Here is a 283,863-nt window from a genome sequence, read left to right as displayed (position 1 = left end):
TAGAGCCCCTCCGCAACCAGCCACCAGGGGGCGCCCGGAACCTCCTCATAGACGAGAGAGCCGCTCCAGACTGCACTACACAGAGGGAACCTCATACCCCTACTACCTGCAGTCCTATGTAACATCACAGATAATACAGTGATAACTCTCTGAGTACAGATAATGTATAGATGTGACCTGCAGTCCTATGTAACACCACAGATAACAGTGATAACTCTGAGTACAGATAATGTATAGATGTGACCTGCAGTCCTATGTAACACCACAGATAACAGTGATAACTCTCTGAGTACAGATAATGTATAGATGTGACCTGCAGTCCTATGTAACACCACAGATAACACAGTGATAACTCTCTGAGTACAGATAATGTATAGATGTGACCTGCAGTCCTATGTAACACCACAGATAACACAGTGATATCTCTCTGAGTACAGATAATGTATAGATGTGACCTGCAGTCCTATGTAACACCATAGATAACAGTGATAACTCTCTGAGTACAGATAATGTATAGATGTGACCTGCAGTCCTATGTAACACCACAGATAACAGTGATAACTCTCTGAGTACAGATAATATATAGATGTAACCTGCAGTCCTATGTAACACCACAGATAACACAGTGATAACTCTCTGAGTACAGATAATGTATAGATGTGACCTGCAGTCCTATGTAACACCACAGATAACACAGTGATAACTCTCTGAGTACAGATAATGTATAGATGTGACCTGCAGTCCTATGTAACACCACAGATAACACAGTGATAACTCTCTGAGTACAGATAATGTATAGATGTGACCTGCAGTCCTATGTAACACCACAGATAACACAATGATAACTCTCTGAGTACAGATAATGTATAGATGTGACCTGCAGTCCTATGTAACACCACAGATAACAGTGATATCTCTCTGAGTACAGATAATGTATAGATGTGACCTGCAGTCCTATGTAACACCACAGATAACAGTGATAACTCCCTGAGTACAGATAATGTATAGATGTGACCTGCAGTCCTATGTAACACCACAGATAACACAGTGATAACTCTCTGAGTACAGATAATGTATAGATGTGACCTGCAGTCCTATGTAACACCACAGATAACAGTGATAACTCTCTGAGTACAGATAATGTATAGATGTGACCTGCAGTCCTATGTAACACCACAGATAACAGTGATAACTCTCTGAGTACAGATAATGTATAGATGTGACCTGCAGTCCTATGTAACACCACAGATAACACAGTGATAACTGTCTGAGTACAGATAATGAATAGATGTGACCTGCAGTCCTATGTAACACCACAGATAACACAGTGATATCTCTCTGAGTACAGATAATGTATAGATGTGACCTGCAGTCCTATGTAACACCACAGATAACAGTGATAACTCTCTGAGTACAGATAATGTATAGATGTGACCTGCAGTCCTATGTAACACCACAGATAACACAGTGATAACTCTCTGAGTACAGATAATGTATAGATGTGACCTGCAGTCCTATGTAACACCACAGATAACAGTGATAACTCTCTGAGTACAGATAATGTATAGATGTGACCTGCAGTCCTATGTAACATCACAGATAACAGTGATAACTCTCTGAGTACAGATAATGTAGTAGATGTGACCTGCAGTCCTATGTAACACCACAGATAACAGTGATAACTCTGAGTACAGATAATGTATAGATGTGACCTGCAGTCCTATGTAACACCACAGATAACAGTGATAACTCTCTGAGTACAGATAATGTATAGATGTGACCTGCAGTCCTATGTAACACCACAGATAACACAGTGATAACTCTCTGAGTACAGATAATGTATAGATGTGACCTGCAGTCCTATGTAACACCACAGATAACACAGTGATAACTCTCTGAGTACAGATAATGTATAGATGTGACCTGCAGTCCTATGTAACATCACAGATAACAGTGATAACTCTCTGAGTACAGATAATGTAGTAGATGTGACCTGCAGTCCTATGTAACATCACAGATAATACAGTGATAACTCTCTGAGTACAGATAATGTATAGATGTGACCTGCAGTCCTATGTAACACCACAGATAACAGTGATAACTCTGAGTACAGATAATGTATAGATGTGACCTGCAGTCCTATGTAACACCACAGATAACAGTGATATCTCTCTGAGTACAGATAATGTATAGATGTGACCTGCAGTCCTATGTAACACCACAGATAACAGTGATAACTCTCTGAGTACAGATAATGTAGTAGATGTGACCTGCAGTCCTATGTAACACCACAGATAACACAGTGATAACTCTCTGAGTACAGATAATGTATAGATGTGACCTGCAGTCCTATGTAACACCACAGATAACAGTGATATCTCTCTGAGTACAGATAATGTAGTAGATGTGACCTGCAGTCCTATGTAACACCACAGATAACAGTGATAACTCTCTGAGTACAGATAATGTATAGATGTGACCTGCAGTCCTATGTAACACCACAGATAACAGTGATAACTCTCTGAGTACAGATAATGTATAGATGTGACCTGCAGTCCTATGTAACACCACAGATAACAGTGATATCTCTCTGAGTACAGATAATGTATAGATGTGACCTGCAGTCCTATGTAACACCACAGATAACACAGTGATAACTCTCTGAGTACAGATAATGTATAGATGTGACCTGCAGTCCTATGTAACACCACAGATAACAGTGATAACTCTCTGAGTACAGATAATGTAGTAGATGTGACCTGCAGTCCTATGTAACACCACAGATAACAGTGATAATTTTCTGAGTACAGATAATGTATAGATGTCACCTGCAGTCCTATGTAACACCACAGATAACAGTGATAACTCTCTGAGTACAGATAATGTATAGATGTGACCTGCAGTCCTATGTAACACCACAGATAACAGTGATATCTCTCTGAGTACAGATAATGTATAGATGTGACCTGCAGTCCTATGTAACACCACAGATAACACAGTGATAACTCTCTGAGTACAGATAATATATAGATGCTCCCTGCAGTCCCATGTAACACCACAGATAACACAGTGATAACTCTCTGAGTACAGATAATGTAGATGTGACCTGCAGTCCTATGTAACACCACAGATAACAGTGATAACTCTCTGAGTACAGATAATGTATAGATGCTCCCTGCAGTCCCATGTAGCAGATGACACTACCTCTGTATAATACATAATGGTATGCACATTTATGAGATAAAGGTGACTGTCTCCTGTCAGTACAGAGCAGTGGGCACGCTGTATGCCCGGGCACAGTAATACTGAGTGTTTAGCAGCTCTGTGAGGGCACCTACTGGACAATCTTTCCCTGCACACTCGGTACATTTTTGAATTTGGCGACAAGTTCCTGGAATGATAAGGAATGAATAAATTGTACACGATTCCATGGAAAAAAAGATGCACCTGAATTCCTAATACTCTATTCATTCCTGGACTCCTCACTGGACAGTTTTGAAGATACTTTGTTTAAAGGGGTACTCCGGCGCTGACATCTTATCCCCTATCTAAAGGATAGGGGATAAGATGCCTGATCGCGGGGGGCCCGCCGCTGGGGATCCCCGTGATCTTCCACGCCGCACCCCGTTAGAATCAGCCCCCGGAGCGTGCTCGCTCCAGGTCTGATTACTGTCGATCACGGGGATCGCTACCACACCCCCTCCATAGGCTTGCATTGAGAGGGTGTGACATCACAGGGGGCAGAGCCGTGACGTCACTATGCTCCGTCCCCGTGATCGCCAGTAATCAGACCTGGAGCGAGCACGCTCCGGGGGCTGATTCTAACGGGGTGCGGCGTGGAAGATCACGGGGATCCCCAGTGGCGGGACCCCCGCGATCAGGCATCTTATCCCCTATCCTTTAGATAGGGGATAAGATGTCTTAGCGCCGGAGTACCCCTTTAAGATACTTTGGTGCAAGTCAGCCGAGTGGAGATGAAGTCCTGGCACTGAGTGCAGTGATCCCTCAACTTACAAAGGCCTCAACATACAATAGTTTCAACATACAATGGTCTTTTCTGACCCATTGTAACTAGAAACCATACTCGACATACAATGCTACGGACAGTCCAGACCTGTGAAACATATCAATGGCTGGAAGAACTGATCAATCAGAAGGGGCATTTTACTTGTAAAACACTTGTATTACTGAAGTGTATGCACTGACTGGTGTCTGCTAGCGCCTCCCTACAGTACAGGATGGTACTACATGTCCAGTACTACTCTTTACCTGTGCCAGGGTTAGCTGCTTCTTTGGACATCAGGTGAGGGCGGCTCCATGTTACTTTTATAGGACAGTGTGTGTAGTGTACAGGACCCTGAAGAAGCTCCTGTCCTTTACATCAGTGTTTCCCAACCAGGGTGCCTCCAGATGTTGCAAAACTACAACTTCCAGCATGCCTGGACAGCTGTCCAGGCATGCTGGGAGTTGTAGTTTTGCAACACCTGGAGGCACCCTGGTTGGGAAACACTGCTCTACATAGACAGTGATTACAGCTCCCAGCAGATCTTTATTACTTTTATATGCAAGGATTTGCTTTATCTATATTAGTTATCTACTTATTTTTCTTTAATTCTTGCTTTTTCCTATTTTTGGATGACATTTTGGTGGCTTCAAAATCAATTACCCGGTTTCCATAGAGTTATAGTCTCAACATACAATGGTTTCAACATACAATGGTTTCAATATACAATGGTTTCAATATACAATGGTTTCAATATCAATCACTTCACAACACAAACAGGCGGCATAAGAACTGTGCATTGACTGTGAATGTACATCCTTCTATTTTTCAAAAAGTATATAAAGTCTAATTGAATCAAAGTGCAATAAAAAGGCATCACTATTCCACATACTCGCTTTAAAATAAAAGGGCTGCAATTCATGGAAAATTGCCTGATAAAAACACATGCTGCGCGGAGTATAGCTCAACCCTGTTCTATACTTGCCCTGCCAAGTCTATGTTCACACAGTGTATTTTGGGCCTCATGTCGGCTGTTTTTATGTTCACACACAGTTTAATTTTCTTTATCGTTTTTTTAGGGCCGATACCGATAATCGGTGGAGGTTAGGGCCGATAGCCGATAACTTTTACCGATATTCCGGTATAAGTTATCGGCTATTTATCCCCCCGCGACACCGCTGCAGATCATAGATTTAAAGCGGGCGCACCGCCCCGCCCCGGCCCCGTTGCCTCCCCCATCCCCGGCTTTATAATTACCTGTTCCCGGGGTCCACTCTACATCTGGCTCCGGTGGCGTCCTACTGAGCTGTCACTGTGCGCACTGACGGTGACGTCACGTCGCGTCACTTGTCATTGCGCACAGCGCAACGCAGGACACAGCAGGAGCCAGAAGTAGCGTGGACCCCGGGAACAAGTAATTATAAAACCGGGGATAGAGGAGGCAACGGGGCCAAGGCGGTGCGGTGGGGGTGGTTCTTCATGTAATACACAGTTGACAATGCAGGAGAGTTTTGTTCCTGTGTCACATAATAAGTACATTCACAACATGTTTCAACTCACTTAAAGCCAGATCTGGAAGGAGAATTCATGAAGTGATAACATAGAAGTCCAGTTCACTTTCAACAATGCACATATATCACCTACTGTATTTTTCGCCCTATAGGACGCACCAGCGTATAAGACGCACCCAATTTATAGGTGCAAAATCTAAAAAAATAAAGATTTTGAACCCAATAGTGGTCTTCAACCTGGAGACCTCCAGATGTTGCAAAACTACAACTCCCAGCATGGGGAGTTGTAGTTTTGCAACATCTGGAGGTCCGCAGATTGAAGACCACTGCATAGGAGGTAATACTCACGTGTCCCCGCCGCTCCGGACCCGTCACCGCTGCCCTGGATGTCGCTCCATCGCTGTCGCCGTGTCCCTGTCGCTCCGGAACGTCTCTGCTGCCGGCCGGGTATCCTCGCTCTCCGTCGCCGCCATCACGTCGTTACGCACGCCGACGCACGTACGCGACGACGTGATGACGAGGAAGGAGAGCGCCGGCCATATAGGGGATCCCTGAACGGAGAAGACACTGAGGAGGCAGGTAAGGTCCCTCCCGGTGTCCTGTAAGCACTAACCCGGCTATTCAGTCGGGCTGTTCGGGACAGCCGCGTCTGAAGGGTTGATCGCCGCGTCTGAAGGGTTAATACAGGGCATCACCGCGATCGGTGATGTCCTGTATTAGCCGCGGGTCCCGGCCATTGATGGCCGCAAGGACCGCCGCGATAGGGGTGTATCCGCCATATAAGACGCACCGATTTTCCCCCCCAGTTTTGGGGAAGAAAAAGTGTGTCTTATACGGCGAAAAATACGGTATATACTGGTGCAATGTTCACTCGACCAATCTAAGGGCTAAATCACAATTTGCAGTCAAGCCATTTTTTTTTTTTATTGCGCCAAAACTGCATCACCGCAACATGTGATCAGGCCCTGACACTTATTACCTCTTCAATGGACAGGTGGCAAATGTGTTTCTGAATATCTCATTCTATATAGCCCAAGGGGCTTTTCTGCTTGTGAGAGTATGATCACACTGGCCCTGATTTACTATTGTAAACCCAACATGTTTTGTCGGCTTGTGCTACAGATTCTGTCTCTTTGCGTCAGAATTCTGTCTCATTGCGCCAGAAAAGGGGCGTGGTGACAGAAAAATATCTCCGACATTTTTACAAAAACCCAACTCAGGGTTTCCACAGAAAATGTGGTGGATTTCACCCTACAGATCAGAGCATGTAATCACCTATCAAGAATAGCACCAACTATAAAATGGATTTAAAATGAGTAATCTTTATTAAATATATATGATTATTAACCCCTTAATGACAATGGACGTAAATGTACGTCATGGTGACGTGGTACTTAGCGCACCATGACATACATTTACGTGCCGACATGATCGCGAGCACCGGAGCGGTGCTCGCGTCATGCCTGGCTGATATCAGCAGCCAGGGACCTGTCGGTAATGGCGGACATCCGCGATTGCACGGATGTCCACCATTAACCCCTCCGATGCCGAGATCAATACAGTTTGCGGCATTGCGGTAGTTTGAATGGACAATCGGATCGCCCGTAGCGCTGCCGCAGGGATCCGATCATCCAGCATGGCGGCCAGAGGTCCCCTCATATGCCTCCGGCTGTCTCCCGGGGTCTTCTGCTCTGGTCTGAGATCGAGCAGACAATACAAGAAGATGACCGATAATACTGAGCAGTGCTGTGTCCTATACATAGGACTGCACACTATTAGCAATCAACTGATTGCAATGAATAGTCCCCTATGGGGACATAAAAAGTGTAAAAAAAAAAAGTAAAAAAATGTAAAATAAAAAAGTAAAAAAATGTGAAAAATCCCCTCCCCCAATAAAAAGTAAAACGTCCGTTTTCCCCATTTTACCCCCAAAAAAGCGTGAAAATTATTAATACACATATTTGGTATTGCGCGTGCGTAAAAGTATGAACTATTAAAATATATTGTTAATTATCCCGTACGGTGAACGGCGTAAACATAAAAAATTTTTAAAAAGTCCAAAATTGCTGCTTTTTTGTCACATTTTATAAAAAAAATAAAAATTTATAAAAATTGAATAAAAAGTAAAACCTAAGCAAAAGTGGTACTGATAAAAACTACAGATCATGGCGCAAAAAATGAGCCCTCATATCGCCCCATATACGGAAAAATGAGAAAGTTATAGGTGGTCAAAATAGGGCAATTTCAAGCATACTAATTTTGTTTTTTTTAAGCGGTACAATTATAGAAAAGCAAATAACATGGGGATCATTTTAATCGTATTGACCCACAGAATAAAGAAAACACGTCATTTTTACTGGAAAGTGTACAGCGTGAAAACAAAACCTTCCAAAATTTGCTAAATTGCGGTTTTCTTTTCAATTTTCCCACATAAATAATATTTGTTTGGTTGCGCCATACATTTTATAGTAAAATAAGTGATGTCATTACAAAGTAAAATTGGTGACGCAAAAAAGAAGCCCTCATATGGGTCTGTGGATGGAAATATAAGAGAGTTATGATTTTTAGAAGGCGAGGAGGAAAAAACAAAAATGCTAAAATAAAATTGGTCTGGTCCTTAAGGTCAAAATGGGCTTGGTCCTTAAGGGGTTAAAAAGGATCAATAACAGTCAGAAAAAATGTGCAGAGATCAGATACATGTTATTCTCTTGAAAAAGTGCCAGACAGTCTACCATGGTATGGTGATGACAGCTCTAATACAATATGCCAGCATCACAAAAACCAAAAACAAGGTGCACAGAGAAAGGCAAACATAATATGAAAAATACAAAAGAAGAAAAAAGTGTAGCAAACCGGATGTCTGTGATGGGATGTGGAGCTGGATTCAAGGGGATAAGGGATGTACAGAGGCAGAGTCGCTATACAGCTACTGGCACTATCACATCATGCTGTCCCCCAGCCAAATACTAACCAATGTCAGACTACCACATAACAATCAGAGTCACCCTGTAAGGCTGGGTTAACACTATGTTTTGTACTTACGGTTCCCGTATACGGCTGGGAGGAGGGGGGGCGGGGCTTAATCGCGGTGCCCGCACTCAGCCCTATACGGGAACCGTATTTAATGCATGTCGATGAGCCGACTGGAATGAACCGCAGCCTCCGGTCGGCTGCGTTTTTGGCCGTATGCGGTTTCCCGACCGTAGGCAAAAACGTGGTCAACCACGTTTTTGCCTGCGGTCGGGAAACCTCATAAGGCCGAAAACGCAGGCGACCGGAGGCTGCGGTTCATTCCAGTCGGCTCATCGACATGCATTAAATACGGTTCCCGTATAGGGCTGAGTGCAGGCGCCGCGATTAAGCCTCGCCCCCTCCTCCCAGCCGTATACGGGAACCGTAAGTACAAAACGTAGTGTGAACCCAGCCTTATACTCACTGGATCTGGTCACGCACTATCCCTAAGCCATTTCGCTACTCACTTCATCAAAACGGCATAGGGGTATGTATAGGATACTTTTTCCCACTTGCAGAAATAACGGTAACAAATATGATTTTGTCGGTATGTGTTGAGAAACTTTATGGGTAGTTTTTTTTCGACTGAAGCCTATGACAATAGGGACGGCTCCTGGAAGTGGTGGAACTGGCTGCTGGCCCTTACAGTACATTGTCCCCTCCCCCATGTGACATCAGACAACGCTGACTGTGACTGGTTGTTGCTGCAGTTAGTGTTATAGTATTTTTAGGCAGTGTTATCTGCTGTGACCTGATACTTATATGGCCCATGCCAGACCTATCTGCCTTATCTCGCCTTGTACTTTTTAATCAACTTGGAATTTATGGTGGTCGGCTTGTTATGTGTCAGCCTCACGATGGTTATCAAGGCCACAATGATTACAGATGTGAGAGGCTGAAGTATAGGAACACGGTCTGAGCCCAGAATGCCGCCCCGTCCTGTTATACACACTCAATGACAAAAAGAAAAGTAATGCACCAGATAGAAATGTCAGATTGCTACAATAATTATTATGCAGTTGCATGTAGGGCAGATATGCCATGGATACAGGAGAGGTCTGATTAGAGTCTGCATCTCACCACAAGAGGGTGTAATAGGGCTTCCCCTGCTGACCTATAAAAAAAGCTCTCAGAGGCTACATCGGGGTAGTGTACTCCATGTGAGAGATCGGTGACTGCTAGACATTACTCTACCATGCACTGGAAGGCATTTTGCTGAGCTGACAGACTGTGAGAGGAGGCCCGTCCCTGGATGAGAGAAGCAGGATGGTTTCAGCGAATTGCCTGGGCCAATGTTTGTAGGAAGGGCTAGATTACATTGGCAGATCCATGAATGATATTAGCCGTGATCAAGTAGATTTGTGCTCATTTAAGGAGCCTATTACACAACTTGATTTTCATGCAGATGAGTGACATGGATAATTGCTGGACTCTTCTTGCAGACGATGAACATTATTTTTTTAACCAGCTTAAATGATGTGATCAGCTGATGAGTGTCTGCGGATTGTTGGGCCTGTCTGGCTGATAATAGCCCTGTGTAATAGGGCTTAAAGTTCAATAATCTGCAGCCAAAACCAGGAATGGAACCTAGACAGAAAAAGGGAATGACGTGCCCCACTTCCATGTTCTGGCGTGACCGGCATCCAGCTGTACTGCTGTGCCCACAGCTTAGTGTAAAATCACCATACCCATTTTATTGTGAAATGAACAGTTCTGCAACTATTATATTTAGTTTAAATTCTTCAACATCTTCATGTACTCTGCTTGCTGGCACGTTTCCATTCAGAGGCTGAAAGCCAGTCCTAGTGATGTCCTACTCATACATGTGGTGGCTCCTTAGGGCATACAGTATGTACAAGGAAAGTGAAGCCAAAACTGTCTCCAGTAAATATCTCCTGCTGTGTGACCAGAGGCACCATGTACCCGGCACATCACTTTATCTCGGTGTGCGGCCAATCTTACATGGCAACATGAAGGTTTTTATTCATCCCATGATTTTATAAGACTTTGTAATAAGAAATGTACCACAACACTAGATATTGAGAGAGTATTAGATTTTCTCCTAAAAGAATTGCTTTTAACATTAAAAAAAATGAAAGAAATCTCAGCTTACTTTTGAAGTGGTCCTGAAACAATACATGACGAATAATAAATAAACTCATTTTTATCTGCTATAAATTTGGTTTGATTGAGGTCTGGGTGCTGAGGACCCCACCAGGCCACAGCGCACTGTACCTGATCATATGTGCTCAGTGATGGGGGCCAAGGACGCGACGGTCACGTGACTTCGTCTGCTGAACTATCACAGGACTGGAGGCAAACCAGGGGTCCAGCACAAAAACCGAGGTGTGGGTAAGTTACAGTTTGTTATTTAACCCCTTAAGGACAAGGCCAATTTTATTTTAGCATTTTAGTTTTTTCCTCCTCGCCTTCTAAAATCCATAACTTTGATATTTCCATCTACAGACCCATATAAGGGCTTGTTTTTTGTGTGACCAATTGTACTTTGTAATGACACCTTTAATTTTACCATAAAATGTACGGCGAACCCAAAAAATTATTATTTTTTGTGTGAAAATTTCGGAGGGTTTCGTTTTCACACTGTACACTTTACAGTAAAAGTGTGTTCTTTATTCTGTGGGTCAATACGATTAAAATGATTCCCATGATTATGGACTTTTCTTTTAACCCCTTAAGGACACATGACGTACTGGAACGTCATGTGTCCACTCCCGATCTATAACGCGGGGCCACGGCGTGGCCCCGCGTCATAGCGGTTCGGGCCCGGCCTCTAACAACGGCCGGGACCCGTGGCTAATAGCGCGCGGCATTGATCGCTGTGCCGCGCGCTATTAACCCTTTAGACGCGGCGATCAAAGTTGAACGCCGCGTCTAAAGTGAAACCGAAAGCATGCCGGCTAGCTCAGTGGGCTGTTCGGGATAGCCGCGGTGAAATCGCGGCATCCCGAACAGCTGACAGGACAGCGGGAGGGCCCCTACCTGCCTCCTCGCTGTCCGATCGCCGAATGACTGCTCAGTGCCTGAGATCCAGGCATGAGCAGTCATGCGGCAGAATCATCGATCACTGGTTTCTTATGAGAAACCAGTGATCAATGTAAAAGATCAGTGTGTGCAGTGTTATAGGTCCCTATGGGACCTATAACATTGCAAAAAAAAAGTGCAAAAAAAAAGTGAATAAACATCATTTAACCCCTTCCCTATTAAAAGTTTGAATCACCCCCCTTTTCCCATAAAAGAAAAAACACAGTGTAAATAAAAATAAAAATAAACATAAATGGTATCGCCGCGTGCGGAAATGTCCGAATTATAAAAATATATCGTTAATTAAACCGCTTGGTCAATGGTGTGCGCGCAAAAAAATTCCAAAGTCCAAAATAGTGCATTTTTGGTCACTTTCTATATCATGAAAAAATGAATAAAAAGCGATCAATAAGTCCTATCAATGCAAAAATGATACCGTTAAAAACTTCAGATCACGGCGCAAAAAATGAGCCCTCATACCGCCCCATACACGGAAAAATAAAAAAGTTATAGGGGTCAGAAGATGACAATTTTAAACGTATAAATTTTTCTGCATGAAGTTATGATTTTTTCCAGAAGTGCGACAAATTCAAACCTGTATAAGTAGGGGATCATTTTAATCATATGGACCTACAGAATAAAGGTAAGGTGTAATTTTTACCGAAAAATGTACTACGTAGAAACGGAAGCCCCCAAAAGTTACAAAATGGCGTTTTTTTTTTCAATTTTGTCTCACAATGATTTTTTTTCCCGTTTCACCGTAGATTTTTGGGCACAATGACTGACGTCATTACAAAGTAGAATTGGTGGTGCAAAAAATAAGCCATCATATGGATTTTTAGGTGCAAAATTGAAAGAGTTATGATTTTTTAAAGGCAAGGAGCAAAAAACGAAAATGCAAAAACGGAAAAACCCCCGGTCCTTAAGGGGTTAATGCACCGCTTAAAAAAGATCAGAACTTTTTAACCAAATTAGGATGTTTATAATCCCTCTATTTTGACAACCTATAACTGTATCATTTTTCCGTAAAGCGGCGGTATGAGGGCTAATTTTTGGCGCCGTGATCTGTACTTTTTATTGATACCACATTTTTTATGTTTATGCTGTTTACCGTATGGGATCATTAACACTATATTTTGATAGTTCGGACATTTACGCATGTGGCGATGCCAAATATGTTTATTAATTTATTTTTTACACTTATTGGGGGGAAAAAGGGACGATTTACATTTTATTGGGGGAGGGGATTTTTCACATTTACACATTTTATTTATTTTTTACATTTTTTAACATTTTCCTTACACTTTAATAGTCCCCATAGAGGACTATTTATAGCAATCATTAGATTGCTAACAATTAGAGATGAGCAAACTTACAGTAAATTTGATTCGTCACGAACTTCTCGGCTCGGTGGTCGCTGACTTTTCCTGCATAAATTAGTTCAGCTTTCAGGTGCTCCGGTGGGCTGGAAAAGGTGGATACAGTCCTAGGAGACTCTTTCCTAGGACTGTATCCACCTTTTCCAGCCCACCGGAGCACCTGAAAGCTGAACTAATTTATGCAGGAAAAGTCAGCAACCGCCAAGCCGAGAAGTTTGTGACAAATCAAATTTACTGTAAGGTCACTCATCTCTACTAACAATGTTAAGTGCTATGCATAGTGTATAGCACTGATCAGTGTTATCATCGATCTTCTGCTCTGGTCTGCTTGATCTCAGACGAGAGCAGAAGACCCCTGGAGACGGACTGAGGCAGGGGACCTCCATCTGCCATTTTAGATGATCGGATCCTCGCGGCAGCGCCGCGGGCCATCCGATCATCCATTTAAACATGCACATTGCCGCAGATGCCGTGATCTGTATTGATCATGGCATCTGAGGAGTTAATGGTGGACATCCGTGCGATTGCTGAAAGCAGTTAGGACCTGTATCACCATGAACTTTAGGCTGGTTTTACACACAAAAGTCCAGATTAATTAATCTGTCTGAAACCAAAACAGTCAGGTTCTGTCCATAACCAATCACAGCTCAGCCTTCATATCTTAAATAGACACTGTCATTAAACATGATTTTTAATATTCGATTCCTTCATACCAAATAAATAACTTTTGTAATTGGCTAGAACTCATTCCATTTGGTCAAAATCTCAGATTTTGGTCTCATGCTTGTAATGGCAGGAGACCAAACACAGGAAGTGCTTCACTGCACTGAGCTTGATTGAAAGATACACAGACTGAAAGCTGCTGCACAGAGCTTGAGCTCTTCTATTCATCACAGCGCTGCAACCATGTGAGGGCGGAAGTGGTCCCCCAGCAGGCTTCAGTGACATCAAGCCTGCTGGGAAATGCCCACTTTTTTCTGCTGGGAGATTTCACTATGAGCAAGAAGAAAGGAAAGATACACATCTTTTTAAAGCTCTGAATTTTTTTCTAAGGGTGGGAGGTGTGTTAGGAGTAGTTAGAGAACACAGCCTGAGTTTGTTTAGAAAAGTTTATTTAGTGACAGGTACTCTTTAATAAGCTCTGGTAAAAATAAAAGCTGAGCCGTGATTGGTTGCTCCCCCATGCTTCACCTTTCCTTCATGTGTCAGGAGAATTGTAATTCAAATGCCAGCATGACTAAGATCTCCAGAAGAGTTAAACAGTGACCAGTGTTGTGCTTGTCATTGTCAGCGACTTCAGGCTAGTGTTGTCCTTAGTCGCTCTTTTAACCAGTATCACACATGTGACCTTGTCTCACTGCCAGAAGCTCGAAGCAGGAATGTGGCCAACCACACGGCAGGGCTTGCCGATACTCCTTTACACCTTACGGGAGAGGTCCAGCTGGAGAGGTCCTGGACTACGCACCTTCAGGTCTGTAAACACATACAGTACATGGAAAACAAATCATGCAACTTAACCCCTTCATGGCACAGACAATATTTATTTTTGCATTTAAATTTTTTTCTTCCTTTTTAATAGCTGTTACTTTTAAATTTCCATCTACAGACCCACAAGAAGGCTTGTTTTTTGCAGGATCAATTGTACTTAAAGCTTTGCCCCAAAAACACCATTTCTAAATAGCGCTGGGGCACGGGAGGGTTATGAAGCGAGCTCAGGAGCTTAGCTCGCATCATACCCGCACGGTCCCGGCTGCTATCAGAAATCCGAAATCCAGGCTTGAGCAATCAACCGCCGATAACCCTGATCAATGCATTGCAATGCAATGGCATTGATCAGTGTATTGGATCAATATACTGCATGTTATAGTCCCCTATGGGGGCTATAACATTGCAAACAAAAAGTAAAAAAAAAAAAGTTCATAAAGAAGATTTAACCCCTTCCCTAATAAAAGTTTGAATCACTCCCCTTTTCCCCCCAAAAAAACAAAAAACTGTGTAACTAAAAATAAACTGTGTTATGTGGTATTGCAGCGTGCGTAAATGTCCGAAGTATAAAAATATATAGTTAATTAAACCGCACGGTCAATGGCGTACACGCAAAAAAATTCCAAAGTACAAATTATCGTATTTTGGTCACTTTTTATACCATATAAAAAAAGAATAAAAAGCGATCAAAAGTCAGATCAAAACAAAAATGGTACAGATAAAAACTTCAGATCATTTGTGCAATCATTTCATTGCTGATACAGATCAATGTAATACTATAGTATTTTATTATTTAACTAGCTGAGTACCCGGCGTTGCCCGATTTTTCCTTCCTAATCATTGTTGGGGAGGAAAATCAACAAAGGGAGAAGTTTTTGACTTCATATTCAGTCCTCATATATTGTTGTCATATCCCAGCGTGGCCTGAATGCCAGAGTGAGCGGTCGCATCCCGCAGGAGCTCTCGCTAACCCGGTGTATTTACCCTGCTTACAACTTACCCTGAGGTACTGGTCCAGCTGCAGTGTCCACTGCGCGCTGGGGGAGTCTGCAAGGAGGCTGCGATCTGGTCCCGTCGGTGGCTGCGGTGGCGGTCGGCTGCCGTGGCCTGTGGATCCAGTCCCTCGTGGTGAGAGGCGGTGAGCCTGCAAAGTGGCGTGGTCCAGTGTAGAGATCTTCCAGTTCCTGGGCTGCGGTGGTGTGAGCGGTGTGGCGATCCCTTCTTCTGGTGGCGCTGATATCCGGGTCCCTGGCCTTCCCTGGAGCCGGGCGCCATCTTCAGCCTTCGTAGGCAGGGCCTAGCTGCTGCTGTGGTTACTCCTATGGCGGCTGCTGTGAAGGTGCAGCGTGTCCTCTGCTCTGTGCCGCCTCCTACTGTGTACCAGTGCTGGGACGAAGAGCTTTGAACTACTGCTTTCTGCGGCTGCACGATATTAACTCTTTCTGGTCCTGCTGTCCGGCTCCTTGCTGCTGCCTGGCCTGCATTGTACACACCTGGGACTGTCTGGTGCCTCCTTCCTCCGTCCCCCTATCCAGCTGGCTTTGTGAACTGTGAGTACCCTGAGAGGGATTTGGGGGACTGTTGGGACTAGTGGTGCCTTCCCCTGTAACAGCGGGCAACTCCTCCTTTCATCAAGGGAGTGCAGTGTTTCGGGGACCTTTATACTAGTCACTTTCTACCTGCTCAGTGTACCCTATTCGCCATTGGGGCTCCCGTGGTAAACATGGTCATAGGAAATCTACACGGAATGCTGATGCCTCCAGGCCAACCTCTGATGTGGATGCCTCCTTTGATGATGGATCCCCTCACTCCTCTCGTTCCTGTGGCCCCTCTCACCGAGATTCTGGAGCTCAGACCTCGCTTGCTACTAAAGGGTCAGTGCACGCAGCGAAAGCACTGAGCCAGTTTTCCAGACCTCCGGATGGCAATGGGGGTGCCTCTCCCGTTCCACCTTTATCCTTGCTGGATGGTTCTCCAACCTCTTCACAGAGCCTATCCTCTGAAAGACCTGTTTATGAAGCTGCTGCTTTGGATCACAGGTTTTCCAAACTGTTGGTGCCTTTACTTCCTGTCAATCCATCATGGTGCCGAAAGTTGATGAATTGCAGCAAGAATTCGTTATTTTGCACCATGAGACCCAGAAGATCTGTGATTGCACTGAGGAGGTGGAACGTAGGGTGTCTGGGGTTGAGGACACTCTCCAGGCGTAACCAGACAGGGTGGATTCACTGCAGCGCCAATTCACAGGAGTTATGGGTCGATTGGATGACATGGAGAATTGTCTGCGGCGCAATAATATAAGGGAGGTATACGGTTCTCTTCCTTGAAATGTGGCTCAAAGAACTCCTTCCTGTGGACACTTTCTCTCCGTACTTCTCAGTTGAACGAGCACACAGAGTCCCGGCTAGGCATCCTCCTCATGGGGGTCCCCATGTCCTTTTTTGGCCAAGCTTCTCCATTTCAAGGATAGAGATACTATTCTGCGAGCTGTCCGAGTCAAGGTAGAGGTCATTTATGAAGGGAGCAGAGTGTCCTTCTATCCGGATTTCTCTGTGGAACTCCGCAAGCAGAGGGTGCAGTTTACCGAGGTTTGGTCGAAGTTGCATGCCAAAGGTTATCGCTATTTCATGCTCTATCCTGCTCGCCATGAGTGGTAGATGGGACTTCGACTAAGTTCTTCACCTCAGCGATGGAAGCACTTCACTGGGTGGATGCTGCACCTCCTATCAGACCTCCGGACTGAACTGCCATGGACTTTCCTGCTCATCGCTCCCTCCGCCATGTTCTTGGGTTTAGTTAGTGGAAGGGAGTCAGATTGCTAGGGACCCCTTAGGTTCTGGCTCTCCTTGAGGTGTATCGGGGTAAATCTTAGCTATCGGCCGAGTTACTGTGGGTGGGGTAGCTGGAGTGCTCTGTTCGAGTAGTCTTCCAGGTTCCTTGGTGTTTTGCGGATGCCCCGCAATAGTTGTAGTTTTGGGTATAGGGGTACACTGTGTTAGGGAATAGTGGTAGTTATGTCCCGTTTAGTGTTAGACAGGGTATTTATGGTATTGTTTTCTTTATGCTTTGTTGCCTTTGTTTCTCTGTTAATTGTTTGTGCGCCGTTTGTTTTTTGTGGTGTGGTGTGTGGTCCTGGTAGATTGAAAGTTCTTAGCTGGAATGTCCAAGGGCTTAATTCCAAATTTAAGAGGGCCTTATGCTTAGACAGAAGAGGCTCGGGCTGGTTCCTCGAAGACACTTCAAATCTCCGTGAAGAAAGAGTGTACAGAGGCAGTGACAGGATCATTCCGGTCCCAGAGCGGTGTGGCCCATGACAGGGCTTTCCCAGACAGAAGGCTGACTACGAAAGCCACCTTTGACCTTACAGTTGGAAATTGGTCCGACATCATCTCCAAATGCAGGGAACATTGTGAAAGAAAACCACGGCAAAACTTAGAGTCCCCATCAAATTTGTCCAGCAATGATAAACGGAGGCTGGATGTGGCCACTCGCTGCGGAGGAGGTGCAGGAGCTGGCGGAGGAGATGGTTGCTGAAGCTGTGGTAGAAGCTGCTGTAGCATCACGGTCAGTTGAGACAGCTGGTGGCCTTGTTGCGCTATCTGTTGCGACTGCTGGGCGACCACCGTGGTGAGGTCAGCGACAACTGGCAGCGGGACCTCAGCGAGATCCATGGCCGGATCTACTGTCACGATTCGGCTGGCTGGGGGTGGATCCTCTGTGCCAGAGAGGGATTGGCGTGGACCGTGTCGGTGGACCGGTTCTAAGTTGCTACTGGTTTTCAGCAGAGCCTGCCGCAAAGCGGGATGGTCTTGCAGCGGCGGTAGCAACCAGGTCGTATCCACCGGCAACGGCTCAACCTCTCTGACTGCTGAGATAAGCGCTGTACAAGGGAGTAGACAAGAGCAGGGTCGGACGTAGCAGAAGGTCAGGGCAGGCAGCAAGGATCGTAGTCAGGGGCAACAGCAGGAGGTCTGGAACACAGGCTAGAAACACACAAGGAAACGCTTTCACTGGCACAATGGCAACAAGATCCGGCGAGGGAGTGCAGGGGAAGTGAGGTATAAATAGGGAAGTGCACAGGTGAAGGTACTGATTAAAACCCATGCGCCAATCAGTGGCGCACCGGCCCTTTAAATCGCAAAGACGCGGCGCGCGCGCCCTAGGGAGTGGGGCCGTGCGCGCCGGGACAGCACAGACGGGGAACGAGTCTGGTAAGCGGGTCGGGATGCGCATCGCGAGCGGCCGGTCCCGCATCGCGAATCGCATCCCGGCTGGGTACATTATCGCAGCGCACTCGGTCAGCAGGTCTGACCGGGGCGCTGCGAACAGGAGAACGCTGTGAGCACTCCGGGGAGGAGCGGGGACCCGGAGCGCTCGGCGTAACAATTAGTGTAATCCACCTGTGGCTTGTTTCTAAATTCCTCCACCCTCCTCAGTTCTCTTTGTTGCCTTGTGCCCTAGTGAAAGCGTTCCTTCGTATTGCCTTGCCGTGTACCAGATCTCCTGCTTTTGTGTCTTGACCTTGCTCCTCAGCCGCCTGCCTAATGAACTCCTGCTACATCCTGACTATGCTACTGTGCCGCCTGCCCTGACCTTCTGCTATCCAGACTACGAGTTGCCTCATCCCTTCTGTGCCTCGCATCTCTTCAGCCGCCTGAGTGGTCGAGTCGTGCCAGGGGTAGCGACCTGGGTGTCGCTTGCAGCTGCAAGCCCATTGCGGCGGGCTCTGGTGAAAACCAGCGGCACCTTAAACTCTGCTCCCTGGTACGGTCCGAGTCATCTGCCACACAGGTCCAGCGGATCCACATACACCGGAGTTCCTGTCTTCAGAAACGTGACCAGAACCTTCAGACCCCAAAACAGATGCTGAAAGCCAAGGCAAGATTGATTACCGTCAGTTTACGACAGTTCGAGGAGAACAAAGCCTCTGTAGCCAACAATCTGTGATGAAACCAGTGAGAATCCAGGTGAGCTCCCCAACCCAATGCTGAGGTGTCCACTGTTAGTAATGTATGAGGTACTCTGTACAATCACCTCCCTGCTTGGAGATTGCTTAGATTGAGCCATCACAACAGAACCACCTTACCTTGGAGGACACTTACAGACTCATCGAGAGATCAAGGCCCCATGAGTGCCTGTTCCAGTAGCACAGGATATCCGATTGCAGAGGCTTGATGTGCACCCTTGCCCATGGCACAACATCAAGAAAGGATGTCATTAAGCCCTTGACACCCATGGTAGACTTGATTGGAATATCTAAAGGGGCTAAGATAAATCTGACTCCTTCGATCAGTTTGGTAATTCTCTGATCGGTCAAATGCACTATCATGGCTAACATGTTGATCTGAAAGCCCAGGAACCTGCAACTCTTGGGAAATCTGAAACTTCTCCCTGTTTACAAAAATCCTGTGCTCCTAAAGAACTTGAATGGTAAGAAGATGACGAGCCAAAATCTCCTGAAAGGGAGCCTTGATAATCCAGTTAAATATCATTTAAGCATAAGATGACAAACACCCCCTGCAGCCTAAGATGTTCTACTAGAACGATGGCAACTTTAGAAAAAGCTCGAGTAGAAGACAGGCCAATAAAAAGGCCTCTGAAATCTCTGGCGGCAGTTTATCTTCCACTGAAATAAAGGATTCGAAAAGTTGAAATAAATTATGATCGATCCTGGTCATGGTAAAGTCGGGACAGCTCCATACACATTAGATAGTTGGCTGATACTGTCAAAATGCCTGGGTTTTAACAACTTGCATGTAAATATGAGTAGGAACCATTAAACAAGATTTAGATGATCGTAGTACGACCTAATTTATGTATCCTTATTACTTCTGCATGTCCCGGCGTGACTGTAAGTCTAATGACTGAATATTAAGCTTGTATATAAGCAGCTTTAGGGTGGATTCACACACGACAGATTCTGTTGCAGACATTTCTGTGAGTATCCCATTCTTCTACTGTTTTTGAACCTATCCTTAAGCACCAGAAGCTATTTTTAGGTGCTATGGTGCTCATGGGATCAGTCCAGTCTTGCATGATAATGAATGCCCTGCCTTGTTCGTGTGATAATTAATTACTGATAATTTTCGCTATATTTAGCAATATGTAATTGAATGAAGTGATTATAAGGAACGAGGAGAGTTTGTGCTCCCGGGGCAATAAGCTCACACCACACACAGCAAGAGGTTGTCCAGCTTGGTAAAAGAGGGATTTAGTGGATGACCCATACTATTTACATGTTAAAGTATTTCATGGTTTTCTATGCCAAAAAGTCCCAGCGTCTTACAGTCCGTAGTCCGGGGGTCCAATAATGTCAGATCATCATGACTGCTTCCTTAACAAATGGCCCAATTGCAAATTTTTGTAAAAAATAAGAACAAGAAAAAAAGATGCGCTCCTAGTGCAGTATGGTCAGACTCAGGTGTCCCTCACGAAAGCGATCCCGCTTACCGGATAGTGTTGTGGTGAGGGCACCTTTGCTAGCCCGTAGATTTATTGATCACTGAGGGTCCGTAATCGAGACAGGCAGCAGCCTTAATGTCCTCCCGGAGCTTCCAAGGCAGCGGTAAGTAATGCTGAACGAAGGTCTGGAGCCAAAAGGATCCCTAAAAATGGACATAGTTCCAAAATGCCTTTTACAATAGATCTAACATATCCCATATATGTCGACAGGAACCCTTGCGGCACCCCTCAGCAGCAACCGCTGGGTTCAGCAGTCTGGAATCAGGCTTGATTAGATCCTCACTTCAATATGGGGTTCCTCCCATCCTGTCCACATGTATGGGATATGGTAGACCTATTGAAAAAGGCGCTTGGGAACTACGTCTATTTTTTGGGATCCTTTTGGCCACGGACCTTTGTTCGGCAATTGTTCATTTTGGCTCGATCTGTGCCATATCATAGTGCTGTAGAGTGTCCTGCTTCACAGTACTGGGCCTCAGGAGGGCCTGTCTGGGAATTTGGGAAACACAAAAAGTTGATGGAGCAATGTGATGAGACAATCAGGACTTCCAGTGCAGGTAGTGGACACTGACTGCACTGTAAATCCAGGCTGCCTTGTCATTCAGTGAAGGAAATGAAGTAGCAGTTTTTTTTTTCATATGTAAGCAAAAATAAGTCGGTAATTACACTAAGATACAGTGTGGGGCATCACTACAGGAAGGCGATATGTTGGGCCTATAACTGCAGAAAGGCACAGTGTGTGGGGCATATAACTACAGGTGGGCACAGTGTGGGGGCGTATAACTACAGGTGGGCACAGTGTGGGGGCGTATAACTACAGGTTAGCATAGTGTGGGCCAGGCTTAGGATGGTCTGGGAAAGGTGAACAACTCCAATAAAAGAAGATTTCACTCAGAGAAGACGCGTCCTGTGAGTCATTAGATATAACTGTATGTTATCACTCATATGGTCTGCAGGTAAACGCTCCTTTTTTTTTATAATGCCGGCACTCAGGGTGTATGGAGCAGGCTCCTGACTCGAGCCCGCTCCATACTCGGCAGCCCCTGGCTGATTTCAGTAGCCAGGGGCCGCCACTAATAGCCTGGCATGCGAAGATCGTCATATCAAAGTTGACAGCAGTGTCTAAAGGGATATTTTAACCATCCCTGGTGGTCTAGCGGGGTGGATCGTCCCACCGCAGCACGATCATGGGGCGATCCCCTGTGGAGGTAGCCAGAGGGCTTACCTCTGCATTCATGGCTGCCCCCATAGATCTGCATTTGATTGAGCCTGCCTTGAGCAGGCTCAACCAAATGAACACAGATCAATGGAGTTTATTTATTATTTATTTATTTATATAGAGCCTACAGATTCCACAGCACTTACAATTATGGGGTACAAACAAAGACAAGTATCAGACATAATATTACACAATAACTATTCAAACAAGAGGTGTGGGGATATGTTGGGGATATGTTGAGGCCAATTAGAGACTGTTATAGGCCTGTCTGAAGAGATGTGTTTTTAGGCCACGTTTGAAACTATGGATGTTGTTGTTGAGTCTGAGGGATTGAGGTATAGTATTCCAGAGAACCGGTGCAGCACGAGTGAAGTCTTGGAGACGGGAGTGAGAAGTTCGGATTATAGAAGATGTTAGTGTGAGGTCATTAGCAGATCGGAGAGAACATGTAGGATGGTAGACGGAGATGAGAGAGGAGACGTAGGGAGGTGCAGCATTATGGAGAGCTTTGTGTGTGAGACTGAGGATTTTGTACTGTATTCTGGACTGAATTGGTAACCAGTGTAGTGACTGGCACAGGGAGGAGGCGTCGGTGTAGCGGCTGGAGAGGAAGATGAGTCTGGCTGCGGCATTAAGGATGGACTGGAGAGGAGAGAGTTTGGAGAAAGGAAGGCCTATTAGTAAAGAGATACAGTAGTCGAGGCGGGAATGAATCAAAGCAATAATGAGAGTTTTAGCAGTTTCAATAGTGAGAAACGGGCGGATTCTTGAAATGTTTTTGAGATGCAGGTGACAAGAACGTGAAAGAGACTGAATATGGGGAGTGAAAGACAGATCAGAGTCAAGTATAACTCCAAGACAGCGAGCCTGCTGCCCGGGAGTTATGGTAGTACCACATACCAAGATGGAAATGTCAGGGTTAGGTACAGTATCAGTTGATGGAGAAAAGACAAGAAGTTATGTTTTTGAAAGATTTAGTTTCAGATATAAAGAGGACATGATTTCTGAGACGGCAGAGAGACAGTCACTGGTATTCTGTAGGAGTGCAGGGGTGATGTTGGCGGAGGAGGTATAGAGTTGGGTGTCATCAGCATAGAGGTGGTACTGGAAACCAAATCTACTGATTGTTTTTCCAATGGGGGATGTGTAGAGTGAAAAGAGTAGAGGACCCAGGACCGATCCCTGGGGAACCCCGACAGCAAGGGGAAGAGGAGAAGAAGTAGAGCCAGAAAACGAGACGCTAAAGAAGCGGCCAGAGAGATAGGAGGAAAACCAGGCGAGAGCAGAGTCCTTAAGACCGATGGAGCGGAGACTACTGAGGAGGAGTTGGTGATCCACAGTGTCAAAAGCCGCAGACAGGTCCAAGAGAATCAGTAAAGAGAAATTGCCATTTGATTTGGCCATCAGAAGATCGTTAGTGACTTTGGTTAGGGCCGTTTCTGTGGAGTGAAGGGAGCGGAAACCAGACTGTAAGGGGTCAAGGAGAGAGTTCTCGGAGAGATAGCGGATAAGGCGGGAGTAGACCAAGCGTTCTAGGAGTTTGGAGATAAAGGGGAGATTTGAGACTGGTCGATTAGTTGGCTGCACAGGACGGGTCCAAAGATGTTTTTTTCAATAGTGGGGTTATGATAGAGTGTTTGAAAGAGGAGGGAAAGACCCCAGAAGAGAGGGAGAGGTTAACGATTTTAGTTAGGTGACAGCTGATAGCAGGAGAGAGAGACTGGATGAGGTGTGAAGGCATGGGGTCACTAGAGCAGGTAGTGGGGCGGGCGGAGGAGAGGAACCTGGAAACCTCATCCTCCGTAACAGGCTCAAAAACTGAGAGTGATGAAGAGGAGACATGGCTGGGAATTGGACTGGGACTGGGGGAGGATTTCATCACGAATGTCATCGATTTTAGTTTTGAAGTATTTGGCCAGATCTTCAGCACAGAGATCAGTGATTGGGGTCTGTACTTTAGGCCGAAGGAGAGAGTCGAATGTGTCAAAAAGGCGTTTTGGGTTGTTAGACAGAGAGGAGATGAGGGAGGTAAAATATGTTTGTTTGGCGAGATGAAGTGCGGAGTAATAGGATTTAAGCATGAATTTATAGTCCAGATAGTCTGAAGAAGTCTTAGTTTTCCTCCACAGACGTTCAGCACACCTAGAGCATCGCCTGAGAAAGCGCGTTGTTAGCGTGTGCCAGGGTTGCTGCCGTCTGTGTCGGGAGGTTCGTGTTTTAGGGGGTGCCATTTGATCCAGGGTAGACTTTAAGGTGTCATGGTAATGTCTGGCTGCTAGATTAGGGCAGGAGAGAGAGGAGATTGGTGATAGTGAAGATTGTAGAATGTCTATAAATTGACTGGTGTTTATGGCACGCAGGTTTCTGTAAGTGTACAAGGTTGGAGTGTCCGGAAGAGGATAGGAGTTACTGAGAGAGAAAGAGAGAAGGTTGTGGTCAGAGAGGAGAAGGAGAATTAGGGAATTTAGAGACAGAGCAAAGTCTAGAGAAGATCCAGTCCAGTGTATTCCCATCCTTGTGTGTGGGAGAGTCAGTAAGCTGTGAAAGGGCAAAGGAGGAGGTTAGAGACAGAAGCCGAGAGGCAGAAGAGGAGATTGGGGTATCAATGGGGATATTAAAATCACCCATGATGAGTGTAGGTGTTTCTGAGGAAAGAAAGTGAGGGAGCCAGGTGGCAAAATGATCCAGAAACATTTGGGGAGAACCAGGAGGACGATAGATGACCGCCACTCTGAGAGACAATGGGCGGAAGAGCCTGAGGGTGTGGACCTCAAAAAAGAGGAAATTTGAGTGAGGGTAATGGGGGGATGACTTGAAAAGTGCATTGTGGGGCTAGAAGCACCCCAACTCCTCCACCATGCCTGGTGTCAGATCTATATATTGCAGTTCTATAGAACTGCAATGATCTGTATGAGGAATTTAAATGATTTTTCCTAAAAAAATTTCTTTAAAAAAAGAAGGTTTAATAAAAGTAAAAAAACACCCCTTAACCCATTGCATATTAAAAGTTTATATCACCCCCCCTTTTACATATAAAAATATGTAAACATAATAAGAATAAACATATTTGGTTTTGGCATGTGCATAATTGTCCTAACTAATAAAAAATAACATTTTATATCCTGTACGGTAAGTGGCGTTAATGTAAAAAAAAAATACCAAATCACAAAAAGTCCGATCAATACCAAAATGGTACCGATGCAAACAGCATATTATGGCCCAAAAAATTAGCCTGTGTGCAGCCCAGTATACAAAAAAATGTATATGTTATAGGAGTCAGGAATTTTTTTTAAAAATTAAAAAAAAAAAAAAATTATTATTAAAACATGACGGAAACTAAACAAGTTTGGTATTGGTGTAATCAAGTCGACCTAAAGTATAAAAATAATATGTAAGTTTGACCACAAGGTGAATAGCGAAAAAAAAAGAAAACCCCCAAATTTGCATTTTTTTCAATCTCACCTCCCAAAATTATTATTTTTTGTTTCAGAGCATAAGTTATGGAACAATGAAAGGTGTCATTACAAAGTATACTTGGCCCTACAAAAAACAAGCCTCATATGGGTCTGTAGATGGAAAAAATAAGAGTTATGGCTATTATAGGATGAGGAGGAAAAAACAAAAGTGCAGAAACTAATAAAGACCTTATTTACAGACTATTTTGGTTGAAATTATTTTATCTACCAGGACAAGTGAATTTTCTTGAGGGACAAGTGGATTGTGTTCCGCTTTAATTCCTTGGACAAGTAGTAAATTTCCACACCCCTGATAAGGCATAAACAAAAACTCTATGTTATCCTCTAATAATAGGCCATGCTGCACTATATACCGTATTTTTCGCCCTATAGGACGCACCGGCGTATAAGACGCACCCAATTTATAGGTGCAAAATCTAAAAAAATAAAGATTTTGAACCCAGCCGTTGGCTGTCCGGGCATGCTGGGAGTTGTAGTTTTGCAACATCTGGAGGTCCGCAGATTGAAGACCACTGCATAGGAGGTAATACTCACGTGTCCCCGTTGCTCTGGATGTCGCTCCATCGCTGTAGCCGTGTCCCCGTCGCTCCGGAACGTCTCTGCTGCCGGCCGGGTATCCTCACTCTCTGTCGCCGCCATCACGTCGTTACGCACGCCGACGCACGTACGCGACGACGTGATGACGAGGAAGGAGAGCGCCGGCCATACAGGGGATCCCTGAACGGAGAAGACACCGAGGAGGCAGGTAAGGTCCCTCCCGGTGTCCTGTAAGCACTAACCCAGCTATTCAGTCGGGCTGTTCGGGACCACCACGGTGAAATCGACTGAACAGCCGGGTTAATGTCACTTTCCCTTCAGACGTGGCAGTCAGCTTTGATCGCTGCGTCTGAAGGGTTAATATAGGGCATCACCGCGATCGGTGATGTCCTGTATTAGCCGCAGGTCCTGGCCGGTGATGGCCGCAGGGACCGCCGCGATAGGGGTGTATTCGCCGTATAAGACGCACCGACTTTTTCCCCCCAGTTTTGGGGAAGAAAAAGTGCGTCTTATACGGCGAAAAATACGGTAAGCGAAAAAGTGTTTGTAGACTTTTTACACAGCGAGTAAAAGATTTCTAAAAACCTCAATTGCACTGCTGTAATAAATTGTAGATTTTTTATATGCAAATCCTTGCAGAAAATCTACAGCACGTCTAAAGAAAGCCTCAGCTTAAGTTCATTTACAGTATATCTGTTGCACAAATGTTTCTGAATGTCTTGTTCATCTAAAAGGGGCATACAGAAATCCATATGCTTTCCTCAAACAATCCCAAACTACTAGATCTTATTTTGTGTTGCTGACATTTCTGCAACAAATCTGCAGCGTGTGAATAGCCCTTTACAAGCTGGTCACAGAACACAAGCCGTCGTGTTTACAGAGGAGCTGTCATTTCTTGCTTTAGTAAATAAATGAATTGAGATATAGAGAACTGAGCCGCGGGGTCCGATAAGACATTTTTGACCTTTTTTTAAATTATTTTTTCTTTCTTCTTCCTCTAGGGGGGATAGGGGGTGGGGGGGGGATGGTTGGGAGGAGGGTATTAGAATGTGTATAAAATATTGTATTCTTTTTTTTTCCTGTAATATGTGGTAATAAAAAAAAAAAAAAAAAAAATGCTTTCCGAAAAACAGAGCAATTCTGGAGCGTCTTTAAAAGAACTCCACATTGTGCTCTTGTTATTACACTGAGTCTCTGGTATCCAGTCAGGGCAAAGGTATCAGCCAAAATGCTTCAGGATAGTCATTCCATGGGGAATGCAGTCAGGAGCGGTGACAGCTCCTCTTTACTGTATGTTTACTTGTACTGGTTCTTTTTGTGGTTTTATTGATGTTTCTGCCGGAACTTACATAACTGCAGCAAGAAAAAAGGTGCAAAAACCACAAAAATTGTCCATGAAATAATACTTGTATTCCAATGAGGAAACCTGAAATCTCCACATCTGTTACATTTTACCACCACATGTAAATCAGCATGTAAAGTAACAGATATACATGTGGAATTTGCTCATCATAGAGGCTTCTCTTTGAGGTATGTTCCCACTAGTGTTGCTCGCGAATATTCGCGATGCAAATTTTATTCGCGAATATCGCATATTCGCAAATGTAGCACTAAATATTCGTAATTATGAATATAGTTGTTGTTTTTTTTCACAGTACACATCACAGTGATCATCCCTCTCTGCTTCCAGCTTGTGTGGTCTAAAGAAGGCTCTAATACTACTGTGTGAGACTGGCGTACGAATTTTCGCATATGGGAATAATGCGAATATTACGAATATGCGAATTTAGCGAATACATGACGAATATTTGTCCATATATTCGTGAAATATCACGAATTCAAATATGGCCTATGCTGCTCAACACTAGTTCCCACATGTACTGTATACGTTGCGGATTTGATGCTGTGTGGGGCTAAATAAGTCTCAGATCTGCAGTTTATGGGGGGTAGTTATCAAAGGATTTATGTGTGTTTTTTCACGTAACTTGTGCGCAATACTTTGGCGCAGTGTCTTTTTGCACCAAAGTTTGGCGCATCTTCTCTTTTTTACAACTTTCTTCTCATTTTTACAACTTTCTCAAAATCACACGGTCCTGTGTGTGATTTCAACTTTAGTCAGTAATTCATGATTTGCGCCAATCGATCTTTGGCGCAAATCCCGTTTTTTTTGGGCGCAAATCACCGCCAAGAAATTTTGCACTTGGAAAACACACTTAGCAATGTCAGAAAATGTAAAGGCGTCAAAATACATTTAAAAGGGCTGCGCAATACTATCCTTCGACATAGTTGTCTCTGAGGGACCTTCACCCTCCGTTGAGCCAGCATTGGAGATGGCCGCACAGGTTCAGGAAAGGTAAGCACTAAAGCAGTGGTCTCCAACCTGCGGACCTCCAGATGTTGCAAAACTACAACTCCAAGCATGGCCGGAAAGCCATGCTGGGAATTGTAGTTTTGCAACATCTGGAGGTCCGCAGGTTGAAGACCACTGCACTAAAGTAACAAAAAAAAATAAAAAAAATACTCAAGTTGAAAATAAAATCCATTTCACATGGCGGCTATAAACCCCACAAAAGAAAATAACTCACGTTGCTTGCTGATATACTGCAGGAGGGACTCCAAAATGGCTGCTCTACAGGGTAAAATACGCGTCCTCTGTGCTGGTAAGTTCTGTGTAAAAGGCGCTGTGAACGGCTGATTTCAACATTTGAGCCAAAATTACTAACAACTTGCACCAAATGATAAATTTGGTGCATGTCCACGGAAACCAAAGTGAAAAAAAAAGGGTAAAAAGAAACTGTCAACAGGCAAAATTGATAAATACTAGTGATCGACCAATATCGGTTTTTTAGGGCCGATACCGATAATCGGTGGAGTTAGGGCCGATAGCTGATAACTTATACCGATATTCCGGTATAAGTTATCGGCTATTTATCCCCCCACGACACCGCTGCAGATCATTGATTTAAAGCGGGCGCTTTAAATCAATGCACTGCAGTGGCTTTTGCGGTGCCATAGACCGCCACCACCCGCTTCTCTCCCCCTGCCTGTCCAGGGGTCCTGAGTCCTATCACCGCCACCGCTCCCCCCACCGCCGCACCGCTCCGCGCCCCCTACCGCACCGCCCCGGCCCCATTGCCTCCCCCATCCCCGGTTTTATAATTACCTGTTACAGGGGTCCACTCTACATCTGGCTCCGGTGGCATCCTCCTCAGCTGTCACTGTGCGCACTGACGTCACGTCGCGCACGTCACGTCACTCGTCATTGCGCACAGCGTAACGCAGGACGCAGCAGGAACCAGAAGTAGCGTGGGCCCCGGGAACAGGTAATTATAAAACCGGGGATGGGGGAGGCAATGGGGCCGGGGCGGAGGGGTGGGGGGTGCGACGCGGTGCGGTGGGTCGGAGCGGTCACGGTGCGGTGGGGGCGGTGCATTATCGGCTTATCGGCAAGGTAATTGCCGATACCAATAATGCCCAAAATCGTGATTATTGGCCGATAATATTGGCCAAACCGATAATCGGTCGATCCCTAATAAATACCCCCCTATAAGTGTAAACATAACTTTACTTTGACTGTATATTAGAGATTATGGCACAATGATCATTAACTGCTATTCACACCATCGTAGCGCAGAGCCGGGAGGGAGCACGCTACAGGCGACACGCTGCATGTAATTCCCTCTACAGCAGTGATCCCCCAACCTGGGGCTTGACTTCGACCCTCATTGTGCCCTGATGCTCAGGATGGGATTATAGTTTTGCTGGGTAGCCACAGATTGGGGAACACCGCTCTACTGACTGCCACATCTTGTATAATAGGGCCCTGCCTCCATGTTCAGATAAGGGCCCTGAAATATGGAGGTATCCCTGAATCAGCTTCCAGAATCGTCTGGGAGGGTAACTTGCCATTTGTTTTGTATTATCAGTGTGCCCCCCCCCCCAGGATGATGAATGGGCACATTGCGTGCTAGGCTTGTAGTATGTACAACACAAGTGCTGGCGTCTAGTTACGCTGCACACACTATTTGCATTCACAATCAGATTTCATTCTGGACGACATTAAAGTTCCTCCTAAACCTGATAAATAAGCTCCTGAAACCACAAAGCTTTTTTGTGTTTATTTGTTGCTCAGACGTCTTATCAGGAGAGGTAAGTGATGTATAGCTAATGGGTTCTGTGCTAAATTACCCGGGCAGAGCAATAAACAGGTACAATTACAGACATGTCTGATTATCGGGGAACGTCATGTACACGCCATGTGCACAGCTCCTTCATATTACTGCCCTGAAGTTACTAACAAGGCCTCACAAGGAACCTGCACTACACAAGTATTATGTAATACACACATTTACTAGTGGGACTGATAAACAGTAGGAAAAAAGTGTTATCGGCACATCCCTAATGACCTGAACTACACCATCGTCACATCCAAAGGAAAGAAACTTCAGCACAGTGTAAACAGTTCTTTGAAAATCCATTTATTTATCCACCATTAAAAAAGCATCCCAACACGGAACATACATAGTGGGGGAGATTTATCAAACCCTGTCCAAAGGAAAAGTTGCTGAGTTGCCCATAGCAACCAATCAGATCGCTTCTTTCATTTTTCCGAGCCCTTTTCAAAAATGAAAGAAGTGATCTGATTGGTTGCTATGGGCAACTCAGCAACGTTTCCTTTAAAGAGGTTTTGATAAATCTCCCCCACCGTGTTTGATGAATAAATTTAAAGAATAAATTCTTAATCATAGGGTATGAATATGAGATAATTCTCAAAATGAGTCAGACGCGATGTGTATATTCCACAATGGGATGCTGTTTTTAATGTTGGCTTAGGATAGGGTCAAACGTGCCGTATTTTGCTGCATATTTGCTGCTGTGTATTTTCCTAATAATTACCAGAAACCTAGTACAGGGTCTATGGTCCTACATAAACCACCAAATGATAAATCAAACATCCAGCATAATAAATTAACAAGAAGGGAGACTTGTGCTCAGGAAGTGCATAAAACATAACCTTTACTAAATAAAATTAAAGGGGTACTCAACCCCTAGACATCTTATCCCCTATCCAGAGGATAGGGGATAAGATGTCTGATCGCGGGGGTCCCACCGCTTGGGATCCCTGCAATATAGCATGCAGCACCCATCTGTATCTGCTTCCGGCAGCGCTGGAGGTTCTGGCTCCTGACCATGGGAACGGAAGATCGTGACGTCACGACTCCGCCCCCTCAATGCAAGTCTATGGGAGGGGGCGTGACAGCCGTCACGCCCCCTCCCATAGACTTGCATAGAGGGTCAGGAGCCAGCCGTCACGCCCCCTCCCATTGAGGGGGCGGGGCGTGATGTCACACGGGGGCGGGGTCTTGACATCACGATCTTCCATTCCCGTGGTCGGGAGCCAGAACCTCCAGCGCTGCTGGAAGCAGATACAGCTGGGTGCTGCGTGCTATATTGCGGGGGTCCCCAGCGGCGGGACCCCCGCGATCAGACATCTTATCCCCTATCCCTTGGATAGGGGATAAGATGCTAGGGGTGTAGTACCCCTTTAAAATACTAAATAAGACACTCGTGTTACAGTGGTTAAAATAGCTAATTGCGGTCTTATGCTGCTTTCACACTATAAAATTCATCCGTTTTAAAGATCCGTTTGATGTTCCATAATGAAAATCCTGAAAATCGGCCATTAAACATCCGTTAGAAAATCCCATACGTCCATTAGAAAATCCCATTATAGTCTATGGGATTTTTACATTATCCGCTATTAATCCGTTATAGTCCGTTATTAATAACGGCCGTTATTTTGTGACGGGAGAATGAACGGAAGAAATACTGCATGCATTATTTCTCCCGTTACTATCTTCCGTCTCAAAATAACGTCCGTTATTCATAACGAATTAAAGCTGATAATGTAAAAATCCAATAGACTATAATGGGATTTTCTAACGGACGTTTAATCGCCGATTTGCAGGGTTTTCATAACGGAACATCAAACGGATCTTTAAAACGGATGAATTTTATAGTGTGAAAGCCGCCTTACAAGATAAATGCAATGTGGCACAAACCAGGCTTTGCAGGGCCCAGCCAAGTCGTGCCTCTCAATGGATAGAGTTAGTCTATACATGCTTGAGAAAGCCCATTTGTGGCCAAAACATTGCAGATGGGGAGCCAATAAAGTCACACCCCATCAAGATTTTGAGTCTCTGGTTTTTGGTGCTGTAATCTGCTATACTCGCTGTATGTATTTCCGGACTGGCATTTCTGGCTTATTACGGGCACAGCTGTGAAGTCCAGTGCTGTCTCTTTACCTTTTGTCTATACATTCCCTTATGGTCACTGTTATCTTTCAGATACCGCTCATATTAGAATCCACAGTTCTGTAGACCGGGAGGTAAGACCTGCGTGAAGCAGGGAGCCAGGGATCACCAGCTCACTCGAGGGATGCAACGAGGCAATTTTCAATTGCGCCAATAGCTTTGATTGCATTGTTTTGTACCTCCCTGATGACGCCACCAATAAATGGTGGTAGAAACGCGTTGGTGGTACCCTTGTACATGTAATTGGTATAGACTACCTCTATCCATTGAGAGGCATGACTGGGTTGGCTGGGCCCTGCAAAGCCTGGTTTGTGCCCCATTGTATTTGTCTTGTAAGACCGCAATTAGCTATTATAACCACTGTAACATGAGTGTCTTATTTAATATTTCAATTATATTTAGTAATGGTTATGTTTTAGGCCCATCCTGAGCACAAGTCTCCTTTCTTGTTGTGTATTTTCCTACACATTTCATTTAATGGGGAGCAAAATAAGCTGCAAAAAATACGGCACGTGTGACCCTACCCTTAAAGAGTACCTCTGATGATCTTGTTAAATGTTATAATCCTCCCAGGCCACTGCCCCCATCATGATAAACCACCCCCTGCCTTTATTTTTTTGTTTTCTACCTTGATATTGTTCTGTATTTTCTGCTCAGTCAGATTCACAGACTGGGAAGGGGACGTTACCCAGCAGGCGTGACATCATCTGAAGCCGTACAGGGGAGAACTTCCTCCCTCACTCTGCTACACACAGCCCGGAGACGTTCAGTGTGTGAGATGAGCTATGATTGGCTAATGTGCTCTGGACAAGAAGGGAGACACCTAGTTGCAGCATTTTTAAATACAAATAAAACATAGAAAACTTCATTTAAAAAAAACAACAAAGTAAATTAGAATTTTGTTTTATTTACCATAAGGAGTGCAATAGCAAACATTTGTTTTAACCCCTACAGGACCCATGACGTAACGGTACGTCCCGACACCCTGGGTCTTAAGGACCAGGGACGTACATTTACGTCATGGGCAGTTCTAGTCTCCGCCGTGCGCCGGGCGGGGATCGGAGCGGGATGCCTGCTGAAATAATTCAGCAGGCATCCCGTGCAAATGCCCAGGGGGGTCATCAGACCCCCCCATGTCGGCGATCGCGGCAAATCGCAAGTGAATTCACACTTGCGATTTGCGCGATTCCGGGTCATTACGGGTCTATAGTGACCCGGTGACCCGGAATGTAAAGGGGATCGCGGGTGTCTAAGACACCCACGATCCCCCTGAAGCAATAGGAGTGAGGTGGCAGCATTGCCACCCCTCCTATCCCTGCTATTGGTGGTCTAGACACGACCACCAATAGCAAATCGGGGGCGGGGGGTTTACTTTCGTTTTCCCCGTCCTGCCCTCCCACAATAGGCGGGGCAGGACGGGGAAAGTGACGGGGACCGGCGCCGAAGATCCACTTACCGATCCGGGCGGGCGTCGGAGGCTGCAGGCGACGGAGATCGGCGGGCGGCGATGACGTGCGGCTGGATCCGACGGAAGCCGGTGAGTTGCCTAGCAACATCTGGAGGGTACAGTTTGAGACCATTATACAGTGGTCTCTAACTGTAGCCCTCCAGATGTTGCAAAACTACAACTCCCAGCATGCCCAGACAGCTGTTTGGGCATGCTGGAATATGTAGTTTTGCAACAGCTGGAGGGCTACAGTTTGAGAACACTATATAGTGGTCCCTAAACTGTAGCCCTCCAGATCTTGCAAAACTACAACTCCTAGCATGCTCAAACAACTGTTTGCTGTCAGGGCATGCTGGGAATTGTAGTTTTGCAACAGCTGGAGGTCCACAGTTTGGAGATCACTTTGCAGTGTTCTCTAAAACTGTAGCCTTCCAGATGCAAAACTGCAAATCCCAGCATGTCCAAACAGCAATCAGCTGTCTCGGCATGCTGGGAATTGTAGTTGCGTACCTCCAGCTATTGCATAACTACATCTCCCAGCATGCCCTTCGGCGATCAGTATATGCTGGGAGTTGTAGTTTTGCAACAGCTGGAGGCCGACTGGTTGGAAAATACTGTTAGGTAACAGAACCTAACTGAAGGTTTTCCAACCAGTGTGCCTCCAGCTGTTGCAAAAGTACAACTCCCAGCATGCACGGTCTGTCAGTACATGCTGGGAGTTGTAGTTTTGAAACAGCTGGAGGTTTGCCCCCCCATGTGAACGTACAGGGTACATTCACACGGGCAGGCTTACAGTAAGTTTCCTGCTTCAAGTTTGGGCTGCGGCAAATTTTTCGCGCAGCTCAAACTTCTAGCGAGAAACTCACCGTAACCCGCCAGTGTGAATGTACCCTAAAAAACACTACACTACACTAACACCTAATAAAGAGTAAAACATTACATATACACCCCTTACACTGTCCCCCCCCAATAAAAATGAAAACCGTATTGTATGGCAGTGTTTCCAAAACGGAGCCTCCAGCTGTTGCAAAACAACAACTCCCAGCATTTCCGGACAGCCACTGACTGTCCAGGCATGCTGGGAATTTAGCAACAGCTGGAGGCACCCTGTTTGGGAATCACTGGTGTAGAATACCCCTATGTCCACCCCTGTGCAATCCCTAATTTAATCCTCAAATGCGCATGGCGCTCTCTCACTTCGGAGCCATGTCGTATTTCAAGGAAACAGTTTAGGGCCACATATGGGGTATCTCCGTACTCGGGAGAAATTGCACTACAAATTTTGGGGGGCTTTTTCTCCTTTTACCCCTTATGAAAAGGAAAAGTTGGGGCTACACCGGCTTGTTAGTGTAAAAAAATAAAAAAATTTACACTAACATGCCGGTGTTGCCCTTTACTTTTTATTTTCACAAGCGTTAAAAGGAAAAAAAGACCCCCAAAATTTGTAACGCAATTTCTCCTGAGTACAGAAATACCCCAGATGTGGGCGTAAAATGCTCTGCGGGCGCACAACAAGGCTCAGGAGTGAGAGCGCACCATGTACATTTGAGGTCTAAATTGGTGATTTGCACAGGGGTGGCAGATTTTACAGCGGTTCTGACATAAACCCCCCCCCAAAAAAATACCCACATGTGACCCCATTTTGGAAACTACACCCCTCATGGAATGTAATAAGGGGTACAGTGAGCATTTACGCCCCACAGGTGTCTGACAGATTTTTGGAACAGTGGTCCGTGAAAATGAAAAATTTTATTTTTCATTTGCACAGCCCACTGTTCCAAAGATCTGTCAAACGCCAGTGGGGTGTAAATACTCACTGCACCCCTTATTAAATTCTGTGAGGGGTGTAGTTTCCAAAATAGGGTCACATGTGGGGGGGTCCACTGTTCTGGCACCACGGGGGGCTTTGTAAACGCACATGGTCCCTGACTTCCATTCCAAACAATTTTTTTCCCAAAAGCTCAATGGCGCTCCTTCTCTTCTGAGCATTGTAGTGCGCTAGCAGAGCACTTGACGTCCACACATGGGGTATTTCCATACTCAGAAGAGATGGGGTTACAAATTTTGGGGGGTCTTTTCTGCTATTAACCCTTGCAAAAGTGTGAAATTTGGGGGGAAACACACATTTTTGTGAAAATCTTTTTTTTTTTTTTTTTTTACATATGCAAAAGTCGTGAAACCCCTGTGGGGTATTAAGGCTCACTTTATTCCTTGTTACATTCCTCAAGGGGTCTAGTTTCCAAAATGGTATGGCATGTGTTTTTTTTTGCTGTTTTGGCACCATAGGGGCTTCCTAAATGCAACATGCCCCCCAAAAACCATTTCAGAAAAATGTACTCTCCAAAATCCCCTTGTCGCTCCTTCGCTTCTGAGCCCTCTACTGCGCCCGCCGAACAATTTACATAGACATATGAGGTATGTGCTTACTCGAGAGAAATTGAACTACTAATATAAGTATAAATTTTCTCATTTTACCCCTTGTAAACATAAAAAAATTGGGTCTACAAGAACATGCGAGTGTAAAAAATGAAGATTGTGAATTTTCTCCTTCACTTTGCTGCTATTCCTGTGAAACACCTAAAGGGTTAAAACGCTGACTAAATGTCATTTTGAATACTTTGGGGGGTGCAGTTTTTATAATGGGGTCATTTGTGGGGTATTTCTAATATGAAGACCCTTCAAATCCGCTTCGACCTGAACTGGTCCCTGAAAAATAGTGAGTTTGAAAATTTTGTGAAAAATTGGAAAATTGCTGCTGAACTTTGAAGCCCTCTGGTGTCTTCCAAAAATAAAAACTCATCAATTTTATGATGCAAACATAAAGTAGACATATTGTATATGTGAATCAAATTTTTTTTTATTTGGAATATCCATTTTCCTTACAAGCAGAGAGCTTCAAAGTTAGAAAAATGCAAATTTTTCATCAAATTTTGGGATTTTTCACCAAGAAAGGATGCAAGTTACCATAAAATTTTACCACTATGTTAAAGTAGAATATGTCACGAAAAAACAATCTCGGAATCAGAATGATAAGTAAAAGCATTCCAGAGTTATTAATTTTTAAAGTGACAGTGGTCAGATGTGCAAAAAACGCTCTGGTCCTGAGGTGTAAAATGGCCTGGTCCTTAAGGGGTTAATGAGAGTGCCCATTTAAGGTTCATTCCCACATATCAGATCCACTGCATTTATGCTGGTAAATTATAAAAAAAATATTATAAAATATTATATTATAAAAAAAATAGTTGAACACAGCATCAAATCTGCAGCAGTATCTGAGTACAATGTGAATGTACTTCTAATCAAGCATGTAATTAGCATCCCAATGTGGACCATACACAGCGTGACTGACACGTTTTGAAAATTACCTTATTCATGGCCTATGAAGAAGAGTTAACTCTCGAAACACGTCAAACAAGCATGTTTCGTGTTGGGAATGCTGGATTTTTAAAGGACTGTTCACACAGGAATTAGGGAACCAGAGAGGGGTTAACAGGAGGATGGGAGAATGTGGGGACCACATTGTAAAGAGTTAACAGGGGGAAAAGAGAGGGGAAAGCATCTGAAGGGTTAACAGAGGTTAAGAGAAAAGGGACAGAAACTGAAGGGTAACAGCGGGTAAGAGCGAAGGGACAGCAACTGAAGAGTTAATGGGAGGAAAGAGAGGGGACAGCACCTGAAGGGAAGGAAAGAGGGGGACAGCACCTGAAGGGTTAACCTATGAGCCTCGAAGTAGAGAAGAAGGAGCAGTTCACAGACCTTAGTAATGACCATCCTGCTGCACCAGGAAGATCTGTCACTGCACAGGATAGAGACAAGAGGCGGCACCGTCTTCTGAACTGCACTCCAGGCCATAGTCTTAGTGCTGGTGGTAGGCTGCAGATAGTGCAGGCCAGAGGCACCAGATGGTAAGGGGGGACAGAGGGGGACATGGAGGGGTTAAAAGGCAAGGAAAATAGTAAAAATAGTATACTATGCTACTAGACCATGCCCCCTAATGTCCAAGGCCACGCCCCTAACAACCGATTAATCAATCAAGAAAATTATCAACAATTTACATGATTGATTTTTTACCGATAATATTGATTAATCGTTAAAGCCCTAGAGTCAATGGAACTCTCTCCACATGATGTTGTGATGGAGGATTCTTTACAGTAAGAGCAGTGACACTATGGAACTCTCTCCAAATGATGTGGTTATGAAGGATTCTTTACTGTAAGAGTGGTGACACTATGGAACTCTCTCCACATGATGTTGTGATGGAAGATTCTTTACTGTAAGAGCGGTGACACTATGGAACTCTCTCCACATGATGTTGTGATGGAAGGTTCTTTACTGTAAGAGTGGTGACACTATGGAACTCTCTCCACATGATGTTGTGATGGAAGATTCTTTACTGTAAGAGTGGTGACACTATGGAACTCTCTCCAAATGATGTTGTGATGAAGGATTCTTTACTTTAAGAGTGTTGACACTATGGAACTCTCTCCAAATGATGTTGTGATGAAGGATTCTTTACTGTAAGAGTGGTGACACTATGGAACTCTCTCCACATGATGTTGTGATGGAGGATTCTTTACTGTAAGAGTGGTGACACTATGGAACTCTCTCCACATGATGTTGTGATGAAGGATTCTTTACTGTTAGAGTGGTGACACTATGGAACTCTCTCCACATGATGTTGTGATGGAGGATTCTTTAATGTAAGAGCGGTAACAATGAAACTCTCTCCACATGATGTTGTGATGGAGGATTCTTTAATGTAAGAGCGGTGACAATGAAACTCTCTCCACATGATGTTGTGATGGAGGATTCTTTACTGTAAGAGCGGTGACACTATGGAACTCTCTCCACATGATGTTGTCTCTCATGCAGACACCCCCCTGTGGCAGATGCAGGGGCCAGAGTATCGTGATGTCACGACTCCGCCCCCTCAATGAAAGTCTATAGGAGGGGGCATGACAGCTGCAAGTCAGTAGACTTGCATTGAGGGGGCGGGGCGTGATGTGAAAAGGGGCCGGAGTCATGATGTCCCGATACTCTGGCCCCGTAGTCGTGACCCTTCAGACACTGAGCTATCATCGCTCTGTGCAGCTGCCACAGGGGGGTGTCTGCATGAGAGATCAGACATCTTATCCCCTATCCTTTGGATTCTTTGGATTCCGGTCTCCGCCGTGATCCACTTTCTGGTTGCTGGTGGTCGGATGAATCATACTGGGCTCAGCCAATCACCAGCCGCAGCGCAGTCAGACTCGGCCGGCGATAGGCTGAGGAGCAATGTGAAAACGCTTCAGGACACAAAATTCTTCACTACACCGGCACCTGCGGCCAGGGCCGAAAATGTCACACTGCCGCTCAGCCTATCGTCAGCCGAGTCGGGACTTCGCTGCGGCTGGTGATTGGCTGAGCGCAATGATCCATCCGACCATCGGCAACCAGGAAGTGGATCGCGGCGGAGACCGGAGCCGGTTACCGGAGGCCCCAGGGGAGTGGAGGAAGGTATGTACATCTTTATTTTTTTTACTGCCGGCACTATGGGGGACAATTTTTATGTTCTGGAGTTCTCCTTTAACGACCACGGACGTAAATGTATGTCCTGGTTTGGCGGGACTTCCCGAACCAAGACGGACATTTACGTCCTGTGTATGACCGCGAGCATCGGAACGGTGCTCGCGTCATACACGGCAGGTTCCGTAATGGCCGACATCTGCGATCGCGCCGATGTCCACCATTAACCCCTCAGATGCCTTGATGAATACAGATCCGATCATCCAACATGGCGGCCGGAGGCCCCCTCACCTGGCTCTGGCCGTCTCCCAGGGTCTTTTGCTCTGGTCTGAGATCGAGCAGACCAGAGCAGAAGATGACCGATAATACTAATCAGTGCTGTGTCCTATACACAGCACTGAACAGTATTAGCAATCAAATGATTGCTATAGATAGTCCTCTATGAGGACATAAAAAGTGTAAAATAAAAGTTGAAAAATGTAAAAAAAAGTTAAAAAAAAGTGACAAATCCCCTCCCCAATAAAAATAAAAATTGAAAATTTTTCCCATTTTACCCCCAAAAAGCGTAATTTTTTAATAAACATATTTAATATCGCCGCGTGCGTAAATGTCCGTAGTATCAAAATATATTGTTAATTATCCAGTACTGTGAATGGCATAAACGTAAAAAAAATTTAAAAAGTCAAAAAATGATGCTTTTTTTTGTCACATTTTATTTTAAAAAAATTAATAAAAATGTTCTAAAGTTTTATATTTGCAAACAATAAAAAGTACAGGTGACGGTGCGCAAAGAATGAGCCCTCATACCGCCCTGTATACGGAAAATGAAAAAGTTATAGGTTGTCATAATAGAGTGATTTTAGATGACTGATTTTGTACAAAAAGCTTTACATTTTTTTGAAGCGGTACAAAAATATAAAAGTATCTAGCCATGGGTATCATTTTAACCCCTTCCCGCAGAATGGCATATACAAACGCCGGGTTGTGCAATGCGTTCGCGCATCCCGGCGTTTATAAATGACATGCAGTTAACCCGGCGATGCGCAGCATCGCACGGGTTAACTGGCAGAAGTCCCGCTGTTTCCAGCAGGGGACAACTTCTGCTTCACCCCCCAGGACCATCCATTGATGGTCCTGGTCAGCGATCACTGTGATTGGTCCCTGTGGACCAATCACAGTGATCTGGGGTGAAAGTTCAGATCCCCCGCACTGCCCGCCCCTGGAAGTCGGGCAGAACGGGGGACGATGGCTGCAGGGGCTCGCAGGGACCTGCGGCATAGGGGGGGGAACACGGGGGGAACACGAGGGGACCGGCAGCCTTACCTGGAGCAGCGGCAGGACCGGCCACGTGGACGAGCAGCGACGGGACCGGCAGGTAAGTATGTAGTCCTCAGAGGCAGCAGTGAAGATCTTCACTGCTGCTTCTAGAAGTCTGAAAACTACAACTCCCAGCCTACAACTCTGGGCATGCTGGGAGTTGTAGTTTTGCAACATCTGGAGGGCCCCAGTTTGGAGACCATTGTATAATGGTCTCCAATCTGTGCTCTTCCAGCTGTTGCAAAACTACAACTCCCAGCATGCACTGACTGTCCAGGCATGCTGGGAGTTTTAGTTCAGCAACATCTGGCCCTTCAGATGTTGCCGAACTACAACTCCCAGCATGCCCGTCAGCTATCTGGGCATGCTGGGAGTTGTAGTTTTGCAACAACTGGAGACACACTGGTTGGGAAACATTGTCTGTTTCTAACTCAGTGTTTCCTAACCTGTGTGCCTCCAGCTGTTGCAAAACTATAACTCCCAGCATGCACTAACAGACCATGCATGCTGGGAATTGTGGTTTTGCAACAGCTGGTGCACCCCCCCCCCCCCCCCCTGTGAATGTACAGGGTACATTCACATGGGCGAGGCTTTTACAGTGGGTTTCTTGCATCTTGAGATGCAGCAAATTTTGCGCTGGGAAACTCGCTGTAATCCCCCGCCCATGTGACGGTACCCTAAAAACACTACACTACACTAACACAAAATAAAACAAAAAGTTAACAACACTACATATACACATACCCCTACACAGCCCCTCTCCCCCAATAAGAACGTCCGGTACACCACTGTTTCCAAAGCAGAGCCTCCAGCTGTTGAAAAACAACAACTCCCAGTATTGCCGGACAGCCGTTGACTGTCCACGCATGCTGGGAGTTTTGAAACAGCTGGAGGCACCCTGTTTGGGAATCACTGTTGTAAAAATACCCCTATGTTCACCCCTATGCAAATCCCTAATTTAGGCCTCAAATGCACATGGCGCTCTCACTTTGGAGCCCTGTCGTATTTCAGGGCAACAGTTTAGGGCCACATATGGGGTATCGCTGTACTCGGGAGAAATTGTGTTACAAGGTTTGGGGGGCTTTTTCTTCTTTAATCCTTCATGAAAAGGAAAAGTTGGGGTCTACACCAGAATGTTAGTGTAAAAAAATAAATTTTTTTACACTAACATGCTGGTGTTGCCCTATACTTTACATTTTCACAAGAGGTAAAAGGGAAAAAAGCCCCCCAAAATTTGTAACGCAATTCCTCCCGACTACAGAGATACCCCATATGTGAGCGCAAAGGGCTCTGGGGGTGCACAACAAGGCCCAGAAGGGAGAGTGCACCATGTACATTTGAGGTGATTTGCACAGGGGTGGCTGATTGTTACAGCGGTTTTGACAAACGCAAAAAAACAAAACCCCACGTGACCCCATTTCGGAAACGACACCCCTCACGGAATGTAATGAGGGGTGCAGTGAGAATTTACCCCCCACAGGTGTCTGACGGATCTTTGGAACAGTGGTCCGTGAAAATGAAAACTTGTACAGCCCACTGTTCCAAAGATCTGTCAGACACCAGTGGGGGGCAAATGCTCACTGTACCCCTTGCTACGTTCCTCAAGGGGTCTAGTTTCCAAAATGGTATGCCATGTGTTTTTTTTTTTTTTGCTGTTCTGGCACCTTAGGGGCTTCCTAAATGCGACATGCCCCCCGAGCAAAATTTGCTCTCAAAAAGCCAAATATGACTCCTTCTCTTCTGAGCATTGTAGTTCGCCCATAGTGCACTTCAGGTCAACTTATGGGGTACCTCCATACTCAGAAGAGATGGGGTTACAAACTTTGGGGGTATTTTCTGCTATTAACCCTTGCAAAAATGTGAAATTTGGGGGGAAACACACATTTTAGTGGAATTTTTTTTATTTATTTTTTACATATGCAAAAGTTGTGAAACACCTGTGGGGTAATAAGGCTCACTTTATTCCTTATTACATTCCTCAAGGGTTCTAGTTTCCAAAATGGTATGCCATGTGTTTTTTTTTTTTGCTGTTCTGGCACCATAGGGGCTTCCTAAATGCAACATGCCCCTCAAAAACCATTTCAGAAAAACGTACTCTCCAAAATCCCCTTATCGCTCCTTCCCTTCTGAGCCCTCTACTGCGCCCGCCGAACACTTTACATAGACATATGAGGTATGTGCTTACTCGAGAGAAATCGGGCTACAAATATAAGTATACATTTTCTCCTTTTACCCCTTGTAAAAATTCAAAAATTGGGTCTACAAGAACATGCGAGTGTAAAAAATGAAGATTGTGAATTTTCTCCTTCACTTTGCTTCTATTCCTGTGAAACCCCTAAAGGGTTAAAATGATGACTGAATGTCATTTTGAATACTTTGTGGGGTGCAGTTTTTATAATGGGGTCATTTATGGGGTATTTCTAATATGAAGACCCTTCAAATCCACTTCAAACCTGAACTGGTCCCTGAAAAATAGTGAGTTTGAAAATTTTGTGAAAAATTGGACAATTGCTGCTGAACTTTGAAGCCTCTGGTGTCTTCCAAAAGTAAAAACTTGTCACTTTTATGATGCAAACATAAAGTAGACATATTGTAGATGTGAATAAAATTTTTTTTATTTGTAATATACATTTTCCTTACAAGCAGAGAGCTTCAAAGTTAGAAAAATGCTAAATTTTCAAATTTTTCATCAAATTTTAGGATTTTTTGTATCGTGTGAAAACAAAACCCTCCAAAATGCGCAAAATTGTGGTTTTCATTTAAATTTCCTCCCTAAAATATTTTTTTTGGGGGGTTCGCCGTACATTTTATGGTAAAATGAGAGGTTTCATTACAGAGTACAATTGGTCACACAAAAAAACAAGCCCTTATATGGGTCTGTACATGGAAATATAAAGGAGTTATGGATTTTAGAAGGCGAGGAGGAAAAAACGAAAACGCAAAAATAAAATTGGCCTGGTCCTTAAGGGGTTAAACAAGTTCAAGGGGGGCATGGATGTTATTCTGGAAAAATATTACATTACAGATTATGAAAACTAGATTTATGGGGACAGAGATCGCCGCGGCGCAGGATGGCGTATACCTTGACTGGCGGCCGCGATGATCTCTGGTCGCACACTTTGTGTCGCTGACACTTGCTGTGAAGCCTCAGGCCGGGTTCACATTATTTTTCTGTCGCTGTTTCCATTACAATACGTTTAATTTTGCTGTATACAAAAATTTAGTTAACTGCGCTATTGTGTACGTGAAATAAACGAATATATATATATATACATATATATATGCTGCAATAAGGTTTTATAATATAAGTCAATGGGAAATAGATTGTACAGTGTGGCGTACAGCGCCATTGTTTTTAGCATCCATTAACACACACTTTTTTATTATTTTCAAGTGTAGAAAACTTAAAGTTAAACTAAACAAGAACACAGTGTGAACGCGGCCTCGCTTTCCACCGTCTCATCCTCAGCTTGCTGTCACTGAATGGAAATCATTGGAGGCTGGAAACAGTCTAGACCTAAACCTGCTGTAACTGCTGAGGGTTTGTGACAATGTATTTGTATTGTATTTTAATCTTGTAACCACACAGCAAGGCGTTATATACAGAATTCTCATAGGACACTATATCAGGGCAAAAAACATGGAAGGGCAGAACTGAACCGCAATGTGTGACCAGGAACAATCACCTGACGCCATTATCTGAGAGGAGAGAGGGAGTCTGAGGGACATGGCGTCATTCCACCTCAGTACTTGGACTAACAATGATGCCTGAGGAGAATTTACCTCATAAGTCCGCAGACATACAGTCCGTCCTTCCCCGCCGGGTGGGGGCGCTCCTCGGGGCTGGGGAAGGATCCGCGACTCCACCACATGATTCCCGCCTTCTGCCCGGAGACACCGCCAACCAATAGCCGCGCGCTCCCTGAGGCCAGGCCCCGCCCCCCGCTACATCTCCGCTTTCAAATCGGCCGTGTGAGAAATAAAGGCGGGAAGGGATCATGTGACGTGAAGCTCGAGGTCCTGTCAGTCATGGTAAGAGGCGCCTCCTGTGGTCAGTGCAGGGAATACATGGCGGATTGTATAGATGTAATGTTATTCTGCTCACCATCACAGGGGAGGGGTATGACTCCAGTGTTATGGATCCTGTCAGGGGCGTCCCCTATGTCCTGTGCACTATGGCTATATAACCTACACACAGCCTTTGTACTGTGTGCAGATTGTGTCTACAGTAGTGTTTTTCTGCTTTTATCACCTCATGTTTTTGACAGCAGCCGCACACAGTCGGATAGGTGTGGTGCAGGGTTTGCTATGCCCCGCCGCCGACACGCCCACCCCTGTATGTCAGCGCTGGGACCGCTGTGTGATTGACACCCAGTTCCCAGCACATGCGCATCTTAGCTGCAGAGTGTTATCCTGGCAAGTGCCCGCTCCCGCCACCTGCCTCCTCTGTGCGCCTGCGCAGTGCTAAAGGCAGAGAGCGCGCACGCACAGCGGTCCCAGCGCTGACCTACAGGGGTGGGCTTGTCAGCGGCGGGCCATAGCAAACCTTGCGCTACGCCTATCCGACTGTGTGCGGCTGCTATCAAAAACATTTTTTGGGGTGATAAAAGCAGAAAAAAGACTGTAGACTAGGGATCGACCAATATCTATTTTTTAGGGCCGATACCGATAATCTTGGCCAATAGCCGATAACATACCGATATTCCGGCATAAGTTATCGGCTATCTATCCCCTCCCCCCCCCCCCCCGGGGCGACGCCGCTGCAGATCATTGATTTAAAGCGGGCGCTTTAAATCAATGAACTGCAGCGGCTTTTGCGGTGCCAGAGACCGCCACCCGCTTCTCTCCCCCTGCCGTTCCTTAGTCCAACCATCGCCACTTCCCCATTGCCTCCCCCATCCCTGGTTTTATAATTACCTGTTGCCGGGGTCCGCGTTACCTGTGACAGTTTTCCTTTAAGGACATAGGGTGTACAGGTACGCCCTGATGTCCTGGTACTTAAGGACATAAGGCGTACTTGTACACCCATGGAATATCTATCAGCAGGCACCCCATGCAAACCCCTGGGGGGGTTCTGACACCCCTAGATGTCGGCGATCGTCAATTCAGACCGGCAATTTGCGGCAATTCCGGGTCAATCGGGTCTCTGGTGACCCGGAAAAAAAGGATGAATGGGGCTGTCCGAGACAGCTCCATTGGCCCTTACCCAGCAGGAGTGAGGTGGCACGGATGGCACCTTATGATCACGTGATTGATCGGTCGGAAAGACCGACCATTCACGACACTGCTGGGGGGTGATCGGGGCGGCGATCATGGCAGCAAACGGGGGTCTCTTACCTCTCCATGGTCCGGTGGGGGTCCCCTCTGGTGCGGCAGCGGTGACAGGAGCAGCAGGAGTGGTGGCTGCAGCGGCGGCAGGATACAGCAGGAGGTGAGACCTGTTCACCTCCTGCTGTTGTTTAGAAACAACTCTTAGCATGCACAGCTAAAGGGCATGCTGGGAGTTATAGTTTTGCAACAGCTGGAGTTCCAAATACAACTCCCAGCATGCCCTTTGGTAGTCTGTGCATGCTGGGGGTTGTAGTTATGCAACAGCTGGAGGCACATTTTTTCTATGAAAAAGTGTGCATCCAGCTGTTGAATAACTACAACTCCCAGCATGCACAGACTACCAAAGGGCATGCTGGGAGTTGTAACAGTGTGCCTCCAACTGTTGCAAAACTACAACTCTCAGCATGCCCTTCGACTGTCAATGCATGCTGATTGTTGCAGTTTTGCAACAGAGTTTTGCAACAGCTGGAGAGCTGGTTGTGAAACAGAGTTTGTGTCCTAACTCAGTGTTTCGCAACCAGTGTGCCTCCAGCTGTTGCAAAAATACAACTCGCAGCATGCACTGAGAGACTGTACATGCTGGGAGTTCTAGTTTTGCAACAGCTGGAGGCACACAGGTTGCTTAACACTGAGTTAAGAAACAAAATCCGTGTTTCGCAACCAATGGGCCTCCAGCTGTTGCATAACTACAACTCCCACCATGTATGGTCTTTCAGTGCATGCTGGGAGTTGGTTTTGCAACAGCTGGAGGTTTTCCCCCCTGCGCCCAATGTGAATGTACAGGGCACATTCACACGGGTGGATTTACAGCGAGTTTTCTGCTGCAAGTTTGAAATGCTTCAAATTTTCCGCCGCAGCTCAAACTCCCAACGAGAAACTCACTATAAACCCGCCTGGGTGAATGTACCCTAAAAAACACTACACTACACAAAATAAAAAGTAAAACACTACATATACATATACCCCTTAACAGTCCTCCCCCCCCCCCCCCCCAATAAAAATAAAAATCGTCTTGTACGGCACTGTTTCCAAAACGGAGCCTCCAGCTGTTGAAAAACAACAACTCCCAGTATTGCTTGACAGCCAAGGCATGCTGGGAGTTTTGCAGCTGGAGACACCCTGCTTGGGAAACACTGTCGTAGGGTATTTTTGTGGCGGATGCAAATCCCCAATTTAGGCCCCAAATGCGCATGGTGCTCTCTCGCTTAGGAGCCCTGTCGTATTTCAAGGCAATAGTTTAGGGCCACAAATGGGGTATTTCCGTACTTGGGAGAAATTGTGTTAAAAATTCTGGGGGGGCTTTTTCCCCTTATGAAAAGGTAAAGTTGGGGTTTACACCAGCATGTTAGTGTAAAAAAAAACAAAAAACTTTTTTACACTTACATGCTGGTGTTGCCCCATACTTTTTCCATACTAATTTCTCCTGAGTATGGAAATACCCCATATGTGGACTGTAAGGATCCGGACTGGTAGCAGAAAGCGGTACTGGTAGTGGATCCTCTGTGTCAGTGAGGGATTGGCGTGGACCGTACCGGAGGATCGGTTCTAAGTAGTTACTGGTATTCACCAGAGCCCGCCGCAAAGCGGGATGGTTTTGCTGCGGCGGTAACTACCAGGTCGTGTCCTCCGGTAGCGGCTCAACCTCACTGACTGAGACAGGCGAAGCACAGAAGGGACAGGCAGAGGCGTAGTCAGACGTAGCAAAAGGTCAGGGCAGGCAGCACAGGTTCGGAGGCGGTAGTCGTTAGCAACGGGTTCACGAACTTGCAAGGAATACACAAAGAACGCTTTCTCTTGGGCACTAAGGCAACACAAAGATCCGGCAAGGGAAGGAAGGGGCAGGGTACATTTATAGGAGCAGAGGACATGAGATTGGGCCAGGCACCAATCAATAGTGCACTGACCCTTTAAATTTTACACAGCCGGCGCCGGGAACCACATGACAGGGGAGCCGAGGAGAGAGCCGGAGCGGGTGCCGGTAAGTAAGGATGGGACGTGGGCCACGCGCAGGGACAGCCCGCAGCACGGACTGCGTCCCTGCCGGTGACAGAAGCGGAGTGTCCTTGGTCAGAGAGTCTGACTGGGGCACTCCGCGGGGACAAACGCAGTGAGCGCTCCGGTCCAGGAGCAAAGGACGGAGCGCTCAGTGTTACATGGACATAAAATGCTCTGCGGACGCACAACAAGGCTCAGGAGTGAGAGCACACTATGTACATTTGAGGCCTAAATTGGTGATTTTCACAGGGGTGGCTGATTTTACTGGTTCTGACATAAACACAAAACAATAAATACCCACATGTGACCCCATTTTGGAAACTACACCTCTCACGGAACGTAACAAGGGGTAAAGTGAGACTTAACACCCCACAGGTGTTTAACAAATTTTCGTTAAAGTTGGATGTGAAAATGAAAAAAAAAATAAATGTCACTAAGATGCTGGTGTTACCCTACATTTTTCATTTTCACAAGGGAGAATAGGAAAAAAGCTCCCCAAATTTCATAGCCCCATATGTGGATGTAAAGTGCTCTGCGGGCGCACTACAATGCTCAGAAGAGAAGGTGTCCAAAATTGAAGGCCATGTGCATTTATAAACAGTGACCCTTTGGAACATGTGACCCCATTTTGGAAACTACACCCCTCACGTAATGTAATAAGGGATGCAGTGAGCATTTACACCCCACAGGTGTCTGACAGATTTTTGGAACAGGGGTCCCTGAAAATGTAAAATGTAATTTTTCATTTGCTCAGCCCACTGTTCCAAAGATCTGTCAAATGCTAGTAGGGTGTAAATGCTCACTGCACCACTTATTAACCCGTTCCCACTATAGGACGTATGCATACGTCCAATCATCCGACACGTTCGCGCAATTGGACGTATGCACACGTCATAGCGATCTCCGGCACTGCCGCGGGCAGCGCAGGAGATCGGCGACGGGACCCGGCTGTCAATCACAGCCGGAGTCCCTCCGCAGCTGCCGGAGCCGCGATCGGGCCGGTCCCGGCAGCATTAACCCCATAGATGCCGTGATCAATCCTGATCACGGCATCTATGGTGTTGACAAGGGGAGCGCTCTCCCCCTGTTCTCCAACAGCGGCTCGCTGTTGGTTGCTATGGCAGCAGGAGGTTAGATTATGACCTCCTGTATGTCTGCTACGGAAGCCTGTGAGATCCAGCCAGAGGCTGAATCGCACAGGCTGTAGTGTCTGCAGCTCATCAGGTTATACTGTGCTGCAGTATAAATGTATTGCAGCATAGTATAACCTGTAAAAAGTGTAAAAAATAAAATAAAAAGTTCTTCAATAAAAGTATGAAGTGTAAAAAAAAATGAAAAAATGCCCCTTTCCCAATAAAAGCCCTGTCTTATCACCAAAAAAGATCAAAAAACACAAATCATATACATAATAGGTATTGCCACATCCATAATGACGTGTACTATAAAACTATAATGTAAAATATCCCGCACGGTGAACGCCGTAAAAAAAAAATTAAAAAAAGCGCAAAATTCACCAATTTTGGTACAAATAGCGGAATAAAAAAGATCAAAGGGTAGCATGTAGCACACAAATGATACCAATAAAAAGTAGAGCTCATCCTGCAAAAAATAAGCCCTTACTCAATGGCGTCGGACGAAAAATAAAAAAGTTACGGCTGTTGGAAAATGAATGGCAGAAAAATAATTTTGCTAAGAAAAGGAAAAAGAACATAGAAAGCGATATAAAATGGGTATTGCCATAATCGTACCGACCCACAGAATAAATATAACATCACTTTTACCACACAGTGTATGTACACCATTAAAAAAAATATTAAACAAACCCCAGAAATTTTCCAGTTTTTCACAATATTTTGAAGTTTTTCACAAAAAATGCTTCATGTATCAACAAAAATGCACCAGTTATATAAAGTACAATATGTCACGAAAAAACTATCGCAGAATCGCTCTGCTCAGAAAAAGCGTTCTAAAGTTATTACCATTTAAAGAGATACATGTCAAATTTTAAAAAAAGAGCCTGATCATAGAGGTAAAAAATGGGTCGGTCCTTAAGGGGTTAAATTCTGAGAGGGGTATAGTTTCCAAAATGGGGTCACATGTTCTGGCACCACGGGGGGGGGGGGGGCTTTGTAAATGCAAAAGCCCAATGGCGCTCCTTCTCTTCTGAGCATTGTAGTTCGCCCGCAGAGCACTTGACGTCCACATATGGGGTATTTCCATACTCAGAAGAAATGGGGCTACAAATTTTGGGGGTCTTTTTCTCCTTTTACCCCTTGTGAAAATATAAAATTTGGGGTAACACCAGCATTATAGTGAAAAAAATAAAATTTTTCATTTTCATGTCCAAATTTTGTGGAAATTTGTCAAACACTTGTGAGGTGTTAAGGCTCCCTGTACCCCTTGTTACGTTCCTTGAGGAGTGTAGTTTCCAAAATAGTATGCCATGTGGTCTTTTTTTTGCTGTTCTTGCACCATAGGGGCTTCCTAAATGCGACATGCCCCCCAAAAACCATTTCAGCAAAATTTGCTTTCCAAAAGCCAAATGTGACTTCTGAGCATTGTAGTTACGCCCGCAGAGCATTTGACATCCACACATAGAGTATTTCCATTATCAGAACAGATGGGGTTACAAATTTTGAGGAGCATTTTCTCCTATTACCCCTTGTAAAAATGTAAAATTTGTGGGAAAACTAGCATTTTAGTGAATTTTTTTTATTTTTCATTTACACATCCGATTTTAACGAAAAGTTGTCAAACACCTGTGGGGTGTTAAGGCTCACTGGACCCCTTGTTATGTTGTTTGAGGGGTGTAGATTCCAAAATAGTATGCCATATTGTTTTTGGTTTGCTGTTCTGGCACCATAGGGACTTCCTAAATGTGACATGCCCCCCCAAAACCATTTCAGAAAAACTCACTCTCCAAAATCCCATTGTCGCTCCTTCCCTTCTGAGCCTTGTAGTGCACCCACAGAGCACTTTAAATACACATGTGAGTTATTTCCTTACTCGAGAGAAATTGGGTTACAAATTTTTGTGGGATTTTTCTCCTTTTACCCCTTGTACATTTTCAAAAACTGGGTCTAAAAGAACATGCGAGTGTAAAAAATGAAGATTTTGATTTCTCTCCTTCACTTTGCTGCTATTCCTGTGAAACACCTAAAGGGTTAAAGGGGTACTCCGGTGCTTAGACATCTTATCCCCTATCCAAAGGCCATTGGGGGAGATTTATCAAAACCTGTGCAGAGGAAAACTTGCCCAGTTGCCCATAGCAACCAATCAGATTGCTTCTTTCATTTTTCACAGGTCTTCATAAAAATGAAAGCAGCAAGCTGATTGGTTGCTATGGACAACTGGGCAAGTTTCCCTTTGCACAGGTTTTGATAAATCTCCCCCATTGTGTGTACATGAGGAGCAGCACTATTTCTCTCCATTATATATAGCTTGTGTATGGTATTTTTCTGAGTTCTCCGCAGGCTCCAGCTATAATTTGTAGTTCATCCAGAGATAGTGGGCAGAGCTCCCGCTATACACTTGTATTGCTTGTCTTGAGCTCCCGCTATACATTTGTATTGCTTGTCTTGTGCTCCCTCCTCCATAGACTTGTATTGCGTGTCTTGAGCTCCCCCCCTCCATAGACTTGTATTGCTTGTCTTGTGCTCCCTCCTCCCCCATAGACTTATATTGCATGTCTTGAGCTCCCTCCTCCCTTTTACATAGACTTGTATTGCTTGTCTTGTGCTCCCTCCTCCCTTTTACATAGACTTGAATTGCTTGTCTTGAGCTCCCCCCCCTCCATAGACTTGTATTGCTTGTTTTAAGCTCTCTCCTCTATACACTTGTATTGCTTGTCTTGAGCTCCCTCTATACACTTGTATTGCTTGTCTTGAGCTCCCTCTATACACTTGTATTGTGTGTCTAGTGCTCCCTTCCCCATAGACTTGTATTGCTTGTCTTGAGCTACCCCCCCTCCTTAGACTTGTATTGATTGTCTTGTGCTCCCTCCCCCATAGACTTGTATTGCGTGTCTTGAGCTCCCTCCTCCCTTTTACATAGACTTGTATTGCTTGTCTTGTGCTCCCTCCTCCATAGACTTGTATTGCTTGTATTGAGCCCCCCCCCCCCTCCATAGACTTGTATTGCTTGTCTTAAGCTCTCTCCTCTATAGACTTGTGTTGCTTGTCATAAAGAAGATGTCCAGTGCATAGAAATATATCCCCTGCCTTGTCAACAGGACAGGGGATAAATGTCTGATCGCGGGCGTCCGACCTCTGAAACCCCCCGTGATCTCCCTTACTTGGCCCTGGCTGAGCTTCTGTGTGTGACATTTCGCACACAGCACGTCATCTGGTACAAACATGTTCCCTCCATTCATCTCTATAGGAAAGGCAGAGACTGTGTCTTTGCCTCTACCATAGAGCTTAATGGAGGGGGGTGTTTCGACCAGCTAACGTGCTAGGTATGAAATGCGCTCTAGCAGCTCAGAGCCGGTGCCCTGTACAGGAGTTTGCCGGAGATCCCAGCTGTCGAACTCCCCGCGATCAGACATTTATCCCCTATCCCGCAGATAGGGGTTACATTTCTTACTACTGGACATCTTTAAGCCACCCCACCTCCATAGACATATATTGCTTGTCTTAAGCTCCCTCCTCCATCAACTTGGATTGCTTGTCTTGCAGACTCACGACAAATCTTGATAACAGGAGAAAGAAGCATTTTTGTCTAAGATATATTACAACATTTCTTATATTCACTTGTACTTTTGCTCTATGCAAAGTTTGTTCAAATGGCAGTGCCTATTCAAAGGTCTTTGCACGTCTTGTGTGGTTTTGCACTAGGTTTGTATATAAGGTGCAGAATTGTGGCTCATTCATGATATTGTCACAGTAAGTGACTGTTCAGACCCTTGTTCTGGCTCCAGATGTATGACGTTTACAGTGTATGACGTAGACGTTTACCAATTCTGATCCCACTGGTGTCATAAAGATGAAACTCTTACAGTAATGTTTTATTAAAGAATGTTAATCTTCTAACAGTACTGCTAATGCTTGTGCACCCTGTGACCTCTGTATCCAGTCGTATATTGTGTTTTTTGTGCTTTGGAAAAATACCTCATAGAATACACAGCAGAGCTCCGAGGCCTTCGGCTTTTTTATTTTTGAAGAACATGGTTGGTAATCGGGGATACGTGGCAGCTATATGAAGGGTTATTTAACGTTCACTGTTATGTGGTTTATGGTTTAAAAGACATTGCCGATATTCAAAGTCTGTTTAGTGTTGACTAAAAGCAAGTAAGAGAGAAAAGTATAACTGGGTAATCAACATTGAGCATTCATAATGGGGGTAGTAAGGGTATAAGTCCGGGTGATAAAGAAGCATCTTTCAATTCGGTGTTCTGTGATTACCAGGTAGAAGAGAAAAGGGGGGCGGGGGGGGGGGGGGGGGAATGTACTTTTACCAAATGAGTTGTATCTTGGAAGTGGATAATTTGGACATAAATGCACCCATTTTAATGTAGTTAAGTTGCACATTTCCTTCCCTACATGTTCTTCGCACAGAATATACACTAATATCGCTTACACGTGTCACAGTTTTGTAAACATTGTAAACAACGTGCTGTGCATTGCACATATTTTTTATTTTATTTTCTTGTTTTGGCACCAAAATATGGTTAAAAAATAATAATGTAGGAACCTGGCCTTATATAGTTTTCCGGCTCAGGCTCCAGTACAGACTATACCAAGGCCACACGGCTGAAAATGTGCGGAATGTCCACACAGAAAACACATGTGGACATTCCGCGCATCTGAACATTCCGGCAAGTTCTAGACATCTCATAGACGCCAATGCATTATTTTTTCTGTGGACGCCGGAATCGGCATCTGCCACAGAAATTCTGTCATGTGCACAGTGCTGCAGAATCCCATTGGAATCATTTGGACTCTGCTGCAGAATTCCTGATTGAAAATTCCACCGTGTAAACATAGCCTTAGGCAGCACAACTCTGAGACTAAGCCTCATGTGAAGCCTTCAGGGCAGTGCAGACGGCATTGAATCTCTGTGCCTTGGTGTGAGGAGCGGCTGAGGTACGATACAGACTCCATTGACTTCTGCAGAGCTCTGCAGGAGCCCTTATTCAGATAAATATTTCTGAGTCAACCAGCGCGTTCCTGAGCCGGATTGGCCTTGTTGTGATTGGAGCTTCACTTGGTTCACACTACTAGTTGCCACCATTACTTCAAGTTCTCATCACAAGATTTTTTTTCTTTTTATTCCTACTTTCTTTTGGCTTTGATGTTTGTAAATCCGGAATGTGTATTCTATGTAGGAATTACAGTGACGTTATGTGCGTTATGGCCCTCGCTGTATATACATTGGCAACCTATTTCACTTGCAAAGAAAAACATTTGTTTACACAGCAATCCACAAGCGAGCTGCCTCTGAAAATTATCGCTAAGTACATACATAAAACAATTTCTTCAGGTCACCTGGTTCGTACATGAGCGACGAGCGGAACGTGCAGACGTTATACAAGCTTCCTCCGTCGCCTATTACTGCTGTTGTACCTTTCTCTGCTTACTTCCTCTTTCGTTACAGTTTAATGGATCTCTTAATAGCTGGGAATCTCTTTGAATATGTTATTACAAGTTATAGTGTCCAGGACATGAGTTATGAGATGGTTTAATGTTTTCAGAATCTTTGCTTACTGTTGGTGAATTTTTTTATTGTTTTTGTTAGTGCTGTAAATCCTTCTTGCCCTAGTTCTGCTCACACAGCTGACGGCTTGGTACAGTATCTCGATGTAGTTATAGCCAAGAGTGAGATGAGTGCTGATACTCTGTTAGGTTAGGGCCATATAAGCATGTGGCCTCGTGTGGCATCATGATTAGGCTACCTTCTGACGTTAACAATTGCAGTCTATGCTCAAAGATACATGTGGAAGCTAGAACATTTGTGCATGGGTTCTTCCACTTGTGGCAACCTTACCTTTAAAATGTATTCTTAGCGTAGGGTCAAACACAGTGCATCCGTACCCTATTTAAAACTTTGGATGCAATGCCATCAGTCACAGAGTGAAGGCAGAGCGAGCTTCCTGCTCCTCGTAGCGGACACACAAATCTGCAGCAGGGAGCTCAATCTGGCATTGCTCTGTGACTTCCGGCAGTGCTTCCGGATGTGCTGTGTGTGACCCTACCCTTAGGGCAGTGGTTCTCAACCTGTGGTACAAGTACCCCCAGGGGTACTTACCAGTTCTCCAGGGGATACTTTAAAAAAAAAATCAGTAATGGCAGCCACAGCCACTGGTTACTGGTCTGGACCACTTTGAAAGAAATGGCAGGCTGAGGTCACTGCACCGAGAAGTGAAGCAGGAGGATAGCAAAGGGGAAGAGCGGGCACTGGGCTGCTGTGGGCAGTGACTACCATCAGCTTTGTTGCTCCACTGCCCCTGCAGACCGGGTACCTACTACTATGAGCCATAGCAATAGGTCCCCAGACCAGAGGAGCAGTGGAGCAACAAATCAGGACAGTATTGTGGCCTATAACTATATATGGGGGCAGTTTGGGGGCCTACAGCTATATTTGGGGGCACAGAGGTGGCCTAACAACTTAATGGGGATGCAAAGCGGGTACTATTATTGTGTGTGACAATAAACATGGGGAGTTTTTAAATAGGTGGGTATTGTACTGCAGAAAGGAGCATGGAGATAGGGAGAGGAACAGGGGGCCTGTTAAATTATACTATAATCATTACAAATTGTCTCTAATATGGGGTACAATTTTTGGGGAATAGACTGCCAAGGGGTACTCAGGCAAAAAAGGTTGAGAACCACTGCCTTAGGGTATGTTCACACTCAGGAATTTCCTTGCTGAATTTCTTTCGTGGAAATGGTCTGGAGTGGCGCCTTTTGACTAATGACATGTTCATTCTTCCTTCGGAATCCAATTCCTGGTTGGTAGTTTTCGCTACGGGACTTTCAACATGTGAACAGAGCAGTGGGATTCCCATTAAGATCAATGAGAGGCTGCTGCAAGCGGACTCCACACAGAATTTTCTTGTGGAAATTTTGTGCAGAATATCCGTAGTATGAAAGGAGCCTGAAGCCATGTTCACACGGCAGAATTTCTGTGTCGTGTAACTTTGCAGCAGAGTACCGTTGGATTCAATGGGATTCTGCTGCACTGTGCACACAGCAGAATTTCCGCATCCGCACAAAGAATGAACATGTTTATTCAGCACCCATATTTGCGAGCTCTCCGCAGCACTGGAGGCTCCGAGTGTGAAGCGTGACGACCACGGGGCCGGAGTATCATGATGTCACGACTCCACCCCGTGTGATGTCACGTCCCGCCCCCTCAATGCAAGTCCTTGGGGAGGGCGGGACCCCCACGATCGGACATTTTGTCCCCTATCTTTTGGATAGGGGATAAGATGTATTAAGGCCGGAGTACCCCTTTAAGTAGGAATATCAGAAGTGAATCATAAACACAAAGGGGGTATGTATCAATAATGGTGTTGCAATGTGTGATTTTATGTATGTTTTTTTGCGTCAAATGGAGCGTAGTTGTGCCAAAACAAAAAGTTACATATAGAGAAAATTGTGAAAAATCACAGTCAAAAAAACTGTGTCAAATCCTTCATACATACCCCCTAGAGTATTTAAGAAAGGTTTATATGTGATAAAGCCATGATACGTGTCTGTCCCACCTCAGCCCAATCCCCTCTCTCCATGGATGAGAGAGCTATATTGTAAAAGAGTGGATTATCCAAAACTCGTCTACAGTAAGAAAAAAAATCACAACCCAACATTCAGTCAATCCATAATTTTGTATTCTCTCATTGAATTGCTCTATGCCGGTGCTGAGTGGTTTTGCAGTTTGTGCAGCTGTACAGGACCCGACATTGTGAACTCGCTACCGAGACTTGACCACTTACTTCCTGGAGCCCCGGGTGTAACCACTGGCTGCCGATCCAATCCCGAGATGTGAGAATCACTGACATAAAGGCAATGCAAGGTGTGATGATAACTCTATGATTTATGACCGTTTCTATATCCAGACATAAAGGTTACACACTGAGGCCTCCTTTGAAGCTTGTCTGTGACTGTACAGATGGGTGACAGCCCTGCTTCTTCAATCCCTCTCTTTAAAGTTACCTGTTTTGTTGTCTACATCAACTATGAGTGAACTGGCTTTTTACCTGACCACATAATGGCTCTTATTATCTGTATTCTTTGTAGGTATCGTCCGCCTGCCCTCATACATGGGAGATTAGCATTTCAAAGCAGGTAGAGATGAAGCAGCTGCGGATGGAAGATGGAGGCTAAACCTTCCCTTGATCACATGAGGACCACGGCTCACAGTTGTGTCAGGAAAAGAAAGATGAAGTAAGGAAAGGCTCCCTATGTAGATTAACCCTGAGATGTCTGCTCACACCTACAGGAAGAATGCTTTATCATCTATAGGTGCGTACATATTCACCTGTGTGGACTCAGGTGATATATAGTATTATAAGGGCTCGCTCACACGGACAGATCCGCAGCGTAGTGTGCCTCCAGATGTGCCTGCTCAGAGTGGCAATCCGCCGCTATGAGCAGACACACTTCGATGTGTGAATCGCCACGTGCTTGAGCAGTATACTCGGACACATCGCGGCTGCTTTCGGCCTAGCTCAGGGAGCAGAGGGAGCATGTGCACGGCGACTCGCACATCACAGTGTGTCTGCTCATAGCGGCGGATTGCCACTCTGAGCAGGCACACTATAGGGTCCATTGTCGATGTAAAATACGCTGCGGATCCGTTCGTGTGAATAAGCCCTAAATCTAAGTTTGGCGCATCTTCTCCACTGTCATTTTTACAACTTTCTCAAAATCACACGGTCCTGTGTGTGATTTTAACTTTAGTCAGTAATTCATCATTGGCGCAATTTTGGCGCAAATCACGTTTTTTTGGAGCAAATCCCTGCCAAGAAATTTTGCACATGGAAAACACACTTAGCAATGTTAGAAAATGTAAAGGCATAAAAATACATATAAAAATTTTTTTTTGTGAAAGCTGCGACATCTCCAGGGCTGCGCAATACTATCCTGCGACATAGTTGTCTCTGAGGAACCTTCACCCTCCGTTGAGCCAGCATTGGAGATGGCCGCACAGGTTCAGGAAAGGTAAGCACTAAAGCAGTGGTCTCCAACCTGCGGACATCCAGATGTTGCAAAACTAAAACTCCCAGCATGGCCGGACAGCCGACGGCTGTCCGGGCATGCTGGCAATTGTAGTTTGCACTAATTGTAGATTGCACTAAAGTAACCAAAAAAAAAATAATACCCAAGTTGAAATAAAATCAATTTCACATGGTGTCTATAAACCCCACAAAAGAAAATAACTCACGTTGCTTGCTGATATACTGCAGGAGGGACTCCAAAATGGCTGCTCTACAGGGTAAAATACGCGTCCTCTGTGGCGGTAAGTTCTGTGTAAAAGGCGCTGTGAACGGCGGATTTCAACATTTGAGCCAAAATTACTAACAACTTGCACCAAATGATAAATTTGGTGCATGTCCACGGAAACCAAAGTGAAAAAAAAAGGGTAAAAAGAAACTGTCAACAGGCAAAATTGATAAATACCCCCATAGACCTTTAGGCACACAGTGTGATACCTTTGTGAGGTACCATGTTTTTCCTTGAAATTTGGGCTAAGCATGCCGATATTTTTTATTTTCACACAGAAGTGCAGTATAGACCCATAACAAGCTGCAGAAGGTCTGTGAACGTCTTTTTTTTAGCCTGTGTCAGCCATGTACCTGCAAACTTATATGGGACCCAGGAATTGAGCACAAGCATTCCTAGAGCTCTAACCCAGAAACTTACTGCAGTCATGGTCAAAAACGTTCACGTTATGTTCACACGGCAGAATGTCCATGCGGAATTCTGCATGCATCTTCCGGACGGACATTTTGCAGCAGAAGAGTCCCATTGATTTCAATGGGATTTTGCTGTTCTATGCACATGGCAGAATTTCCGCAGCAGAAACATCTGCCGTGGAAATCCTGATTCTGGCATTCGCAAAAACACTGAACATGTTTTTACAGTTTCTTCAAGGAAATACTTTGCCGCCTATCAGATGGAGCATTTCCAAACAGTCCTATCGCCAGCAGGTTCTGCCAGCGCTCCGCGGTCTGTGGAATTTTCCGTGCGGACATTCCACCATGTGAACATAACCTTACAGGCAGTGAAACATAAGGTGTTCAGGTCAGCTATATGGCAGGATAAAGTGCATCTGTCACCTCCTTCATCTACCAGATGTATGTTAGAGCAGTGTTTCACAACCAGGGTGCCTCCAGATGTTGCAAAACTACAACTCCCAGCATGCCTGGACAGCCTTTGGCTGTCCAGGCATGCTGGGAGTTGTAGTTTTGCAACATTTGGAGGCACCCTGGTTGGGAAACACTGTGTTAGAGGACTGACCATCTGGAAACATAAAGGCCTTTATTAAAGGGGTACTCCGGTGAAAACCTTTTTTCTTTTAAATCAACTGGTGGCAGAAAGTTAAACATATTTGTAATTTACTTCTATTAAAAAATCTTATTCCTTCCTGTACTTATTAGCTGCTGAATACTACAGAGGAAATTATTTTCTTTTTGGAATGCTCTCTGATGACATCACGAGCACAGTTCTCTCTGTTGACATTATAATAATGCTTTATTTATTGTTGTCCTTAGTGGGATTTGAACCCAAGTCCCCAGCACTATAAGGCAGCAGTGCTAACCACTGAGCCACCATGCTGCCCTTAGCATACATCCGCTATGCACGGTTGCTAAAATGGACAGAGATGTCAGCAGAGAGCACTGTGCTCGTGATGTCATCAGTGTTCCAAAAAGAAAGGAATTTCCTCTGTAGCATTCAGCAGCTAATAAGTACTGGAAGAATTAAGATTTTTTTTAATAGAAGTAATTTACAAATATATTTAACTTTCTGCCACCAGTTGATTTAAAAGAAAAAAGGTTTTCACCGGAGTACCCCTTTAAGTTTACGTGTAATATTCTTGACTTCTTCATTTTAGATGCCCATAAGCAATAAAAATAGTTGTGAAGAAGAATATGACAAAAACACCTAAACAAAAAAGTCCAGGTAAAGAGGGTCCCCCTTGAGATCAGTGATGTTCTAGTATCTCTGTCAGAGCAGCCTTGTAGTTAGTATTCGCACTTCTACTCCTTGCTCAATGCGTTGCGGTCAGGGATGATGTGTCGCGTCCTGCACATTTCGTGGTTCGGTGGTTAGAATTTCAGATCTTTTTGCAAGTGTGACACAAGATCTTTCTTGCAAAACCCTAACGGCCACTTTCTGCCAGTGAGAAGCAGCTCTTATTCCCGGACACAATCCTCTGCTATCAGGTAAAATTCGGAATGTGCTTTATCTATGCCAATAAAGTTTTGGGTCCTTCCTTTCAGATCAATCACAGAAAGACAAAAAGCTGACAACAGCTGATCCTCAGAAAACTGGAGAAAGTAGCAACTAAATCATCCAGTGCAATAAGAAACAGCAGGATTTCTATGTCTCGTAGATTGGAGGGTTCCCTTTTGTATACTCAGGTGCACCATTGTTTGGAAATACGTGTATGCACTTAGGTACAATGTAATTGTTTGTTATACACAGCCACATATTGCTGTATACTGAGAAAAAGACTGGTGGTATATGGGAAATGCCATAGAGCCGTTCATTACAGGCCCAGACCAGTTTTCTGCAGATAAACCTTACTCTCTGCATTGAAAAATTCTGCTAAGTATTAATGTCCGGTTCTTTTTTCCTTCTTTTACTGTCAGTGAATGAACGGCTGGGTTTACACTGCATTAAAGGGGGATTCCAGGCAAAAAAATGTTTTTATATATCAACTGGCTCCGGAAAGTTAAACAGATTTGTAAATGACTTCTATTAAAAAATCTTAATCCTTTCAATAGTTATTAGCTTCTGAAGTTTTCTGTCTAACTGCTCAATGATGATGTCACGTCCCGGGAGCTGTGCATGATGGGCGAATATCCCCATAGGAGCTGGACAGCTCCCGGGACGTGAGTCATCAGAAAGCAGTTAGACAGAAAACAGCAACTCAACTTCAGAAGCTAATAACTATTGGAAGGATTAAGATTTTTTAATAGAAGTAATTTACAAATCTGTTTAACTTTCCGGAGCCAGTTGATATATAAAAAAAAGTTTTTGCCTGGAATACTCCTTTAAGGACTTCCATCACAGGTATCCATCGGCACCCTGAGAGCAGGAGATTCCATTCATTTCAATGGCACTAATGGAGTCACTTATGAGTTCAGGCCACAAACACTATTGTAAATGGGCTGGACAACATAGCAGATCGCACTTTTAAGCCCATTTAAATTGGGTATCCGGCCCGAACATAGTCACTAGGTGACTCTGTTTGGGCCATTGAAATGAATGGATGGCATCTGCTGCTGTCTGCAATATACATTAGCAACCGGTTCTTGGCGGGGTGGCCACAGATAACTGTGGTGGACAGCTAAAACGCAGTATGAACCTAGCCTGAGAACATTTATGTTTACACGCCAATCTCTTTCCTCTCTTGAATCCCAGGCTGATTTGCTTCAATTTCTTGTGCAATGTCTGCTGCAGAAAACCTGCAGGGGATAATGTATGTGTAAATGTACCTTGATGCTGATAGATTGGTACAAACCCTCAGCTGTGTCAGCAGAACTAACTAAGGGATAGTCAAAGGTATTGAAAATAGGGAAGAACTGGAAAAAAATTATAAGAAAGTTTCAGAAACCCAAAAACAATTATATCGATTCTATACATCTAAAAGAAAAAATGTAGCAACTTCTAAAACAGTGACTGAAAAGCTCTTTCTGTTTTGTGTTTACGGCTCCTGTACAAACTACGGCCGCGTTCACACAGCAGAATTTCTGCACGGAATTTATAGCCAATACACTTCAAAAAGATTCCTCTGCAGGATTTTCATTGAAGTGAATTGGCGATTAATTCAGTGCAGAAATTCTGCCTTGTGAACGTGGCCCAATAGTGTCAGGCTAGTCAGACTACAAATCCCTGTGGGGGAGATTTATCAAAACCTGTTTAAGGCTAGGTTTCCACTTGGTTTTTTTTCTGGCAGTTTTTGGAATACTGCCACTGGAGTTTTTGAGCCAAAGTCAGAAGTGGATCCGTAAGGGAGGAGAAGTCTAAGTCCTTCCTTTATATGTCCTATTCCTTTTGAATACACTTCTGGCTTTGGCTCAAAAACTGCCAGAGAAAAAAAAACTAATGGAAAATTAGCCTAAAGGAAAAGTTGCCCATAGCAACCAATCAGATTGCTTCTTTCATTTTGCACAAGCCTTGTTAAAACTGAAAGAAGCCAGCTGATTGGTTGCTATGGGCAACTGGGCAACTTTTTGCTCTAGACAGGTTTTGATAAATTTCCCCCTGTATGTTCAAAAAAGCAAAAATTTGCTAAATAATTCCATTAAAATATGCAGTTTCCAGCTTCCATTGACTTCAGGGGGAATACAAAAAAAAAAAGGATGTTCCTTTTAAACTTCGTATTTAAAATCACTGCCGAAAATAAGAAGTGACGTCACTTTTTCAGCTAAGTTCTGCCTGGAAGCTCATAAAAATTTTTCTGAAAAGCCACGTGAGGAAAACCACATCATAGGAAGCGCTGAAATCAGAGGAGGTTTTTGAATTGGTTCTTACAGGCGAAGCTTCTTCCATTCCCCATAATCTACTGCTGGAGTCTCTATAATTTCCTGATCCCGTCTGTACTGTCTGAGGATTATCAAGAAGTAGAGATCAGATGGCAGGGAGTATGACTACAGGATCAGACTACGCAGGGTTTGTGTGTAGTCTGTTACCATGGAGACACATATCTCTGCAAAGGGACTGTAGGCACAAAATGGGAGAAAATGTTAATGAAGAATTGTAAGACAACTCTTCATTAACATCGGGGTTTGCAGATTTACCGTATTTTTCGCTCCATAGGACGCACCGGCGTATAGGACGCACCCAATTTATAGGTGCAAAATCTAAAAAAAATAAAGATTTTGAACCCAATAGTGGGCTTCAACCTGCGGACCTCCAGATGTTGCAAAACTACGACTCCGGGCATGCTGGGAGTTGTAGTTTTGCAACATCTGGAGGTCCGCAGATTGAAGACCACTGCATAGGAGGTAATACTCACGTGTCCCCGCCACTCCGGACCCGTCACCGCTGCCCTGGATGTCGCTCCGTCGCTGTCGCCGTGTCCCCGTCACTCCGGAACGTCTCTGCTGCCGGCCGGGTATCCTCGCTCTCCGTCACCGCCATCACGTCGTTACGCACGCCGACGCACGTACGCGACGACGTGATGACGAGGAAGGAGAGCGCCGGCCATACAGGGGATCCCTGAACGGAGAAGACACCGAGGAGGCAGGTAAGGTCCCTCCCGGTGTCCTGTAAGCACTAACCCGGCTATTCAGTCGGGCTGTTCGGGACGCTGCGGTGAAATCGTGGCGGTCCCGAACAGCCCGACTGAACAGCCGGGTTAGTGTCGCTTTCCCTTCAGATGCGGCGGTCAGCTTTGATCGCCGCGTCTGAAGGGTTAATACAGGGCATCACCGCGATCGGTGATGTCCTGTATTAGCCGCGGGTCCCGGCCGTTGATGGCCGCAGGGACCGCCGTGATAGGGGTGTATTCGCCGTATAAGACGCACCGACTCCCCCCCCCCCCCCAGTTGGGGAAGAAAAAGTGCGTCTTATACGGCGAAGAATACGGTAATCAGCCACACATTGTGTATTACACAGGGCGCAGTACAGTCGATGAATGTTAATTAGACATTGACTAAAACAACAGAACTTTGGATACATGTTAATTGGCTCTTCCTTCCTCCAGATATTACCATTCAATACCCCATCTCACCCTAGACGCCAAGTCCAACGTGACAGACGATGATTATTCTGCAGGACAGCACTCCTGTCTTTGATCAGCCTTCACTATTTTCTGTGCTCCAATATCCCCGCCAGCCCCTAGATCCTGAACATTTGATCACCTGTGACTTGACATGTGGGTTAAGTGACCATCAATTTTCTTTTCTTACAGAACATACAATGTTTTTAATAAACTTTGAGACCAAATGCCTCTGAAACCACCCGGAACTTGGTAAACAGCGCGTCTCATCCATTAGCAGTGGTGATTACAGTCAAACGTATGTCTTCACCTTCAGCTGGTGTGCTCTGTAAATGACACTTTCTGAAGATGGACGAGGACTTCATATAGACAAGCGGCAGCTGCCCCCAGTTTCCTAATAAACTTCCACTGGAAGTAACTTGCATTTTATAGTCATTCTGTTTCTGTAATAAACTTTCTGTTCAGCTTTGCTTATGTTAAGCAGCCAATCTGCAGGAGCAGAACTGCAATGTAAGGCCATGTTCACACAGTGTAATTCTGCGGGAATATTCCACTCGGAAATGCCTCAGCAACGGAGCCCCATTGATTTCAACAGGATTCTGCTGCACTGTGGACATGGCAAAACATCTGCTGCGGAAATCCCGATTCCGGCATCCACAGAAAGAATAGACATGTCTATTCTTTCTGGGGATTCCAATCGGAAATGTATTGCCGTCTATGAGATGGCACATTGCCAAGCAGTCTTAGCGCCCACAGGAACATTCAAATGTTTGGAATATTCACCTATGTTTTCCAGGGTGGACATTTTGCACATTTTACGCCGTGTGAACATGGCCTAAAGCATGACGGTAGGAAAGAGGAGAATTCTGAGGTTTGGATAAGACAGATTTGACTAAGACTTGGATACAAGCATTGATGTAGCAGAATGGCGCTCATTTAGTGAGTATTCTACACAGCTCAATGATAGGGCAGTCTGAGTGATTTACTTAGGGTTCATTCACACTATGGAATTTCCTTATGGACACATTCTTATCTTAAATTCCGATGCAGCAGCCTCCCATTTTTTTCAATGTGATTCTGCTGCACCATGCTACACTCCACAATTTCTATGTCCATATGGACACATTCTCCTTTGGAAATTCCAGATTCTGGGCTCTGCCTAAAGAATTGGGACTGCATTGCCATCAATGCCATCATAGCACTGATCGATTTCAGGGGTGCCCGCTACACACAGACAGGGAGATTTATCAAAACCTGTCCAGAGGAAAAGTTGCCCAGTTGCCCATAGCAACCAATCAGCTCCCTTCTTTCATTCTTAACAAGGCCTCTGAAAAATGAAAGAAGTGATCTGATTGGTTGCTATGGGCAACTGGGCAACTTTTCCTCTGGACAGGTTTTGATAAATCTTCCCCAGAGTCTCTGCCTGGAGATCTATAGTGTGAATAAGACCTTACACGTGATTGTCAGCCGAACATCCCCTCTTCTCACAGTGAGAGGAGCCGCTGACCAACCAAAGATAATCCCATTGGTCCCTCCTCAGTCAGCTGATCATTGGGTCTTTTATAGAGGGCAAAAAAAAATTGCCCTATGTAGAAGGCCCTTACCTGAGCTGACACGCCACAGGCTGGTCTTGTAAATTCTCTCCTTAGTGTTTTCGGCTCCATGGCGACTTTACTTTGCACAAAGTTCATGGTAAAATTGCAGGTTACAATAACCGTTGTGTAGATTCACTGTTTCTTCTCCCCGTGGGCAAAAAATGTATGTGACAATTAGAAGAATTCCATTATGGTCGGAAATTGTTGCAATTTTCATAAATCGCCTGCAGCCATTACACGACCAAAAGTTACGGTGGAGCCACAGCCCAATTCATCCTCCTCTTTCTATAGTACCCGGATCTCCAATACATCCATCCACACCGGTACTTTTAGTATCGCCAAGATTCTAATGCTACATTATTCTCTTCTTTTGTAGTGAATAAAATGTTGATGCAAACAGCGGGAATCACCGAGTACGGTATGTAGGCAGCACATTTATTCAGTGCACAGGACAGAACAGCAGTGAAGTGTTTTTGTAGATTTATTCAGTTCATCTGCAACTTATTACTATATACTGTGGCCCAGTTTTACAAGTTTCAAGTGTTTGCACACTTTGCTGTTTTCAGATTTATTAATCACTTAATTTATTAATGTAGCTTAATTTTCTTGGTAAATATTGTGCTTGTTGGTTTTGGACAGTGGTCCAACCTTGCTACTAGAGATGAGCGAACTTACAGAAAATTTGATTCGTCATGAACTTCTCGACAGTTGATGACTTATCCTGCATAAATTAGTTCAGCTTTCAGGTGCTCCGGTGGGCTGGAAAAGGTGGATACAGTCCTAGGAAAGAGTCTCCTAGGACTGTATCCACCTTTTCCATCCCACGGGAGCACCTGAAAGCTGAACTAATGCAGGATAAGTCATCAACTGCCGAGCGGAGAAGTTTGTGACGAATCAAATTTACTGTAAGTTCGCTCATCTCTACTTGCCACATTAAAAACCACCTAAACCCTTGGTCTCCAGATGTTGCAAAAATATGACTCTTAGCATGCTGCAAGTTGTAGTTTTGCAACATATGGAGTTGTTTTTGTATGTGACAAGGTTTGTCCGCTTCTCACTTTTTTTGCATATGTGTTGTGTATATTCACAGCTAATATTTTTGCAAGTTACAAGATAAAATGAAATGTACAATTAAGGTGCACTGAAATGTCACAAACCCAAAGATAAAACACTTCTTGATGACTTGACGAATAATTATAATTTACTCAAAAACGTATACAAAATGTATTTTAAATGTAATAAAAAAAATGGTAGTGAAAAATAGTGACAGATTTACTAACACTGCTGCTCCAAAAGTTTGTTGCCTGTTGCGCCAAGATCTGGCGCATGTTTTAATGTCAACATTTATAACCCTTTTACAACTGTACAGTTATTTCTATCTTTTTTTTTATTCTTAAAAAGGGGAATGGCACAGACAAAGTTATAATTCCTAATTCATGTACTAATCATGGAAACACGTTTTTGATGTGAATTACGATGCGAAGGGAGGTGGTGTTAGAAGCAAACATGCTAAAACAGCAGAATAAATGATTGCCAGGCAAACATCATCAAATAATGGCCCACTTTTTAACAGTGTGATATTATGGAAACAAAGACTTCGACTTAGTCAAAAAAATAAACATAATAGTAAATCCCCACAATGTGAAAACATATTAATTTCCTTTACACAAAGCAAAAAATATATTAGATAAAAAAGTTAATTTCAGCACATTGAACCATGTAGTAGTGGAATAAATAAATAAAAAGAATCACTATAACAAACCTCTTGTTATGCAAAAAATCCTTATTTTTAAACTTGTATAGAATTAGTACAGTTAGCCCTGGGTAAGTTCTTTTTTACACCAGTTTTATTTTGGTGCATTTCATTTGATAAATGGTGTAAAAATTATTTAAACCCAAGACACGCCGCCTTGTCTGAATGGCCTTGATGGCAGAATGACCATCCTGCTTCTCCCATCCTGATGTGCCTCCTCTCAAAGTATATTATCTCGGCAAAATGTCTTCCAATGCATAGTAGAGACATGTCTAAGAGTCTCTCTCACCAAGAGGTACACTACCCAAAAGAGAGCCTTTTTATAGGGCAGCAGGGGAAGCACTTTTACCCAGGCCGCCTGCACAGAACAGAGCTTTGCGCCAACTTACGATTTTGTCTACTTGTGCCCTGGTCCTAACATGACACAGGCTGTCTATTGCCGTACATCTTCTACCTTAGGTTTTTCCAGGGATAAACCAAATGAACCCACCTCATAATTTGGTTGATGGTTACAGGTGGATATCCCTGCGTATATTACATGTGTACATTGGTGATGATGCAATTGTCCTTTCCACTGGTTCACTGATGACACACACTGAATGATGTGTCCGTCTACATGACTCAGCTTCTATAGGACCTCTCAGTAAGTCTTGTACAGCAGCTCGATGGACCTGTTCACAGCATATATGCCAATATCGGGGATGGATTGCCTTTTGTTAAGTAGCACATAAATATCCCGCAAAGCTGTCCGAGATGGTTACCTGTCACACCAGTCCCTGGTGGCCTCACAATCTAACTCTCCTTACATGTTTCATAGGACGTGTTTGGAGTGAAGGCAGAAACCATAGAACCTAGAACAGAGGTTGAAACTGATTTTCACATCAACCTTTGTTGTCTTCAGAAGCCATTATAAGACTGTATGAATGTGACTTCTTAACATATTGTTAAATATGTATCACACATCAAAGTAGTTCAAACTGTTCCACCAGGGATGCTATGGTGGCCCTACATAGTACGTTAAAGGGCCAAGATGTCCTTTAGGACCAAGCTAGATATTAACCCCTTCTGTCTGAGCGGTCTACCTTGGAGAGTGGCCAGACTGCCTGGGTAGGGCTTTCAGAACCATGCAACCGCGTGTGAGTTGATAAACAGAGAAGAGTGTAGGTGCGACAGGTGTGTACGAAGATCAGAATCCAAGATGGTACCTGCTCCCTGTGCTGGTGCTGCCCCTTTTGCCAAGCGCAGGATTTGTCTAATGCATTTGAACTTAGTGGAAGCAACCAGCTCTGCAGAGGGAGAGACACAAGCACAGGGAGCAGCTACCTGAACTGGAATATGTCCAGATCTAGTGGGTGACATTTACAGATGAGTGAACTTTTCAAAAATTCGATTTGGCCGATTCGCCAAATTTTCCCGAAAAGTTTGTTTCAATCCGAATTTATTCGCAGCGAATCGATATAAAAAAAACTATTTCTAGCCTACATACAGCCTCTATAGGGGTATAGAACACTTTGCTGTGTCCTAAAACGCATATGGAGTGTGCTGGGGTAGTGAAATAATACTGTTATTCAGAATAACATGCAGATTACCGGCATCGCTCTTAGAATCACTGCCGCACAGCAGCACAATGACAGAGCCTGGTGGTGGCATCAGTGTCAGGAGACCATATAGTGACTAAATGACATAGCGTGGAGGTGTTGGCAGCATGAGGAGACCATATAGTGACTGAATGACACAGTGTGGAGGTGTTGGCAGCATGAGGAGACCATATAGTGGCTGAATGACACAGCCTGGAGGTGTTGGCAGCATGAGGAGACCATATAGTGACTGAATGACATAGCGTGGAGGTGTTGGCAGCATGAGGAGACCATATAGTGACTGAATGACACAGCGTGGAGGTGTTGGCAGCATGAGGCGACCATTTAGTGACTGAATGACACAGTGTGGAGGTGTTGGCAGCATGAGGAGACCATATAGTGGCTGAATGACATAGCGTGGAGGTGTTGGCAGCATGAGGAGACCATATAGTGACTGAATGACACAGTGTGGAGGTGTTGGCAGCATGAGGAGACCATATAGTGGCTGAATGACACAGCCTGGAGGTGTTGGCAGCATGAGGAGACCATATAGTGACTGAATGACATAGCGTGGATGTGTTGGCAGCATGAGGAGACCATATAGTGACTGAATGACATAGCGTGGAGGTGTTGGCAGCATGAGGCGACCATTTAGTCGCTGAATGGCACAGCGTGGAGTTGGCTGATGCACTAGTACACTACACACCAGGGCTTCACAATCCCCCCCCCCCCCCCCCAAAAAAAAACCAACAACACAATATATGACATTTTTGACAAAGATTTCTCATTGGTAGCACCCGCTATCCAAAAATTTGAAATTAACAGACCCAGGCCCCACCTCTGCGGCATCAGGAACCCATATATTGCCTGAAGGACACAGCCTGGAGTTGGCTGATGCACCAGTACACACCAGGGCTTTACAATCCCCCCTCCAAAATCAACACAATGAAACATTTTTGTCAAAGATTTCTCATTGGTAGCACCCGCTATCCAAAAATTTTAAATTTCCATAACCAGGCCCCACCCCTGTGGCATCAGTAACCCATATATTGCCTGCATGACACAGCCTGGAGTTGGCTGATGCAAGAGTACATACCAGGGCTTCACAATCCCCCCCCCCCCCCCCCCCAAAAAAAAAAACAACAACACAATATATGAAAGTTTTGACAAAGATTTCTCATAGGTAGCACCCGCTATCCAAAAATTAGAAATTTCCAGACCCAGGCCCCACCTCTGCGGCATCGGGAACCCATATATTGCCTGAAGGACACAGCCTGGAGTTGGCTGATGCACCAGTACACACCCGGGCTTCACAATCCCCTCCAAAAAACAACAACATTTTAGAAATTTTTTAAAGAAATACCTTTGTGTAAGAACAAGCGCATATCCAACAGTTCACAAGACTCTATAATGCAGGACGGTGGACCACCCAAAGACATTCTTCTCAAAAATAATAAACCACACAATGTTTGAAATTTTTTTACAAAAACTAATTCAATATGTGTGTAAGCGCATCTGTCTCCAAAGGAATTTTTTCACCCAAAATGATGAAGCAGAGTTAATCCCTGTCCGTATTTTTTATTTTTTTTATTTTCATTAAAAAATCACACGCAACAAGCGTTCCGTTGTGTAACGATTAGCATTCTGGAAAATTCAATTTTATTACTGCTAAAATTATCAGTAAATAAAAATAAAAAATACACTACCCAAGAGTGTTTAACCCCTTAAGGACACAGGACGTAAATGTACGTCCTGGTGCGGTGGTACTTAACGCACCAGGACGTACATTTACGTCCTGTGCATAACCGCGGGCATCGGAGCGATGCCCGTGTCATGCGCGGCTGATCCCGGCTGCTGATCGCAGCCAGGGACCCGCCGGCAATGGCCGACGCCCGCGATCTTGTGGGCGTCCGCCATTAACCCCTCAGGTGCCGGGATCAATACAGATCCCGGCATCTGCGGCAGTGCGCGATTTGAATGAATGATCGGATCGCCTGCAGCGCTGCTGCGGGGATCCGATCATTCAGAACGCCGCACGGAGGTCCCCTCACCTGCCTCCGTCCGGCTTCCGGCGTCTTCTGCTCTGGTCTGTGATCGAGCAGACCAGAGCAGAAGATCGCCGATAACACTGATCTGTTCTGTGTCCTATACATAGAACAGATCAGTATTAGCAATCATGGTATTGCTATGAATAGTCCCCTATGGGGACTATTCAAGTGTAAAAAAAAATGTAAAAAAATGTAAAAGTAAAAGTAAAAAAAAAAGTGAAAAATTCCCTCCCCCAATAAAAAAGTAAAACGTCCGTTTTTCCCTATTTTACCCCCAAAAAGCGTAAAAAATAAATTTTATAGACATATTTGGTATCGCCGCGTGCGTAAATGTCCGAACTATTAAAATAAAATGTTAATGATCCCGTATGGTGAACGGCGTGAACGAAAAAAAAAAAAAAAGTACAAAAATTGCTACTTTTTTAATACATTTTATTAAAAAAAAAATTATAAAAATGTATTATAAGTTTTGTATATGCAAATGTGGTGTCAAAAAAAAGTACAGATCATGGCGCAAAAAATGAGCCCGCATACCGCTGCTTATACGGAAAAATAAAAAAGTTAGAGGTCATCAAAATAAAGGGATTATAAACGTACTAATTTGGTTAAAAAAATTGTGATTTTTTTTAAGCGCAACAATAATAGAAAAGTATGTAATAATGGGTATCATTTTAATTGTATTGACCCTCAGAATAAAGAACACACGTCATTTTTACCATAAATTGTACGGCGTGAAAACGAAACCTTCCAAAATTAGCAAAATTGCATTTTTCTTTTTAATTTCCCCACAAAAATAGTGTTTTTTGGTTGCGCCATACATTTTGTGATATAATGAGTTATGTCATTACAAAGGACAACTGGTCGCGCAAAAAACAAGCCCTCATACTAGTCTGTGGATGAAAATATAAGAGTTATGATTTTTAGAAGGCGAGGAGGAAAAAATGAAAACGTAAAAATTAAATTGTTTGAGTCCTTAAGGCCAAAATGGGCTGAGTCCTTAAGGGGTTAATTACCCCATACATTGCACCAGGAGCAGTCAGGAGTAGGCCTCAGCAGTACCCAAGAGGCTTTAATAACCCCCAACCTTTGCACGATCAATTGCGAGATCGAGCAATACTAGGTGTGTTATGCCCTCAGATTTCCGGGGCCGCAGGCGCGCTCCACTGAACGCATTAGCGCGTCTCTATCTTTCATCGACCGGTGCTGGTAACCCGCTAACTCCCGGAAAGGTAAGCTGCCGCGAAGCAGGTGGTCTCTCCGGGGCACGCTTGGCTCCAGAATTTCCACTACTGCCACACCACGCTGACTGCCAACCGTGCTACCGCCTTGCTGACTCAAGGGCAACCTGCAACTCTCTTCTCCCGATGATGAACCCCCTTCTCCTGAGATCGAGCAATAACAGGTGTGTTATGCCCTCAGATGTCCGGGGCCGCAGGCGCGCTCCACTGAACGGATTAGGGTGTGTCCATCTTTTTTTGTAGCACCCGCAATCCAAAAATGTTAAATTCCCAGACCTAGGCCCCACCTCTGCGGCATCAGGAACCCATTTATTGCCTGAAGGACACAGCCTGGAGTTGGCTGATGCACCAGTCCACACAGGGCTTCACAATCCGCCCCAAAATCAGCAAAATTGTATAATTTTTTTTATTTATTTACAACTTTGTGTAAGCACAAGTGCATATCCAACATTTCAGAAGACTCTATAAGGCAGGACGGTGGACCACCCAAAGACTTTCTTCTCAAAAATAATGAACCACACAATTGTTGAATTTTTAAAAAAAAATTGAAATTTCTAGACCCAGGCCCCACCTCAGCAGCATCAGTAACCCATAGATTGCCTGAAAGACACAGCCTGGAGTTGGCTGATGCACGAGTACACACCCGGGCTTCTCAATCCACCCCAAAAAAACGCAATTTTTTTTGAAATTGTCTGACAAAATATCTTTTTGTTAAAACAAGCGCATATACAGCAGTTCAGAAGACTCTATAATGCAGGACGGTGGACCACCAAAATAAATTCTTCTATAATATAATAAACCACACAATATGTTAAATTTTTTAAAACTAATTGAAATTCCAAGACCAAGGCCCCACCTCTGCTGCATCAGTAACCCATATATTGCCTAATGGACACAGACTGGAGTTGACTGATGCACGAGTACACACTACACACCCGTCACCCGGGCTTCACAATCCACCCCAAAAAACCGCAAGATTTTATTGAAATTGTCTGAAAAATACCTTTTTTTTTTTTTTTAAACAAGCGCATATACAGCAGTTCAGAAGACTCTATAATGCAGGACGGTGGACCACCCAAAGACATTCTTCTCAAAAATAATAAACCACACAATATTTGAAATTTGGTTAAAAAAATTATTACATGTGTGTAAGTGCATCTGTCTCCAAAAAATCAGATGACAAAAGGATTCTAATCGCCAAAAATGATTAAGCAGAGTTAATCCCTCTCCATCTATATTTTTTTTTCATAAAAAAATCTCACGCAACAAGCGTTCCATTGTGTAACGATTAGCATTCTGCAAAATTCAATTTTATTACTGATAAAATTACCAGTAAATTTAACAATAACACTACCCAAGAGTGTTTAATTACCCCAAACATTGCACCAGGAGCAGTGAGGAGTAGGCCTCAGCAGTACCCAAGAGGCTTTAATAACCCCTTACCTTGCCCGATCAATTGCGAGATCGAGCAATAACAGGTGTGTTATGGCCTCAGATGTCCTGGGCCGCACTAGCGCTCCACTGAACGGATTAGCGTGTCTCTATCTTTCAAGGACAGGTGCGTGTTGTACGCTGAAACCAGTTCGTGATAGGGATCTGTGATTGCAATTATTTAACCTTAAAACGAGGAATTACCAGTAAGTGAGGGTCATAAGCTGGCGTTTATTAAGTCGATGTCCTTTGTACACACCGCCCGTCGCTATAAGCGATTGGATTAGTTAGTGAGTTGGTTAGTGAGGTCCTCGGATCGGCCCATGCGGGGTAGGAGAAGGCCCTGGCAGAGCGCCGAGAATTTAACGATCATTGTTGAAATTTGCATTAAGCATGTATTTAGCTACTGCTAAACATCCAAAAATTTAAGGCCCAAGGCCAGAGGCACAAGGGAGGCAAGTAGTTCCTGAAAGACACAGAATGAGTCTGGAGCATGCATTTGCAGTACCCAAGAGGTTTTCATAACCCCTTACATTTAAAGATCAATGTTTACATTTGCATTAAGCATGTATTTAGCTACTGCTAAACTTCAAAAAATTATAGGCCCAAGGCCAGAAGCAGCAGTTTTCCCCATATTAGGAGCATAGTTGTCCCCCAGATTAGGAGCATACTTGCCCCCCAGATTAGGCAGCATAGATGTCCCCCAGATTAGGCAGCATAGATGTCCCCCAGATTAGGCAGCATAGATGTCTTTCAGATTAGGAGCATACTTATCCCCCAGAGTAGGCAGCATAGATGTCACCCAGATTAGGCAGCATAGATGTCCCCCAGATTAGGAGCATACTTGTCCCCCAGAGTAGGCAGCATAGATGTCACCCAGATTAGGAGCATACTTGTCCCCCAGATTAGGCAGCATAGATGTCCTCCAGATTAGGAGCATAGTTGTCCCCCAGATTAGGCAGCATAGATGTCCCCCAGATTAGGCAGCATAGATGTCCCCCAGATTAAGAGCATACTTGTCCCCCAGAGTAGGCAGCATAGATGTCCCCCAGATTAGGAGCATACTTGTCCCCCAGATTAGGCAGCATAGATGTCCCCCAGATTAGGAGCATAGTTGTCCCCCAGATTAGGCAGCATAGATATCACCCAGATTAGGCAGCATAGATGTCCCCCAGATAAGGAGCATGGTTGTCCCCCAGAGTAGGCAGCATAGATGTCACCCAGATTAGACAGCATAGATGTCCCCCAGATTAGGAGCATACTTGTCCCCCAGATTAGGCAGCATAGATGTCACCCAGATTAGGAGCATACTTGTCCCCCAGATTAGGCAGCATAGATGTCCCCCAGATTAGGAGCATACTTGTCCCCCAGAGTAGGCAGCATAGATGTCCCCCAGAGTAGGCAGCATAGATGTCCCCCAGATTAGGCAGCATAGATGTCCCCCAGATTAGGCAGCATAGATGTCACCCAGATTAGGCAGCATAGATGTCCCCCAGATTAGGAGCATACTTGTCCCCCAGAGTAGGCAGCATAGATGTCCCCCAGATTAGGAGCATACTTGTCCCCTAGATTAGGCATCATAGATGTCCACCAGATTATGAACATAGTTGTCCCCCAGATTAGGAGCATAGTTGTCCCCCAGATTAGGAACATAGTTGTCACCCAGATTAGGCAGCATAGATGTCCCCCAGATAAGGAGCATACTTGTCCCCCAGATTAGGCAGCACAAATGTCACCCAGATTAGGCAGCATAGATATCCCCCAGATTAGGCAGCATAGATGTCCCCCAGATTAGGCAGCATAGATGTCCCCCAGATTAGGCAGCATAGATGTCCCCCAGATTAGGCAGCATATATGTCACCCAGATTAGGCAGCATAGATGTCCCCCAGATTAGGCAGCATAGATGTCCCCCAGATTAGGAGCATACTTGTCACCCAGAGTAGGCAGCATAGATGTCACCCAGATTAGGCAGCATAGATGTCCCCCAGATTAGGAGCATACTTGTCCCCCAGAGTAGGCAGCATAGATGTCACCCAGATTAGGAGCATACTTGTCCCCCAGATTAGGCAGCATAGATGTCCCCCAGATTAGGAGCATACTTGTCCCCCAGATTAGGCAGCATAGATGTCCCCCAGATTAGGAGCATACTTGTCACCCAGATTAGGCAGCATAGATGTCACCCAGATTAGGCAGCATAGATGTCCCCCAGATTAGGAGCATACTTGTCCCCCAGAGTAATCAGCATAGATGTCCCCCAGATTAGGCAGCATAGATGTCAACCAGATTAGGAGCTTAGTTGTCCCCCAGATTAGGAGCATAGTTGTCCACCAGATTAGGAGCTTAGTTGTCCCCCAGATTAGGAGCATAGTTGTCCCCCAGATTAGGCAGCATAGATGTCACCCAGATTAGGCAGCATAGATGTCCCCCAGATTAAGAGCATACTTGTCCCCCAGAGTAGGCAGCATAGATGTCCCCCAGATTAGGAGCATACTTGTCCCCCAGAGTAGGCAGCATAGATGTCCCCCAGATTAGGCAGCATAGATGTCCCTCAGATTAGGAGCATACTTGTCCCCCAGAGTAGGCAGCATAGATGTCCCCCAGATTAGGCAGCATAGATGTCCCCCAGATTAAGAGCATACTTGTCCCCCAGAGTAGGCAGCATAGATGTCCCCCAGATTAGGAGCATACTTGTCCCCCAGAGTAGGCAGCATAGATGTCCACCAGATTAGGAACTTAGTTGTGCCCCAGATTAGGAGCATAGTTGTCCACCAGATTAGGAGTTTAGTTGTCCCCCAGATTAGGAGCATAGTTGTCCCCCAGATTAGGCAGCATAGATGTCACCCAGATTAGACAGCATAGATGTCCCCCAGATTAAGAGCATACTTGTCCCCCAGAGTAGGCAGCATAGATGTCCCCCAGATTAGGAGCATACTTGTCCCCCAGATTAGGCAGCATAGATGTCCCCCAGATTAGGAGCATGGTTGTCCCCCAGATTAGGAAGCATAGATGTCACCCAGATTAGGCAGCATAGATGTCCCCCAGATTAGGAGCATACTTGTCCCCCAGAGTAGGCAGCATAGATGTCACCCAGATTAGGCAGCATAGATGTCCCCCAGATTAGGAGCATAGTTGTCCCCCAGATTAGGCAGCATAGATGTCACCCAGATTAGGCAGCATAGATGTCCCCCAGATTAGGAGCATACTTGTCCCCCAGAGTAGGCAGCATACTTGTCCCCCAGAGTAGGCAGCATAGATGTCACCCAGATTAGGCAGCATAGATGTCCCCCAGATTAGGAGCATACTTGTCCCCCAGAGTAGGCAGCATAGATGTCACCTAGATTAGGAGCATACTTGTCCCCCAGATTAGGCAGCATAGATGTCACCCAGATTAGGCAGCATAGATGTCCCCCAGATAAGGAGCATACTTGTCCCCCAGAGTAGGCAGCATAAATGTCCCCCAGATTAGGCAGCATAGATGTCCACCAGATTAGGAGCTTAGTTGTCCCCCAGATAAGAAGCATAGTTGTCCACCAGATTAGGCAGCATAGATGTCACCCAGATTAGGCAGCATAGATGTCCCCCAGATTAAGAGCATACTTGTCCCCCAGAGTAGGCAGCATAGATGTCCCCCAGATTTGGAGCATACTTGTCCCCCAGATTAGGCAGCATAGATGTCCCCCAGATTAGGAGCATAGTTGTCCCCCAGATTAGGCAGCATAGATATCACCCAGATTAGGCAGCATAGATGTCCCCCAGATTAGGAGCATGGTTGTCCCCCAAATTAGGAAGCATAGATGTCACCCAGATTAGGCAGCATAGATGTCCCCCAGATTAGGAGCATACTTGTCCCCCAGAGTAGGCAGCATAGATGTCACCCAGATTAGGCAGCATAGATGTCCCCCAGATTAGGAGCATAGTTGTCCCCCAGATTAGGAAGCATAGATGTCACCCAGATTAGGCAGCATATATGTCCCCCAGATTAGGAACATACTTGTCCCCCAGAGTAGGCAGCATAGATGTCCCTCAGATAAGGCAGCATAGATGTCCCCCAAATTAGGCAGCATAGATGTCACCCAGATTAGGCAGCATAGATGTCCCCCAGATTAGGAGCATACTTGTCCCCCAGATTAGGCATCATAGATGTCCACCAGATTAGGAACATAGTTGTCCCCCAGATTAGGAGCATAGTTGTCCCCCAGATTAGGGACATAGTTGTCACCCAGATTAGGCAGCATAGACGTCCCCCAGATAAGGAGCATACTTGTCCCCCAGATTAGGCAGCATAGATGTCACCCAGATTAGGCAGCATAGATGTCCCCCAGATTAGGCAGCATAAATGTCCCCCAGATTAGGCAGCATAGATATCCCCCAGATTAGGCAGCAAAGATGTCCCCCAGATTAGGCAGCATAGATGTCCCCCAGATTAGGCAGCATAGATGTCCCCCAGATTAGGCAGCATAGTTGTCCCCCAATCAGCGCGGGGCGGTCAGAGCACAATGCCCAGGTCTGCCCCATAGGGTTTCATAACCAACCACAATAGAGAAAATTTTGTTGCAGGAGCATGGTCAATCTACTCAGACCCATCTGTCATTGGTGGCTGGAAATCCTGGCTGATCCATCCCTGATTCATCTTGACAAACGTCAGTCTCTCCACATTTTTAGTGGACAGACGAGTTCGCCTTGGGGTGACTATGGCCCTGGCCGCACTAAACACCCGCTCTGATGGCACACTACTTGCCGGGCAGGACAGCTTTTCCAGGGCAAACTCCGCTAGTTGCAACCATACATCGAGTTAGGCTGCCCAGAAGTCCAGCGGATCTTCAACGGTTGTTGGCAGGGTCATGTTGAGGTAAGCCACCACCTGCTAGTTCAGGTCCTGCTCCATGTCCACCTGCTGCTGATGAGTTGCTTCACTATGCGGCTGAAGGAAGCTACTAATCAGTGACTGTAGACTCAGGCTGCTGCTGATTGAGGAGGTACTGCTCCTGCCACCCCTCCCCAGAAGCCGTGGCAGTGGAAGGTGAGCGCACAGGGCCCCCCGAGTCAGACCTACGAGTGGATGAACCATGTGGCCGATAGGCATCGGCCAACCGACTACGTAGAAGCTCCCTGAAGTAAGTCAGTTTGTCCTCCCTCTCAGTGGGGGTAAAAAAGGCCCCCATTCTGGGCCGGTAGCGGGGGTCTAATAAAGGTGGAGATCCAGAAGTCATCGCACTGACAAATTTTGACAATTCGGGGGTCACTACGCAAGCAACTCAGCATGCATTGTGCCATTTGTGACAGTGACTCACTGGGACTACCTGCCTCCATCTCCACTGCATACTGCCACGGTGTGTCTGGGTCCTCTGTCTCGCCTCCCTCGTAATAACCCTCCAGCTCCTCTGGCTGCTCCTCCTCTCCTGTCCAATGACCAGAAACACCGGCCATCTCATCCACCGTAAACTGTGCTCCACTCTGCCCCTCATCATCCTCCTCCAGTTCATCCCCCACAGGACTCATGTAGCCTTCTGATGTAGGCGCAACATCTCCATTGCCATGACCAGCCATGTTTTCAATAATTTTTGGAGTAAATGTAGGAGTGGAATGACGTAGTTCATGGCGTGATTCGGGGCGACTAACAAAAAATGTGGCTTCCTCAAAGGGCCTCAGCAAACGGCAGGTGTCATGTATGAGCTGCCACTCGTTCACATTGAAGTTACACAGGGGAGTACTCCTATCTGCTTGTATCATCAAAAAATCCGTGATGGCTTTTCTTTGTTCGTATAGTCTGTCCAACATATGGAGGGTGGAATTCCAACGTGTGGCAACGTCACAAATGAGACTATGTTGTGGGATAACGTTCTGACGCTGCAGCTCAAACAAAGTGTGCTTGGCGGTGTACGAGTGGCTGAAGTGCATGCACAGTTTCCTTGCCATTGTCAGGACGTCTTGCAAATGGGGTAAAGACTTGATGAACTTCTTGACAACCAGATTCAACACGTGTGCCATACAGGGCGAATGGTTCACACTTCCTTGTCGCAGCGCGGCCACAATGTTCTTCCCAATGTCGGTCACCATGGTTCCCATTTCCAGATTTTGTCGAGTAAGCCATACTCTGATTTCTTTCCCTAATGAACTTCAGCAGTTCCTCCCCTGTGTGACTCAGTTCGCCAAGGCAAACCATGTGAAGGACGGCTTGACACCAGTGTTCCCAACACACGTGGTACGATGAAGGGCCACCGAGATTTGGACGTGCGGTGGAGGCCGAGGACACGAGGGAGGAGGAGGAGGCACAAACTGTAAAAGGACCAACTGCCTGGGAGCCAGAGCGTGGAGGTGGAAGCAGTGTGTCCTGTCCAAGTTGCTGTTGTGGCTGTGCAGGAACCACATTTACCCAGTGGGCCGTAAAAGACATGTATTGTCCCTGCTCGTAGTTACAGCTCCACACGTCGGCGCTGCTGTGCACTTTTGAACACACCGATAGGCTCAAGGACTGGCCCACCTTCTCTTGTACAAACTTATGCAGGGCTGGTACTGCCTTCTTCGCAAAGAAATGACGGCTTGGGACTCTCCACCTCGGCTCGGCACAAGCCATCAATTCCCTGAAAGCTGCAGAGTCCACCAGTTGGAAAGGGAGGGACTGCAACACCAGCAACTTGGACAGGAACACATTCAACTTCTGCGCCGTTGGATGAGTGGGCGCATACTGTTGTCTCTTGGACATGGCTTCGCCGATCGATTGTTGGCGGAATGGCTGACTACGAGCGGAAGAAGCAGGAGCGCAAGAAGGAGGGTTTGACACAATGCTCCCTTCGGCTGAGGTGGTGGAGCCTTGGCTGGATGACGGAGGGAGCGGATGGCCACTGGGTGATGTGGCAGGCTGGACCACTACCTCGGTGCCACGGTTATCCCAGGCCGCTTTATGGTGGCGAGTCATGTGTTGACGCAGGGCCGTGGTGCCGAGATTGGGACCCTGGCCACGCTTCACTTTCTGCCCACAGATTTTGCATGTGACTACACTAAGGTCCTCCAGATTCTTTATGAAGAACAACCACACCGCAGAGTAGCTGATTTTCCCACCCGCAGTTCGCAGTATTTCACTGCTATTGGCGCCGTCTCCAGGAACCCCTGTTCCACTACCTCCCTGAATGGTAGCTTGCCGCGAAGCAGGTGGTCTCCCCCTGGCACGTTTGGCACCTGAATTTCCACTACTGCCACCACCATGCTGATTGCCAACCGTGCTACTGCCTTGCTGCCTCATAGACAAAGAGCAAATCTCTTCTCCTGATGATGATGAAGCCCCAGCCTCTGCACCCAGCTCCCAATTGCGATCGGCTTCATCATCATCAAAAGATGTGTGCACGTCACTGATGTCCTCCTCGTGTTCCTCGTGTTCTGCCTCAGGACCCTGAACAATTGAAACACCGCCTCCCACGTCACTCTCCGCATCAATACTTGCCCGCCTTGCGGAGCAAGGGACGCATGTCTCCTCACATTCTTGGCTGCCCATTAGATGCTGACTGTCCTCTATTACATCGTCCTCACTAAATAGTGGAGCTGAACCCAAAGCATGAGATACTTCTTTTGGAGAGGGAACAGCATAGGACAAAGGCAATGGGATTACAGGGACTGCTCACGGGCCATGCCAACTGAGGGTTGTGCCTGAGGAACCCACCGACTCTTGACTGGGGTTGTCAGATGTCGCTTGTGAGGATGGGGATGAGTGTGCAAACCAATTGACGAAGAGAGATGGGTCGACGACAAGTCCGCTGGGTGTTAACGGGAGCTCAGGCCTATTGCTGCGACTCCTGCTGCCACTCGCCCCAAGTCTGCTGCCAACTCTGCCTGACGTATGTAGGCCTCTGCCCCTTCTCTGTGCACGTCCTGGCACTTTCCTGCCTGACATACTTAGTGCATTTATGAGGGTATAGAACAGCAGCAGGCGATTACTTACGGCTGTCCTTTCAAAGTATATAGGCCCTAGACAGAATAACAGTTACTAAATAGTACACTCCTTTGTTGTATGTAGGCCCTTTGCAATGATGAGCGCACTGGTATGCGTATTTATACGCAGAAAAAAACTCTTTTTTTGTTGTATACACCAGCCAGTGTATACTAATGTGTGGAATAGCACTGAATTTAGCACCGAGACAGAAATACAGGTACTAAATAGTACACTACTTGGTTGTATGTAGGCCCTTTGCAATGATGAGCGCACTCTTAAGCGTATTTGTACGCAAGAAAACCTTTTTTTTTCTCAATACACCGGCAGGTATAGAACGTGTGGTATAACACTGAATTTAGCAGAGAGACAGAAAAAAGGTGGTATATGGTACACAATTTTTTTTTTTTTTTTAATACTTCCATTTTTATTTCAGTTTTTCATTTATACATTAACTCTGCAAAGGCATGTTACGTTTCACAAAAATTTAAACAACAATATTCTCCCCACATTTTCTAATTTCCTAATGGAGGAAGGGTTCCATGAGGGGAAAAGAAAACAAAATAAACCTAAACAAACCAAAAACACAAAAGAAGAAAAAAAAAAAAAAAAAAATGAATAAATAAATATTATAGTTCTCTCTCTCTCTCTCTCTCCTCCCCCCATCCCATCTCTGTCAATCCATCTCCGCCATATCAACAAAAATTTATCTTCATTCCCTCTTTTAGTATATATGGCTTTTTCCCAAGCAACTATTTTTTCCATCTTTTGAAGAAAGTGCAATCTGGATGGCGGATTTGGGTTTTTCCAGCGCTGGGCTATCAGCTTGCGCGCATTATATAATAATCTGCCCACCTCTAACTTCGTGTTATCTTCTATCGGCAATTCCTCCACATAACCCAGTATACATATTTTAACCTTCCTATCAATATCAACCTCATATATTGCTCCAATATATTCTATAATTTCTTCCCAATATCTTTTAATAACCGGGCATTCCCATAACATATGGAGTAGGTCAGCACTAGAGCATATACACCAAGGACATTTTGCCACATTTCGCCACTTATATGGTACACTATTTGCTTGTATGTAGGCCCTTTGCAATGATAAGGCCACTGTTAAGCGTATTTTTTACGCAGGAAAACCTTTTTTTTCTTTAAATACACCGGCAGGTATATAACATGTGGTGTAACACTGAATTTAGCACAGAGACAGAGTAACAGGTGAAAAATGGTAAAAAGGCACTAAAGTCCACACTAATATGACTTATTTCTGAACAGCAGCAGGACCCAACAGTGCAGCACCACAAAAAAAAAAAAATCCAGGGAGTAACCCCTAAATTGTACTCTGTCACACAATCCTGAGCAGCAGAAGATTTGTGGAGCAAAAAAAAAAAACTCAATAGAGCTGAAAAATGAGGAGATAAGATGGTTGATAAAGTTGAGGCAGCTTGGAGATCTGTATGAGGCAGCTGACAGCTATCTGCCCCTCTCTGCTGCAATGCTCAATAACGTGAATAGGAGGTTTAGCAATCAATGATCCTTATTAGAGTAACAGCTCAGCACTCTGCACTCCTGCCTTTCCCTAATGCTGATGTGACTAGCAGTTGCAGTGTAACGCTGTGGTATGAGCTATTCACACACACACAGTCCCGTCCTCTCCATCTGACTGCATAGATGAAATGAAGAGAGGCAAGATGGCCGCCGATTATATAGGGGCTGTGACATCACAGGGGTCAGTGAACACTGATAGGCTGCATCTCACATGTGGTTCAGGGTCAGCCCGCCTACCTTCATTCCAGCCGCTGTTTCCCGCCCTCCCATAATCCCCTTCCCCATATACTCACATGTGGATCCGCCATCTTAGGTCTCCAATAGCCTGGAACGCTGTAAAATGGAGTTTAATAAAGCGATTCGTGCGATAGAATCACGGCGATATTCGTATTAGTTGCAAATCGAATTTATCATGAAATTCGTAACGAATTCGGGTTCGTCAACTTCGATTCGCTCATCTCTAGTGACATTATATGACCAAGAATGAGAACACAGGGTGAACATACAGACTCCACACAGGGAGGACATACAGACTTCACACAGGAAGAACATACAGACTACACACAGTAAGAACATACAGACTTCACACAGGGAGAACATACAGACTCTACACAGGGAGAACATACAGACTGGACACAGGGAGAACAGACAGACTTCACACAAGAAGAACATACAGACTGGACACAGGGAGGACATACAGACTCTACACAGGAAGAACATACAGACTGGACACAGGGAGGACATACAGACTCTACACAGGAAGAACATACAGACTGGACACAGGAAGAACATACAGACTCCACATAGGAAGAACATGCAGACTCTACACAGGGAGAACATACAGCCTCTACACTGGGAGAACATACAGACTCCACATGTGAAGAACATGCAGACTCTACACAGGGAAAACATACAGCCTCTACACAGGGAGAACATACAGACTCTACACAGGGAGAACATACATACTGGACACAGGGAGGACATACAGAGTGCACACAGGGAGAACATATAGACTCCACACAGGGAGAACATACAGACTCTACACAGAGAAAACATACAGCCTCTACACAGGGAGAACATACAGACTCTACACAGGGAGAACATACAGACTCCACACAGGAAGACCATACAGAGTGCACACAGGGAGAACATATAGACTCCACACAGGGAGAACATACAGACTCCACACGGGAAGAACATACAGACTTCACATTGGGAGAACATACAGAATGTACACAGGAAGAACATACAGACTGCACACAGGGAGGACATACAGACTCCACACAGGAAGAACATACAGACTCCACACAGGAAGAACATACAGACTCCACACAGAAAGAACATACAGACTCTACACAGGAAGAACATACAGACACCACACAGGGAGAACATACAGACTCTACACAGGAAGAACATACAGACTCCACACAGGGAGGACATACAGACTCCACACAGGGAGGACATACAGACTCCACACAGTGAGGACATACAGACTCCACACAGGGAGGACATACAGACTCCACATAGGAAGCACATACAGACTCCACAGGGAGAACATACAGACTCCACACAGGAAGAGCATACAGACTCCACACAGGGAGGACATACAGACTCCACACAGGAAGAACATACAGACTCCACACAGGGAGGACATACAGACTCCACACAGGGAGGACATGCAGACACCACATAGGAAGAACACACAGACACCACACAGGAAGAACATACAGACTCCACACAGGGAGGACATACAGACTCCACACAGAGAGAACATACAGACTCCACACAGGGAGGACATACAGACTGCACACAGGGAGGACATACAGACTCCACACAGGGAGGACATACAGACTGGACACAGGGAGAACAGACAGACTTCACACAAGAAGAACGAACAGACTGCACACAGGGAGGACATACAGACTCTACACAAGGAGGACATACAGACTCTACACAGGAAGAACATACGGACTTCGCACAGGGAGAACATACAGACACCACATAGGAAGAACACACAGACTCCACACTGGGAGGACATACAGACTCCACACAGGGAGGACATACAGACTGCACACAGGAAGAACATACAGACTGCACACAGGAAGAACATACAAACTCCACACATGGAGAACATACAGACTCCACACAGGGAGAACATACAGAATGCACACAAGGAGGACATACAGACTCCACACAGGGAGGACATACAGACACCACATAGGAAGAACACACAGACTCCACACAGGGAGGACACACAGACTCCACACAGGGAGGACATACAGACTGCACACAGGAAGAACATACAGACTGCACACAGGAAGAACATACAGACTCCACACAGGGAGAACATACAGACTCTACACAGGAAGAACATACAGACTGCACACAGGGAGGACATACAGACTCTACACAAGGAGGACATACAGACTCTACACAGGAAGAACATACGGACTCCGCACAGGGAGAACATACAGACACCACATAGGAAGAACACACAGACTCCACACTGGGAGGACATACAGACTCCACACAGGGAGGACATACAGATTGCACACAGGAAGAACATACAGACTGCACACAGGAAGAACATACAAACTCCACACATGGAGAACATACAGACTCCACACAGGGAGAACATACAGAATGCACACAAGGAGGACATACAGACTCCACACAGGGAGGACATACAGACACCACATAGGAAGAACACACAGACTCCACACAGGGAGGACATACAGACTCCACACAGGGAGGACATACAGACTCCACACAGGAAGAACATACAGACTGCACACAGGAAGAACATACAGACACCACATAGGAAGAACATACAGACTCCACACAGGGAGAACATACAGACTGCACACAGGGAGGACATACAGACACCACATAGGAAGAACACACAGACTCCACACAGGGAGGACATACAGACTCCACACAGGGAGGACATACAGACTCCACACAGGAAGAACATACAGACTCCACACAGGGAGGACATACAGACTCCACACAGGAAGAACATACAGACTGCACACAGGAAGAACATACAGACTCCACACAGGGAGGACATACAGACTCCACACAGGAAGAACATACAGACTGCACACAGGGAGAACAGACAGACTGCACACAGGAAGAACATACAGATTCCACACAGGGAGAACATACAGACTGCACACAGGAAGAACATACAGATTCCACACAGGGAGAACATACAGACTGCATATAGATGGTGTTCATGGTCTGAACTCCGGTGGACCCCGGTACAATGTGCTCCCATATGGAATCCCTGCATTTTTTGGGCATTTTTCGGCAGTGCAGTATTTACACGTACAACAAAAAAATACATATAGCAACACATCTGACTGCAAAATCTGCAATTCATGATCGCTACTTGGCCCCATTTTTATCTGATGATTTTCCTGTGCTACAATAGGCAATTTTACCTGTTCTACACTAAATCAGTCATTCCCAACCTGGGTGCCCCCAGTTTTTGCAAAACTCCAACTTCCAGCATGCCTGGACAGCCTTTAGTTGTCCGGGCATGCTGAGAGTTGTAGTCGTGCCACATCTGTAGGCACCCTGGTTGGTAAACACTGCTCTGAAGAGTGATGACTGCAGGTGTTGTTTCCCCTTTAAGGCTTCAGCTTCATCCCGGCAGCAGTAATGTGAACATTTTACAGACATTGTTATTTCTTCCTGGAATGACCTGTTCACACCTTTGTGTTTGTGTAGGTAAATATTTGTAGGTATTAGGTTCACACTGTGATTGGTAACAACCTGCAGCTGACCAGCTCCATCAGAATATATCCCAGGACAGATACTATTGTATCAACTTCTATCCCAGGACAGATACTAATATATCAACTTATATCCCAGGACAGATACTAATATATCAACTTATATCCCAGGACAGATATTAATATATCAACTTATATCCCAGGACAGATACTAATGTATCAACTTATATCCCAGCACAGATACTAATGTATCAACTTATATCCCAGGACAGATACTAATGTATCAACTTATATCCCAGGACAGATACTAATGTATCAACTTCTATCCCAGGACAGATACTAATGTATCAACTTCTATCCCAGGACAGATACTAATGTATCAACTTATATCCCAGGACAGATACTATTGTATCAACTTCTATCCCAGGACAGATACTATTGTATCAACTTCTATCCCAGGACAGATACTAATATATCAACTTATATCCCAGGACAGATACTAATATATCAACTTATATCCCAGGACATATACTAATGTATCAACTTATATCCCAGGACAGATACTAATGTATCAACTTATATACCAGGACAGATACTAATGTATCAACTTATATCCCAGGACAGATACTAATGTATCAACTTCTATCCCAGGACAGATACTAATGTATCAACTTATATCCCAGAACAGATACTAATGTATCAACTTATATCCCAGGACAAATACTATTGTATCAACTTATATCCCAGGACAGATACTAATGTATAAACTTATATCCCAGGACAGATACTAATGTATCAACTTATATCCCAGTCCAGGACAGATACTAATGTGTCAACTTATATCCCAGGACAGATACTAATGTATCAACTTATATCCCAGGACAGATACTAATGTATCAACTTATATCCCAGGACAGATACTAATGTATCAACTTATATCCCAGGACAGATACTAATGTATCAACTTATTATATCCCAGTCCAGGACAGATACTAATGTATCAACTTATATCCCAGGACAGATACTAATGTATCAACTTATTATATCCCAGGACAGATACTAATGTATCAACTTATATCCCAGGACAGATACTAATGTATCAACTTATATCCCAGGACAGATACTAATGTATCAACTTATTATATCCCAGTCCAGGACAGATATTAATGTGTCAACTTATATCCCAGGAAGATACTAATGTATCAACTTATTATATCCCAGGACAGATACTAATGTATCAACTTATTATATCCCAGGACAGATACTAATGTATCAACTTATTATATCCCAGGACAGATACTAATGTATCAACTTATTATATCCCAGGACAGATACTAATGTATCAACTTATTATATCCCAGGACAGATACTAATGTATCAACTTATTATATCCCAGGACAGATACTAATGTATCAACTTATTATATCCCAGGACAGATACTAATGTATCAGTTGATACCCTATATGCTCCCAGCTTCTACTTTTATATGTATGTATCTGTAATGTAATTAAGTGGGGCCGAGCTTAGTTATGGGGTCTCACAGTTTTAATTTCATGATATAACATATGTGATATTAATCCTTTTCACACCTTTTCCTCCTCTTTGAATTCTTCACTCTCATCCACTGCTCCCGTTCCCTGTCCGCAATTTGATTATTTGTTTTAGAACTACAAGTCTCAGCAGTAATGCCAATGAGGAATGCTGTGATGGCTCTATAGAGACTAGAATGTAATGTAATGCGCTGTATACATGTAATGTTGATGATGATGATTGGATCTGACTGATATCTAAGTGATACACAGCAGAGCTTGTTCTGTCCACCGCTGTAGAGTCACCAGCCGCCGAGCGATCCTCTTCCATGTACTGGGAGCTTTCGGCAGCCCCGACTGTCAGCACAACCTCTAGTTTTTGTACATTGATATGGAAAAGATATTGGGGGAAGGGAAACGAGAAATCTGTTTCCATGGTTTCCGACCACCTTCCCTGTCACTTCCCAACCTCATGTTCAGTAAAAATGTATTCATCAGAAAGTGGAAGAGTCTGACCCTGCACACTGCACCGTAGGGCCATGTCATGGTCATTTACATCCCAGAGTTCATGTAGAAGGTCAGAAGCTGCTCTGATAATATTATCTCACTGTTATAGTTTATTTTCTGGTCCAGAAATCCTACTGTTTCCCTTTGCACTTCTGAATGTCACTTTATGTATAGACTTCTTTATATAATCAGTGGGGTCACTGTGAACATACGTTACTTATCCTGAGTTATATCCTGTAAATCTTTTATTAGAAAAATATAAATCATAACAAACACAAAACCAGCACAACTTTGCCATAATACCTACAAATATAATTAAACAACCTACTCTAAACTGTCCCTTCACCCACACCACCCGCCCTCTTGTACATGGGTCAGAGTCCATACAGTTCATAGTCCCCAATGTCCAGTCCATAACTGACCCATGCAAGGTCCACCAAAACAAACAACCACCACCACCCACAAAAACACCCTCCCAAAACTTTTATCCCATTGTAACCATTTATTTTCTATTTTACCATATTTGGGGCGATTCTTATAATACATCTCGTGACAGTATTGAAATCCCCTCCAAAGATCACCTGTCGGCTTGTAAAAAGGGCTTAATCCTCATAAAGAGATCTTTTCGTCCCCACTTGGTTTGTGGGGCGTAGATGTGTATAAGCCGGAGCTCTTGCCCCTTCATGAGGACATCTAAGATCAGGCACCTCCCCATTTCTAACTCAATAACCCTGCATTCAACAGAAGTGGTAAAAAGGACCGCCACCCCACAATACTGTTCAGCCGCAAGAGACCAGTGGGAGGGGATGCGCCTCCACTCTTTCCTGGCTTTTACCAGGGACGCAAGATCTGACAACCTGGTCTCTTGTGAAAAGAAAATGTCGGCTTCAACACGGCTGAGAAAATCAAAGGCTGCAAAGCTAGCCATATCAGACTTTATACTGGCACAGTTAATAGAGGCCAGCGTCAATGGGGTGAGTGCCGCCATCATGGGTGATTCAGTTAGACGGCCCTAACCCCCTCATTTCTGTTTTTTCTTCACCCCCTCATTCCCAGATGAGGAGGCTTCTTTCTCTTTGGACAGTTTTTTTTTATTCTGATTGGTCCATTTTTGAATCCCCATCTCCACCTGGCTCCGGTTTGGCCCTATCCCCTGAGGAAATTGCCCCATCAGGACAAGGTCCAGTTCCCCCTGGAGGCTCCCCCACTTCAGGCACCCCATCCTCGACCCCCCCTCCAAGAAGGGGGAGGAGATGTCTTCAAGGACAGAGTACCGGTTAGACAGATCAATCAGAGGGGGAGCAGGTAAGCTTCCGCTTGGGACCTGGTCCGTATCACGGGAACTAGAGGGCTCCAACCTCTTCTTTCCCACTTTACTGTCCTTCTTTTTTGGCCTCAATGAGACACTCATTGAATACCTCAGTCAAGAGGGGAGCTAAAGACTACTTAAAGGTCCTGTACCACTCGGATGTTAAGCCATCCGGACCTGGCGACTTCTTAGGGGCAAGCCCCTCGATCGCTAGTCTCACTTCCTCTTCCCTGATTTCCTCTGCCAAAACATCAAAAGAGGGGTCTACCCCTGGCTCAGGAATGGTTTCAGCCAGGAAAGCCGACATCCTGTCTCGATCTAGATCCTTCCTTCCCAAGAGGTGCGAGTAGAAGGATTTGACGGCCTCCAAGATCCCTGATCTGGGCCGATTCAGAGATCCTGTACTATCGATCAGTCCTGAAATGACTTTACTACTCACTAACATCTTACAGTTTCTGTAAGGGTCGGACGAGCGGTACTTCCCGAAATCCCTCTCAAAAACCAAAGATGCGTGCCTATTGTACTGACACCTCATCAGCAAGGATTTCACTCTGGAGATATCCTCTCGTCTACCTCCAGTCGAAACAAGAATCTCGAGTTTCCTCCTCAGACCCTGATACAGGCGATACCTGTTCAGGGACCTGAGGCTCGAGAGCTGGTGGAAGAACCCTGCAACCCGCTTCTTGAACTTCTTCCACCACTCCCAAGTCCTGGCCTCCTCAAGCAGAAGACGCCTTTAAACGACTCAAGTCTGCCTTTTCTTCGGCTCCCGTCCTCTCCAGACCTGATCCTTCCAAACCCTTCCTATTGGAGGTTGATGCCTCCTCAGTGGGAGCTGGAGCTGTTCTTCTACAAAAGAATTCTTCCGGGCATGCTGTCACTTGTGGTTTTTTCTCTAGGACCTTCTCTCCAGCGGAGAGGAACTACTCCATCGGGGATCGAGAGCTTCTAGCCATTAAATTAGCACTTGAGGAATGGAGGCATCTGCTGGAGGGATCAAGTTCTCCTGTTATTATCTACACCGACCACAAGAACCTCTCCTACCTCCAGTCTGCCCAACGGCTGAATCCTCGCCAGGCCCGGTGGTCTCTGTTCTTTGCCCGATTTAATTTTGAGATTCACTTTCGTCCTGCCGATAAGAACATTAGGGCCGATGCTCTCTCTCGTTCCTCGGATGCCTCAGAAGTTGAACTCTCTCCGCAACACATCATTCCACCTGACTGCCTGATCTCCACTTCTCCTGCCTCCATCAGGCAGACTCCTCCAGGAAAGACCTTTGTTTCTCCTCGCCAACGCCTCGGAATCCTCAAATGGGGTCACTCCTCCCATCTCGCAGGTCATGCGGGTATCAAGAAATCTGTGCAACTCATCTCCCGCTTCTATTGGTGGCCGACTCTGGAGACGGATGTTGTGGACTTTGTGCGAGCCTGCACTATCTGTGCCCGGGATAAGACTCCTCGCCAGAAGCCCGCTGGTTTTCTTCATCCTCTGCCTGTCCCCGAACAGCCTTGGTCTCTGATTGGTATGGATTTTATTACTGATTTACCCCCTTCCCGTGGCAACACTGTTATTTGGGTGGTCGTTGATCGATTCTCCAAAATGGCACATTTCATCCCTCTTCCTGGTCTTCCTTCTGCGCCTCAGTTGGCTAAACAATTTTTTGTACACATTTTTCGTCTTCACGGGTTGCCTACGCAGATTGTCTCAGATAGAGGCGTCCAATTCGTGTCTAAATTCTGGAGGGCTCTCTGTAAACAACTCAAGATTAAATTAAATTTTTCTTCTGCATATCATCCCCAGTCCAATGGACAAGTAGAAAGAATTAACCAGATCCTGGGTGATTATTTGCGACATTTTGTTTCCTCCCGCCAGGATGACTGGGCAGATCTCCTCCCATGGGCCGAATTCTCGTATAACTTCAGGGTCTCTGAGTCTTCCTCCAAATCCCCATTTTTCGTGGTGTACGGCCGTCACCCTCTTCCCCCCCTCCCTACTCCCTTGCCCTCTGGTCTGCCCGCTGTGGATGAAATTTCTCGTGACCTTTCCATCATATGGAGAGAGACCCAAAATTCTCTCTTACAGGCTTCATCACGCATGAAGAAGTTCGCGGATAAGAAAAGAAGAGCTCCTCCCGTTTTTTCCCCTGGAGACAAGGTATGGCTCTCCGCCAAATATGTCCGCTTCCGTGTCCCTAGCTACAAGTTGGGACCACGCTATCTTGGTCCTTTCAAAATTTTGTGTCAAATTAATCCTGTCTCTTATAAACTTCTTCTTCCTCCTTCTCTTCGTATCCCTAATGCCTTTCACGTCTCTCTTCTCAAACCACTCATCCTCAACCGTTTTTCTCCCAAATCTGTTCCTCCCACTCCTGTTTCCGGCTCCTCGGACATCTTCTCGGTCAAAGAAATCTTAGCTGCCAAAAAGGTCAGAGGGAAAAATTTTTTTTTAGTGGACTGGGAGGGTTGTGGTCCTGAAGAGAGATCCTGGGAACCTGAGGACAACATCCTAGACAAAAGTCTGCTCCTCAGGTTCTCAGGCTCTAAGAAGAGGGGGAGACCCAAGGGGGGGGGTACTGTTACGCCGAGCGCTCCGGGTCCCCGCTCCTCCCCGGAGCGCTCGCTTCACTCTCCCCGCTGCAGCGCTCCGGTCACGTCCTCTGACCCGGGGCGCTGCGATTCCGCTGCCAGCCGGGATGCGATTCGCGATGCGGGTAGCGCCCGCTCGCGATGCGCACCCCGGCTCCCCTACCTGACTCGCTCTCCGTCTGTTCTGTCCCGGCGCGCGCGGCCCCGCTCCCTAGGGCGCGCGCGCGCCGGGTCTCTGCGATTTAAAGGGCCACTGCGCCGCTGATTGGCGCAGTGGTTCCAATTAGTGTGTTCACCTGTGCACTTCCCTATATCACCTCACTTCCCCTGCACTCCCTTGCCGGATCTTGTTGCCATTGTGCCAGTGAAAGCGTTCCTTGTGTGTTCCTTGCCTGTGTTTCCAGACCTTCTGCCGTTGCCCCTGACTACGATCCTTGCTGCCTGCCCCGACCTTCTGCTACGTCCGACCTTGCTTCTGCCTACTCCCTTGTACCGCGCCTATCTTCAGCAGCCAGAGAGGTGAGCCGTTGCTAGTGGATACGACCTGGTCACTACCGCCGCAGCAAGACCATCCCGCTTTGCGGCGGGCTCTGGTGAAAACCAGTAGTGGCTTAGAACCGGTCCACTAGCACGGTCCACGCCAATCCCTCTCTGGCACAGAGGATCCACTACCTGCCAGCCGGCATCGTGACAATCATACAGTGATCGGAGAACTCCACCTCAACCACGGACACTGCGGAAGAGACGGCTTCCTCCTTCAAATAAAATCTGTCTATCCTAGACCTGCAGCTACCTCAATGATAGGTGAAACCCGCGTGACCTGAGGGGCTCCGGATGTGGGCATCCTCTAGGCGAGCTTCCCTAATTATATTATTGAGAGCTATGCTATCATAAGCCAACCGATCATTGGAGCCTCTCCCATCTTGGGATCTCGTGACAGTATTGAAATCCCCCCCAAAGATCACCTGTTGGCTTAATCCTCATAAAGAGATCTTTACGGTCCCACTTGGTTTGTGGGGCGTAGATGTTAATAAGCTGGAGCTCTTGCCCCTTCATGAGGACATCTAAGATCAGGCACCTCCCCATTTATAACTCAATAACCCGTTTGCATTCAACAGGAGCGGTAAAAAGGACCGCCACCCCACTATACGGCTCAGCAGCAAGAGACCAGTGGGAAGGGCCGCGCCTCCACTCTCGCCTGGCTTTTACCAGGGAGGCTAGATCTGACAACCTGGTCTCTTGTAAAAGGAAAATGTCGGCATTAACACGGCCGAGAAAATCAAAGGCTGCGAATCTAGTCGTATCAGACTTTATGCTGGCACAGTTAATAGATGCCAGCGTCAATGGGGTGAGTGCCGCCATCATGGGTGATTGAGTTAGACGACCCTAACCCCCTTATTTCTGTTTTTTCTTCACCCCCTCATCCCCAGATGAGGAGACTTCCTTCTGTTTGGATCGTTTTTTTAATTCTGACAGGTCCATTTTTGAATCCCCATCTTCACCTGGCTCCGGTTTGGCCCCATCCCCTGAGGAAATTGCCCAATCAGGACAGGGCCCAGTTCCCCCTGGAGGCTCCCCCACTTCAGGCACCCCATCCTCGACCCCCCCTCCAAGGAGGGGGAGGAGATGTCTTCAAGGACAGAGTACCGGTTAGACAGATCAATCAGAGGGGGAGCAGGTAAGCTTCCGCTTGGGACCTGGTCCGTATCACGGGGACTAGAGGGCTCCGACCTCTTCTTTCCCCCTTTACTGCCTTTCTTTTTTGGCCTCTCTTCACCCTCCTCATCCACACTTTCACAGTGGGAGGAATCGGGAAGATTGGCCTTGCTACCTTCTTCTCTACAGATTCTCCTCATTTCATCATCCAGCACATTTTCCTCCAGGGCCACAGCAGTTTCAGGACTAACCTCTGGAGCAGGGCCAGAAGCTACCCCTGCCACATGGGAACTCTCCAGTTCCCTGCTCCTTCTCCGATTAGCCTCCTGCCTCAGCTTGGCGGGACTTTTCCTCTTCACTGACCCTGTGGCACCTTCACCCGCACTCATGCCCTCCCCAGCTGAGGCAACATTACTGCTGTCCCCAGCCAAGGTGACCGTCGCCCGGGCAAAGGCGCTAGGATAACGGCTGAAAGTGTATCCTAAGACACCACACAGATGACACCTGATCTGCCTACAGGATGCGGCAAGATGACCTACCCCACCACACAGAGCACAGACCTGCACAGTACAGACCGCGCTAAAGTGAGTGGGGCTGCCGCACCTGTGACAGACCTTGGGCTGCCCCTGGTAGAAAACTTGGATTCTGTCTCTCCCAAGAAAAGCAGCTGATGGGATGTGGGCAACAGTGCTCCCTGAACGCTTCAGTTTGAAAGAAAACGTCCAGGCCCCAGACCAGATTCCATGTTCATTATAGTTCTTTTTCGGCATGTCCGTCACATCCCCATATCGGCTGAGCTAGTGTTAGGATTCGGCTAGCTGGATGTGGATCCTCTGTGTCAGCGAAGGATTGGCGTGGACCGTGTCGGTGGACCGGTTCTAGGGTTGCTACTGGTTTTCACCAGAGCCCGCCGCAAAGCGGGATGGTCTTGCTGCGGCGGTAGCAACCAGGTCGTACCCACCGGCAACGGCTCAACCTCGCTGACTGCTGAGAAGGTGTGGGACTGAAGGACTAGGCTGAGGCAAGGTCAGACGTAGCAGAAGGTCGGGGCAGGCGGCTAGGTTCGTAGTCAAAGAGGATAGCAGGAGATCTGGAACACAGGCTTTGGACAACACTAAACGCTTTCACTGGTACAAGGCAACAAGATCCGGCAAGGAAGTGCAGGGGAAGTGAGGTAATATGGACAGGAAGCAGGTGGAAGCTAATTAGGCTGATTGGGCCAGGCACCAATCATTGGTGCACTGGCCCTTTAAATCTTAGAGAGCTGGCGCGAGCGCGCCCTAAGGAGCGGAGCCGCGCGCGCCAGGACGTGACAGCCTGGGACCGGGACGGGTGAGAGACTTGGGATGCGATTCGCTAGTGAGCGCGTCCTGCTATGCGAATCGCATCCCCGCCGGCAATGTCAGTGCAGCGCTCCCGGTCAGCGGGTCTGACCGGGGCGCTGCAGAGAGAGGAACGCCACGAGTGAGCGGGGAGGAGCAGGGACCCGGAGCGCTCAGCGTAACAGTATCCTCCCCTTAGGTCTCCCCCTTTTTTTTTCCGGTAATTGCTTCACGTGGGACGAGGACACTGGGAGTGATTGTAGGGTTTCCTCATCAAAGGCAGGCAGTTCAGAAGGAGTGGGAATGGGGAGGGAGGGCAGAGGGTGAAGCTTGGCACGGGGCAGAGTGTTACCAGGACGGGGGCTATGAGGAGGCAAAGCATAGTCCTGATAGGCCTTGGGGAGACCAGGTGTAGGAGGAGGCAGTGAGGCTTGCCTGACGGGACTGGGAGCAGACGTGAGGCATTTCTTGCGGCAAGCAGGGCCCCAATTCTTGATCTCCCCGGTGGTCCAGTCAAGGATGGGAGAATGATGCTGGAGCCATGGCAGACCGAGGAGGACTTCAGAGGTGCAGTTGGGAAGGACGAAAAATTCTATCTTTTCGTGATGGGGTCCAATGCACATTAAGAGGGGTTCTGTGCGGTAACGCACAGTACAGTCCAACTTCACTCCGTTGACCGAAGAAATGTAGAGCGGCTTGACGAGACGGGTCACCGGGATGCAGAACTTATTCACCAAAGAGTCCAGAATAAAATTTCCAGAAGCACCCGAGTCCAAGCAGGCCACGGCTGAGAAGGAGGAGTTGGCAGAAGGAGAAATCCACACGGGCACAGTGAGACGTGGAGAAGCAGACTTTGTACCAAGAGACGTCACACCCACGTGAGCTGGGTGCGTGCGTGCGTTTCCCAGACGTGGAGGACGAATAGGGCAATTCACCAATAAATGTTCGGTACTGGCGCAGTACAGACATAAATTTTTATCCCTACGGCGAGTCCTCTCTTCATGGGTCAGGCGAGACCGATCCACTTGCATAGCCTCCTCGGCGGGAGGCACAGGGGTAGATTGCAAAGGATACTGTGAGAGAGGTGCCCAGAGATCAAGGTCTTTTTCCTGGCGGAGCTCCTGGTGTCTCTCAGAAAAACGCATGTCAATGCGGGTGGCCAAATGGATAAGTTCTTGCAGGTTGGCAGGAATCTCTTGTGCGGCCAGCACATCCTTGATATTACTGGATAGGCCTTTTTTAACCCCTTAAGGACCAGGCCATTTTACACCTTAGGACCAGAGCGCTTTTTGCATATCTGACCACTGTCACTTTAAACATTAATAACTCTGGAATGCTTTTACTTATCATTCTGATTCTGAGATTGTTTTTTCGTGACATATTCTACTTTAACATGGTGGTAAATTGTTGTGGTAACTTGCATCCTTTCTTGGTGAAAAATCCCAAAATTTGATGAAAAAATTGAAAATTTAGCTTTTTTCTAACTTTGAAGCTCTCTGCTTGTAAGGAAAATGGATATTCCAAATAAAAAAAATTTTTATTCACATTTCCAATATGTCTACTTTATGTTTGCATCATAAAATTGACAAGTTTTTACTTTTGGAAGACACCAGAGGCTTCAAAGTTCAGCAGCAATTTTTCAATTTTTCACAAAATTTTCAAACTCACTATTTTTCAGGGACCAGTTCAGGTTTGAAGTGGATTTGAAGGGTCTTTATCTTAGAAATACCCCATAAATGACCCCATTATAAAAACTTCACCCCCCAAAGTATTCAAAATGACATTCAGTATGTGTGTTAACCCTTTAGGTGTTTCACAGGAATAGCAGCAAAGTGAAGGAGAAAATTCACAATCTTCATTTTTTACACTTGCATGTTCTTGTAGACCCAATTTTTGAATTTTTACAAGCGGTAAAAGGAGAAAATTTATACTTGTATTTGTAGCCCATTTTCTCTTGAGTAAGCACATACCTCATATGTCTATGTAAATTGTTCGGCGGGCGCAGTAGAGGGCTCAGAAGGGAAGGAGTGACAAGGGGATTTTGGAGAGTACATTTTTCTGAAATGGTTTTTGGGGGGCATGTTGCAATTAGGAAGCCCCTATGGTGCCAGAACAGCAAAAAAAAAAAAAACACATGGCATACCATTTTGGAAACTAGACCCCTTGAGGAACATAACAAGGAATAAAGTGAGCCTTAATACCCCACAGGGGTTTCACGACTTTTGCATATGTAAAAAAAAAATTTTTTTTCACTAAATGTGTGTTTCCCACCAAATTTCACATTTTTGCAAGGGTTAATAGCAGAAAATACCCCCCAAAATTTGTAACCCCATCTCTTCTGAGTATGGAGGTACCCCATAAGTTGACCTGAAGTGCACTACTGGCGAGCTACAATGCTCAGAAGAGAAGGAGTCATATTTGGCTTTTTGAGAGCAAGTTTTGCTCGGGGGGCATGTCGCATTTAGGAAGCCCCTATGGTGCCAGAACAGCAAAAAAAAAAACACATGGCATACCATTTTGGAAACTAGACCCCTTGAGGAACGTAACAAGGAATAAAGTGAGCCTTAATACCCCACAGGGGTTTCACGACTTTTGCATATGTAAAAAAAAATTATTATTTTTTTCACTAAAATGTGTGTTTCCCCCCAAATTTCACATTTTTGCAAGGGTTAATAGCAGAAAATACCCCCCAAAATTTGTAACCCCATCTCTTCTGAGTATGGAGGTACCCCATAAGTTGACCTGAAGTGCACTACGGGCGAGCTACAATGCTCAGAAGAGAAGGAGTCATATTTGGCTTTTTGAGAGCAAATTTTGCTCGGGGGGCATGTCGCATTTAGGAAGCCCCTATGGTGCCAGAACAGCAAAAAAAAAATAAAAAAAATACATGGCATACCATTTTGGAAACTAGACCCCTTGAGGAACGTAACAAGGAATAAAGTGAGCCTTAATACCCCACAGGGGTTTCACAACTTTTGCATATGTAAAAAAAATATATATATTTTTTCACTAAAATGTGTGTTTCCCACCAAATTTCACATTTTTGCAAGGGTTAATAGCAGAAAATACCCCCCAAAATTTGTAACCCCATCTCTTCTGAGTATGGAGGTACCCCATAAATTGACCTGAAGTGCACTACGGGCGAGCTACAATGCTCAGAAGAGAAGGAGTCATATTTGGCTTTTTGAGAGCAAATTTTGCTCGGGGGGCATGTCGCATTTAGGAAGCCCCTATGGTGCCAGAACAACAAAAAAAAAAACTCATGGCATACCATTATGGAAACTAGAACTCTTGAGGAAAGTAACAAGGAATAAAGTGAGCCTTAATACCCCACAGGGGTTTCACAACTTTTGCATATGTAAAAAAAAAATATTATTTTTTCACTAAAATGTGTGTTTCCCCCCCAAATTTCACATTTTTGCAAGGGTTAATAGCAGAAAATCCCCCCCCAAAATTTGTAACCCCATCTCTTCTGAGTATGGAGGTACCCCATAAGTTGACCTGAAGTGCACTACGGGCGAGCTACAATGCTCAGAAGAGAATGAGTCATATTTGGCTTTTTGAGAGCAAATTTTGCTCGGGGGGCACGTCGCATTTAGGAAGCCCCTATGGTGCCAGAACAGCAAAAAAAAAAAAAACACATGGCATACCATTTTGGAAACTAGACCCCTTGAGGAACGTAACAAGGAATAAAGTGAGCCTTAATACCCCACAGGGGTTTCACAACTTTTGCATATGTAAAAAAAAATTATTATTTTTTCACTAAAATGTGTGTTTCCCCCCCAAATTTCACATTTTTGCAAGGGTTAATAGCAGAAAATACCCCCCAAAATTTGTAACCCCATCTCTTCTGAGTATGGAGGTACCCCATAAGTTGACCTGAAGTGCACTACGGGCGAGCTACAATGCTCAGAAGAGAAGGAGTCATATTTGGCTTTTTGAGAGCAAATTTTGCTCGGGGGGCATGTCACATTTAGGAAGCCCCTATGGTGCCAGGACAGCAAAAAAAAAAAAAAAAACACCTGCCATACCATTTCGGAAACTACATCCCTCAAGGAATATAACAAGGGGTACAGTGAGTCTTCACACCCCACAGGTGTTTGATAAATATTCATGAAGTGGGATGTGAAAATGAAAAATTTTATTTTTTTACACTAAAATGCTGGGGTTACACCAAATTTTTCATTTTCACAAGTGGTAAAAGGAGAAAATGTCACCGTAAGTTTGTAAATACATTTCTTTGGAGTAAGGACATACCTCAAGTCTGGGCGTAAGCAGCTTGCACACTGGTCTGAGAGGAGCAGGTTGCATTCAGGGGCCCTGAGCTTCTGCGTTGCGGTCTATGGAGCCAGAACAGTGGGACCCCCCCTCAAGGGGCATTACATGGGGTAAATAACTGGGGTACACTAAATAACTAAAATGGGGTACAATGGGACATAAAATTATAAAACAGGTTATGGTCCCAGAATGATGACCCAGAGCATAGCCAAAACTAAAAAATATGCCCACCCCAAACCCTATGCTCTGAATCATCATTCTGGGAATGTGACGTGTGTGGCCGTCCCTAACCTGTTGCCTCAAATGCACACCCCGCTCAGGTGGAGAGAGAGCGCTGCGCATTTGAGGCAACAAAAAAAGTCCCCGATGATAGTGACTCAGTAACCCATGACCCAGGGAAAAATACCCCCAGAGGTCTCATCAGTTTTTTTTTTTTTTTAGATGAGTTTTTTTGGGCAATTTAGTGGTTTTATGGTGTTAAAATTTGGAATGTACTCTGGACATGGTACATTGGGGTCAAATTATGGAAAATTTAAATGAAAAGGGAAAATTTAGTACTGCATGGAAGTGTGATACTCCCTGAAGCAGTTTTTAATGCAGAGGCCCGGATGATCTGGGCAAGTGTCACACTGAGTGGTGGTGTCCTTCTGAATCCCCCTCCTGTTACACACTCTGCATTTTTTCTGGGATCGTCCCTTCTTTCCAGTATGGGGGACTTAACCTGGAAAGTGTTGGCCTGGGACGATCCTGGCACCTATAACTTGGGAAGTCCAGCCTGCTCTTACCCGGTCGCCAAAGATCAGGACCTTTAGGACTTCTTCTTGGAACTGGAGGAATGTCCCTGTGTTGCCAGCGTACTGGGACAGTACAAAAGCATTGTACATGGCAACCTGTACCAAGTAGACCGCAACTTTTTTGTACCATACCCGTGTTTTCCGCATGGCCATGTATGGCTTGAGGACTTGATCAGAAAGATCAACTCCCCCCATATACTGATTGTAGTCCAGAATACAATCGGGCTTGAGGACCGGTGTTGTGGTACCTCGCACAGGGACAGGTGAGCTGCCGTTACCATGAATAGTGGTCAGCATAAGGACATCCCTCTTATCCTTATACCTGACCAACAACAGGTTTTCATGGGTAAGGGCACGGGACTCACCCTTGGGCATAGGTGTCTGCAGAAAATTTAGAGGGAGGCCTCTCTGGTTTTTCCGCACGGTCCCACAAGCGGACGTGGATCTGGCGGCAAGGGATGTGAAGAGAGGGATGCTGGTATAAAAGTTGTCCACGTACACGTGGTAACCCTTATCCAGCAAAGGGTGCACAAGCTCCCAAACGATTTTCCCGCTCCCGGTGGCGGGTGTGTGTGTGTGGGGGGGGTGAGTATGTAGTGTGTGTGATTGGTGTAACTAACTGTATGGGGGGGAAAAAAGCGCTGCAGCCAAAAAAAAAAAAATTGCCAAATGCAGCACCCTGAATCCCTAATAGGGCCCGGGTCACACTAAAAAAATTGTTTCGGACCCTTTAGGTCCTATTAGGGGGTCGGGGGGGGGAGAAAATTTTTACTTTTTTTTTACACTTTTTTTTTACTTTACTTTTTACTTTTTTTTACTGGTTAACCCTACCTGTCCCTGGGGCTGTACTCTCTCCCTGCTCTAAGGGGGGTCTTCCTCTGTGAGGGGCTCCGATCTTCACAGAGGGGGGTCCCTGGCTCCTTCTCGCAGCTCTGGCCGCTGAATGAACTCAGGGAGCAAGCAGAGCCGCGAGAAGGGGCCGTTAACCCCTCCCCTGCCACTGCTCCAGCGATCCTGGGGGGGTGACGACATCGCCACCTCCCCATAGATACAGAGGGTTATAGGGGGTGTATCATACACCCCCGATCACCTTGTATCTCCAGGTCAGCGGGTCTCACGTGACCCGCATCACCGGAATCGCCGGAAATCACAAGTGTGAATTCACTTGCGATTTTCGGCGATCGCCTACATGGGGCGGTCTGATGACCCCCCTGGGCATTGGCGCGGGGTGCCTGCTGATCGATATCAGCAGTCACCCCGGTCCGGTCCCCGCCCGGTGCGCGGCAGGGACCGAAATTCCCACGGGCGTACAGGTACGCCCTTGGTCCTTAAGTACCAGGGAGCAAAGGCGTACCTGTACGCCCTTGGTCCTTAAGGGGTTAAAGGTCGCGCAGAGTGCCTCGTTATTCCTAGATAATTCTGAAGCGAGAGTACGAAATTGGATGGCGTACTCGCCTACTGAAGAATTACCCTGGACCAGGTTCAGCAGGGCAGTCTCGGCAGAAGAAGCTCGGGCTGGTTCCTCGAAGACACTACGGACTTCAGCGAAGAAGGACTGGACTGTGGCAGGATCATTGCGGTCCCAGAGAGGTGTGGCCCAAGACAAGGCCTTTCCAGACAGAAGACTCACTACGAACGCCACCTTAGACCGTTCTGTAGGAAATTGGTCCGACAACATTTTCATATGTAGGGAACATTGAGACAAGAAGCCACGGCAGAGTCTAGAGTCCCCATCAAATTTGTCCGGCAGGGACAAGCGGAGGCTAGGAGCGGCCACTCGCTGCGGAGGAGGTGCAGGAGCTGGCGGAGGAGATGGTTGCTGCTGTAGCAGTGGCAGAAGTTGCTGTAACGTGGCGGTCAACTGTGACAGCTGCTGTCCTTGTTGGACAATTTGCTGCGATTGCTGGGTGACCACCGTGGGTAGGTCAGCGAGACTTGGCAGCGGCACCTCAGCGGGATCCATGGGCGGATCTACTGTTAGGATTGGGCTGGCTGGATGTGGATCCTCTGTGTCAGCAAAGGATTGGCGTGGACCGTGTCGATGGACCCGTTCTAGGGTTGCTACTGGTTTTCACCAGAGCCTGCCGCAAAGCGGGATGGTCTTGCTGCGGCGGTAGCAACCAGGTCGTATCCACCGGCAACGGCTCAACCTCGCTGACTGCTGAGAAGGCGTGGGACAGAAGGACTAGGCAGAGGCAAGGTCAGACGTAGCAGAAGGTCGGGGCAGGCGGCAAGGTTCGTAGTCAAAGAGGATAGCAGGAGATCTGGAACACAGGCTTTGGACAACACTAAACGCTTTCACTGGCACAAGGCAACAAGATCTGGCAAGGAAGTGCAGGGGAAGTGAGGTAATATGGACAGGGAGCAGGTGGAAGCTAATTAGGCTGATTGGGCCAGGCACCAATCATTGGTGCACTGGCCCTTTAAATCTTAGAGAGCTGGCGCGCGCGCGCCCTAAGGAGCGGAGCCGCGCGCGCCAGGACGTGACAGCCGGGGACCGGGACAGGTGAGAGACTTGGGACGCGATTCGCGAGCGGGCGCGTTCCGCTATGCGAATCGCATCCCCGCCGGCAATGTCAGTGCAGCGCTCCTGGTCAGCGGGTCTGACCGGGGCGCTGCAGAGAGAGGAATGCCGCGAGCGCTCCGGGGAGGAGCAGGGACCCGGAGCGCTCGGCGTAACAGCTAGGTCATAATGTCATAGCAAGATAGTGACTCGTTATGCGTCAAAACGGTCACTTTCTAGGCCAAATTCTGAAAGGATATCGCCTTTACAGCGAAATCCCACCAGCCGGGCTCGCTTTTCACCACCTCATAGTTCGACAAGAAAAATTTTAAACCCTCCGGCCGAGCGAAGCTGATGTCAAACTCGGAAGTACCGTAGGGGTGGATCAGGGCAAAGATGTTACTTGCCCTGAATTCCATCTGGAGGAGGAGCTCAACCACCTTACCCTGAGGCGGACACGCATCTTCGCCCCTCCACACTAAACGGACCACATTCCTACGGCCACTTTCCTGCCCGGATGTCGGGAGAGACCAGACCACCTCCCCGTTTTGTTCTCGGAAGGCGGCTAAGCCATGTCTTTCTATCCAAAAAGACAGGTCAACCTCACCCCTCCCGTCTACCTGGATTGACCTGTCTCCCCTACGTAGAGCCTCCAGGAGGCGCTGTTGCAAGTGACCCCCAGAGCCAGATGGAGATGGGGATCCCCCTGATCCCCCTGCAGTGACGCTGTCATAGCTTCTGGGAGAAGCAACCACTACCGGGGGGGCAGTTGAACCAGAAACTGACCCAGACTACAAACCAGGACCCTTGCTCTTACCAGAATCATCAGCCATAACGCCTCTCTCTGCCATTCCACTACCACTCCTCACCTGCATTTCACTAGCACCCCTCTCTTGCACTCCACTTGCACCCTACTTGCACCCCACTTGCACCCCTCTCTTGGACCTCACTTGCACCCCTCTCTTGCACTCCACTTTTTTGCACTCCACTTGCACCCCTCTCTTGCACTCCACAAGCTCCCCCCTCATCCACACTGCTACCACAAATCCTCCCATGCGCACTACCATAACTCACATTCTGCACATTACCATTTTTATTCACATTTTTGCTCTCACTTTCACTCTTGCCTACACTCTCCCTTGGTGTGTTACAGACTGGGCTGGCTGGGTTTTTTGCATGTTTAAGTGTTGCCAGTTTCAGAATTGGCGCTGCATAGTTCTTTCTTCCTATCTCTTGGGGTGCAGACACAGGTTCCGCCTCTGACAGGTGACCACGCCCCCTCGCAAAATGACTGTCCCTCCTGACTCACTCCCGCTACAGCCGACGCGCAGGGTACCTCCCCCTTTACAGCGGAGTGCCCCCTGGCACCAGAATCGGTACCAACCATGTCATCTTGGGGACCGCCCCCTGAACCAACAAGGTCCGGCGCCCGGACACTCCCCCCTCCCCCTCACAGGAGAGTGCCCTGCAGTGCCAGGACCTGTACCGCTCACTTCAACCGGGGTACCGCCCCCTGAACGGGTGAATCTGCCGGGATTTTCTGGTGCCTGGACACCCTCCCCCCTCACAGGAGGGTACCATTTTTTTTCCATAGCACCTGCGGCCATTTTGGGTGCACTACTGTATCCCCCATGCTGGCACCGCTCCTCTACGGAAATGGGGTCTGGCAGATTGGGGGACCCAGCACCCTGAGCCGACTTCTCAGCAGACCCAGGTTGCTGGAAAGAAGGAAAGACAAATTTAACTTGTCCTTGCGCTTTCTTCCTCTTCTTGCCTTTCGATTTTTTATTCTTCCGCTTCCCCTCTGGGCCTAAATCATCACCGAAGGAAAAGTTTTCCAGACAGGTGGGGGACTCCTGCATAACAATCGCCGGCAGGAGACCCCGTCTGCCAAGCCGCTGCCATCAGTGCAGTCACTGCCATCATCATCCTCGCTGGAGGGAGGTAAGGCCACCCAAGCCGGGTTCACATAGTCCGCACTCAGTGTAAGTGGGGGGTCAGGGGTAACAGTGGCGGCACACACAGAACTTGTATCCATATCCCCCTCACTCACATCACCCTCCTCACCTCCTTCACCTTCCTCCATCTCCTCCTCCTCACTCTGGCAATCATCATCTCTGAAGACCGACATATCAGAGAAACGATCACCGTTGACAAGTTTCTCGGAAAATGCCGGCACCTTCCACAATGTCAGACCTCATCCGTACAATCTCCTCCACTTTTTTCTTTAATGTTTTTACCTTAGCGGAAAATGCTGCCTTCTTGGCCCTGGATAAATGATCCACTTGGTAGTGTGCAAATTTTAAATCCGCTCTTAAGCCTCTTAGCTGTTTGCCGAGCTCCTCATATTGAGCCATCTTGGCCTGGATTCTGGATCCGAATATTGCTAGGAATTCCCTTGGTCCCTTTACCCCCCATTGCTGGGGTTCTGAGGAACCAGAGACAGCTGCCTTCCTCCACTCCTCTGCCTGGAAGAACTTCTTGGCCTGGATGAGCTTTTGCTGGAAGCTTTGCACCTTCCAGCTGGGCATGGGGGAGGGGGCCCCTCATTGCTGTGGGCCCTTGTGGATCTCCTCACCCCATCCTGGCTACTGGCCGTTGCATGTTCCTTCACACTCCCCGCCGGCCGAGAACGGGGAGTGCAAGATGAAGTCCTGGATTCCCGGGGCTCCATAGCAGAGAACCCTACCCAGGAGCCTGCCACACCTCTGGGGAGGGACTGATGGAAAGTCTGCTTCTCTGGAAGTTTGCTGGAAGTCACAGGAGCACAGACACACCCAACCTCACTCCGGAGCTGTACGCACTATTCTGCTGGTGAGGTCACTGTGTACATACATTACATTACTTATCCTGTACTGATCCTGAGTTATATCCTGTATTATACTTCAGAGCTGTACTCACTATTCTGCTGGTGAGGTCACTGTGTACATATATTACATTACTTATCCTGTACTGATCCTGAGTTATATCCAGTATTATACTCCAGAGCTGTACTCACTATTCTGCTGGTGAGGTCACTGTGTACATACATTACATTACTTATCCTGTACTGATCCTGAGTTATATCCTGTAGATCTTTTATAAAAATTTCAAACATAACAATAAAAAAAATTACAAAACATAAACTTATCATATCCGACAGAACATATCAATATAATGATGATAAAACCAACACCATAGCATAAAATACAACACCGGTCCACCCCACACTCATTCCTGCACACAAACAAATATATACAATATTTACAAAAGACAGATTCCTATAATACCCATTATACCCATACCATACTAATAAACTATATACACTAATATACACTAATACTAAATGTGAATTTCCTGGCCCAGTTGCAATACCAAAAACCCAATACCAGTAATATACCAAAAAGAATAACAACAACAATAATAATATATACAAAATAATAAAAACCCACACAAACAAAATAACACCACTTTTTTTTTTTTTTTTTTTTTGGCCCTGAGCTGGTCCCGCATCCCATGCCCCCAGTACATGTTACCAGACGTCCATGAACCAGTCCAGGATTTTCTGTATATATAAAAGTCCCATACAAACCCTCCCCCCTTTTTAACCCACCACCCAACCTAAACTAAACCCAAACCCCAGGTGGCATCACAATATATACAATATATACATTACATAAAATATACACAGACTAACAATATATACAATACATAAGTATACAAATAGACTACAACAATAAATACAATAACAAATACATATAACACTATAAGCCAAACAACAAACCCTTAAAGCTCAAGTTCAGTGCCTGCAAGCCCCATATTACCATAAACCAACAGCTCAAAACAAAAAGACTAATGTGCCAGCATCAGCCCACCACCAGGGGGAGACAACAGGCTAAGGCACTTTAAAGGCAGAGCCCCTCCATAGACGAGAGGCCCTGCCAGCACCCAGCCTCTCGTACTCCAGAGAACGCACCTTCACCAGGTCACCGAGAATGTTCCTAACCACCACATCCACAGGGAGGATTTTACGCTGCGTCGACACTAAACACCGTGCGTTCCACTTGTAGTACCTAACCACTGAGCTGACTAGGAATAAAGTGCACCGGTCCCAGCCTCCAAGGTTTCTGAATGCCCCATAGGCCCATTCCGCATAGGAGAGACTGGCCAGCCGAGGCCAACCAATGGAAGCGCCCACCCTGGTGTAAACCTCTGTGTTAAAGGCACAATGAAGCAGAAAATGCTCCATGCTTTCCAGCATGCCTCCACACTCTTCGCGGGGACATCCCCGGTCATCAGAGCTCCTGCACTTCAGATTGTCCCTCACACACAGTTTCCCATGGAAGCAGCGCCAAGTCAAGTCAAGTGGTGTGCGAAGATCCTTCACTTGCCCTCCTGTCTCCCATTCCTGGAAGAAAGGCTGAAACCATCCCCTACAGGAGGATACCCACGGAGGAGCCCTCTCTGACCAGAGGTTTGCTATATTGGTCTTAAGAAAGGTATTCACTAGGAATACCACGGGGTTGACCATACACAACCCCCCTAGTCTCCTTGTACGGTAAGTAACCTCCCTCTTCACTAGGTTCAGTCTGTTCCCCCATAACATCTGGAAGAACACACTGTAGACCCGGGTCCAAAGAGGTTCTGGCAACATGCATACACTGCACAGGTATATCAGTAAAGGGAGCAGGAATGTTTTGATCAGGTTAACCCTTTCCCGGAGGGTCAAAGACCAACCCTTCCACTGATCCACCTTCTGAGCGGCGATCTTAAGCCTGCTGTCCCAGTTTTGTTTGGGGTAATCCCCTTGGCCAAATTCGATGCCGAGAACTTTTGCAGATTCCTGGAGCTCTGGAAGGGCGTCCGGGAGATCAAAACTAGGATCTCCCCCTCCCATCCAGAGACTCTCGCACTTATCCCGGTTGATCTTGGACCCGGATGCCTCCGAGTAGCGGTCCACCTCTGACATCACCCATTGGCCTTCCTCTTGTGAGGAGACAAACACAGTGACATCATCAGCATACGCTACCGCCCTCAGAGCCAAATCCGGCACCGCCAGGTCCATTCTCACCCCCGCCAACGGTCCACAATCAATCCTCCTAAGGAAAGGATCAATTGCAAACACGTACAGTAACGGGCTCAAAGGACAACCCTGACGGACGCCTGACCCAACCTCAAAAGAGCGGCCAATCCAACCATTCACAAGCGGGAAACTCTCTGCCCCTGCGTACAAGGTCTTAAGCCAATCAACAAACCCCCCTGGCAGGCCATATCTCAGAAGAACAGACCAGAGGTACTCATGGTTAACCCGATCAAACGCTTTTGCCTGATCCAAGGACAGCAAGTACCCCTTCCAGTGGCCAGCCCTACCCTGCTCCACAGCCTCTCGGACACTGAGCACAGCACTAAATGTACTGCGGCCCGGAACAGAGCAATGCTGAGCCCCCGAAAGGAGCCGGGGTGCAAACTCCACCAGCCGGTTAAACAGCACTTTTGCCACAATCTTTCGGTCCACATTGAGAAGCGCTATGGGACGCCAATTCTCAATGTGGAACGGGTCTTTACCCTTTGACAGGATGATCAGCGCTGACCTCCTCATTGACTTTGGCAGAGTGCCCGAGGATAGACACTCATTAAAAACCGCAGTCTAGAGGGGAACCAAAGTGTCCTTAAAGGTCTTATAGAACTCAGATGTTAAGCCATCCGGACCGGGTGACTTCTTGAGGGCAAGCCCATCAATAGCCATCCTGACTTCCTCTTCCCGGATCATCTCTGTCAAAACGTCAAGGGAGGGGTCTACTCCTGGTTCAGGGACAGTTTCAGCCAAGAAAGCTGATACCTTATCTCGATCTAGATCCTTCCCAAGAGGTGCGAGTAGAAGGATCTGACGACCTCCAGGATCCCTGATCTGGACCTTTTCAAGGATCCCGTACTATCAATCAGTCCTGAGACTATTTTACTATTCACTGACATCTTGCAGTTTCTGTAAGGGTCAGGCGAGCGGTACTTCCCGTAATCCCTCTCAAAAACCAAAGATGCGTGTCTGTCGTACTGGCACTTCATCAACAAGGACTTCACTCTGGAGATATCGTCACGACTACCTCCAGTCGAGACAAGGTGCTCAAGTTTCTTCCTCAGGCCCTGGTACAAACGGTACCTGTTTAGGCTTCTGAGGCCCGAGAGCTGGCGGAAGAATCTCGCAACCCTTTCCTTGAAGATCTCCCACCACTCTGACTTACTGCTACAAAGGCCCAGCAATGGTACCTGGCTCTGAAGAAAATCCTCAAAGGACTGTCTTATCTCCGCTTCTTCCAAGAGAGACGAATTCAGCTTCCAATAGCCTCTGCCCATCCTGGGGGTCTCTGTGACATTCAGAGAAAACAAAATTAAACAGTGATCGGAGAACTCCACCTCAACAACAGACACTGCTGAAGAGACGGCCTCCTCCTTTAAATAAAACCTGTCTATCCTAGACCTACAACTACCCCTATGATAGGTGAATCCCGCGTGGCCTGGGGTGTGCCGGATGTGGACATCCACCAGGCGAGCCTCACTCGCTATGCTATTAAGGGCGACGCTATCATAAGTCAGCTTGTCTCTGGCACCTCCCCTGTCTTGGGGCCTCGTGACAGCATTAAAGTCCCCTCCAAAGACCACCTGCCGACTTGTAAAAAGATAGGGCTTGATCCTCATAAAGAGACACTTCCGGTCCCACTTAGACTGTGGGCCGTAGATGTTAATAAGGCAAAGTTCTTGTCCCTTCATGAGGACATCTAAGATCAGGCACCTCCCCATTTCTAACTTGATAACCCGTCGGCATTCTACCGCTGCGGTAAAAAGGACCGCCACTCCGCTATACGGCTCAGCCCCAAGAGACCAGTAGGAGGGCCCATTCCTCCACTCTCTTTTAGCCTTGTAGATAGATGACATATCTGTTAGCCTGGTCTCCTGCAAAAATAAAATATCAGCATTAATATGGGCAAAAAAGTCATAGGCCGCAAATCGAGCCGTATCTGACTTTATGCTGGCAACATTAATGGATGCCAGAGTCAACGGAGAGGGTGCCGCCATCAAGGGTGATTGAGTTAGACAGCTTTCTTTTTCCCACCATCCTTCCCATCCACCCTACCACCCTCCTCATCAGATGATGGTTTACCCCTTTTAAGTGAAATAGATGTGTCCATTTTCCCTTTATATACATTTTCCTCGTCCCCTGACTCTGGGCCAGTCTCCCCCCCTGAAGACATAGATTCCCCAGGGAGAGAGGACTCAGCGTCTCCTGTGAGCCCCACCGCAACATCCGGAACCTCACCCCCAGCCCCCCCTCCTCCGAAGAGGAAATGTCGCGGAGGGCTCGGAACCGGTTGGAGAGACCAATCAGAGGGAGATCAGTTGTACCTTCCTTTGGCATCTGGCGGTGGGAGAAGATCTTACATCTCTCCTTTTCTTATTCTTCCGAGTACCCCGCTTTGTTTCTGCCCATCCCCCACTGTCCTCATCCACGCTCCCACCATGGGAGGACAGTGAGGAGACGGCATCCCCCTCTTTGTGGATCCTTCCAGTCTCCTCATCCAGTTCACTATCCCCCAGGGCCTCAGCAGTAAGACTGGCCGCAGGGACAGGATCAGGAGTCACCCCAGTTGGTTGATGCTCCTGTGAGTCCTGAATCTCCCTGTCCCTTTGACGCTTCTCGAGACGCCTCAGTTGGGCAGGCGTCTTCTGCTTACTTTTCTTCCCTGGTCCCTGCACCCCTTCATCCCCGACAGCCATCCCCCCAGCAGAATCCACCTCACGGCTTACTCCCACCGGGGCAACAACCGCGTTGACAAAGGAACGAGGGCAGCGACTGAATGGGTGACCTAAGTCACCACACAGGTGACACCTAATCTCTGCACAACATGTAGCGAGATGGCCTATTTCCCCACACAGAGTGCACTTCTGCACAGTGCAATTGGCACTAAAATGTGTGGGGTCACCACATCTGTGACAGAGCTTCGGCTGACCCTGGTAGAAGATCTGGATACGATCCCTTCCGAGGATGGTCGCAGATGGTATATGGGTAACGGTGTTTCCTGAACGCCTAAGCTTGACCATAAACGTCCAGGCCCCTGACCAGATGCCATATTCATCCCTGTTCTTTTTTGGGACCTCCACCACCTCACCATACCGACCTAGCCACGTCATGATGTCAATACAAGAAAGCGATTCGTTTCGGGTTAAAACGGTCACCTTCTTGACATTATTTTGTCGAGACACTGCCTGAATGGCAAAGTCTCGCCAGCCGGGCTCATTCTTTACCAACTCATAATTCGACCAGAAGAGCTCAAGCCCCTCTGGCCGAACAAAGCTGATATCGAACTCAGGGGTACCATAAGGATGTATTAAGGCATAGATGTCAGCTGCCTTAAAGCCCAACTTCAGCAGAAGCTCAACAACTTTAGATCTTGGAGGACATGTATCACTGCCTCTCCACCTCAGCCGGACCACATTCCTACGGAGACCACCTGGCCCGGCTGTAGGGAGGGACCACACATTATCCCCCCCTCTTTCCTCTCGGAAGGCTGAAAGACCATGTCTCTCTATCCAGAAGGATAGATCAACCTCCCTACCCTCTACATTGATCGATCTCTCCCCTCTCCTTAAGGCCCCCAGGAGACGCTGCTGCAAACTGCTCTCCCCAGAGCCAGAGGACGAGGAAGCTGCCCCCCTTCCCCCAGCGGTGACATTTGCGTAGCTGCGGACGGGTGCTGCCACCGCTGGGGGTGCAACTGGACCAGGCCCTACATTCCCACCACTAATCTGTGCCCCTTCACCACCCTCCTCCACATAATCCATACCCAAACCATTGACCCCTATTTTAGCTGATGTGCCCCCCATACCTCCACCCGTGCTACAGCCCAAACCACTATTCAAAGCCCCAGACAGATTTTTAGTAACAGATGAATTATTCCCCTCATTCACACCCTCAGTCACTCCAACATTAACCTCCACATTCATACTGGCTGGACCGGTGCGTTCTGGCGCAGATTTTGTACTGTCAGCATCACTGGGTACCAGGGCTGGAGCCATCACCACAGGACAGGTCACCGGTCCCTTATATAAGGACCGGGAAGCCTGCCTAGCCTGTTTATTAGCGGCCCCAGCCCTGTTTTTACCGGTACCCTCCGCCTCATTCGTACTAGAATGTCCAGCTCCTGGGCGCCGCTGATCTGGATCAGCGGCGCCAATGCAAAACAAAAGTTTTTTTCTACTTTTGGGAGAATCTATTTTTCCCTTAGCCACCACGACTACCTCCGGCACTGAGTCACCCCCCTCTCCCACAGGGGAGCGAACTACAGCACCGGAGTCTGCCTCTATGCCCACCGCTGGGCCGCCCTCACTGTACGGCCTTTCGGCCGATGCCTTCTCTGCTCCATCCCTGCTACTGCAAACAGGCATGGAGCTCTGCGCCCTTTTAGTATCTGTACTCTCCCCGCACCTTTGCACCGAGTCCACCACAGAACACGGGCTGGGCTGGGTAACGGGGCTTGCACAATGAGCTGACCCTGCGGCCGACTCAGGGTTTACAGGGAGGGGGGTGTAGATGTAACTCACCACTTCTTGCTGCTTTGGCTTGGTCTTTTTCTTCTTACCCCCAGGTGCCTCATTTGGGAGCTCCTCTCCAAACACCAGATTCTGAGGACACACTGGGGATTCCAGCATGCGGATCTGGGCCATTAGCGCCCCTCCCTGGTAGCTGCTGTCACTGTCCTCTCCTGAGTCGGCAGGTGATAATGGTTGCTGTGCATAGGGCCCACTGTACGGGGCCTGCTGCTGTTGCCGCAGGCCACCAGGTGGATCTGGCTGTTGTTCTTCCTCCATCTCCTCCGCATCATCCACCTGGCTCTCAGGTTGCAGCCCCATCAACCTTTTATTTTCCTTTTCCTCCATTACCTTGAATCTTTCTCCATTTTCCAATTTTTCTTTAAATGGCCCACTCTTTGCCAGTAATTCTGCTCTCCTCTCCTCCAAAGCTTGTATTTCAGCCATAAGTCTTTTTATCTCTGCCTGGATCTCTGCCTTTTTCCTCTTAGGAGTTACCTTAGCCCTGGCACGGGCACAGCGCAGTTCCTCTCCGAGCCTCCTGATGGCCTTACAGGCGTCTTCATACTCACGGAGGTGACTTTTTACCCGGGACGTATAGGTGGAAATAGACTCCCGGGTCCTCAGCACTCCCCAGCCTTCCTCGCTGAGGTCGGCTTCACCTCTGTGAGTACTCTGCCTTCTTCCTGATGAACCCAGCTTTCCGCTGGAAACACCCAGCTTTCCCGAGGTGGATCCAGCCTTGGAGCTTCTCACCTCTGTGGGGGGAGTTGGAGCAGCATTGCTGCGACTCCTGGTGGATCGCCTCACCCCCAAATCCTCCGATGTTCCGGCCGCTTGCTGGCTTCTACTGCTCCCCTGCGGCCTATTCCGAGGAGCAGAAGCCTGGGCCTCGCCTCCCTCACTCATGCCTGGAAACCCACTCCCTCCCTGGGGAGGAGGAAGCAGGCCCCAGGTGGAACAGATGGAAATCCCTGGAGCTCAGGAGACACAGCAGACACACACAGCACAGCTGAAGCACGACCACACCCGCAACTAATTGGTCAGCACTCCAGAGCTGTACTCACTATTCTGCTGGTGAGATCACTGTGTACATACATTACATTACTTATCCTGTACTGATCCTGAGTTATATCCTGTATTATACTCCAGAGCTGTACTCACTATTCTGCTGGTGAGATCACTGTGTACATACATTACATTACTTATCCTGTACTGATCCTGAGTTATATCCTGTATTATACTCCAGAGCTGTACTCACTATTCTGCTGGTGAGGTCACTGTGTACACACATTACATTACTTATCCTGTACTGATCCTGAGTTATATCCTGTGTTATACTCCAGAGCTGTACTCACTATTCTGCTGGTGAGATCACTGTGTACATACATTACATTACTTATCCTGTACTGATCCTGAGTTATATCCTGTATTATACTCCAGAGCTGTACTCACTATTCTGCTGGTGAGGTCACTGTGTACATACATTACATTACTTATCTTGTACTGATCCTGAGTTATATCCTGTATTATACTCCAGAGCTGTACTCACTATTCTGCTGGTGAGGTCACTGTGTACATACATTACATTACTTATCCTGTACTGATCCTGAGTTATATCCTGTATTATAATCCAGAGCTGTACTCACTATTCTGCTGGTGAGGTCACTGTGTACATACATTACATTACTTATCCTGTACTGATCCTGAGTTATATCCTGTATTATACCCCAGAGCTGTACTCACTATTCTGCTGGTGAGATCACTGTGTACATACATTACATTACTTATCCTGTACTGATCCTGAGTTATATCCTGTATTATACTCCAGAGCTGCACTCACTATTCTGCTGGTGAGGTCACTGTGTGCATACATTACATTACTTATCCCGTACTGATCCTGAGTTATATCCTGTATTATACCCCAGAGCTGTACTCACTATTCTGCTGGTGAGATCACTGTGTACATACATTACATTACTTATCCTGTACTGATCCTGAGTTATATCCTGTATTATACTCCAGAGCTGTACTCACTATTCTGCTGGTGAGATCACTGTGTACATACATTACATTACTTATCCTGTACTGATCCTGAGTTATATCCTGTATTATACTCCAGAGCTGTACTCACTATTCTGCTGGTGAGATCACTGTGTACATACATTACATTACTTATCCTGTACTGATCCTGAGTTATATCCTGTATTATACTCCAGAGCTGTACTCACTCACTATTCTGCTGGTGCTATTCTTTGTATGATAATCCTGAATACTTTGTATATAATAGTATTTTTTATATTGGTACTAAAGTATGTTCGTTGTATTTCCTACTACATGCAGATTATGTCAGAACATCCCGTCTAGCTCTTTTAACTCCTTGTGGTCCTTACAGTCATCTGCAGTCAGTCACATTGCATACACTGATCAGGACTTCAGTTTGTGGCAGCTGCCTCCCTTCTCTTTTTTGGGTGACCTCTGGCACCAATAACTCCCATCATCTGGCCCCTGCAGGAAGTTTGTCTATGGACTAACTAGACTTTCACCTAGAAATGTGACTTGTGAAGTTGCGGTTTCCTGCCCTAAAGACATAAGTCATCGCTGACAGGCACAAGCTGATTGTATCCTTCCTTACTGGGCCAGTGAACCTGAAGACATCATATAAACTGCTATAAAGTGACGACATGTCTCATAGTAAAAGCATCAGCTAAGGACTAATCCTCATCACTTGTTCAGCCACATATCTTACTATACGTTGGCAGCTGTTTTAAGGGGATTCTGACATATAACCCATTGTGTTGCTGGTGAACCCGGTGATTTTAATGAAATAAACCAGGTATAAGGGTCTGTTTACACTACACAAATTCAGAAAAGAATTTCCTTCTTGAATTAACACAGTGGATCTGCGGCCTTGTAAATCATCTGGAATCAGCGTTAATGTCCACAGCAGATTCTGCCAGAAGATTAAATATGTTTTACAATGGTACTTCCGATTGTGTGAACTCCCACTAAAATAAATGAGACGCTGCTGCAAATGGAATCCACATAAATTTTCTTAGTGTGAACGGGGCTACATTAGGTCCATTACATGAAATGACTACATTTGGTCTATTTCTTGAGCGTATACCTTATCTCTGTGGGACTCAAAAACATGTTCTGCCACTTTGTATTCTCATGGATATAGGACACGTGTGGAAAATAAACTGAAGAAGTCACTGTTAGGCTTGGTTCCCATTACGTTTTCCCCCATACGGGAGCGCATACGGCATGGGAGAGCTAAAATCTTGTGCTCCCGTATGCCTTTCTATGCGCTCCCGTATGTAATTCATTTCAATGAGCCGACTGCAGTGAAACGTTCTGTCCGGTCAGCTCATTTTTGCCCATTTTTGCGCTTTTACAACCGGACCTAAAACCGTGGTCGACCCCGGTTTTAGGTGCGGGGAAAAAGCAGATACGGGGCAAAAATGAGCTGACCGGACCAAACGTTTCACTGCAGTCGGCTCATTGAAATGAATTACATACGGGAGCGCATAGAAAGGCATACGGGAGCACAAGTTTTTAGCTCTCCCCTGCCGTATGCGCTCCCGTATGGGGGAAAACGTAATGGGAACCCAGCCTCAGACTATAACCAGCCCATTAATGTCACCGGGCCCGACAGCTACACATATGTCGGTTATATGTTGGCATCCCCCTTGATGACAGGTCACAAACATATAGTAAGAAGTGTGGCTGAAAATGTGATGTGAATGGGGCCTTAGTTTATATTATCGGGGCCCACAAGCAATACACCGAGCTGTTCATCAAAATGACTTTGTTCACTGACACATTAATTGGAGCCTAAACTGAAGGACTGATTATATTTTTTGGGTAGATACATACATTTACTGTTGTTTAATATTTTGGAGATTTTGCCAGATGCCATATATTATGGTTGCTCAGAATAGAAGTGGTACAATAACTCTAACATATATGTATATTACAATGTGGGATATACTCCGTATCTGTGAGGTATATAATTTAGGGAGGATAGTATAAACTATAAACCAGAGGTTGGGACAGCTGCACTGCACACAATATGGGGGAATAGTCTAAGGCTTAGGTAAAGTCTGCAAAGTAAATTTAAAAGAACACAACAAGTAAAAAAAAAAAAGTTATTTAACCCCTTAAGGACCAAGCATTTTTCTGTTTTTACACTTTCGTTTTTTTCCACCTCACCTTTTAAAAATCATAACCCTTTCAATTTTGCACCTGAAAATCCATATGAGGGCTTATTTTTTGCGCCACCAATTCTACTTTGAAATGACATGAGTCATTTTACACAAACATTTATGGCGAAACGGAAAAAAAAATCATTGTGCGACAAAATTGAAGAAAAAACACCATTTTGTAAATTTTGGGGGCTTCTGTTTCTAGGCAGTAAATTTTTCGGTAAAAATGACACTTTATCTTTATTCTGTAGGTCCATACGATTAAAATGATCCCCTACTTATATAGGTTTGATGTCTTCGTACTTCTGGAAAAAATCATAACTACATGCAGGAAAATTTATACATTTAAAATTGTCCTTTTCTGACTCCTATAACTTTTTTATTTTTCCATGTACAGGGTGGTTTGAGGGCTCATTTTTTGCGCCGTGATCTGAAGTTTTAATCGATACCACTTTTATTTTGATTGGACTTCTTGATCGCTTTTTATTCCTTTTTTTATAGTATGAAAAGTGACCAAAATACGCTTTTTTGGACTTTGGAATTTTTTTGCGTGTACGCCATTGACCGTGCGGTTTAATTAATGATATATTGTTATAGTTCAGACATTTACGCACGCGGCGATACCACATATGTTTATTTTTATTATGGTTACATATTTTTAATATGGAATTTGGGAAAAGGGGGGTGATTTAAACTTTTAATAAAGAAGGGGTTAATGTGTGTGTTTTTAAACTTTTTTTAAACTTTTTTTTTTTACACTTTTAGTCCCCTTAGGGGACTTTTAGGAGGAATCATTTGATTCCTCATACAGATGAATGGGATTACATACAATCCCATTCATCTGTGTGCTCTGCGCTCGATTGATAAAGCCTGGTCCTGCCAGGTTGTATCATTCAGAGAGCCGGAGCCGACACAGGAGGAGAGATAAGCCCTCAGGCTACCTCAGCAGTGGATCGCTCCCCCGCGATCGCGCTGCGGGGGAGCGATCCACCCCACTGGACGACCAGGGACTGTATACAGGCACCTTTAGACGCCGCAGTCAACTTTGACAGCGGCGATCTAAAGGGTTAATAGCCGGCCGCGGCGATCGCCGCATGTTGGCTATTAACGCCGGCCCCCAGCTACAGGAATCAGCTGGGGGCTGGCCGGTATGACGCGGGCTCGAGTCAGGAGCCCGCGTCATACCCCGGTAACGGCCATTGGACGAGTATAGACGTCCATGGTCATTATCAGGTTAAAAAAACAACAACTCCCCACAGCCCTCGTTAACAATTTTATTAATAAGAGAAAAAAAAACACTGATCATCAGACGTAAATGCATTTATGTACAGTATCTAAAACTAGAACAAAAAAGGGTTAGTATTCATAAAGTGCATAAAGCAGTGTGTTAGCAAACAGTGAGCCTCCAGCTGTTGCTAAACTACAACCCCCAGCATAATCATACAGCCACAGATGGAGGCTTCCTGTTTGGAAAGACACGGCCAGAAAGGGTCTGTTCATGTTATAAATTTTTAACACTCATTTTTATAAACAAATAGACATGCTAAAAACGTACCATGTGATCAGAGCCACACTTGTTCCTGGCTGTAGCTCTGCCTCTAGTGATGTCATCCATTTATTTTTATTAAGATACTCCAGAATTGCATCCCTTAGAAAACCCCAAACAATCTACATACAGCGGAGGTTAAACTAACAGGTCTATAATTCCCGGGGTCACCTTTTGAGTTCATTTCCCCTGCTCTGCCCACCGATCCAAGTCGGGGCAGAGCGGGGGGGGGGGACATGGGCGGCGAGGTGAGGTGTATGGCCGGCTTACCAGACCGGCAGAGGCGGCATCCTTGAGGAGCGGCAGCATCGAGTGCGGCAGGAGGAGTGCGGCTGGAAAGTGCGGCGTGGAGAAGGCTGCAGTGAAGATCGCGGTAAGTGATCTTCACTGTGGCCTTCTAAAAGCTGCAAAACTACAACTCCCAGCATGCCCACACAGCCAAAGGCTGTCTGGAAATGCTGGGAGTTGTAGTTTTGCAACATCTGGAGGGTCACAGTTTGGAGACCACTGTGTAGTGATCTCTAAACTGTGGTCCTCCAGATGTTGCAAAACTACAACTTTCAGCATGCACTGACTGGGCATCCTGGGAGTTGTAGTTTTGCAACATCTGAAGTGGCACAGTTTGGAGACCACTATATGGTGGTCTCCAAACTGTAGCCCTCCAGATCTTGCAAAACTATAATTCCCAGCATGGCCAGACAGTCAGGGATGCTGGGCGTGTAGTTTTGCAACATCTGGAGGGCTACAGTTTGGAGACCACTACTTAGCGGTCTCCAAACTGTTCTTCCCCAGTTGTTGCATAGCTACAACTCCTAGCATGCCCAGACTGTCCAGACATGCTGGGAGTTGTAGTTCTGCAACATCTGAAGGGCCATATATTGCAGAACTACACGCCCAGCATCCCTGACTGTCTGGGCATGCTGGGAATTGTAGTTTTGCAACAGCTGTAGGCACACTGATTGGGAAACACTGAGCTAGAGTCTGTTTCCTAACTCAGTGATTCCAACCCGTGTGCCTCAAGCTGTTGCAAAACTACAACTCCCAGAATGCACTGACAGACCGTACATGCTGGGAGTTGTAGTTTTGCAACAGCTGGAGGCACACTGGTTGGAATCACTGAGCTAGATAGAGTCTGTTTTCTAGCTCAGTTGTTCCCCACCAGTGTGCCTACAGCTGTTGTAAATCTACAACTCCCAGCATGTACGGTCTGTCAGTGCATTCTGGAAGTTGTCATTGTGCCACAGCTGAAGGTTTGTGGCGCCCTCACACGGGCGGGTTTACAGGGTTTTCCTTCTACAAGTTCGAGCTGCTGCAAATTTTCCGCTGCAGCTCAAACCCCCAGCTGAAAACTTACTGTGAACCCCCGCCTGTGTGAATATACCCTAAAAATACTACACTACACTAACAAATAATAAAAAGTAAAACACTACATATACACCCCCTTACACGCCCCCCCCCCCCCCCCCAATAAAAATTAAAAACGTCTCATTTGGCAGTTTTTCCTAAACAGAGCCTCCAGCTGTTGCAAAACCACAACTCCCAGTATTGCCAGACAGCCATAGGCTGGGAGTCTTGCAACTGCTGGAGGCACCCTGTTTGGGAAACACTGCTGTAGGGTTTTGGTGGAGACAAGCCCTATCCTTGTAACCGGGTTCGCCTCTATTGCAAATTCCTGATTTAGGCCTCAAATGCGCATGGAGCTCTCTCACTTCAGAGCCCTGTCGTATTTCAAGGGAACACTTTAGGGCCACATATGAGGTATTTCCGTACTCAGGAGAAATTGTTTACAAATTTTGGGGCGATTTTTCTCCTTTTACCCCTTATGAAAAGGTAAAGTTGGGGACTACACCAGCATGTTAGTGTAAAAAATATATAAATTTTTACACAACATGCTGGCGTTGCCCCATAATTTCTAAAGGAAAATTTCTAACGCAATTTCTCCTGAGTACGGAAATTCCCCATATGTGGGCGTAAAATGCTCTGCGGACAAACTACATGGCTCAGGAATGAGAGAGTGCCATGTACATTTGAGGCCTAAATTGGTGATTTGCACAGGGGTGGCTGATCGTTACAGCGGTTCTGACATGAACGCAAAAAAAAAAAATGGGACCCCATTTTGGAAACTACACCCCTCACGGAACGTAACAAGAGGTATAGTGAGCTTTAACAACCCACAGATCTTTGACAAATTTTCGTTAAAGTTGGACATGAAAATTAAAATTTTGTTTTTTTTTCTCCTGAAATGCTGGTGTTACCCCAAATTTTTCATTTTCACAAGTGGTAATAGGAAAAAAGCCCCCCAAAATTTGTAACCCCATTTCTTCTGAGTACATAAATACCCCATATGTGGATGTAAACTGCTCTGCGGGCGAACTACAATGCTCAGAAGAGAAGGAGCGGCATTGGGCCTTTTGAGAGAGAATTAGGCTGAAATTGAAGGCTGTTTACAAAGCCCCCATGGTGCCAGAACAGTGGACCCCCCCACATGTGACCCCATTTTAGAAACTACACCCCTCACGGAATGTAACAAGGGGTGCAGTGAGCATTTACACCCCACAGGTGTCTGACAGATTTTTTGAACAGTCGTCCGTAAAAATGAAAAAATGTAATTTTTCATTTGCACAGCCCACTGTTCCAAAGATCTGTCAAATGCCAGTGGGGTGTAAATGCTCACTTCACCCCTTATTAAATTCTGTGAGGGGTGTAGTTTCCAAAATGGAGTCACATGTGGAGGGGGTCCACTATTCTGGAACCACGGGGGCTTTGTAAACGCACATGGCCCCCGACTTCCATTCCAACCAAATTCTCTCACCAAAAGCCCAATGGCGCTCCTTCTCTTCTGAGCATTGTAGTTTGCCCGCAGAGCACTTTAAATCCACATATGGGGTATTTCCAAATGGGGTTAAAAAATTTGGTTGCTTTGTCTCCTATTACAACTTGTGATAATGAAAAATTTGGGGTAACACCAGGATTTTATTGAAAAAAAAATATTTTTTTATTTTTACGTCCCAATTTTACGAAAGTTCATCTATCACCTGTGAGGTGTTAAGGCTCACTGTACCTCTTGTTATGTTCCTTAAGGGGTGTAGTTTCCAAAATGGTATGCTATGTGTTTTTTTTGCTGTTCTGCCACCATAGGGGCTTCCTAAATGCGACATGCCCCCCAAAAACCATTTCAGCAAGATTTGCTTTCCAAAAGCCAAATGTGACTCCTTCTCTTCTGAGCATTGTAGTTCGCCCGCAGAGCATTTTACATCCTAACATGGGATATTTCCATACTCAAAAGAGATGGGGTTACAAATTTTGGGGGGCATTTTCTTCCATTACTCTTTGCAAAAATTGAAAATCTGGGGGGGAAAACTGCACTTAAAATTTTTTTTTTCATTTACACATCCGACTTTAACGAAAAGTCGTCAAACACCTGTGGGGTGTTAATGCTCACTGGACCCCTTGTTACGTGCCTTGAGGGGTGTAGTTTCCAAAATAGTATGCCATGTGTTTTTTTTTTTGTTTTTTTTTTGCTGTTCTGGCACCCTAGGGGCTTCCTAAATGTGACATGCCCCTCAAAAACCATTTCAGAAAAACTCACTCTCCAAAATCCCATTGTCGCTCCTTCCCTTCTGAGCCCTCTACTGCGCCCGCCGAACACTTGACATACACATATGAGGTATTTCCTTACTCGAGAGAAATTGGGTTACAAATTTTGGAAGGATTTTTCTCCTATTACCCCTTGTAAAAATTCAAAAACTGGGTCTACAAGAACATGCGAGTGTAAAAAAATGAAGATTTTGAATTTTCTCCTTCACATTGCTGCTATTCCTGTGAAACACCTAAAGGGATAACACACTTACTGAATGTCATTTTGAATACTTTGGGGGGTGCAGTTTTTATAATTGGGTCATTTATGGGGTATTTCTAATATGAAGGCCCTTCAAATCCACTTCAAACTGAACCTGAAAAATTCTGATTTTGAAAATTTTGTGAAAAATGTGAAAATTGCTGCTGAACTTTGAAGCCTCTGATGTCTTCCAAAGGTAAAAACATGTCAACTTTATGATGCAAACATAAAGGAGACATATTGTATATGTGAATCAATATATAATTTATTTAGAATGTCTATTTTCCTTAGGGTATTTTCACACTACGGAGTGTGAACGGAATCTCCGCTGGCAGAATTCCGCGAGCGGAGATTCAGCCTGGCAGCCGACGGCGGCGGTAGGATTGCGCAGCACTGCGCCATCACCATTGACGGCTATGCAGTACTCGCGGACTTCCGCGCAAAGAATGAACATGTTCTTTCTTTGCGCAGAACTATTTCACCAGCGGAATTGTCCGCCGCTGAAATTCCGCAGTGTGATCGGGTCTCGCGGAGACCCATTCACACTAATGTTAAGTTAAAATTCCGTAGTGTGAACATACCCTAACAAGCAGAGAGCTTCAAAATTTGAAAAATGCTAAATTTAAAAATTTTTCATCAAATTTTTTAATTTTTCACCAAGAAATGATGCAAGTATCGACAACAAATTACCACTAACATAAACTAGAATATGTCACGAAAAAACAATCTCGGAATCAGAATGAAAAGTAAAACCATCAGAGTTATTAGTGTTTAAATTGACAGTGGTCAGAATTGCAAAAAATGCTCCCGACCTTAGGGTTATAATCAGCTCCGTCACCAAAGGGTTAAAGGGCCCACACTTTCATTTTTGATCTTTTTGCTATTTATATAGTTAAAGAACATTTTGGGGTTAGTTTTACTCTATTTGACAATGAGTCTTTCTGTCTTGTTTTTTGTGGTTTTTGTTACATATTTTACATTTTTCTCTATAGCTTTTTATTGCTTCTTCACTGATGTCCTGTTTTAGTAGTGTAAATGCTTTATTTTTGTCATTTATTGCCCCCTTAACATTTTTGTTCATCCATATTAGTTTTCTTTTATTTCTGACCCTTTTATTCCCATAAGGTTTATACATCTTACAGTGAGAATTTAAGATATTTTTCAAAGTCTCCCATTTAGTGTCAGTATTCTTGTTTTTGAGGACATTATCCAATTTTATATTGTTATAGGGGTAGTCCAGTAGGGATAAGTTTGAGATCGCGGGGGGTCCGACCGCTGGGGCCCCCTGCGATCTCTCTGTACGGGGGCCAGGCTCTCCGGCCAGATAGCGGGTGTCGACCTCCGCACGAAGTGGCGGCTGACACGCCCCCTCAATTCATCTCTATGGCAGAGCCAGAGATTGCCGAAGGCAGCGCTTCGGCTCTGCAATAGAGTTGTATTGAGGGGGCGTGTCGGTCGCCGCTTCGTGCGGAGGTCGACACGCCCCCTTCCCGCGGGCTGTTGGGGCTCCGTACAGGAGATCGCAGGGGGCCCCAGTGGTCGGACCCCCGCGATCTCAAACTTATCCCCTATCCTTAGGATAGGGGATAAGTTGTTCACCACTGGGTCACCACTGGACTACTCCTTTAAGGGGTTCTCTGAGTTGATCAATCTTTGCCTTCCTAAAGTTCATTGTTTTTGTGGCCCCTCGAGAGATTCCCTTATTGAAGAACAAGTTATAATGTATTTTATTATGATCACTATTTACTAGGTATCCTTCTACCTGCACATTAGTTACTCTGTCAGGTCTGTTGGTTAATATTAAGTCCAGTAGGGACAGATAATTGCCTTTAGCTATAGTCAGAAACCTGTTTCCTTTATGAGATTCACAGGACTCAGTCTCCCAATTTATATCAGGATAGTTAAAGTCCCCCATTATTATCACCTCATTATGATTTGCTGCATTGTTTATTTGCCTCATTAATTGATCTTCTACCTCTTCTATTATGTTTGGTGGCTTATAGCTAACCCCTATCAGGATTTTTAACATTTTTATCTCCATTTGTTTCTTCCCATAATGACTCCACATTATCGTTTCCCTCCTATATATCCTCCCGAGTGTATGGGGCCCATTACCTGCTGTAAGGCCAGGTTCACATTACAGAATTTCTGACCAGAATTCTGCTTAGGAATTTTGTGGTACAGTTACAGGAATAGTATGTAATGTAGATTACCAGGATATGTGACTGTTAGAGAGTGTGTGTGACGCTAGGAGTGTTAACCTACTACAGTCCAAGGAAAGCGGTCGCCGGTCACCAAGCATCGGGAAAATAATTCCTCAAATTCTGGGTTGCAGGTTACCACTTGAAACTTTACTTGAGATGGTTGCAAGATAATTAGGTAGACAGTACGATCCACAGATTGAATATAGAGTCACTTTTTGTAGCATGGGATAAGAAAGAAACCACAGTTTCATTTATGGGCTTGCTATGACTTGTAGTTGTAAAAAAGCTTGATGTGGATCCTCTAATCTGTGTGGCTGATGTCACGGACCATATCGGGGAGCAGAGTCTAAGGTGCTGCTGGTTTTCACCAGAGCCCGCCACGAGACAGGATGGTCTTGCTGCGGCAGGCAACACCCAGGTCGCTAGCCCCCGACACGGCTCGACAACACAGGTAGCTTGGCTAGGCGAGGTACTGAAGGACAAGGCAGTAGCATAGTCAAACTTAGCAGAAGGTCAAGGAAGGCATCAAAGGTTTGAAGTCTAATAACATAGCGGAAGGTCTGGATACACGGGTAAGGCTAACAGGCTATGGGGAACACTTAATCTCAGGCTAGGAGCACTGAAGATCCGACAGGGAAGTGTGGGAGATGCGGGGACTTTATAAGGTAGTGTCAGGTGCGAACAGTAATTATGGGTGTACTGGCCCTTTAAATTTCAGAGCTCCGGCGGCGCCCACGCCCTAGGAGACGGGGACGCGTGCGCCAGAGCTCAGACACAGAAGAGGAGGCGGCAGTTGTACATGGTGGGTGACGGGCCGGGATTCGCATGCGGGCACGTCCCGTGATGCGAATCCCGGCCCCGCCGACAGACGGGTACACAGAGACTCTGCACTCACAGCCGGTGCTTGCGGCCAGAGCGCAGAGCGTCACAGTACCCCCCCTGGTCTCCCCCTCCTTTTGCGGTTAAGGAATTTCCTGAGAAGGTCCTGGTCCAGAATGTTGTCCCGCGGCTCCCAAGACCTCTCCTCTGGACCGAATCCTTCCCAATCTACCAGAAAAAAATGCTTTCCTCTGACAAATTTGGAGTCCAAGATCTCCTTAACAACAAAAACATCAGAGGTGCCAGAGATGGGAGAAGGTGAGATGTCCCTTTGAGAAAAAACGGTTGTAGATGACTGGTTTCAAGAGGGAAACATGGAAGGAATTCGGGATCCGAAGGTAGGAGGGCAGATGGAGGGAATAGGCCACTAGATTAAGTCTCTTCTTGACTTTATAGGGACCCAAATAGCAAATACCCAGTTTATAACTGGGTATCCTGAACCAGATATATTTAGTAAATAACCAGACTATCACCTGGAGAAAATTCAGGAGGAGGACGTCTTCTCTTGTCTGCTTGGAATTTCATGGGAGAAGTAGCATGTAGAAGAGAGCGATGTGTCTTCTGCCAGATGGAAGAAAAATTCTGCAGATGTTCATCTACAGCAGGAACTCCAGAGGAAGAAGATAAGGGGTGAGGAGTACGAGGGTGAAGTCCATAAATCACATAGAAGGAAGAAGTACCAGTGGAATCGAAATCCCTGTGATTGTAGGAGAACTCAGCCCAGGGAAGCAGATCAACCCAGTCGTCTTGAGGCGCAGAAATGAAATGACGCAGATAGTCTCCCAAGATTTGATTCACCCTCTCAACCTGCCCATTAGATTGGGGATGGTAGGCCGAGGAAAAATCCAGCTTAACTTGTTGGAGTGAGCAGAGGGCTCGCCAGAACTTAGACACAAATTGGACACCATGGTCAGATACTATATGGGTAAGAAGTCCGTGTAAGCGAAAAATATGCTAAATATGCATATGCTGAAGAGAAAGCTTAGCAAGCTGTGGTGCTGAAGGGAAGTCCGGGTAACCGTACAAAATGAGCCATTTTCGAAAATCGATCCACTACCACCCATATGACTGTATTGCCATGGGAAGATTTTCAAGACTCGGAGCTTCATACGGGGAGCTAAGTAAGTCTTTCCGGGAGGCAGATGCTAAAGACTTGCAGGAGCTATAGAGATGAGACGTTCAGGAGAAATAATGTGTTGCGGAGGAGATTCATGGTCATGCTCTTCAGTAGACCTGGAAAGAGCGTCCGCACATAAATTCTTTTACACAAGACGGAAATGGATATAGAAGTCAAATCTGGAGAAAAATAGAGACCACCGGGCCTGCCGTGGGTTGAGTTGATGGACAGTCTGAAGATAGAGCAAGTTTTTGTGGTCTGAATAAATAGTAACATGATGTACAGAGTCCTCAAAGAGGTGATGCCATTCCTCCAACGCCAACTTAATGGCCAAAAGCTCACGATCTCCAATGGTATAGTTTTTTTCAGCAGGGGAGAATCTTTTAGAGAAAAATCTGCAGGTTAAAGATTTCCCCTTAGTAGACTTTTGGGTTGACACTGCACCTGCTCCAAGTGAAGAAGCCTCCACTTCCAACATAAATGGCTTGTTAGAATCGGGTAAGATAGAACAGAAGCAGATGCGAAGGCGGTCTTTAACTGTTTGAACGCTTCTTCAGCCTCCGGAGTCCAGATACTTGGATTACCAGTCTTCTTGGTGAGTGCAACGATGGGGGCTACCGGAGTGGAGTAGTAGGGTATGAATTGCCGATAGTAATTGGCAAAGCCGAGGAAGCGCTGAATCGCTTTCAGACCAGTAGGTTGGGGCCAGTCCAGAACTGCAGATAACTTGTTGGGATCCATTTGAAGACCTTGACTGGTAACAATGTAGCCCAGAAAAGGGAGGCAGGTCTTTTCAAAAGTACACTTCTCCAGTTTTGTGTAGAGATGTTTTTCACAGAGACGCTGTAACACTTAGCGGAAGTGAGAGCAATGAAAGTGGACGTTAGGCGAGTAAATGAATATGTCATCCAAATAGACAACAACACAGGAGTTCAGGAGGTCACGGAAAATATCATTGACGAATTCCTGGAAAACTGCTGGAGCATTACATAGTCCGAATGGCATCATTAGATATTCAAAATGTCCGTCACGAGTTTAAAGGCAGTCTTCCATTCGTCCTTTACATATACAAATCAGATTATAGGCCCCACGAAGGTCTAGTTTAGAGAAAATCTTGGTTCTCGCAGACTATCAAAAAACTCAGAGATTAACCCCTTAAGGACCAAGGACGTACCGGTACGTCCTTGGTCCTGCTCTCCTGATATAAGGCGGGGTTACACAGTAACCCCGCGTCATATCACGGCGGGCCCGGCGTCATAGGGAAGCAAGGACCCGCCTCTAATAGCGCGCAGCGCCGATCGCGGCGCCGCGCGCTATTAACCCTTTAGCCGCACGCTTAGAGCTGAGCCGCGTGGCTAAAAGCGAAACCAAAAGTGGCCGGCTAGCTCAGTCGGGCTGTTCGGGATAGCCGTGGCTAATCGCGGCATCCCGAACAGCTGACAGGACAGCGGGAGGGCCCCTACCTGCCTCCTCGCTGTCCGATCGCCGAATGACTGCTCAGTGCCTGAGATCCAGGCATGAGCAGTCATGCGGCAGAATCGTTGATCACTGGTTTCTTGTGAGAAACCAGTGATCAATGATGAAGATCAGTGTGTGCAGTGTTATAGGTCCCTATGGGACCTATAACACTGCAAAAAAAAAGTGGAAAAAAAAAGTGAATAAAGATCATTTAACTCCTCCCCTATTAAAAGTTTGAATCACCCCCTTTTCCAATAAAAAAAAACACAGTGTAAATAAAAATAAACATAAACATATGTGGTATCACCGCACGCGGAAATGTCCGAATTATAAAAATATATCATTAATTAAACCGCTCGGTCAATGCGCGCATAAAAATTCCAAAGTCCAAAATAGTGCATTTTTGGTCACTTTTTATATAATTTAAAAATGAATAAAAAGCGATCAATAAGTCCTATCAATGCAAAAATGGTACCGTTAAAAACTTCAGATCACGGCGCAAAAAATGAACCCTCATACTGCCCCATACACGGAAAAATAAAAAAGTTATAGGGGTCAGAAGATGACAATTTTAAACGTATTAATTTTCCTGCATGTAGTTATGATTTTTTCCAGAAGTCCGACAAAATCAAACCTATATAAGTAGGGTATCATTTTAATCGTATAGATCTACAGAATAAAAATAAGGTGTCATTTTTACCGAAAAATGTACTACGTAGAAACGGAAGCCCCCAAAAGTTACAAAACGGCATTTTTTTTTTCAATCTTGTCGCACAATGATTTTTTTTTTCCGTTTCACCGTAGATTTTTGGGCAAAATGACTGACGTCATTACAAAGTAGAATTACAAAAAATAAGCCATCATATGGATTTTTAGGTGCAAAATTTAAAGAGTTATGATTTTTTAAAGGCAAGGAGCAAAAAACGAAAATGCAAAAACGGAAAAAAAAACGGTCCTTAAGGGGTTAAAGGAAATGGTGGGTAACGTTCTTTACTGCAATTTTATTCAAACCTCGGTAGTCAATGCATGGTCGCAAGGAGCCGTCTTTTTTCTCCACGAAGAAGAAACCGGCTCTGGCAGGGGAAGAGGACTTCTTGATAAACCCCTTCTGAAGGTTCTCCCTGATGTAATTAGACATGACCAAAGTTTCAGGAACCGACAAAGGGTAGATTCTGCCCCTGGGAGGTGTGGTGCCGGGTAGTAATTCAATTGGACAATCGTAAGGATGATGCGGTGGTAACACTTCAGCATGCTTTTCACTGAAGACATCACCATAGTCCTGGAGAAAGGAAGGCAAACCGGGCATAGGACGAGAAGATGGTCACAGTTTTGTTTCTCGTACGTGGATACCGTGGTTGTTGCAATGCGGACCCCAGCGAAGAACTTCTCCAGTCTTCCAATCCGGCTGCGGGGCATGGATTTGCAACCACGGTAGGCCAAGGAAGAGAGGAGAAGTACAATGTGGAAGAACATAGAAGGATAAGTTCTCCCTATGCGAGACTCCGACCTGCATAGACAACGGTTCTGTGTGATATAGCACAGTACAGTCTTTCACCATTCACCATAGAGATGTACAGAAACTTTAACAGGCGGGACATCGGCAGACGATGCCTATGTACTAGGGAAGCATCAATAAAATTTCCCATGGAGCCAGAGTCCAAAAAGGCAAGAACGGAGATGATCTCTCTGGAAGGTAGGAAAAGCTGGACCTTCATATTTCAGTGTGGATGTAACACTCACGTTTCTGAAGACAGGAACTCCGGTGTATGTGGAGCCGCTGGACCTGTGTGGCAGATGACTCGGACCATACCAGGGAGCGGAGTCTAAGGTGCCGCTGGTTTTCACCAGAGCCCGCCGCGAAGCGGGATGGGCTTGCAGCTTCAGGCGACACCCAGGTCGCTGCCCCTGGCACGGCTCAACCACACAGGCGGCTGAGCAGATACGAGGCACAGGAGGGATGGGGCAACTCATAGTCTGGATAGCAGTAGGTCAGGGCAGGCGGCACAGTAGCATAGTCAGGACATAGCAGGAGTTCAGTAGGCAGGTGGCAGAGGAGCAATGTTAAGTCACAAGAGCAGGAGATCTGGTACATGGCAGGGCTATACAATGGAACGCTTTCTCTAGAGCACAAGGCAACAAAGATCAGGCAGAGAACTGAGGAGGGTGGAGGAATTTATAAATAAGCCTCAGGTGGATTACACTAATGAGCGTACTGGCCCTTTAAATCTTAAAGCTCCGGTGCTCGCACACCCTAAGGGACGGGGACACGCGCGCCGGAGCAGAGAGGCGGAGTCAGAGGCAGGAGAAACACCCAGAGAGTGACGGACTGGGGCTCGCATGCGGGCGCATCCCACAATGCGAGTACCAGCCCCATCGGCAGCAGAAGATAAGGGGACCATGTGCTCACGGCCAGCGTGTGGGGCCGGAGCGCATAGCGTAACAGTGGAGAGGTGGTATTCACACCTATGGAGGCCTCTCCCACAAACCCTAGGTGCAAGCGTTTCCTTGTGACTGAGGATGCAGAGGACAGTCTTTTAGGAAGTGATCCGCACTGGCGCAGTATAGGCAGATATTCTCAGTTCGTCGGTGAGTCCTTTCCTGCAGGGTCAGGCGAGACCGATCCATCTGCATAGCCTCCACTGCGGGAGGCAAGGGAGAAGGTTGCGGTAGTTGCTGGAAGACAGGTGCCAGACGAGGAGAGCGCCGAGGTCGTGCAGACTCCCTTTCTTGGCGTAGTTCCTCACGTCACTCTGAAAAACGGATATCAATCCAGGAGGCCAGCTGTATAAGGTCATTCAGATTAGATGGCAATTCCTGGGCTGCGAGGACATCCTTGATTTGACTAGACAATCCTCTCTTGAAGGTGGCGCAGAGAGCTTCATCATTCCATGTTAACTCCGATGCCAGGGTAAGAAACCGAATAGCATACTCGCCCACAGAGGAGTTGCCCTGAGTAAGACTCAGCAATGCCGTCTCAGCGAAGGAAGCTCGAGCAGGTTCACCCCGACACCCTGAAATTCCATCAGGAATGCCTGGAGATTGGTAGTGAGAGCATCACCGCGATCCCAAAGTGGAGTTGCCCATGCCAAAGCCCTTCCAGTTAAAAGACTGAGGATGAAGGCCACCTTTGTTCGTTCCGTAGGGAACTGATCCGCCATGAGTTCAATGTTCATGGAAACCACGAAACCACAACAGAACTTGGGATCCCCCTAATTTTTCTTGGGAAGAGACAGGCAGAGTCTTGATCCGGAGATGACTGCAGGAGCGGGAGGTACCACCGGAGCAGGAAAAGGCGGTGGCTGTGGCGGTTGCTGCTGTGCAGATAGCAACTGCTGCATCATGGCGGATAATTGGCTCAACTGCTGGGACTGGAGCGCCATGAGGGAAGCGAGATCCGGACGATCAGGCAGAGGAACCCCAGAGGGTTCCATGGCTGGATCTTGCTGTAACGAAGCTGGATGTGGATCCCCTAACTTGTGTGGCTGATGACACGGACCGTATCGGGGAGCGGAGTCTAAGGTGCCACTGGTTTTCACCAGACCCCGCCACAAGGCAGGATGTGCTTGCTGCGGCAGGCGACACCCAGGTCGCTAACCCCCGACACGGCTCGACCACACAGGTAGCTTGGCAAGGCGAGGTACCGAAGAACAAGGCAGTAGCATAGTCAACCGTAGCAGAAGGTCAAGGCAGGCGGCAAAGGTTCGGAGTCTAATAACGTAGCGAAAGGCCTGGATACACGGGTAAGGCTAACAGGCTATAGAGAATGCTTAATCTCAGGCTAGGGGCACTGAAGATCCGGCAGGTAAGTGTGGGAGGTGCAGGGACTTAGGTGAGGTGCGAACAGTAGTTATGGGCGTACTGGCCCTTTAAATTTCAGAACTCCGGCGCGTGCGCCCTAGGAGACGGGGACGCATGCGCTGGAGCTCAGACACAGGAGAGGAGGCGACAGCTGTACATGGTGGGTGACGGGCCGGGATTCGCATGCGGGCACGTCCCGCGATGCAAATCCTGGCCCCGTCGGCAGACAGGGACACAGAGACTCTGCGCTCACGGCCGGTGCTTGAGGCCGAAGCGCAGAGCGTCACAGTAGTTTTGACCAACTCTGACTTGGCTAGAACTTGACTTATTATTTTTGTTTTTTTTGTTTTTCCTCCTCGCATTATAAAACCCATAACTCTTTTATATTTCCATCCACAGACCCATATAAGGGCTTGCTTTTCGTGAAACCATTTGTACTTTGTAATGACACCTCTCATTTTACCATAAATTGCACAGCGGACCCCAAAAAATGATTATTTGTGTGAGGAAATTTTTATGACAAAACGCAATTTTGCTAATTTTGGATTGTTTCCTTTTCACGCTGTACACTGTACAGTAAAAATTACTTTTTTCTTAATTCTGTGGGTCAGTACAATTAAAATGATACCCATGAATATTTTCTATTATTGTGCCACTTTAAAAAAATCTCAAACTTTTTTTTCCCCAAAATCAGTATGTTTATCAACGCCCTATTTTGACCACCTTAAATTTTTTCGTATACGGGTCTGTGTGAAGGCTAATTTTTTGCGCCATGACCTGTAGCTATTTTTAGTACCACTTTTGTGAATATGTAACAATTTGATCACTTTTTATAATTTTTTTTTGTGGATGTGACCAAAAAGCAGCAATTTTGGACTTTTTATTATTTCATTCATGCCGTTCGCCGTATGGGGTCATTAACATTATATTTTGATAGATCAGACATTAACGCATGTGGCGAAACCAAATATGTTCAATATTTTTTTATTTTTTTTTATGCTTTTTCAGTAAAATGGGGGAAAAAGGGTGATTTTAATTTTGCTAGAGTCTTCAATAGAAAGAAAAGCACGGAGCACTGACCGGTATGTAGCATCAGGTTTCTTTATTCATGTCCATCAGGAATCCATGTAGAAGGGGAGAGCGGACTCTGAGCAGGACTTCGGGCAACGGACCGTGTCACGCGTTTGCGCTTCTTCAGGCCCTACATCAACACGTCCGTGGGTGTGCTTTTAAAATACCAACCTGGTGGTCATGGAAACCAACCTGGCTGGGGGAAACAGGTGAGAGGGGAATACAGGATCACCGTGGGGGAGGAGACACAGTGAATACTGACAAGATACGTAAGAAATCTTAAAAGCAAGCTCACTATAGTGAGTCCATACAAGATGCACACATATATTCATGTATAACATAATATATCTGTTAGATAAATACACTCATTTCATTTTGGTCGTTCAGACCTAAAGGACCAATGGCGTTTGTGCGCAGGATTCAGTGCGATTCCTTCACTAATAGACTTTTGTGTCTATCATTTCTCTCTGGTGAAGGTTCTATGGCTGAGAACTTCATAGTTTTTGGATCACCATTGTGGACACTGATCGTGTGGGTTATAAACCTACTTTGTTTGGCTTGTGCATTGTGGGAACAAAATGAACAAGACCCACACGAATAATTGCCTATTGGTCTACTCTCAGTGATCCAATCTTTCTTTTCTTGTTTAATTTTCTTGTTTTGTTCTCTTGTCACCATATCTGAAATAGTGTGATTCTTTTTATATGTAATTATGGGTTTGTTCTCTGTTATTGTTTTAAGATCTCCGTCCCTTTGTAACACATACCAGTTTTTATTTATGGCAGTTTTGATGTGTTCATTCATCGGTGTATTTTTCAATGAAAAGAAACATCTATTCTGTTGTTGTTTCCTACCCTTATTTGTTAGGAGTGATTGCCCGGTTTTACTCTCAATGCGTTTCCGTGCAGCATCTATTACATTTTTAGGATACCTTCTGTTCAGGAATCGTTGGCTAAGCTCATCTAGTTGTATTTGTAGCAAATTGGGGTCATTGTTGATGCGTTATGTAATCACTGTATTATGTTGTATTTTAATCATTACATCCAAAAATTCAAGGGAGTGTCCCCCATAGTTAGATGTAAAAAAAACATGTAAAAAACATGTTGACTATTAATGTCGTTCAGATAATTAATAAACTGTGTGAATTCATTCCGAGTGCCACCCCACACTACAAATATGTCATCCACATATCTCATTAGGAGTTTAATGTATTTAATGAAGGGATTTTGTGCGTAAAAAACAAAATTGCGCTCAAATATGGCTAGGAAAATATTTGCGTACACGCATGAGATGGGCATGCCCATCACTGTGCCATTTACTTGTCTATCACAATTGTGTATTGAATTGGAAAATGTTATTAGTCTGGACTAGTTGTAGGGAATCTGTGACAAAATCAATGAATATGGACAACCGATCAGTAGTGTCTAGAAATTCCCTGAGAGCCTGTACACCCGCATCGTGAGGGATGTGGGTGTACAGGCTCTCTATATCTGTAGAACAAAGTGAGTACCCGTCCATCATAACAAAATGATCCATAATTTTTATGAGATCACCTGTATCTCGTAGGTATGTAGGAATGTGTTTAAGGAGTGGAGAGAGCAACCAATCCAGATAACTGGATAGGTGCTCTGTAGGTGCGCCTATGCCCGCCACAATCGAGCGACCGGGCGGCGGGATCAAGTTCTTGTGAACTTTGGGGACAAGGTACCACTTAGGATGCCTAGGGGTTAAAGTGATTAAAATTTTTATTAGGGGAGGAGATTTATTGGGGGAGGAGATTTCTCAAATTATTTTTTACTTTTTTTTAAACTTTATTTTACTTTTCTTTTTTTTAACCTATTATGTCCCCATAGGGGACTATCATTAGCAATCATTAGATTGCTAATACTGTTTATTGCTATGCATAGGCATAGCACTGATCAGTATTATCGGCGATCTTCTGCTCTGGTCTGCTGGAACGCAGATCAGTACAGAGGACCCTGGGAGAGAAGCGGAGGCAGGTGAGGGGACCTCTGGCCGCCATCTTAACTGATCTGATCCCCGCATCCGTGGCGGCAGACGATCAGATCAGCCATTACAATAACCGCACTGCCGCAGATGTCGTGATCTGTATTGATCAGGGCATCTAAGGGGTTAATGGCAGACATCAGTGCGATCACTGATGTCTGCCATTATCGGCGGGTCCCCGGCATGCCGTGCATGTTAGTCAGCTCCTATAAAGTCTAGTCTAGTCAAGTCTAACCCCTTAACGACCAAGGACAGTAATGTATGTCCTTGTCTGCTGGTACTTAGCGCACCAGGACATATATTTACATCCTGAGCATGACTGTGAGCACCGGAACGGTGCTCGCGATCATGTACAGGATGTAAATGTACATCATGGTGCGCTAAGTACCAGTAGACGAGGATGTGCATTTACGTCCTTGGTCGTTAAGGGGTAAGACTTGACTAGACTTTATAGGAACTGGCTAACACTGACTTGTGCTGCTTCACAACAGGAATTCCCATTTTGTTGTTTACTACCAGGGTGATCTATAACAGACAGATGTGGCCTTAGGATCTTTACACCTTTATCCCTTGGCGCTATGGAGCCCGTCAGAAACTTTTATTGTCCTCAAAGCTTAACTGGAATGACAACCTTGTCTGTGGGATCCATGTAAGGAGTGTATAGTCACCCTGGAACTGATGTTTAGCAAATGGTCTGTTCCCTTGAGGTATGGGACAGGTGACACAGGAAAGGTCTTGTCTATAACCTGACTAACACCTAACTACTCTGTAATGCCAGGACTAACTCTTTTCTGTCTGGTCAGACCAGTGTGGAGGAAGGGCTGGAGGGTGCTAATTGGATGGACTGCTCATGTGGTTTCTTTACTCATCCTTACAAAGAAATATAGATAACTCTTCACATGTCACATTAAGTGCACTAGAATCAGAAAATGACAAACACAGTTAAAGCATTCTGAGCATGGAATACATTAATGTGCTAAGTTGGGGTGGCAGAAACGGGCATCAGAAATAACATCCACCTGACAGTGCAGGTAGACAAGGGTGTTCTGCTTTGGGACAGAAAAATTTCAGTGAAAAATTTTGGTGTAGTAGAATCTCATTGCTGTCATTGGGATTCTGCTGCACAGTGCACACTACTGAATTTCAGTGGCGGATATTTTGCCAATGAAATTCTGCCACTAACAGAAAGAACTTGTTCATTCTTCAGGCGGAATCCACTCTGCAGATATTGCTGTCTATTGGGACTTATTCAGTCGGCACTGGCCGCACTTGGAAGCTCCAGACGGAATTTTTCCGTCCTCAGCTTCGTAAGTGTGAATCTGGCCTAAGGGTTTCTCCATTGCCTTGTTATCCCGCCTTTGAAGCAGTATAGAAAATTTGAAGCATGACCAGCCAAATGTTTTGTTTAAGTCTAAGGCAACGTTCACTCTACAGATATTTTGCGTGGGATGTCCACATTGAAATTCTGTGTAGTAGTTTACAGTGGAACTTCCGGCAAGAAATTGGATTCTGACGGAAGATTGAACATTTTTTAATGAGATGGTGCTTATGTCTGCTGCATACCAGGCGGATTTCAGAGCATTGTGTAAGGCGTAAATCTATTCTCGAAATTTAGCAAGGAAATTCTGAAATGTGAATGGACCATAAGTGAAATATGAAATCCCCACTCAGGTGTCCTGTTCATCCGCTATCTGGTTTATATATCTAGCTGGGACATTTCATTGCAGAGCACCCTGTGCTAGAGCCCTGCACGGGACTGTTGTAACTAAAATGCTGGTGTTACCCTAAATTTTTCATTTTCACAAGGGTAAGTAGGAAAAAAAAGGGTGAGTAAGAACATACCCCATATGTGGATTTAAAGTTCTCTGCGGGAGAACTACAATGCTCAGAAGAGAAGGAGCGCCATTGGGCTTTTGGAGAGAAAATTTTTCCGGCATTGAAGGCCATGTGTGTTTACAAAGCCCCCATGGTGCCAGAACAATGCACCCCCCCCCCCCACATGTGACCCCATTTTGGAAACTACACCCATCACGTAATGTAATAAGGGGCACAGTTAGCATTTACACTCCACAGGTGTCTCACAGATTTTTGGAACAGTGGTCAATGGAAAAAGAAAAAAAATTTCATTTGCACAGCCCACTGTTAAAAAGATCTGTCAAAGGCCAGTGGGGTGTAAATGCTCTCTGCACCCCTTATTAAATTCTGTGAGGGGTGTAGTTTACAAAATGGGGTCACATGTGGGGGGGTGCCCACTGTTGTGGCACCATTGGGGGGCTTTGTAAACACGCACATGGCCCCCGACTTCCATTCCAAACAAATTCTCTCTCCAAAAACTCAATGGCGCTCCTTCTCTTTTTAGCATTGTAGTTCGCCCACATAGCACTTAACGTGGTATTTCCATACTCAGAAGAAATGGGGTTAAAAATTTCGGGGGGCATTTTCTCCTATTACCCCTTGTAAAAATTGAAAATTTGGGGAAAAAACTGCATTTTAGAAAGAAAAATGTCATTTACACATCCGACTTTAACGAAATGTTGTCAAACACTCGTGGGTGTTAAGGCTCACTGTACCCCTTGTAACGTTCCTTGAGGGGTGTAGTTTCCAAAATAGTATGTTTATTTTTTTTTATTTTTTTGCTGTTCTGGCACCATAGGGGCTTCCTAAATGCGACATGCCCCCCAAAAACCATTTCAGCAAAATTTGCTTTCCAAAAGCCAAATGTGACTCCTTCTCTTCTGAGCATTGTAGTTCCCTCGCAGTAAGGTATTTCCTTACTCAAGAGAAATTGGGTTACAAATTTTGGGGGCTTTTTCTCCTATTACCCTTGGAAAAATTCAAAAACTGGGCTTACAAGAACATGCGAGTGCAAAAAATAAAGATTTAGAATTTTCTCCTTCACTTTGCTGCTATTCCTGTGAAACGCCTAAAGGGTAAACAAACGTTCTGAATGTTATTTTGAATACTTTGAGGGGTGCAGTTTCTATAATGGGGCCATTTATGGGTATTTCTAATATGAAGGCCCTTCAAATCCACTCTCTGAAAAATTCCAATTTTGAAATTTTTTTAAAAATTTAGAAAATTACTGCTGAACTTTAAAGCCCTCTGATGTATTCCAAAAGTAAAAACATATCAACTTTATGATGCCAACATAAAGTAGACATATTGGGTTTTATTTACTAACGTGATCCCGACTCTTTTTTCTTGGGTTTTGCACCCAAATTTTGTCACACGTTCCATGTGACACAATTTGCGACCAAATTAACCAAAACCCTCCATTTTACAAGAAAAACCCGAAAAGGGGGCGTGGCCACGGGAGAAAGTCGGCGGGGTCGCGACAAAATGGGCGTTTCCCCGGCAGTTTTGAAAAATCCCAACATATTTACTAAGGTTTCAACAGAAAATGTGGTGGATTTGAGCCAGGAAAGACCCGACAGATCAGAACAGTTGTAAAAAAAAAGCAAAACGTAGGGAAAAGTGCAAAATGTAGGGAAACCATTGTAAATATGGTACCTTGGGAAAAGGAAATCAAGACCCACAAAGAAAACTACACAACACTCTTAGCAAATAAACCTAATTGTATAAGTAAATCAATATATAATTTATTTGGAATGTTTATTTTCCTTACAAGTAGAGAGCTTGAAAGTTAGAAAAATGCAACATTTTCAAATTTTTTTATGAAATTTTGGAATTTTTCACCAAGAAATGATGCAAGTATCGACGAAAATTTACCACTATGTTAAAGTAGAATATGTCACAAAACAACTATCTCGGAATCAAATTCATAAGTAAAAGCGTCCCAGAGTTATTAATGCTTAAAGGGACAGTGGTCAGATGTGCAAAAAATGTTCGGGTCCTTAAATAGGCACTGTCAGATACAAAAACTTTTGATATGTTGTATATCTTGTGTAACCAATAGGTTTTGCGATTGCTTTCATTAGAAAATTTTCAGTATTTCTTACTGAAAAAGCCAGTCAAACAACTGCCCCCCCCTGCTTGGACACATACTAGTCCTGCTGTGTCCATGCGTCATCACCTATGTCATGGACACACTTCCTTGATTGACAGCTGTAAGCGCAGGGCTCCTCCCACTGTCAGCTTGTGTCCCGCTACTGTCAGTGAGGACAGTAGTTTTGTTAATGCTAGGGGAGATGTGAGACCCTCACATTTAGGACACACACCCTCCCTTTGAGAGGAATTCAGACTAGTGAGCTAAATTAAAAGGGTAATAAAAAAAATAAATAAAGGTGCTAGACAAATTAGATGTACATGGTCAGGAGTAGATACTGAGTAATATAAATATAAAAAATTTTTTGTTGGATCTGATGGGTACACTTTAAGGGGAAATTGGGCTTGGTCCTTAAGGGGTTAAATATAATGGGATTCTGCTGTCCCATTCACACAGCGGAATTTCCACCGCAGACATTCTGCCACCAAAATTCTGCATTTCACTAAAGACCGGTTTTAAATTTCTCAGAATTGCGGGCAGAATCCCATTTAACTCAATTGGGGTTGAATTTCGGTAGAATTCTGTGTTTAGAGAACACAGAAATTCCGCCAAAATTCCCCCACAATTCCATCCCAATTCGAGTGGAACCCAGTCGCAATTGCATTCAGCAAAGCTTGCTGAACGGAATTTGTGCGCTGTGTGAACATAGCCTAACTCAGAAAACCTGAAAAGGGGTGTGGCCACAAGGAAAGGGGTGCGTGTCGCCGAAAAAAAAGGGGCATTTTTTTTAAGCTACAAATTTTCTCATGCTCACACATAAAATGTGGCCGATTTCAGTTCTGTAAAAACTGACAGCTCTGAGCATGTATTAAAAAAAAAAAAAGATAGGGAAATCTCCAAATTTGTAAATACCATGGAAAAATACCTGCAGTGAGAAAACATCTACAAAGAAAACTCCACTCCTAATAAATGAGGCCAAATGTAAATGTAATTGCCGTTCCTGTAACATTTCCAGATTTTGAAGTTACTTTGGAGGCCCCCGTATGGTGTTAGGCCGTGTGTTGCCTCGTGGACCTGTGCTATCATACTAACCATGTACGTGGTATGTTCTGCTGATGAAAGAGGAATGGTCTGTTAGTGTGAAGCTCCAATAGATGTTTATGGAGGGAGAAGTGTGTTTATACACAAATCCATGCAGCAGATGTGGGCACCGAACTCCTCTTTGATGTTCTCCTCCCAGAATAAACAGAGCTGTGCAGAACATGACAAACGACATTACATACACAGCTCCACCACACGCTGCCTGTTACCTAACACACAGGAACAGAGCTCTCCTGTACAGTCATGGCCGTAAATGTTGGCACCCCTGAAATTTGTCAAGAAAATAAGTATTTCTCACAGGAAAGGATTGCAGTAACACATGTTTTGCTATACACATGTTTATTTCCTGTGTGTGTATTGGAAGTAAACCAAAAAAGGAGGAAAAAAAGCTAATTGGACATAATTTCACACCAAACTCCAAAAATGGGCTGGACAATATTATTGGCACCCTTTCAAAATTGTGGAAAAATAAGATTGTTTCAAGCATGTGATGTTCCTTTAAACTCACCTGGGACAAGTAATAGGTGTGGGCAATATAAAAATCACACCTGAAAGAGGATAAGCAGCCCCAAACAAGTTCCAAAGATATTCAAGCTGTCCTGCAGGTGCAGGAAGGATCAGTGTCAGCACAAACTATCTGTCTACATTTAAATGAAATGAAACACTATGGCAGGAGACCAAGGAGGACCCCACTATGGAGGAGACCCAGGAGGACCCCACTGCTGACACAGACATAAAAAAGCAAGACTACATTTTTCCAAAATGAACTTGAGTAACCAAAATCCTTCTGGGAAAGCGTCTTATGGACAGATGAGACCAAGATAGAGCCTTTTGGTAAAGCAAATCATTCTACTGTGTACCAAAAATGGAATGAGGCCTACAAAGAAAAGAACACAGTACCTACAGTGACAAATGGTGGAGGTCAGTGATGTTTTGGGTTGTTTTACTGCCTCTGGCACTGGGGGCCTTGAATGTGTAAAAGACATCATGAAATCTTAGGATTACCAATGGATTTTGGGTCGCACTGTACAGCACAGTGTCAGAAAGCTGGGTTTGTGTCCTAGATCTTGGGTCTTCCAGCAGGACAATGACCCCAAACATAAGTCAAAAAGCCCCAGAAATGGCTGACAACAAAGCGCTGGAGAGTTCTGAAGTGTCAGCAATGAGTCCAGATCTAAATCCCATTGATCACCTGTGAAGAGATCTTAAAGGGTAACTCTCATTAAAACTAAATTTTTCTATTCCGCTCCTTATGGTAAATAAAAAATATTTTTAATATACTTTGTTTAAAAAAAATTAAGTTTTCTATGTCTTATTTGTGCTTAACCCCTTAAGGACCGGGGTTTTTTCCGTTTTTGCATTTTTGTTTTTTGCTCCTTGCCTTTAAACAATCATAACTCTTTCAATTTTGCACCTAAAAATCCATATGATGGCTTATTTTTTGCGCCACCAATTTTACTTTGTAATGACGTCAGTCATTTTGCCCAAAAATCTACGGTGAAACGGGAAAAATAATCATTGTGCGACAAAATTGAAAAAAAAAAAAACGCAGTTTTGTAACTTTTGGGGGCTTCCGTTTCTACGTAGTACATTTTTCGGTAAAAATGACACCTTATCTTTATTCTGAAGGTCCATACGGTTACAATGATTCCCTACTTATATAGGTTTTATTTTGTCATACTTCTGGAAAAAATCCTAACTACATGCAGGAAAATTAATACGTTTAAATTTGTCATCTTCTGACCTCTATAACTTTTTAATTTTTCCGTGTATGGGGCGGTATGAGGGCTCATTTTTTGCACCGTGATCTGAAGTTTTTAACGGTACAATTTTTGCATTGATAGGACTTACTGATTGCTTTTTATTCATTTTTAAATGATATAAAAAGTGACCAAAAGTGCACTATTTTGGACTTTGGAATTTTTTTGCGCGTACGCCATTGACGGTTTAATTAACAATATATTTTTATAATTTAGACATTTCCGCACGCGGTGATACCATATATGTTTATTTTTGTTTTTATTTACACTGTGTTTTTTTTTTATGGGAAAAGGGGGGTGATTCAAACTTTTAATAGGGAAGAGGTTAAATGATCTTTATTCATAGGAACCTATAACACTGCACACTGCGATCGGAAGGCGAGGAGGCAGGTAGAGGCCCTCCCGCTGTCCTTTAAGCTGTTCGGGAAGCCGCGATTTCGCCGCGGCTATCCCGAACAGCCCACTGAGCTAACTGGCAGTTTTTACTTCCACTTTTAGCCGCGTGGCTCAGCTCTGGGCGCGCGGCTAAAGGGTTAATAGCATGCGGCGCCGCGATCGACGCTGCACGCTATTAGCGTCGGGTCCCGGCTTCACTATGACGCCGGGCCCGCCGTGATATGATGCGGGGTTACCGTGTAACCCCGCGTTGTATCACGGGAGCATAACCAAGGACGTACCGGTATGTCCTTGGTCCTTAAGGGGTTAAAAAGCTCAAGAGCACATTTTCCCCATCTCATACACAGACTTTGGACCAAAGTCCAAACACGGAAAGTGCAGCCTGGAGTGCTGAGGGGGGGGGGGGGGGGGTCCAGCCTCATCCAATCATAGCTCCTCTCACACTTAACTGCCATATGCTGTTGGTTGGACACACACCCTCAGCACTCCAGACTGCACTTCCTGTGTTTGGGCTTCTGTCTGTGTCTGTGTATAGGATGGGGGAAAATATGCTCTTGAGCTTTTTTAACCCCTTAAGGACTCAGGGTTTTTCCATTTTTGCACTTTCGTTTTTTCCTCCTCATAACCCTTTCAACTTTCCACCTAAAAATCCATATTATGGCTTATTTTTTGCGTAGCCAATTCTACTTTGCAGTGACATTAGTCATTTTACCCAAAAATGCACGACGAAACGGAAAAAAAATTCATTGTGCGACAAAATCGAAAAAAAAAAAAACATTTTGTAAATTTTGGGGGCTTCCGTTTCTATGCAGTGCATATTTCGGTAAAAATTACACCTTATCATTATTCTGTAGGTCCATACGGTTAACCCCTTCCCGACCTATGACATACCTGTACGTCATGGGTGGCAAGGTGTTCCCGACCCATGACATACAGGTACGTCATGAACATTTTTGCCGCTACTCGCGGCATCCCGCAGCGCCCGGAAAGATGGTGGCTATCACTGATAGCCAGCCATCTTACCGTGCGACCACGGGGGGTTTCGTCCCCCTCCCCCCCCCCAGCGATCGCTGCTATCAGCTGGTCAAATCTGACTAGCTGATAGCAGCGTTTCGCTATCAGAATACTTAGCAGCGCGGTGTGTGAGTCCGGATCACGGGGATCGGGACACACACCGCTCTGCTAAGTGTCCCTTACCCGTCCCCCGGCGTCACTTACCCGTCGGAGCGGTGTCCCGAGCGGTCCCGGCGTCCTCCGTGCGGTCCCGGCTGCGCTGCGTCCCGGAGGTGAGTTTCCGGCAGCAGTGCGGCATCTTCATTGGCAGCAGTGAGATCGCCGTAAAGCGATCTCACTGCTGCCTCTGAGAGTTTCAAAACTGCAACTCCCAGCATGCCCAGACAGCCTTTGGCTTTCTGGGCATGCTGGGAGTTGTAGTTTTGCAACATCTGGAGGTCCACAGTTTGGAGACCACTGTATAATGGTCTCCAATCTGTGCTCTTCCAGATGTTGCAAAACTACAAATCTAAGCATGCTCAGTCTGTCCAGGCATGCTGGGAGTTGTAGTTCTCTAACATCTGGAAGAGCACAGATTGGAGACCATTATACAGTGGTCTCCAAACTGTGGACCTCCAGATGTTGCAAAACTACAACTCCCAGCATGCCCAGACTGCCCAAGCATGCTGGAAGTTGTAGTTCGGCAACATCTGATCCTTCAGATATTGCCGAACTACAACTTCCAGCATGCCTTGGCAGTCTGGGCATGCTGGGAGTTGTAGTTTTGCAACAACTGGAGGCACACTAGTTGGGAAACATTGTCCGTTTCCTACCTCAGTGCCTCCAGCTGTTGCAATTGTTGCAAAACTATAACTCCCAGCATGCACTGACAGACCATGCATGCTGGGAGTTGTAGTTTTGCAACAGCTGGAGGCACACTGGTTTGGAAACACTAAGTTTGGTTGCAAAACACTTGAAAGTTTATTACTTAACTTAGTGTTTCCAAACCAGTGTTCCTCCAGCTGTTGCAAAACTACAACTCCCAGCATGCACGGACAGCCAAAGGGCATGCTCGGAGTTTGCAACAGCTGGATGTTTGCCCCCTCCCCCCAATGTGAATGTACAGGGTACACTCACATGGGCGGAGGTTTACAGTGAGTGCTGCAAGTTTGAGATGGCGCAAATTTTGCGCTGCAGCTCAAACTTCCAGCGGCAAACTTGCTGTGAACCTCTGCCCATGTGACTGTACCCTAAAAACACTACACTACACTGACACTAACCTAAAATAAAAAGTAAAAAACACTACATATTCACATAGCCCTACACAGCCCCCCTCCCCCCAAAAAATGAAAAACGTCTGGTACGCTACTGTTTCCAAAACAGAGCCTCCAGCTGTTGCAAAATAATAACTCCCAGTATTGCCGGACAGCCATTGCCTGTCCAGGCATGCTGGGAGTTTTGCAACAGCTGGAGGCACCCTGTTTGGGAATCACTGGCGTAGAATACCCCTATGTCCACCCCTATGCAAATCCCTAATTCAGGCCTAAAATGCGCATGGCGCTCTCACTTTGGAGCCCTGTCGTATTTCAGGGCAACAGTTTTGGGACACATATGGGGTATCGCCGTACTCGGGAGAAATAGCCTTACAAATTTTGGGGGGCTTTTTCTTCTTTAACCCCTTATGAAAAGGTGAAGTTGGGGTCTACACCAGCATGTTAGTGTAAAAGAATTAATTTTTTACACTGACATGCTGGTGTTGCCCCATACTTTTCATTTTCACAAGAGGTAAAAGGGAAAAAAGACCCTCTAAATTTGTAACGCAATTTCTCCTGAGTACGGAGATACCCCATATGTGGGCGCAAAGTGCTCTGGGGGCGCACAACAAGGCCCAGAAGGGAGAGTGCACCATGTACATTTGAGGCGATTTGCACAGGGGTGGCTGATTGTTACAGCAGTTCTGACAAACGCAAAACAATAAATATCCACATATGACCCCATTTTGGAAACTACACCCCTCACGGAATGTAATAAGGGGTGCAGTGAGAATTTACACCCCACTGGTGTATGACAGAGTTTTGGAACAGTGGTCTGTGAAAATGAAAAATAAAATTTTTGATTTGCACAGTCCACTGTTTCAAATATCTGTCAAACGCCAGTGAGGTGTAAATGCTCACTGCACCCCTTATTAAATTCCATGAGGGGTATAATTTCCAAAATGGGGTCACATGTGGGGGGGGGTCCACTGTTCTGGCACCATAGGGGCTTCCTAAATGGGACATGCCCCCCAAAAACCCTTTCAGAAAAACTCACTCTCCAAAATCCCATTGTCGCTCCTTCCCTTCTGAGCCCTCTACTGCGCCCGCCGAACACTTTACATACGCATATGAGGTATTTCCTTACTCAAGAGAAATTGGGTTACCAATTTTAGGGTGATTTCTCTCCTTTTACCCCTTGTAAAAATTAAAAAATTGGGTCTACAAGAAAATGCGAGTGTAAAAAATGAAGATTTAGAATTTTCTCCTTCACTTTGCTGCTATTCCTGTGAAACACCTAAAGGGTTAAAACACTTACTGAATGTCATTTTGAATACTTTGGGGGGTGCAGTTTTTATAATGGGGTCATTTATGGGGTATTTCTAATATGAAGATCCTTAAAATCCACTTCCAACCTGAACTGGGCCCTGAAAAATTAAGATTTTGAAAATCTTGAGAAAAATTGGAAAATTGCTGCGGAACTTTGAAGCCCTCTGGTGTCTCCAAAAGTAAAAACTTGTCAATTTTTTAATGCAAACACAAAGTAGACATATTGTATATGTGAATCAATATGTAATTTATTTGGAATATCCATTTTCCTTTCAAGCAGAGACTTTCAAAGTTAGAAAAATGCTAAATTTTCAAAATTTTCATGAAATTTTTAGATTTTTTACCAAGAAAGGATACAAATATCAGTGAAATTTTACCGATAACATAAAGTAGAATATGTCATGAAAAAACAATCTCGGAACCAGAATGATAAGTAAAAGCATTCCAGAGATATTAATGTTTAAAGTGACAGTGGTCAGATTTTCAAAAAATGCCCAGGTCATGAAGGTGAAAATGGGCTGGGTCATGAAGGGGTTAAAATGATCCCCTACTTATATAGGTTGGATTTTGTCGCACTTCTGGAAAAAATCATAACTACATGCAGGAAAATTTATACGTTTAAAAATGTCATCTTCTGACCCCTATAACTTTTTTATTTTTCCACGTACAGGGCGATATGAGGGCTAATTTTTTGCGCCGTGATCTGAAGTTTTTATCGGTATGATTTTTGTTTTGATCTGACTTTTTGATCACTTTTTGATTTCACCGCGGCGGTCCCGAACAGCCCGACTGAGCAGCCGGGTCACTTTCACTTTCACTTTAGAAGCGGCGGTCAGCTTTGACCGCCGCTTCTAAAGGGTTAATACCGCACATCGCCGGTAATCGGCGATGTGTGGTATTAGCCGCGGGTCCCGGCCGTTGATGAGCGCCGGGACCGACGCGTTATGATGCGGGATCGTGGCGCGTAAATATACGTCCTGCGTCGTTAAGGGGTTAAGCAAAGTATGGTAAATAAAAAATATTTCTAATATTCTTTTTTAAACAAAGGATATTATAAATATTTGTTATTAACCATAAGGAGTGCAATAGCAAAAATTAGTTTTAATGAGAGTACTCATTTGAAATTGCTGTTGGGAAAAGGCGCCCTGAGAGAGACCTGAAGCAGTTTGCAAAGGAAGAGAGGTCCAACATCCCGGCTGAGAGGTGTAAGAAGCTTATTGATGGTTATAGGAAGAGTGGTCCAACATTCCGACTGAGAGGTGTAAGAAGCTTATTGATGCTTATAGGAAGAGTGGTCCAACATTCCGGCTGAGAGGTGTAAGAAGCTTATTGATTGTTATAGAAAGACATTGATTTCAGTAATTTTTTTCCAAAGGGTGTGCAGCAGAATGTTAAGATAAGGGGCCAATAATTTTGTCCGGCCCATTTTTGGAGTTTGGTGACATTATGTCCAATTTGCTTTTTTTCCTCCTTTTTTGGTTTAGTTCCAATACACACAAAGGGAATAAACATGTGTATAGCAAAACCTGTGTTACTGCAATCCTTTCCTGTGAGGAATACTTCATTTTATAGAGAAATTTCAGAGGTGCCAACATTTACGGCCATGACTGTAAATATACCCCCCAAGTGTCCCCTTATATATTTGTTAGTTTCTGCCACCACAGTATAATACTATACAAAGAGAACCAGAGAAATCATAGAACACAAGTGATATTTTTTTTTTGCAGTTTGATAAATCAGTTTTCAGTGGTCCCCAACCCAGTCCCCTCAGCCACCAACGTTCGGGGGTTTTTCAGTTACTCCAAAAATTCAAACCCTGGACTGTTGGTGGAGCCCTGAAGATCGGGACCTCTGAGTTAAAGAGGTACTCCACTGGAAAACATTTATTTTTTAATCAACTGGTACCGCAAACAGATTTGTAAATTACTTCTATTAAAAAATCTTAATCCTTCCAGTACTTATGAGCTGCTGTATGATCCACAGGAAGTTCTTTTCTTTTTTGAATTTCCTTTCTGCCTGACCACAGTGCTCTCTTCTGACACCTCTGTCCATTTTAGGAACTGTCCAAAGTAATGTAGGTTTTCTATGGGGATTTGCTCCTAATATGGACAGTTCCTAAAATGGACAGAGGTGTCAGCAGAGAGCACTGTGGTCAGGCAGAAAGAAAATTCTAAAAAGAAATGAACTTCCTGTGGATCATACAGCAGTGCATAAGTACTGGAAGGATTAAGATTTTTTAATAGAAGTAATTTACAAATCAAAGTGGAGTACCCCTTTAACCCCTTAACGACCAATAATGTATATTTAAGTCCTTGGCCGGCTCCCGCGATATAACGCAGGGTCACGTGGAGACCCCGTGTCATATCAGGTCGATCCCTGCATGTATCTGAAGCCAGGACCCAGGGCTAATAGCGTGTGGTAGCGATTGCGGTGCCACACGCTATTAACCCTTTAGACGCGGGGAAAGTAAAAGCTTCCCGGCTGCTCAGTGGGGCTGATTGGGACCATCGCAGTGTCCTGATGAGCTAGGATGCGAGCGGCGGGTCACTCACCTTCCTCTGGCGTGTCCGATCGGCAATTGATTGCTCCAAGCCTGAGATGCAGGCTTGAGCAATCGACTGCCGATAACACTGTTCAATGCAAAGCTGTGGCTGTGCAGTGAACAGTGTATAAGATCAGTGTGTGCAGTGTTATAGTCTCCTATGGGAGCTATAACACTGCAAAAAAAAAAAAAAAGTTAAAAAAAAGTTAATAAATGTAATTTAACCCTTTCCCTAATAAAAGTCCAAATCACCCCCCTTTTCCCATAAAAAAACAAAAAACATGTAAATAAAAATAAATATATGTGGTATCTCTGCGTGCATAAATGTCCGAACTATAAAAATATATAATTAATTAAACTGCACGGTCAATGGCGTACGGGCAAAAAAATTCCAAAGTCCAAAATAACATATTTTTGGTCACTTTTTATATAGTGAAAAAAAGCAATCAAAAAGTCCGATCAATACAAATGGTACTGCTAAAAAATTCAGATCACGGCGCAAAAAATGAGCCCTCACACCACCCCATACGCGGTAAAATAAAAAAGTTATAGGGGTCAGAAGATGACAATTTTAAACGTATAAATTTTCTTCATGTAGTTATGATTTTTTCCAGAAGTACAACAAAATCCAACCTATATAAGTAGGGGATCCTTTTAATCGTATGGACAAAAGTTACAAAATGGCGTTTTTTCTTCAATTTCGTCGCACAATGATTTTTTTTTCCATTTCACCATAGATTTTTGGGTAAAATTAGTAATGTCACAGAATTGGTGACGCAAAAATAAGCCATAATATGGATTTTTAGGTGCAAAATTGAAAGGGTTATGATTTTTAAAAGGTGAGGAGGAAAAAACGAAAGTGCAATAACGGAAAAACCCGTGGTCCTAAAGGGGTTAAAGGATAGAGGGGTTCCATATGTAGAGAAAGCCATCCGCAGCACGTAGAATGTTCTTTCTAGCTGTATGTATTCTTGCTTTATAGAGGAAAGACATCAGGAATACATGTACGGAGCCTTGGCCAACCATCTTCAGATGCCTCGAGAAAAACATCCAATATGGCCACAGGCTGAAACGCTGTAAATGAAGTAAGAACAAAAACTACTGGGAACTGCAGTTTAGCAGAGGCCACAGATCGATTTCTCGGCACATAACAATGTCACGTTTTCAAATTTATGATGCTGGATTTCTACAAAGTTCTGGGTTCTCCTCGCAGTTCCACTGAGCACCACTGTTAACTTGTAATTGTCATTTCGGGTGGTTTACATGACGAGCAGCACTATTTCTTGCCAGTATATAACTCTTATGTTGAATTTTTTAGCAGATTTCTGCTGTGCATGCTTCATCTATAATTTGCAGCTCCTTCCTCCACAGACTTGTATTGGCTTGTCTTGCAGACACAGGACAAAGCTGAGCTGATTTTTAGAGTGAAATCCAGTCTCACAGGGGAGGTGGAGGTATGTAAAAGATTGATAACTGGAGAAAGAACTCTACACAGTGCTGACTGTAATCTCTTGTGATCAGGATCCTCACTCCTCATAGACTGTAATCTCTTGTGATCAGGATCCTCACTCCTCATAGACTGTAATCTCTTGTGATCAGGATCCTCACTCCTCATAGACTGTAATCTCTTGTGATCAGGATCCTCACTCCTCATAGACTGTAATCTCTTGTGATCAGGATCCTCACTCCTCATAGACTGTAATCTCTTGTGATCAGGACCCTCACTCCTCATAGACTGTAATCTCTTGTGATCAGGATCCTCAAAGACTGTAATCTCTTGTGATCAGGATCCTCACTCCTCATAGACTGTAATCTCTTGTGATCAGGACCCTCACTCTTCATAGACTGTAATCTCTTGTGATCAGGATCCTCACTCCTCATAGACTGTAATGTCTTGTGATCAGGACCCTCACTCCTCATAGACTGTAATCTCTTGTGATCAGGACCCTCACTCCTCATAGACTGTAATCTCTTGTGATCAGGACCCTCACTCCTCATAGACTGTAATCTCTTGTGATCAGGATCCTCACTCCTCATAGACTGTAATCTCTTATGATCAGGACCCTCACTCCCCATAGACTGTAATCTCTTGTGATCAGGACCCTCACTCCTCATAGACTGTAATCTCTTGTGATCAGGATCCTCACAGACTGTAATCTCTTGTATTCAGGGTCCTCACTCCTCATAGACTGTAATCTCTTGTGATCAGTACCCTCACTCCTCATAGACTGTAATCTCTTGTGATCAGGACCCTCACTCCTCATAGACTGTAAGCTCTTGTGATCAGGATCCTCACTCCTCATAGACTGTAATCTCTTGTGATCAGGACCCTCACTCCTCATAGACTGTAATCTCTTGTGATCAGGATCCTCACTCCTCATAGACTGTAATCTCTTGTGATCAGGACCATCACTCCTCATAGACTGTAATCTCTTGTGATCAGGATTCTCACTCCTCATAGACTGTAATCTCTTGTGATCAGGATCCTCACTCCTCATAGACTGTAATCTCTTGTGATCAGGACCCTCACTCCTCATAGACTGTAATCTCTTGTGATCAGGATCCTCACTCCTCATAGACTCTAATCTCTTGTGATCAGGATCCTCACTCCTCATAGACTGTAATCTCTTGTGATCTGGACCCTCACTCCTCATAGACTGTAATCTCTTGTGATCAGGATCCTCACTCCTCATAGACTGTAATGTCTTGTGATCAGGATCCTCACTCCTCATAGACTGTAATCTCTTGTGATCAGGATCCTCACTCCTCATAGACTGTAATCTCTTGTGATCAGGACCCTCACTCCTCCGGTCTGAATATTTAGTGTGTAATATCTCGACTACTGTAACTCTTTACTAATAGGCCTTCCTTTCTCCAAACTCTCTCCTCTCCAGTCCATCCTTAATGCCGCAGCCAGACTCATCTTCCTCTCCAGCCGCTACACCGATGCCTCCTCCCTGTGCCACTCAATACACTGGTTACCAATTCAGTCCAGAATACAGTACAAAATCCTCAGTCTCACACACAAAGCTCTCCACAATGCTGCACCTCCCTACATCTCCTCTCTCATCTCTGTCTACCATCCTACACGTTCTCTCCGATCTGCTAATGATCTCACACTAACATCTTCTATAATCCGAACTTCTCACTCCCGTCTCCAAGACTTCTCTCGTGCTGCACCGGTTCCCTGGAATGCTATACCTCAATCCCTCAGACTCAACAACAATATCCATAGTTTCAAACGTGGCCTAAAAACACATCTATTCAGACAGGCCTACAACAGTCTCTAATTGGCCTCAACATATCCCCAACATATCCCCAGCATATTCCCAACATATCCCCAACATATCCTCAACATATCCCCAACATATCCTCAACATATCCTCAACATATCCTCAACATATCCCCAACATATCTTCAACATATCCTCAACATATCCCCAACATATCCCCAACATATCCTCAACATATCCTCAACATATCCTCAACATATCCCCAACATATCCCCAACAAATCCCCAACATATCCCCAACATATCCCCAACATATCCCCAACATATACCCAACATATCCCCAACATATCCTCAACATATCCCCAACATATCCCCAACATATCCCCAACATATCCTCAACATATCCCCAACATATCCCCAACATATCCCCAACATATCCTCATCATATCCTCAACACATCCCCAACATATCCTCAACATATCCTCAACATATCCCCAACATATCCCCAACATATCCTCAACATATCCCCAACATATCCTCAACATATCCCCAACATATCCCCAACATATCCCCAACATATCCCCAACATATCCTCAATATATCCTCAATATATCCCCAACATATACCCAACATATCCTCAATATATCCCGACACCTCTTGTTTGAATAGTTATTGTGTAATTTTATGTCTGATACTTGTCTTTGTTTTTACCCCATAATTGTAAGCGCTGCGGAATCTGTAGGCGCTATATAAATAAATAAATAAAAATAATATTGTCTGATACTTGCCTTTATTTGTATCCCCAAAATTGTAAAGAGCTGCAGAATCTGTTAGCACTATATAATTGTTAGCACTATATAAATAAATATTTTTATTATAATTGTAAGGGACATTTTTGTAGACATAGGCAGATATTGGTGTCATTGCTCCACAAAATCCCAAAAAGATGAACCACTGGTGGAAAAGTCTCTAGTGAAAAGCTCCTCATCTTAATGTATTTGACTGCAGATCTGTCGTCACACAGATTTTTTATTTGGGGATTACATACATTTTAACACCATTAAAATTTATCTGATAACAATTTATACCCCCTGTGTTTAGTTTGATGATGATGATAGTGTGGTGTCCCAGCACAAGTGGCTGTCCCATGGTTGAGGACTGACTCGTCAGCCTGGCAGCACAAAGTGTTGCGCCCACTGACGTTCTTTGATAATATTAATTATGTAAATGGTGTAATATAAAAGTCATATATTTTCTTTGCATTGATTGTGTTTGTCAGGATTCGGCAGTCTGGAGGTGGATCCTCTGTGTCAGAGAGGGATTGGCGTGGACCGTGCCGGCGGACCGGTTCTAAGTTGCTACTGGTATTCACCAGAGCCCGCCGCAAAGCGGGATGGTCTTGCAGCGGCGGTATCAACCAGGTCGTATCCACCGGCAACGGCTCAACCTCTCTGACTGCTGAGATAGGCGCGGTACAAGGGATTAGGCAAGAGCAAGGTCGGACGTAGCAGAAGGTCAGGGCAGGCAGCAAGGATCGTAGTCAGGGGCAACGGCAAGAGGTCTGGAACACTGGCTAGGAACACACAAGGAAACGCTTTCACTGGCACAATGGCAACAAGATCCGGCAAGGAAGTGAAGGGGAAGTGAGGTAATATAGGGAAGTGCACAGGTGAACACACTAATTAAAACCAGGCGCCAATCAGTGGCGCACTGGCTCTTTAAATCGCAGAGAGCCGGCGCGCGCGCCCTAGGGAGCGGGGCCGCGCGCCGGGACAGCACAGACGGGGAACGAGTCTGGTAAGCGGGCCAGGATGCGCACCGCGAGCGGGCGCGTCCCGCATCGCGAATCGCATCCCGGCTAGGGACATTATCGCAGCGCTCCCGGTCAGTGGGTCTGACCGGGGCGCTGCGAACAGGAGAACGCTGCAAGCGCTCCGGGGAGGAGCGGGGACCCGGAGCGCTCGGCGTAATAGTACCCCCCCCCCCCCTTGGGTCTCCCCCTCTTTTTTGAACCTGAAAATTTGTGAATAAGGTCCTTGTCGAGAATGTTATCCTCGGGTTCCCATGACCTCTCCTCAGGACCGCAATTCTCCCAATCTACAAGAATTTTTTTTTTACCTCTGACCGTCTTAGACGCGAGAATTTCTTTATCCGAGAAGACATCTGAGGACCCGGAGACAGGAGTAGGAGCAACAACCTTGGGAGAGAAGCGGTTAAGGATAAGCGGTTTAAGGAGAGAGACATGAAAAGCATTGGGAATACGGAGAGAAGGGGGAAGAAGGAGTTTGTAGGAGACAGGATTAATTTGGCACTTGATTTTAAAGGGTCCAAGATAACGTGGTTCCAGTTTATAACTGGGGACACGGAAGCGGATATACTTGGCGGAGAGCCACACTTTGTCTCCAGGAACAAAGACAGGAGGAGTTCTTCTTTTTTTGTCGGCATGCTTCTTCATCCGGGATGAGGCCTGTATGAGGGATTTTTGAGTCTCTTTCCAGATGGTGGAGAAGTCCCGGGTAACCTCATCAACAGCGGGCAAGCCATAAGGCGTGGGAGTGGGGAGGGGGGGAAGAGGGTGATGGCCGTACACCACAAAGAACGGAGATTTAGCGGAGGACTCAGAGACTTTGAAATTGTACTTGAATTCTGCCCAGGGTAGAAGATCGGCCCAATCATCCTGGCGGGAGGAAACAAAATGTCGCAAATAGTCACCAAGAACCTGGTTAACTCTCTCCACTTGCCCATTGGATTGGGGATGATAGGAAGACGACAAATTTAATTTGATTTTAAGCTGATTACAGAGAGCCCTCCAGAATTTCGACACAAATTGAACGTGTCTATCCGAGACGATATGCGTGGGAAGCCCGTGAAGGCGAAAAATGTGCACAAAAAATTGTTTTGCCAACTGTGGCGCAGAAGGAAGACCTGGAAGTGGAATAAAATGTGCCATCTTGGAGAAACGATCAACAACCACCCAATTGACTGTGTTGCCATGGGATAAGGGTAGGTCTGTTATAAAGTCCATAGCAATCTGAGACCATGGTAGCTCAGGAACAGGCAGAGGATGAAGGAGGCCGGCAGGCTTCTGACGAGGAGTTTTGTCCCGGGCACAGACTGTACAAGCCCGAACAAAATCAGCAACATCTGCTTCCAGGGTAGGCCACCAATAAAAACGAGAGATGAGCTGGATGGACTTTTTGACGCCAGCATGGCCGGCGAGGTGTGAGGTGTGTCCCCACCTGAGGATCCTGAGGCGCTGGCGTGGAGAGACGAAGGTCTTACCAGGAGGAGTTTGTCTGATGGAAGCTGGGGAAGCGGAGATCAGACACTCAGGAGGAATAATGTGTTGCAGGGAGGCTTCCATTTCAGAGGCATCCGAGGAACGAGAGAGGGCGTCAGCCCTGATATTCTTGTCGGCAGGGCGAAAATGAATCTCAAAGTTAAAACGGGCAAAAAACAACGACCACCTAACCTGGCGTGGGTTCAGCTGTTGGGCAGACTGAAGATAAGAGAGATTCTTGTGATCAGTGTATATAATAAATGGGTATTTGGACCCCTCCAGCAGGTGCCTCCATTCCTCGAGGAGTTTTATGGCCAGTAGTCCTCGATCACCAGTGGAGTCATTTTTCTCCGACGGAGAAAAGGTCCTAGAAAAGAAACCACAAATAACGTTATGTCCAGAAGAGTTTTTTTGTAGGAGTACAGCTCCGGCTCCCACCGAGGAGGCGTCTACCTCCAGTGAGAAGGGTTTAGATGGATCCGGTCTGGAAAGTACAGGAACAGAAGAAAAGGCAGTTTTGATACGGTTGAACGCCTCGTCCGCTTGAGGAGGCCAGGACTTAGGGTTGGCGTTTTTCTTGGTTAGGGCCACAATTGGGGCCACAATGGTGGAAAAATGTGGAATAAATTGTCTGTAGTAATTGGCAAACCCCAAGAAACGTTGGATAGCTCGGAGTCCGGAGGGGCGTGGCCAATCTAACACGGCTGACAGTTTGTCCGGGTCCATTTGAAGTCCCTGGCCAGAGACTAAATATCCTAGGAAGGGAAGAGACTGGCATTCAAAGAGACATTTCTCCATCTTGGCATATAATTGATTGTCCCGGAGTCTCTGAAGAACCAGGCGGACATGACGGCGGTGTTCTTCGAGGTTAGAAGAGAAAATCAAAATGTCGTCCAAGTAGACCACAACACAGGTATATAATAAATCACGAAAAATTTCATTTACAAAGTCCTGGAAGACAGCAGGGGCGTTGCAAAGCCCAAAGGGCATAACCAGATATTCAAAGTGTCCGTCTCTGGTGTTAAATGCGGTCTTCCACTCGTCCCCTTCCCTGATGCGGATGAGATTATATGCACCTCTTAAATCCAATTTGGTGAAGATGTTGGCACCACGTAGGCGGTCAAAGAGTTCCGAGATAAGAGGCAGAGGATAGCGTTTTTTTATAGTGATTTTATTAAGACCGCGGTAATCAATGCATGGTCGTAAGGAACCGTCTTTTTTGGAGACAAAGAAGAACCCTGCTCCAGCAGGGGAGGAAGACTTGCGGATAAATCCCCTTTTAAAATTTTCTTGGATGTACTCCGTCATGGCTTGTGTTTCAGGAGCTGACAGGGGATAGATTCTGCCCCGGGGTGGAGTAGTACCAGGAAGGAGATCAGTAGGACAGTCATAAGGCCTGTGAGGAGGCAAAGTCTTTGCTTGTTTTTTGCAAAAAAAACATCGGCATAGTCCAGATAGGCCTTGGGGAGACCTGGTATTGTAGGAGCCATAGGGGTTTGACTGGCAGGACTGGGAGCAGACGTAAGGCATTTTTTGTAGCAAGAAGTACCCCAGTTCTTGATTTCCCCGGTGGTCCAGTCAAGGGTAGGGGAATGGCGTTGAAGCCAAGGCAGTCCGAGAAGAATTTCAGAAGTGCAGTTAGAAAGGACCAGAAATTCAATCTTTTCGTGATGGGGTCCAATGCACATTAACAGGGGTTCTGTGCGGTAACGCACAGTACAGTCCAATCTTTCACCATTAACTGAGGCGATGTAGAGGGGTCTGGCGAGACTGGTCACTGGGATGTTGAACCTGTTAACGAAAGAGGCCAAAATTAAATTTCCTGCAGATCCAGAATCCAAGAAGGCCACAGCTGAGAAGGAGGAGTTAGAAGAAGAAATCCGCACAGGCACAGTAAGACGTGGAGAAGCAGAGTTCACACCTAGAGCTGTCTCACCTTTGTGCGGAATCAGTGCGTCTTTCCTGACGTGGAGGACGGATAGGACAATCCTTCAAGAAGTGTTCGGTACTGGCACAGTACAGGCATAGGTTCTCATTGCGGCGGCGTGTCCTCTCTTGTGGTGTCAGGCGAGACCGGTCTACTTGCATAGCCTCCACGGCGGAAGGCACAGGAACAGATTGCAGCAGATCAGAGAAGAGAGGAGCTGGGGAGAGAAACCGCCTAGTGCGAACAAAGTCCATATCCTGGCGGAGCTCCTGGCGTCTTTCGGAAAAACGCATGTCAATGCGGGTGGCCAAATGAATAAGTTCATTCAGGTTGGCAGGGATTTCTCGTGCGGTCAGCACATCTTTGATGTTACTGGATAGGCCTTTTTTGAAGGTCGCGCAGAGGGCCTCGTTATTCCAAGATAATTCGGAGGCGAGAGTACGAAATTGGATGGCGTACTCGCCTACTGAAGAATTACCCTGGACCAGGTTCAACAGGGCAGTCTCGGCAGAAGAAGCTCGGGCTGGTTCCTCTAAGACACTACGAATCTCCGCGAAGAAAGAGTGTACGGAGGCAGTGACAGGATCATTGCGGTACCAGAGCGGTGTGGCCCATGACAGGGCCTTCCCAGAGACTAACCACGAAAGCCACCTTTGACCTTTCAGTTGGAAATTGGTCCGATATCCTCTCCAAATGCAGGGAACATTGCGAGAGAAAACCACGGCAAAGTCTAGAGTCCCCATCAAACTTGTCCGGCAACGATAAACGGAGGCTGAATGCGGCCATTTGCTGCGGAGGAGGTGCAGGAGCTGGCGGAGCAGATGGTTGCTGAAGCTGTGGTAGAAGCTGCTGTAGCATAACAGTCAGTTGAGACAGCTGATGGCCTTGTTGCTCTATCTGTTGCGACTGCTGGGTGACCACCGTGGTAAAGTCAGCGACAACTGGCAGCGGGACCTCAGCGGGATCCATGGCCGGATCTACTGTCAGGATTCGGCAGGCTGGAGGTGGATCCTCTGTGTCAGAGAGGGATTGGCGTGGACCGTGCCGGCGGACCGGTTCTAAGTTGCTACTGGTATTCACCAGAGCCCGCCGCAAAGCGGGATGGTCTTGCAGCGGCGGTAGCAACCAGGTCGTATCCACCGGCAACGGCTCAACCTCTCTGACTGCTGAGATAGGCACGGTACAAGGGATTAGGCAAGAGCAAGGTCGGACATAGCAGAAGGTCAGAGCAGGCAGCAAGGATCGTAGTCAGGGACAACGGCAGGAGGTCTGGAACACTGGTTTGGGATACACAAGGAACGCTTTCACTGGCACAATGGCAACAAGATCCGGCAAGGAAGTGAAGGGGAAGTGAGGTAATATAGGGAAGTGCACAGGTGAACACACTAATTAAAACCAGGCGGCAATCAGTGGCGCACTGGCCCTTTAAATCGCAGAGAGCCGGCGCGCGCGCGCCATAGGAAGCAGGGCCGCGCGCGCCATAGGAAGCAGGGCCGCGCGCGCCGGGACAGCACAGATGGGGAATGAGCCTGGTAAGCGGGCCGGGATGCGCACCGCGAGCCGGCGCGTCCGGCATCGCAAATCGCATCCCGGCTAGGGACATTATCGCAGCGCTCCCGGTCAGCGGGTCTGACCGGGGCGCTGCGAACAGGAGAACGCTGCGAGCGCTCTGGGGAGGAACGGGGACCCGGAGTGCTCGGTGTAACAGTGTTATTGTTCTGTTTATGTATTTTAATGTGTGGTGGCCTAGTACAGGAGTTGCCTCCTGTACCCTTTTCTGTCCTGTGTGGCGGACTCTATTTCAGTGTCCCTGAGTCCACCTACATTCCACAAACCCTAAATGGTTAACAGTGCCTTATGTTATTTATTAATTTGTCTTTCTGATGTTAATGTGCCTTTAAATGTTGTTACCAAGTCATGTAACCAGGGAAGGTGTCAGTGACCAAGTGACTTGTGGGTGACCTATAGGACCCCTCCAAATATACCATATATACTTAGGAGGAGCTAGCTAGTTAAGTCTAAGTTTAGCTGAGCTACAGTACAGTCAAGACATGGTGTCCTAAAGGAGACCTAGGCCTAACCACACAGCCACGCTTCCACCAACCTTGTACCCCTTCAGGTTAAAGTCAAAACCTGGTAAGTAACCACAGGGGTGAAGTCTAGTCAGTCATAGTCAAGTCTAACAAGCCTGCTAAAGTCAGTGTGGGTCTGCATAGTCCACTACAAGTCCCAATGAGCCTGCAAGTCTCCTAAAGTCACTGGTCATCTCCTTGGGCCTAACTATTATACCATCTGTCTGCCTCAGTAAAGCTGCCGTTGTTCTGTAACCTTCCATCGGAGTGATTATTTGCCCAGCGCCTGTCCCAGGAACCAGCGGCCATACCTCGGGTGGTGTAGAGGATAACCACATCCTGGCGTCACAAACACAAGGGGTTAATGCCATCTGCCCCTAGGGTAATAACATCTGCCCTTACATTGCACCCTCATCACAAATGCATTACTGTGCCTTTAAAATATGTGAGCCAATGAGACCCCAAAAGCTCCCACTGTATGCTGAGGTGGAGAGGAGGAGTTAATCAGTTGAGTGTAGTGCTTGACATTGTCCAGTCTCATACCATCCAGGCTCCGCAGATAAGCTCCGGTGTGCTGAGTTGTGTATCCTAAGCAGATGCCTACTTCTGTTTAGTCCTGTTCATCCTACAAGTGTCACTCGCGGGAGAACTAGATGTCCCTGCAGAATTGTCTACAGTGCCTTGGAAGGACCCTAGCTACCAGAACCTCAATTCCATCCTGTGAAAAGCACCACAAGTCTCAAAACGGCAACAAGGCTCGCAAGTTGTATGCAGCACTCTAACACTAAGGCCAGCTGTTCGTGTTTTACCAACTTCACAAGCTCAGTAAAAGCAGTTAACCGTAACCTTACATCGGTGTGTTTATTGACTCATCGGCCGACATTTATCATTGTCTTTAGACTGTTTTTTGTGTCTAGAAAAGGCACCAAAAGGCGCAAGCAGGGTTTATTTCCGCCCTTTTTGCGCCTTTTGGTTTACACATTTTTCCTGATTTTGAGTTGTAATCCACTGATTTTGGCAATACACCTGATATGGAAGGGTTTTATCAACTGTGCCTTTTTGTGAAAAGGCTCAAAAAAAGCGCAAAGCCACTGAGAAGTCTCTAAAGCTATACCAGCCCAGACTTAGCTTAGCTTTTTGGTGTATGTTACATAGTTACATAGTTAGTACGGTCGAAAAAAGACATATGTCCATCAAGTTCAACCAGGGAATTAAGGGCTAGTGGTGTGGCGCGATATTGGGGAAGGGATGAGATTTTATATTTCTTCATAAGCATTAATCTTATTTTGTTCCAGGAATGTATCTAATCCTGTTTTAAAGCTGTTAATTGTTCCTGCTGTGACCAGTTCCTGAGGTAGACCGTTCCATAAATTCACAGTCCTCACGGTAAAGAAGGCGTGTCGCCCCTTGAGACTAAACTTTTTCTTCTCCAGACGGAGGGAGTGCCCCCTCGTCCTTTGGGGGGGTTTAACCTGGAACAGTTTTTCTCCATATTTTTTGTATGGGCCATTAATATACTTATATACGTTTATCATATCCCCCCTTAAACGTCTCTTCTCAAGACTAAACAATTGTAACTCCTTTAATCGCTCCTCATAGCTAAGATGTTCCATTCCCCATATTAGTTTAGTCGCGCGTCTCTGCACCCTTTCCAACTCCGCAGTGTCCCTTTTATGGACAGGTGCCCAAAACTGAACAGCATATTCCAGGTAAGGCCGTACCAATGATTTATAAAGGGGGAGTATTATGTCCCTGTCCCTTGAGTCCATGCCTCTTTTGATACATGACAATATTCTGCCGGCTTTGGAAGCAGCAGCCTGACATTGCATGCTATTCTGTAGTCTGTGATCTACAAGTCACCCAGATCCTTCTCTACCAGTGACTCTGCCAGTTTAATCCCCCCTAAGACATACGACGCATGCAGGTTATTAGTACCCAGATGCATAACTTTACATTTATCCACATTGAACCTCATTTGCCAAGTGGATGCCCAGACACTTAGTCTATCCAAGTCATCTTGTAACTTATGCACATCCTCTATAGACTGTACTGTGCTACAAAGCTTGGTGTCATCTGTAAAGAGAGAAATTTCTGAAATTGTTAACCTGCACAAAATTTATCAAATGCTCTGTGACCAGTTAATAAATGTGGTGCTCCTACACATTACAGTACACAAAAAAGGTGTAGAAAAATGCTTCACTTACACCTACAATGATAAATGCCGGCCATCATGTCTGGCCCAGGAAGACGGCTTCCCAACTTCAGACCGTGGTTAGGATAAACGGTGCCCTGGCATCACAAAGTATTTATGGTACGTCCTACTAACCCAGTGGCACCACAATAGAGAAGAGTGCGCTCTCCCTTGGTGATATTTATGGACCCAAAGCGGGGAGACAAAGTGGTCCCAAACTGCACAGTCCTAGTGTATACAAAACTCTGTAAACTCTTCTGTAACTAACAGGTCACATCTCTTCTGCACCCCTGCCACAGCCATTTTGAATGGCAAGATTTTTTTTTAAACTTATAAGCAACTTCCGAAACTATGTGACCACCCCCACTCTACAACAGTTTTTCTTAAATATACTGCTCAATCTCCGTGGAGCAGAGTAGACTTGTGTGATTTTTTTCGCTCTGGGCCCTGCTATCCCAACAGCTGTGATTGCTGGAGAGGAGTTAAGTCTTCTACACGTAGCAGTGACCCTGATAATTCAGCATCCCACAGGCCGGTGGCAGGGCACTGCGCTCATAAATCCCCAAAGGCATGCGAGGGAGTTCCTTGGGAGTGTGGAACTAGCTGGAAGAAGAAGGCAATAACCCAGCAGAATGACATGAATTGTCACAGCCAGCCTGAAACTCGCTGCATTCCACCAGATACGGCAGGTTTTGCTTTTCTCTTACATTAGCAAGATCACAAGTTGACAGGACACCCTAGAATGGAAGGACTCTGAAATCTCTGCCAGAACAGATACATTATAGAGAGACAGCTGAGAATACAGTCAGTGAATCTGTGGGGAGGTGAACACGAGCAGAACATCCAATTAAATGGAAATTGTGTGGAGACAAAATATTTATTATAATCTCCAGACCAAAGAAAAGTCTAAGAAAATAATAATATAACTTCAGGATAAACCTTGATGAGGAGACCTGGTATTTATATTGACTCTTCTCCATGTTTTAACCTCTAATATAGTCTCGAATTGGTGAAGGTCAGGGTATATAGGTGAAGAAAGGAAGAATGGGTCTGGCCAAAATGTTCACAGTTATTGAAGTTGAAATTAAGAAACATAGACAGTAACCACCAATGAGCCAAAGGGACAGAACTAAAGATTACATAGTTATAGCTGAAGAAAAGACCAGCAAAATAAACAATATAAACAAGCCAAAAGGGGCAATCAGAAGGACACACTCATTTACTAAGGCTTTTCCAAGTAGATTTTGTAGGGTTTTTTTTGGGTTGCTTGTGCTGTGTGCCAGAATTTTTGACAAAAAAATCCCAAAAACCCTACTAACTCTCCACTTCACTCAGAAAACCCTACAAAGGGAGAAAAGGGGCATATCTCAAAAAACCCTACATTTTTGTTAGAAACCTAAAAATTTGCTAATTATAAAACAAAACGGAAACACAGCCGCACATCCACAATTTGGTAATTTGATCTATTTGCTTCTCAGCATAAATTCAAAAACTAACAGGTTGTTATTATACATTTTGATCAAAAAGTACAAGCCCACTAGCCACGTCAAGGCCACCTATTCAGAGTGGGTCCCTAACCTGATACTGGCGTATCGCTGGTCGGCGGCCACTGCCACCGCGGCACCAGGCCCACAGCTGCCCGACCAAGCTCCTGACCTCTCCACCCCACAGACAAAGCACCACAGTGACAATGACCACCGCAGAGCACCACATCAGTGTGAACACCTACTAAGTACTCCTTGCCAGAGGACTGGGAGAATGTTAGGAGGGAACCCATATGCAGTCTCCTGCTAATTAAAATTGCCTGGGCCGAATGGGCGGAGCAGAGTGCTGGCAATGAAAGAGGGGAGAGACTACAATTGTAAAACTGCAAGATGATTTCCTCTGGCAGGGAGCACATGGTAGGTGTTCAAACTGGTATGGGGCTCTGTGGCGGCCATTGTTTCTGTGATGCTTTGTCTGTGGGGTGGTGCGGCCCAGAGCCAGGGGCTTGGTCGGGCAGCAGTGGGCCTGGCCACTGGGTCGTTCCCCTTGTGGGCATGGGGTCTCAGAGGCAGTGGTCGCCGCCTGGCACTACGCCAGTGTCAGGTTAGGGACTCATTCTGACTAGGTGGCCTTGACGTGTCGAGTGGGCTTGTACTTTTTGATAAATATGTATAATAACAACCTGTTAGTTTTTTAAATGATGCTGAGAAGCAAGTAGATCAAAATACAAATGGTGGATGTGCGGGATTTAACCCCTTAAGGACCGAGCCCTTTTTCACCTTAAGGACCGGAGCGTTTTTTGCAATTCTGACCACTGTCACTTTAAACATTAATAACTCTGGAATGCTTTTAGTTATCATTCTGATTCCAAGATTGTTTTTTCCTGACATATTCTACTTTAACTTAGTGGTAAAATTTTATGGTAACTTGCATCCTTTCTTGGTGAAAAATCCCAAAATTTGATGAAAAAAATGAAAATTTTGCATTTTTCTAACTTTGAAGCTCTCTGCTTGTAAGGAAAATGGATATTCAAAATATTTTTTTTTTGGGTTCACATATACAATATGTCCACTTTATGTTTGCATCATAAAATTTATGAGTTTTTACTTTTGGAAGACACCAGAGGGCTTCAAAGTTCAGCAGCAATTTTGAAATTTTTCACAAAATTTTCAAACTCGCTATTTTTCAGGGACCAGTTCAGATTTGAAGTGGATTTGAAGGTCTTCATATTAGAAATACCCCATAAAAGACCCCATTATAAAAACTACACCACCCAAAGTATTCAAAATGACATTCAGTAAGTGTATTAACCCTTTAGGTGTTTCACAGGAATAGCAGCAAAGTGAAGGAGAAAATTCAAAATCTTCATTTTTTACACTCGCATGTTCTTGTAGACCCAATTTTTTAGTTTTTGCAAGGGGTAAAAAGGAGAAAATTTTTACTTGTATTTGAAACCCAATTTCTCTCGAGTAAGCACATACCTCATATGTCTATGTAAAGTGTTCGGCGGGCGCAGGAGAGGGCTCAGAAGGGAAGGAGCGTCAAATGGTTTTTGGGGGGCATGTCACCTTTAGGAAGCCCCTATGGTGCCAGGACAGCAAAAAAAAAAAAACACATGGCATACCATTTTGGAAACTAGACCCCTCAGGGAACGTAACAAGGGGTAAAGTGAACCTTAATACCCCACAGGTGTTTCATGACTTTTGCATATGTAAAAAATATATATATTTTTTTTACCTAAAATGCTTGGTTTCCCAAAAATTTTACATTTTTTAAAAGTGTAATAGCAGAAAATACCCCCCAAAATTTGAAACCCAATTTCTCCCGATTCAGAAAACACTCCATATGGGGGTGAAAATTGCTCTGCTGGCGCACTACAGGTCTCAGAAGAGAAGGAGTCACATTTGGCTTTTTGAAAGCAAATTTTGCTCTGGGGGCATGCCGCATTTAGGAAGCCCCTATGGTGCCAGAACAGCAAAAAAAAAACCACATGGCATACCATTTTGGAATCTAGACCCCTCGGGGAACGTAACAAGGGGTAATGTGAACCTTAATACCCTACAGGTATTTCACGACTTTTGCATATGTAAAAAAAAAATTTTTTTTTTTACCTAATATGCTTGGTTTCCCAAAATGTTTACATTTTTAAAAAGGGTAATAGCAGAAAATACCCCCCAAAATTTGAAGCCCAATTTCTCCCGATTCAGAAAACACCCCATATGGGGGTGAAAAGTGCTCTGCTGGCGCACTACAGGTCTCAGAAGAGAAGGAGCCACATTTGGCTTTTTGAAAGCAAATTTTGCTCTGGGGGCATGCCGCATTTAGGAAGCCCCTATGGTGCCAGAACAGCAAAAAAAAAAAAAAAACACATGGCATACCATTTTGGAAACTAGACCCCTCGGGGAACATAACAAGGGGTAATGTGAACCTTAATACCCTACAGGTGTCTCACGACTTTTGCATATGTGGAAATTTTTTTTTTTTACGTAAAATGCTTGGTTTCCCAAAATGTTTACATTTTTAAAAAGGGTAATAGCAGAAAACACCCCCCCAAAATTTGAAGCCCAATTTCTCCCGATTCAGAAAACACCCCATATGGGGGTTAAAAGTGCTCTGCTGGCGCACTACAGGTCTCAGAAGAGAAGGAGTCACATTTGGCTTTTTGAAAGCAAATTTTGCTCTGGGGGCATGCCACATTTAGGAAGCCCCTATGGTGCCAGGACAGCAAAAAAAAAAAACACATGGCATACCATTTTGGAAACTAGACCCCTCGGGGAACGTAACAAGGGGTTAAGTGAACCTTTATACCCCACAGGTGTTTCATCACTTTTGTATATGTAAAAATACCTAAAATGCTTGTTTTCCCAAATATTTTACATTTTTAAAAAGGGTAATAGCAGAAAATACCCCACAAAATTTGAAGCCCAATTTCTCCCGAGTACGGCCCTAAACTGTTGCCTTGAAATACGACAGGGCTCCAAAGTGAGAGCGCCATGCGCATTTGAGGCCTAAATTAGTGATTGCATAGGGGTGGATATAGGGGTATTCTACGCCAGTGATTCCCAAACAGGGGGCCTCCAGCTGTTGTAAAACTCCCAGCATGCCTGGACAGTCAGTGGCTATCTGGCAATACTGGGAGTAGTTGTTTTGCAACAGCTGGAGGCTCCGTTCTGGAAACAGTGGCGTATCAGACGTTTTTCATTTTTATTGGGGAGGGGGGCTGTGTAGGGGTATGTGTATATGTAGTGTTTTTTACTTTTTATTTTATTTTGTGGTAGTGTAGTGTTTTTAGGGTACAGTCACACGGGCGGGGGTTCACAGTAGTTTCTCGCTGGCAGCTTGAGCTGCAGCAGAAAATTTGCCGCAGCTCAAACTTGCAGCCGGATACTTACTGTAATCCTCCGCCCATGTGAGTGTACCCTGTACGTTTACATTGGGGGGGGGGGGGGGGGGGGGAACATCCAGCTGTTGCAAAACTACAACTCCCAGCATGTATGGTCTATCAGTGCATGCTGGGAGTTGTAGTTTTGCAACAGCTGGAGACACACAGGTTTGGTAACAAACTCAGTGTTTTGCAACCAGTGTGCCTTCAGCTGTTGCAAAAGCTACAACCCCCAGCATGTACGGACAGCGGAAGGGCATGCTGGGTCTTGTAGTTATCCAACAGCCGGAGGCATACTACATTGGCTGGGGATGCTGGGGATTGTAGTTATGCAACATCTGGAGACACACTGGTTTACTACTTAACTCAGTGTGCCTTCAGCTGTTGCAAAACTACAACTCTCAGCAGTCACCGACAGCCAACGGGCATGCTGGGAGTTGTAGTTATGCAACCACTAGATGCACCACTACAACTCCCAGCATGCACTTTAGCTGATTGTGCAAGCTGGGAGTTGTAGTTACACAACAGCTGAAGGTACACTTTTCCATAGAAAGAATGTGCCTCCAGCTGTTGCAAAACTACAAGTCCCAGCATGCCCATAAGGGCATGCTGGGAGTTGTGGTGGTCTGCCTCCTGCTGTTGCATAACTACAGCTCCCAGCATGCCCTTGTTGCATGCTGGGAGCTGTTGCTAAGCAACAGCAGGAGGCTGTCACTCACCTCCAACGGTCCACACTGCAGGACTGTCCCTCGCCGCCGCCATCGCTCCTGGGGGCCCCGATCCCAACAGGGACGCCGTGGATCGGGGTCCCCAGCACCCGGGGTCGTCTTCCTGCACCCTCTCACGTCCTCCGGAAGAGGGGCGGAGCGGGTTGCGGGAGTGACACCCGCAGCAGGCGCCCTGATTGGTCGGCTGGTAATCCGGCCGACGAATCAGTGCGATCGTGAGGTGGCACCAGTGCCACCTCACCCCTGCAGGCTCTGGCTGTTCGGGGCCGTCTCTGACGGCCCCGATCAGCCAGTAATTCCGGGTCATCGGGTCACTGGAGACCCGATTGACCCGGAATCCGCCGCAGATCGCTGGACTGAATTGTCCAGCGATCTGCGGCAATCGCCGACATGGGGGGACATAATGACCCCCCTGGGCGATATGCCGCGATGCCTGCTGAACGATTTCAGCAGGCATCCGGCTCCGGCTCCCCTCCGGCTAGCGGTGGGGGCCGGAAATGCTCAGGGCGTATCCATACGCCCTCGGTCCTTAAGGACTTGGAAACGGGGGCGTATGGATACGCCCTATGTCCTTAAGGGGTTAAGGGTTTGAAGCTCCATCCCCTTCAAAGGTTCTTCCTGCACAGCAAATCATCAAATCCCTATTGATAACCCATCCAAAAGAGAATTTCTGTGCAAACCCAGGGATAGGATTTAAATTGTTCCCTACCTGGCGTGACAGATGCCCCCAGTGTAGCGCGTTGCAGAAAATGATTTCGGCTTTAATGATCAAAGCCCCATTAATGTCAATAGAAGGTCCTGATGAGGAATATTTTCTGCTTCAAGAATTGACATGTCATGCTGAAAAAACAGATTTGCCCATCAAGATTAACCAGGAGAAGGAAGAAAACGAGGGACTGGGGTGAAAGGGAAATAGGACTTTGTTGTCATTTCCTCCACCCACCCATTACATGGACACCCATGTCCATGTCTTTACATGGACATCTGTGCTGGTCTTCAGGATGTTATTCCCAAATCTCACTGCCCCTACAATAAGCAAAGCTTTTCATCTCTGAAGATTGACCTTGATAACTTCTGAGGGGACATTGGGGGGTATTTATCAATTTTGCCTGTTGACAGTTTCTTTTTACCCTTTTTTTTTTTTTTTCACTTTGGTTTCCGTGGACATGCACCAAATTTATCATTTGGTGCAATTGTTAGTAATTTTGGCTCAAATGTTGAAATCAGCCGTTCACAGCGCCTTTTACACAGAACTTACCGCCACAGAGGACGCGTATTTTACCCTGTAGAGCAGCCATTTTGGAGTCCCTCCTGCAGTATATCAGCAAGCGACGTGAGTTATTTTCTTTTGTGGGGTTTATAGCCATCATGTGAAATGGATTTTATTTTCAACTTGAGTATTTTTATTTTTTTTTTGGTTACTTTAGTGCAGTGGTCTTCAACCTGCGGACCTCCAGATGTTGCAAAACTACAATTCCCAGCATGCCCGGACAGCCGTTGGCTGTCCGGGCATGCTGGGAGTTGTAGTTTTGCAACATTTGGAGGTCCGCAGGTTGGAGACCACTGCTTTAGTGGTCGCAGGATAGTATTGCGCAGCCCTGGAGGCGTCGCTGCTTTCACAAACAAAATTTTTTAATGTATTTTGACGCCTTTACATTTTCTGACATTGGTAAGTGTGTTTTCCATGTGCAAAATTTCTTGGCGGGGATTTGCGCCAAAAATCGATTGGCGCAAATTATGAATTACTGACTAAAGTTAAAATCACACACAGGACCGTGTGATTTTGAGAAAGTTGTAAAAATGACAGTGGAGAAGATGCCCCAAACTTTGGCGCAAAAAGACACTGCGCCAAAGTATTGCACCAAAGTTACGTGAAAAAAAAACACATAAATCCTTTGATAAATACCCCCCATTGTGTGGAACATCTTTTCAGCATTTTTCATTGTTGTTAAGGCCATTATATTGTATTTTGTACACAGATTTCTCATGTTGCTGATGACTAGGATTCTTCCCGCCTTTTCTCTTGGAGATGCGAGTTGGATATATATGACATTTTGGATGAATGTCCCATGAGCCGATTATATAACAGCTGCGGGTGTATAATAACGGCGTTGTTTATCTGGTTTGTCACAGACACATGACACAACGGAAGAATAAAGTGCTGCGTGAAATGCGGAGCTTGTGTAACAATGAGGTCACTTTATAATAGTACTGCTCACAGATTGCCTTCATATTTTCGGTGTTTTATTTATTTATTTTTTATACAATTTCTAAATATAGAACATAAACCTTTTACTTATTAAACACGGGAAGATGTCGATACATTGCAGCAATAAAAAGCAGCCCTGAATAAAACATAAGTGTCACAACCAGCGGTACCGGACTATGTCCTGGTGTCCAGAGGATTTCACGTGTAGAGCAGCAGTCTGTGCTTCAGAGCTTCCTACTGTTACGCTGGCCATGTTCCTCAAATAGCTATTGGCTGACCGTTTCCAGACCATCCCTCATTGGGGAGAATGCAGCTGCCTGGCACCTCTGGCGGCAGCTTATTACCTCCAGAATAAAATGAAAGGGCATTAAATCCAACATGTCTGACCCTTATCTACCCTGACATCTGCTATCATACAGAGAAGAGGTGTAACAGACAGGTTAAAATGGGGACCTACAACCATGGTCAGCCACTTTGGAGCCTTTGGTCACAAAGTGAAAGAGTGTGTATACATGTATATAAACTATTTCCTGTGCTATTCTTTTCAAATTATTTTTATTGAAAATTTTCAAACAAAACATTACATACATTGCCACTATTATTTCATAGCGAGCAACTGGTAAGTAAACATAAACCAAAGGAATAATAAAGTAAAAGGAAAAACAACAAAGAATAAACCTTATCCAGTGCAATAAATGTGTTGTCTAATATTATATGAAACTGTGCTATTCTTCTTACTTTCTGTAAATGTGGGTATCATTTCAATAGTCATCTTCTTCCATCTGTTATGGTTAGATGCTATGGAGAACCAAGGATATTATAGAACCACCACTGGGAAAGTGATCGGTAACTTCCAGTATAATGTAACTCCCAGCAGTCACCATCACCAGATCTCTCTGCACCACTCTCTCTCTCTCTCTGCCATCCCACCTGGGCTCTCTGCTCCCATCCTCTCCATGCTGCACTTTTTCCTCTCTCTGTTACTTAAATGGCCAGAGTGCAGACTCCTAATGTGTCCTCCACCTCATTCTTCCAGGCACTACCCAATTAAAGGGGTACTCCAGTGGAAAACATTATTATTTTTTTAAATCAACTGGTGCCAGAAAGTTATAAAGATTTGTAAATTACTTCTATTTCAAAATCCTAATCCTTCCAGTACTTATCTGCTGTTGTATGCTACAGAGGTAGTTCTTTTCTTTTTGAATTTCTTTTCTGTCTCACCACAGTGCTCTCTGCTGACACCTCTGTCCATGTCAGGAACTGTCCAGAACAGGAGCAAATCCCTATAGCAAACATATCCTGGTCTGACAGTTCCTGACTTGGACAGAGATGTCAGCAGAGAGCACTGTGGTCAGGCAGAAAAAAAAATTCAAAAAGAAAAGAACTTCCTTTGTAGCATACAGCAGCTGATAAGTACTGGAAGGATTAAGATTTTGAAATAGAAGTAATTTACAAATCTGGAGGAAAAAATGGTAGAGAAGCTCGTATTAACTTAGTGACCAATGGCTCGAGCTACCCAAATAGCACCTATACCCACGGTGCCGAAAGAGGGGAGATACAAATTAAAGAAATTGGGGCTCAGAGTCTTGAATACTGGATTAAATTAAAATGGATATTAAATATGTTATAAAATTGTACATATAGGTATAATATACTGCGGATCTCAGGGCTCTTGTGATCCCACAGTAAAATTAGTAAATATTTAATCCTTGGCAACTTAATATATAATGTTAAAATACAATAATTATAATAAACAAATAAAAATGTACAACAATAAATAAGTGCCCATGTATCTATAAGGATGATCGGAATTGGTGAATTTTGAATAGCGTTAATATAACAGTTTGAGTTGCTATTTTCACAAATATTTGTATCCAGTTGGAAGAGAAAGTGGTTAAAGTCTTGAATAGAATACAGCAAAAATGAATGGTAATTGTATCAATTTGTATATACTTTTGTGTCAGGTTCCAATCATCTGTGCAGAGGGCTCGCAGCTGGAGACACTGCCGTCTCCTGATTTATGCAGCGGTAATATGACAAATGAATAATAAAATCGCAGTGTTTTGTAATAAGTTCTAATCCTCTGTGCCGAGGATTCGCTGTTGGAGACACTGCCGTTTCCTATATATGCAGCGGCAATTTTGAATGTAAAACAGCGCTTATGAGATAAGTTCCTATCCTCTATGCAGATTGCTCGCAGCTGGAGACACTGCCGTCTCCTAGTATGCAGCGGCAGTACGATGTAAGGTACAATGCTTATGTCTTAAAATCAAAGTGGGTACCTTATGTGGTTAGCGCTGGTCATCAGACGGGCCCTGGTCCCTGAATGGAGGGTGCGCTGCTTGAGGCTCGGCAGCCTCAGATATGCAGCGGCAGAAGTGGGCTCCGTTTTTGGGTACTGCAGCAGTTCTCCTGCTGGTAGTAAATGCTGGGCCGGCGGTCTCCTCGTGGTGGGAAGTAGCACGTACTGTCAGAGGTTGATTGACAGATATGGTGAATCCTTTGAAAAAGCTGTATTCTTTGATAAAGATGATGTGGCACTTAGAATAAGTGGTTAAAGCTGGACGCGTTTCAGGTCCTCCGTAGGACCTTTCTTCAGCAGCAAAGACAAATCTGTTTAACTTTCTGGCACCAGTTAATTTGATTAAAAAAATGTTTTCCACCGGAGTACCCCTTTAAGGCTGCTCTGTCTGCTCTTCTGTGCCTGAGCAATAATGGGGTTTTACCATAGCAAAAAGGTGCTGTTCTTAATTCTAATCTGTTAAACCATGTCTTACCTGTACCTGTGCCGGTTCTCCTAACATTACCTCTTCCTGACCCTGGTATACTATGCTAACCCTCCTACTGATCCCACTCTGCTGATCCTGACCTTCTGCCCGAACCTTACTCCACTTCCTGTGTCACCTTCCATGACTAATCTGCCTTGGTAAAAATAAGGGTTAAAATATAGGGTACTCGGCCTCAGCTCTTTAATTTGGCTCAAAGTTAAACCAGTTATGTAGCACAGCAAGCCCACATCTATTAGGGTTTTACATATTGTGGCAGTGTGGCAAGGAAAGGGTGTATTTCCTTGGCTCACCCTGCAGAAGCTCTCACCTGCTTCTTAAGTAATGAGGCAGGAGGGAAGGGAAGTGTATATGAGATGGAGACTCAGTCTAATGTGGGCTCTTCCTAGGAGACAGCATGTGGGCTGTCTCACAGCCCGAGCTATGAGTGGCTCAAAGAGAGTGACATGAATTGTGAGTAGAAGGTTGCAGGGGACATATGTTTAACCGGCTGAGGGAAGCTCAGCGGTTGTTAGTCAGGACAAGCTGATCTGTTTAGTCAGTGACCAGACGGTCTAGGATTTTGTTTTGTTCCTGCTTTTTTGTTTATTTTTTTCCCTGCAACCTGTCTAATAAAACTGGCAAGGTGCCAGATTTGCATTATAAATGTTTGTTTGCTGGTTTATTGAGAAGAAACGCATCCTGTGGCGTTATCCAGGACGATCCCAGAGCTAATCCCCAAGACGGGCCGTCACAATATATACACTTACAGGTAAAGTGAATAGCATAATTATCTAGTGACAGTGACACCCCTAAGGGGTGAGCTGTATTAGGCACCATGTCAATAGTTTTTATTAGTGTTGGAAGCAAGAAAAATGGGCAAGTGTAAGGATCGAAGTGACTGTGATAATGGTCACATTGTGATATGGTATCGACTGGGTCAGAGCATCTCCAGGACTTCGGGGGTGTTCATGGTATGCAATGGTTAGTACTAAAAAGGCACCAAGAAAGGTGGAGGAGGACAGGATCATGGGGACCCAGGGGTCATTGATGTGTTGGGGGTGAAGGCCTGTCTGGTTTGATCCCACAGAAGTGCTGTAGAGCAAACTGCTAATAAAGTTAATGTCAGTCCAGTAGGAGGGACAGAGCTGCTTTGTTGGCATGGACTAATGCAGTGTTAGGCCAGTGGTTATAAGGTTATGGCTGATTAGTATTTATTATTTCCATTGTATGAAGATGGAAAAGGAAGAGGAACACCCAAAGGATAGACTTTACCAAACTCTGCGTTCATCTGTCAGTAGTTAATGTGAGCACTGCGCCCTATTAAAGGGGTATTCCTGGGGAAAAAAAAATATATATATATATATCAACTGGCGCGGAAAGTTAAACAGATTTGTAAATTACTTATATTTAAAAAAATCTTAATCCTTCCAGTAGTTATCAGCTGCTTGTCACGATTTGGCTGGCAGGAGGTGGATCCTCTGTGCCAGAGAGGGATTGGCGTGGACCGTGCTGGTGGACCGGTTCTAAGTTGCTACTGGTATTCACCAGAGCCCGCCGCAAAGCGGGATGGTCTTGCAGCGGCGGTAGCAACCAGGTCGTATCCACCAGCAACGGCTCAACCTCTCTGACTGCTGAAGATAGGCGCGGTACAAGGGAGTAGACAAGAGCAAGGTTGGACGTAGCAGAAGGTCGGGGCAGGCAGCAAGGATCGTAGTCAGGGGCAACGGCAGGAGGTCTGGAACACAGGCTAGGAACACACAAGGAAACGCTTTCACTGGCACAATGGCAACAAGATCCGGCGAGGGAGTGCAGGGGAAGTGAGGTATAAGTAGGGAGTGCACAGGTGAACACACTAATTAAGCCAACTGCGCCAATCAGTGGCGCAGTGGCCCTTTAAATCGCAGAGACCCGGCGCGCGCGCGCTCTAAGGAGCGGGGCCGCGCGCGCCGGGACAGGACCGACGGAGAGCGAGTCAGGTACGGGAGCCGGGGCGCGCATCGCGAGCGGGCGCCACCCGCATCGCGAATCGCACCCCGGCTGGGAGAGGTATCGCAGCGCACCCGGTCAGCAGGTCTGACCGGGGCGCTGCAATTGCGAGGATGTTGCGAGCGCTCCGGGGAGGAGCGGGGACCCGGAGCGCTCGGCGTAACACTGCTGAAGTGGAGTTGTTCTTTTCTGTATGACAACAGTGCTCTCTGCTGACACCTCTGCTTGTCTCAGGAACTGTCCGAAGTATTAGAGGTGGGGATTTGCTCCTACTCTGGACAGTTTCCGAGACAAGCAGAGGTGTCAGCAGAGAGCACTGTTGTCAGATAGAAAAGAACAACTCCACTTCAGCAGCTGATAACTTCTAGAAGGATTAAGATTTTTTAATAGAAGAAATTTACAAATCTGTTTAACTTTCTGGAGCCAGTTGATACAAGTTTTTTCCTGAAATACCCCTTTAATAGATCAGATGGTTTTGTATCTCTAAGCTACATCATTGGCATCTCCATTAAATATTCAGAGCAGTGTCCTCACCTCAGGCTCTGTTCACACCTAAATTCTTACCTATTATATATATATATATATATATATATATATATATATATATATGATGTTATTTTGGCAATAGAGCATTAAATATATATGCAGCAAATAATTGAAGTCTGCCACATCTTTTTACATTGAACTTGACGACAATTGAACTTGATTACATTGAACTTGACAATGACCTGTAACCAACTTACCTGTAACCAACTTACCTGGTTCCTAATGACCCAACATAAACAATAACTCTAGGCTGCAGCGCAAAGCACAAAAACACTTTAGAAAGTAACTCCACTAAAAATGTACTTTCATTCTATTATTAAAATAAAAAAACGTTTAAAGCCAATGTATTGCTTAACACTAATAGGTGTGTATTGGTGGTAAAGACAGTCCAGATATATTATTGATCAGTATTACTGAGGCTGCAGTAATCAGGTGATATGCAGACAATACTGTTAGATATAAAATCACTCAAACGTGCCCCCCCCCCCCCCCATCTGCATGTTTGGGGGATCCCTGCAATCATTAGGAGGAATTATGGACATGCATGGTTCAGTGATTTAACCCCTTCAGGATGCAGGGCACCCGCTCCTCTTCTATGACACACTCAGGAGCAGAGCCTGTGTCATAGTAGGATGATCCGGCCCCGTGGCTAATGCCTGAAATCACGGGTTGTGGTAATACCCAGCATTAACCCCTTAGACGAATATAAAATAAAAAATCCCAGCTACTCAACAATGCTGATCAGGACCACCATGGTAAAACCGTGGTGTCCCTATCAGCTGAGAGGAGGGTGGGAGGACCCTTACCTTCCTCCTCGCCAGCCAATCGGAGCTCCAAGTCTCCAGTCAGCCATGGATCACTATATGACATAGCATTGTTCATTGTATGCAATTTAAAGTGTACCTGTCAGATCCCCCCAAAAAAACTACTGTTATATGTTACTTATCATACTTGACTATCATATTTTCATACTATGTTACTATGTTACTTGATCATATACAAGTTTTTTTTAATGTATTTATCACCTATATTTCACTAAAAATTGCATATTACAGCTGCTCACTGTCTTTCTCATCTTCCCAAAGGGAGGGGCGTGCCCTTCTTTTGCCTGCACTGTGATGACTCCTCCCCCTCCCTCACTCTGCTGACTTACTGCTCTGGCGGCCCTGCTTGGTGACCCTTTCCTCTCTGGATTTATGCTGTACACACAATGATTATTGGAGATTGCCTGTACTCTGCCACCAAAGACAATATGGTGAGTGTATAACTTATATCTTCCTAAATTAGTGCAAAGGTTAAGTGCTAAAAGTACAGTGTTTTTTATGCATACATTTTCTTATGTTCCTATGTCTTTCATGTGTATCATCCTTTGCCAGTCCTGTAATGCTGGGACTTGTAGTTTTGGAATAGTCGGAGGTACAGTGTTTGGATCAAAAAACATTTTGCAGCAGTGTTGCCTTCAGCTGTGTGCCTAAAGCTTTTGCAAAACTACAACACCTAACATGCCCAGACATCCTTGGAGTTGTAGTTCTTTAATAAAATGTTATTTTTTTTTTTTTTTTTAAAGAAGTGTATTAGAAAAACTATTGTTTAGCCAATATGTACAACATATAAAATGTTTTTATATCTGACATTGCCCATTTAATGAGTACATGTTATAGTCCACTATGGGGACTAAAAAATAGTATAAAAAAAAAAAAAAAAGTAATAATAAATGTGAATTATCCTCTTCCCTAATAAAAGTTTAAATCACCCCCCTTTTCCCATTCCCATGAGTCTGTAGATGGAAAATTTAAAGCATTTTGATTTTTAGAAGGTGAGGAGGAAAAAACAGTAGTGCAAAAATGAAAAAACCTTGAGTTCTTAAGGGGTTAATATCTAACGGTATTAGCTGCATATCATCTGAGGACTGCAGCCTCAGTAATACTGATCAATAATATATCTGGATTGTCTTTACCACCAATATACTCCTATTAGTGTGCAGCAATACATTGGTTTTAAACTTTTGTCACATTTTAGGGGAGTTTTTTTAAAGTGTTTTTGTGCCTTCGGCTTTGGCCCTGGGTTATTGTGTTTGTATTTCACATTATCTTAGCAACAATTGCACCAAGCAGGTCTGCTTGTCATAGTGGGGCATGGCCGGCTTAGCCTATCAGGAGGTGGTAAGCGCACAAGACCAATCACCTTGTTACGCCAAGCGCTTTGGGACCCTGCTCCTCCCCGGAGCGCTCGCGGCGTTCTCCTCTCTGCAGCGCCCCGGTCAGACCCGCTGACTGGGAGCGCTGCACTGACACTGCCGGCGGGGATGCAATCTGCATAGCGGGACGCGCCCGCTCGCGGTTCGCATCCCAATCTCCTTACCTGTCCCGGTCCCCGGCTGTCACGTCCTGGCGCTCGCGGCTCCGCTCTCTAGGGCGCGCGCCCGCCAGCTCTCTAAGATTTAAAGGGCCAGTGCACCGCTAATTGGTGCCTGGCCCAATCAGTGTAATTAGCTCACCTGCTCCAGGCCTATATTACCTCACTTCCCCTTCCCTGCATTGCCGGATCTTGTTGCCTTGTGCCAGTGAAAGCGTTTTGTGTATGTCCCAAGCCTGTGTTCCAGACCTTCTGCTGTTGCCCCTGACTACGACCCTTGCTGCCTGCCCTGACCTTCTGCTACGTCCGACCTTACTCTTGCCTTGTCCTTCTGTACCACGCCAGTCTCAGCAGTCAGAGAGGTTTAGCCGTTACTGGTGGATACGACCTGGTTGCTACCGCTGCAGCAAGACCATCCCGCTTTCCGGCGGGCTCTGGTGAATACCAGTAGCAACTTAGAACCGGTCCACCGGTACGGTCCACGCCAATCCCTCTCTGACACAGAGGATCCACCTCCAGCCTGCCGAATCCTAACAGTAGATCCGGCCATGGATCCCGCTGAGGTGCCGCTGCCAAGTCTCGCTGACCTATCCACGGTGGTGGCCCAGCAATCCCAACAGTTCGCCCAACAAGGACAGCAGCTGTCGCAGTTGACCGCCATGCTACAGCAACTTCTGCCACAGCTACAGCAGCAACCATCTCCTCCGCCAGCTCCTGCACCTCCTCCGCAGCGAGTGGCCGCTCCTAACTTCCGCTTGTCCCTGCCGGACAAATTTGATGGGGACTCTAAACTCTGCCGTGGTTTCCTGTCTCAATGTTACTTCATTTGGAGATGTTGTCGGACCAATTTCCTACAGAACGGTCTAAGGTGGCTTTCGTAGTTAGTCTTTTGTCTGGAAAGGCCTTGTCATGGGCCACACCGCTCTGGGACCGCAATGATCTTGCCACAGCCACTGTCCAGTCCTTCTTCGCTGAAGTCCGTAGTATCTTCGAGGAACCAACCCGGGCCTCCTCTGCCGAGACTGCTTTGCTGAACCTGGTCCAAGTTCTTCTGTAGGCGAATACGCCATCCAGTTTCGTACCCTCGCCTCTGAGCTAGCCTGGAACAATGAGGCCCTCTGCGCGACCTTCAAGAAAGGCTTATCCAGCAACATCAAAGATGTACTGGCCGCACGAGAAATTCCTGCTAACCTGTCTGAACTTATCCATTTGGCCACCCGCATCGACATGCGTTTTTCTGAAAGACACCAGGAACTCCGCCTGGAAAAGGACCTTGATCTCTGGGCACCTCTCTCCCAGTATCCTTTGCAATCTACCCCTGTGCCTCCCGCCGAGGGGGTTATGCAAGTGGATCGGTCTCGCCTGACCCATGAAGAGAGGTCTCATTGCAGAGATAAAAACTTATGCCTGTACTGCGCTAGTACCGAACATTTCTTAGTGGACTGCCCTATTCGTCCTCAGCGTCTGGGAAACGCACGCACGCACCCTGTTCAAATGGGAGTGGCGTCCCTTGGTGTGAATTCCGCTTCTCCACGTCTCACTGTGCCTGTGCGGATTTCTCCTTCTGCCAACTCCTCCTTCTCAGCTGTGGCCTTCTTGGACTCTGCAGGAAATTTTATTTTGGCCTCTTTTGTTAATAGGTTCAGCATCCCAGTAACCCGTCTCATCAAGCCGCTCTACATTTCTTCTGTCAACGGAGAAAATTGGACTGCACTGTGCGTTACCGCACAGAACCCCTGCTTATAAGCATTTGACTGCATCACGAAAAAATTGAATTTTTTGTTCTGCCCAACTGCACCTCTGAAGTCCTCCTCCGTCTGCCATGGCTCCAACGTCACTCTCCCACCCTTGACTGGACCACCTGGGAGATCAAAAATTGGGGTCCTTCTTGTCGCAAACGATGCCTCACATCTGCTCCCATTTGTCTAACTCCTGAGGTTCCACCCTTACCGGTCCCTCTCAAGGCTTACCAGGATTTTTCAGATTTTTTCGGCAAAAAGCAAGCAGAGATTTTGCCTCCTCATAGACCCCTTCCTGGTAACACTCTGCCCCGTGGCAAGCTTCACCCTCTGCCCCCCCTCCCCATTCCCACTTCTTCTGGATTGCCTGCCGTTGATGAAGTTACCCAGGACTTCTCTATCATCTGGAAGGAAACTCAAGAGTTGCTCCCTATGGCCTCGTCTCATATGAAGGGACAAGCAGATAAAAAGAGGGGGAGACTTAAGGGGGGGGGTACTGTTACGCCGAGTGCTCCAGGTCCCTGCTCCTCCCCGGCCAATCCCTCTCTGACACAGAGGATCCACCTCCAGCCTGCCGAATCCTAACAGTAGATCTGGCCATGGATCCCGCTGATCCCAAAGAGGGCATCTGCCTAGCTCAGAAGCCATAGCTGTTACCTGGGTCTCTGGTACCTTTTACTATTACTGTTTGCTTGCTTTCTAACTAGAACTTTTTTGGACCTGCTTCTGACTTCCTGTTTTGACCATTACTAGTTCTGTGTTCTGATTCTGTTCAGTACTGACCTCCTGGTTTCAACTCCCTTACTTGTCCCTGGTATTCTTTCTGTATTCTGTGTACCTGATCTGTCTGTGTTGTTGCTGACCTGGCCAGTCTGACCCTTGATGCTTTGTTCACTTAGCCATTTTAGGGACCGTCACCTAGTTGGGGGCTGCCATTTAGTAGGTAGTAACAGTGGTTGGGATGAGTTTAGATCTGCACTGCTTTCTGCCTAACATCACATGACCAGCAGATCCCTTAATTTTTCCCATCGCATTCCTCATGTTACTCATTGCAGCAATTCCACATGTTTTTACTTCAGTGACTCCTTGTGTTCTTCTTTGCAGTGATTCATCATGTTCTTCATGGCAGTGATTCCTCATGTTCTTCATGGCAGTGATTCCTCATTTTCTTCATGGCAGTGATTCCTCATGTTCTTCATGGCAGTGATTTCTCATGTTCTTTACGGCAGTGATTCCTAATGTTCTACATGGCAGGGATTCCCATATGTTTTCCATGGCAGTGATTCCTCATGTTCTTCACGGCAGTGATTCCTCATGTTCTTCATGGCAGTGATTCCTCATGTTCTTCACGGCAATGATTCCTCATTTTCTCCACGGCAGTGATTCCCTTATGTTTTCCATGGCAGTGGTTCCTTATGTTCTTCACGGCAGTGATTCCTCGTGTTCTTCATGGCAGTGATTCCTAGTGTTCTCCTTGGCAGTTATTCCCTTATGTTTTCCATGACAGTGATTCCTCATGTTCTTCATGGCAGTGATTCCTCATTTTCTCCATGGCAGTGATTCCCTTATGTTTTCCATGGCAGTGATTCCTCATGTTCTTCATGGCAGGGATTCCTCGTGTTCTTCATGGCAGTGATTCCTCATGTTCTTCATGGCAGTGATTTCTCATTTTCTCCATGGCAGTGATTTCTCATGTTCTTCATGGCAGTGATTCCTCATGTTCTTCACGGCAATGATTCCTCATTTTCTCCATGGCAGTGATTCCCTTATGTTTTCCATGGCAGTGATTCCTCATGTTCTTCACGGCAGTGATTCCTCATGTTCTTCATGGCAGTGATTCCTCATGTTCTTCACAGCAGTGATTTCTCATGTTCTTCATGGCAGTGATTCCTTGTGTTCTTCATGGCAGGGATTCCTCGTGTTCTTCATGGCAGTGATTCCTTGTTTTCTTCATGGCATTTATTCTTTGTATTCTTCACGGCAGTGATTTCTCATGTTCTTCACAGCAGTTATTCCTCATGTTCTACACGGCAGTGATTTCTTACGTTCTTCATGGCAGTGATTTCTCATGTTCTTCATGGCAGTGATTCCTTGTGTTTTTCACGGCAGTGATTCCTTGTGTTCTTCACGGCAGTGATTCCTTGTGTTCTTAATGGCAGTGATTCCTCGTGTTCTTCACGGCAGTGATTTCTTATCTTCTTCACAGCAGTTATTCCTCATGTTCTTCACAGCACTGATTCCTCATGTTCTTCACAGCACTGATTCCTCATGTTTTTCACAGTAGTGATTCCTCATGTTCTTCACAGCACTGATTCCTCATGTTTTTCACAGTAGTGATTCCTCATGTACTTCATGTTAGTGATTCCTTGTGTTCTTCATGTCAGTGATTCCTTGTGTTCTTCATGTTAGTGATTCCTCGTGTTCTTCGTGTCAGTGATTCCTTGTGTTCTTCATGACAGTGATTCCTTATGTTCTTCACAGCACTGATTCCTCATGTTTTTCACAGTAGTGATTCCTCATGTACTTCATGGTAGTGATTCCTTGTGTTCTTCATGGCAGTGATTTTTCATGTTCTTCATGGCAGGAATATTTCATGTTCTTCACAGCAGTGATTCCTCATATTCTTCATGGCAGTGATCCCTTATGTTCTTCATGGCAGTGATTCCTCATGTTCTTCATGGCAGTGATTCCTCATGTTCTTCATGGTAGTGATTCCTGGTGTTCTTCATGGCAGTGATTCCTCATGTTCTTCATGGTAGTGATTCCTCATGTTCTTCACGGCAGGGATTTCTCATGTTTTTTATGGCTGTGATCCCTCATGTTCTCCGCTTCAGTGATTCCTGATGTTCTTCACGGCAGCGATTCCTCATGTTCTTCACTTCAGTGATTCCTCATGTTCTTCACGGCAGTGATTCCTCATGTTCTTCACGGCAGTGATTCCTCATGTTCTTCAAGGCAGTGATTCCTCATGTTCTTCACGGCAGTGATTCCTCATGTTCTTCACGGCAGTGATTCCTCATGTTCTTCACGGCAGTGATTCCTCTTGTTCTAAATTTATCTCAGTCTAGATTTTATCCTGTAGATTTTTGTAAGTTGTCTATGCACACAGTGAGCTCAGGCTTCATGGCATGATGATTGCTGCTTCAGAGGCCCAGTCTGCACTTACTTCATTGTTATCACAGAAATGTGACATTTTATAATAAGGAGAAGCTGGATGTGACATGAGACAGTGAAGCAGACTATGCTAGGGCAGGGGGATGGGAGCTGCAGGCATTGTCCTTTGACCCCTGTCATAGGGTTACACCAGCATTTTGAGGGAAAACACACAAAACTTAATGGCAGTGATTCCTCGGGTTCTTCATGGCAGTGATTCCTCATGTTCTTCACGGCAGTGATTCCTCATGTTCTTCACGGCAGTGATTCCTAGTGTTCTTCACGGCAGTGATTCCTCGTGTTCTTCATGGCAGTGATTCCTCGTGTTCTTCATGGCCATGATTCCTTATGTTCTTCATTTCAGTGACTTCTTATGTTCTTCATGGCAGTGGTTCCTCGTGTTCTTTATGGCAGTGATTCATCATGTTCTTCATGGCAGTGATCCCTAATGTTCTAGATGGCAGGAATTACCTTATGTTTTCCATGACAGTGATTCCTCATGTTCTTCATGGTAGTGATTCCTCATGTTCTTCATGGCAGTGATTCCTAATGTTCTACATGGCAGGGATTACCTTATGTTTTCCATGACAGTGATTCCTCATGTTCTTCACGGCAGTGATTCCTCGTGTTCTCCGCGGCAGTGATTCCTCGTGTTCTTCACGGCAATGATTTCTCATGTTCTTCATGGCAGGGATTCCTCATGTTCTTCACGGCAATGATTCCTCATTTTCTCCATGGCTGTGATTCCCTTATGTTTTCCATGGCAGTGATTTCTCATGTTTTTCACGGCAGTGATTCCTTGTGTTCTTCATGGCAGTGAGTTCTCATGTTTTTCATGGCAGTGATTCCTCGTGTTCTTCATGGCAGTGATTCCTCATGTTCTTCATGGCAGTTATTCCCTTATGTTTTCCATGGCAGTGATTCCTCATGTTCTTCATGGCAGTGATTCCTCATGTTCTTCACGGCAGTGATTCCTCTTGTTCTAAGTTTATCTCAGTCTAGATTTTATCCTGTAGATTTTTGTAAGTTGTCTATGCACACAGTGAGCTCAGGCTTCATGGCATGATGATTGCTGCTTCAGAGGCCCAGTCTGCACTTACTTAATTGTTATCACAGAAATGTGACATTTTATAATAAGGAGAAGCTGGATGTGACATGAGACAGTGAAGCAGACTACGCTAGGGCAGGGGGATGGGAGCTGCAGGCTTTTTCCTTTGACCCCTGTCATAGGGTTACACCAGCATTTTGAGGGAAAACACACAAAACCTATCATATTCTATGCCACACAAGGAGTCTGCACCAATGAATCTTCCGGAGAAAGGAGGCTCATGGTGCTTCACCTCCCAGCTGTCATCACACAACCCCATAGATTATCTTCAAAGCTGAACAGGCCCAGGGCTTTGATAGCTCCTGCAAACTATATATATATGTAGAGTAGTTTGAAGTAGCCGTATTAGACCAGTGATGCAGACGATGTGTATATATATATATATATCATTCTTTTCATTCAAAGAGTTTTCTTTATTTTCATGACTATGAATATTGTAGATTCACACTGAAGGCATCAAAACTATGAATTATCACATGTGGAATTATATACATAACAAAAAAGTGTGAAACAACAGAAAATCTGTCATATCTAGGTTCTTCCTTTTGATTCCTGCTTTGCACACTCTTGGCATTCTCTTTATGAGGTGTAGTCACCTGAAATGGTCTTCCAACAGTCTTGAAGGAGTTCCCAGAGATGCTTAGCACGTGTTGGCACTTTTGCCTTCATTGGGTTCAGGTCCGGTGACTGTGGAGACCAGGTCATCTGGTGCAGCACCCATCACTCTCCTTCTTGGTCAAATAGCCCTTACACAGCCTGGAGGTGTTTGGGGTCATTGTCCTGTTGAAAAATAAATGATGGTCCAACTAAATGCAAACCGGATGGAATAGCATGCCGCTGCAAGATGCTGTGGTAGCCATGCTGGGTCAGTATGCCTTCAATTTTGAATGAATCCCCCACAGTGTCACCAGCAAAGCACCCGCACACCATCACACCTCCTCCTCCATGCTTCACGGTGGGAACCAGGCATGTAGAGTCCATCCATTCACCTTTTCTCCGTCGCACAAAGACATGGTGGTTGGAACCAAATATCTAAAATTTAGCCCAAACAAGTCTTTTCTGCTTGTTGCCTGTCCTTAGCAGTGGTTTCCTAGCAGATATTCTACCATGAAGGCCTCACACAGTCTCCTCTGTTGTTCTACAGATGTGTCTGCTCTAGAACTCCGTGTGGCATTGACCTGCTCTGTAATCGGAGCTGCTGGTAACCTGCCATTTCTGAGATTGCTGGTGACTCGGATGAACTTCTCCTCCGCAGCAGAGGTGACTCTTGGTCGTCCTTTCCTGGGGCGCTCCACATGTCAGGCAGTTTCTTTGTAGCTCTTGATGGTTTTTGTGACTTCACTTGGGGACACTTTCCACCTAGTATATGACATATTTTCAGTTGGTTCACACTTTTTTGTTATGTATATAATTCCACACGTGATAATTCATAGTTTTGATGCCTTCAGTGTTAATCTACAATATTCATAGTCATGAAAATAAAGAAAACTCTTTGAATGAGAAGGTGTCCAAACTTTTGGTCTGTACTGTATAATATATATATGTATATATATATATATATATATATATATATATATATATATATATATATATATGTGTGTGCATGTGTGTGTGTGTGTGCAAAGCAGCTCATCATACCACTTTCTCAGGTAGCATGTAACTGGAGCTAAAGCTGATTTTAGTACATGCTACCTGAGAAGGTGGTGTGATGAGCTGCTTTGCCTATTCCATTACCCAGAAGCCTGCGGAGTGTTAATGGCCTTTTTGAATCTCCGTACGCCGGAAATGGTGCTCCTCCCTAAGGAGAATACTTATCCCTTTTCATATATATGTATATGTGTGTGTGTGTGTCCACTATATACTTATATATATATATATATATATATATATATATATATGTTTAAATATATATATTAAGCGCTGCGGAATCTGTAGGCGCTATATAAATAAATTATTATTATTAAATTATTATTATGTATACATGTGCCCTAAATTTTTGTAAACCCTATATACTTATCCTTATATACACTCACCCACTATATAATTACCTCTACATACTCATCTCCCTTTATATGTTTCTCTTATATCTATACTCATCCTCAAATATACTGTATATACAGTGATCCCCGACCTACCATGGCCCCGACATACGATAATTGGAAACAGAAGTATTCCAGCTCTATCCCTGGTCTGGATCCCGAGCAAGAAGAAGGTGTGGACCTCACCCAGAACAATAGAAATGAAGGAAGGAAACTCCAGCTCGGTTCAGGAACATGTGGCTTTATTCACATCAATGAGGCAACAGGTACAGGGAGGAAGTGACACGTTTCGGCCAGGTGTTGACCTTAGTCGTACGACTAAGACCAGCACCTGGCCAAAACGCGTCACTTCCTCTCTGTACCTGTTGCCTTGTTGATGTGAATAAAGCCACATGTTTCTGAACCGAGCTGGAGTTTCCTTCCTTCATTTTGATAATTGGAAACATACGATGGCCTCTCAGAGGCCATCGTATGTTGAAGGCAGCATCAACATACGATGCTTTTTTATGTTGGGGCCATCGCATAAACGGCTATCCGGCAGCGTAGACTGCTTCAGCTGCTGCCGGATAGCCGTTTAAGGTGCCCCGTGTGGTCCAGTGTCACTCACCTGTCCCCGACGTTCCGGACTGTCCTCTTCGAGCTCCGCTGCATAGCCGTCGCTCTCCTTCGTCATCATCACGTCGCCGCGCATGCCGTCCCGTCATCCAATAGGAGCGGCGTGCGTACTGTCGTGATGACGGCAATGGAGAGCGACGATCCAGGGCAGCGGTGACGGTCCGGAGCAGCGAGGACACCCCGGGGACTTGATGACAGTGACGATCCAGGGCAGCGGTGACGGTCCGGAGCAGCGAGGACACCCCGGGGACTTGATGACAGTGACGATCCAGGGCAGCGGTGACGGTCCGGAGCAGCGAGGACACCCCGGGGACTTGATGACAGTGACGTTCCAGGGCAGCGGTGACGGTCCAGAGCGGCAGAGATACGTGAGTATAACTTTCTATACTGTTCTGTATTACTATTGCACGGATCCCTCAACATACGATGGATTTAAGTAACGATGGTTCATTTGGAACAAATTACCATCGTATGTTGAGGGATCACTGTATAGGTATCCCCATATACTCATACCCTTATATATACATCTCCTAAATACTCACCCCCTATATATTTTCCTTTACATACTCATCCCCTATATATATCCCCTGTATATTCATCCTTATATAACCATCTCCTATATACTCATCCTGTTCTTCCCGTATATACTCATCCTCATAACTACTCAGCCCTTTATTGTGTATTATTTTGTGTCTTGTATCGCTACATATGGCCACAGTTTAATTTCCTATTCATATAAGGTGATATTTCCTGGGGTGCAGAACACTAAAGCCTGCTGATCCTGCGGGGCATATGGATCGAATCCAGGTGTTTTCAGCAGAGCTCGGAAATATTATTTATATGACGGGGACTCTCCAGAGCGCTGCAGCTGTCAATGGCTGGTGAAGAAATTATACCGATTGGAGACTGAAATGCAGAACGTTCTCATGCCTCAGGTTATTACACCAAATATATGGATTCCCCCACTTAGACGTTTACAGCTGCACTTTTGTGGAGGTTCTTTGTGGGTCCATACTGTATACAAATTGACTAATGATAATCATTTTGAGAGTCACAGCAAGCAGACATTCCCGTTACAAGTCTGGATAGGTTTTATCATGCTAACAGATTTTCTGGCAGGCAAAATATTTCAATGATAAAATTGTGGTGTAAACATGATGGTCCAGACAAGAAGCAAATAAAATCGCAGATAAAATGTAGATTCCTTCACACCTCCTAAACCATGTGACCCCCGAATGGATATTTTTTTATATCAGTTGGTTACTCAGTACCTAAGTACCTAATCCTGACCATGTACATCTAATTTTTCTGCCTCTATTAACTATATTTATTATAAAAAATACCTCTTTTCATTAGCTCATAATATTAGAAACATTTCAGGGGAAGGGGGTGTGTCGTGTCCCTTCCTTGTGGTAGTGGGAGGTGATCAGTGTGTGTTGGGAGGGGGTGTCTCCCTCCATTGTGGTGGTGGGAGGTGATTGGTGTGTGGTGAGATGGGGCGTGTCCCTCCCTTGTGGTGGTGGGAGGTGATTGGTGTGTGGTGAGATGGGGCGTGTCCCTCCCTTGTGGTGGTAAGAGGTGATTGGTGTGTGGTGAGATGGGGCGTGTCCCTCTCTTGTGGTGGTGGGAGGTGATTGATGTATTTACTCATTTAGCCTTGTTGGCTAAGCTCAAGTGTAGTATCTGTTCTTATCAGTTTCATGCCGGTGGTCCACAGCACCGATGTGGAGCTGGTGGGGATAGGTGCTGCATGGTAGGGAGCAGATGTACCAGGGCGTTCCGGGGCTGGTTCTGCGGAATCAGCTCGACGGCTGCCCCGATGTGACCTTTTTCCCTCTGGGTCTCGCCATGAGGCTGAGAGCGTCTAGAGACGGTACTTTAGTGCCTCGGGGAGTGGCGACCCCGAGGTGCCAAAACTCATTGGGAGTATTGGCTCACTGAGTGGAAGCACTGGCACCATGAACGCTTCACCTTGTGGCACTCACCTCTTGATTCCCGGTCTTCTGGCTAAGATCAGAGAATTGTTTTTTTATAGATCCGGCCAAATGTCCGGGCAGTATACCTGCACACATTCACGTATTTATTTCTATTTTGTCATTTTTTGCATGTTGTGTGTCCACAGGATTGTAAGGATGCGGTAGCCCTTGTGGGTGTCCCTCCTAGCGGTCTAGGGAAGGTGTGTGTGGCCATTAGGTTCCGCACCTCCCTGCAAAAACCCCGGGTACTCCTGCATGGGCAGGGTACCAACCATTATCGGCTCTGCGGGCAGATACCTTGGTTAACGCCAAGGGGGATGCCGGGAGCATTTGTGGTCCCTTAATAGCTTCGGGGAAAAGGGACATCAAACCTTGAACCTCGCAGGTACCTTTTATTCCGGAGGTAAAGAGTAAGGTTTGTTGGGGGGGGCCTCTCGGAGAAGGGCTTGCAATAGACCGCATCTTTTGTGCACGTTTTTTTTAGTGTAACACGTTTTCCTTGCACTTTGGGTGATTCGAGAGCACGTTCCTCGGCTCTTAGCCTTGTTCATGAGTCATCACTTGTCCATGAGTCATGGCCAAGCCTGATGGTGCTGCAGGACTGGTTAGTGTCCCACTAGTGGTGGGATTTTCATGGCCCATTTTCTTTATTAAATATTCAAAATTTTTGAAACAACCATATTACAAAAAGTTTTAAATTTTTACCAGTAACAACATTTAAAAGCATGTTCACATGACTGAATTTTACACGGATTTTGGAGTGGAATCTGTACCTATTCTCTGCGGCTGTAATTCACTGCAAAACCTCCTTCTATTGTCTCCAGTGAGAATCCTTGCTATAGTTTTAATACCACAAAAAGTGCAGGAAAAAAAAAGACTTTTTGGCACAGTTTTACATGGATTTATTATTGGGTTGTCATGACTAGCTGTAAGATCAGCTCTATTGTATAAGGGTAATTCATGTCTATGTAGTAAAATCCTGGACATACACACTGAAAATGTGGGCTATGAAATTCAAGGTTATATCCTCCATGATTTCAAGGGTATGTTCTCCATGAGCTACATCATTTGCATGGGTACTATTCCTTTTCTTGAAATTATTATCCTTGCCCTGAGATTACAATTTCTAAAATAATTTGTGGACTAGATAGTTCTGTGATTATAATATTTACATTGAGATTATAATCCTTCTCCCAAGATTTTGATGGTTATACTCTGCAGCTATGATAGATAGCTATGATATGGTAGAGTGGAGACCACTCCTTGCCTTAGACCCTGCATCATGGAGGCCTCACGTGGTGGATATATTTACTATAATTCCCTGTCAACAGATCCATGTGCAACTTTATGGGGAGAGTAATGAAGGTTAAATGTAAGTGTGCAGTTATCAGGTCTCAGTGATGTAGGCCAGGGAGGAGGAATGTCTCTGTTTTTCATTATATCTTACTAGATGTCTATAGATCTGCCACCCACAGAGCCTGCTTTTTATTATCCCCCAGAGTCTGACATATCTAAAGCCTCCCTCACACCTTCCTCTCCAGAGGCCTGTAAAGCAATCATTAGTATTTTTCCTTGTAAACATTGAGCTGACAACTACTTACAGCAGCTCTGCGGTGAGCTATGGAGGATGCCGAGCTATGGGGCGAACTCTGTAGGGGAACATAGTGGATGATGAGCTATGGGATGAACGCTGAAGAAGAAAATGGAGGATGCTGAGCTATGGGGTAAGCTCTGAAGGAAAGCATAAAGGATGTCGAGCTATGGGGCAAGCTTTAAAGTACAACATAGAGTATGGTGACCTATGGCTCAAGCTCTGAAAAAGAACATGGAGGATGACAACATATGAAGCGAACAATGATGGAGAACATAAAAGATGGTGAGCTATAGTGTAAGCTCTGAAGGTAAAATGGAGGATGATTAGCTATTGGGTGAGTTCTGATGGAGAACATGGAGGATGCTGAGCTATGGTGTGAGCTCTGAAGGTAAAATGGAGGATGATTAACTATTGGGTGAGTTCTGATGGAGAACATGGAGGATGCTGAGCTATGGTGTGAGCTCTGAAGGTAAAATGGAGGATGATTAGCTATTGGGTGAGCTCTGATGGAGAACATGGAGGATGCTGAGCTATGGTGTTAGCTCTGAAGGACAATATGAAGGATACCGAGCTTTGCAGCAAGGTCTTAAGTAGAACATGGAGCATAGCGTGCAATCAGACATTGCTCTGAAGGAGAAAATGAAGGAACATGGAGGATCCTGATATATGGGGTAAGCTCTGAAGAAAAATATGGAGGTTACCAAAATATTGGGGCAGGCTCTGAAGGAGAACATGGAGAATGCTAAGCTATAAGGTGAGCTCTGAAAAAGAACATGGTGGTTGCCAAGTTATGCCACAAGCTCTGAAAGAGAATGCCAAACTATGGTGCAAACTCTGGTTGAAATAATTTTTATTGGATTTTTTTTGAGAAATTTACAACAAAGGAAAGATTGGCCAAAGAAAACAACGTGGCCAAGGAACAATACATAACAAATATAACACAGTTATATAAATATTACTAAAGCAATCACTCAGCTGTATGTAGAAATATTAATTTGCAGAATCATGTCTTTGGATGTTGTGGATATTATGGTGCAAACTCTGATGGAGAACATGGAGGATGCCGAGCTATGGTGCAAACTCTTTAATATAGAACATGAAGGATGCTGAGCTATGGTACAAACTCTGATGGAGAACATGAAGGATAACGAGCTATGGTACAAACTCTGATGGAGAACATGAAGGATGCCGAGCTATGGTACAAACTCTGATGGAGATCATGAAGGATGCTGAGCTATGGTACAAACTCTGATGGAGAACATGAAGGATGCCGAGCTATGGTACAAACTCTGATGGAGAACATAAATGATGCCAAGCTATGGTACAAACTCTGATGGAGAACATAAAGGATGCTGAGCTATGGTACAAACTCTGATGGAGAACATAAAGGATGCCGAGCTATGGTACAAACTCTGATGGAGAACATAAAGGATGCTGAGCTATGGTACAAACTCTGATGGAGAACATGAAGGATGCCGAGCTATGGTACAAACTCTGATGGAGAACATGAAGGATGCTGAGCTATGGTACAAACTCTGATGGAGAACATGAAGGATGCCGAGCTATGGTACAAACTCTGATGAAGAACATGAAGGATGCCGAGCTATGGTACAAACTCCGATGGAGAACATGAAGGATGCCGAGCTATGGTACAAACTCCGATGGAGAACATGAAGGATGCCGAGCTATGGTACAAACTCCGATGGAGAACAGGAAGGATGCCGAGCTATGGTACAAACTTCGATGGAGAACATGAAGGATGCCGAGCTATGGTACAAACTCTGATGGAGAACATGAAGGATGCCGAGCTATGGTACAAACTCTGAAGGGGAACATGAAGAATGCCGAGATATGGTACAAACTCCGATGGGGGGGGGGACATGAAGGATGCCGAGCTATGGTACAAACTCTGATGGAGAACATGAAGGATGCCGAGCTATGGTACAAGCTCTGATGGAGAACATGAAGGATGCCGAGCTATGGTACAAACTCCGATGGGGAACATGCAGGATACCGAACTATGGTACAAGCTCTGATGGAGAACATGGAAGATGCTGAGCTATGGTACAAACTCTGATGGAGAACATGGAGGATGCCGAGCTATGCTACAGAGTCGCTTTAAAGAAAAAAATTACCCAAAATCTAAATAAAGTATACAATCAAGCTAAAATGCAACAACAAGAAGATTTAATAGTTCCAAAAATTGCCACTGATAATACTGATAAGGATTCTCCTAATAGTACAGTAGATAAATCTAAAAAATAAAAACATAAATAAAAAGACGAACAATGCCTACAGTCATAATTTCATCACTAATTTTACCTGTGCAGCACTCAAGATTAAAACAATACTAAACAAGTATTGGTATATATTGAAAGGTGACCCGATTTTAAAAGATACCCTGGCAGGTCATCCGGGTGTCACATTCCGCAGATTTAAAAATCTGCGGAATTTGGTGGCCCCTAGTGATGGTCTAAGGAATAATCGCTCCATTGTAGCCGACTATACAGAACAAGGCAATGGTACCATTTTATGTAGAAAGGTCAGGTGTAAATGTTGCATCATGATCGAAACAGGTGACATTTTTACTTCTAATGTGTCTAAAAAATCTTTTTCTATTAAGGGTATGCACGGTTGTGAAAGCAGTTATGCGATTTACCTTTTATCTTGCATCTGTGGTCTACAGTATGTGGGCCGCACTGTTCAGACAATGCGGTCCCGCATGAACAAACATCGGTCCAATGTAGGAAAGCATTTTATGTTAGGGTGGGTTCACACTATGTGACCGTATGCGCTCCCGTATGTCATTCATTTCAATGAGCCGACCGGAGTGAAACGTTCGGTCCGGTCGGCTCATTTTTGCGCCGTATGCGCTTTTACAACCGGACCTAAAACTGTGGTCAACCACGGTTTTAGGTCCGGTTGTAAAAGCGCATACGGCGCAAAAATGAGCCGATCGGACCGAACGTTTCACTCCGGTCGGCTCATTGAAATGAATGACATACGGGAGCGCATACGGTCACATACGGGAGCGCGAGCTTTTAGCTCCCTCCTGCCGTATGCGCTCCCGTATGGGACAAAACGTAGTGTGAACCCAGCCTTACACAGTGTCTCTCGACACGTTTGTCAGGTCCATGCAGGGAATTTCGACTGTTTAACCCCTTAAGGACCGGAGGTTTTTCCGTTTTTGCATTTTCGTTTTTTGCTCCTTGCCTTTAAAAAATCATAACTCTTTCAAATTTACACCTAAAAATCCATATGATGGCTTATTTTTTGCGCCACCAATTCTACTTTGTAATGACGTCAGTCATTTTGCCCAAAAATCTATGGTGAAGCGGGAAAAAAAATCATTGTGCGACAAAATTGAAAAAAAAAACGCTGTTTTGTAACTTTTGGGGGCTTCCGTTTCTACGTAGTACATTTTTCGGTAAAAATGACACCTGATATGTATTCTGTAGGTCCATACGATTAAAATGATACCCTACTTATATAGGTTTGATTTTGTCGGACTTCTGGAAAAAATCATAACTACATGCAGGAAAATTAATACGTTTAAAATTGTCATCTTCTGACCCCTATAACTTTTTTATTTTTCCGTGTATGGGGCGGTATGAGGGCTCATTTTTTGCGCCGTGATCTGAAGTTTTTAACGGTACCATTTTTGCATTGATAGGACTTATTGATCACTTTTTATTCATTTTTAAATGATATAAAAAGTGACCAAAAATGCACTATTTTGGACTTTGGAATTTTTTTGCGCGCACGCCATTGACCGAGCGGTTTAATTAATGATATATTTTTATAATTCGGACATTTCCGCACGCGGTGATTCCACATATGTTTATTTTTATTTTTATTTACACTGTGTTTTTTTTTTTATTGGAAAAGGGGGGTGATTCAAACTTTTAATAGGGGAGGAGTTAAATGATCTTTATTCACTTTTTTTTTTCACTTTTTTTTTGCAGTGTTATAGGTCCCATAGGGACCTATAACACTGCACACACTGATCTTCTATGTTGATCACTGGTTTCTCATAAGAAACCAGTGATCAACGATTCTGCCGGATGACTGCTCATGCCTGGATCTCAGGCACTGAGCAGTCATTCGGCGATCGGACAGCGAGGAGGCAGGTAGGGGCCCTCCCGCTGTCCTGTCAGCTGTTCGGGATGCCGCGATTTCACCGCGGCTATCCCGAACAGCCCACTGAGCTAGCCGGGATGCTTTCGGTTTCACTTTAGACGCGGCGTTCAACTTTGAACGCCGCGTCTAAAGGGTTAATAGCGCGCGGCACAGCGATCAATGCCGCGCGCTATTAGCCATGGGTCCCGGCCGTTGTTAGAGGCCGGGCCCGACCCGCTATGACGCGGGGCCACGCCGTGGCCCCGCGTTATAGATCGGGAGTGGACACATGACGTTCCAGTACGTCATGTGTCCTTAAGGGGTTAAAATTAAAAGTTATTGAGGTTATACCATCTACTGTAAAAAATCGTTTCCAAAAATTAATCAATAGGGAATCATATTGGATTTTTTCACTTTGTTCTCTCTTCCCTGATGGATTGAATGAAATGACCGAGAACGCTGTCTAGCATTATCCATTTTTCACTTTTTTATACAGTTTTATATATATATATATATATATATATATATATATATATATATATATATCTTTTCATATTTTCTTTTTGTTATTGCTTTACCATATTAGCATCATTATGCTCATTAGCACATATATACATTTTCTATATATTTTTATGTGTTTTTTATATGTTTTTTATATGTTGTTTTCCCTGTATATTGTTTGTACCAGCAATGTATGGGTTAATGTCTGTTTAAATACCCTTAGTGCTTCCCATTTCTAAAATGCCTGATGAAGCTGGTTGCATGCCGGGAAATAAACATTTTTCACCTGGAGTTGTGTGCGCCTCTATCCTGTGCTGTTCCTTGGTGGAATCCTTCTTGAGTGCTTCACTTGTGGTGCCAGGAGCGGCTGCCGAGCTTCGCCCGTCGAGGGTTCATTTTATGTTTGCACCATAGTTGTACTTGGTTGTAGTACAACTCTCTCTGGTGAGCATATTTGCTTTACATACTATACTTTAATCGCTATGTTATCACACCAGGAGCGCTTTCCCTTTTTTGTTCATTGGAGCTATGGTACAAACTCTGATGGAGAACATGGAATTTACGCACAAGTACCGGGACCATTTTCTCTGCACTATCCTTGGCTTATTTTGTTAGACCAGGAAGTGATGTTCAATGGGAACCCAGCAGCAGTGAGGGACTGGCCAGGCAAGTTATGTTTTTTTGCCAGATCAAAGGGAAGAACATTTCTGAAAACATCATGAAAAGGATTTTAAGCCCTTTCTTCTCATTCTTGGCTTTTCACTTGGCTCTTAGCTCTTTTTCTGAGGCTCTCACTTCACTGATGATAATAATATTCATGCTTCTTCCAACTTTCTCACAGAGCGGTGACAAAACACCATAGCAGGATGGACTCTTGTCACAAACCAGTTTTTCCCCCCCATAATTTACCAAACAAAGGGAGATCTACTATTCGACTCTCCCAAATTCAACATAATAACATATCTGTTACGCCGAGCGCTCCGGGTCCCCGCTCCTCCCCGGAGCGCTCGCTTCACTCTCCCCGCTGCAGCGCTCCGGTCACGTCCTCTGACCCGGGGCGCTGCGATTCCGCTGCCAGCCGGGATGCGATTCGCGATGCGGGTAGCGCCCGCTCGCGATGCGCACCCCGGCTCCCCTACCTGACTCGCTCTCCGTCTGTTCTGTCCCGGCGCGCGCGGCCCCGCTCCCTAGGGCGCGCGCGCGCCGGGTCTCTGCGATTTAAAGGGCCACTGCGCCGCTGATTGGCGCAGTGGTTCCAATTAGTGTGTTCACCTGTGCACTTCCCTATATCACCTCACTTCCCCTGCACTCCCTTGCCGGATCTTGTTGCCATTGTGCCAGTGAAAGCGTTCCTTGTGTGTTCCTTGCCTGTGTTTCCAGACCTTCTGCCGTTGCCCCTGACTACGATCCTTGCTGCCTGCCCCGACCTTCTGCTACGTCCGACCTTGCTTCTGCCTACTCCCTTGTACCGCGCCTATCTTCAGCAGCCAGAGAGGTGAGCCGTTGCTAGTGGATACGACCTGGTCACTACCGCCGCAGCAAGACCATCCCGCTTTGCGGCGGGCTCTGGTGAAAACCAGTAGTGGCTTAGAACCGGTCCACTAGCACGGTCCACGCCAATCCCTCTCTGGCACAGAGGATCCACTACCTGCCAGCCGGCATCGTGACAGTAGATCCGGCCATGGATCCCGCTGAAGTTCCTCTGCCAGTTGTCGCTGACCTCACCACGGTGGTCGCCCAGCAGTCACAACAGATAGCGCAACAAGGCCAACAGCTGTCTCAACTGACCGTTATGCTACAACAGTTACTACCACAGCTTCAGCAGTCATCTCCTCCGCCAGCTCCTGCACCTCCTCCGCAGCGAGTGGCCGCTCCTGGGATACGCTTATCCTTGCCGGATAAATTTGATGGGGACTCTAAGTTTTGCCGTGGCTTTCTTTCCCAATGTTCCCTGCATCTGGAGATGATGTCGGACCTGTTTCCCACTGAAAGGTCTAAGGTGGCTTTCGTAGTCAGCCTTCTGTCCGGAAAAGCCCTGTCATGGGCCACACCGCTCTGGGACCGCAATGACCCCGTCACTGCCTCTGTACACTCCTTCTTCTCGGAAATCCGAAGTGTCTTTGAGGAACCTGCCCGAGCCTCTTCTGCTGAGACTGCCCTGTTGAACCTGGTCCAGGGTAATTCTTCCGTTGGCGAGTATGCCGTACAATTCCGTACTCTTGCTTCAGAATTGTCCTGGAATAATGAGGCCCTCTGCGCGACCTTCAAAAAAGGCCTATCCAGCAACATTAAAGATGTTCTGGCCGCACGAGAAATTCCTGCTAATCTACATGAACTTATTCACCTAGCCACTCGCATTGACATGCGTTTTTCCGAAAGGCGTCAGGAACTCCGCCAAGATATGGACTCTGTTCGCACGAGGCGTTTCTTCTCCTCGGCTCCTCTCTCCTCTGATCCCCTGCAATCTGTTCCTGTGCCTCCCGCCGTGGAGGCTATGCAGGTCGACCGGTCTCGCCTGACACCTCAAGAGAGGACACGACGCCGTATGGAGAACCTCTGCCTGTACTGTGCTAGTACCGAACACTTCCTGAGAGATTGTCCTATCCGTCCTCCCCGCCTGGAAAGACGTACGCTGACTCCGCACAAGGGTGAGACAGTCCTTGATGTCTACTCTGCTTCTCCACGTCTTACTGTGCCTGTGCGGATGTCTGCCTCTGCCTTCTCCTTCTCTACAGTGGCCTTCTTGGACTCTGGATCTGCAGGAAATTTTATTTTGGCCTCTCTCGTCAACAGGTTCAACATCCCGGTGACCAGTCTCGCCAGACCCCTCTACATCAATTGTGTAAATAATGAAAGATTGGACTGTACCATACGTTTCCGCACGGAGCCCCTTCTTATGAGCATCGGATCTCATCATGAGAGGATTGAACTTTTGGTCCTCCCCAATTGCACCTCGGAAATTCTCCTTGGACTTCCCTGGCTTCAACTTCATTCCCCAACCCTGGATTGGTCCACTGGGGAGATCAAGAGTTGGGGGTCCTCTTGTTCCAAGAACTGTCTAAAACCGGTTCCCAGTAACCCTTGCCGTAACTCTGTGGTTCCTCCAGTAACCGGTCTCCCTAAGGCCTATATGGACTTCGCGGATGTTTTCTGCAAAAAACAAGCTGAGACTCTACCTCCTCACAGGCCTTATGATTGCCCTATCGACCTCCTCCCGGGTACTACTCCACCCCGGGGCAGAATTTATCCTCTCTCTGCCCCAGAGACTCTTGCCATGTCCGAATACGTCCAGGAGAATCTAAAAAAGGGCTTTATCCGTAAATCCTCCTCTCCTGCCGGAGCCGGATTTTTCTTTGTGTCCAAAAAAGATGGCTCCCTACGTCCTTGCATTGACTACCGCGGTCTTAATAAAATCACGGTTAAGAACCGCTACCCCTTACCCCTCATCTCTGAACTCTTTGATCGCCTCCAAGGTGCCCACATCTTCACTAAATTGGACTTAAGAGGCGCCTATAACCTCATCCGCATCAGAGAGGGGGACGAGTGGAAAACGGCATTTAACACCAGAGATGGACACTTTGAGTATCTGGTCATGCCCTTTGGACTGTGCAACGCCCCTGCCGTCTTCCAAGACTTTGTCAATGAAATTTTTCGTGATCTGTTATACTCCTGTGTTGTTGTATATCTGGACGATATCCTAATTTTTTCTGCCAATCTAGAAGAACACCGCCAGCATGTCCGTATGGTTCTTCAGAGACTTCGTGACAACCAACTCTATGCCAAAATTGAGAAATGTCTGTTTGAATGCCAATCTCTTCCTTTTCTAGGATATTTGGTCTCTGGCCAGGGACTACAGATGGATCCAGACAAACTCTCTGCCGTCTTAGATTGGCCACGCCCCTCCGGACTCCGTGCTATCCAACGCTTTTTGGGGTTCGCCAATTATTACAGGCAATTTATTCCACATTTTTCTACCATTGTGGCTCCTATCGTGGCTTTAACCAAAAAAAATGCTGATCCCAAGTCCTGGCCTCCTCAAGCAGAAGACGCCTTTAAACGACTCAAGTCTGCCTTTTCTTCGGCTCCCGTCCTCTCCAGACCTGACCCTTCCAAACCCTTCCTATTGGAGGTTGATGCCTCCTCAGTGGGAGCTGGAGCTGTTCTTCTACAAAAAAATTCTTCCGGGCATGCTGTCACTTGTGGTTTTTTCTCTAGGACCTTCTCTCCAGCGGAGAGGAACTACTCCATCGGGGATCGAGAGCTTCTAGCCATTAAATTAGCACTTGAGGAATGGAGGCATCTGCTGGAGGGATCAAGTTCTCCTGTTATTATCTACACCGACCACAAGAACCTCTCCTACCTCCAGTCTGCCCAACGGCTGAATCCTCGCCAGGCCCGGTGGTCTCTGTTCTTTGCCCGATTTAATTTTGAGATTCACTTTCGTCCTGCCGATAAGAACATTAGGGCCGATGCTCTCTCTCGTTCCTCGGATGCCTCAGAAGTTGAACTCTCTCCGCAACACATCATTCCACCTGACTGCCTGATCTCCACTTCTCCTGCCTCCATCAGGCAGACTCCTCCAGGAAAGACCTTTGTTTCTCCTCGCCAACGCCTCGGAATCCTCAAATGGGGTCACTCCTCCCATCTCGCAGGTCATGCGGGTATCAAGAAGTCTGTGCAACTCATCTCCCGCTTCTATTGGTGGCCGACTCTGGAGACGGATGTTGTGGACTTTGTGCGAGCCTGCACTATCTGTGCCCGGGATAAGACTCCTCGCCAGAAGCCCGCTGGTTTTCTTCATCCTCTGCCTGTCCCCGAACAGCCTTGGTCTCTGATTGGTATGGATTTTATTACTGATTTACCCCCTTCCCGTGGCAACACTGTTATTTGGGTGGTCGTTGATCGATTCTCCAAAATGGCACATTTCATCCCTCTTCCTGGTCTTCCTTCTGCGCCTCAGTTGGCTAAACAATTTTTTGTACACATTTTTCGTCTTCACGGGTTGCCTACGCAGATTGTCTCGGATAGAGGCGTCCAATTCGTGTCTAAATTCTGGAGGGCTCTCTGTAAACAACTCAAGATTAAATTAAATTTTTCTTCTGCATATCATCCCCAGTCCAATGGACAAGTAGAAAGAATTAACCAGATCTTGGGTGATTATTTGCGACATTTTGTTTCCTCCCGCCAGGATGACTGGGCAGATCTCCTCCCATGGGCCGAATTCTCGTATAACTTCAGGGTCTCTGAGTCTTCCTCCAAATCCCCATTTTTCGTGGTGTACGGCCGTCACCCTCTTCCCCCCCTCCCTACTCCCTTGCCCTCTGGTCTGCCCGCTGTGGATGAAATTTCTCGTGACCTTTCCATCATATGGAGAGAGACCCAAAATTCTCTCTTACAGGCTTCATCACGCATGAAGAAGTTCGCGGATAAGAAAAGAAGAGCTCCCCCCGTTTTTTCCCCTGGAGACAAGGTATGGCTCTCCGCTAAATATGTCCGCTTCCGTGTCCCTAGCTACAAGTTGGGACCACGCTATCTTGGTCCTTTCAAAATTTTGTGTCAAATTAATCCTGTCTCTTATAAACTTCTTCTTCCTCCTTCTCTTCGTATCCCTAATGCCTTTCACGTCTCTCTTCTCAAACCACTCATCCTCAACCGTTTTTCTCCCAAATCTGTTCCTCCCACTCCTGTTTCCGGCTCCTCGGACATCTTCTCGGTCAAAGAGATTTTAGCTGCCAAAAAGGTCAGAGGGAAAAATTTTTTTTTAGTGGACTGGGAGGGTTGTGGTCCTGAAGAGAGATCCTGGGAACCTGAGGACAACATCCTAGACAAAAGTCTGCTCCTCAGGTTCTCAGGCTCTAAGAAGAGGGGGAGACCCAAGGGGGGGGGTACTGTTACGCCGAGCGCTCCGGGTCCCCGCTCCTCCCCGGAGCGCTCGCTTCACTCTCCCCGCTGCAGCGCTCCGGTCACGTCCTCTGACCCGGGGCGCTGCGATTCCGCTGCCAGCCGGGATGCGATTCGCGATGCGGGTAGCGCCCGCTCGCGATGCGCACCCCGGCTCCCCTACCTGACTCGCTCTCCGTCTGTTCTGTCCCGGCGCGCGCGGCCCCGCTCCCTAGGGCGCGCGCGCGCCGGGTCTCTGCGATTTAAAGGGCCACTGCGCCGCTGATTGGCGCAGTGGTTCCAATTAGTGTGTTCACCTGTGCACTTCCCTATATCACCTCACTTCCCCTGCACTCCCTTGCCGGATCTTGTTGCCATTGTGCCAGTGAAAGCGTTCCTTGTGTGTTCCTTGCCTGTGTTTCCAGACCTTCTGCCGTTGCCCCTGACTACGATCCTTGCTGCCTGCCCCGACCTTCTGCTACGTCCGACCTTGCTTCTGCCTACTCCCTTGTACCGCGCCTATCTTCAGCAGTCAGAGAGGTGAGCCGTTGCTAGTGGATACGACCTGGTCACTACCGCCGCAGCAAGACCATCCCGCTTTGCGGCGGGCTCTGGTGAAAACCAGTAGTGGCTTAGAACCGGTCCACTAGCACGGTCCACGCCAATCCCTCTCTGGCACAGAGGATCCACTACCTGCCAGCCGGCATCGTGACAATATCAGAGCTGGATACACGACACTATTAAATTTGGCTAAATTTAGTCAAGAAGGGAATGATTTCATATGTTCTATATATAAGCTTATGTGCTGCTGTGTTGCAGCAGTCAATTATTGTAGGTTCTAGTTACTGTGCATTGGTGTGGTCCACAGCCAGGACAGTTAATAGGATAATTCCATTATTGTAGGTAGTGACTGTACATTGGATCGGTCCATTATTGTAGGTAGTGACTGTACATTGGATCGGTCCATTATTGTAGGTAGTGACTGTGCATTGGATCGGTCCATTATTGCAGGTAGTGACTGTGCATTGGAAGAGTCCTTTATTCAAGGTAGTGACTGTGCATTGGTTCAGACCATTATTATAGGTAGTGATTATGCATTGGATCAGTCTATTATTGTAGGTAGTGACTGTGCAATGGATCAGTCCATTATTGGAAGTAGTCATTGTACATTGGATCGGTCCATTATTGTAGATAGTGACTGTGCATTGGATCAGTCCATTATTGGAAGTAGTCATTGTACATTGGATCGGTCCATTATTGTAGGCAGTGACTGTGCATTGGATCGGTCTATTATTGTAGGTAGTGACTGTGCATTGGATCAGTCCATTATTGTAGGTAGTGACTGTGCATTGGTTCAGTCCATTATTGTAGGTAGTGATTATACATTGGATCAGTCTATTATTGTAGGTAGTTACTGTGCAATGGATCAGTCCATTATTGGAGGTAGTCATTGTACATTGGATCAGTCCATTATTGGAGGTAGTCATTGTACATTGGATCAGTACATTATTGTAGTTAGTGACTGTGCAATGGTTTAGTCCACAGTTAGCTAAGAGCAGGGATTAATAATTTGCTTTGAATTTAGGAGCCATCATAACTTTTTTTTTTTTTTTTTAAGAGCCAGGATTCAAAATAAAATAAACAGTACAATTTTTCAGTTTTTGCATTGTGATCTGTTACAGTACCACTTTTGCAGAGTATTGACTTTTTGATCACTTTTTATTAATTTGTTACTTCGATTTGATTAAAAAAAATATTCTACTTGTATTTTTTTTGCCTTTACCATGCAGGATCAGGCATGTGGTAATTTAATATATGTATTTAAATGTAATATATTTGTTTAATTATTGGTCTAATATATATATATATATATATATATATATATATATAATTTTTTTTATGAGAAAAGGTGGGGGATTAGATTTTTATTGTGGGGTGTTATATTTTTAAGAACAGCAGCGAGAAGAGGTGCAGTAGGAATCATGGTAACAGCTGTGAGATGAGGTGCAGCAGGAGAGAGGGTGACAGGAGGTGCAGCAGGAAGGAGGGTGACAGGAAGTACAGGAGGGAGGGTGACAGCATTGACAGGAGGTGCAACAGGAAGGAGAGTGAAAGCAGTAAGAAGAGGTGAAGAAGGAGGGACAATTACAGCAGTGACAGGAGGTGCAGCAGGAGGGAGGGTGAAAGCATTGAAAAGACATTCAGCAGGAGGGAGGGTCCCAGGAGGTGCAGCAAGGGACTTGGACCTGGCAGCGCTGCAGGTGGCAGCGGAGTTATTACATATATTACCTGGGCAGGAGCAGGTTTACCCCCCCCCCCCTCCCTCCAGATATGGCAGCACTCTTAGCACCAACCTGGTTAGCAGCAGCAGTGCAGGGTGCTTTTCTCTGGCCACCTCCTGACTGTTTCCCTCGCTCCTAATGACAACTTCTCCTGCAGGTTGGGAGGGCACATTGTGACTGAGGCCTGTACATTTCTTCCACTACCGCTTCTCTAATGCGGCATTACAGCCTTCTGCATTCTGGAGGTGGCACAAGAGCCTCTAAGTTTGGGGAAGTGTAGGAGCTACTGACAGCCACCACCAGGGGCAGCACAAAGCAATGTCCTTTTCTGCACATGTTGCTGAGTGATAGATTAAAAGGGGATACATCAGTCGCTGGGTGTATCTGATTGCCATATGCCACAGCTGCAATTGCTCGGGCTGACAAACACCTAGGAGCCGCAATGAAAGTCGCTCTCGCAACGCCTGGGATTTGTCGAGGGGACAATTGTCGAGGAGACAATTGGAAGAGGGGAACAGTGCCTTCAAGGAAAAAGGAATCCCATTAACAAATAGTTAAAGAAAAATGTGCGACAAAACGAGCTGAAAAATGTGAAAAGGAAAGGACACATAGACCCCAACAAATGAGAAAACGAAATGTCCTGAAAATATCTTGTGAGAGCCGCCCTAAGAGAGAGAGAAATGCTGAATGGTGACAACAATGAATGGCCAGTCTACGAGAATAACTGAGCTCCTCACTTCATACTTTACGGATCTGAGCAGAGTGAGGTCAATGGTCACCCAACTACTAGTATGAGAAGGTATGAATTCACATGAGATCCCGGTGTTTAGTACATTTTCCCTCTCAGTCCGCTATGCTAATGATACGTCTCATTTCAGAGTTTATGAATGACCACATACCAGGGTGTAATAATTGGCAACAAGTCACTTTTTCCAAGGAGTGTTCCATCTCTTACATCACATGAGAACCTAGAGGAACCTCATGCCAGGGACTGAAGTATGATAATTACAGGGACAGGGAGCAGCGGGAGCGCCACAATACTGTGTATGGAAAGAGCCTGGACTCCTACCTGAGGAAAGGAATGTGAAAAATGCAACCAATACTAAAAATACAGCAGCAAGTGCATTAGAGAAGGCATCAGTGAGAGGCAAGGTACACGCGTCACCAGCCCAAAAGTGCCAGGTCCACCTTCTCAAGTGTCAGTAAATGGCATTCTGGGTAATACAGAACTCAGTACTATTCTGTAAATGGAGAGGAATAGCTTGAAGATACAAATTCTTAGATGAGGTTCTCCCTAAATCTAACCAGTTATTTAGTGCTGCTGTCTTCTTATGTGACTGGGCTGTAGGTTATTTCAGACCCTCTAAGGCACAGATTTCCAACCGGGATGCTGTGAGGACTCGCCAAGTGGCTTTGGCTTACTACCATCACCGTCCTAGCGCATCCTAGGTGGTGAGGTCTCCGCAGGCACAATGCTGAAACCACTAGAGGCTGGGAACATAACTTCTTCCGGGATGCGCATGAGTGATGTCATTGTTCGCTACCTGTACTTACTGGAGCTCCCAGTCTGTGGGGGGCAGAAGAAGAAGCTGCCTGCTCCAAGGTACGTCAACATAAACAGAATAAAATAAGGGAAACAATAGAAATGTTACAAATGCAGCTGTTATCCCACATTCCTGATGCTTCTCTCCCCACACATGATCTGTTGGGGGGCACGCAGAAGGCCCCTCATACACTGGACACTTCACCAGTCCCCTCAGAATTGTATTCAGACAACCCCTCTTATCTGTATGGTGGCTTTTATTTTTGACGACCGGCTGTTTGAGTCCACACAATTTTGTGCAGATTTGTCTGGCAGATTCTTGGTTGGATCCAGTAAATCCAATCTGTGGTACCGGAGGATGAGGCAGAGGTGTAGTCAACGTAGCAGAAGGTCTAGGCAGGCAGCAAAGGTTCAGAGTAAAAAACGTAGCAGGAAGGTCTGGAAACACGGGTAGGCAAAACAGGCAATGGGAACACTTTCTCTTAGGCAATGAGCACTGAAGATCCAGCAGGGAAGTGTTGGAGGTGCAAACAACTTATAACATGGGGACAGGTGCATTCACTAATTATGGGCGCACTGGCCCTTTAAATTTCAAAGCTCCGGCACGCGCACACACCCTAAGGGACGGGGACGCGTGCACTGGGGCTGAGAGGAAGCAGCAGGAGCAGAAAGAGGTAATGGACGGGCCGGGATTCGCATGCGGGCGCGTCCTGCGATGCGAATCCCGGCCCCGCCGGGAGTCGGGGACGCTGCGCTCACGGCCGAAGTCAGTGGCCGGAGTGCAGCATGCTACACTGCAGAAGCATACAGCATTACTTACCTGTCTGACCCAGTTCTGAAATCACTGAAAATTCATTTGTTTTTCGAGTATTTAGTTCTCCATCCCCTATCATGTCCTCTTACTACTTTCTTATTAAGCAGTTCCCCTGTACTGCAGTTCCTAGAATGAGGACTACACAACTTCCTGTCAGGAGATAGGCAGAATCTAGGGAGCTGCTTAGACAACAATACACATACAATTAAATGACTACACAACTTCCTGTCAGGAAATAGCGGGGAGCTGCCGAGACAACACCACACTGATAATGAGAGGACTACACAACTTCCTATCAGAAGAGAGGGAGATGCCAGGGAACTGCTGAGACAACAACACACTTTCAATGAGAGGACTACACAACTTCCTGTCAGGGGTGAATCACACAAAAACACGCTGAAGTCACTATAATTGGTAATAAAACTATATTAGTAAGTAATATATGTTGGAGTGATAATTTAATTTTCTGGTACTAGAATACTTAACAGGAGTAGGGGCCCACCTGTAGCGGCCACCACTATGAATGTATTAGCCATCATTACGCTGCACTAGAGATGAGCGAATTTACAGTGATTTGTTTTGTCACAAACTTCTCGGCTCGGCAGTTGATGACTTTAGCCTTCATAAATGAATTCAGCTTTCAGTTGCTCAGGTGGGCTGGAAAAGGTGGACACAGTCCTAGGAGACTCTCTCCTTGGACTGTATTCACCTTTTCCAGCCCACCTGAGCACCTGAAAGCTGAGCTAATTTATGCAGGATAAAGTCAACAACTGTCGAGCCGAGAAGTTTGTGATGAATCGAATCACTGTAACTTTGCTCATCTCTACTCTGCACCCATCATACAGTATATACAGGGTGTGACACATCTTGTCCTTTATATGTTATTATAAGTCATTATCTAGTGCTGTACATTTAATAATAGGAGACATGGGACATGTGAACCTTTCACCATCTGAAGATAATTTCACCCCCAGTGATTAGTGTTTGGACGTCATTTCCATGATTTCACCTATGTACACACCAGAATGGAACTGGCCATCAAGGTATGAGAGAAATGGAGACTCCCAGCTGTGTCGCTGCTTATAAACATTTAGACCTAATTGTGTATAATTGACAGCTGGCCAAAAGCACCAAAGAGAAACCAGAGCATGTGACCTGAAGATACCTGATACACTGTAACAAACTCTCTGCTGTGAGAAGTATTCGATCAGGATACATTTTCGGCTTCAATGTACAGTATATAATGAATGTCCCCATTCTCTGACAGCAAGCAGAAATATCTAAAATTGTAACTGAAACAAAAAGTCTATAACCTTCAGCAGGTTCACAAGCTTTTCAGTCGTACTGACACGTGTCTCCCACATGAGATGTGCAGCTTCGGGGGACATATGGACATAAGCTGCAGCCTCATTACTTAGGGTTATTATCAGTCAAAATTAGAAATGTTTTCCTGGACAAAGAATCTGCATCGTCTAAGTAAACATGGTTTCCATGCACTTCTCTAAGAGTGAGGATTTGCTAAATGCCAGGACCAGGAGAACAATATCAGGTCCTGAGTGATCGGCTCTGAGGCTGGGTTGAGTATTTGTCAATATCTCTCTGTGTGGATGAGCGGTAAATGTGTTTGCGTAGCTTTTGTGTACAGAACAGATGGACCGAAGAAATACAACCACAAAGATCATCTGTCAGGGTCCATCTGCTGCAGAATGTTTCCAGAATATGAGTGGCCCAGGACTGCTGACCATTAACATCAACAGCATAAGACCACTAACCTGGAAGATGACCACTGGAAAGATTCAAGCAGATTGCAACTCACCAAGAGCATCTGACTGCTGGAGCATATCATGTCTGACCAAGAACAAGATGACCACTGTCTGAAAAGAGCAGAACTGAACAAACAGATCGTGACGGACCGAGAGCATCTTTACAGCCCAAGAAGATTATGACTAACCGAGGAGATCGCAGTTGACCAAGAGTAAAATAATGACCTGAGCATATCATGACTGACCAAGAGGATCACAACTGAGAACACAGGAAAATGATTAAGGAGCTTACTAGCGAACACACAAGTCATGGCTAACCAAGGAGATCATAGCAAAGCAGGCAGACTAAAATTGTCCAAGAATATCACAAGTGACCATGGAGAGCTCTAAGAACGAAGCAGATCACAACACGACAAGGTAGTTGACTACAGATCGAGAAAATCACAAGTGACAGATGATGTTAGTAAGCCAAGAGCAGAGCAGATGACAAATAAGATTCTGATTGACCAAAGAGATCAAATTGGATCAAACAGACTTTGACTGACCAAGAATACCATAGTGGATCAAGCAGATCATGACTGACCAAAGAAAACACAATGGTCCAAGCAAGCTCACAGTGGACCATGCATATCATAGCTTACCAAGAAGATCACAGAGAACCAAGCAGATCATGACTGACCAACCAGATGACTGACCAAGGAGATCACACTGCACCAAGCAGATAATGACAGATGAGACAACAATGAGATAGCAGTTGATCAATTGGTTTTTGGCTGACCAAAAAGAACAAGGTGGTCCAAGCAGACTATGACTGAACATGAAGATCACAGAGATCATAAGCTACCAAGGAGATCACAGTGGACCAAACAGATCACGATTGACCCAGAAGATCACAGTGGAACAAGCAGCAACTGATGAAGGGTATCATAGTGGACCAAGCAGATACTGACTGATAAATAGAACACAGTGGACCAAGCTGATCATGACTGACCAAGGAAATCACAGTGGTCTAAGCAGATCATGTCTGATCATTTAGATCACAGTGGACCAAACAGATAATGACTGACCAAGGAGATCACTGTGGACCCAGCCGTCCATGACTGACCAAAAAGGTCACAGAATAGAATATTATAACTGAATAGATTGTAGCTGAACATAGAAATCTGGCAAAGCAGATCTGAATTGACTGAAAAGATCACAACTAAGCTGTACATCAAAACTGACCAACAAGTATCTATTGAGACCACAAATAATAAAAGTGTTCTAGAACTGGCAAAGAACATAACAAGTGAGTAGAAAACAATTATTTCTACCAATCACAACTAATCAAGAAGATCACAAACAACTAAGATGTCTATAGACCAAATAGATCACAGCTGACAGATCCCAACTAAGACCCCATTCACATCACATTTTGGTATACTATGAGATGCTGTCAGATAAGTATTTTGTGGTTGACTTGCTATGGCCATAGGTTGTAATAGATCATAGTATACTAGTGGCTACTTCCACAGTGATAGATTCCTAGACGTATGTGTTTTGGTTGCGGGACGTAAAAGCGTTCCACATATATCACATTGGAGGAACATCCTATTTTTCCTCTGTACTACAGTGTCAATGTCCATATTTTTTCAAGTACCGATCAAAATCACAGAAGCTTTGCATGATGGAGCTGCTATGAAGGTCCTCTAGATGGTGTGGTCAACACTAGTAAAGGGGTTGTCAATTGGGAACACTGTGGCTGCCACTTTAATTAGGATATTGTAGTCATTATTGTTATGGGGCAGCTAGTCTGTCACTGTTTTAGTGACTCTATCTAACACTTTTATAGGGACACAGAGGTTGCCCTGTCACAGGGACATATCTTCTCTCATGGTTACATCTGTCCACATGAAACTAGTTTAGGAGCCCCTTGTTTTCTGCTAGGGGCTACTTTTCTTTGATTTATTCACACATGGCCTGCTCAGCGTTATTGATCATGTCTCCAATGATGACGTGTGCATGTTCTGTTTTAATGGAGATTGGGCCCTCAGGATCATTTAGGATGGGCCCTAATGCAGTCCATCGCTTCCCACTATTATTAAGCCACGTCCTCCTCACACTACTAGACAAAGCAGTCCTGCAATAATATAACTCCACACAGGGGCCACACAGGTCCCTAAGGAGATAGATCACAGAGGAACCCCTATATTAGAACTAAGAAGGAGTCAAGAAAGAACAGACGAAAAAGCAACACCCCCCAACCCCACCCACCCAATGTACTGGGAGTCTTAGTTAACAGTAAATTTAGCTGTAGTGACCAGTGTCGGGCAGCTGCTGCCAAGGTAAATAAAGTCATGGGGGGCATCAATAGGGGCATAGATGCCCACGACACGACAAGGAAATAATTCTACTGCTGTACAATTCACTAATCAGACCACACATAGAATACTGTCTACAGTACTGGTCAGACCACACATAGAATACTGTGTACAGTACTGCTCAGACCACACATGGAATACTGTGTACAGTACTGGTCAGACCACACATAGAATACTGTGTACAGTACTGGTCAGACCACACATATAATACTGTATACAGTGCTGGTCAGACCCCACATAGAATTCTGTGTACAGTACTGGTCAGACCACACATAGAATACTGTGTACAGTACTGGTCAGACCACACATAGAATACTGTGTACAGTACTGGTCAGGCCACACATAGAATACTGTGTACAGTACTGGTCAGACCACACATAGAATACTGTGTACAGTACTGGTCAGACCGCACATAGAATACTGTGTACAGTACTGGTCAGGCCACACATAGAATACTGTGTAAAGTACTGGTCAGACCACACATAGAATACTGTGTACAGTACTGGTCAGACCACACATAGAATACTGTGTACAGTACTGGTCAGGCCACACATAGAATACTGTGTAAAGTACTGGTCAGACCACACATAGAATACTGTGTACAGTACTGGTCAGACCACACATAGAATACTGTGTACAGTACTGGTCAGAAAACACGTAGAATACTGTGTACAGTACTGGTCGGACCACACATAGAATACTGTGTACAGTACTGGTCAGACCACACATAGAATACTGTGTACAGTACTGGTCAGACCACACATAGAATACTGTGTACAGTACTGGTCAGACCACACATAGAATACTGTGTACAGTACTGGTCAGGCCACACATAGAATACTGTGTAAAGTACTGGTCAGACCACACATAGAATACTGTGTACAGTACTGGTCAGACCACACATAGAATACTGTGTACAGTACTGGTCAGAAAACACGTAGAATACTGTGTACAGTACTGGTCGGACCACACATAGAATACTGTGTACAGTACTGGTCAGACCACACATAGAATACTGTGTACAGTACTGGTCAGACCACACATAGAATACTGTGTACAGTACTGGTCAGACCACACATAGAATACTGTGTACAGTACTGGTCAGACCACACATAGAATACTGTGTACAGTACTGGTCAGACCACACATAGAATACTGTGTACAGTACTGGGCAGACCACACATAGAATACTGTGTACAGTACTGGTCAGACCACACATAGAATACTGTGTACAGTACTGGTCAGACCACACATAGAATACTGTGTACAGTACTGGTCAGACCTCACATAGAATACTGTGTACAGTACTGGTCAGACCTCACATAGAATACTGTGTACAGTACTGGTCAGACCACACATGGAATAATGTGTACAGTACTGGTCAGACCACACATAGAATACTGTGTACAGTACTGGTCAGACCACACATAGAATACTGTGTACAGTACTGGTCAGACCACACATAGAATACTGTGTACAGTACTGGTCAGACCACACATGGAATACTGTGTAAAGTACTGGTCAGACCACACATAGAATACTGTGTACAGTACTGGTCAGACCACACATGGAATACTGTGTACAGTACTGGTCAGACCACACATAGAATACTGTGTACAGTACTGGTCAGACCACACATAAAATACTGTGTACAGTACTGGTCAGACCACACATAGAATACTGTGTACAGTACTGGTCATACTACACATAGAATACTGTGTACAGTACTGGTCATACCACACATAGAATACTGTGTACAGTACTGGTCAGACCACACATAGAATACTGTGTACAGTACTGGTCAGACCACACATAGAATACAGTGTACAGTACTGGTCAGACCACACATAGAATACTGTGCACAGTATTGGTCAGACCACACATAGAATACTGTGTACAGTACTGGTCAGACTACACATGGAATACTGTATACAGTACTGGTCAGACCACACATAGAATACTGTGTAGAGTACTGGTCAGACCACACATAGAATACTGTGTACAGTACTGGTCAGACCACACATAGAATACTGTGTACAGTATTGGTCAGACCACACATGGAATACTGTGTGCAGTACTGGTCAGACCACACATGGAATACAGTGTACAGTACTGGTCAGACCACTCATAGAATACTGTGCACAGTATTGGTCAGACCACACATAGAATACTGTGTACAGTACTGGTCAGACCACACATGGAATACTGTATACAGTACTGGTCAGACCACACATAGAATACTGTGTACAGTACTGGTCAGACCACACATAGAATACTGTGTACAGTACTGGTCAGACCACACATAGAATACTGTGTACAGTACTGGTCAGACCACACATAGAATACTGTGCACAGTATTGGTCAGACCACACATAGAATACTGTGTACAGTACTGGTCAGACCACACATGGAATACTGTATACAGTACTGGTCAGACCACACATAGAATACTGTGTACAGTACTGGTCAGACCACACATAGAATACTGTGTACAGTACTGGTCAGACCACACATAGAATACTGTGTACAGTACTGGGCACCAGTGTACAAGAAAGATATAGTGGAGCTGGAGAGGGTTTAAAGATGGGCAGCCAGGGTAATACGGGGAATGGGAGGACTACAGTACCCAGAAAGATGATCAGAATTAGGGTTATTTAGTTTAGAAAAAAGAAGGCTTAGGGGCGACCTATTAACTATGTATAAATATATCAGGGGACAGTACAGAGATCTCTCCACGATCTAATTATACCCAGGACTGTATATATAACAAGGAGGTGACCTAATAATATATATATATATATTATATCAGGATAGTACAGAGATCTCTCCATGATCTATTTATACCCAGGACTATTTATATAACAAGGGGGTGACCTAATAATATATATAATATATCAGGACAGTACAGAGATCTCTCCATGATCTATTTATACCCAGGACTGTATATATAACAAGGAGTTGACTTAATAATATATATGATATATCAGGACAGTACAGAGATCTCTCCATGATCTATTTATACCCAGGACTGTATATATAACAAGGAGGTGACCTAATAATATATATAATATAAGGACAGTACAGAGATCTCTCCATGATCTATTTATACCTAGGACTGTATATATAACAAGGAGGTGACCTAATAATATATATAATATATCAGGACAGTACAGAGATCTCTCCATGATCCATTTATACCCAGGACTCTATATATAACAAGGAGGTGACCTAATAATATATATAATATAAGGACAGTACAGAGATCTCTCCATGATCTATTTATACCTAGGACTGTATATATAACAAGGAGGTGACCTAATAATATATATATATAATATATCAGGACTGTGTATATATATTAAGGGGGCAGCCTCTACGTCTAGTGGAAAGAAGGTTTCTACACCAGCACAGACGGGGGTTCTTTACTGTAAGAGCAGTGAGACTGTGGAATTCTCTCCCGCAGGAGGTGTCATGGTGAACTCTGTAAAAGAGTTCAAAATGGGTCTGGATGCATTTTTGGAGAATAATAACATCCCTAGTTATGGATTCTAGATTTATAGGGACAGAAGGTTGATCCAGGGATTTATTCTGATGCCATATTTGAGTCGGGAAGGAATTTTTACCTCTATTATGAGGACTCATTAGGGATATAGGTTGAACTTGATGGACTCTGGTCTGTTTTCAACCTTATGAACTATGTTACTATGTTACTGGTGTGCAACTACAGTGTGGTGCTCTTATATTCTACCTATAAATTAACCAGCAGCCCCTGCATTATGAATGATGAGATGGACGGATGTATATGCTAATGTCTGCTCTCTCTCACCCGGGGATGGCTGCCCTGCTGTAAGTGCTCATTAATAAGGAATTCCACCATTGTGGAAAACTGTCCTGGTATTGGGGAAGGACGTGTCCTCTGTCAGGATTACGGAACAATCATTTCTCCAGAGAAGACAAGTACCCAGTAACCAAGAAAGGAGACATTAGTTGAACGTGCAGACGTCTATACCCCCTGCCCCTCCCAATCGAGCAATACCAGGTGAGGACTTCCAAGGAACAAAGGGTTTTAGCAGCGCTGACCAGGGATGGACACGTCAGGTGAGTAGAAAGGGTTTATTTAAAACAATGCAACGCGTTTCACTGCACTTGTGCAGTTTCATCAGGCATGACAAGCTAGGTAAAGAGGGATCTTATATTCTAGATAATATTAACTCTTTCATGACTTTTGTTACATTTAGAAACATTTTAAATATTTCGAATAATATCGCAAGTGAGATATTATCCAAAATATTTTAAATATTGTTCTTAATGTAACAAAAGTCATGAAAGAGTTAATATTATCTAGTATATATGATCCCTCTTTACCTAGCTTGTCATGTCTGATGAAACAGCGCAAGCGCGGGGAAATGCATTGTGTTGTTTTAAATAAACACTTTCTACTCACCTGGCGTGTCCATCCCTGGTCAGCGCAGCTGAAACCCTTTATTCCTTGGAAGTCCTCACCTGGTATTGCTCGTATGATTGGGGAGGCTGCAGACCGGGCCATATACTCACTCACACAACCGCCTTTGGTAAGAGTTCATAAATTCACCATTGAATTACACATTGGTGGTTTTACGCTATGGAGCGCTCTTCCATCTCTTTATAGCCTCCCAACTGAGGACAGACATAGCAGGACTATAAGTAACAATGATCCTTTTGGTAATGAAAGATCTGGCTCAACACTCATAATAATAGGAAACAACCACTAACAGATGAATGAGGTGCTAGTTTAAAGCAACCAGAGTGATTACTGTTCACTAGAAACCCAATATACATGCACCAGGTCTCACCCTAACCACATAAAAAGAAAAGGGTGGCATCAATCAGGTCTCTCCATACCAACACATGAGGCACAGGGTGGCATCAAACAGGTCTCACGCTAAACATGCAAAAGGAGCAGGGTGACATCCACCAGGTCTCACCATAACCATAAACAAGGCCACGGGTGAAATCCTCCAGATTTTACTTGTAAACCTTTGCCCCTCTAATTTAAAACTATGTCCTCTTGTGGTAGTTTTTCTTCTTTTATATATCTTCTCCTCCTTTCCCGTGTTGATTCCCTTTATGTATATAAAGTCTCTATCATATCCCTCTGTCTCTTCTTTTTTCTATACATGTTAAGGTCCTTTAACCTTTCCTGGTAAGTTTTATCCTGCAATCCATGGACTAGTTTAGTATCTTCTCTGAACTCTCTCTAGAGTATCTATATCCTTCTGGAGATACGACCTCCAGTACTGCGCACAATACTCCAAGTGAGGTCTCACCAGTGTTCTGTACAGTGGCATGAGCACTTCCCTCTTTCTACTGCTTATACCTCTCCCTATACACCCATGAGCACTTCCCTCTTTCTACTGCTTATACCTCTCCCTATACACCATGAGCACTTCCCTCTTTCTACTGCTTATACCTCTCCCTATACACCCATGAGCACTTCTCTCTACTGCTTATACCTTTCTCTATACACCCATGAGCACTTCTCTCTACTGCTTATACCTCTCCCTATACATCTAAGCATTCTGCTAGCGTTTCCTGCTGCTCTATTACATTGTCTTCCTACCTATAAGTTTTGTGAAATAATTTCTCCTAAATCCCTCTCCTCAGATACTGAGGTCAGGACTGTGTGACATGTTCTATATACTGCCCGAGGGTTTTTACGCCCCAGGTCCATTATCTTGCACTTATCCACATTAAATGTCAGTTTCCAGAGTTCTGACCATTCTTCTAGTTTTTCTAAATCCTTTTCCATTTGGCGGATCCTCCAGGAACATCAACCCTGTTACATATCTTTGTGTCATCAGCACAAATGACTGTAGTTTATTGATAAGTCTTCTATGTGGGACAGTGTCAAAAGCCTTACTAAAATCTAGATATGTGATGTCTACTGCCCCTCGGCCATCTATTATTTTAGTCACCCAATGATGATGGGAGTGATACACTATATGTGATAGATTAGATTGTGAGCTCCTGGGGTCAGGGATGATGGGAGTGATACATTGTATGATAGGAGATTAGATTGTGATCTCCTGGGGTCAGGGATGATGGGAGTGATACATTGTATGATAGGAGATTAGATTGTGATCTCCTGGAGTCAGGGATGATGGGAGTGATTGTTACGCCGAGCGCTCCGGGTCCCTGCTCCTCCCCGGAGTGCTCGCGGCGTTCCTCTCTCTGCAGCGCCCCGGTCAGACCCGCTGACCAGGAGCGCTGCACTGACATTGCCGGCAGGGATGCGATTCACATAGCGGGACGCGCCCGCTCGCGAATCGAATCCCAAGTCACTCACCTGTCCCGGTCCCCGGCTGTCACGTCCTGGCGCGCGCGGCTCCGCTCCTTAGGGCGCGCGCGCGCCAGCTCTCTAAAATTTAAAGGGCCAGTGCACCAGTGATTGGTGCCTGGCCGAATCAGCCTAATTAGCTTCCACCTGCTCCCTGTCCATATTACCTCACTTCCCCTGCACTCCCTTGCCGGATCTTGTTGCCTTGTGCCAGTGAAAGCGTTTAGTGTTGCCCAAAGCCTGTGTTCCAGATCTCCTGCAATCCTTATTGACTACGAACCTTGCCGCCTGCCCCAATCTTCTGCTATGTCTGACCTTGCCTCTGCCTAGTCCTTCTGTCCTACGCCTTCTCAGCAGTCAGCGAGGTTGAGCCATTGCCGGTGGATACGACCTGGTTGCTACTGCCGCAGCAAGACCATCCCATTTTGCGGCGGGCTCTGGTGAAAACCAGTAGCAACCCTAGAACTGGTCCACCGACACTGTCCACGCCAATCCCTCGTTGACACAGAGGATCCACATCCAGTCTGCCGAATCGTAACAGTGATACATTGTATGTGATAGGAAATTCGATTGTGATCTCCTGGGGTCAGGGATGATGGGAGTGATACATTGTATGATAGGAGATTCGATTGTGATCTCCTGGGGTCAGGGATGATGGGAGTGATACATTGTATGATAGGAGATTCGATTGTGATCTCCTCGGGTCAGGGATGATGGGAGTGATACATTGTATGATAGGAGATTAGATTGTGATCTCCTGGGGTAGGGACATATGAAGGGTGAGGATGACAGAAAGGTTCAGACCTCCAGGATAAGAACAGATGTATTTTAAGGATTACAGGAAGATGCATTCTCCTAGCATAGGGAGATATGTATTGTGGGTTGACAGCCAAACCCCTAGGATAGGGACATATAAATGGTGAGGATGATAGGAAAATGCAGACTCCTAGGATAGGGACATATGACTAGTGAGAACGACAGAAAGGTGCAGACTCCTGGGAGTGAGGAGATAGCCCTGTGCATAGACACATTCCCATCCTCGCCTCCGTCTATGAATGCCTATGAATGGATCCTTATTGACAATGAGCAGCGAACAGAATGGGGCCCCGCACCCTCTAATTCCATTTGTAAATCCTGGAGGAATCATTTGTTCAGGAATAAAAAAACCTTTGACTTGTTTATTTTTCATTAGGCCTCGCAGTGTAAAGAGAGGAGGTCATGAGTAACCAGGGAGCAGCTCTGATCCGCTCAATGGGGCTTTGTGAGCCAGGAAAAAGGCCGATAATTAGGTCTGAGATTGCGCTCCACAAGGGCCCAGCCCGGCCCAGGCGTCCCCGCTAAGGAGAAGATTGGGCAGAAACCATTACACGGACACTGTCAGCACTCTACATCCACACGACAATAGGAAGAAAGGCAGCTTTGTAGGTGATCCGGGGCTTTTATCTTAAAGGGACCTTGCCAGCACTCAGCACTCCTGTGGCCGACCCTTCCCTGCTGCTTCCCTCATGGGCTTTTTTATGTGAGATTCCAAGAGTCTCTGTGTGGGGGGAATAAAGACACAGTATGAGATTGTATCAGAATCGATCTGTTGGAAAATGGCTCCATATGGGGGGGTACAATGATGTATGGAAGAGAAAATCATTGTGGAGTTGTGGAGGAAGCCGGGAAAAAATTCTTTACATTACGCCATTTCTGAATAGATGGATGTAGGAGGAAAAATACAGAATATAAAAAAAATAAAGAATAGGCAACAAAGAGCAACCACCGTAGAAGCGGAAATATACACAATTATGGACATTTATCAACGGGTTTAGTCAGGTTTTCTTTACTATAATTGTCGCAACTGCAACTACGCGATTTTTCGTGCGCCATTTTGACTGGAAAGCGAGAAAAGCAAGTTTTCCAAAAATTAACTATGTAGTAATAATTTTAAAATGAACTACGGGTAGTCAGGTATTTATTAACTGCGACAGTCGCAACTGCGCAAAAAAAAGTCGCAACAGCGTTAAAAATTTACTAAATTTACTCCAGCTCAAACATGGAGCAGAAAAAGCTACTACCAAAGTAAAAAAGGAAAAATTGCTTACGTGAAAGAAAATTATCAACAGGCTGAAAGCAGTTGATAAATACGTCACACATAAGCAAAAAATAAGTAAGGAAAAAATTACCAAAAAAAAGAATACATAAGCAAACATTGATAAATGTCCCTCAATGTGATTAAAAAATGGATGGTACAAAATTATATCCTCAGTGTTCACATCCGAGAGACTGCAACACAAATGTATTACCATAAAGATACACTATATATCCAAGTTTTATCCATACCCTACAAATATTTTCAGTGATTTCCATTGGTGACATGGCAGATGTCTAGGCTGTAGTCCAATTCTGTCCAGACTCCTCCAGCATCTGCTCGTATATGGACGCCACTGTTTTAGTGATGTGTAGTCTCCTGTCAGTCAGATCCTGTGGCTGGGGGGAGCAGAGTCCTTGTAGCTCCCACAGAAAGATCTGGCCATCATAATGGCTGGAGCAACATTAGTAAACCCCTGTTTCCAGTGCGGCCGATCCTATTTTATTCAGGTATCTGTGAACGCACAAATGTAAATGTTGAGGTGACCTTCCTGCTGATAAATAGATGTGGCAGATCTTCCTCTCTGTGGTAGAAGCCATTCCTATAACATGTTTAGATGCATCCCTCACTTGCTTGATAAGGGTGAATGGTTTTTCTATGCCCCAAATTAGAACATTTTGGCTATTGACCTTCCCAGTGTGGTGAAAGGTCATCAATGAACTCCGTCCTGGCAGTGAATTCATCCTCTCCTAATTGGGCCAGAAAGTCAATGCAAAACATAATTTCAGTTTGTTGTCTGGTTTCAGCTCCTGAAGAAGTCATCGGTATATTTTACATTGGAAAATAGTCCCATAAAAGTCAGCCTGGACATCTTTCTAGGATTACGCTCGTAGGCAACTCAAAACCTGGTCGCTGTCTCTTCTGACGTCTGTGGCAGGCCCAGAGTTTTCCCAGGACATAAACACCCAGTGGTTTCGAGTCTCTTCACCTAATGTAAAATGCAGTTTCCCTACAGAGCACATCTTCCAAATTTATCAGACAAGTGAGGTTTTATATAATGTAGAGGATAACATTATGTGTGTGTATACATTGGTTTAAAAAAAGTGTATATTTTTGGATGAAAAAATGCTCCATATTTGTTACCACTAGGGGTCCCTCCACTGTCCAGAACACTGTCTTGTCCATGTGTGACAAAGTACTAGAAGTGTGGGTGGGACAAGCAAGCTCCTAGCTTGTCAATCAGCCTGCTGTGTGAGCCGGGGGCATGTCATAGATCCTCAGTGCATAGAGCAGCCATTTGTCAGTTCTGAGGAGTGAGGGAGGAAGTTCCCATATGAGATGTGTGGGCAAGGGAATGCCCCCTCATCCTCGGTGAACTGCATGCAGTGTGATCAACACCAACAAGGGAATTAGGAGCCATAAAAGGAAAACCAGGAGTTAGGCACACAGACAGGATCAGCATTAGGTAAAGAGTAATCATTGTACTGTAAACTACAACTCCTATCATGCTCCTCACTACAGCTCCTCACAGGTCAGGGTAAATCTCTCTCCTGTCCTGAACTCCAAACTTAAGGTATTTATCTTGTTACGCCGAGCGCTCCAGGTCCCTGCTCCTCCCCGGAGCGCTCGCGGCGTTCCTCTCTCTGCAGCGCCCCGGTCAGACCCGCTGACCGGGAGCGCTGCACTGACATTGCCGGCGGGGATGCGATTCGCATAGCGGGACGCGCCCGCTCGCGAATCGCATCCCAAGTCACTTACCTGTCCCGGTCCCCGGCTGTCATGTGCTGGTGCGCGCGGCTCTGCTCCTTAGGGCGCGCGCGCGCCAGCTCTCTAAGATTTAAAGGGCCAGTGCACCAATGATTGGTGCCTGGCCCAATTAGCCTAATTAGCTTCCACCTGCTCCCTGGCTATAATACCTCACTTCCCCTGCACTCCCTTGCCGGATCTTGTTGCCTTGTGCCAGTGAAAGCGTTTAGTGTTGTCCAAAGCCTGTGTTTCCAGACCTCCTGCTATCCATCTTGACTACGAACCTTGCCGCCTGCCCCGACCTTCTGCTACGTCTGACCTTGTCTCTGCCTAGTCCTTCTGTCCCACGCCTTCTCAGTCAGCGAGGTTGAGCCGTTGCCAGTGGATACGACCTGGTTGCTACCGCCGCAGCAAGACCATTCCGCTTTGCGGCGGGCTCTGGTGAATACCAGTAGCATCTTAGAACCGGTCCACCGTCACGGTCCACGCCAATCCCTCGCTGACACAGAGGATCCACAACCAGCTAGCCGAATCGTGACAGTAGATCCGCCCATGGATCCCGCTGAGGTGCCGCTGCCAAGTCTCGCTGACCTACCCACGGTGGTCGCCCAGCAATCGCAGCAAATTGCCCAACAAGGACAGCAGCTGTCGCAGCTGACCGCCAAGTTACAGCAACTTCTGCCACTGCTACAGCAGCAACCATCTCCTCCGCCAGCTCCTGCACCTCCTCCGCAGAGATTGGCCGCTCCTAGCCTCCGCTTGTCCCTGCCGGACAAATTTGATGGGGACTCTAGACTCTGCCGTGGCTTCCTGTCTCAATGTTCCCTACATATGGAGATGTTGTCGGACCAATTTCCTTCAGAACGGTCTAAGGTGGCGTTCGTAGTGAGTGTTCTATCTGGAAAGGCTTTGTCTTGGGCCACACCGCTCTGGGACCGCAATGATCCTGCCACAGCCACAGTCCAGTCCTTCTTCGCTGAAGTCCGTAGTGTCTTCGAGGAACCAGCCCGAGCTTCATCTGCTGAGACTGCCCTGCTGAACCTGGTCCAGGGTAATTCTTCAGTAGGCGAGTACGCCATCCAATTTCGTACTCTCGCTTCCGAATTATCTTGGAATAACGAGGCTCTCTGCGTGACCTTTAAAAAAGGCCTATCCAGTAACATCAAGGATGTGCTGGCCGCACGAGAGATTCCTGCCAACCTGCAAGAACTTATCCATTTGGCCACCCGCATTGACATGCGTTTTTCTGAGAGACACCAGGAGCTCCGCCAGGAAAAAGACCTAGATCTCTGGGCACCTCTCCCACAGTATCCTTTGCAATCTACGCCTGTGCCTCCCACCGAGGAGGCTATGCAAGTGGATCAGTCTCGCCTGACCCAGGAAGAGAGGACTCGCCGTGGGAAGAAAATCTTTGTCTGTACTGTGCCAGTACCGAACATTTCTTGGTGGATTGCCCTATTCGTCCTCCACGTCTAGGAAACGCACGCACCCAGCTCACGTGGGTGTGGCGTCTCTTGGTACGAAGTCTGCTTCTCCACGTCTCACAGTGCCCGTGCGGATTTCTCCTTCTGCCAACTCCTCCCTCTCAGCCGTGGCCTGCTTGGACTCTGGTGCCTCTGGAAATTTTATTCTGGACTCTTTGGTGAATAAGTTCTGCATCCCGGTGACCCGTCTCGTCAAGCCGCTCTACATTTCCTCGGTCAATGGAGTTAAATTGGATTGCACCGTGCGTTACCGCACAAAACCCCTCTTAATGTGCATTGGACCCCATCACGAAAAGATTGAATTGTTCGTCCTTCCCAATTGCACCTCTGAAGTCCTCCTCGGTCTTCCATGGCTCCAGCATCATTCTCCCACCCTTGACTGGACCACCGGGGAGATCAAGAATTGGGGTTCAGCTTGCCGCAAGAGATGCCTCACGTCTCCTCCCAGTCCCGTCAGGCAAGCCTCAGTGCCTCCTCCTACACCTGGTCTCCCCAAGGCCTATCAGGACTGTGCCGTGCCTCCTCATGGCCCCCGTCCTGGTGACACCCTGCCCCGTGCCAAGCTTCACCCTCTGCCCTCCCTCCCCATTCCCACTCCTGCTGTACTGCCTGCCTTTGAGGAAACCCTACAGTCACTCCCGTCCCATGGGAAGCAGTTGCCGGACAAAAAAAGGGGGAGACCTAAGGGGGGGGGTACTGTTACGCCGAGCGCTCTGGGTCCCTGCTCCTCCCCGGAGCGCTCACGGCGTTCCTCTCTCTGCAGCGCCCCGGTCAGACCCGCTGACCGGGAGCGCTGCACTGATATTGCCGGCGGGGATGCGATTCGCATAGCGGGACGCGCCCTCTCGCGAATCGCATCCCAAGTCACTTACCTGTCCCGGTCCCCAGCTGTCATGTCCTGGCGCGCGCGGCTCCGCTCCTTAGGGCGCGCGCGTGCCAGCTCTCTAAGATTTAAAGGGCCAGTGCACCAATGATTGGTGCCTGGCCCAATTAGCCTAATTAGCTTCCACCTGCTCCCTGGCTATAATACCTCACTTCCCCTGCACTCCCTTTCCGGATCTTGTTGCCTTGTGCCAGTGAAAGCGTTTAGTGTTGTCCAAAGCCTGTGTTTCCAGACCTCCTGCTATCCATATTGACTACAAACCTTGCTGCCTGCCCCGACCTTCTGCTACGTCTGACCTTGTCTCTGCCTAGTCCTTCTGTCCCACGCCTTCTCAGCAGTCAGCGAGGTTGAGCCGTTGCCAGTGGATACGACCTGGTTGCTACCGCCGCAGCAAGACCATCCCGCTTTGCGGCGGGCTCTGGTGAAAACCAGTAGCATCTTAGAACCGGTCCACCGTCACGGTCCACGCCAATCCCTCGCTGACACGGAGGATCTACAACCAGCTAGCCGAATCGTGACATATCTGCACTGATATACTGTAACAAATGCTCAGCTGAGTGAGCAGCAATAAGTAAGAATGTGTTTTCATCCACTAAAACTAACAGAGATCTTAAAAACTGGTAAGAAGTGAAACACAAAGGAATTTGAAGAAAATGATTATCCTGTGATGGGTACTAGACAATTTCTCACCCTCCAGAAACACAGGTCCTTGCTGCTCCACAAGCACATTTTTTGCTGCTATTTTCCTAATTCCAAAAGGTTCCAGTCAATCCTAACAAAGCAGGACAATGCCAATCCTCATACATGGCCTCTTATCTGGAGGAGTCTACAGGATGGAGATGCTTGTCCATCAATGAGGACAGACGGAAGCTGCTACCACATCGCTATTGTCGCCCATATCAAGGAACCTTCATGTACCCAGTCACCTATCACACATTCATCATTCCCGCAACCCAAGAAAGTCATTTTACTTCCCGTCTCTACAATGTGGATATAAAGACATCTGTAGACATAGCAAAGTGCTGATCCATCACTGGAGAAGAACCAACTAAGAGTCAGAGTCCTGATGGATGATCCCTGGAGATAGTGATCAGGTCTGCTGTAATTTCATCACCTAAGAGCTGTGCACACAATGGCTGCCACATGGGCTCTGTTCACACTAGTGTCATGTCTGCAAATGAAGAATTGCTGAGCATGCATCGCTGTTCTTCCTATCAAAATTCAGCCAACAAAAGATAGAACGTGACAGACTCCAATTAATGTCAGTGAGAATTATCATTCACCTGTGGGATCCATTGTATGGTGGATTTGGAAGAATGTTGTGGCTTTAGGCTGAGTTCGCAGCCATGGTTTATTTTCCTTTGCTCTGCTCTGTCACTGAAGCAAAATGATTTCAAAGAATGGCGCTGATGAATCCCTTATATTAGGGGTCTCCAGACTTTGAACCTCCAGCGCTTGCAAAACTACAACATTGAGTATGCCTAATATAAGGGATTCATCAGACCCTAATGACGGTACTGGGGTCCATCAGGTTTTTGGGATTTTACCAGAAAATATGGTGGCAACAGTGATAATGGAGGTGAGAGCCCAGCCCTATGCTATAAACAGAAGCCTTTATGGTTGTGTGACCAGTCAACAGGGAACAAAATCTGAGATGTGACAGAAAGATGAGAAACAGCACAAAATCACCAGTCGCATCCGGGCGGCATGAGAGACGGATAACAGGAGCACCAAATCCTGGAGGAAGGTCAAACAAAACGTGTGCACATCAAGAGGTCATGTATACAATCACAAGGGGGAGGGTGGCAGACTTCAGCAAGGGATTCCATCATGTTTTCAGGGTATGTCACCATGTTGGGATACCAGAGCGTGCCGATTTACTTTGAGGCTGAACGCAATCTACTAGTGACTACGCTTAGACTGTGCATATATTTTTTTTTGTGGGACTCAAAATCCTAGTATACGTTATGGACATAGAACAAATGTAATTATTAGTATATTATGATTAGTCTGTAAGAGTAGATGGGCATCATGTGGTTATAGCATATGAATATACCAGAGTATTTTTGTTTCAGCGAAGAATAGGACATACGTAACAAACCATTTAATTTTTTTGACCTCCATAAAGCAATTCTAGAATTAAAACAAATAGTCAGGCAAATGCAGGGCAAGTTATAGGTCCATGTTGACAGTGGTCGTTGTTTACCACAGCCTATTAGACATGATCATTGGTTACACTGTATGTTGGCAAATGCCAAAGGAAAGTTTGCTCTAGCTCCCGGATAGCATTAAAGGGGTACTCCACTGCCCCAGCGTCCGGAACGTTTAGTTCAGAATGCTGGGTGCGGGGGTTGTGATGTCACGGCCACGCCCCTCGTGACGTCACACCCCCTCAATGCAAGTCTATCGTAGGGGCCGTGACGTCCGTTGACTTGCATGGAGGGGGCGTGGTGTGCCGTAACCAGCATTCGGAACTAAATGTTTCAGACTCTGCGGCAGTGGAGTACCCCTTTAATCATAAAGCAGCATTACAAAATGCCAACTGTGTACAAATACAAGGGAAGAGCCAACGCGTTTTGGGCATAGAGTTCTTAATTGTGGCATCTTTAAACAGTATAGCCATAATTAAATAGACCATTTAAACAAACTTTGCATGGATCAATAGTACAAGGGAATATAAGGAACTTTGTAATATATCCTATTAACCTCTTAAGGGCACAGGGCATACCTATACACCCTGGACGTTTCCATTCACCGCCTGTAATCCAGCAGTGAATGGAACAGAATGCCTCCTGAAATCATTCAGCAGGCATCCCGTTACAACACCTGAGGGGGTCCTGAGACCAGATTTGCAGCCATTCCTGGTCAATCAGGTCCCCGCTGACCCAGAAAAAAAAGGTGATAGGTAGCGTCCGAGACGGCACCTATCACCCTTTAGCAGCTGGAGTGTGGGGGCACTGGTGCCACCTCACGATCGTACTGATTCGTCAGGATTCCTGCTGGGGGTGTTCACTCCTGGCACCCGCTCCGCCCCTATTCCAGAGGGCGAGAGCGGGTGTCGGGAGTAGACACCGGCACCTGGGGCCCCCGATCCCCGGCGTTTGTGGCGGGATCAGGGCCCCAGGACCAGCATCAGGGGAGTAATGGATCGGCGGCGAGGGAGCGAGGCAACAGCAGGAAGTAAGGCTGCCTCCTGGTGTTGCTTAGCAACAACTCTGAGCATGCACAAAAGGGCATGCTGGGAGTTGTTGTTATGCAACATAAGAAGGCACAACTACAACTCCCAGCATGCTATTTGGTAGTTTGTGCATGCTGGTGGTTGTAGTTATGCAACAGCTGGAGGCACATTTTTTCTATGAAAAAGTGTCTCCAGCAGTTGCATAACTACAACCCTCAGCATGCACGGGCATCCAAAGGGCATGCTGAGAGTTGTAGTAGTGTGCCTCCCGCTGTTGCATAATTACAAGTCCCAGTATGCCCTTCGGCTGTCAGTACATGCTAAGAATTGTAGTTTTGCAACAGCTGAAGGCACACTGGTTGCAAAACACTGAGAGTTTGTTACCTAACTCGGTGTTTCGGAACCAGTGGGCCTCCAGCTGTTGAAAACTACAACTCCCAGCATGCACTGATAGACCGTACATGCTGGAAGTTGCAGTTTTGCAACAGCTAGAGGCATACTGGTTGCAAAACACTGAGTTAAGTAACAAACTCTCAGTTTTTTGCAACCAGTGTGCCCCCAGCTATTGCATGACTACAACTCCCAGCATGCACGGACAGCCAAAGGGCATGATGAGAGTTGTAGTTTTGCAACAGCTGGAGGTTTGCCCCCCCCCCCATATGAATGTACAGGGTACATTCACACGGGTGGGTTTACAGTGAATTTCTCGCTGCAAGTTTGAGATGCAGCAAATTTTCCACTGTAAACCCGCTCGTGTAAATGTACCCTAAAAGCACTACACTACACTAACACAAAATTAAAAGTAAAACACTACATATACACATACCCCTACACAGTCAGCCCCCCCCCCCCCCAATAAAAATGAAAAACATTTTGAATGGCAGTGTTTCTAAAACGGAACCTCCAGCCATTGACTGTCCAGGCATGCTAGGAGTTTTGCAACAGCAGGAGGCACCTGTATCACAGGCAAGTGGAATTCTTGCATCCGGGTCCAACCCTATGCAAATCCCTAATATAGGCCTCAAATGCACATGACACGCTCTCACTTTGGAGCCCTGTCGTATTTCAAGGCAATTAGTACGTACTGAGTACGGAAATACCCCATATGTGGACGTAAAAGGCTCTGTGGGCGCACAACAAGGCTCAGGAGTGAGAGCGCACCATGTACATTTGAGGTGATTTGCACAGGGGTGGCTGATCGTTAAAGTGGTTCTGACATAAATGTAACAAAAAAAGCACACCTTCATGTGATCCCATTTTGGAAACTACACCCCTTATGGAACGTAACAAGGGGTATAGTGAGCCTCAACACCCCACAGGTGTTTGCCGAATTTTCATTAAAGTTGGACGTGAAAATGAAAAATTCGTTTTTTTTTTCACTAAAATGCTGGTGTTACCCCTAAATTTTCATTTTCACAAGGGGTAATAGGAAAAAAGCCCCCCATAATTTGTAACACCATTTCTTCTGAGTTCTGAATACCCCATGTGTGGACGTAAAGTGCTCTGCGGGTGCACTACAGGGCTCAGAAGATAAGGAGTGCCATTGGGCTTTTGGAGAGAGAATTTGGCTGGAATTGAAGGCTGTGCATTAACAAAGCCCCCATGGTGCCAGGACAGTGTACCCCCCCCCCCCACATGACCCTATTTTAGAAATTACACCCCTCACGGAATGTAATAATGGGTACAGTGAGCATTTACACCTCACAGGTGTCTGACAGATTTTTTGAACAGTGATCTATGAAAATGAAAAATTAAATTTTTAATTTGCACAGCCTACTGTTTCAAAAATCTGTCAAACACCAGTGGGGTGTAAATGTTCACTTCACCCCTTATTACATTCTGTGAGGGGTGTAGTTTCTGAAATAGAGTCACATGTGGGGGGGGGGGTCACTGTTCTGGTAGCATCAGGCTTTGTAAACACACATGGCCCCCGACTTCAATTCCAGCCAAATTCTCTCTCCAAAAGCCCAATGGCGCTAGTTCTCTTATGAACCCTGTAGTGCGCCCGCAGAGCACTTTACATCCACATATGGGGTATTTCCATACTCAGAAGAAATGGAGTTACAATTTTTTTTCTCTCTTATTACCCCTTGTGAAAATTAAAAAATTTGGGTAACACCCGCATTTTAGGGAAAAAAATAATTTTTCATTTTCATATCCAACTTTAGTGAAAATCTGTCAAACACCTGTGGAGTGTTAAGGCTCACTGTACCCCTTCGTTATGTTCCTTGAGGGGTGTTGTTTCCCAAATAGTATGCCTTGTGTTTTTTATTTTTTGCTGTTCTGGCAGCATACAGGCTTCCTAAATCCGACATGCCCCCCAAAAACCATTTCAGCAAAATTTGCTTTCCAAAAGCCAAATGTGGCTCCTTCTCTTCTGAGCATTGTAGTTCGCCAGCAGAGCATTTTACGTCCACATATGTGGTGTTGCCATACAAATTTTGGAGGGCATTTTCTCCTATTACCTCTTGTAAAAATTGTAAATTTGGGGGAAAAAAACAGCATTTTAGTGATAATTTATTTATTTATTTACACATCCGAATTTAACAAAAAGTCGTCAAACACCTGTGGGGTGTAAAGGCTCACTGTACCCCTTGTTTTGTACCTTGAGGGGTGTAGTTTCCAAAATAGTATTCAATGTGTTAGTTTGTTTTTTTGCTGTCCTGGCACCATATGGGCTTCCTAAATGTGCCCCCCAAAAACCATTTAAACAAAACTCACTCTCCAAAATCCCATTGTCGCTCCTTCCCTTCTGAGCCCTCTGGTACACCCACAGAACACTTTACATACACATATGAGGTATTTCCTTACTCAAGAGAAATTGGGTTACAAATTTTGGAGGGCATTTTCTCCTTTTACCCCTTGTAAAAAAAAAAAAAAAAATGGGTCTACAAGAACATGCGAGTTTAAAAAATGAAGATAATTTTCTCCTTCACTTTGCTGTTATTCTTAAAGGGTTAACAAACTTTCTGAATGTCATTTTGAATACTTTGAGGGGTGCAGTTTTTATAATGGGGTAATTTATGGAGTATTTCTAATTTGAAGGCCCTTCAAATCCACTTCAAACTGAACTGGTCCCTGAAAAATTTTGTGTGAAAATGTAAATTCTACTTTGTAATGACGTCAGTCATTTTGGCCAAAAATCTATGGTGAAGCGGGAAAAAAAATCATTGTGCGACAAAATTGAAAAAAAAAACGCTGTTTTGTAACCTTTGGGGGCTTCCGTTTCTACGTAGTACATTTTTCGGTAAAAATGACACCTGATATGTATTCTGTAGGTCCATACGATTAAAATGATACCCTACTTATATAGGTTTGATTTTGTCGGACTTCTGGAAAAAATCATAACTACATGCAGGAAAATTAATACGTTTAAAATTGTCATCTTCTGACCCCTATAACTTTTTTATTTTTCCGTTTATGGGGCGGTGTGAGGGCTCATTTTTTGCGCCGTGATCTGAAGTTTTTAACGGTACCATTTTTGCATTGATAGGACTTATTGATCACTTTTTATTCATTTTTAAATGATATAAAAAGTGACCAAAAATGCACTATTTTGGACTTTTGAATTTTTTTGCGCGCACGTCATTGACCGAGCGGTTTAATTAATGATATATTTTTATAATTCGGACATTTCCGCACACGGTGATACCACATATGTTTATTTTTATTTTTATTTACACTGTGTTTTTTTTTTTATTGGAAAAGGGGGGTGATTCAAACTGTTACGCCGAGCGCTCCGGGTCTCCGCTCCTCCCCGGAGCGCTCGCTTCACTCTCCCCGCTGCAGCGCTCCGGTCACATCCTCTGACCCGGAGCGCTGCGATTCCGCTGCCAGCCGGGATGCGATTCGCGATGCGGGTAGCGCCCGCTCGCGATGCGCACCCCGGCTCCCGTACCTGACTCGCTCCCCGTCTGTCCTGTCCCGGCGCGCGCGGCCCCGCTCCCTAGGGCGCGCGCGCGCCGGGTCTCTGCGATTTAAAGGGCCACTGCGCCGCTGATTGGCGCAGTGGTTCCAATTAGTGTGTTCACCTGTGCACTTCCCTATATCACCTCACTTCCCCTGCACTCCCTTGCCGGATCTTGTTGCCATTGTGCCAGTGAAAGCGTTCCTTGTGTGTTCCTAGCCTGTGTTCCAGACCTTCTGCCATTGCCCCTGACTACGATCCTTGCTGCCTGCCCCGACCTTCTGCTACGTCCGACCTTGCTTCTGCCTACTCCCTTGTACCGCGCCTATCTTCAGCAGCCAGAGAGGTGAGCCGTTGCTAGTGGATACGACCTGGTCACTACCGCCGCAGCAAGACCATCCCGCTTTGCGGCGGGCTCTGGTGAAAACCAGTAGTGGCTTAGAACCGGTCCACTAGCACGGTCCACGCCAATCCCTCTCTGGCACAGAGGATCCACTACCTGCCAGCCGGCATCGTGACAGTAGATCCGGCCATGGATCCCGCTGAAGTTCCTCTGCCAGTTGTCGCTGACCTCACCACGGTGGTCGCCCAGCAGTCACAACAGATAGCGCAACAAGGCCAACAGCTGTCTCAACTGACCGTTATGCTACAACAGTTACTACCACAGCTTCAGCAGTCATCTCCTCCGCCAGCTCCTGCACCTCCTCCGCAGCGAGTGGCCGCTCCTGGGCTACGCCTATCCTTGCCGGATAAATTTGATGGGGACTCTAAGTTTTGCCGTGGCTTTCTTTCCCAATGTTCCCTGCATCTGGAGATGATGTCGGACCTGTTTCCCACTGAAAGGTCTAAGGTGGCTTTCGTAGTCAGCCTTCTGTCCGGAAAAGCCCTGTCATGGGCCACACCGCTCTGGGACCGCAATGACCCCGTCACTGCCTCTGTACACTCCTTCTTCTCGGAAATCCGAAGTGTCTTTGAGGAACCTGCCCGAGCCTCTTCTGCTGAGACTGCCCTGTTGAACCTGGTCCAGGGTAATTCTTCCGTTGGCGAGTATGCCGTACAATTCCGTACTCTTGCTTCAGAATTGTCCTGGAATAATGAGGCCCTCTGCGCGACCTTCAAAAAAAGCCTATCCAGCAACATTAAAGATGTTCTGGCCGCACGAGAAATTCCTGCTAATCTACATGAACTTATTCACCTAGCCACTCGCATTGACATGCGTTTTTCCGAAAGGCGTCAGGAACTCCGCCAAGATATGGACTCTGTTCGCACGAGGCGTTTCTTCTCCTCGGCTCCTCTCTCCTCTGGTCCCCTGCAATCTGTTCCTGTGCCTCCCGCCGTGGAGGCTATGCAGGTCGACCGGTCTCGCCTGACACCTCAAGAGAGGACACGACGCCGTATGGAGAACCTCTGCCTGTACTGTGCTAGTACCGAACACTTCCTGAGGGATTGTCCTATCCGTCCTCCCCGCCTGGAAAGACGTACGCTGACTCCGCACAAAGGTGAGACAGTCCTTGATGTCTACTCTGCTTCTCCACGTCTTACTGTGCCTGTGCGGATGTCTGCCTCTGCCTTCTCCTTCTCTACTGTGGCCTTCTTGGACTCTGGATCTGCAGGAAATTTTATTTTGGCCTCTCTCGTCAACAGGTTCAACATCCCGGTGACCAGTCTCGCCAGACCCCTCTACATCAATTGTGTAAATAATGAAAGATTGGACTGTACCATACGTTTCCGCACGGAGCCCCTTCTTATGAGCATCGGATCTCATCACGAGAGGATTGAACTTTTGGTCCTCCCCAATTGCACCTCGGAAATTCTCCTTTGACTTCCCTGGCTTCAACTTCATTCCCCAACCCTGGATTGGTCCACTGGGGAGATCAAGAGTTGGGGGTCCTCTTGTTCCAAGAACTGTCTAAAACTGGTTCCCAGTAACCCTTGCCGTAACTCTGTGGTTCCTCCAGTAACCGGTCTTCCTAAGGCCTATATGGACTTCGCGGATGTTTTCTGCAAAAAACAAGCTGAGACTCTACCTCCTCACAGGCCTTATGATTGTCCTATCGACCTCCTCCCGGGCACTACTCCACCCCGGGGCAGAATTTATCCTCTCTCTGCCCCAGAGACTCTTGCCATGTCTGAATACGTCCAGGAGAATCTAAAAAAGGGCTTTATCCGTAAATCCTCCTCTCCTGCCGGAGCCGGATTTTTCTTTGTGTCCAAAAAGGATGGCTCCCTACGTCCTTGCATTGACTACCGCGGTCTTAATAAAATCACGGTTAAGAACCGCTACCCCTTGCCCCTCATCTCTGAACTCTTTGATCGCCTCCAAGGTGCCCACATCTTTACTAAATTGGACTTGAGAGGCGCCTATAACCTCATCCGCATCAGAGAGGGGGATGAGTGGAAAACGGCATTTAACACCAGAGATGGACACTTTGAGTATCTGGTCATGCCCTTTGGCCTGTGCAACGCCCCTGCCGTCTTCCAAGACTTTGTCAATGAAATTTTTCGTGATCTGTTATACTCCTGTGTTGTTGTATATCTGGACGATATCCTAATTTTTTCTGCCAATCTAGAAGAACACCGCCAGCATGTCCGTATGGTTCTTCAGAGACTTCGTGACAATCAACTCTATGCCAAAATTGAGAAATGTCTGTTTGAATGCCAATCTCTTCCTTTTCTAGGATATTTGGTCTCTGGCCAGGGACTACAGATGGATCCAGACAAACTCTCTGCCGTCTTAGATTGGCCACGCCCCTCCGGACTCCGTGCTATCCAACGCTTTTTGGGGTTCGCCAATTATTACAGGCAATTTATTCCACATTTTTCTACCATTGTGGCTCCTATCGTGGCTTTAACCAAAAAAAATGCTGATCCCAAGTCCTGGCCTCCTCAAGCAGAAGACGCCTTTAAACGACTCAAGTCTGCCTTTTCTTCGGCTCCCGTCCTCTCCAGACCTGACCCTTCCAAACCCTTCCTATTGGAGGTTGATGCCTCCTCAGTGGGAGCTGGAGCTGTTCTTCTACAAAAAAATTCTTCCGGGCATGCTGTCACTTGTGGTTTTTTCTCTAGGACCTTCTCTCCAGCGGAGAGGAACTACTCCATCGGGGATCGAGAGCTTCTAGCCATTAAATTAGCACTTGAGGAATGGAGGCATCTGCTGGAGGGATCAAGTTTTCCTGTTATTATCTACACCGACCACAAGAACCTCTCCTACCTCCAGTCTGCCCAACGGCTGAATCCTCGCCAGGTCCGGTGGTCTCTGTTCTTTGCCCGATTTAATTTTGAGATTCACTTTCGTCCTGCCGATAAGAACATTAGGGCCGATGCTCTCTCTCGTTCCTCGGATGCCTCAGAAGTTGAACTCTCTCCGCAACACATCATTCCACCTGACTGCCTGATCTCCACTTCTCCTGCCTCCATCAGGCAGACTCCTCCAGGAAAGACCTTTGTTTCTCCACGCCAACGCCTCGGAATCCTCAAATGGGGTCACTCCTCCCATCTCGCAGGTCATGCGGGCATCAAGAAATCTGTGCAACTCATCTCCCGCTTCTATTGGTGGCCGACTCTGGAGACGGATGTTGTGGACTTTGTGCGAGCCTGCACTATCTGTGCCCGGGACAAGACTCCTCGCCAGAAGCCCGCTGGTTTTCTTCATCCTCTGCCTGTCCCCGAACAGCCTTGGTCTCTGATTGGTATGGATTTTATTACTGATTTACCCCCTTCCCGTGGCAACACTGTTATTTGGGTGGTCGTTGATCGATTCTCCAAAATGGCACATTTCATCCCTCTTCCTGGTCTACCTTCTGCGCCTCAGTTGGCTAAACAATTTTTTGTACACATTTTTCGTCTTCACGGGTTGCCTACGCAGATTGTCTCGGATAGAGGCGTCCAATTCGTGTCTAAATTCTGGAGGGCTCTCTGTAAACAACTCAAGATTAAATTAAATTTTTCTTCTGCATATCATCCCCAGTCCAATGGACAAGTAGAAAGAATTAACCAGATCTTGGGTGATTATTTGCGACATTTTGTTTCCTCCCGCCAGGATGACTGGGCAGATCTCCTCCCATGGGCCGAATTCTCTTATAACTTTAGGGTCTCTGAATCTTCCTCCAAATCCCCATTTTTCGTGGTGTACGGCCGTCACCCTCTTCCCCCCCTCCCTACTCCCTTGCCCTCTGGTCTGCCCGCTGTGGATGAAATTTCTCGTGACCTTTCCATCATATGGAGAGAGACCCAAAATTCTCTCTTACAGGCTTCATCACGCATGAAGAAGTTCGCGGATAAGAAAAGAAGAGCTCCTCCCGTTTTTTCCCCTGGAGACAAGGTATGGCTCTCCGCTAAATATGTCCGCTTCCGTGTCCCTAGCTACAAGTTGGGACCACGCTATCTTGGTCCTTTCAAAATTTTGTGTCAAATTAATCCTGTCTCTTATAAACTTCTTCTTCCTCCTTCTCTTCGTATCCCTAATGCCTTTCACGTCTCTCTTCTCAAACCACTCATCCTCAACCGTTTTTCTCCCAAATCTGTTCCTCCCACTCCTGTTTCCGGCTCCTCGGACATCTTCTCTGTCAAAGAAATCTTAGCTTCCAAAAAGGTCAGAGGGAAAACTTTTTTTTTAGTGGACTGGGAGGGTTGTGGTCCTGAAGAGAGATCCTGGGAACCTGAGGACAACATCCTAGACAAAAGTCTGCTCCTCAGGTTCTCAGGCTCTAAGAAGAGGGGGAGACCCAAGGGGGGGGGTACTGTTACGCCGAGCGCTCCGGGTCTCCGCTCCTCCCCGGAGCGCTCGCTTCACTCTCCCCGCTGCAGCGCTCCGGTCACATCCTCTGACCCGGAGCGCTGCGATTCCGCTGCCAGCCGGGATGCGATTCGCGATGCGGGTAGCGCCCGCTCGCGATGCGCACCCCGGCTCCCGTACCTGACTCGCTCCCCGTCTGTCCTGTCCCGGCGCGCGCGGCCCCGCTCCCTAGGGCGCGCGCGCGCCGGGTCTCTGCGATTTAAAGGGCCACTGCGCCGCTGATTGGCGCAGTGGTTCCAATTAGTGTGTTCACCTGTGCACTTCCCTATATCACCTCACTTCCCCTGCACTCCCTTGCCGGATCTTGTTGCCATTGTGCCAGTGAAAGCGTTCCTTGTGTGTTCCTAGCCTGTGTTCCAGACCTTCTGCCATTGCCCCTGACTACGATCCTTGCTGCCTGCCCCGACCTTCTGCTACGTCCGACCTTGCTTCTGCCTACTCCCTTGTACCGCGCCTATCTTCAGCAGCCAGAGAGGTGAGCCGTTGCTAGTGGATACGACCTGGTCACTACCGCCGCAGCAAGACCATCCCGCTTTGCGGCGGGCTCTGGTGAAAACCAGTAGTGGCTTAGAACCGGTCCACTAGCACGGTCCACGCCAATCCCTCTCTGGCACAGAGGATCCACTACCTGCCAGCCGGCATCGTGACACAAACTTTTAATAGGGGAGGAGTTAAATGATCTTTATTCACTTTTTTTTTTCACTTTTTTTTTGCAGTGTTATAGGTCCCATAGGGACCTATAACACTGCACACACTGATCATTGTTATCCCATAGGGACCTATAACACTGCACACACTGATCTTCTATGTTGATCACTGGTTTCTCATAAGAAACCAGTGATCAACGATTCTGCCGGATGACTGCTCATGCCTGGATCTCAGGCACTGAGCAGTCATTCGGCGATCGGACAGCGAGGAGGCAGGAAGGGGCCCTCCCGCTGTCCTGTCAGCTGTTCGGGATGCCGCGATTAGCCGCGGCTATCCCGAACAGCCCGACTGAGCTAGCCGGGAACTTTCACTTTCACTTTTAGCCGCGCGGCTCAGCTTTGAGCGCGCGGCTAAAGGGTTAATAGCGCGTGGCGCCGCGATCGGCGCTGCGCGCTATTAGAGGCGGGTCCCGGCTTCACTATGACACCGGGCCCGCCATGATATGACGCGGGGTTACTGTGTAACCCCGCGTTATATCAGAAGAGCAGGACCAAGGACGTACCGGTACGTCCTTGGTCCTTAAGGGGTTAACTTTGAAGCCTTTGATGTCTCCAAAGGTAAAAACACGTCAACTTTATGATGCAAACATAAAGTAGACATATTGTATATATGAATCAATATATAATGTATTTGGATGTCTATTTTCCTTACAAGCAGAGAGCTTCAAAGTTAGAAAATAAAAAAATTTGGGTAACACCCGCATTTTAGGGAAAAAAATAATTTTTCATTTTCACATCCAACTTTAGTGAAAATCTGTCAAACACCTGTGGAGTGTTAAGGCTCACTGTACCCCTTCGTTATGTTCCTTGAGGGGTGTTGTTTCCCAAATAGTATGCCTTGTGTTTTTTATTTTTTGCTGTTCTGGCAGCATACAGGCTTCCTAAATCCGACATGCCCCCCAAAAACCATTTTAGCAAAATTTGCTTTCCAAAAGCCAAATGTGGCTCCTTCTCTTCTGAGCATTGTAGTTCGCCAGCAGAGCATTTTACGTCCACATATGTGGTGTTGCCATACAAATTTTGGAGGGCATTTTCTCCTATTACCTCTTGTAAAAATTGTAAATTTGGGGGAAAAAAACAGCATTTTAGTGATAATTTATTTATTTATTTACACATCCGAATTTAACAAAAAGTCGTCAAACACCTGTGGGGTGTAAAGGCTCACTGTACCCCTTGTTTTGTACCTTGAGGGGTGTAGTTTCCAAAATAGTATTCAATGTGTTTGTTTTTTTGCTGTCCTGGCACCATAGGGGCTTCCTAAATGTGCCCCCCAAAAACCATTTAAACAAAACTCACTCTCCAAAATCCCATTGTCGCTCCTTCCCTTCTGAGCCCTCTGGTACACCCACAGAACACTTTACATACACATATGAGGTATTTCCTTACTCAAGAGAAATTGGGTTACAAATTTTGGAGGGCATTTTCTCCTTTTACCCCTTGTAAAAATAAAAATAAAAATGGGTCTACAAGAACATGCGAGTTTAAAAAATGAAGATTCTGAATTTTCTCCTTCACTTTGCTGTTATTCTTAAAGGGTTAACAAACTTTCTGAATGTCATTTTGAATACTTTGAGGGGTGCAGTTTTTATAATGGGGTAATTTATGGAGTATTTCTAATTTGAAGGCCCTTCAAATCCACTTCAAACTGAACTGGTCCCTGAAAAATTTTGTGTGAAAATGTGAATTGCTGCTTAACTTTGAAGCCTTTGATGTCTTCCAAAGGTAAAAACACGTCAACTTTATGATGCAAACATAATATATTGTATATAATATAATAATATAAAGATATCTCCTGTTTGATGCAAACATAAAGTAGACATATTGTATATATGAATCAATATATAATGTATTTGGATGTCTATTTTCCTTACAAGCAGAGAGCTTCAAAGTTAGAAAAATGCTACATTTTAAAATTTTTCATGAATTTTTGGTATTTTTCACCAAGAAATGATGCAAGTATCCCAGAGTTATTATTGCTTAAAGTGACAGTGTATATACTCTGTGCAGCGTCAGTAAGTTAGTTGGTGTCACAGTCTTTTTCGGTACAGACCTAAGTCACAGTCAGTATAATGTATAGATAGGTAACTGACAGACAAAGGTAGAGAACAAGGTGGGATCATAAACAACATTCCATGAATTAATGCAAACGATTATGCGAGCAAATAATACATAAGATACAGATATCATCTCAATTGGACTCCTGAAATGTGTTCATGCCCACTATAAATAAACACAAGAAGGAATCACAAGAACTGAACTCCTAAAAAATGGATTAAAAAAACTCATATTCATTCCTTGATGATAGGCTGATAGCAACATGATTCAGGTGGGGACCATATAATTAAGGACAGTCGCCAGAAATAATGCATATATACATAAGAAGGACCACAGAAATAGACCATTAGAGATTTACCGTATTTTTCGCCCTATAGGACGCACCGGCGTATAAGACGCACCCAATTTATAGGTGCAAAATCTAAAAAAATAAAGATTTTGAATCCAATAGTGGTCTTCAACCTGCGGACCTCCAGATGTTGCAAAACTACAACTCCCAGCATGCCCGGACAGCCAACGGCTGTCCGGGCATGCTGGGAGTTGTAGTTTTGCAACATCTGGAGGTCCGCAGATTGAAGACCACTGCATAGGAGGTAATACTCACGTGTCCCCGCTGCTCCGGACCGGTCACCGCTGCCCTGGATGTCGCTCCATCGCTGTCGCCGTGTCCCCGTCGCTCCGGAACGTCTCTGCTGCCGGCCGGGTATCCTCACTCTCCGTCGCCGCCATCACGTCGTTACGCACGCGGACGCACGTACGCTACGACGTGATGGCGAGGAAGTTGAGCGCCGGCCATACAGGGGATCCCTGAACGGAGAAGACACCGAGGAGGCAGGTAAGGTCCCCCCCCGGTGTCCTGTAAGCACTAACCCGGCTATTCAGTCGGGCTGTTCGGGACCACCGCGGTGAAATTGCGGCGGTCCCGAACAGCCCGACTGAACAGCCGGGTTAGTGTCACTTTCCCTTCAGACGCGGCGGTCAGCTTTGATCGCCGCGTCTGAAGGGTTAATACAGGGCATCACCGCGATCGGTGATGTCCTGTATTAGCCGCGGGTCCAGGCCGTTGATGGCCGCAGGGACCGCCGCGATAGGGGTGTATTCACCGTATAAGACGCACCGACTTTTTCCCCCCAGTTTTGGGGAAGAAAAAGTGCGTCTTATACGGCAAAAAACACGGTATATACTCAGCTTATTCCCAGCCCCAAGATACAGGGCAAGGCCAAAAGGGAACCGGGCCAGCAGAACAATTGTTGCAAAGAAAATTTTGTAAACTGAAATATAGAGGATAAAAAACCTCCTATCAATACATAAAAGTACGCCCTGTGCCAAGATGTTCTATTGTAGGGTCAAATAAGCTGAAAAATCACTGACCTTGTGGAAAATGGTCACATAATAGATATGATGAACTGAAAATAAGATAACCCTATTAAGGAAACTACTGGTTGAATAACAATGAATGGGCATGCGGCTCACATCCAGCGGCGTCTCCGGGCCCATCGGCAGCTATCATATGCGAGTCCAGGCACCAGGTCTGCATGCTGTGGTTTTTTTGCCATGTTAACTCTTTCATTGTTATTCAACCAGTAGTTTCCTTAATAGGGTTATCTTATTTTCAGTTCATCATATCTACTCTACCTGTCTGCTGCCACCTGCCAATCTTATGTGACCATTTTCCACAAGGTCAGTGAGACTTTGTGCTTTATTTCAGCTTATTTGACCCTACAATAGAACATCTTGGCACAGGGCGTACTTCTATGTGTTGATAGGAGGTTTTTTATCCTCTATATTTCAGTTTACAATATTTGTCTTCGCAACAATTGTCCTGCTGGCCCGGTTCCCTTTTGGCCTTGCCCTGTATCTTGGGGTAATTGTGTCCTTTCAGAGGCTGGGAATAAGCTGAGTATATATATATATATATCTCTAATGGTCTATTTCTGTGGTCCTTATGTATATATGCATTATTTCAGGCGACTGTCCTTAATTATATGGTCCCTACCTGAATCATGTAGCTGACGGCCTATCTGTACCTCAGGGAATGAATATGAGCTGCTGTATCTGTAACAATTTACCATGATTGGTAGGCAATTTATCTTTTGTCAGCCTGTATTTTTTTAATCCATTTTTTAGGAGTTCAGTTCTTGTGATTCCTTCTTGTGTTTATTTATAGTGGGCATGAACACATTTCAGGAGTCCAATTGAGATGATATCTGTATCTTATGTATTATTTGCTCGCATAATCGTTTGCATTAATTCATGGAATGTTGTTTATGATCCCACCTTGTTCTCTACCTTTGTCTGTCAGTTACCTATCTATACATTATACTGACTGTGACTTAGGTCTGTACCAAAAAAGACTGTGACACCAACTAACTCTGACGCTGCACTAACATCATTAACACTACTATCCTGTATGTGCTACTACTATCTGTATTTTTATATCTGTTATGTTCATGGTTCTCTGTATCCCACTGTGGACTCCTCCCACTCCCTGATGAGCCCTTACCACCGTTTGGCAAAACACGTTGGCAAGAGAGGTCCTACTCACTGTATGTATGTAACGTTATCCTTTTCCCTAACCCTATCCACACTTAGTACCAGGAGTTCCCTCCATAGATAGGCAGGGCCTTCAGTGTAGATACTCACCTGTACCCCGCTCTCCTCTTCCAGCACATACACTTTTTTTGTGTACCACTGTGTATTGATATAAATTCTAGTAAAATTGAGTTTGATTTTCAAAGAGTATATATTTCAGTTGTCTCACCAAGGGACATACCTATCTAACTGGCATTGGGTGCCAGGCATCATCTACCCATATTGTGTGTTTAAAGTGACAGTGGTCAGATGGTCAAAAAATGCTTTGGTCCTAAAGGTCATAATGGGCTTGGTCCTTAAGGGGCTAAACAATAATTCTTATGTTTTCTAAGTTTCTTCCCTCTCACTCACTCCTATGAGACTGTATTCCACTCTGAAAATCAGCTTTGTCCTGTGTCTGCAAGACAAGCCAATACAAGTCTATGGAAGGAGGAGGAGGGAGCTCAGCCCATCAGCTTTGGGAGAACTACAAATTAGAGATGAAGCCTGCAGAGCCGAAATCTACCCAGCAGCTTATCCTAAAAAGTCACCTGAAATGACAGATACCCTTTAAGACTGCCATGTCCAAAACATTTCTGACATTTAATTTGTAATTGTATGTGGTCTGTGTTTTGTAATTCTGCTTCTTCAAGGAGAAATTAAGCTAGCAATGTTTTAATGCTATCTGGGAGCTGGAGCCAAGACTTCCTTTGGTGTTTAAGTTGTGGATCCCAGGAGTGGTCCAGCCAAATGATCCCTCGGCTGACGATTCCAACAACGAAGCGGTGGTGATTAATTCGGAACATCGTTTTCATTGTTTGTATTTCTTTTCTCCATGGGGGGTGTACTCAGGAGGCTGGAGATATCATATTGGAACACACTAGGTCAGACCTTGCTGAGCCCTGAATATAACAAAACCAGTGACAATCTAAATTATAATCTAGATTATTATTATTGATAATAATATTATTTTACATATCATCACTACTTGCAGTCTTCCCTATCTCCATTATCTGCAGCTGAATACTATTTATTCCTCATATATGAGCTTAGATAGGGGCATTTTAGGCTATGCTTACACTGTGTAATAGTTGCAAAAACTGCACTATTTTACCACGATTGCACATATAAACAGAAACACTAAAGCACTATTTTGCACTAAAATCAGTGTAAAATAGTGGGAAAAATGCATAAAAACTGCTGAAAAAACGCAAAGTGTGAACATGACCTTTAGATTCATAGCGACACAGGAGCAAATATTTCTGATCTCCATACACTGCTGTCAGGTTCCAGGTTTATTCAGCAAGAATGGCATTTACGTTCACAAGGCTTTTAGACTTGATTAATCCTAAATAGGTACAAATAAGAGCAGATTCTCAATATCAGAGCAATGTATCATTTTCAAATAAAAGTAGTAATGTGGACGCCTCAGCAGCTCAGAATAAGCATCTGTGGAGCCAGTGACAGCAAGGTAAACACATCTATCTCCCGTCTCCTTGCCTTGTTTGCCCGGCTTTTGTGAATTGAACATGTGAAGAGAAATTGTTCAGCAGTCATTCTCCTGCACCTGGTCCGCTCCATTCATTCCATAATGAAATTCCCTGCTCTGGAATGTGAAGAGTTTGATGGTAAAGATTCCACCATGTCCACTCTATCACATATCATCAGACTCCTCAACCATCAGGAGACCCTCATCAGATATTATCAGACACCATCAAACATTACCAGACCATAAACAACCCCGTCAAACTTCACCAGACCCCATAAGACCCCATCAAACATCACCAGACCCCATTAACATCACCAAACATCATGACACCATCAGACATTACCAGACCCCATCAAACATCACCAGACACCATACTACCACATCAAACATCTCCATACACCATCAAACATAGCTAGACCCCATAATACACCATCAAGCATAACCAGACCCCATAAGACACCATCAAACATAACCAGACCCCATTAGACACCATCAAACATAACCAGACCCCATAATACACCATCAGACATAAATAGACCCCATAAAACCTCACCAGATCCCTTCAATCATCACCAGACTACAAAACAAACCATCAAACATCACCAGATACCATCAAACGTCACCAGAACCCATAAGAAACCATCAAACATCACCAGCCCCAAACACCATATATAATTACCAGCAAAAAGAAAAATAGCCAGCACAACAACCTAATACACGGGTGCACACTGCTGTGGCAGATGCAGAGTATACAAAAAAGAAGGTTGCAGCAGCACACATTGGTCAAAAAATTGAGGCTCTTATTTACTACACAGGGGGAATGGCACCCTCTTTAGCTGTGCACCCCTCCCCCTTTTTCACAGGTGGTGTTTTAAATTGTATATGGATCCAGCATGTCACCCAGTCAGAGGCTATATGCCCAGCAGAGGTGAGTTGGTATCGGAGTGTTAGGCTCAGAATGTGTGTTAGGGTCCCATGCTAAATGAGGCCACCTCCCTGTGGTGGATGGGGGACATGTTTTTGATCAAAAAAGTGCGCTAAGAGCCTACATTTTTTGACCAATGTGTGCTGCTGCAATCTTCTTTTTTGTATACTATATAATATATAACTACCAAATACCATCAGACACAGAACCAAACACCATATACCATCACCAAACTTAATCGGACACAAGTAGTATCCCAAAATCTATCATTGTAATTTTCCCCCAAGTTTGTCTAAGATTTGTTCATGAAAGAGAACATGATTAAAAGATGGAGCAGTTCTGGATGGCACTCCACTATAACATTGATTATTGGTGTCCATTGGTCAACGTGATGTACAGTACAGAAAACAAATTGGACACACCTTCTCATTCAAAGAGTTTTTTTTATTTTCTTGACTATGAATATTGTAGATTCACACTGAAGGCATAAAAACTATGAATGATCACATGTGGAATTATATACATAACAAAAAAGTGTGAAACAACTGAAAATATGTCATATACTAGGTGGAAAGTGTCCCCAAGTGCAATCACAAAAACCATCAAGAGCTACAAAGAAACTATCTGACATGCGGAGCCCCAGGAAAGGACGACCAAGAGTCACCTCTGCTGTGGAGGAGAAGTTCATCCGAGTCACCAGCAATCTCAGAAACGGTTACCAGCAGCTCCGATTAGAGAGCAGGTCAATGCCGCACAGAGTTCTAGCAGCAGACACATCTGTAGAACAACTGTTAACTCCTTAACGACGAAGGATGTATATTTACGTCCTAAGGTTGGCTCCCGCGATTTGCCGCAGGGTCATGCGGTGACCCCCGCGTCATATCGGGTCGTACCCGGTGGCTATCAACGGCTGGGACCCGCGGCTAATACAGGACATCACCGATCGCGGTGATGCCCTGTATTAACCCTTCAGACGCGGTGATCAAAGCTGACCGCCGCGTCTGAATCGAAAGTGAAACTATCCCGGCTGCTCAGTCGGGCTGTTCGGGACCGCCGCGGTGAAATCGCGGCGTCCCGAACAGCTTACAGGATATTGGCAGGGCCCTTACCTGCCTCCTCGGTGTCCGATCGGCGAATGACTGCTCCGTGCCTGAGATCCAGGCAGGAGCAGTCAAGCGTCGATAACACTGATCACAGGCATGTTAATACACGCCAGTGATCTGCGTAAAAGATCAGTGTATGTAATGTTATAGGTCCCTATGGGATAACAATGATCAGTGTATGTAATGTTATAGGTCCCTATGGGAGCTATAACATTGCAAAAAAAAAGTTTTAATAAAGATCATTTAACCCTTTCCCTAATAAAAGTTTGAATCACCCCCCTTTTCTCATAAAAAAAATAAAAGAGTGTAAATAAAAATAAACATATGTGGTATCGCCGAGTGCCTAAATGTCCAAACTATAAAAATATATCGTTAATTAAACCGCACGGTCAATGGCGTACACGTAAAAAAAATTCCAAAGTCCAAAAAAGCGTTATTTTTGGTCACTTTTTATACCATTAAAAAGTGATCAAAAAGTTTGATCAAAACAAAAATGGTACTGATAAAAACTTCAGATCACGGCACAAAAAATGAGCCCTTATACCGCCCTGTAGGTGGAAAAATAAGAAAGTTATAGGTGTTAGAATAGGACATTTTTAAACTTATAGATTTTCCTGCATGTAGTTATGATTTTTTCCAGAAGTACGAGAAAATTAAACCTATATAAGTAGGGGATCATTTTAACTGTATGGACCTACAGAATAATAAGGTGTCATTTTTACTGAAATATGCACTACGTAGAAACGGAAGCCCCCAAAAGTTACAAAACTGCGTTTTTTCTTCGATTTTGTCGCACAATGATTTTTTTCTCCGTTTCGCCATGGATTTTTGGGTAAATGACTAATGTCACTGCAAAGTAGAATTGGTGACGCAAAAAATAAGCCATAATATGGATTTATAGGGGGGAAATTGAAAGGGTTATGATTTTTAAAAGGTAAGGAGGAAAAACGAAAATGCAAAAACTGAAAAACCCTGCGTCCTTAAGGGGTTAAGAGGAGACTGTGTGAGGCCTTCCTGGTAGAATATCTGCTAGGAAACCACTGCTAAGGACAGGCAACAAGCAGAAGAGACTTGTTCGGGCTAAAGAACACAAGGAATGGACATTAGACCAGTGGAAATCTGTGCTTTGTTCTGATGAGTCTAAATTTGAGATCTTTGGTTCCAACCACCGTGTCTTTGTGCGACGCAGAAAAGGTGAAGTGATGGACTCTACATGCCTGGTTCCCACTGTGAAGCATGGAGGAGGAGGTGTGATGGTGTGGGGGGCTTTGCTGGTGACACTGTTGGGGATTTATTCAAAATTGAAGGCATACTGACCCAGCATGGCTACCACAGCATCTTGCAGCGGCTGCTATTCCATCCGGTTTGCATTTAGTTGGACCATCATTTATTTTTCAACAGGACAATGACCCCAAACCCCTCCAGGCTGTGTAAGGGCTATTTGACCAAGAAGGAGAGTGATGGGTGCTGCACCAGATGACCTGGCCTCCACAGTCACCGGACCTGAACCCAATGAAGGCAAAAGTGCCAACACGTGCTAAACATCTCTGGGAACTCCTTCAAGACTGTTGGAGACCATTTCAGGTGACTACAGCTCATCAAGAGAATCCAAGAGTGTGCAAAGCAGGAATCAAAGGTGGCTACTTTGAAGAACCTAGAATATGACAGATTTTCAGTTGTCTCACACTTTTTTGTTACGTCTATAATTCCACGTGTGAAATAATAGTTTTGATGCCTTCAGTGTTAATCTACAATATTCATAGTCATGAAAATAAAGAAAACTCTTTGAATGAGAAGGTGTCCAAACTTTTGGTCTGTACTGTATAATGAAGAAAAATGCTATTTTGTGATATCATGCCAAAAAGACAGTGGTAGGCTGCATTCACACCACATTTTTGCAATAAAGTTCCCGTATCAGGTTTTTTATGAAAAATGGATTCCTCAAAACCGTACTAAACTGTATCGAAACGTGTGTACAAATTTTAACCACTATACGGTTTGAAAAATGATGTCCGGTTGCATCTGTTTTTCTAAGAAAAACTGTATACGTTTTTAACTTTTCTCTCCATTATGAATAAAGTTTCACTTGTTTGATTGAATTTCCAAGAAAAAAACTGTGCAAAGTCAAAAACCGTATGGTGCAAACCGGATGGAACCATATGAACATACAATTCTGTACGGTTCCGATTGACTTCCATGTTTAAAAAAAACCTATATGGTTTCAATACGTTTTTTTACCCGGACCAAAAACCGTGGTAGGCTACGGTTTTGTGTACGGAAAAAAAACGGACAAAACCGTACAAGACGCAAAACAGATGCAACCGGATGCATCATTTAGCATACAGTTTTCAATATGGTTCCATACGGTTTTCAAATTGAAAACGTATACGGGAACTGTATTGCAAAAACGTGCTGTGAATACCCCCTTACTGCGAAGTGATAAGGCAACATGTTAACACTGCCATACAAAGACTTGTGCATGATGGGCAACCTGAAACAGCATATTCCCTCCCTATGCGCTACTGTAAAATGCTGCAGAGAAAACACTGTATAAGAACAGAGTGGGGCACAGGATAAAGTGCCATTGGGGCGGTCTCTCAGCTTGATTGACTTGTCTCTACCTATTTGAGGACAGCCCAGACGGCATTTCACCCCATGTCCTGGCTCATATATTAATGATGTTTTCTCTCAGTAGGACACAGATGTCTGTAAGGATGGGGCCTGTCGCTATTTCAGGATACCTGTGGTTTTGAGGCTATGAATATCCTGACAAATTCTCTTTACAGATGTTTGTGTATGAAGCTGCGCTGAGCTGAGAAAAGTAACCTCCACCTTAGTCCACCACAGGGACAGTATGAAGGCTTCAGCAAGGATATACACTCGTCTTAATCTCTGTGAAAACATAACAAATGTACTCAGAACCATCCGTGATCCAATGCTTTATCGCCATCTTTCTATACTTAGGGTGAATTTATTAGTGTGTATCCCTTGTGCACTAAAGGACAGGGGGTGCAGGGTAAATATTTATAGCACCACCAAGTGGTCTCTGCACTAAGTGCACCCCTGGCCCTGCCTCTTAACTTTGAGTGACAGCTCTATTGTCCAATCAGAAGACCACTAGAGCTGTCTTGAGGTGCCTGAGAGGAGGGTCTGGGTAAGCATTCAGCTCATAGAGCTCTGGGCACTTATCACCCAGGTACCTGTGATAATGGTGGCCGGTCCAATGAAAACCCTATGTTTCTGGTCATTCTGTAAGGCTGTAAGTGACCTAAGTGAGTGCCTCAGTTTGCATCAGTTGTTTAGCATCTGAAGGCCACAATTTGTGCAGGCTAGAAGGGAGTAATCAGCAAGATGTGATCCCCTGTCCAGCGCCCAACTTCAGACACCGGATAAATGTAAATAGTTCCGTTCATATGAATAGAATCAGTTCTATCACCAATTTCCACCCCCCCCCCCCAAAAAAAAAGGGGGCCTAAAATGGAATTTATATAAAGATAAGCCAAATGAGAATCATAATTAGCACCTAAGCTGACAGAGTAAGATTGAGGGGGCTAAAGACGGTGGAAGGAGAGTGACATCAGCGATAAGTCACCGATCTACTTCAGCGGCAGGGATGATGTAGGGATATGATAATTTCTCATCATGTAAGATATAGCAGTACATGGTAAAGGACCGGGGAAGATGGCAACCATCACCTCAACAGTCAGTTCATAAGAGGGCATTGTGGGAACTCCTCACTTCTGTCAGTAGAAAATAGGTTTGGTGATGTTGACATCATTGGTCTGGATGGTGATGCGTCTTGCTACAGAGCTCATTGACATGGAGCAAAATATAAATAGTACATGTGTGAACAGTGACCTCACTTCATTAATATTCATAATGTATAAAGTGAGTGTCACGATGCCGGCTGGCAGGAGGTGGATCCTCTGTGCCAGAGAGGGATTGGCGTGGACCGTGCTAGTGGACCGGTTCTAAGTCACTACTGGTTTTCACCAGAGCCCGCCGCAAAGCGGGATGGTCTTGCTGCGGCGGTAGTGACCAGGTCGTATCCACTAGCAACGGCTCAACCTCTCTGGCTGCTGAAGAAAGGCGCGGTACAAGGGAGTAGACAGAAGCAAGGTCGGACGTAGCAGAAGGTAGGGGGCAGGCGGCAAGGTTCGTAGTCAGGGTGGATAGCAGAAGTTCTGGTACACAGGCTTTGGACACACAAAACGCTTTCACTGGCACAAGGCAACAAGATCCGGCAAGGGAGTGCATGGGAGGAGGTCAGATATAGTCAGGGACCAGGTGGAAGCCAATTAAGCTAATTGGGCCAGGCACCAATCATTGGTGCACTGGCCCTTTAAGTCTCAGGGAGCTGGCGCGCGCGCGCCCTAGAGAGCGGAGCCGCGCGCGCCAGCACATGACAGCAGGGGACGGGAACGGGTAAGTGACCTGGGATGCGATTCGCGAGCGGGCGCGTCCCGCTGTGCGAATCGCATCCCCGACGGCCATGACAGTGCAGCGCTCCCGGTCAGCGGGACCGACCGGGGCGCTGCGGAGAGAGAGACGCCGTACGCGCTCCGGGGAGGAGCGGGGACCCGGAGCGCTAGGCGTAACAGTACCCCCCCCCTTAGGTCTCCCCTTCTCTTTGTCCGGTAACTGCCCCCCCCGGGATGAGGACACCGGGAAAGGATGGAGGGATTCCTCAACGGCAGGCAGTACAGCAGGAGTGGGAATGGGGAGGGAGGGCAGAGGGCGAGGCCTGGCACGGGGCAGTGTGACACCAGGACGAGGGCCACGAGGAGGCACCGAGGCTTGACTGACTGGACTGGGAGGGGGGGAGAGGCACTTCTTAAGGCGGGCAGAGTCCATAACGACCTTAGGGAGACCGGATACAGGAGGAACCACAGGGTCACGGCAGGGAGTACTGGGAACCGGTTTAAGGCAGTCCTTGAAGCAAGAGGTACCCCAGCTCTTGATCTCCCCTGAGGACCAATCCAGGGTTGGGGAATGGTGTTGAAGCCAGGGTAGTCCAAGGAGAATTTCAGAAGTGCAATTGGAGAGGACCAAAAACTCAATTTTCTCATGATGAGGTCCGATGCACATTAGGAGGGGCTCCGTGCGGAAACGCACGGTGCAATCCAACCTGGCTCCGTTGACCGCGGAAATGTGGAGTGGCTTGACAAGACGGGTCACCGGGATGCGGAATTTATTCACCAAGGACTCCCGAATAAAATTCCCAGAGGCACCAGAGTCCAGGCAGGCCACGGCTGAGAGGGAAGAGCTGGCTGAAGAAGAAATCCGTACAGGCACCGTGAGACGTGGAGAAGCCGACTTAGCATCAAGAGACGCCACACCCACGAGAGCTGGGTGCGAGCGTGCGTTTCCCAGACGTGGAGGACGGATAGGGCAATCCACCAAAAAATGTTCGGTACTGGCACAGTACAGACAAAGATTCTCTTCCTTACGGCGATTCCTCTCTTCCAGGGTCAGGCGAGACCGATCCACTTGCATGGCCTCCTCGGCGGGAGGCCTAGGCGCAGATTGCAATGGAGACTGTGGGAGAGGTGTCCAGAGATCTAAGTCTTTTTCCTGGCGGAGCTCTTGATGCCTCTCAGAAAAACGCATGTCAATGCGAGTGGCTAGATGAATGAGTTCATGCAGATTAGCAGGAGTATCTCGTGCGGCCAGAACATCTTTAATGTTGCTGGATAGGCCTTTTTTAAAGGTCGCGCAGAGGGCCTCATTATTCCAGGAAAGTTCAGAAGCAAGAGTACGGAATTGTATGGCGTACTCGCCAACGGAAGAATTACCCTGGACCAGGTTCAGCAGGGCAGTCTCAGCAGAAGAGGCTCGGGCAGGTTCCTCAAAGACACTTCGAATTTCCGAGAAGAAGGAGTGTACAGAGGCAGTGACGGGGTCATTGCGGTCCCAGAGCGGTGTGGCCCATGACAGGGCTTTTCCAGACAGAAGGCTGACTACGAAAGCCACCTTAGACCTTTCAGTAGGAAACTGGTCCGACATCATCTCCAAGTGCAGGGAACATTGCGAAAGAAAGCCACGGCAAAACTTAGAGTCCCCATTAAATTTGTCCGGCAAGGACAGGCGGAGGCTAGGAGTGGCCACTCGCTGCGGAAGGGGTGCAGGAGCTGGCGGAGGAGATGATTGCTGCTGAAGTTGCGACTGAAGTTGCTGCACAATGGTGAATACTTCCGACAGCTGGTGGGTTAGATGGGCGATCTGTCGGGATTGCTGGGCGACCACCGTGGTGATATCAGAGATATAAGGCAGAGGGACGTCAGCGGGATCCATGGCCGGATCTACTGTCACGATGCCGGCTGGCAGGAGGTGGATCCTCTGTGCCAGAGAGGGATTGGCGTGGACCGTGCTAGTGGACCGGTTCTAAGTCACTACTGGTTTTCACCAGAGCCCGCCGCAAAGCGGGATGGTCTTGCTGCGGCGGTAGTGACCAGGTCGTATCCACTAGCAACGGCTCAACCTCTCTGGCTGCTGAAGAAAGGCGCGGTACAAGGGAGTAGACAGAAGCAAGGTCGGACGTAGCAGAAGGTCGGGGGCAGGCGGCAAGGTTCGTAGTCAGGGTGGATAGCAGAAGTTCTGGTACACAGGCTTTGGACACACAAAATGCTTTCACTGGCACAAGGCAACAAGATCCGGCAAGGGAGTGCATGGGAGGAGGTCAGATATAGTCAGGGACCAGGTGGAAGCCAATTAAGCTAATTGGGCCAGGCACCAATCATTGGTGCACTGGCCCTTTAAGTCTCAGGGAGCTGGCGCGCGCGCGCCCTAGAGAGCGGAGCCGCGCGCGCCAGCACATGACAGCAGGGGACGGGAACGGGTAAGTGACCTGGGATGCGATTCGCGAGCGGGCGCGTCCCGCTGTGCGAATCGCATCCCCGACGGCCATGACAGTGCAGCGCTCCCGGTCAGCGGGACCGACCGGGGCGCTGCGGAGAGAGAGACGCCGTACGCGCTCCGGGGAGGAGCGGGGACCCGGAGCGCTAGGCGTAACAGTGAGGAGCTCAGTAATTCTCGTAAACCGGCCATTTCTTGTGGGTCCCCATTCAGTGTTTCTCTCTCTTAGGGCGGCTCTTACAAGATGTTTTCAGGGAATTTAGTTGGAGTCTACGTGCCCTTTCTTCTTCATGATATTTGGCCATGGTATTGCTCTTTCATTAAAGGCCTTGTTCTCCTCTCTAACTCCCAACTTTCTCCTAGCCATGGCTCGACAAAACCAAGGCCTTTAATGAAAGAGCAATACCATGGCCAAATATCATGAAGAAGAAAGGGCACGTAGACTCCAACTAAATTCCTGAGAATTTCATACTGGCTCCTAGGTGTCAGCTTAAGCACCAGCAACGTATAGCAATCAGATACACCCAGTGGCTAATGTAACCCCTTTTCATCTAGCGCTGAGCCACTTGTGCCGAGAAGGACGCTGCTCTTTGCGGCCACTGGTGGCGGCTGTCAGTAGCTCCTCCAACTCTTCCTCTCATTTAGAGGCTCTTGTGCCGGAGAGGAGCAGTAGAGGAGGGAGTGTCCTGGGCCCTCCCAAGAGAGACTGTCATCCGGGGCAAGGGAGGCAGTCAGGAGGTGGCCATAGGATAGCACCCTGCGCTTCCACTGCTATTTTGGTTGGAGCTGGGGGCGCTTCCATATGTGTGTGGGGGAGGGGGGGGGGGGGGGTTCAGCACAGGGTGCATATGGCCCCTGCCCTGCAGCCTGCCCAGATGATACATGCAATAACACTGCTGCCACCTACAGTAATGCCAGCCAGCTCTAGGCCCCTTGATGCACTTCCAGTCTCCATTCTTCCTACTGCACCTCCTGTCACCCTCTCTCTTGCTGAACCTTTAGTCCCTGCTGTCACCCTCTTTTCAGAGGTGTAAAGAAAAATCTTTAAAACGTCTAAATCACCACCTTTTCTCACTTTCCCCCAAAAATAAGTAAAAAAATAAAATAAAATAATAGTCATATTTGTCCAAATTATGAAAATCCTGGTCCTGCACGTTAAATTACGTAAGCTCCCCCAAAAAGGGATAAAAAAGTCCCATCCATGGATGCTGCACCTCACAACATACAGGATCTTATACCAGAGGACACACTACATGACCATGGGGTCCAGGCCTCGGTGGACACACCACTGGGCTATGGGGTTTGGGCCTCAGTAAACACAGCATAGGGCAATGGAGGTCACAGGTGGATATAATGTTTTGGATGATCAGTCTTTATATATTCTACATGGCTGATGGAAGACCATCATGGTGGACCCCGGGGGATGTTTGGCCCAAATATTCTCTGAATGTTTTTGTCCGCTGTCTGTGTTGTATTAGGAGGAACTTGTGAGGGGATTTTTCCAAAGATCACCAGACACCATTGTGCACAATCTGGCTGAACATATCACTGTGGGATTTTCACATCATCTCACCATTACACTGCGGTTACATGAAGACAAGGATCCCACATTGCTGTGTAATGTGCAGAGTCAACAAAGACTTTGCTCATATTATCAGCAATGTACATATTGTACTTTATCTATTCCTGATACTGGGGCATATAGGTGAGGGGAAAATCAGCCTCAAAGATGCCGCAGAATCCATAATACACATAGAAAAGACTAAGCCATGAATGTGGGGAACATGGGGGAGGGGGGTTCAAGGGGAGGCCCTGGGATCAAATCCCATCAGGGGGCCACATCTACCTGGAATGTGTATGTTCTCTCATACTTTAATTGGCTGTGATAAGATTAGATTGTGATCTCCTGTGGTCAGTGGATATAGATATGGAGATTACATTGTAAGCTCCTGGGGACACCGATGATGGGAGTAATAATGTGAGATAATGATATCAGATCTGTGTACAGGTTGCCAAATATCTTGGTGTAGAATAGTTAAAGTTTACACATAGAATGAAAATAAAAGCTGAACTCTTCCATTATTACATCTTCAAGCAAAATGTAAGAAATAACAACCCGAGTAAACAAAGATACAATTTTTAAAACATTGTTATATTTATAAAAATTAAATAAGGTATCTGGCCCTGGCTGGACAAGTTATTGCCCCCTCATTTAAATATCCGTTTCTGCAGCCAATCAGTTCTGATGATTGGAGATCAGTCTTTCCGATCTGACTAAGATCAGAATGGAGTGCACCTCTCGCTGTGACCAGAGATGGAGTCCTGGGTGGGAACATAGATCCGGTATGGGCAGTAATTGTAGGTATAAGCTGTTTCCTCCAGGAGGAGCGCATCCATCAATGTCACTTATGGTTGGCAGAACCTGTCCTCCTACAATCATATAGAATGGCTGAGGTCTCATCTTTTTTATGATTCTTTTATATTTGATTTTTTTCATGAAACTTCCCGGATGCCCTCTGTGCTCAGACTTGTGGATTTTATCCGTGTACAGATATGAATTGCTCCTTAATGAATAAGTGATACTTACTCTATGAGATTATTTCTCTTTGAAGTATGAGCTGTGAAACTAGGCCTAAAGTCACCTGAAGGAAAAGCCACCCAGGCCTCACTTTACAATGTTTCAACAATTACAGCTAATTGGAGGCAGTGCGGTGTCATAAAGATCTGCTATCAGTCTCCGAGATCCGCCACTCTGTTACTATAAATACAGAGCACTGACCCTGCAGACGTTGGCTCTGGGGAGTTGTCAAGAGAAACATTTATGGGATTCCTGTCATTCACTGAGGCCTTCTGGTGAAATACTCCTAGCTGAGGACTATTCAGAAAATTTACCTGGGACCATGTCCCTTCGACATCCCAGGATGGGAAACCAACCAACTATAAGAGATGTAATAAAAGGAACCACACAAGAAGGCATCACAATACTGCTCTGATATGGAGGACCCCCAGCTCTATACTGATGAAGGGCAAGAGCCTGAAACAGCTGTTTGCAGATGGGATCTCTGGCTTGGGTGACATTCCCAGTCTGTTTCTTCCCATGATTCCCAGTAGAACATCAAGGGCCCATAAGTCTCCACACAGCTTCAAGACACTCTGCATAAGGAGAAATATTACCCCTTTAGTCCCACTAGATGATACTGGGGACCTGGTGGTTGTTGCTGTTATCTTGCAGAGCTGAAGTCCTGGGTTCAAATCACATCAAGGGCAACTTGTGCAAGAAGTTTGTATATTCTTCCATTGTTTCATCCCAGACTACAAAACATACTAATAGGTCCCTTTAGAAAATAGATTGTGAGACGTAAAGGAGACAGAAGCCGATGTGATGACAATCTCTCTACAGCGATGTGGAATATGTTGGCGCTATATGAATGAAGGTATTATTATTATCTTCTTAATGAGCGTCAGTACTTCAGATAACAGTGGTCCCAAAACACTTATATAGTATATTAACTATATAAATGCAAATAATGGGGGACCGACTAATGGAGACCCCACCTATGCCATGAATAGGTACTAGTACTAGTCTCATCCTCACATTTCCTCAGATATCTAACAATCAGCCAACGTATTGTGTCAGGTCCATTGCTGAACCTATTAAAGAAGATAGCACAAGCCAAGATTATATGACATCACATGGGTGTGACATCATACAAGCCTCATGTCACCAGTATTCCAGACGAGACAGAGCTATGTATGAGATGTAACTAACCATAAATACAAGATGAAGCTGCTATTACTATGATGGAAGCGCACAGCCATAAAGCCCCTCAGGGAATTATTTTCGGCATGTTAATTGTGATTGATTTGTGTTTAACAAGATTTCCAATGAAGACGCCCGCTGCAGAGAAGGAGAAAGCTTTGACTTATCTGCTAACAAGCATTACTGTCACATATGGTGCATCAGATGTGAGAACTACTCTAAATGCTCCTCTATTTATTTAGCTACTGATCAGCCATCAGTTCCCCTTCCATCCATGGATGGGAATTGTTACTCCAGCACATCCCATAGATGATTTATTGGATGAGAATCTGGAGTCACTATCTTGATCTCTTGGTCATGTTCCTCATTCCTAAACAATGTCTGCTGTGTGGCCATGGGCATTATACTGCTGAATTTGGCCACTGACATTATTGGGTCTCACTGCCATAAAGGGTGTGTGGGGGGTACTTGATCTGTACAATGGTTTTGTATGTGGTACATGTCACAGTAACCCCCACATGATGTCAGCACATAAGGTTTCCAGCAGAACATTGCCCATCACACTGCCCTGTTGGCTTGTCTTCTTCCCATAATGCATCTTGGTGTCATTTCTTCTCCAGGTAAGTGACAACGGGCCGTCCGCATGATGGAGAACGTCATCCATCAGACCAGGCTCCTTCTTCAATTGCTCCATCATCCAGTTTTGATGCTCATGCGCCGTGTGTCCACTACGGAGATAAGAGATAAGGAGTGCAAGGTGTGTGTGTTAACTGTGCATTTCAGGTTCAAGTTTATTATCTCAAATACATTGGAATTCGGGCTGCTTAATAACTAAGGGTTGTAAGGTCCAGACAAGGAGATCATTCACAATTTAGGGGACAGTTCAAAAAAATGTGCCTCACTTAATAACAACAAGTCTAGCCATGCTTCTAACAATAAAATTACTAACAAAAACTAATTACAGATCATAACTCAAAGCCTAGGGGATTTATTAAATACACATCAGATCACAAATAATTATGGTCATAGGAATGGAGAAATAGATGGATCTATGACAACTACCATCTTAGGTAGCTGTACATTGGGTGTTGAGGTCTTACTGTGGAGTATGACCTCTATGACTAAAACCAATATAACGTGTATAAATGATTGGGCTACACGGATACCCTCAATAGCACAGAATCGTCACCTAGCAATTAAATAATATATAGAATCCCAAAGGAAAAAATAGGTGCTTAAAACTTAACCTTAACCTCAATTATTGCTTAAAAACCACCCGCACACTAATAATGTGAATACCAATTTAGGAAGACAATAAATAATAGTAAAAATATTGTCATAGTCCACCCAGGACTAATAATGCCACTGACTCATGCTTTTAGCGGCCCCAGTCACAGTATCCCTAAGGTAACAAGAATGAACAGTTACTCAAGTATTTTTTTATGTCTGGTTTATCATGTTGTTACTCATAGATCAGAAAGTATACATATGGAAATAATCCATAGGCACACTTGAAATTACTGTACACCTGACTCAAAATGTATGAGTTACGTGATAGTTCCCCAGTCCCGACGCGTTTCTGCGGTTGTCTGTTTAGCCAAACTCTTATGACACCTTCTTCCTCAGGGGAATTTAAAGGGGAAAATATTATATATTACAATAACTACTATAAAATATATTTCTAGTGTTGCTCATGTGTAGCCACAATAAAAAGCCCAAAATCACAAGTAATCAATGGTAAATAATAAACAGTAAAGCAGAGTCAGTGAACCCCTTAAACTTAGCGTCATGATGTCCTATCCCAGCGAGTAGTAGTCAGTCCCATTCAGTATGTAGTGTAACTAAGGGACCTAAAGAAAAACACAAATGGGCAGGGGGGCAAATAATAAACAGATCTGCTGTTAGTTGTCTGCAGCTTACCCCAACACTTACCCTAAACACTAGTCGCATCGCTACTTACATGGCCGCCGGGAACCCCTGAAAGCCGACGCTATCTACAATACAAGAATATGCCATAGGCAGACTAAGTGCATTCTTCTATAAAACGACTACCTCATAGTCAGGGATAATTCTTATAAAACTCACGTTTAGAGATCAGAAATATACACGCTGCAATGGCAGTGCTCCCGTCCTGTTACCGGAGCTGCGTGAGCCTTGTGCACACCGGCGTTCTTATGATCACATGACCACTTAGGTTAACACCCATCGATTCGCCCCTTTAGATGCCGTCCTGGGAAGCTATGCTCTATGTTAGCCTGTATGGGCGTCAGTGCGACGTGATCACAGTCAACACTAATTCTTAAAATATCTGATTTTATGGTCAGGCTTAAAGGTAGTTCTTATGTAATAGCCACATCATGATTCAAAATAACAGTTTTTGAGTCTGCGGGCTTGATTATAGAGGTAGAGATGGTAGAGATAGCCCAGTGACGTCACGCCTAATGTTAACCCTTCCTATGTTTCCCCTCTTAAATGGATAGTGTAGATTCATCCAAAAATCATAGGAAACTGACATTATCCTGTATTGTATGTGTCACGATGCCGGCTGGCAGGAGGTGGATCCTCTGTGCCAGAGAGGGATTGGCGTGGACCGTGCTAGTGGACCGGTTCTAAGTTACTACTGGTGTTCACCAGAGCCCGCCGCAAAGCGGGATGGTCTTGCTGCGGCGGTAGTAACCAGGTCGTATCCACTAGCAACGGCTCAACCTCTCTGACTGCTGAAGATAGGCGCGGTACAAGGGAGTAGACAAAAGCAAGGTCGGACGTAGCAGAAGGTCGGGGCAGGCAGCAAGGATCGTAGTCAGGGGCAACGGCAGGAGATCTGGAACACAGGCTAGGAACACACAAGGGAACGCTTTCACTAGGCACAAGGGCAACAAGATCCGGCGAGGGAGTGCAGGGGAAGTGAGGTATACATAGGGAGTGCACAGGTGAACACACTAATTGGAACCACTGCGCCAATCAGTGGCGCAGTGGCCCTTTAAATCGCAGAGACCCGGCGCGCGCGCGCCCTAGGGAGCGGGGCCGCGCGCGCCGGGACAGGACCGACGGAGAGCGAGTCAGGTATGGAAGCCGGGGTGCGCATCGCGAGCGGGCGCCACCCGCATCGCGAATCGCATCCCGGCTGGAGGCGGTATCGCAGCGCACCCGGTCAGTGGATCTGACCGGGGCGCTGCCGTAGCGAGAATGTTGCGAGCGCTCCGGGGAGGAGCGGGGACCCGGAGCGCTCGGCGTAACAGTACCCCCCCCCCCTTGGGTCTCCCCCTCTTCTTGGAGCCTGAGAACCTGAGGACCAGACTTTTATCTAGGATATTGTCCTCAGGTTCCCAGGATCTCTCTTCAGGACCACAGCCCTCCCAGTCAACCAAAAAAAAGGTTTTTCCTCTGACCTTCTTGGAGGCCAGTATCTCCTTTACAGGAAAGATGTCCGAAGAACCGGAGACAGGAGTGGGAGAAATAAGTTTAGGAGAGAAACGGTTGATGATGAGTGGTTTAAGAAGAGAGACATGAAAGGCATTAGGAATACGAAGAGAAGGAGGAAGAAGAAGTTTGTAAGAGACAGGATTAATTTGGCACAAGATTTTGAAAGGACCAAGATAGCGTGGTCCCAATTTGTAGCTGGGAACACGGAAGCGGACATATTTAGCGGAGAGCCATACCTTGTCTCCGGGAGAAAAAATGGGGGGAGCTCTTCTTTTCTTATCGGCAAACTTTTTCATGCGCGAAGAAGCCTGTAAGAGAGAATTTTGGGTCTCTTTCCATATGGTGGAAAGATCACGAGTTATTTCATCCACAGCGGGCAAACCAGAGGGCAAGGGAGTAGGGAGGGGGGGAAGAGGGTGACGGCCGTACACCACGAAAAATGGGGATTTGGAAGAAGATTCAGAGACTCTGAAGTTGTACGAGAATTCGGCCCATGGTAGAAGATCTGCCCAGTCATCCTGGCGGGAGGAAACAAAATGCCGTAAATAATCACCCAGGACCTGGTTACTTCTTTCTACTTGCCCATTGGATTGAGGATGATAAGCAGAAGAAAAGTTTAATTTAATCTTGAGTTGTTTACAGAGAGCCCTCCAGAATTTTGACACGAATTGGACGCCTCTATCCGAGACGATCTGCGTGGGCAAACCGTGAAGACGAAAAATGTGTACAAAAAATTGTTTTGCCAACTGAGGCGCTGAAGGAAGTCCAGGAAGAGGAATAAAATGTGCCATCTTAGAAAATCGATCAACGACCACCCAAACAACAGTGTTGCCACGGGATGGGGGTAAGTCTGTAATAAAGTCCATACCAATCAGAGACCAAGGCTGTTCGGGGACAGGCAGAGGATGAAGGAGACCAGCAGGCTTCTGGCGAGGAGTCTTATCCCGGGCACAGATAGTGCAGGCCCGCACAAAATCAACAACATCCATCTCCAGAGTCGGCCACCAATAGAAACGAGAGATGAGTTGCAAGGATTTCTTGATGCCCGCATGGCCTGCGAGATGGGAGGAGTGACCCCATTTGACGATTCCGAGGCGTTGGCGTGGAGAGACGAAGGTCTTCCCTGGAGGAGTTTGCCTGATGGAGGCTGGAGAGGTGGAGATCAGGCAGTCAGGAGGAATGATGTGTTGCGGAGAGAGCTCTACTTCCGAGGCCTCCGAGGAACGAGAGAGAGCATCGGCCCTAATGTTCTTGTCGGCAGGGCGAAAGTGAATTTCAAAATTAAACCGGGCAAAGAACAGAGACCACCTGGCCTGGCGAGGGTTCAGCCGTTGGGCAGACTGGAGATAGGAGAGATTCTTGTGATCGGTGTAAATAATAACTGGAAATTTTGATCCCTCCAGCAGATGCCTCCATTCCTCAAGTGCTAATTTAATGGCCAGTAGCTCTCGATCCCCGATGGAGTAGTTCCTCTCCGCCGGAGAGAAGGTCCTAGAAAAAAAACCACAAGTAACAGCATGCCCAGAAGAATTTTTTTGTAGAAGAACCGCTCCAGCTCCCACTGAGGAGGCATCAACCTCCAATAGGAAGGGTTTAGATGGGTCAGGTCTGGAGAGCACGGGAGCAGAAGAAAAGGCAGACTTGAGCCGTTTAAAGGCGTCTTCCGCTTGAGGAGGCCATGACTTAGGATTGGCATTCTTCTTGGTTAAAGCCACGATAGGAGCCACAATGGTGGAAAAATGTGGAATAAATTGTCTGTAATAATTGGCGAACCCCAAAAAACGTTGGATAGCACGGAGTCCGGAGGGGCGTGGCCAATCTAAGACGGCAGAGAGTTTGTCTGGGTCCATTTGTAGTCCCTGGCCAGAGACCAAGTATCCTAGGAAAGGAAGGGATTGACATTCAAACAGACATTTCTCCATTTTGGCATAAAGTTGATTGTCACGAAGTCTCTGAAGAACCATGCGGACATGCTGGCGGTGTTCTTCTAGGTTGGCAGAAAAAATCAGAATATCGTCCAGATACACAACAACACAGGAATATAAGAGATCATGAAAAATTTCATTAACAAAGTCTTGGAAGACGGCAGGGGCGTTGCACAGGCCAAAGGGCATAACCAAATACTCAAAGTGTCCATCTCTAGTGTTAAATGCCGTTTTCCATTCATCCCCCTCCCTGATGCGGATGAGATTATAAGCACCTCTTAAGTCCAGTTTGGTAAAGATGTGGGCACCTTGGAGGCGATCAAAGAGTTCAGAGATAAGAGGTAGGGGGTAGCGGTTCTTTACCGTGATTTTATTAAGTCCGCGGTAGTCAATGCAAGGACGTAGGGAGCCATCTTTTTTGGACACAAAGAAGAATCCAGCTCCGGCAGGAGAGGAGGATTTGCGGATAAACCATTTTTTTAAATTTTCCTGGATGTACTCAGACATAGCAAGAGTCTCAGGGGCGGACAGAGGATAAATTCTGCCCCGGGGTGGAGTAGTGCCCGGGAGGAGGTCAATAGGACAGTCATAAGGCCTGTGAGGAGGTAAAGTCTCAGCTTGTTTTTTGCAAAATACGTCAGCATAGTCCATATAGGCCTTAGGGAGACCGGTTACAGAGGGAACCACAGGGTCACGGCAGGGAGTATTGGGAACCGGTTTAAGGCAGTCTTTGAAACAAGAGGTACCCCAGCTCTTGATCTCTCCTGTGGACCAATCAAGGGTTGGGGAATGGCGTTGAAGCCATGGTAGTCCAAGGAGAATTTCGGAAGTGCAATTGGAGAGGACCAAAAACTCAATTTTTTCGTGATGAGGTCCGATGCACATTAGGAGGGGCTCCGTGCGGTAACGCACGGCACAGTCCAATCTTTCATTGTTAACGCAATTGATGTAGAGGGGTCTGGCGAGACTGGTCACTGGGATGTTGAACCTGTTGATGAGAGAGGCCAAAATAAAGTTTCCTGCAGATCCGGAATCCAAGAAGGCCTTAGCGGAGAAGGAGAAGGTAGAGGCAGATATCCGCACAGGCACAGTAAGACGTGGAGAAGCAGAGATGACATCAAGGACTGTTTCACCTTTGTGCGGAGTCAGCGTACGTCTTTCCAGGCGGGGAGGACGGATAGGACAATCCTTCAGGAAGTGTTCGGTACCGGCACAGTACAGGCAGAGATTCTCCATGCGGCGTCGTGTCCTCTCTTGAGGTGTCAGACGAGACCGGTCAACTTGCATAGCCTCCACGGCGGGAGGCACAGGAACGGATTGCAGAGGACCAGAGGAGAGAGGAGCCGGGGAGAAAAAACGCCTCGTGTGAACAAAGTCCATATCCTGGCGGAGCTCCTGACGCCTTTCGGAAAAACGCATGTCAATGCGAGTGGCTAGATGAATGAGTTCATGTAGGTTAGCAGGAATTTCTCGTGCGGCCAGAACATCTTTAATGTTGCTGGATAGGCCTTTTTTAAAGGTCGCGCAGAGGGCCTCATCATTCCAGGACAATTCGGAAGCAAGAGTACGGAATTGTATGGCGTACTCGCCAACGGAAGAATTACCCTGGACCAGGTTCAGCAGGGCAGTCTCAGCAGAAGAGGCTCGGGCAGGTTCCTCAAAGACACTTCGAATTTCCGAGAAGAAGGAGTGTACAGAGGCAGTGACGGGGTCATTGCGGTCCCAGAGCGGTGTGGCCCATGACAGAGCTTTTCCAGACAGAAGGCTGACTACGAAAGCCACCTTAGACCTTTCAGTAGGAAACTGGTCCGACATCATCTCCAAGTGCAGGGAACATTGTGAAAGAAAGCCACGGCAAAACTTAGAGTCCCCATCAAATTTATCCGGCAAGGATAGTCGTAGGCTGGAAGCGGCCACTCGCTGCGGAGGAGGTGCAGGAGCTGGCGGAGGAGATGATTGCTGAAGCTGTGGTAGTAGCTGCTGAAGCATCACGGTTAGTTGAGACAGCTGATGGCCTTGTTGCGCTATCTGTTGTGACTGCTGGGCGACCACCGTGGTGAGGTCGGCGACAACTGGCAGAGGAACTTCAGCGGGATCCATGGCCGGATCTACTGTCACGATGCCGGCTGGCAGGAGGTGGATCCTCTGTGCCAGAGAGGGATTGGCGTGGACCGTGCTAGTGGACCGGTTCTAAGTTACTACTGGTGTTCACCAGAGCCCGCCGCAAAGCGGGATGGTCTTGCTGCGGCGGTAGTAACCAGGTCGTATCCACTAGCAACGGCTCAACCTCTCTGACTGCTGAAGATAGGCGCGGTACAAGGGAGTAGACAAGAGCAAGGTCGGACGTAGCAGAAGGTCGGGGCAGGCAGCAAGGATCGTAGTCAGGGGCAACGGCAGGAGGTCTGGAACACAGGCTAGGAACACACTAGGAAACGCTTTCACTGGCACAATGGCAACAAGATCCGGCGAGGGAGTGCAGGGGAAGTGAGGTATACATAGGGAGTGCACAGGTGAACACACTAATTGGAACCACTGCGCCAATCAGTGGCGCAGTGGCCCTTTAAATCGCAGAGACCCGGCGCGCGCGTGCCCTAGGGAGCGGGGCCGTGCGTGCCGGGACAGGACCGACGGAGAGCGAGTCAGGTATGGAAGCCGGGGTGCGCATCGCGAGCGGGCGCCACCCGCATCGCGAATCGCATCCCGGCTGGAGGCGGTATCGCAGCGCACCCGGTCAGTGGATCTGACCGGGGCGCTGCCGTAGCGAGAATGTTGCGAGCGCTCCGGGGAGGAGCGGGGACCCGGAGCGCTCGGCGTAACAGTATGTGCTATAATGCACAGAAATAAAAAAATGTATCAGAAATTTATATATATATATATATATCTAACCTTCGGTGTCACTGGTCGGGGCATGCTGTAGTTTGGATTACAGAACCGCAATGTCCCAAACAGCAACAACCGAGTGAATATGGGACCATGAGGTGTAAAAATGGAATGTAATTACTGACTCAATTGTAATTAGAATGATTTAAGGTAATACACTGAGGTATGATCCTAAAGTGAAAACCACTCCGATAGGGGACTCTCACCAATGATCACTAGGGAAAGTTTGGGACTAGTGAAATTGTGAATAGTTGGCCTCTCAAACATGAACCCTCCCACTCCGTTTCTAAAGATTTAATAAAAATTAAGATTAAGGTATCCTCGCCTAGACTGACCCTACTATACCCTAGACAAGGTTCCCTCACCCTAAGCGGCATTGACGACCTTAAAAGGGCGGTACCGAATTTCTCGTACCTCCTGGTACCCCCTAATTTACCCCACACTAGGGGTGGTTCTAGCTAGATAGGTCCACTGGGACCTCCCCTAACTACCTAGCCCACCACCCTCATATAAGGTCAACCTATTAGTGTGTAAAAGGACATAAAGGGGTGGGGGGGAAGAAGAATGGCGGGCGGGAGGAGCAAAGGAACGGAGGGGAGGAGGAGGGGATACAAAACATTCTTATAGTGGGGTCAGAGAAAAGGTGCAAAACAAAGTGGTTTGTTTAACCCTCTAGGGGCCAGACTTGGTAGGCGCTAAACCCACCTGCATTCTTTCTGGAGTAGAAATTTGTCTAAATCTCCCCCTCGCTGTGTGGGAACCACTTGTTCAATTCCAATGAATCTAATGAGTCTTGTGTCACCCTGGTGAACTCTTTTCATATGTGTTGCTACTGACGTTTCCCGCCTATTGCGAACATTACTAAGGTGCTCCAAGACTCTTTTTCTAAATTCACGTGTGGTTTTCCCAACATAATACTTGTCACATGCACAAATGGCAACATAATGGTGAGGTTCCTATTACATCTGAGAGGTCCGGGTCAAGTTTTAAAATATCCCAGTGTCGAGAGATGATCTCTCGGACCTCTGTATGAAAAGCGTCAAATGTGCCTATTATTCTTGTGGGTTGTGGGCCCTCAGTGGATCTCTTCTGAGGGATCAAAAGTTGAGCCCTCTCCTGAGATAATGCAAATTGGTAAGCTGATCTCCAAGTTGAGTCTGGGTATCCACGATGGCTAAACCTTGTCCTGAGATCTCTCGCTTGTTGCTTGAATTCTTTTATGTCCGAACAGTTCCTCCTGAGGTGGAGGTACTGCCCCCTCAGTATGCCCCTTTTCAGGGGCGCCGGGTGGCAGCTCTCCCACCTCAGGAGGCTGTTCGTGGATGTACTTTTCCTAAAGACTTCCATCCTTAGAGATGTTGACATGCAAAAATGCCAGAGAGTTTGGATGGATTTCAAAGGTGAACCCTAATCCGATATCATTGGAATTAAGGGACTCTAAGAATCTCACAAAATCCCTCTTGGGGCCCGCCCACAGCACAAAAATGTCATCAATTTAACGCGACCAAAAGATCGCGTTCTCTGATGCCTCCTCCCTCTCACCCACAAATGCGATCGTAGCCCCCCATACGATCGCATTTGTGGGTGAGAGGGAGGAGGCATCAGAGAAGGCGATCTTTTGGTTGCGTTACATTGACAACATTTTTGTGCTGTGGGTGGGCCCCAAGAGACTTCTCCTGTACCGTACTGTCTTCTCCTGCACCGTACTGTCTTCTCCTGTACCGTACGGTCTTCTCCTATACCGTACTGTCTTCTCCTGTACCGCACTGTCTTCTCCTGTACCGTACGGTCTTCTCCTATACCGTACTGTCTTCTCCTGTACCGCACTGTCTTCTCCTGCACCGTACGGTCTTCTCCTATACTGTACTGTCTTCTCCTGTACCGCACTGTCTTCTCCTGCACCGTACGGTCTTCTCCTGTATTGTACTGTCTTCTCATGCAACACACTTTCTTCCCCTCTACTGTACGGTCTTCTCATGTACCGTACTGTCTTCTCCTGTACAGCACTGTATTCCCCTGTACCATGTGGTCTTCTCCTGTACCGCACGGTCTTCTCCTGTACCATACTGTCTTCTTCTGTACGGTACAGTCTTCTCCTGTATGTACTGTCTTCTCCTGTACCATACTGTATTCTCCTGTACCATAATGTCTTCTGTACGGTACAGTCTTCTCCTGTATGTACTGTCTTCTCCTGTACCGTACTGTCTTCTCCTGTTCCGTACTGTATTCTCCTGTAGCGTATGGTCTTCTCCTGTATCATACTGTCTTCTGTACCGCTCTGTCTTCTCCTGTACCCTTAACTGTCTTCTCCTGTACTGTACAATCTTCTCCTGTACCGTGCTGTATTCTCCTGTACCGTACAATCTTCTCCTGTACCGCGCTGTATTCTCCTGTACCGTACAATCTTCTCCTGTACCGCGCTGTATTCTCCTGTACCGTACAATCTTCTCCTGTACCGCGCTGTATTCTCCTGTACCGTACTGTCTTCTCCTGTACCGCGCTGTATTCTCCTGTACCGTACAATCTTCTCCTGTACCGCGCTGTATTCTCCTGTACCGTACTGTCTTCTCCTGTACCGCGCTGTATTCTCCTGTACCGTACAATCTTCTCCTGTACCGCGCTGTATTCTCCTGTACCGTACTGTCTTCTCCTGCCCCGCCCTGTCTTCTCCTGTACCGCACTGTCTTCTCCTGTACCGTACAATCTTCTCCTGTACCGTGCTGTATTCTCCTGTACTGTACAATCTTCTCCTGTACCGTGCTGTATTCTCCTGTACCGTACAATCTTCTCCTGTACCGCGCTGTATTCTCCTGTACCGTACAATCTTCTCCTGTACCGCGCTGTATTCTCCTGTACCGTACAATCTTCTCCTGTACCGCGCTGTATTCTCCTGTACCGTACAATCTTCTCCTGTACCGCGCTGTATTCTCATGTACCGTACTGTCTTCTCCTGTACCGCGCTGTATTCTCCTGTACCGTACAATCTTCTCCTGTACCGCGCTGTATTCTCCTGTACCGTACTGTCTTCTCCTGCCCCGCCCTGTCTTCTCCTGTACCGCACTGTCTTCTCCTGTACCCTACTGTCTTCTCCTGTACCGTACTGTTCACTGCTCTTTTCACTGACTTGTAGAGTACAGTGGTCCCTCAACATGGTAATCCGTTCCAAATGAACCATCATTTGTTGAAAACATCGTATGTTGAGGGATCCGTGCAATGTAAAGTATAGGAAGCTGTACTCACCGGCCCCGCCGCGCCGGACCGTCACCGCTGCCCTGGATGTCAACCTCCATCGCTGTTGCCGCGTTCCCTTGGTCTCCCCGATGCTCCGGACGTCTCTGCTTCCCCAGGATCCTCGCTCTCCATCGCTATCATCACGTCACTACGCACGATGGAGGGGATCGTGAAGAGGATGCTCCGGAGCGCCGAGGACAGGTAGGAGACCATCACCGGAGCACACGGGGCACCGTAAACGGCTATCCGGTGGCAGCTGAAGCAGTCAGCGCTGCTGGATAGCCGTTTATGCGATGGCCCCGACATACAAAAGCATCGTATGTTGATGCTGCCTTCACCATGCGATGGCCTCTGAAAGGCCATCGCATGTTGAAATTATCGTACGTCGGGGCCATCATAGTTCGGGGGGGTCACTGTACTTGGACTCCACCCAAAGCAGAACTGGTTCAGTAACAGCGGGTCCGGACCTGTGTACATTCCCTGTATACTGTATATAGACTCTGTATATTCCCTGTATACTATATATAGACTCTGCATATTCCCTGTACTCCCTGTATACTGTATACACTCTGTATATTCCCTGTATACTGTGTATACACTCTGTATATTTCCTGTATACTGTACATACACTCTGTATATTCCATGTATACTGTATATACACTCTGTATATTCCCTGTATACTGAACATTCACTGTGTACATCCCATATACACTATATATATATATTATATATATATATATACACTCTGTATATTCCCTGTATACTGTATATACACTCTGTATATTCCCTGTATATACACTGGGGGTTTGTTTACTAACATGATCCCTGCTCCTTTTTGTCGGGTTTTGCACACAAATTGTGTCGCACGTCCCTTGTGACACAATTTGCGACCAAAAAAAACAAAACCCTCCATTTTATAAGAAAAACCTGATAAAGTGGGTGTGGTCCCGACAAAAGGGGCGTGGCTCCGACAGTTTTGAAAAATCCCAACATATTTACTAAGGTTTCCACAGAAAATGTGGTGGATTTGAGCTGAGGAAAACCCTCAGTTGTAAAAAAAAAGCAAAACGTAGGGAAAAGTGCTAAATGTAGGGAAACCATTGTAAATCCCTTGGGAAAATACCAGTCGGAAATCAAAACCCACAAAGAAAACTACACAACACTCTTAGTAAGTAAACCCCATTGTGTACATTCTCTATATACTATATTTACACTCTGTATATTCCCTGTACTTCATGTATACTGTATATACACTCTGTACATTCCCTATATACTATGTGTACACTATGTTTATTCCCTGTATACATTATATACACTGTATATTCTCTGTATACTGTATATTCACTCTGTATATTCCCTGTATACTTTATATACACTGTATATTCTCTGTATACTGTATATTCACTCTGTATATTCCCTATATACTATATATACACTCTGTATATTCCCTGTATACTGTATATACACTCTGTACATTCCCTATATACTATGTGTACACTATGTTTATTCCCTGTATACTGTATATACACTCTGTATATTCCCTGTATACTTTATATACACTGTATATTCCCTGTATACTGTATATACACTCTGTATATTCCCTGTATACTGTATATACACTCTGTATATTCCCTGTACATTATATACTGTTTATACTCTCTGTATATTTCCTGTATACTGTATATATACACTCTGTATATTACCTATATACTGTATATACACTGTGTTAATTCCCCGTATACTGTGTATACACTCTGTATATTCCCTGTATACTGTATATACACTGTGTTAATTCCCCGTATACTGTGTATACACTCTGTATATTCCCTGTATACTGTATATACACTGTGTTAATTCCCCGTATACTGTGTATACACTCTGTATATTCCCTGTATACTGTATATACACTCTGTATATTCCCTGTATACTGTACATACACTCTGTATATTCCCTGTATACTGTATATACACTCTGTATATTCCCTGTATACTGTATACACTCTGTATATTTCCTGTATACTGTATTTACACTCTGTATATTTCCTGTACACTGTATATATACACCCTGTAAATTCCCTGTATACTGTATATACACTGTGTTAATTCCCTGTATACTGTGTATACACTCTGTATATTCCCTGTATACTGTATATACACTGTGTTAATTCCCCGTATACTGTGTATACACTCTGTATATTCCCTGTATACTGTACATACACTCTGTATATTCCCTGTACTCCCTGTATACTGTATACACTCTGTATATTCCCTGTATACTGTATTTACACTCTGTATATTCCCTGTATACTGTATTTACACTCTGTATATTCCCTGTATACTGTATATACACTGTGTTAATTCCCCGTATACTGTGTATACACTCTGTATATTCCCTGTATACTGTATATACACTCTGTATATTCCCTGTATACTGTACATACACTCTGTATATTTCCTGTATACTGTATTTACACTCTGTATATTCCCTGTATACTGTATATACACTCTGTATATTCCCTGTACTCCCTGTATACTGTATATACTCTGTATATTCCCTGTATACTGTATTTACACTCTGTATATTCCCTGTATACTGTATATACACCCTGTAAATTCCCTGTATACTGTATATACACTGTGTTAATTCCCTGTATACTGTGTATACACTCTGTATATTCCCTGTATACTGTATATACACTGTGTTAATTCCCCGTATACTGTGTATACACTCTGTATATTCCCTGTATACTGTACATACACTCTGTATATTCCCTGTACTCCCTGTATACTGTATACACTCTGTATATTCCCTGTATACTGTATTTACACTCTGTATATTCCCTGTATACTGTATTTACACTCTGTATATTCCCTGTATACTGTATATACACCCTGTATATTCCCTGTATACTGTATATACACTCTGTATATTCCCTGTATACTTTATATACAATGTATATTCTCTGTATACTGTATATACACTCTGTATATTCCATGTATACTGTATACACTCTGTACATTCTCTATATACAATATATACACTCTGTATATTCCCTGTAAACTGTATATACACTCTGTATATTCCCTGTAAACTGTATATACACTCTGTATATTCCCTGTATACTGTATATACACTCTGTATATTCCCTGTATACTGTATATACACTCTGTATATTCCCTGTATACACTCTGTACATTCTCTATATACTGTATATACACTCTGTATATTCCCTATATACTATGTGTACATTATGTTTATTCCCTGTATACTGTATATACGCTCTGTATATCCCCTGTATACTGTATCTACACTGTATATTCCCTGTATACTGTATATACACTCTGTATATTCCCTGTATACTGTATATACACTCTGTATATTCCCTGTACATTATATACTATGTATACTCTCTGTATATTTTCTGTATACTGTATATATGCACTCTGTATATTCCCTGTATACTGTATATACACTCTGTATATTCCCTGTACATTATATACTATGTATACTCTCTGTATATTTCCTGTATACTGTATATACACTCTGTTAATTCCCCGTTTACTGTGTATACACTCTGTATATTCCCTGTATACTGTATATACACTCTGTATATTCCCTGTATACTGTATTTACACTCTGTATATTGCCTGTATACTGTGTATACACTCTGTATATTCCCTGTATACTGTATATACACTCTGTATATTCCCTGTATACTGTATTTACACTCTGTATATTCCCTGTATACTGTATTTACACTCTGTATATTCCCTGTATACTGTATATACACTCTATATATTCCCTGTATACTTTATATACACTGTATATTCTCTGTATAATGTATATACACTCTGTATATTCCATGTATACTGTATATACACTGTATATTCCCTGTATACTGTATACACTCTGTACATTCTCTATATACTATATATACACACTGTGTATTCCCGGTATACTGTGTATACACTCTGTATATTCCCTGTATACTGTATATACACTCTGTATATTCCCTATATACTGTGTACACACTCTGTATATTCCCTGTATACTGTATATACACTCTGTATATTCCCTGTATACACTCTGTACATTCTCTATATACTGTATATACACTCTGTATATTCCCTATATACTATGTGTACATTATGTTTATTCCCTGTATACTGTATATACGCTCTGTATATCCCCTGTATACTGTATCTACACTGTATATTCCCTGTATACTGTATATACACTCTGTATATTCCCTGTATACTGTATATACACTCTGTATATTCCCTGTACATTATATACTATGTATACTCTCTGTATATTTTCTGTATACTGTATATATGCACTCTGTATATTCCCTGTATACTGTATATACACTCTGTATATTCCCTGTACATTATATACTATGTATACTCTCTGTATATTTCCTGTATACTGTATATACACTCTGTTAATTCCCCGTTTACTGTGTATACACTCTGTATATTCCCTGTATACTGTATATACACTCTGTATATTCCCTGTATACTGTATTTACACTCTGTATATTGCCTGTATACTGTGTATACACTCTGTATATTCCCTGTATACTGTATATACACTCTGTATATTCCCTGTATACTGTATTTACACTCTGTATATTCCCTGTATACTGTATTTACACTCTGTATATTCCCTGTATACTGTATATACACTCTGTATATTCCCTGTATACTTTATATACACTGTATATTCTCTGTATAATGTATATACACTCTGTATATTCCATGTATACTGTATATACACTGTATATTCCCTGTATACTGTATACACTCTGTACATTCTCTATATACTATATATACACACTGTGTATTCCCTGTAAACTGTATATACACTCTGTATATTCCCTGTAAACTGTATATACACTCTGTATATTCCCTGTATACTGTATATACACTCTGTATATTCCCTGTATACTGTATATACACTCTGTATATTCCCTGTATACACTCTGTACATTCTCTATATACTGTATATACACTCTGTATATTCCCTATATACTATGTGTACATTATGTTTATTCCCTGTATACTGTATATACGCTCTGTATATCCCCTGTATACTGTATCTACACTGTATATTCCCTGTATACTGTATATACACTCTGTATATTCCCTGTATACTGTATATACACTCTGTATATTCCCTGTACATTATATACTATGTATACTCTCTGTATATTTTCTGTATACTGTATATATGCACTCTGTATATTCCCTGTATACTGTATATACACTCTGTATATTCCCTGTACATTATATACTATGTATACTCTCTGTATATTTCCTGTATACTGTATATACACTCTGTTAATTCCCCGTTTACTGTGTATACACTCTGTATATTCCCTGTATACTGTATATACTCTCTGTATATTCCCTGTATACTGTATTTACACTCTGTATATTGCCTGTATACTGTGTATACACTCTGTATATTCCCTGTATACTGTATATACACTCTGTATATTCCCTGTATACTGTATTTACACTCTGTATATTCCCTGTATACTGTATTTACACTCTGTATATTCCCTGTATACTGTATATACACTCTGTATATTCCCTGTATACTTTATATACACTGTATATTCTCTGTATAATGTATATACACTCTGTATATTCCATGTATACTGTATATACACTGTATATTCCCTGTATACTGTATACACTCTGTACATTCTCTATATACTATATATACACACTGTGTATTCCCGGTATACTGTGTATACACTCTGTATATTCCCTGTATACTGTATATACACTCTGTATATTCCCTATATACTGTGTACACACTCTGTATATTCCCTTTATACTTTATATACACTGTATATTCTCTGTATACTGTATATACACTCTGTATATTCCATGTATACTGTATATACACTGTATATTCCCTGTATACTGTATATACACACGCTGTATATTCCCTGTATACTGTATATACACTCTGTATATTCCCTGTATACCGTATATACACTGTGTACATTCCCTATATACTATATATATATATATATATATATATACTGTGTATATTCCCTGTATACTGTATATACACTCTGTATGTTCCCTGTATACTGTATATACACTGTGTACATTCCCTATATACTATATATACACTCTGTATATTCCCTGTATAATGTATATATACTTTGTATATTCCCTGTACATTATATACTGTTATACTTGGGGTGCAGGGTAATGTTATTGTTGTCTCTGTCCTGCATTCTACTTCACTCTCTTTGACTGCCACAGAAATGTTTTGGGTTTCACCCTCATCAACACATTTCTTTGCTTTTCTTGTTGCATCAGAGGACAAGTAAAGTTTATTCACCTCCAGTAAATATGCTGAGGCTTCAGTCTATTGGGTAAGAACCTTCTGCAGCTCCGGGGGTTGAGCCGCGTTCATACCACCTCATTCCAACACAGTAAATAGCAGTTAATAAGTACAAATATTCCCAGGAAAAGCGCTCCCAACGGCTTCCGTACTTGGGAAAGTCCACTTATTTGTCAACACTTTCACTTAGGACCATATTGTAGTATTGATCTCCTAAAAGAAAAGACATTTTATCCAATTCTAATGGCTAGAGCCCTTCTGTTTCTGTATTATTGGATCATATTGTAATTATCTGGAAGGAAAGGGCTATTCCACATTATTTGGTTGCCAGGGACCATAGAGAATAAAATGCGGGAGGAGTCACTGGTCTGTAACTGGCCTCCAGGGACCGCAGAGAATAAAATGCGGGAGGAGTCACTGGTCTGTAACTGGCCTCCAGTTAGGTCTGAGAGAGGGATAGGGAGGAGCCACTGGTCTGTAACTGGCCTCCAGTTAGGTCTGAGAGAGGGATAGGGAGGAGCCACTGGTCTGTAACTGGCCTCCAGTTAGGTCTGAGAGAGGGTTAGGGAGGAGCCACTTGTCTGTGACTGGCTGCAAGGGAGAGCTGAATGAAGGATGGGGGAGGCAACTGGTCTGTGCCTGGTTGCCAGGGAGGATGGGGAGAAGACACTGGCCTGTAACTGGTTGTCGGGGAGAGCTGTGAAAAGGAGCCACTTGACTGTGACTGGCTGCCAAGGAGAGCCAAATGAAGGGTGGGGGAGGAGTCACTGGTCTGTGACTAAGCACAAAGTCCATAAAAAAAAATAAAAAAATATATATGTATATATATATATATACACACACAATTAGTGTATTGTTTCTTTGCAGTCCATGTTAACCACAGTCGATCGATATCTATCGTTCCATCGGCAGCGTTAATATCTCTCATCATATCAAACACGCATCCATTTGGTTGTTTTCAAGTCACATGGCTACTGACAAGTCTCAAAGCAATAACACATACTTATTGGTGGTATAAGTTATTAAAATTTTCATACCAAACACGCATTCAGGTGGGAGTCCTTGGCACCATTTTGTTACTGACACACCTTCAGAGCAATATTGTTTATGTAGTTGTATAAGTAACTTGCCCATCATACCTGACACATCTTCAGGTGGAAATTACTTGCATCATATTGTTACTGACACGTCTTCAGAGCAATATCGCTCAGGCAAGTGTAAATGACTTGCCCATAATACCTGCCACATCTTCAGGTGGAACTTACTTGCATCGCATTGTTACTGACACGTCTTTAGAGCAATATCGCTCATGCAATGGTAGTATAAGTGACTTTCCCATCATACCTCACATGTCTTCAGGTGGAAGTTACTTGCATCTTATTGTTACTGACACGTCTTTAGAGCAATATCGCTCATGCAATGGTAGTATAAGTGACTTTCCCATCATACCTCACATGTCTTCAGGTGGAAGTTACTTGCATCTTATTGTTACTGACACGTCTTCAGAGCAATATCTCTTACGCAGTTGTAGTATAAGCGACTTGCCCATCATACCTGACAGGTCTTCAGGTGGAAGTTACTTGCATGATATTGTTACTGACACGTCTTCAGAGCAATATTGCTTACGTAGTTGTATCTTTTGCATACAAAGCAAATAAAAACGGCACAACCAATATCCAGAGTAAAGAAGAAATTCGGGGTGCCCGCATATCTGGAACCTGGGTCTGCCGGTTCCTTAATCCAGACAAAGCAAATATGATGCAGCACTCCACAAGTAGCAAAGAAGGTGGTTTTTATTCCATCATGTGCAAAGATGATTGCACATGATGGAATAAAAACCACCTTCTTTGCTACTTGTGGAGTGCTGCATCATATTTGCTTTGTCTGTATCTTTTGCATAGATATAAAAAAAATTGATAATAATTATAACATTAAAAAAACAATAATAATTCATAATAATAAAAAAAAATTACTTGTTTTACTCGTTCCTAGCATGGCGCTCTCAAATTCAGTCACGGCCCTGTTTTAGTCTAATTTCTAACGAGGGTAGTTTCTTTACGCAACTATAATTCGTACATTAGTTCACAATACGTTATATTTTAGTAATCTTCAGTTCATTTATTTCAGGGTATAGCTCTTGGTGACGTTGCTTTTGAGTTTACTAAAGTCAATAACAGGTTGTTGGTCAGCATGTCTCATGCTTCAGATATTGATGAGGCTTTGTCGATTCCGGACACCAGTCAAGGGCTTTGGAGGCAGTGTCTCTTCATAGCGCATGTGGAAAATTCCTAAAATCATGGAGAACTTGCGCAGAAGGGGAGTTCCTTTTATGGAAACAGCTAGGAAGGCCGTGCTATACAAATTACTGATGGAAGAACCTCTTACTGGCCCATTGAGGTTACAGAGCCCGCGTGTGGAGAGTGTACACAGCTTAGTTATAGGAGTCATCATAGCTCATACACTATGTATACTTACAATAGCATAGATACCATTGCTTCCCTTACTATAGCTTCATTCCATATACACGTCACTATAAGCACATATACTAAGCATACGTCACTATAGGAGAGACACAATACATACTCTTCTCTAGTTGTTACGATGTACACTTTACCATCTACGTACATGTTGCTGGATCACATGCAGGCGAAGTACACAATGTCACCACTAATGTATGTAGATATTTGCGTCATGCCATCATACATGTGCAGTGTATGCGTTCCTATCATGGGTATGCTAGGTAGATGTCGTTATCATATATTTATTTAATATAACAGCACAGGGCAGGTGGCACTGATACATTTCATATGTTTAGGTTTCTGGGTTTTAGGCTGTTGTCATTACTACAGTTATGTTTCTTCATGTATTCAGTGTTGTCGTGTTTTCTTAGCCTGTCAAGATACTAGTAAATTGCAAAACACGGAATGTGGTCTATGCCTGTCAATGTCCATGCCCCTTAAAGGGGTTCTCCAAAGGATAGGGGATAAGATGCCTGATCGTGGGAATCCCACCGCTGGGGACCCCCAGGATCATGCACGCGGCACCCAGTTTGTAATCAGTCCCCGGAGCGTGTTCGCTCCGGGTCTGATTACAGGCAACCACCGTGCCGGCGGCGTGTGACGTCACGCTCCGCACCTCAATGCAAGCCTACGGGAGGGGGCGTGACAGCTATCACGCCCCCTCCCGTAGGCTTGCATTGAGGGGCGGAGGCGTGACGTCACACAGGGGCGGAGGCGTGATGTCACACGCCACCGGCACGGTGGTCGCCTGTAATCATACCCGGAGCGAACATGCTCCGGGGACTGATTACAAACGGGGTGCCGCGTGCATGATCCCCCCAGCGGCGGGACTCCCGCGATCCTTTGGATAGGGGATAAGATGTGTAAGCACCAGAGAACCCCTTTAATCTATGTGAGGAAGACCAAGAGAGAGCTACGCCGCCGAATTTTAGAGCACATAGGCGACATAAACCATCAGAGAGATAAACCTCTAATCACATGAGATTAATTCATACTTCTTTCCCTTGAGTCCTCTCTTTCCAGGTCCTGGAGGTAATCCAGCCCAACACTAGGGGAGGTGACTTGGATCGCCCGAGTGTCTCTCCTTTATCTCTATTATTTAATTAGTTCTCCATCTGTTATGTGAAAAGTAAGGGGAAATAATGGCCTCCTAGTTTGGGTTATTTGTAAGCTGTTAACTTTCTGCAATCATATTCTTCAGTAACTATATACGCTATCTCTATATACATCCTGAACCTATTACTATCTTCTATGACAGCAATTCGACCACTTAAAATAGCTTCATAGCTTCATTCCATATGCACGTCACTATATTCACAAATACCAAACATATAGTATGCCCTGGGTCAGCTCCCTTTCTATAACGCGTCATAGCGGGTCGGGCCCGCCCTCTAACAACCGTGCGCTATTAACCCTTTAGATGTGGCATTCAAAGTTGATCGCCGTGCTAAAGTGAAACTAAACTGCTGCCGGTTAGCTCAGGGGGCAGTTCGGGATCGCCGTGGCGAAATTGAGGCGTCCCGAACAGCTGTAGGACAAAAGGAGGGTCCCTACCTTCCTCCTGGTGTCCGATCACCGAATGACAGCTCAGTACCTGAGATCCAGGCATGAGGAGTCAAGCAGCAGAATCATCGATCAATGGTTTCCTATGAGAAACCATTGATCAATGTAAAAAAATCAGTGTATGCAGTGTTATAGCCACTATGAAAAATAAACAAATGTGGTAACGCTGCATGCACAAATGTCCGAATTATAAAAAATATATCATTAATTAAACCGCATGGTCAATGGCGTACGCGCAAAAAATTCCAAAGTCCAAAATAGCTTATTTTTGGTCACTTTTTATATCATGAAAAAATGAATAAAAAGCGACTAAGAAGTCTGATCAATACAAAAATGGTAGCACTAAAAACTGCAAATCACAGCACAAAAAATGAGCCCTCATACCGCCCCATACGGGGTCAGAAGATGACAATTTTAAACGTATACATTTTCCTGCATGTAGTTATGATTTTTTTCAGCAGTAAGACAAAATGAAACCTATATAAGTAGGGGGTCATTTTTATCGTATGGACCTACAGAATAAAGAGACTGTGTCATTTTTAACCGACAAATGTGCTGCGTAGAAACGGAAGCCCCCAAAAGTTACAAAATGGCGTTCAATTTTGTTGCACAATGATTTTTTTTCCCATTTTGCCGGAGATTTTTGGATATAATGACTGATGTCATTACAAAGTAGAATTGGTGGCGCAAAAAATAAGCCATCAAATGGAATACTAGGTGCAAAATTGAAAGAATTATGATTTTTTAAATGTAATGAGGAAAAAACAAAAGTGCAAAAATGGAAAACCCCTGGGTCCGTAAGGGGTTAAACAATTTTTATGGCCCATTTCTGTATCAATACGCTCAGATTTTGGACAAATACTGGTCACATATGGTAACCTAGTATTTTAATTTTGTACCTTTACGTTATGTACTATTTATTGTCTAGCAGCTATATTGTTTAGCACTGAAATCATGCAGGTGACTTAGTCTTATATAATTTCTGCTTTAGTCAAATCTAACTGTTTTGCAACTTTCTATATAATTCTATACATGTAGCTCAAATATATATATAGGTGGGCAATATAATAGATCTATTTCTATGAGGATTGAGGTTTTTACAAGTTCTCTAATACTATACAACTAAGAAAGTGTAGGGAGAGCACACATGGGGGAACAATGTCACCTGATGGCGTCTGCAGCGAGGTCTGCGGTGACCTCCAATAACAGTCACCTGCGGGGTGCACGTACAAGAAATGAAGTATCAAATAGAACAACAATAAAGAACGTAGGTGCACTCACCGCAAGGTAACGACTGTCGCATCTAGGTGTCCGGTATCGGGTAGCCGGGTCACGGCATTCGGCGCTGGTGTATGGTGGCGCTCAGAGGCAACGTCGGCAGTTTCGCACGATAGTGCGTGCTTCTTCCGGCCTCCGAGGCCGGAAGAAGCACGCACTATCGTGCGAAACTGCCGGCGTTGCCTCCGAGGCCGGAAGAAGCACGCACTATCGTGCGAAACTGCTGGCGTTGCCTCTGAGCGCCACCATACACCAGCGCCGAATGCCGTGACCCGCTATTTGAGTGAATGTGGAGTTGAAATTATCATTGTATTGACTTTTTGCAATCTCCATTTGGGAATCACCTACTCTCTGCTGCTGTTTGATGCAATGTTGTTCTTAAAGGGGTACTCCGCCCCTCAAGGATAGGGGATAAGATGTCAGATCGCCGGGGTCCCGCTGCTGGGGGACCCGGGGATCGCTGCTGCAGCACCCTGGTATCATTACTGCACAGAGCGAGTTCGCTCTGCACGTAATGACGGGCGATACAGGAGCCGGAGCAGCGTGACGTCATGGCTCCGCCCCTCGTGACGTCACCGCCCGCCCCCGTCAATACACGTCTATGGGAGGGGGCGTGGCGGTCGTCACGCCCCCTGCCATAGACTTGCATTAAGGGGACGGGCCGTGATGTCATGAGGGGCGGAGCCATGAGTCAGTCATCTAAAATCACCCTATTTTCACCACCTATAACTTTTTCATTTTTCCATATACAGGGCGGTATGAGGGCTCATTTTTTGCGCCGTCATCTGTACTTTTTATTGATACCATATTTGCATATATAAAACTTTTAGATTATTTTTTATAATTTTTTTTTTATAAAATGTGACAAAAAAGCTGCATTTTTGGACTTTTTCAATTTACCGTATGGGATAATTAACATTATATTTTGATAGTACGGACATTTATGCACGCAGCGATACCAAATATGTTTCTTTTTAAAAATTACGCTTTTCGGGGGTAAAATGGGAAAAACGGACAATTTTTATTGGGGGAAGGGATTTTTCACTTTTTATTTTACTTTTTATTTTTACATTTTTAACTTTTATTTTACACTTTTTATGTACCCGTAGAGGACTATCTATAGCAATCATTTGATTGCTAATACTGTTCAGTGCTGTGTTTAGGACACAGCACTGATCAGTATTATAGGTCATCTTCTGCTCTGGTCTGCTCGATCGCAGACCAGAGCAGAAGACCCCGGGAGACGGCTGGAGCCAGGTGAGGGGACCTCCGGCCGCCATGCTGGATGATCGGATCGCCGCGGCAACGCTGCGGGCGATCCGATCATCCATTCAAAGTACCGCACTGCCACAGATGCTGTGGTCTGTATTGATCACGGCATCTGAGGGGTTAATGGCAGACATCCGCGCGATCGCGGGTCCCCGGCCGCTAGTAAAACCTGCCATGTATGACACGAGCACCGTTCCGATGCTCGCGGTCATACACAGGACGTAAATGTATGTCCTGGTGCGGGAAGTCCCGCCAAACCAGGACGTACATTTACGTCCGTGGTCGTTAAGGGGTTAAGATACTAGTACTGTCACGTTTCGTGCACTCTGGTCTAGTGGGGTCTGCTAGGGTTAGGGTCGGCCATGTTTTTCAGGTTGCTACAGCAGTATGTCCACTATTTTTCATGTACATAGGTTGTGTTTTCAGATTCACATGAAGATCATCACTAGTAAGTTTTGGACGCTTTAGGTCTGTCACGCCTTTCAAGCTGTCACCATAGTCAGTTCGGTTCGCTGCTCATTATCAGGTAATGTCTTTTAGCTGTTGCAATAGCTATTATATGTTCCAAATACACACGCTTGGCATGCATAGAGTTGTCACTATATGACTACTGTAAATAGGCACATTACATGATATTTAGACAACCTATCATGACTACAGGTATGATACTTACAAAGTCCTGTGACGAATACAGGCACAATGGTTACGCAATGTCCTCTCAGGACTACAGGCACGATGGTTATGCAATGTCCTGTCACGACTACAGGCACGATGGTTACGCAAGACCTGTCACGACTACAGGCACAATGGTTATGTAATGTCCTGTCATGACTACAGGCATGATGGTTACGCAATGTCTTGTCACGACTAGAGACACAATGGTTATGCAATGTCCTGTCACAACTATGGGCAAGATGGTTATGCTATGTCCTGTCACAACTACAGGCATGTGTTTTCGCAATGTCCTGTCATGACTACTAGCACAATGATTACACAATGTACTGTCACAACTACAGGCAAGATGGTTATGCTATGTCCTGTCACGACTACGGGCATGATGGTGTCGCAATGTCCTGTCATGACTATAGGCACGATGATTACGCAATGTCCTATCACAACTATGGGCAAGATGGTTATGCTATGTCCTGTCACGACTACGGGCATGATGGTTCCGCAATGTCCTGTCACGACAACAGGCATGATGATTAAGCAAAGTCCTGTCACAACTACAGGCAAGATAGTTATGCTATGTCCTGTCATGACTACGGGCATGATGGTTTCGCAATGTCCTGTCATGACTACAGGCACAATGAGTATGCAATGTCCTGTCACAACCACGGGCCAGATGGTTAGGCTATGTCCTGTCACGACTACAGGCATGATGATTGCGTAAGACTTGTGCTATTTGTGGGCACAATGGTTTTACAAGTTATGTCGGGTCTACGGCTGCCAATGGTCAAGTTAGCATAGTTAAGAATACAGGTATACAGGCTAGATGGCTTCACAGGGTTTGAGTAGTGCTACTATCGAGCAGTGTAAGAATTTTTCCTCAAGGATAAACTCAACCAATTCATCCCAGTATATCTGTTTCATTCTGTCACGCTTACCAATTAGGGTATGTCAGAATGGCACGGATGTTAATGGAAGCCTTTATGTTACCTACCTATTCAATTGTATTTTGCCATTTAGATTTCAGGCTATTGAGGTGAAGCAGTCATCTACTTCTAGAGAAGGTATTCGGATCATCTTTGTTCAACACTATGTCATAAGGAATGTAAGGACCAGATATTGGTAAGTAAATATCTTGTTGTTTATGTAGGTTTTGTGCGTATGCTCTTTGTACACAGAGTAAACCATGGTCACCCCTTTCTTGGTCCTCAATCAGGTTATTGCAGTTAGACATTGTAATATGTCTGTCTAGTCACGATAGTCTCCTGATCAGATGGTTACACAAACACCGTCACGTCTACAGGCACGATGATTACTCAAAGTCCTCTCACGTCTACAGGTCATTAGATTCCTTCTGTAGTCATGTTGCTCCTAGGGACAAGCAGCAATCCTTTGAGTTTCGTATTACGGTATGTGTTCAGAATGCACGGGTGATGTGTTACTTTTGGCTCCCGCTGGATTTTGGTTTATGGGAGCATGTCAGTATCACTTAAGAACTTTTCATAGGTAGATAAGGGTTCATGGTGCAGGTTCTAATCTTTCTTTTGCAATGCTTTTCTAACGACCAGTAATTTCGTAAAACATATACGTATCTTAGCTAATGTAAGTGGCAGAAAAAATTACCTGTGTGGACAATGACTGAACCGTACCGGGAAGCTGAGTCTTAGGTGCCGCTGGTTTTCACCAGAGCCTGCCGCAAAGCGGGATGGACTTGCTGCAGCAGGCGGCACCCAGGTCGCTACCCCTGGCACAATTTGTCCACACAGGTTGCCCAGATGAAACTCGTCACTGGAGATAAAACTAAGTCAGGACATAGCAGTTGTCAGCAGGCAGGCGTCAAAGGAGCAAGGTCAGGTCACAGGCAAGGAGGTCAGGGGGCAGGCGGCAAAGGAGCAAGGTCTGGTCACTAGCAAGCAGGTCAGGAATACAGTAGGCAAACACAAGGTACGCTTTCTCAGAGGCATTAGGCACAAAGATACGGCAGCGAGCTGCAGGAAGTGCCGGAACTAAATAGGGACCTAGAAGGTGGGGACACGCGCGCTGACCGGAATGGGCAGGAGGAGAACAGGGCAGTTCTCGCAAGCGAGCGTGCCCCGCAATGGACAGAGGGAAACGGCCGGAGGAAGCATGTGGACACGTCCCACGATGCGAACCACGGCACTGCCAGGAACAGAGGGGGACATGAGGGAGCGCTCCCGGCTGGAGTGCCCGACCAGAGCACGGGTCATGACAGCTAAAACATTAGGTTATAATCCTACTTCTCTTTCGGGGCATTCTTTCCTCGATTTGGTGCCACCTCAGCAGCATCACAGCACAAGGTTCCAGCGCATATCATCAAATAAATGGGTAGCTGGAATTCGTCTTGTTATGTGAGATATGTTCCGAATCTTCATCTTAAAATGTTGCAGGTGTTTAAGTTTTGGCAATGTAATTGTGGTAATGGCACACTTCAGCCGCTTATTATGTATGTGGTATTTATGTGTTATGGTATGGTGGTTACAGGTAAGCAGTCACGTTTTAAGCCCTGAGCACAACCATCAGACCTAATGTAGCTGGATACTGAGGTTAAATACCAGGTATCCAAGTGGTTTGGACAAAAGGCAGAACGTTATTCTTCAAAATAAAATAATTATTCATTTCTGGGCCATTTTTTCTTTCCTGTCATATCTGCCTTTGTTCACACTTCTCGGTTATCTTCCTATTGCTTGTCATAGGTTTTTAATTATATGAATCTAACAATATATATCTGCAAAACGCTCTTGGTTAGCCATGACCTGTACATTTGTTTACATTGTATTTTTCATTTTAGTTTTATTCTGCTTGTTCAATGTTTTAATATACATATTGTTGTTTTATACCATCTTAGGATGTCACTAATATTATTTGGATTTTTGTATAAGTTCATCTTGTGTATGGACATTTATATGGTTTTATTCCTGTTAACATTTTTAGATGCTGTATTTATGTCTGTTTGTGTCTTAATATATATGTACCTTTATTCATAGTGATTAGTTGTTTATGTGGAATTTTTCTGTATTTGTGTATGCTTAGGGGTTACCTTTTCTGACTCCTTGCATATATATATGTCATGATTCGGCTGGCTGGAGGTGGATCCTCTGTGCCAGAGAGGAATTGGCGTGGACCGTGTCGGTGGACCGGTTCTAAGTTGCTACTGGTTTTCACCAGAGCCCGCCGCAAAGCGGGATGGTCTTGCAGCGGCGGTAGCAACCAGGTCGTATCCACCAGCAACGGCTCAACCTCTCTGACTGCTGAGATAAGCGCGGTACAAGGGAGTAGACAGGAGCAAGGTCGGACGTAGCAGAAGGTCGGGGCAGGCAGCAAGGATCGTAGTCAGGGGCAACGGCAGGAGGTCTGGAACACAGGCTAGGAACACACAAGGAAACGCTTTCACTGGCACAATGGCAACAAGATCCGGCAAGGGAGTGCAGGGGAAGTGAGGTATAAATAGGGAAGTGCACAGGTGAAGGTACTGATTAAAACCCATGCGCCAATCAGTGGCGCACCGGCCCTTTAAATCGCAAAGACCCGGCGCGCGCGCCCTAGGGAGCGGGGCCGCACGCGCCGGGACAGCACAGACGGGGAACGAGTCTGGTAAGCGGGTCGGGATGCGCATCGCGAGCGGGCGCGTCCCGCATCGCGAATCGCATCCCAGCTGGGAACATTATCGCAGCGCACCCGGTCAGCAGGTCTGACCGGGGCGCTGCGAATGGGAGAATGCTGTGAGCGCTCCGGGGAGGAGCAGGGACCCGGAGCGCTCGGCGTAACAGTACCCCCCCCCCCTTGGGTCTCCCCCTCTTTTTGGTACCTGAGAATTTGAGGATAAGGTTCTTGTCAAGGATGTTGTCCTCGGGTTCCCATGACCTCTCCTCTGGGCCGCAATTCTCCCAATCAACAAGAAATTTTTTTTTACCTCTGACCGTCTTGGATGCCAGAATTTCTTTCACCGAAAAGATGTCAGAGGACCCGGAAACAGGAGTGGGAGCAACAACCTTGGGAGAGAAGCGGTTAAGGATGAGTGGTTTAAGGAGAGAGACATGGAAAGCATTGGGAATACGGAGAGAAGGAGGAAGAAGGAGTTTGTAAGAGACAGGGTTGATTTGGCACTTGATTTTGAAAGGACCAAGATAACGTGGTCCCAGTTTATAACTGGGGACACGAAAGCGGACATACTTGGCGGAGAGCCATACTTTGTCTCCGGGAGAAAAAATGGGGGGAATTCTTCTTTTTCTATCGGCATGTTTCTTCATCCGGGATGAGGCCTGTAGGAGAGAATTTTGAGTCTCTTTCCAGATGGTGGAGAAGTCCCGAGTCACCTCATCAACAGCGGGCAAACCAGAAGGCATGGGAGTGGGAAGGGGGGGAAGAGGATGATGGCCGTACACCACAAAAAATGGGGATTTAGCGGAAGACTCAGAGACAATGAAATTGTACGAGAATTCGGCCCATGGTAGAAGATCGTCCCAGTCATCCTGGCGGGAGGAAACAAAATGTCGCAAATAGTCACCCAGAACCTGATTAATTCTTTCCACTTGCCCATTGGATTGGGGATGATAAGAAGACGAGAAGTTTAATTTGATTTTGAGTTGATTACAGAGGGCCCTCCAGAATTTTGACACAAATTGAACGCCTCTATCCGAGACGATATGCGTAGGAAGCCCGTGAAGGTGAAAAATGTGTATAAAAAATTGTTTCGCCAACTGAGGCGCAGAAGGAAGACCTGGAAGAGGGATAAAATGTGCCATCTTGGAGAATCGATCAACGACCACCCAAATAACTGTGTTGCCATGGGATAAAGGTAAGTCAGTAATAAAGTCCATACCAATCTGAGACCATGGTCGCTCAGGAACAGGCGGCAGAGGATGGAGGAGACCAGCAGGCTTCTGGCGAGGGGTCTTGTCCAGGGCACAGACTGTACAAGCCCGCACGAAATCAACAACATCAGCTTCCAGGGTAGGCCACCAATAAAATCGAGAGATGAGCTGGATGGATTTTTTGATGCCCGCATGGCCTGCGAGGTGTGAAGAGTGTCCCCACTTGAGAATCCTGAGGCGCTGGCGTGGAGAGACGAAGGTCTTCCCTGGAGGAGTTTGTGTGATGGAGGCTGGAGAAGTGGAGATCAGACAGTCCGGAGGAATAATGTGTTGCGGGGAAGCTTCCATTTCAGAGGCATCCGATGAACGAGAGAGGGCGTCAGCCCTAATGTTCTTGTCAGCAGGGCGAAAATGAATTTCAAAGTTAAAACGGGCAAAGAACAACGACCACCTAGCCTTGCGAGGGTTCAGCCGTTGGGCAGACTGAAGATAAGAGAGATTCTTGTGATCAGTGTATATAATAACTGGATATTTGGATCCCTCCAGCAGGTGCCTCCATTCTTCAAGCGCCAATTTTATGGCCAGTAGTTCTCGATCACCAATGGAGTGGTTTTTCTCCGCCGGAGAGAAGGTCCTAGAAAAGAAACCACAAGTAACAGCATGTCCGGAAGAATTATTCTGTAGGAGTACTGCTCCAGCTCCCACCGAGGAGGCGTCTACCTCCAGCGAGAAGGGCCTAGATGGATCAGGTCTGGAGAGTACGGGAGCAGAAGAAAAGGCAGTTTTGAGATGATTGAATGCATCTTCCGCTTGAGAAGGCCAGGACTTAGGGTTGGCGTTTTTCTTGGTTAGGGCCACGATAGGGGCCACAATAGTGGAAAAATGCGGAATAAATTGTCTGTAATAATTGGCAAACCCCAAGAAACGTTGGATAGCACGGAGTCCGGAGGGGCGTGGCCAATCACATACGGCTGATAGTTTGTCTGGGTCCATTTGGAGTCCCTGGCCAGAGACTAAGTATCCTAGGAAGGGAAGAGATTGACATTCAAAGATACATTTTTCCATTTTGGCATATAATTGATTGTCCCGAAGTCTCTGAAGAACCATGCGAACATGCCGGCGGTGTTCTTCTAGGTTAGCAGAAAAAATTAAAATATCTTCTAGGTAGACCACAACACAGGTATATAGAAGATCACGAAAACTTTAATTTACAAAGTCTTGGAAGACGGCAAGGGCGTAGCAAAGCCCAAAGGGCATAACCAGATATTCAAAGTGTCCATCTCTGGTGTTAAACGCGGTCTTCCACTCGTCCCCCTCCCTGATGCGGATGAGATTATATGCACCTCTTAAGTCCAGCTTGGTAAAGATGTAGGCGCGTCAAAGAATTCCGAGATAAGAGGTAGGGGATAGCGTTTTTTTACAGTGATTTTATTAAGTCCGCGGTAATCAATGCAAAAACGTAAGGAGCCGTCTTTTTTGGAAACGAAGAAAAATCCAGCTCTGGCAGGGGAGGAAGACTTGCGGATAAACCCCTTTTTTAAATTCTCTTGGATGTACTCCGACATGGCTTGTGTTTCCGGAGCAGACAGAGGATAGATTCTGCCCCGGGTTGGAGTAGTACCAGGGAGGAGGTCAATAGGACAGTCATAAGGCCTGTGAGGAGGCAAAGTCTCTGCTTGTTTTTTGCAAAAAACATCAGCATAGTCCAGATAGGCCTTGGGGAGACCAGGTATCGGAGGAGCCACAGGGTCTTGACTGACAGTACAGGGAGCAGGCTTAGGACAGTTCTTGTGGCAAGTAGTACCCCAGTTCTTGATCTCCCTCGGTGGTCCAATCAAGGGTTGGGAAATGGCGTTGAAGCCACGGTAGTCCAAGAAGAATTTCCGAAGTGCAGTTAGAGAGGACCAGAAATTCAATCTTTTCATGATGGGGTCCAGTGCACATTAAGAGGGGTTCCGTGCGGTAACGCACAGTACAGTTCACATTATGAGCTGTCTCACCTTTGTGCGGAGTCGGAGTGCGTCTTTCCTGATGTGGAGGTCGGATAGGACAATCCTTCAAGAAATGTTCGGTACTGGCACAGTACAGGCAAAGGTTCTCCATGCGGCGTCATGTCCTCTCTTGAGGTGTCAAGC

The 283,863-nt window shown here is 45.5% G+C and overlaps 2 long non-coding RNA genes across 3 annotated transcripts; both read left to right on the top strand.

Annotated features, from left to right (window-relative positions):
• The first annotated feature begins 44,503 nt into the window (after positions 1-44,503).
• Positions 44,504-64,383, top strand: LOC130363211 (uncharacterized). 2 transcript variants are annotated; one of them, XR_008891756.1, is made up of 5 exons: positions 44,504-44,741; positions 57,272-57,496; positions 58,086-58,195; positions 60,478-60,618; positions 64,119-64,383. It is a non-coding gene; the product is annotated as an uncharacterized LOC130363211 (long non-coding RNA). The 2 variants fall into 2 exon arrangements; XR_008891757.1 differs by lacking the exon at positions 44,504-44,741 and adding an exon at positions 56,839-57,047.
• A 915-nt stretch (positions 64,384-65,298) lies between these two features.
• On the top strand, positions 65,299-188,006 carry LOC130363212 (uncharacterized). Its single transcript, XR_008891758.1, has 4 exons — positions 65,299-65,939; positions 175,167-175,336; positions 185,129-185,458; positions 185,831-188,006. It is a non-coding gene; the product is annotated as an uncharacterized LOC130363212 (long non-coding RNA).
• The last annotated feature ends 95,857 nt before the right edge of the window (positions 188,007-283,863 follow it).

This window comes from Hyla sarda, chromosome 3 (assembly GCF_029499605.1).
Source record: "Hyla sarda isolate aHylSar1 chromosome 3, aHylSar1.hap1, whole genome shotgun sequence".
Classification (NCBI taxonomy): domain Eukaryota; kingdom Metazoa; phylum Chordata; class Amphibia; order Anura; family Hylidae; genus Hyla; species Hyla sarda.
The sequence above is the reverse complement of the archived record's forward strand: the minus strand, read 5'-3'. Positions and strand labels throughout refer to the sequence as shown.